This window comes from Scyliorhinus canicula, chromosome 1 (genome assembly GCF_902713615.1).
Source record: "Scyliorhinus canicula chromosome 1, sScyCan1.1, whole genome shotgun sequence".
NCBI classification, from domain to species: domain Eukaryota; kingdom Metazoa; phylum Chordata; class Chondrichthyes; order Carcharhiniformes; family Scyliorhinidae; genus Scyliorhinus; species Scyliorhinus canicula.
This window is the reverse complement of record NC_052146.1, coordinates 107510493-107798850: the sequence shown is the minus strand read 5'-3', so window position 1 is coordinate 107798850 and position 288358 is coordinate 107510493. Positions and strand designations below refer to the sequence as shown.

General features: G+C 45.5%; 1 protein-coding gene across 9 annotated transcripts; it reads right to left on the bottom strand.

The window, feature by feature from the left end:
* Positions 1-142609: 142609 nt before the first annotated feature.
* Positions 142610-287815, bottom strand: LOC119966025 (protein quaking-like). Of its 9 annotated transcripts, none has more exons than XM_038797210.1 (9): positions 287406-287815; positions 255788-255930; positions 215979-216095; positions 183931-184092; positions 156541-156628; positions 153288-153566; positions 147983-148057; positions 146158-146270; positions 142610-145382 (listed from the first exon to the last, which is right to left on the bottom strand). In XM_038797210.1, the coding sequence occupies exons 1-9, from the start codon at positions 287545-287547 to the stop codon at positions 145341-145343; spliced, it is 1161 nt and encodes a 386-aa protein (XP_038653138.1). In that variant the 5' UTR covers positions 287548-287815; the 3' UTR covers positions 142610-145340. The 9 variants fall into 9 exon arrangements, 7 of the variants coding, with proteins under 7 accessions (XP_038653138.1, XP_038653146.1, XP_038653106.1 ...); XM_038797218.1 differs by having other exon boundaries at positions 183931-184074; XM_038797178.1 differs by having other exon boundaries at positions 153288-153590; positions 287406-287814.
* Positions 287816-288358: the final 543 nt, after the last annotated feature.

Genomic DNA, 288358 nt, shown 5'->3' with positions numbered 1-288358 from the left:
TCAAACATACCAAATGACAATTTGAGTTGCTATGAAGTACTATGATACTGGAGGGGATTGTGTATAATAGACAGTGATCATGAACTGATTTTGGAACCTTTGGGTAACCCTTGATTGACTATTTTAACTGTATCTTCCTTTTCCTGAGAGAGGTTGGGTAAAGATAAGTCTGCTTATTGGATGAGCTTCTAAAGGTTGCTCATCACCTTGACTTCTGATTCCCTTACCAGATTCTGGTGTAAGATGCAATTTTATGCCCCCCCCCCCACTCCCCCCACTCCCCTCCACCGGTAAGTTTGAAGGCAGGAAGGCTTGTAAAATGCAGCGAGGGCTGCCTGCTGCCTACATGTCCACCATGCCCTGAGTCCCATTTTACAAAGGATGGTGGAGGCATCCGTTGGCCTCCCACTTAAGTGCTTTATCCCTACCCCATCTTTCACCCAACGCAAGGAGAGGCCAATGTGAGGAGGGTTGCCAGGCCACTTTAGCTACGCAAAGGGCTTTCGTTGCTAGATTCCTGGACCCGTTGGAGGCAATTCCCCAAGGACGTATTCACTGACTTACACTCCAAACCCCCAACCTCTCAAATCCAGCACCGCCACCCCACCCACCCCACCCCTCCCCCCACCTCACCTGTCATCCTGGCACCCCCCCTTACTTGGTGGGGTTCGGGTTCACGTCAGTGGGAGGTCAAAAGATCGGGATGGCAGTTAAAAATGGCATCCCGATCTCTCCCTGCACTGAGGTGTTTCAGCGAGTGGAGCTCCTCAGTGCAGGAAACAGGAATAAGTGCGGCCTCGGCTGCTCGTTCCCCGTTGTGGCCCCCTATCTACTCAAGTGGCCTGTCGATAATGTGGTGTTTCTTGGCACTCCGAGTGAAGGGAAACACCAGGCTAATCATGCATGCTTTAGGACTCACTTCACATCTAGGTAGATTGCACCTTGAGTATCATTTCAGGCAGGTTTGGCTTGGGGTTTCACCCCGGCTCTGTCGGTGAGTTCCCCACTGCTATCTAACCACACTTAGTCACTTTTTTGGGCCTTGTGGAGTTTCTCTCTAGGCTAGCCCACACTTAGAATTTTTTTCATCACGGGGGAGCTGAACCTGTTGGCCGGCTCCTCAGACATTGGCCCACCATTTTGAAAAGGTGCCCCGACCTCTAAGGGAGCTTGAGGGTGCCCCACACCTCTCCACCCATGGGCATTACCCCATACCACCAAGTGAGGACACACCACTATGAGTTGCAGAGGGCTCCCGCTTTACGGGCCTTCCCACACCCACGTTTTGGCCCCATTTCCAGGACCACTGCCCTTCACCTCCCCCAACCTTTAAGAGGCCCTTTCATCCCTCCTTTTATGGGCGCTGCACCCCTCAGGCCCTGACCCTTGCCAGTACCCAAGCACCTGGGCACCCTGGCACTGCCAGCCTTGGACCCGCACATCCTCCCACCAACAATGCCACGGCCTCAGCGGACATGGGCATTACTGCCCACCTCCCCCCTCAAATGTGGACACTCTGCTATGGAGTCATTGATGGGACCACCCCCTTTTCAGGCCATCCCACTGCCCACCCACTCTTTTTTGGGCCCCCCCTTTAGGACCCCCGGCTTCACCACCAAACTTTATGAGACCCCTTCATACCCCCCCCCCTTTTACCCCTCCACCCCACCTTCATTGGCATGGCCCCTCTCAGACCCTGACCCTTGGCAGTGCCAAAGTGTTACCGGGCATCCTGGTACTGCAAACCTGCACACATGCAGTGTCCCTGCAGCCCTAGCAGTGCCAGGGTGCCTGAGTGGCACCATGGGGGTGTCCGGATGCCGGGGGAGTGCTGGGTTACTGTTCTTCCCTGTTCCTGACCATTCAGGGGGCTTCATTAGCGTCCGAGACCCCAGAGGGGCCATCACGACTAGTCTCAACTTGTAAAAACTAGTGCTAATCTGCTTCCAGGGCCTTGCCAGGGAGGCCGGTGACTCCTGGGTGCCATGTGAGTGCGGTGTCGGGATATTTAAATGAGCCTAATGTTCATTTACATATTATTCTCTGGATCATGCCAAGCGAGAGCGTGAACCAGATCGTGCCAGGTGCTGCGAGTCAGGAGACTCGCGATTAGCTCAGTGTGAAGCCCAATTTGGGCCTGTCCCAGGATTCACCCATTGTGCTCGGTTCTGCGACAGGGACAAAACGATGAATGAATCGTGCCCGGGGTGGAAGTCACGCCTTGAAGCAATCAATGCCACTCTCAACGTTAAATTGCTGAGTGGCAGCTGACAGGATGGTGGTCATTCTCCCCCCTGCCCCCACACCCACAACCTTTGAGCTGGATGGGGACCATGGCACCCATAAAATTCAATCATTTAAAACCATTGTTCATCATTAAATATATCATTCCAAAGCATAAGCATTCGTCAGACATTGAACTGTCATTTGTAAGTTGGTATCCACATATTAAATAAACATATGTTCACTTTGTAAATGTAAATTAGTGATGTGATGATGTTCCTTCATTATTGGGTGAGCCTTAAGCCCCAAAAATAAAGATAAACAGAATAGATATAAAATCCATAGAAGTTCTTTCCTGGATCAACTCAGCAGCTGCTAAAGTCATTTGAAATAGAGCTTACTATAGCCCTCTGACAGCCTCTATATATCACAGTCTGCTGAATTCCTCTTCACACAGTCTCTGTTCGCTTGCCAACTCCCTTTACTTTTTTTTAATAGAGTGCTGTGCAGCTACTGAAAATATTTTTGTCAGAAAGTGTTTGCATCAAGAAAGATTCCTTGAGGATATTTCCCTAATCTGTGGTTAAGAATATACTTCAAACAAATCTGCACGGACTCATGTTTTATAATATTCTTTTCCTGTTTTTGTCCGTTGAGTCATGATTGTAAATTATACTGTTGTCACATACTCACTGTCTTGATTTGAGATCACTCTTATATTTTGAGTATATTTATGTGTCCTCCATTTTAATCTTTGATTACCATCTTGTACTATAAGTAGATTGCTGACAGATCTGCTGAGATTATCCAGTATTTTCTGTTTTTGTTTCAGATTCCAGCGTCCGCAGTAATTTGCTTTTGACTATAAGTAGATTGTTGAATTTGAGACCTGATTCACTTTGTTTTACTAGGATTTGCAATCATTCAGATCTGGCAATATTATAATTCAAACCGTGGCTTCCATGTACCTTCATATGTTCACTGTGGACATGAATTTAGCTGGTGTCTCTATGTTCAATAACTTCCACTACAGTTGTTACAATCCCCACAGGGAAAAACATCAAGCAAAATAACCAAATTTACCAAATGAACCCCCCCCCCCCCCCCCTCACCCCCACCCCTCCCTAAAGTGAAAAAACAATCATCAACAAGATTCTACTTTTTTGTAGCTTTTACTTTTAAAAATAAATTTAGAGTATTCAATTATTTTATTCGAATTAAGGGGCAATTTAGCACGGCCAGACCACCTATCTTGCTTATCTTTGGGTTGTGGGGGTGAGACCCACGCAGACACGGGGAGAATGTGTAAACTCCACACTGGCAGTGACCCGGGACTGGGATCGAACCCGGGTCCTCAGCGCCCTGAGGCAGCAGTGCTAATCACTGTGTCACCGTGCCGCCCTTGTAGCTTTTACTTTAACAAAAATCAGAACCAATACAAATATCACATGAATTAGAGGGTGAATTATGCTTCAAATGAAAAGGGAAATTTTACTTTAATTAGTTGATACAACAAATATATTTCTTACATAACCACAAACATCTCCTTTCAGCGTGTATGCATTACGTAACTACACAGTTCCAAAATATACTGTGCTCATTCATGTAGGGTAGACCAGGAGGCCTGTCCAACAACAGTTTTCTCCTTTGAGCTTCACAGGTATAATTATGATCAGCAAGGCACACTTCAATGAATCCTTTCTCTCTCAGGTCACAACAGACCTGATGATGTAACTTTCCCAAGTTCCTCTTCAACTGACCAATCAATAACACCCTGGTTTAGTTTGGCCACTTCTGGGGAAAACACACAGTTTTTTAATGTCTCCAAGCTACTCACGCAGTTTCCCAGGTTTTAGACACGTTTCCTCTTCCCCAAACAGAAACACTGACCACTTCCTAAGAATGATTTGCTTCTTCTCCTCACAAGAAGTCTCGATGCTCATCTTTCGGTCTCTGTTTGCTTTCTCTTTGTGTTAGCCTCTGGGCCGTCACCCTCCGGATCCTCTGCTTGTGGCTCTTCTTTGTGGTTGCAGCTCTCCTTTGTGTCTGGCCATGTGGCATACATATTTAAATTTCATTCCATTTGGTACTGCTTCTAGGTCAAGAGTCCTCAGGTCACACAGACCAGTATTTATCATTATACAATAAAGTTACAATTGATCCCTTTACAATTGAATCAAACTCTTAAAAGTCCTTTCCAAACATTCTTAAGCCTAATTACAGATTCCACAGACATTTAAAAATAGTACAAAGTTTTCCTACTGTATTGCTTCCAGATTAAAGGTCGTCACAGGATAAGTGTTAGATAAATGTTGTTGCAGTTGAAACCTTATTACAAACTTTGTTCAATTATTTTAAACAGCAAACAAATAAATATATATGTGCTGAATAGGCACTGAACAGGTTAAAAAGAAGAACTAATTCCAAGGTGTTTGCCAATCCCTTTCCAGAACTCAAAATATTTATAGCATGGGGTGGTCAGTTGCTCAGAACATTCACCTTAATGTATTTTGGTTAACTACATTCAGGATTTCTCCTCAATATGGCCTGCTGCTTGTGAGATGATTTGACTGAATATCATGGTGGTAATCTGAATATTACACCTCATTCAATACGGAGACTTAGATCTTCCAGCCAGATGCTTCCAATTGAGGCCAAGTAAAACCATGGTTGAAATAGGCACTATTTCTAGAGTCTTTCCAATGCTTTATATTTCCACAAATTATACAACCCAACCCTTTTTTTGTACACCAAACCTCTTGCTATGATTTTATCTCTATTCTTGTTTTATTCACTCGTTTTCATTTCCAACAAATTATGAGCCACGCTCCATACATTACATCAGTTATTCTCTCAATTGACCTCTTCATCAGTGTTAGCCACCCTCAGAGCGGTCTTTGATTTTTGGAAGTACTCAAGTGAGGTTAGTCATGTGAACCTGCTTCCCATCATCATGCCTTCAGTTGCTTTGCGGAAGAATTCCTGAGTTTTTTTGCTGTTATGGTCAGGGATTTAAAGTGGTGGATTGAACATTTTTACTTTAACACTGCCTTAAGGTTAATAATTGGCGTGGGTTAGCCCTGCAGCCTCACGGCGCCGAGGTCCCAGGTTCGATCCCGGCCCTGGGTCACTGTCCATGTGGAGTTTGCACATTTCCCCATGTTTGCGTTGGTTTTGCCCCCACAATCCAAAGATGTGCAGGCTAGGTGGATTGGCCATGCTAAATTGCCCCTTGATTGGAAAAAAATAATTGGGTACACTAAATTAAAAAAAGAAAAAAGGTTAATGATTGGCTACCGACTAATGGGAGAAGTACAACCATCAGAAGGATGCCATTTGGCCTGGCAAGTCCATGTCAACTCTCCGCAGTAGCAAATTAGCTGGTTCCACGACCTGTGCCCTTGCCCTTTGGACCGACAAATCTTTTTTTTCTGCAGTTTCTTATCTAATTCCCTTTTGAAAACCATGATTGAATCTAACTCCACCACACGGCCAGGCAGTGTATTCCAGATCCGCAGTACGTAAAATAGATTTTCCTTACATTGCCTTTGGTTCTGTTGCCAAGCAGCTTAAGTTGATTCTTGACCCTTCCGCCAATGGGAATTGTTTCTCTCGATTTGCTCCCTTTTAGACCCTTCATGATTTTGAACACCCCTATCAAATCTCCTCTCAACCTTCTCGTGAGAACAACCCTAGCTTCTCCGATCTATCCTGGAACCAGTCTTGTAAACCTTATAAATTACATGTTATCAGCAGTGTCAGATTGTCATGGGGCCCAGCTACGAGTTCACCCCACCTGGAATCACCTGAGTCTGGATGACAAATACCGTTATCAAGAACACAATAAAAACAATTACAAAACTCCATTTGATAGTGTTTACAAAGCCCAAGTACTCAATACTCGCTTTGGATGTGACATATTGATGTGAGTATTTACCACTGTCTGGGGGGTTTCAGAATTGCAGGTATTTAAAGCGATCGCTACCATTCTCAGGATGGGACGGGTGTGAAGTGGAAAACGGTTATCGAGTCTATCATGTGAGAATCTTCCAAGAGGGTCTATTCCACGTGTGCTCTCAAATCAATTCCAGACTTTTCAGCTGTTGCAGGATGCAAAATTTGCAAGATGTCACAGAGTTTTAAAATCATTATAGCACAGAAGGAGGCCATTCAATATGGGAAAGCTGGGTTTAGAGGGATATGGGCCAAATGCGGGCAATTGGGACTAGTTTAGTGGTAAAAACAAGTACAAATTGGGCCCTGTTTTCATGCTGTAAACTTTTATGACTCTATAACCCATCAAGTCAAGAAATCCAATCACTACTATTCCCCCAGTAGATCCCCAGGGGCTTGCAAGTTTATTCCCCTCGCATTCCCATCCAATTTCCTTTTGAAATTGTTGACTGTTTTCTCTTCCACCACCCTCACAGGCAGCGAATTCCAGGTTATTACCACTCGCTGGTTAAAGAGTTCTTCCGCACATCCCCTGCATCTCTTGTTATGTTCCCTAATCTTTGTGCCATCAGCTAAATGGGAACAGCTTTTCTTTATCTACCTGATCTAAACCTGCAAATACCTAAAACCTTCAACAATTTATGATGTGGAGATGCCGGCGTTGGACTGGGGTGAGCACACTAACAAGTCTTACAATACCGGTTTAAAGTCCAACAGGTTTGTTTCAAATCACTAGCTTTCGGACCACAGCTCCTTCCTCAGGTGAATGGAGAGGTAGGTTCCAGAAACATTTATATGGACAAAGTCAAAGATGCAAGACGATACTTTGAATGCGAGCATTTGCAGGTATATATGTCTTTACAGAGTCAGAGATAGGGGTAACCACAGGTTAAAGAGGTGTGAGCTGTCTCAAGCCAGGACAGTTGGTAGGATTTTGCATGCCCAGGCCAGATGGTGGGGGGGTGAATGTAATGTGACATGAATCCAAGGTCCCAGTTGAGGCCATACTCATGTGCGAAACTTGGCTATAAGTTTTCTGCTCTGTAATTCTTACTCTTCGGGTAAGTGTTCTCCAAGGCGGCCTTCAGGACGAGCAAAAGCGCAGAATCGCAGAGCAGAATCTTATAGCCATGTTCCGCACACACGAGTACGGCCTCAATCGGGAACTTGGATTCATGTTGCATTACATTCACCCCCCACCATCTGGCCTGGACTCGCAAAGTCCAACCAACTGTCCTGGCTTGAGACAATTCACACCTCTTTAACCTGGGGTTACCCCTTTCTCTGGATCTGTAAACACTTAGGGCGCGATTCTCCGTAAATCCGGCGTGCCGTGAAGGCTGGCGTGAAACTGGCCGTGTTTCACGCCAGCCTCGGAGCTCCGTCCCGGGACCTGATTCTCCCCCCCGGGCGGAGCTAGTATCGGGGCCCGGGGAATCACGGCGACGCGGAGTTAGCGAACGTCGCTAACTCCGCCCGCCAAGAGTCACGGCGGCTGACGCGCACGATAACGTCAGCTGCGCATGAGCGGGTTGGACGGCTCCAACCCGCGCATGCGCGGATGACGTCATCACGCAGACGCATCAAACCCTCGCATGCGCTGGCCGTCATGCCCCTCAGCCGCCCCGCGGACTGATCCTGCGGGGCGGCGGAAGAACAAATAGTGCGCGGGTATCGGACCCGCTGCCCGCGATCAGTGCCCACTGATCGCAGGCCCATGCCACCCTTGGCACGGCCGTGGTGCGGCCGTGCCAATCGGTGCCATGGTTGTCCGCGACGGGCACTTTGCGGCCGTTTTCACGAACGCTGAAAGCAGGTGTGATTGCGGCCGTAAAAACGGCCGTAAACTCCGCGGTATTCGGCCCATCGGCCTGCGGAGAATCGCTGTTCACCGTAAAAAACGGCGAGCAGCGATTCGTGTCGGGGGGTGGCCGGGGGGGGGGGGGGGGGGGGGGGGGGGGACAATAGCGGGAGGCCGTGAAAATTGTCTGGAAGGCCCTCCCACTATTCTCCGACCCGTTGTGGGAGCGGAGAATCGCGCCCTTAATTACCTGCAAATGCTCGCATTCAAAGTATCGTCTTGCATCTTTGACTTTGTCTATATAAATGTTTCTGGAATCTACCTCTCCATTCACCTGAGGAAGGAGCAGTGCTCCGAAAGCTAGTGATTTGAAACAAACCTGTTGGACTTTAACCTGGTGTTGTAAGACTTCATACTGTTCAACAATTTATTTCATGATATTTGTTTGTCAGTTTAAAGTATCCAAACCTTTTTTTCTCAATTAAGGGGCAATTTAGCGTGGCCAATCCACTTACCTTGCACATCATTGGGTTGTAGGGGTGAGACCCGTGCAGACACAGGGAGAATGTGCGAACTCCACACAGACAGTGACCTGGAACAGGGATCAAACATGGTCCTCGGCACCGTAAGGCAGCAGTGCTAGCCATTGCACCACTGTGCCGTCCCTTAGTTCATGATTTATCATGGATTACAGTTGGTCAATGAAGAAGTATTCTGATTTAGGTACTCTCTGTGTAATCCTCACAATTAATACACATAAAAAATTAATCTAAATAAAATTAAGGGTGAATGACAGTTAACTGCAAATTAATCTACAGCCTTCAAGAAGTCTTTTTGTCTCAATCGTTTGGATTTTTAGCAAAAATCTCTTGAGCATGTTTTTCTAAACTTTTGCATATTTACCACTGTTCTTACCAATGGCCATTAAGTCATTGACTGGTGAGAGTTGTGAGGGCAAAGGTTGTCTACACTGGTATATTGACTGTACCTGCAGATGCAGAATCTGTTCTGTCGGTTTATTCCAGTCGGAATTTGGCAGCAAACAGAATATGACAAATCACATTTAGGTTTGATCAGGAACATCCAAGCTGAATACACTCTTGTAGAGTTTACACTGCCTTGTCCTCATGTCAGTTAAGTTGTTGAGATTTATTACAGTAGCATTTTGATGCGGTGCAGCAGACAACACAATGGTTCCAGTTATATATCGGGCTCATATATACCGATTCATTCACCGCTGATCTTAAAAGCCAATATCCTGTGGGGAAATCTTTACTCCAGGCTAAGGTTACAGCAAGTCACCGCTCACCACTTAAACTATCCATTTGATTGGAAATATAATCTGAAAAATTTTATCAAATGCAAATCAGCAAATTCATTCTGTATAAATAATTCTCTTGGTTTTATCTGGACTCAGGGTTCTATAAGATCCTGAGGGGTATTGAAAGGGTGGATTTGGAGAGGATGTTCCCCCTTGTCAGAGAATCGAGAACGGGGTGCGGGGTCACTGTTTAAAAATAAGGGGCCGCTCATTGTAGACAGATAAGAAGAATTGTTTTCTCTTGGAAGGTAGAAAGTCTCTGGGACTCTCCTCCTCAACAGGCTGAGTCTTTAAATATATTTAAGGCTGAGTTAGATGGAGTCTTAGTTAACAAGGGGGTGAAAGGTTAGCAGGGTTAGGCAGGAATGTGGGGTTGAAGTTACAATCAGATTAGCCATGATTTTATTGAATAGTGGAGCAGACTCGAGGGGCCTACTTCTGTTCTCTTGTTGTACACTTGTATAGATCAGAGTCTATGCAATGCTGCAATGAATGAAGGGTTGACCACTATGCAGATTACGTTAAGGCGTGTGTATGTATGCACGTGCAGATGGGTTTGTGTGCATGTGCACGCAGATGTGCATGTGTGTGCATGCAGATACTTATGTAAGCAATCAGATATGTGGGTGTGCAGAAGAGTGTGTGTATGCTTGCAGATGTGCGCAAATTGCATGTAGATGTGTGTGCATGCAGATGTGTGTGTTTGCCTGCAGGTATATGTGCATCCAGATGTGTATGTGTGTATTGCAGATGTATGTGTATGTGTGCATGCAGAGATGTGTGTTTGCATGCAGATATGTGTGTACACGTAGAGGTGCGCATGCATGCAGATGTGCGTGCACATGCAGATGTGTGTGTGTACATGCATGCAGTTGTGTGTTCTCCCAAGCGTGTGTGCATGCAGATGTGCGCATGCAGGTGTGTGTGTTTGTGCACGCATGTGCATACATGTGTCTGTGGGTGTGTGCATGTTGATGTGTGCGTGTGTGCATGTGCACGCAGATGTGTTTGCATGCAGGTGTGTGTGTGTGCATGCAGATGTGTATGGGTAAGCAGGTGTGTGTGCGCGCATGTGTGTGACTGTGCATGCAGGTGGGTGCACGTGCGTGAATATATCATTTTGAATAAGGATGCCATTTTTGCAGCATTGCAGATTCTCCTCCAATCAAATTAGAAAATTTAGACTCCACATGGTGTAGTTTGCATATTCTTAATAGGGAATGAATCAAAGTTTACATCCATGATTATAGAATGTTGTTTAGTAGTTGGTAATAGTGTCTGGGTGCAGTTATGTTAGGACAGGTGGAAATATTCTAGCACGTCCAAAACTAGTGCTAATCAGATTTTGCAATTGAAAGAAAAATTCAAATCAACAGTTAGGAATCAAAGCCTTTCGACCCTGGCCCTGGGTCACTGTCCGTGTGGAGTTTGAACATTCTCCCCATGTCTGCGTGGGTCTCACCCCCACAACCCAAAGAGATTTGCAAGGTTCGTGAATTGGCCACGCTAAATTGCCACCAAATTTAAACAAAACAAAATCAAAATCTTTAATCGGTTCCTTAAAAGCATTCACAATTACAATTTAACTTTGACCTGGTTTAGAAGCCTGCATTAGCTTTAAATCGCTTTCAGATAGATCATAGAATTTACAGTGCACAAGGAGGCCACTTGGCCTATCGAGTCTGCACCGGCCCTTGGAAAGAGCACCCTACCCAAACCCACATGTCCCCCTATCCCCGTAACCCCACCTAACATTTTTTGGACACTAAGGGCCATTTATCATGGCCAATCCACCTAACCTGCGCATCTTTGGACTGTGGGAAGAAAGCGGACCACTCGGGGGAAACCCACGCAGACACGGGGAGAATGTGCAGACTCCACACAGACAGTGACCCAAGCCGGGAATCGAACCTGGGACCCTGGAGCTGTGAAACAACTGTGTTAACCACCGTGCTACCGTGCTGCCCAAATATATGCATAGTACGTATTAAACTGAGGAATAAAACAACAAAGTAAAAATTGGAAATCACAACTTGTAAACAATCAGCTCTCTGCTCAATGCCTCTATTAGATGTCGAATAAAAGTGGGTTGTGATCAGATCCTATGTTGTTAAGATGATGGTTTGTAAGATTTTTGCTAAACTTCAAAAATATTAGTTCTTGTTTTTTATTGCAATTTGTATGTCCTACTTCTTATTCAACCAGTGAGGTATACATTAATGAGGGAACAATAACCACTAGATTATACTTCAGGGATCAGGGCAGAGAGGACAGCATTTATGAGAAGATACTGTGTTATGTTGTGATATAATTTTTAAAATGCCTTAAACTTCATTCATAGAAAAAACCAAGTGGGAATAATACATCTAATTACTTTAAAATAAAAATGCCTACCAAGCCTTCAAATAAATTTGTTCCAATTTAAAATGTTAGGCACAGAGGGGTAGGAAATCACATTGTGTTGAATTTATTTATTTATTTTAAAAAAATAAAAATTTTGAGTACCCAATTCATTTTTTCCAATTAAGGGGCAATTTAGTGTGGCCAATCCACCTACCCTGCACATCTTTGGGTTGTGGGGGTGAAACCCACACAAACACGGGGAGAATGTGCAAACTCCACACAGACAGTGACCCAGAGCCGGGATTGAACCTGGGACCTTGGCGCCATGAGGCAGCAGTGCTAACCACTGCGCCACCGTGCTGCCCTTTGTTTTGAATTTATTACAATCAAGATCTGAATAGGTGTGAAAGCAGCAGCATTATCTTATCTATGAACCTGGGAATATATCTTATGAGCTCATTCAACTCAAATAAAAAGTCACAGATGCAGCCATTATGTCACTGTGAGCCATAATATTTACAAATATGATTTATTTTTAAAATATTCTTTCATGGGATGTGGGCATTGCTGACCAGGCCAGCATTTGCTGCCCATCCCTAATTACCCTTGAGAAGGTGGTGGTGAGCCGCCTTCTTGAACCACTGCAGTCCATGAGGTGTAGGTACAGCCACAATGGTGTTAGGGAGGGAGTTTCAGGATTTTGACCAAGAGACTGTGAATGAACGGCGATATAGTTCCAGGTCAGGATCGTGAGGTGAGGGGAATTTGGTGTCCCCATGCATCTGCTGCCTTTGTCCTTCTAGGTGGTAGAGGTCACAGGTTTGGAAGGTGCTGTTAAAGGAGCCTTGGTGTGTTGCTGCAGTGCATCTTCTAAAATGCACACACTACTTCCATTGTGCGTTAGGGTGGAGGGCGTGAACGTTTAAGATAGTGGATGGGGTACCGACCAAATGGACTGCTTTGTTCTGTATGGTATTAAGTTTCTTAAGTGCTGTTGGAGCACTCATGAGACAAGTGGAGAGTATTCCATCACACCCCTAGCTACACCTTGTAAACGGTGGGCACTGTTGGGTAGACACCAGTGTTGTAACCATACTGGAATAACTTGGTCAGGAGTACCACTAGTTGTAGAAAATGTCTTCAATACTGAAGCTGGGGGCAGCATGGTGGCACAGTGCATTGCACATTCTCCCTAACACCGTTGTGTTTGTGGGTTTCGCCCCCACAACCCAAAGATGTGCAGGCTAGGTGGATTGGCCATGCTAAATTGCCCCTTCATTGAAAAAAAATGAATTGGGTACTCTAAATTTATTTTTAAAAATACTGAAGCTGGTATGTTGTCATAAGCCACTGTGTTTCTTGGGCCTTATCGCGCCCGACTCAGTGACGCAGTGACGTGACAGTATAAATATTTCCCACTTTCTCTGTCTTTTAACTTTGACAAAGGGTCATCTGGACTCAAAACGTTAGCTCTTTTCTCTCCCTACAGATGCTGCCAGATCTGCTGAGATTTTCCAGCATTTTCTCTTTGGTTTCAATTCCAGCATTATTTGCTTTCATCCAGTGTTTAACTCACTGCCACTTCTCTTCCAGGAATGCCTCCCCTGAAGAAGTACTGCTCTTCTCTCCGACAGGATTTCCGTAAGTCCCTCCCTCACTATCCTACTTCACTGCTTTCCATTTCTCTCTTTGTTTTGGACAAGATATTTATCAAGACACACTCCAACAGCCATATTTCCTTCCTCAGTGACTATCTTCATTTCCGACTTACCCCACGGGGATTTGAACTTAAATTCCACCCTGCATGTAACCTCCAGGATTACAGGTACCTCCAGGATATACAACATTTTTCCAACCGCTGCTCTCGCCGCATCCTGAAAGCCACACTCAGTGCCAGGCGCCGCCACATGAAGACGCTTGACATCTCTCTCCAGCAGCACCATCTTACTCTCAAAGCTGTCCCTGTCCCCAGTTTCATTTCACCCTTCGCATTATTCGACGCCTTAACAAGAAACTTTTCCTGTTTCTTGCAGATGTTAAGGAACGCACGTTTCAACAACTTATCAACACCCCTGCCTATCTTAGGCCCTCCACCAGTCCCAATCCCTCGCACCCCATTTCTTTTAGCCCCACCCTTGCCGCGTGTTCACCATACTCTCTGACTTACCCCTCTCTGAGGCCGAGCGTGCTGTTCTCAGCAAAGGACTCAGCTTTGTACCGTTACGTCCCTACCTCAATGAATTCTGGGCTCGACATGATGCTGAACTCTTCCTCCGTCTCCATGTCCACTTCTTTGGACAAGAGTCCTCCCCCCAATTCCACAGATCCTTTCATGTGCCTCCAACATTCTACCTCCAATTGGACGCCCCCACCGGGACAATTACCTGCCCTTGAACTTTTCATTGAGAACGGTCGATGGGACATTGGCTGTCTTAATTTTTCTGCCCCCCTCACCCATTCCAAACTCTCTCCTTCCGAATTTTCTACTCTTCGCTCCGTCAGGTCCAACCCCGACTGTTACAACCTGCCTCTTTACTGCTGGCTGGGGACTAATGGCAATCCCATAATCCTTAGTGAGTATGAGCTTCCCTAATGAGGGGGAGGGGGGGGGGGGGGGAGGGGGGGGGGGCGGAGAAATCATTACATGCCACCTGCATAAATAGAGCTGGCCAGTCTGGAACCAGCAGTGAAAGAGGAGTGAGCAGTAAGAGTGCTGCCGCCTTTTCGATTCTATAAACTCGTGTTGAATTCTTTGTGGCCCTCACAAAACCGACTTTGTCATCAAACCTGCTGACAAAGAGAGTGCTGTTGTCGTCTGGCATACCGACCTCTACCTCGCAGAGGCTGAGCACCAACTCTCAGATATTTCCTCCTACGTCCCTCTGGACCATGACCAGAGCACTGAACATCAAGCTATTATCTCCAACACCGTTAGCAACCTCATTTCCTCTGGATGCCTTCCCCCTACGGCTTCCAACCTCATAATCTCCCAACCCTGGACAGCCCACTTTTACCCACTTCCCAAAATCCCCAAATGGATTGCCCCGGCAGGCCCACTCTGTCAGCATGCTCCTGCCCCACCGAACATATTTCCTCTTATCTTGACTCCATCCTCGCTCCTCTGGTCCATTCCCTCGCCACCTACATCGGGGATTCCTCTGATGCCGTGCATCATATTGACAGCTTCCCGTTCGCATGCCCTAACCGCATCCTATTCACCATGAATGTGCAATCTCTCTACACCTCCATCCCACACCAGGATGGCCTGAGAGCTCTTTGTTGCTTTCTCAAAAAGAGGCCCGGACAATTCACATCCACCACCACTCTCCTCCGTCTGGCTGAACTTGTTCTATTTCTCAACAACTTCTCCTTTAACTCAACCCATTTTCTCCAAATCAAAGGTGTAGCAATGGGTACCGGCATAGGTCCTAGCTACCCTTGCCTTTTTATGGGGTATGTGGAACATTTCTTGTTCCACCCTACCCGGGTCCCCTCCCACAACCCCTTTACCGGTACGTTGATGACTAAGAATGGGGCTGGTTCAGCACAGTGGGCTAAATAGCTGGCTTGCAAAGCAGAACAATGCCAACAGCACGGGTTCAATTCCCATACCGGCCTCCCCGAACAGGCGCAGGAATGTGGTGACTAGGGGCTTTTCACAGTAACTTAATTGAAGCCTACTTGTGACAATAAGCGATTATTATTATTATTATTTTGGTGCCACTTCATGCTCTCGTCCAGACCTGGAAAAATTCAACTTCGCTTCCAGTTTCCACCCCTCCATCACTTTCACCTGGTCCATTTCAGACACTTCCCTTCCCTTTCTTGACTTTGCTGTCTCTATTTCCAGCAATAGACTATCCACTAATATCCACTACAAGCCCACTGACTCCCACAGCTATCTGGACTACAGCTTATCACACCCTGCACCCTGTAAGGACTCCATCCCTTTCTCTCAACTCCTTCGCCTTTGCCGCATTTGTTCCGATGTTGCCACTTTCCAAAATGGTGCTTCGAAAATGTGTTCCTTCTTCCTCAACCGTGATTTCCCACCTACAGTTGTGGACAGGGCCCTCAACAGTGATTTCCCACCTACAGTTGTGGACAGGGCCCTCAACAGTGTCCATCTCCCACGCCACTACCCTCACCCCCACCCTCCCAGAACAAGGATAGAGTCCCCCTCGTTCGCACATTTCACCCCACCAGCCTCCGTATGCAAAGCATAATCCTCCGCCATTTTTGCCAACTCCAGCGTGATGCCACCACCAAACACATCTTCCCTTCACTCCTCTGTCAGAATTCCACAGAGACTGTTCCCTCCGAGATAATCTCGTCCACTCCTCCGCCATACCCAATGCCTCTCCCATCACCCATGGCACCTTCCCATGCAATCGCAGAAGGTATAACACCTGCCCCTTTGCCTCTTCCATGCTTAACATCCCAGGCCCAAAACACTCATTCCAGGTTAAGCAGTGTTTCACTTGCACCTCTTTCAATTTGGTCCATTGCATTTGCTGCTCCCAATGTAGTCTCCTCTATATCGGAGAGACCAAACGTAGACTGAGTGATCGCTTTGCTGAGCATCTTCGGTCTGTGCGCATTCAGGACCCTGACCTTCCTGTTGCTTGCCATTTTAACAAAAGACCCTGCTCCCATCTCCACATGTCTGTTCTTGGCCTGCTGCAATGTTCCAGTGAAGCTCAACGCAAACTGGAGGAACAACATCTCATCTTCCGGTTAGGCATGTTACAGCCTTCCGCTCTCAATATCCAATTCAACAACTTCAGATGATTAGCTCTACCCCAACCCGATCCCTTTGTTTTCATCCCATTTCATTTTAACTGTCTTTTACCATTTTTTTCTTTCTTGTCTTTCTTTCCCCCCTATATTTTCCCCCTATCTTATCCTCCCTTTCCTTACCTTTTCTTCCCTTTGCTTCCCCCTTCTCTCCTCTACATCTACCTCTGATGTTCATTTCTCTGTTTGGCCTTTCACATCTTTTGTTCTCTCTGGGCACGGCCATTAGAACCCTGTTGCCTTGATTTCTGCAGCTATAACTCATCTTTCATTCTCTCACTCCAATGTATAAATATTTCCCACTGTCTCTGTCTTTTAGCTTTGACAACGGATCATCTGGACTCGAAACGTTAGCTCTTTTCTCTCCCTACAGATGCTGCCAGACCTGCTGAGATTTTCCAGCATTTTCTCTTTGGTTTCAGATTCCAGCATCCGCAGTCATTTGCTTTCCAATCGGTGACTCGATGAGTCTGTTCCTTTAGCGTAATATGTGATTCTCGGAACATCTCTCAAGATCTAATGAGATCTCAAGAGATGTTGGCAAGATCCAGGTTTACATATGTGAGTGAGCCATTAGGCGCTTTTAAGTATGTTGCCGTCCTATTCACCCGAGACCCGGGAACGAATGCCCGCACCTGGGAGACCTCATCATAGTACCATTCAGCAATGGTCCACACAAACATGGACCAGGCGTAATGGCACCTGGTGGGGTCTCTCAGGTCATCGGAGGCTCCCGAGTCATTGGGCTCTGGACAGGGTAGTACTCTGATACTGCCGCTTCCACCCGGGCACCTTGGCACACTCAGGCTGGCAGGGGCACATTTAAGAAGCATCTGAACGAGCTCTTAAATCGTTATTATATTACTACGACTGGCAATAAGTTGTATTCTTTGTCTTTTATTCCAGAATGAACCAATGTAATGTTGACAAAGAATGCAACAATATACCAATCAAAAGATTGAAACAAACAAATTTATTATTACATTACTAATTAAATTAAATGAAGTTCGCACACTCTAGTTATAGATAATAAACAAATGATATTGAATCTGTACTACAGTACTCAATATTCTATCTAACTACTAACTACACTATGACTTGACCTTGTGCTAGATATCTCTAATCAACTTTCACTCTGCTCTCTCCATGTTCTCTTCAGCTTCTCCATCAGCTTCTCCCAGAATTCCTAGAGAGGCTGTCTTTAATACAGTGAATTAGTAATGCCCTCCAGTGCTTGATTGATACATAGATGCAATTATTAACCCTTCACTATCCTGACTATATACATATCATTACAGTCAAGGCATAGGAGGCAATGTGCCAAGTGCTGGTAAATGGAATTAGTACAGATTGGTATTTGATGGTCAGCATGGACAAGATGGGCCAAAGGGCCTGTTCCTGTGCTGACTCTTGCCTCTAAAATCTCTCTCTCTCTCTGACACTGGGAAATATCAGCTGCAAGCTCAAGAACAGTGCTTAACACAGCCGTGAAGATACAGCTTCTAATTCACTCGGTTTAGAGGCAGGAGGGAAATAATTGATTGACTATCCCCAGTTGCTAAGGGAGAGCTTGTAGTCCATCTCTAACCGTCTCAGACAGTTAACAGTGAAAAATTTGATGAAGCACATATTTTTGAACATTACATTAACCTTCATGCTGGTTACATTCTCTGTTGTTTTCTCTAGAGGACAGGGCTTATGTGATCTTGAATGGTTGTACATTTTAACTCCCCTTGTTGGACTAGTAAAAAGGTATCACACCATTCATTTTATCTACCCAGAAGCTGAAGGCTCTTCCTGATAAATGCTGCTGTGTGTGAAGCCTTTGTTGCTTGTTTTGTACTCTGTCTAGTAACAGTTAAAGATGGCAGCTGTCAGATCACATGTAACATGATTTCACAGGGGCTGTCATTTAGAGGAGTTTCAATCCAGGGATTTTACATCACAAATCTAATTCAAACTGAACCAGTTCAAAACCATAACAATTGTGAAATTAGGCCCAAAAGAAGCTGCCTGTTTTAAATTTTTATTAAGCATGTGATTGATTAAGTAGCATGGCCATTGTGTAAAATCAAGCTCCTCGAAAGTATCTGCTTGCTTCCAATTAAGACAATGTGACCTTCAAGTAAAGATTTTGTCACATGGGTGGCACGGTGACACAGTGGTTAGCACTGTTGCATCATGGCACCGAGAACCCAGATTCGATCCCAGCTCCAGGTCACTGTCCATGTGGAGTTTGCACATTCTCCCCGTGTCAGTGTGGGTCTCACCCCCGCAACCCAAAGATGTGCAGGATAGGTGAATTGGCCATGCTAAATTGCCCTTAATTGGAAAAAAAATAATTCAATACACTAAATTTATATATTTTTTAAAAATTTGTCACATGTAGCATAACATTTCATAGCATTTTCCACAGCTTTTTCTCTCAGTTGGCTCCCATGAAGATTTAACACAACAAAAAATTATCGATTGGGCAGCACGGTGGCACAGTGGGTTAGCCCTGCTGCCTCACGGCGCCGAGGTTCCAGGTTCAATCCTGGCTCTGGGTCACTGACCGTGTGGAGTTTGCACATTCTCCCCGTGTTTGCGTGGGTTTCACCCCCACAACCCAAAGGTGTGCAGGGTAGGTGGATTGGCCACGCTAAATTGCCCCTTTATTGGAAAAAATGAATTGGGTACTCTAAATTTATTTTTTTAAATAATCAATTGATTCAGACAAATCAGATCACAAACATAGGACCGTGATTATTAGAGGGGAAGGCAGCACACTGGAGATTTTAGCCTATGGTTGATGCACGATCAATTGCACAAAGACGAGAGTCGAATACAACTGAGGCTTTATTACACTAAGATGTGTGGCCTCCTACAGCAGCTGGCGAAATGGCTGCTGTACGGGGAGCACACATATTTATACTTCGCCTACTGGGTGGAGCCAGCAGGCCCCCGTATTGTAGCCATCTAAAATGGACACCAGTATACAAAATGGAGAACTGCAAAGACTGCAGGGAAAAACGGACATAGTCCAGGACAAACAGCTTGCAGAAGCTTTCAACAGTGAGACACTCGTAAAAACCGGTTTCCCCACAGCTGCAAAGTCCACGCAGCGATGTTAATGGGAAAACGATCTGCATACTAATGAGGTGATACCGGGACAGTCCCAGATACAATAGATACATTTAAGTATCGATTGATACTTTTCTATAGCTACCCAGCCAGGATGGTGCCAGAGAAACCAGAACAATGAGCCCTAGGAACCGCCCCAGCCATCGAGAAACGACCCCAGGATAGGGGGGGTTTGAATCATATCGATTGGGAAAGACCCAATCGATCCCCAGCAGGTGAGAGAGCCCGCCCCAAGGGGCACGGACCTCTGGGGACCTATAAAAAGGTCCCGCACATGGTTCTGCCTGTTGCATCCTGACTCCGGCCTAGGTCTGTTGCATCCTGACTCCGGCCTAGGTCTGTTGCATCCTGACTCCGGCCTCCAACTCCAGCCTCCAGATCCTGTCTTTCATCACCGGCTGTTGAGCAACAGCCATCTATCAGTAAGTGCCAAAACGTCGATCGCTACGTGACTCAGGCATTGCTTGTACTCTTGCCGACTATTAGCGAACAGAAGTTGCAGACCAGAAAGGAACAAAGGCCTTGTCCCCTGACCTTGCTTGTTCCTACTTAGATAAGTATTAGTCTTTTAGCGTGTGCATGAGTATTTATTATAATTGCTATAATAAACTCTAATTGTTTTGGACTTACTAATCGGTGTATGACTTTATTGACTTGAACTTGACCTTAGCACTTGTGACGGTGTCTCTTACGGCATCTGGCGACTCCAGAGCATAGAAATAAGAAACAGAGCCAAACGAGTGTTAAGCACACTGCCTCTATTGGAGGAGTGTTAAACACACTAACTTAGAACGACCAACAGTATCTGTAGTACAGGGCCTTACCATACATACCCTCATATATACAGCAGTGGTTACTACCACAATGGTCAATCTGCTTTAAATCTTAGAGCCACTGGCTGTAAAATTATTTAAAAGCATGTTGTTATCTAACATGATCTTATCTAAACTCCTCCCTTCAAGATGTCTTCCTTCACTGTCACCTCTCTGCTCATGATGTTTCCAGGTTCAGCTGTCAAGAATTTGACTATTGCTTTATATGAATATCACATCGAATAATATAGGTGGTCTCAATAGTTTGTCTCATGCCTGAAGCATAAGACCATAAGAGCATTAGCATCAAGAGGAAACAGCTCTTCCATCAGTCCACTTGGTCTAGTCACTACCTGATATACAAGAGTTGTCTGGTTGACCTCTCTCATTTGATTTTCCCTCTGCTCTGCCTCTCTCTTAGAAGCCAAACTGTATTAGGGAACTCGCTGTAGTGGAACTTTTGTGTCAGCTTCCAGCATGCCGGCACAACTCATTGGTGATTCAAAGCATAAATCCCAGGAGATGAGGCAAGTAAATTAAGAGCAAAATGTCTTTCGACAATAACATTTACACCGTGCTGAATTCTTCCTCAAATTCCTTTCCTTTATTCCCTCCCCTCTCCTCCAAAAGCACTGACACATGCTGGATATGCTTCCTCACTCCAGTTACAATTCATGCCTGAGGGAGAGTCGTACCTCCTAGTCACAGTGTTCAATCATCGGGTCGACAGTCACATCCAGAGCCGCCTCCTTTGTGCACACATTCTGCAACAACATCACCAACTTGCATTTAGGTAGTTACTTTAACACAGTAAAACATCCCAATACAGTTCTCAAGAGTATTATCAAACACAATTCGACCCTGAGACACTTAAAGGGGACATTAGCTCACATTTTGTCCAAGAGCTAGGCTTAAAGAGGCATAATGGAGGCAAAAGAAATGGTAAGATGGGGACGTTTAGAGAGGGAATTCCAGAGCTTAGGATCATCACAGCAGAAGGTACAATCGGCAATGATAGAAATATTAAGGGATAGATTGTCTGGTCGTGCCTACCGCAAGACCGGAAATTCCCACTCAAAATGAATGGGCTGTTAAACGTTCCGTCAAGGTATCTGTAATGCTTCCCATGGTGGATGGGATCAGAAACTATGGGCACGATTCTCCGCTGCCCACGATGGGTCGGAGAATAGGGGGAGGGCCTTCCCGACAATTTTCACGGCCTCCCGTTATTCTCCCCCCCCCCCCCCCCTCCGGCCGCCCCCCGACACGAATCGCTGCTCGCCGTTTTTTACGGCGAACAGCGACTCTCCGTAGGCCGATGGGCCGAATACCGCGGAGTTTCCGGCCGTTTTCACGGCCGCAATCACACCTGCTTTCAGCATTCGTGAAAACGGCCGCAAAGTGCCCGTCCCGGACAACCATGGCACCGATTGGCACGGGCCTGCGATCGGTGGGCACCGATCGCGGGCAGCGGGTCCGATACCCGCGCACTATTTGTTCTTCCGCCGCCCCGCAGGATCAGTCCGCGGGGCGGCTGAGGGGCATGACGGCCCGCGCATGCGCGGATTTGACGCGTCAGCGTGATGACATCATCCGCTCATTCGTGGGTTGGAGCCGTCCAACCCGCGCATGCGCGGCTGACGTCATCGTGCGCGTCAGCCGGCGTGACGCTTGGCGCGCGGACTTAGCGACGGTCGCTAAGCCTGCGATGCCGTGCTTCATGGGGCCCCGCTGCTAGCCCCGCCCGGGGGGAAGAATCGGGTCCCGGGAGGGGCCGCGGAGGTTGCCATGAAACTAGGCCAGTTTCACGGCAGCCTTTACGACTCGCCGCATTTGTGGAGAATCGTGCCTATACTCTTCAAATCAGGCATGAGCATCAGTTCAGAATTGGGGGAGTGTGGATGTCTCAGAGGCTCATAGGGCTGGAGGAGATATAGGGAGGGGGAAACAGATACATTCCAACACGGATGCTTCACAGGAAATTAGATGCTTGTACCCCAAGCTAATACATTTTTCACCCTGGCACAGGGACATTGAAGCTAATGGTATAACTCCAACTGTTGTATCCACTGGACTGGAATTCATACCAATGTCTTCACGGTCAGTATGGAAGGTTTATTTACCCAGTGACCTATGGGGCCATCATTAGGCTGCAATATTTGTCTTCCCTGAATGACTTCCTTTATACAGGTGAATACAATAGCACAAGAGAAAATGGGAAAACAGATTTTTCATTGGTGAACAGACAATAACATGTTGTGTCAAAAGAAGTCAAATCTCTTTTCTGTGTCAATGTGATAAAGGACTGTTATGCCTTCACATGTGAAACTTTTGTCAATTTTCTTTTCCTGAATTACCCCACACCCTCAACATTAACTAGAATCTAATGGTTTCTACATTTCCCATGGGATATGCATACCGTTTCCTCTGAGGAAACTTCATGCTGCATGTTTAAAAAAGATGTGTTTTTTTGGTTTTCTTGCCTGTGTCTTTTGTCTCTTTCTCTTAATCCAATCAGCACGGCCAATCTTCATCTGGCTTCCTGTACATGATTTAAATGCAATTTATGTTTCCTGTTTGTCTTTAAACTTCCTGTTTTTTTGCCCTCAGCCACTGTGTCCATTATCAGCTCTGGATTCTGTTTCTCGGCCTGATTGAGAGGCTGGCTGGCTGTTATGAGAGGAACAGCCCGTGACAACAGGGGGCCAGTGGGGAGCAGAGAAGAGGGCACGAGGCTGCATACTGTGATGGACATTGAGGAGGAATAGGTTTGAACCGTGCATAGTGGGGGACCGGAGCCGGGCGGGGGGTTTGGGGGGAGGGTTGGTCCAATCGCTATGGAGGTTAACAGATTAGCTGGGTTGGGGAAGTTGAGGGAACCATTTCTGGAAAAGCACTTACCTGTTCCATCCAGAGGTGCTTGTCTCCCTTCAGCTGCTGAGATTTCTGAAGCACAAGAAGCCCAGCAGGCCAACAGTAAAGCTGGAACAGAAAAATATCTGAGGCACACAGCCTCCTTATTTAGAGAATTAACCTGCCTCTTAGTTGTGAGTCTCTTTGCCTGTTCCCTCTTCCCACCTCTTTTTAAATGAGCAGATTCAAGCTAAATATGTTTGGGATTGGGATTTAGTTTTTACAGTTTTACTTCCCAGCCTATCCAGACCCACCTTTATTTGGGGTGAAAATGGCCTCCTTTCCTGCTGGAATTTATAGAGACTCTTGTTTTAATAGGCACTAACTGAATGAATAGACCATTTGCTGTTGTATGTTGTTTAAGTAGACTCTGTTTGCTACTTGCTAAATATACATCGGGGTAAATTAGACTGCTTGCTTTCAGTCCAGCTGTAAATCCTGCCTCCAACTCGTTGGCTAACATAATAATGTCAATAAAGGTTTTGTAAGGCAGCACGGTGGCACAGTGGTTAGCATTGCCATCTCACGCCTCTGAGGACCCAGGTTCGATCCCAGCTCTGGGTCGCTGTCGTGTGGATTTTGCACATTCTCCCCATGTTTGCGTGAGTTTCGCCCCCAAAACCCAAAGATGTGCAGGGTAGGTGGATTGGCCATGCTGAATTGTCCCTTAATTGGAAAAATTAATTGCTAACCATTGTGCCATCATGCTGCCCTGAGTAAAGAGTTTTAACCATCATGCCACAGGCGAGCATTCAATTCACTCTGAAATAATGCCACATCTCCACCTAGAAAACCAATTAGCTCTTGTGACCTGTGTTAAGATACTGGACCCCAACATTTGTTAGAATACCGAACAAGAACTCCAAACAATTTTTTTTTGCATAACTGCGAGGACAGGATACCCCAGGACTGATGACTCCGACTAACAAATATCCTCACCATGCATAAATATACAAGGCAAGGGATAAGAAATTGCTTCACAATTGGCGCTCCCAGGGGATCATAAAACAATTGCAAATCTCCTCTGGTGGGAGAATATAAAATCTCTTATACCCTTGATTAGATTGAGGCTGATCTCCACCCCATCCCCATCTACACTGATTCCTTAATGTCCAAGAATCTATTGATCTCTGTCTGGAATTTACTCAACAACAGAGAATCCATAGCCTCTGAGGTAAAGGTTTCCAAAAGAATCAACACCAATTGAGGGCTATCCCAGACCACTCCTATAATGGGGACCTTGACTATAGTGGGATGGTGGGGACCAATTGACCAATCTTGTCTCTCCCTAGTCTCGGAGTGCTGATTCTAAATGCAGTTCCTTGACTGAGATCAGATAACTAGAGCAGGCCAAGAATCAAACCTGGGCGTCTCCTGTTGGCATGGTTTACCCACTCAATCACAAAGTATCACCTTTGTAAGCCACCATGGGAGCTATTAACCAAATCTTTTACGATGGAAGAACATACAGGCAACAAGCTTCTGAGACTGTTCCCAAAATTAAGTCGCTGCCAAAGGTAATTTGGAAAAGTGGAGCAGAGCTAACGGTGAACAGATAAGCATAGATTTTTCCTTCAAGCAAGGACAGCGGCATTGCTTAACATTTGACCTCCGTTTACATTCCAAGCTAAATGAGGAAAATACAGGAAACCACAGATAACGATTAAAGAAGAAAACATTGCAATTTGGCCCAGATTTTCCCTCAGTCATTTCTAACACAAAACTCTAATTGTCTCTGCACCATGTCCCCACAATGATAGAATTATTAAAGCAGCTTTGAGTTGGAGGTCAGGATAGACTGCAGTACATTCCTGTAATGCTTTTCTACTCTGGCCATGTTTATTTAGTAAACAGAAACAGAGCACTGCTGTTTCGGGTGACGCGGTGGAATTTCAAAGGAGGATTACCATGCAGCAGCTGTACTACACTAATCAGAGGCCATTTGCGACTAATTTCTTGTTCAAAGTTGGTGTCTACCGGAAAATGCAGAGTAAATCTAAAGTTGTAACATCATTTAGAAAGAGGTCGACTTCCATGTGGTGTGTAGATACCGAGTGTGAAATAGGAGCACACCTTCATGGAAATCCCCCATACGCTCTCTCAGCTGATAAAGTTGGCGGGAGGCCTAATTAACTTCCCTGGTTAGATCCAGATTACATTGAATCAACAAGCAGCCAGTGCTGATTGGGCTCCTCTGGGTTTGGTACCTGGTTGTTCTATTTTAGGCATCGTTTAGTTTAATTGGACCCAGATGTTAAATCAGTGCATTAATGGTGCCCTTCAACAGGGACACTTGAGGTGCTGCCTCCTGTCAAGTGACGCCAGAGCAACTTCGTGCCATCTCTCTGTCAGTCCAATTAAAAGAGGGCCCACCATCGTCACCACCTCCCCCCTCATATTCCACACCCAGTCTACCCACTGTTTCAGAGAGCTATAAGATCCAGTGTTACAGAAACCCCTGCATGTCACACCTGAAATAATAACAAAATGGTGAATACCATATCTACAATGGTGGATTTTGAGTTAGTGGGACCCTATGCTCAGCTTTATTTTTGGGTCTAGCCTTTGGAACCACAACCCACGCCCCCCCCCCCCCCCCCCCCCCCCCCCGGCCCCACCACCACCACCAACACTAGAGCCATGACCCAGCCCCCATTCCGCTACCCCCCCCAACCCCCGGCTTTTAGAACCACCAACACACCCCTCCCCATTCCCCTCCACCGATACCGGCCTTCTGGAACCACCGACCACCCCCCCCCCCCATCCTTTCCCCTCCGTCAGCACCCCAGTCACAGAAGCGACCCCCCCATTCCCCTCCATTGACACCCCTGTTCCAGAACCACCAATCACCCCCAATACTCTCCACCAAACCCCCTCACCTCCTCATTTCGCTCACCTGCCTGACCCCTCCTTCCAGAACCACAACCCCCCCCCCCCCCCCTCTCCATTTCCATCTACCAATTCCCCCTTATGGAACCACCACCCCGCCCCCCCCCTCCCATTCCCCTCCACTGACCCCCCCCTTTCCAGAACCACCAACACCCCCCCCCCCCCACCTCCCCAACACTGACCCTCCCCCCATTTCTGGAGCCACCAACCGCCCCCCCCCCCCCCCCCCCCCCCCCCAACCCTGACCCATCCTCCTCCAGAATCACCAACTGCCACTCTCACCCCCTTCCAGAACTATCGGCAACCCCTCTCCCCCGGACCACCCCTCCACCCCGTGCAATCACAAGCAATAAAATAAGTTCAAGAACCAATTTCTGAGATATGGATGTGTCCGGGTTAAATGTCTCAATGCGACCAAAGTGCTTCACATTCTCTTAATGAGGCAGAAGTACAAAAGTTTAGTTAATGTTTGAAGTTACAGCTCGGTGATACATTGACAGGTCAGGATAAATGTAAATTCTGTGGATTAGGTTGACTGAAATCACCAACTTCTGGGGAAATGAGGATTTTAACAAATTACACAAAAATTTAAATATCCGTCCCATATCTTTACACTATTTAGCTGAGTGAATTGCAGGCCCATGGCTGGACTGACCATGAAAATCTTGCAAACTGAAATGTATAAAAAAGTTTAACAATGTGCGACCACTTCGCCTGTTGTTTTATTTGGAAGATGGTCACATCACATACCTATTCAGTCACTTATTCACAATCGCACACAGATACATTGCTAATCATCACTGGGAATACACAACACTTAAAAAACTTGTGACGTGGCACCGTGCACAAGATTAAAGTGCTTGTGCGGCTGACTGATACCACTGCTCTGTTTTTGCTATTTTTCCCCAAGTCCCAGCTACCAGTTGGTACAGTAATCAGGCGGTAAAATTAATACACATTCCTTTTGCCAGGACTTTAATCATTAATGTTAAACAAGCGTGTGTGCCTCGAGTGTAACACTAACTGGTGACTATGCCCAGTCATTGCTGCCTTCCTGAACAATTAGGTGGTGATACTGAGAAGCAGACAGATCCAGCAAGATCCGCTTCCACACATCCTACTGGTTTGGATTTGGCAGGTCTGGCCTTTTAAAAACCTTTATCCCCCATCTTCCTCCCATTGTTTGAGAAATTCAGGATCCACAAATAGGAACAGCATTGTGAACATAATGATCAAGGAAGCCAGCAATAGGAAGCAAAAGATTTATTTTACTTTGAACAATAATCTGCCCACGGCAGTAACTATCTGTAATCACAGTCCCCATTGGGACAACCATTAAGCCGGTCCCTGCTCGGGCCAGCTTTTATGCTCGGTCCTAACGCGCCCCAGCTGGGTGGCCTTTGCTCCCTACCTGGGAAACACGTATTCCACAAACCCCACAGGGAGATTGATTATTATTACAATCCCAGACCAGAACGCTTCAGTGGCTAGGATGCTGGACAGAAACCCCAATATTTTATTTACATTTTTATAAGGCTGTGAGGAAAGGATACTTTGCCCCAGGTGTGATTGCACAAAGAAAGTGGGATATGGCATCTTAAAACAAATGTTATGGGGCAGCATGGTGGCACAGTGGTTAGCACTGCTGCCTCACAGTGCCAGGGCCCAGTTCAATTCCAGCCTTGGGTCACTGTCTGTGTGGAGTCTGCACGTTCTCCCCGTGTCTGCGTGGGTTTCCTCCGGGTGCTCCGGTTTCCTCCCACAGTCCAAAGGTGTGCAGGTTAGGTGGATTGGTCATGCAAAATTGCCCCTACAATTTTTTTTTATTCCTAACACAGTATTGAAATCTTTAACATCACACCAGAAAATAGCTTACAATTACCCCATAAATAATAATACTTAATACAGTGAATACAATACCAAAATTTCTATCTTTATTCCCACTTAACCAACATGAAAACAACCAACCCAGCTCTCCTGTTTGAGGAGCTGCGAAAACGATAGATGCGTTTTCACCCCAGTGAATGTTTCTTCTTGTAAGGCACCCCAAACCCACTTCTGGGTCTTCTTTAGCAGTACATGAAGAGGCGCCAACAGGGTGGTCAAATTGCAGATTAATTTCCCATAATAATTCACCACTTTAAAAAATGACCAGAATCCAGTGGCATTTCTTGGAGTTGGGCCCCTTTTATGGCCTGAACTCTCTCCTCCACAGGGTGTAGGCCGTCCTGGTCCACCCTGTACCCCAAATATGTTACCACCTTCGCTCTGAACATGCAGTTCCACTTGGAAGATTGCTGACCTGACAAGACCTCAAATGGAAGGTGGGTGTTTTTAAATAATCCTCTATGTGCGTTTATAGTTGTGTATTTCCTGGATGCGGAGTCCAGTTCCACCTGTAAATAGGCATGGCTCATATCAGGCTTTGTAAAGGAACATCCTCCAGCCAGTTTCACGAATAAACCTTCCTGCGGGCAGCACAGTGGCGCAGTGGTTGGCATTGCTGCCTCACGGCACCGAGGTCCCAGGTTTGATCCCGGCTCTGGGTCACTGTCCGTGTGGAGTTTGCACATTCTCCCCGTGTCTGCGTGGGTTTCGCCCCCACAACTCAAAGATGTGCAGGGTAGGTAGATTGGCCATGCTAAATTGTCCCTTAATTGGAAAAAATAAAAAAACAAATCTTCCTCTCTGGGCATCGGGTAGTGATTCAGGCATAAAAATCTGTTCACCGTGAGCTTGTAATCCGGACAGACTGGTCTCGCTTCATTATCGGTACCACAGGTGCGGCTCACTCCGCAAACTGTACTGACCGTATGATTTTGGATGATAATGCTCAGCCACAAGGGCCACCAACTCATTGAACAACCTGGAGTCTGGTGCAGCTGGGTAGGTAAGACGCTATTATAATTCCAAAAGTCGGAGCCCCACAGACGGTCAGGCAGATCACCATTCATTCGATGGTCTTCCCCCAAGGTTCCATTGGCCTGAATAAAGTACCTCATACATTCTGCGTATCGGTTCCAATCTTCCAGACCCACGTCGAAGGTCTCTAGCTCAGCAAATAGTGGCATTTTCAAACTTTATATGCTCATGTTTCTGCACGGTTGTCATCCGGGTTGTTTGGGCATTTTAACAAGTGTGTCCGGACTCTCCTTTGTCCTTGTTGCCAGTCAAATGACCAATGAAGCCAGCGTTAGGAAGAAAAGATTTATTTTACTTTTACCAATAATCTGCTCATGGCAGTGACTGTCTACAATCACAGTCCCCGTTGGGACACGCCGGTCCCTGCTTGGGCCGGCTTTTGTGCTCGGTTCTAACAAGCCCCAGCTGGGTGGCCTCACCCCCCTACCTCGGAAACACGTACCGCATGAGCCCCATGGGGAAGTCAATAAGGGCACTGATTCAGTGAGGTGTAGATACATTTAGAAAGAACCACTACACTTTTTGTCATATGTGTCACTCCTGAGCAGATAAAACCACATTCTTACAAATGCAAACATATAATAGTCTCATTGAGAAGCCCCCCATATGCAGACACATACATTGATACTCACTGAGCAGCATATCAGCATACGCTAATCACTTGGGTGTAAGTTAATAAACAGCGGAGAGATGGGGGTGAACTTGGCCTTACTCTGTGCAATCGTCCTCCACAAGTAAGGCAAGGTAAAATAGCTACAGTCCTAGATGGCCAAAGGCTGCTTTCTCCTTTGATGGGGGAAGAGCTGACTGGTGGTGATTTAACCTGATGATTGCCACTCCTCAGGCGAGGGGCAAGGTTGAGAAGGTGGGGCCTTCATGAAAAATCCACAAGATCCCACTGTTAGATAACGGTTCCCAGAGCAGTTGGAGCCTCAGTGCAACTTTGGCTCAAATTTGCAGCTTCTCCCCCAGGAAAGAGCCATGCGGAGCTGACAGGCGGAGAGACAAGCCAACCGGAGGAAGGGTTAACCACAAGCATCTGCCAATCAAATGCTGTAGTGGGTAGGATGCGACTTCAATGAGAACTGTAGCAGCTAATAAAAGTCAGGAAATAACCAAGGAGTTTAAAGAGGCGACGGGAAAAGGAGAAGAGAGGTACAGGGGAGTGAAGAGTGCTCCTAGGTGGCAGGGTGAGCAGCTTCATCACTCACTCATCATTATTGGGGCTCGCTGTAGTTGGAGGCCTGTGTCTCAACACAGTGTCTTACATTGTAAATCCACCCCTGCATATCTATTAAACTAAAATATGCAGAAGAAATAAATAAAAACTGTAATAACCTGCACATGACAAACCGATTGAAGATGATTATTTCCCTGTGCTCATTGGATTGCAAGCTCTCCAAACCCTTGGGAGTGGGGTAGCTTACTAGCACTGGGATAAAAGGTCAGCCAGTGTGAGGCTAACTAGAAAGGAGAGAGGACCTGGTGAGCTATAGCTGGGCCTCATGTATATAATGTTCTGTTAATAAATGGCTCTGCAACTTGCCATGGACTCCCCGTGCCTTTATTAAACTGGCGACGAGGGTAAAACTGGAGCTGTCGATGTGCAGCCTGTCCACCTGTGCTACTTCCCCCAAAATTAATTTTTTGAGCTGAGGTATGGAGTTGGTTGAGTTACGTTGGTGTTTGGGCGTTTGGATTTTTTCTTTCTTTTTAATTTAGAGTGCCCAATTCATTTTTTTTAGAGTACCCAATTCATTTTTTTTACAATTAAGGGGCAATTTAGCATGGCCAATCCACCTACCCTGCACATCTTTCGGTTTGTGGGGGCGAGACCCACACAAATACGGGGAGAATGTGTAAACTCCACACAGACAGTGACCTGGGGCCAGGATCGAACCTGGGTCTTCGGTGCCGCAGGCGGCAATACTGACCACTGCGTCACCGTGCTGCCCCTGCTCGTTTGGATGTTTTTCTTTTTTTTCTGAATTTAGAGTACCAAATTCTATTATTTTCCAAATTAGGGACAATTTAAGGTGGCCAATCCACCTAACCTGCACATCTTTGGGTTGTGGGGGTGAAACCCACGCAGACACGGGGAGAATGCGCAATCTCCACATGGATAGTGACCTGGGGCCGGGATCGAACTCGAGTCCTCAGCGCCATGAAGCAGCAGTGCTGGCCTCTGTGCCACGTGCCGCCTCTCATTTGGATGTTTTTGACCCTGGTGTGGACGTCTGGAATTGGTGCGCAGTGTGTCTGCAATGCTTTTCGGAGCCAGCAATGACTTGGAAAATCAGTGGCAGGCTGCGGTTGTATTGCAGGCCTGTGTTGTGCATACATTTGGTGAGGGACAAGGCCTTACGTATCCAGCAATACTGGATGTGGTTTCATCTGTCCACTTTACTGAGTTGGTGGCGCAATGTTTTGGTCCGAACTCTATCTATTGCTGTTTTACGATGCTGGTAAATACAGTGGAGTGGTCTTCCGGGGAGTCCATTGCCAAGTTTTCTGCTGGACTTTTAGATCATCAACGGAGTTGGGAGTGCGGTGCGCTATTGATTGCAATATTCCACGATTGATGGTTCAGTGGAATACACGACATTAATATTCCATCTGAAGACCACAGGTTACGATGTGACTGCAGGTGTTTTCAGATGGAGCCTCTGAAGGGTTCTGTACTGTGGAAGCAGGCAATTAATGCAGCTGTGAGCCTTATGCTGTCGGTATTGACGAGAGTTCTTGTCTGACTGCTCACCCTATTGCGGACACCATTGACGTTGAATTATCTGGCGTGTCCCGCACGGGCATGTGGCCCTGTGACGGAGTGCGGTTGATCCTGCTGTTTTCTTGATTCCTGGAATGCAGTTTTATCTGGTTCTGAAATAAGTACAGGGAGAGTTTTGGGGCGACAGCTCCTTGGAGTTTTGGTGTGTGATGTAGATCTGGGGTGGAATTCCCCAGAGCCCGACGCCAAAATTGGGATCGGCAATCGGACCTAGAGAATGGCTTCCGATGCCGGGTTCGGGGCAGGCGCAGGTTTGGCGCCAGTTGCTGATGCTCCGTCCCCTTCAAATTGGCGTCATTGGGACGCTTGCCACGGGCAGTCACAAGGCCGTTCTCCCATCATCGGCCAGCCCAACCACAATGCTCCGTCCCCGATGTGCCGAGTTCCCAAGGGCGCGGGCCACGTGTGGTCTCAGTGGTCGAGAACCCGGCGTGCCGGCTGCGGACAGTGTCCAGCGCCACCATATTCATCCGGGATCTGTGCCGCTGGCTGGGGGGCTGCTGCTCGGGCTGGGGGAGTGGTGGGGAGGGAGTGGCCAGGGGTGGGCTGTGGGGTCGGGGTGGGCGGGTTAGGGTTCCAGCAGGGTCAGGCCATGTTTTTTGGCACGTCAGGTGCAGCTTGTCAGCCCTGCGCATGCACGGCCCAGGACCCGGCAATTCTGCGGCCTATTTCTGCACGTCCACAGGTGTTCCACTCGGCGCCAATGCTCGCCCCTCACCGGCACCAGAATTGCTGAGGGGTTCGCACTGATTTTCCCACCGCGAATCACCTGCAGATTCTCTGTTGGCGCCTCAGAAATGGAGAATTCCGCACGTGATTTTCCACGCTTACTGCTAACAGTGCCCCCTCTATGCCCCCACAGGAAAAGTTGGCCCATAACAGATGGGAGAGGGCCCAGATGAATGGCGAGGTGCCAGACATCAGCCCCCTACAAGGTCACAGGGGTGGCCAAGGACAGATCTAGAGGTCAGTGTACTGTGCAGAGTGATGGTTAACTGGATCCCACCCAGATGATGTGCATTGTTAATGCCATACAGAATGATCCATCCCTCCCACTGACCACATGTCCATTTCCCCACGGGATCCTCATCCTGTTGGCCCATCTGGGGTGCTTCCCGTCTCCCATGAGAACTCCTGGGAGGAGACCTCCGAGGATGCCATCGTCGATGTGTCATGGCTGTCATCCCCACCCTCCACCAGCGCAGAGACACACACCTCAGTGGGTGACAGTAGTGGTCAGGCTTCTGGGCACATTCTGGGAAGCACCACCAATTGCTGATGCACATCAGGTGGACGCAAGCACGCCCAGGCGAGACAACAGTTGGAGGTCTGCTGGATTCCAGGAACCAGCTGGGTTCCAGCCAGATGCTGAGCATCTGGATCAGGTTCACCCGGAGCTGATGCAGACGCGAAGGTGCGGCTGTGAGATTCAGAGGGGGATGTCAGCGACACTCCAGCGGGTCGATAACCGATTGGAGCGGTCCCACCACCTGCAGCTGATGGGTGTGTGTGGGTACTCTGCCAACAGGCAGGCGTCAGACTATGGCATTGCATGAGGAGCATCAGAACTCAGCTCTCAGCGGGTTATCATCATCCTCTTGCCCTCGACCCACTGACAGTGCTGACATAGTGCTAGCACCCTGAGGTGATATCACCACAGACCCTGGGAGGGTGGGAAATGCTGGGCTGGGGGGGAAAGGAGGGGTGGAAAATGGGAGGGAGGGGGAAGGCTGAGGGATGAGGGAGGGGGGCAGGAAGGTGGGGTGGTTGTGGAAAGACGGAATAGCGGACGAGGCCAGGTCCTATGTGAAGTGGGTGAGGATATTGTGCCTCCTTGGCCCACTGGGCTTGCCGGACCCTTGCCACTGCAGCCTATCATCCATCCTCTGTCTGATCCTGGGGGTCCTCCCTAGGCTCGTCCTCCAACTCCTCCTGGTTCGGCGCCTCCTCATCCCTGTCCTCCTTCTCAGGGGTGGCCACATGCTCCTACCTTCCTACTCTAGCATGTTTACGCCCCCTGCTGTGCCAGGTTGTGGAAGACACAGCAGACCACCACAAAGTGATCGACCCTCCGGGGGGTGTACTGTGGGCATAACCAGAGTACTAGAAGCATTGGAACTACATTTTAAGCAGCTCAATGCACCGCTCAATGACAGCCTGGGTAGCCGCATGGGCCTCATTAACCATATTATATAAGGTCTCCACTTTGGTCACCGGCCTCCGTACTGACTTCATTAACCAGGTCCTCAGCGGGTACATCTTATCCCCCAAAAACAAACTGGCTATCCTGGGGTGGTCCTCGAACAAGCCGGGGATGTTTGACTGTCCCAGGATGTAGCTGTCTTGCACAGTCCCTCGGAAGCGTGCACATATGTGCATGATCTTCATCTGGTGGTCACACACAAGCTGGATATTCAGGGAGTGGAACATCTTCCTGTTGATGTCGAGCATGCCCAGACGGCCCGGAGAGTGCAAGGGGACATGTGTGTCATCTATTAGCTCCTGGATCTGGGGCACCCCAGCTATGACAGAGAATCAAAAGAACATAAGAACTAGGGGCAGGAGGAGGCCATCTGGCCCCTCGAGCCTGCTCTGCCATTCAATGAGATCATGGCTGATCTTTTGTGGACTCAGCTCCACTTTCCGGCCTGAACACCGTAACCCTTATGCCCCCTAGTTCTGCTTTCACCCGCCAGTGGAAACAACCTGCCCGCATCTATCCTATCTACTCCCTTCATAATTTTATGTTTCTATAAGATCCCCCCCCACATCCCTCTGAATTCCAACGAGTACAGTCCCAGTCTACTCAACCTCTCCTCGTAATCCAACCCCTTCAGCTCTGGGATTAACCTAGTGATTCTCCTCTGCACACCCTCCAGTGCCAGTACGTCCTTTCTCAAGTAAGGAGACCAAAACGGAACCAATACTCCAGGTGTGGCCTCACTAACACCTTATACAATTTCAGCATAGCCTCCCTAGTCTTAAACTCCATCCCTCTAGCAATGAAGGACAAAACTCCATTTGTCTTCTTAATCACCTGTTGCACCTGTAAACCAACTTTTTGCGACTCATGTACCAGGAGACCCAGGTCCCTCTGCACAGCAGCATGTTTTAATATTTTATCATTTAAATAATAATCCCTTTTGCTGTTATTCCTACCAAAATGGATAACCTCACATTTGTCAACATTGTATTCCATCTGCCAGACCCTAGCCCATTCACGTAACCTATCCAAATCCCTCTGCAGACTTCCAGTATCCTCTGCACTTTTCGCTTTACCACTCATCTTAGTGTCATCTGCAAACTTGGACACATTGCCCTTGGTCCCCAACTCCAGTCCTACTGCCTGGGCATCTTGTTGGGCTTGGTCCATGTCAAAGTTTATATCATTCGCTACCTGGGCAAATAGGTCATCCATGACATCACAGATCACTTGTGGGCTGTAGTTTGTGAGATGCGTCCCCACTCGAGCCCTGGAATGGTCCTTACGCGTAGATGTTCGGGGATGCGGTGACCTTGATGGCTACCAGGAGCAGGTATCCTGTCGTCAAAGTACTGTACACACCCCTGTCAGCATCAACGGGACCGAGGTGGAGATAAAAGCAAATTACTGCGGATGCTGGAATCTGAAACGAAAGGGAAAATGCTGGAAAATCTCAGCAAGTCTGGCAGCATCTGTAGGGAGAGAAAAGAGCTAACGTTTCAAGTCCGATGACTCTTTGTCAAAGCTGGTGGAGATGGTTCGCAGTTTTAAATTCCTAGGGGTGCACATCTCCAAAATTCTGTCCTGGTCCACCCACGTCGACGCTACCACCAAGAAAGCACAACAGCGCCTGTACAAAACAAAGAGAACAAAGAAAATTACAGCACAGGAACAGGCCCTTCGGCCCTCCCAGCCTGCGTCGATCCAGATCCTTTATCTAAACCTGTCTCCTATTTTCCAAGGTCTACTTCCCTCTGTTCCCCGCCCATTCATATACCTGTCTAGATGCGTCTTAAATGATGCTATCGTACCCGCCTCTACCACCTCCGCTGGTAAAGCGTTGCAGGCACCCACCACCCTCTGCGTAAAAAACTTTCCACGCACATCTCCCTTAAACTTTCGCCCTCTCACCTTGAAATCGTGACCCCTTGTAACTGACACCCCCACTCTTGGGAAACTTCAGGAAACTAAGGAAATTCGGCATGTCCACATTAACCCTTACCAACTTTTACAGATGCACCACAGAAAGCATTCTATCGGGCTGCATCACAGCCTGGTATGGCAACTGCTCGGCCCAGGACCGCAAGAAACTTCAGAGAGTCGTGAACACCGCCCAGTCCACCATCCGAACCTGCCTCCCATCCATTGACTCCATCTACACCTCCCGCTGCCTGGGGAAAGCGGGCAGCATTATCAAAGATCCCTCCCACCTGGCTTACTCATTCTTCCAACTTCTTCCATCGGGCAGGAGGTACAGAAGTCTGAGAACACGCACGAACAGACTCAAAAACAGCTTCTTCCCCACTGTCACCAGACTCCTAAATGACCCTCTTATGGACTGACCTCATTAACACTACACCCTATATGCTTCATCCAATGCCAGTACTTATGTAGTTACATTGTATACCTTGTGTTGCCCTATTATGTATTTTCTTTCATTGCCTTTTCTTCCCATGTACTTAATGATCTGTTGAGCTGCTCGCAGAAAAATACTTTTCACTGTACCTCGGTACACGTGACAATAAACAAATCCAATCCAATCCAATCCTCCCCCTTTAGGTGGTGCCAAGTCCATGAGGACATAGCACAGGTGTCGCATTCAGTCCTGTTTTCGTCACTGAGGCTCGCCGGAACTCCTCAGTGCAGAAGGAGATCGGGGCTCCATTTAAAAATGGAGTACCAATCTCTCGACCCCACCAAACCCCCTCCCCAAAGCCCCATCTCACCTATTAGAGGGGGTCCTCAGGCCACAACACCCACCTGCATCCACACAGGGCACACCCAGCTCCAATCCCCATGCAGTAAAAGTGCCAGCTTGACACTGGCAGCCTGACAGTGCTCCTTCCAGCAGGCAGGACCACCTGGGCACCTTGGCAGTGCCAGTCTGGCACCCAGGTGACACTGCCAAAGTGTCAGGCTGGCAGTGTCAGTGTACCACAACCTGCCCAGAGGGCAAGCACCTGGGGGCCTTGATCCCCTGGGAGTTTATGGAGGCCAGCACTGTTAGTCACTTGTCTGAGCTCTCCAAGGGGAAGGGGCTAGATCCCAACATGTTGGTTAGATCGTAGTAGTGCCTTTTAGAGTGAGATGAGCTGTTTCACTCTAATATGCAGCTTTGCTGAAAAGTGATCTGCCCACAATGGGATAGGATTCACATCGCGACATCCCCAAGATCGCGTTACATCTCGTGAGGTGTGCCAAGTCGGGTAGATCCCAGAAGATGGATCTCCTGGCTACAACAGGCTCCACCGTGCTGCCTTTCGGGCGTAACGTGGCCGGTAGATTGTGGCGTATGTGTGCATAAGTCTTTGAAGGTGGCAGGACAGATTGAGAGAGTAGTTAATAAAACACGTCGACGCTACCACCAAGAAAGCATAACAGCATCTATACTTCCTCTGGAAACTAAGGAAATTCGGCATGCCCACATTAACTCTTTCCAACTTTTACAGATGCACCATAGGAAGCATCCTATCTGGCTGCATCACAGCCTGGCATGGCAACTGCTCGGCCCAAGACCACAAGAAACTTCAAGGAGTCGTGAACACAGCCCAGTCCATCACACAAACCTGCCTCCCATCCATTGACTCCATCTACACTCCCACTGCCTGGGGAAAGCGGGCAGCATAATCAAACACCCCTTCCATCTGGCTTACTCACTCTTCCAACTTCTTCCAACAATGTTAATTCCTGATTCTTTGTGGCCAGTCTGGACTCAATAAAATCTGAGATGGATGAGCAGGTATCAATTATTGTTTTATTTCCACCAGCTTGCAAGGCTGACTCACTCGTGGGACATTAGAACACACACAGCTGTCTTCTAAAGTTCCCAAAAGTTAGTGAGAGCTAAGACAAAGAAATCACAGCACATATTGATTGAATCACATCAAGATTCGCATACAAGCTTCCCATAGGCCAATGTATACACCTTCTGACCTGGCCATATATCCTGATTGGCTCACTTCGCATTTTCCCAATCCTGGCCTCGTTACCCAGCATCCTTTTCACTATTCTCTCCACGAGGCAAAGCTCCCCTCCCCCTTCCTAGCCATGCTGTGCTCATCCCTTTGTTCTCTGGCTGTGAACTCATTACCCTCAGGGTCCTACTGTCCATCATATTCGTTTGTTCACTTCCTCAGCAGAAGATACAAAAGTCGGAGAACATGCACGAACAGACTCAAAAACAGCTTCTTCCCCGTTGTTACCAGACTCCTAAACGACCCTCTTATGGACTGACCTCATTAACACGACATCCCTGTATTCTTCACCTGATTCCAGTGTTTATATAGTTACATTGTGTACCTTGTGTTGCCCTATTATGTATTTTCTTTCATTTCCTTTTCTTTTCATGTGCATAATGATCTGTTGAGCAGCTCACGGAAAAATACTTCTCACTGTACCTCGATACACATGACAATAAACAAAATCCAAATCCAAATATAGTATATAAGACGTTATTAATGTGATGATCATTGTGAGAGTGTTCCAGGATGGAAGGCGTAGTGATCACAAAGATACACAAAGCTCTTTTGAAGAACTAAACTAATTTTATTAACACTACTAAATTTGAGTAGTGGCGATGGGCTGAAGTCCCGCCAATGACAAGCCTCTCCCGCCGGCGGGAATCAAAACACCTACCTGACTGGCGGGATTGACGGCGCGGGTGGGTGTCGGGGTCCTGGGGGGGACGCGGGGCGATCTGACCCTGGGGGGTGCCCTCACGGTGGCCTGGCCCGCGATCGGGGCCTACCGATCGGCGGGCGGGCCTGTGCCGTGGGGGCATTCTTTTTCTTCCGCCTTCGCCATGGTCTTCACCATGGCGGAGGCGGAAGAGACCCCCTCCCCTGCGCAAGCGCCGGGATGACATCAGCAGTCGCTGACGCTCCGGCACATGCGCGGACTTACGCCGGCCAGCAAAGTCCTTTTAGCCCCGGCTGGCGTGGCGCCAAAGGCCATTCATGCCAGCCGCCGGAGACTTCCGCTCCTTTGGGGCGGCCCGACACTGGAGTGATTCACGCCACTCCAACACGCCGGGACCCCCCGCCCAGCCAGGTAGAGGAGAATCCCGGCCCTTATCTTTTTCAGCTCCAGTCTAATCTCCTCCCCTTAGCTTAAGAGCCAGTGCAATTTATAGTACTGTTCCTTAGCTCCCTCTAGTGGCTAGGCTTAACATAACATTAACTCTTCACATGCTATACATTTGTATAATGTCACAATTAATAGGGGCATGGATCGATTACAAAAGCAAGGAGATTATTTTGAACTTGTTTAAGTCACGAGTTCGGCCTCAGCTTGAGTATCACTTCCAGTTCTGGGTGTCACGCTACAGGAAGGACGTGAAGGCATTGGGAGAGACTGCAGAAAGGATTCAGAAAAATAATTCCAGTGATGAGGAACTTAAATTAGGACGATAGATTGGAGACATCGGGACTGTTTGCCCTGGAGAAAAGAAGACTAAGAGGAAATGTGATGGTAAAAGAAACAAAAACACGAGGAAAAACCATTTGCGCATTGAGTGGTTAAGGTGAATATTCAGCCTGAGGGTGAGGTGAAGGCAGGTTCAATAGAAGCACTCAAAAGGGAATTAGGTGGTTATCTGAAAAGGGAGACCGTGAAGGGAGAAGGTCGCAGAAAGGCATTCAATGAATTGCTCATTTGGAGAGCCGGCGCTGTAACAATTCTGTGCAGTTCAGCACAACACTCCAAAGTTCACCGTCTCAGCACGTTCTTGAATCACACTCTCAAATAAAGTGATTTTGTCCTTGTTCTCATCATGAGGTCTAGCATCTGTTCAATATCATGGCCTTCCTGTTGCATACCATTCACCTGCAAATACAGTGGGACTGAGACAGGGTGAGGTGCTGTCAGCAACACAATTTACCTTCATTGCAGTATTCAGAGACAAAGCACTCCAGAAACAAAATGTACGTCCTTTTATTTTTTTTAACACACTATTTTCATTTTTTATGCTGTTGTTCTCTCCTTGTCGTTCTTTGCATTATGTCTTTAAACACTATTAACTGTCATGTTCATGTATGCCTTTTGCTTGTACATTATTATTCCTGCCTGACATCTTGAGTTGGCAAATGTATCCATATGTTTTGAAAGACTTTGCAAGTTGTTGCCAACAAAGCCACTTTTTAGTGATTAAACACAGTGCTAACAATTTGGACGGAACTGACCTGAAAAATGGGCTTGTCTCAATTTCTCCATCCAATAATATTAACACTTTGGCATTCTACTAGTTAAATGCTTCATTAGCTGTTTAAACACCATTAAATGGTCATTGATAAACGTATGTCATGATTAGCTGCTAGCATTTGCTGCTGCCATTGAATTTGCACCTCTGAAGAATTGTACATTTTAAACTGATGTTCCTGCTTTTTTAAAAGCAAAATCATTGTCCTGAAATGTCAGTTCTGCTCTTCTCTCCACAGTTGCTGCCTAACGTGCTGAGCATTTTCTGTTCAGAACGTTTTGTCAGCTGATTGTTTTACCATCTCCAAACAAGCCTGTCTCCTAGCTCATAAAATGACTGCAAATACTCCATCCGGGAGTGGGGGGGGGGGTGGGGGGGGGGGGGGGGGGGGGGGGGGGGGGAGGAGGCTCTTGCTCAAGGATGAACCTTGATCAAAAGTGTCTACGTCCAGGATGAACAAGATTGCCTGTGTGATTCTCCATAGGCAGCTGGCCTGCTGACAGTCACTGTATGGTTGATGCCATGAGTAATGGCTCACACCATTCACTGGCCCAAACCCTGCGGAGAAAGTCAATATCTTCAGAAAGGGAAGGAATTGAAGTTGGAGACAAACAGGGAATTGCATAATGGCTACAGCAGCATGTTATGCAGTGGCAGACATATTCTCGAAAGCGTTTGATTAATTTCTAATCTTGGTTAAACGCTAGAAACACAAAGAGACCATTAACAGCAATTATGATCCGAGATCCGGTGCTATTGTCATATCTGGATACTGTTCTGTTTACAATCCTGGTGAAACATTAGTAAGGTACTTTCTAAAGTGACAATGTACATTAATTATTTATATGTAATAATTCATGCTCAATTAAGCCCGTCTTTCCACTTTAAATCCATTGTCATTCCCACCTTTTATTTTATTGTCTTTAAAAACATGTTCAGTACAGATAACCAATAATTCTTCCGTTCTGTAAGCTACCTCATTTGAAGCCAAGTTTTAAAACCAATTGGTTTAGTAAAGGAGAGGATGCTATCTTTTTTCTTCTGAATAAAATTTCCAAGGCACAATTTGGTTTTTCATTGAATTATCTCTTGCATAGGGTGGCACAGTGGTGCAGTGGTTAGCAGTGCTGCTTCATGTCACTGAGGACCCGGGTTTGATCCGGCCCCGGGTCATTGTCCGTGTGGACTTTGCATATTCTCCCCGCGATTGCGTGGGTCTCACCCCCACAACCGGAAAAATGTGCAGGGTAAGTGAATTGGCCATGCTAAATTGCCCCTTAATTGGAAAATAAGAATAGGGTACTCTACATTTATATTTAAGAAAAAAGAATTATCTCTTGCATGGAGTCCTGTTTTTATTCCATATTCCCCAATGCTTAAAGTTTCAACTTGGGACGAGCTGCTGGTGCATTGAACACGGAGCAGAGTGTGATCTTTTTCTCTCTCAATACAATCTGAGAGCTCTTCGGATCTTGGCGAGTGTTATATTGGTGGGATTTTCTGCATCTCCTGCCCCCCCCTCTGCCGGCGGAGGCAGCTTGCCATTAGTGTTGGCGGGACTTTCCAGACACGCTGATGTCCACGGTGTGTTGCATGGCCTGCCTACACCGCTGCAAAGGGATCTCACCACGGGGGGGGGGGGGGGGGGGGGGGGGGGGGGGGGGGGGGTCATTTTGTACTCTGCGGTGCTTCAGTACAGTTACTTTCGGTTCGGGTTAAGCATGCAGTCTGAAGGGTTTTACACAGTAACTAGGCCCTCATTGTACTTTGGTTGAAAGGCCTTGCACAGTGACCTGTCCCTGTTGTGTCTTGGCGGTGGCGACCCAAGCTTGAGTGTGTCCTTCAGCACTTATTCCTGGACCTTGGAATGTGCCAGTCAACAACACTCGGTTGAGGACAATTCTTTGCAGTGGAAGACCAGTTCTGGGCAGAACTCAATGTGCCCACAACGATAAACTAGATGGGCATGCTACAGGATGAATGAGGTGGCATCTCAGCAGCTGCCACGAGTAAGTCCATTGACTGCAAACAGCTTCACATCAAAGGACTACAAGTCCCCAAGTGCCCTGTTACAGCAATGCTGTTAAAGGTCAATATGTCATCCCCAAGGGAAGTGTTGGGAAAGCAGCAGATTATCATGCAGTTAGATCCCAAGTGTTAAGTATTTCGGCAGGAAATGTTATGTCTGGATCAAGATTTCCCTGAACTGCATGATAAAACTAGGTAATTTGCAAATCCTAGCACCCAGCCCATTTAATTAACCTTTCAGCAACTCTATCATTCCACACAACACTTTAAGAAACCATATATTATGCAAGTGCTTTGACTTGTAAACTGCAAACTCTGACTGGGATTTTTGTTAAGGATTGGCTGGACTTTATATCTGAGGGTTCGGAAAAATCTAACTGGGGGCTATTTTTGTGCAAATCAAGAATGTTGAGTTTGGGTCCAAAGCCTGAAACAATGGGAATGTTTGGCAATTAACTTGGGAAGTTGGAGTTCTCAGATCTGATATATTTGCATCTGGAATTGATTGTGAAATCTTAGAACAACTTAAACTGACTACAAATCTGCCCAATCGAAGGCAACAATGGATGCTCAACTCAGACTGAACATATCACTAGTCAGTTGGATTCTGAGAATCCTGACGTCCTTAAAGCTCTGCTTGCTGATTGGTTCCTTTGAAAGATACTTTTCCTTATTAATGATGATTATTTTAGAATTCAATTCCGTGCAAATTGCATTGTTCCTGGTCTCAATACTCACAGAATGATGTTGACTGTAGCTGTGATATGGTCCCATGAGGGGCTGGTTTAGTACAGGCTAAAAAGTCGGCTTTTAAAGCAGACCAAGGCAGGCCAGCAGCACGGTTCAATTCCCGTACCAGCCTCCCCGAACAGGCGCCGGAATGTGGCGACGAGGGGCTTTTCACGGTAACTTCATTTGAAGCCTACTTGTGACAATAAGCGATTTTCATTTCATTTCATTTCATTTTTATTGAATGCCGTCTTCATATCTTCTCATAGATAGTTGCTTTTAGAAGAATAGAGGAAGATTAGCTTCTATTCCAGTCCAATGTATTCTGAAATAGCTGGCAAAGTCCAATACCCGATCTGAGACTCTGCCACATTCGGGGAAGGTAATGCTTAAATGGTTGAGTGGATGGGTTCTTTGGAGGTTTGTGTGCTCCTTCTGATACACATTCCTTCCAACGTCTCTCGATGTGTTCAGTGCTGACCCGAATTAACCTTCTTCATTTGGTTCCGTCACCAGCCAGAGATGTCCATGAGTCAGTGGGGATGTTGCATCTCTTCAGGGATTCTGTGAGGATATCCCTAATGTTTTTCCGTTGTCCTTCTGGCAGTCTCTTGCCACGACTAAACTCCAAGTAATTTGGAGCGTCTGGTATCAGGCATATGAACAACGTACAACCCCTCCCCCACGCCCCAATCTGCTCCTCTGTGACCCCCCTCCTCTGTGGGTGCCCCCCCCCCTCCTCTGTGGGCATATGGCACCTTTGGCTCCAATGGCTCTGTGTTCCGCAGGGAGGCCACCTCCATGAAGGTGAAAGCCTCCCGTTGTAGCATACTGACACTCCACTGACAGTAAAATTACCGTACAATTGCCCTCAATGGGGGATTCTTTTTTTAACTATTTTATTGAGGCAGTTATACATTTACACATCAAACATAACCACAAAACAAAACAAGCCAACAGGACTGCAAATAACCAAATCAACTAAATAACTAACCCCCGCCATCCTGCCTCCCATTCCCCAGCTCCCCTACCTCCCAGTTTGATCCCCCCACCACCACTGCTGACATCTTTTAAAAAAATATTTATATTGGCATTTTCAAAATTATATACATTGCCGTTCGTTTTCATTTACTGTACAGTACACAAAGGCTTCTTCTTAGGTTTCTCTATTCACAGCCTGTCGCCGTCTGGCTCAGCATACAATCCTCCCCACTACCACTCTCCACTTCAGCTCCCCTCTCCCTAACCCCACCCCTCCCCCGACTCACCTCCCCTGATGCCCTCCTTTTTTTTATTATTTTAAAATATAGTTTTGTCCAAGTTATGGATACAGGTATATACCTTGCAAAGCCAAACACATAGGCTCCAGGAAATATACCTCCCCTCTCTGCTTTCCTTTTTACCAATCATCTGGGTCATTGCTCGTTTTCCCTTTCTGTTTTTCTTCACGTTCTCTTGCCGTGCTGTGGTTGCTGCCACTGTTGGCTTCCCCTGTGCACCCTCCCCGCCCCCACTGGACCTCCCTCGCTTTACTCTTTCTCTTGCCCTGGCAATTTCTCCCTGGCTACTGGCTATTTATTTATTTATGTGTTGGTCACAAACAGGTCTAGGAACAGTTGGTGAATGGCTCCCATGCTCTGAATAAGCCATTGTCCGACCCTCGGATGGAGAATTTGATTTTCTCCATTTGGAGAGATTCCGAGAGGTCGGACAGCCAGTCTGCAGCTCTGGGCGGTGCTGCTGACCTCCAGCCAAGGATTCTGCGGCGGAGCGTGGGCTTTCCTCTGTTTTTCCCGCGCGCGGGATGGAGGAGAGAGGAGGGGGGAGGGGAGAAGAGTGGGGCGTCGCCAGTAATGGCGGCCTTTCCCGCGCTGGAGCGGGGTCAGAGTGGAATGGCGGGGGGGGGGAGGCCCCTCCCCCCCCCTCGAACCGGGAGGAGTCGGAGTGTGGCAGGAGCAGCCGGGTCAGCGGAGATCAGCTGACTCTCGGGAGTACGATGTTGGGCACATCGCGGCTAGGAGGGGTCCTAGCCAGGGGGGGGGGGGGGGAGGGAGGGAGGGGTAGGGGGAGATACCGGGTTGCTGCTGGAAAGACCAGGGACGAGAAGGGAAGAGCTGGGGGGGGGGGGGGGGGGGGGGGCCATCGCTATGGGAAACGGGTCAGAAAGGGAGGGATGACCCGGGGCGAGCAAGGGACAGAACATGGCTAATCGACAGGGAGCAGGGACGGGTCGCCCAGCGATCCGATTGATTACGTGGAATGTAAGGGGGCTGAATGGGCCGGTTAAAAGATCAAGGGTCTTCTCGCACCTGAAGGGACTGAAGGCTGATGTAGCGATGTTGCAGGAGACTCACTTGAGGGTAGCAGATCAGGTCCGCCTGAGAAGGGGGTGGGTGGGACAGGTGTTCCACTCAGGCTTGGATGTCAAGAACCGGGGGGTGGCGATTCTGGTGGGAAAGAGGGTGTCGTTCGTGGCGGCAGAAGTGGTGGCAGACAAGGAGGGCAGGTATGTGATGGTGAGGGGTAGGTTGCAGGGAGAGAATGTGGTGCTGGTGAATGTGTATGCCCCGAATTGGGACGACGCGGGCTTTATGAGGCGCCTGCTGGGCCTCATCCCGGGACTGGAGGCAGGGGGCCTGATCATGGGAGGGGACTTTAATACGGTGTTGGACCCTGGGCTGGATAGATCGAGTTCCAGGACGAATAGGAGGCCGGCAGCGGCAGAGGTGTTAAGGGGGTTTATGGAGCAGATGGGAGGGGTAGACCCATGGAGATTTGGTAGGCCTAGGGCGAGGGAGTATTCTTTTTTCTCCCACGTCCACAGAGTGTACTCCAGGATAGACTTTTTCGTATTGAACAGGGGGCTGATACCGAGAGTGCAGGACACGGAGTACTCGGCCATTGCGATATCGGACCATGCACCACATTGGGTGGACGTGGAATTGGGGGAGGCGCGGGATCAGCGCCCGTTGTGGCGCCTAGATGTGGGGCTGTTGGCGGACGAAGAGGTGTGCAGAAGGGTTAGAACGGGCATTGAGAACTATCTGGGTACGAACGACACGGGTGAGGTGCAGGTGGGGACGGTCTGGGAGGCCCTGAAAGCAGTGATTAGAGGAGAGCTGATCTCCATAAGGGCACACAGAGAGAGGAAGGAGAGGCAGGAAAGGGAGAGGCTGGTGGGGGAGCTCCTAGAAGTAGATAGGAAATATGCGGCGGCACCAGAGGAGGGGCTATTGAGGGAGCGGCGCAGTTTACAGGCCAGGTTCGACCTACTGACCACTAGGAAGGCGGAGACGCAGTGGAGAAGGGCGCAGGGTGCGGCGTATGAGTACGGGGAAAAGGCGAGCAGGATGCTGGCACATCAGCTTCGTAAGCGAGATGCAGCCAGAGAGATTGGGGGAGTGAGAGAGAGGGGTGGGGACGTAGTGCAGAAGGGGCAAGAGGTGAATAGGGTCTTCAGGGACTTCTACAGGGAATTGTATGGGTCTGAACCGCCGAAGAGGAGAGGGGGAATGGAGAACTTTCTCGACAAATTGAGGTTCCCAAAGGTACAGGAGGAGCTGGTAGAAGGGTTGGGGGCGCCGATAGAGCTGCAGGAGCTAATTAAAGGGATAGGCCAGATGCAGGCGGGGAAGGCGCCGGGGCCGGATGGGTTCCCGGTGGAGTTTTACAGGAAATTTGTGGACCTGGTGGGCCCAGTGCTGGTGAGAGCCTTTAATGAGGCGCGCGAGGGGGGGGTTCTGCCCCCAACAATGTCGCAGGCCCTGATCTCCTTGATTTTGAAGCGGGACAAGGACCCGGTCCAGTGCGGGTCCTACAGGCCTATCTCCCTCTTAAATGTAGATGCCAAGCTGTTAGCAAAGGTCCTGGCAACCAGGATAGAGGATTGTGTGCCAGGGGTAATCCATGAAGACCAGACGGGGTTCGTGAAGGGACGCCAACTTAACACAAATGTCCGGAGGTTGTTAAACGTGATCATGATGCCGGCAGTGGAGGGGGAGGCGGAGATAGTGGTAGCGCTAGACGCGGAGAAGGCATTCGATAGGGTGGAGTGGGAATACTTGTGGGAGACGTTGGAAAGGTTTGGGTTTGGGGAGGGATTTATCAAGTGGGTAAAGCTGCTCTATTCGGCCCCGATGGCGAGTGTGGTAACAAACGGGAGGAGGTCAGAATATTTTGGGCTCCATCGAGGTACTAGGCAGGGATGTCCCCTATCCCCCTTACTCTTTGCATTAGCGATTGAACCATTAGCGATGGCACTGAGGGGTTCAGGGGGGTGGAGGGGACTGACAAGGGGAGGGGAGGAGCATCGGGTCTCGCTCTATGCGGATGACCTGTTGCTGTATGTGGCAGACCCGGAGGGGGGAATGCCGGAGGTTATGGAAATACTAGCGGAGTTCGGGGACTTTTCGGGATATAAATTAAATCTGGGGAAAAGTGAGGTCTTTGTAATACACTCGGGAGACCAGGGGGAGGGAATTGGGAGGCTCCCCTTCAAAAGAGCAGTAAAAAGTTTCAGGTACTTGGGGGTGCAGGTGGCAAAGAACTGGGGGACCCTCCACAAGCTGAACTTTTCTAGGCTGGTGGAACAGATGGAGGAGGAGTTTAAGAGGTGGGACATGGTGCCGCTGTCGCTGGCAGGGAGGGTGCAGTCAGTTAAAATGACGGTCCTCCCGAGGTTCTTGTTTTTGTTCCAGTGTCTGCCCATCTTCCTCCCTAGGGCCTTTTTCAAGAAGGTAACGAGTAGTATCATGGGGTACGTGTGGGCACATGGCACCCCTATAGTTAGAAGGGTCTTTTTGGAGCGGAGTAGGGATAGTGGAGGGCTGGCGTTACCCAATCTTTCAGGATATTACTGGGCGGCAAATGCATCGATGGTACGAAAGTGGATGATGGAAGGGGAGGGGGCAGCTTGGAAGCGTATGGAGAGGGCGTCCTGTGGCAACATAAGCTTAGGGGCACTGGTAACAGCACCATGGCCGATCCCTCCCACGAGGTATACCACGAGCCCGGTGGTGGCGGCCACCCTCAAGATCTGGGGGCAGTGGAGGCGACACAGGGGGGAAGTGGGAGGTCTGATAGGGGCACCACTAAGAGGGAACCACAGATTTGCACCGGGAAATACAGGAGGGGGATTTCTGAGCTGGCAGAGGGCGGGTATTAGACAACTGAGGGACTTGTTTATAGAGGGGAGGTTTGCGAGCCTGGGAGAGCTGGAGGAGAAATTCGGGCTCCCCCCGGGGAACACGTTCAGGTACCTCCAAGTGAAGGCATTTGCCAGACGACAGGTAGAGGGGTTTCCCGTGCTTCCCGACAGGGGGCGTGTGATAGGGTGCTATCAGGGGTCTGGGTCGGGGAGGGGAAGATCTCGGACATTTATAAGATTATGCAGGAGGTGGAGGAGGTACCAGTAGAGGAGTTGAAAGACAAGTGGGAGGTAGAGCTGGGGGAACAGATAGAGGATGGGACATGGGCAGACGCCCTAGAGAGGGTCAACTCGTCGTCGTCATGTGCGAGACTGAGTCTCATTCAATTTAAGGTACTGCATAGAGCCCACATGACGGGGACAAGGATGAGTCGGTTTTTCGGGGGTGAAGACAGGTGTGTCAGATGTTCGGGAAGCCCTGCGAATCATGCACACATGTTTTGGGCATGTCCGGCACTGGAGGAGTTCTGGAAGGGGGTGGCAGGGACGGTGTCGAGAGTGGTGGGGTCCAGGGTCAAGCCAGGATGGGGACTTGCGATCTTCGGGGTTGGGGTGGAGCCGGGGGTACAGGAGGCGAGGGAGGCTGGAATATTAGCCTTTGCGTCCTTGGTGGCTCGGAGGAGGATCTTGATTCAGTGGAGGGACGCAAGGCCGCCAAGTGTTAACACCTGGTTAAACGACATGGCAAACTTCATCCAATTGGAAAGAATCAAATTCGCCCTGAGAGGGTCGGTGCAGGGGTTTTTCAGGCGATGGCAACCCTTCCTGGACCTCTTAGATCAGAGATAGAAACTGAGGTCGTGACAGCAGCAACCCGGGAGGGGAGGGGAGGGCGGGAGGGAGGGGGGGGGGGGGAGGGTGTGGGGGAGGGGAGGGGGGGGAGGGGGCGCGCGGGTAGGGGGTGGGGGGGATTCTTGTTAAGTAGGGGGGTTTGACTTTGTGTTGATATAATTCAAATGTAGGGGGGGTTAAAATGTTTGTACTCTGAAAAATTTCTTCAATAAAAAGTATTTAAAAAAAAAAAAAGGATTCTGCGGCGGGCGATCAGGGTGGCAAAGGCAAGGGCATCCGCACTCCTCCCCATGAAGAGATCTGGCTGGCTGATACTCTGAAGACTGCCACTTTTGGACATGGCTCCATCCTCATCCCCACCACTTTGGACATTGCCTCGAAGAAGGCTGTCCGGTACCCAGCAAGTCTGGGGCAAGACCAGAACATGTGGGCGTGGTTGGCCGGGCATCCTTAGCACCGTTCACAACTATCCTCCACCTCCGGGAAGAACCGGCTCATTTGGGTTCTGGTCAAGTGGGCTCTATGCACCACTTTTAGCTGCGTTAGGTTGAGCCTTGCACATGTGGAGGTAGAGTTGACCCTGTGCAGTGCTTCGCTCCAGAATCCCCACCCTATTTCGAACGCCAAGTCTTCCTCCCATTTCCTCCTTGTAAAGTCCAGTTATGTGTTGGCCCTCTCTAGCAGTCGTTTGTACATGTCACTACAGTTCCCTCTGCGTAGGATGTCTGTGTCCGGTAGCTCTTCTAATAGAGTCCGTCGTGGTGGTCACGTGTATGTCTTTGTCTCCTTCTGTAGGAAGTTTTTAAGCTACAGATATCTGAGTTTGTTGCCGTTAGCTAGTTGGAATCTCTGTTAGTTCGCCGAATGTTGTGACCTTGTCAATGTATAGGTCCCTGACTGTCAATGTCCCCCCGTCCTGTCTCTAAGTTTTGAAGATGATGTCAGTGAGTGTTGGTGTGAATCTGTGGTTATTGCAGATGGCTTTGTCGGACATTTTGATCAGTCCGAATTGCTGTCGTAGTTGGTTCCACGTCTGGAGGGTGGCCATCACCACTGGGCTGCTGGAGTGTTTCTTGGGCGGGGATGGGAGTGCCGCCATAGCGAGGGCCCAGAGAGAGGTCCCCTTGCAGGAAGCATCCTCCGTGCACACCCACTCGGCTTCTGGCTCCTTTGTCCATCCCATCACTCTTTCACTGTCGCTGCCCAGTGGTATAATTGTAGGTTTGGGAGGGCTAGCCCTCCCCTGGATTTTGTCTTCTGTAGGACCTTTTTTGTGATCCTAGCATTCTTTCCCCCCGATACAAATGCCATGATTAACTTGTCCAGTGTGTTAAAAACAGCCTTGGGAATATAGATCGGGATGGATCTTAGTAGGAAGAGGTACCTGGGCAGTACGTTCATTTTGATCATCTGTACTCTCCCCGCGAGGGAGAGTGGGAGTGTGTTCCACTTCTGCAGGTCCTTTTTGACTTCCTCTGTCAGACTGGTCAGGTTCTATTTGTAGATCCCTTTCCAGTCATGAACGATTTGGATTCCCAGGTATCGGAATTTGTGTCTGCAACTGGACATTATCTAGACCCAGAGTATTCTGTGGTCCCAGGTTCAAATCTGTACACTGCTGATGGTGAAATTTGAATTCAATAAAAACCTGAAATTAAAAGGCTACTGATGACCATGAAATCATTGACGAATATCGTAAAATCCCATCTGGTTCACTAATGTTCTTTAGGGAAGGTAATCTGCCATCCTTACCTGGTCTGGCCTACATGTGACTCCAGACCGACAGCAATGTGGTTGTCTCTTAACTGGTCCCCTCAAGGGCAATTAGGGATGGGCAATAAATGTTGGCACAGCCAGTGATGCCCATGAAAGAAGAAAAAAAATCACTGTGGGTCTCATATTAGATAAATTGGGAGTTTACAGAGGAATTAACAAGACCACAAGCAGGAACAGCAACACTGTGTGATATTTGTAACCTTTCCCAGTCATGGGCACTGAGACTAATAGTTTTGCCCCAATACTGCTCCATTTGAGGTCACTCTGGGGATCAACCCTGAGACCATCTGATCTCTATACTCTGGTACAAGCCCAGGCATTAGATTTACTACAAGGCCACAGGGGGAACTGTGTGAATGTTTCTCAAACAAAAGGATCTTTTTTTAAACCATATGTCATCTTAGTTGATGAACGGGGTTCATAAAATCGCGTCATGAAATTTAATGAACTTTCGATGACTAGTGGTGTTGGGTTTATTCTGAATGGCCCAGTGCATCCAATGCTTCAACTGCATCCTGGATTTGGCAATCCTGTTACATACCACATCACCAGAGTTAATATCGGAGAGGCCACGTACAGGGTGAATCTCAAATAACAAATATTAGGAATCAAATATTAGCCATTTGGGAACGTACAGCATCTCAAAACACAAAGTAAAACTGTGCGTACAACTTTTCTGTCCATCCAGCTGCTGTAAAATTGACTCTATCGTATAAAAAGAAATGGTTTTATTCCGGCAGCGTCAATGTGACCTGAGTCTGTACTATAATGGGTCGTGTCATCTGACTCCGGGATGGACCTCAGATGTTGCTGTAAATAAAACCATAGTCATCCCTGTGAACCATACTGAATGTATCTCCAGGCAACTGGGACATGATGTCACTGCCATGGCATCTGTGATATGCATGAGCATAACGCACGAGTCTGAATTCCAAGCTCAGGCTTGAATGGTGGGTAGTGGAACAATGTTCAACTACAATCTGACTTTGTATGAAAGCTTTGCTTGAGAAGCTGGGCTGAGAGAGAGAGAGGGAGGATATCGTCTCGAGCTAATTAAATTTTCCCTGTCGGCCAAAACAAGACTGCTGGGCATTTTAGGAGGATATTTTTGAACTGGACACAGTGTTTAGGCAATTAGAATGAACCCTTGCTGTCCAGAATGTTGATCAACCCATTGAAAGCTTTTGGTTTTTCTCTGCTATGATGTTTTATTGACTAGTCAAGTAGTTACCAGATACAGTCCGAACAACAAAACCAGAATCTACCAGTGCTAAAAATATATTTGATCTGTATTCGCTCACAGTTCTCAGCTGTTCCATTTAAAATTCTGCAATTGGCTTTAGCAGCCCCAGGGGTTAGGGAGGAGAAATATTAGGCAAGATTTCTGTGCAGAGGGCACCTGAGGGCAACATGGGGCTTCCAGACTCCACAAATGAATAGACACAAACACACACACAAAGGTTTGGACGCTGAGAGGTTGAGAGGAAGACAAATTTCTTTAGGGTAGTGAATCTGTGGAATTCTTTACCACAGAGAGCTGTAGAGGCTGGGTCGCCAAGTATGTTCAAGGCCGAGATAGATATTTACTTATGATGTGGAGATGCCGGTGTTGGACTGGGGTGGGCACAGTAAGAAGTCTTACAACACCAGGTTAAAGTCCAACAGGTTTGTTTCAAATCACTAGCTTTCGGAGCACTGCTCCTTCCTCAGGTGAATGAAGAGGTATGTTCCGGAAACATATATATAGACAAAGTCAAAGATGAAAGACGATACTTTGAATGCCAGTCTTTGCAGGTAATTAAGTCTTTTCAGGTCCATTCGGAGCAACTGGAGAGAGGGATAGTCACAGGTTAAAGAGGTGTGAATTGTCTCAAGCCAGAATTTCACAAGGATTTCGCAAGCCCAGGCCAGATATTTACTGAGTAACGGTTACGGGGATAAGGTGGGAAAGTGGAGTTAGGGATCATCAGATCAGTTATGATCTCATTGTATGGTGGAGCAGATGGACTGAAAGATCTACTTCTGCTCCTACGTCTTATAGGTCGCAAGGTTTCTGTCTTCTGAATAGATGGAATGGAGTGGAGAAAAAGTGAAGGTTTTGGCAGAGAATTGTGACAGCTAGTTTGGAGTTTATGGGCAAGGAGCCAGCGTGAGCCCATTGACCTACATAGAGGCTGCTTTGCTAAATCAACGGCAATTCTGTTCGAGGAGTTGATTTTGATGTCATTTCTCCCTATCCTTTCTCATTTTCCGAGTTGCTTGTGTATTAGTTGTGTTTTCGTTCAAGTTCTAGGCAACTGCTGGTCGACAAGAAAACTCCTGAGTTTTCTTCTCCTAAACCCATTTCCCTCATCCTGGTGACAGAGCCAGAAGTTTACTTTATTGTATGTCTGCAATACCTCTTTCAGGATAAGGGAAGCTAGGATTTCCCAGCTGTCACTTATCAAAATCTGTTTTGCAGCAAATAAAAATCACTGCAGACTTCACTGTGTCTGACAGCTACACTCCACTTAAGAGCAAGTGTTTGAGAGTAACTTATCCCCGTCTGCCATCACAATTACTAATGCCTTCTGATAAGAGCTGTGCATGGGAAGACATTATTTTCTTTGGCTATTCTTTGTAACTGACTGTACTGTATCAATGACTCTACCTACTTGAGTAAATCGCCCTCCACGTATACAGGTTGGCCTGTTTCCCTGATATTTGGCAGGAAGAGGTTTGAGCTCCCTGCTCAGCTCACTCACATAGCTGGATGTTTATTGGTTCACTTATCACAGTTGCCAAGAACTCCTCAGCATCCTTCAGCCAGAGGGAGTTGGGGGACGATTCAGCCACATTTCTTGCTGTTAAGCTCGCCATATCTCTTCCGTGTGCTCTTGTGATGTACTTTTGTAGTTACCCCCTCCTTCGCATGCTTAACTGACATCCTCCTTCCCCATGGAGTCAGGCTTAAAAGTTCAGAACTTCATAAGATAAAGGAGCAGAATGAGGCCATTTGGCTCAATGAATCTGCTCCGCCATTCGATCATGGCTGATCTCATCCTGGCCTCAACTCCACCGTCCTGCCACTCCCCATAATCTCCATAGCGTTTCCCCCCAGTAAGGGCTGGAGAATTGCCAGGTCTATCACCGTGCGCATCCTGCAGCAGTCGTGCCATACTGGGCTGCGCGCGGACCCGGCCTGCCAGATGGCACACCCCTGTAACCCCCCTCGCCACCCTTGGACCACCCCGCACCAGTCCCCCCAGCCCCTGCTGAAGACCCCCCCCCGGCCAGCAGAATGCCCCACCCCCCAACTCTGGCGGCGCTGGACACAGTCCGCAGCCGCCATGCAAGGTTGATGAAAATGCAGAGCACACATGTCCTATGCCATCAAGAAGTCAGCCCACCGGGGGCGGAACATCGGAGGAGTCCTGAGGCCGTCCCAAAGGCGTGCGATGTGCTCACCGATTACGCCATTTTGGAGTGAGCGGAGCATCCAAAAACAGGGATACTCAATCATTCTATAGCATTGGAGCGGGGCTATTTGGACCAATCTTTCAAAGAGCTGGCACAGACATGATGGGCTGAATGGCCTCTGGGCGTGCTATATGCTTTTAGTCGCTATAATTGTTAGCACTGCTGCCTCACAGCATCAGGGACCCGGGTTCAATTCCAGCCTTGGGTGACGGTCTGTGCGGATTTTGCACTTTCTCTCCGGGGGCTCCGGTTTCCTCCCACAGTCCAAAGATGTGCAGGTTAGGTGGATTGACCATGCTAAATTGACCCCTAGTGTCCAAATGTTAGGTGGGATGATGAGGATAGGGGAGTGGACCTGAGAGGGGTGCACTTTCAGTGGGCCGGTCCAGGCTCGATGGGCCGAATGGCCTCATTCTGCACTGTAGTGATTCTATAATTCTATTCTATTCTAAATGTTTTCTAACATTATTGCATCCGTTACATTCACACCTCCACCATGAATCCGTTGTGAGGTGTTGTCAGTTGAGTAACACCACTGAGATAGGTGACATTGTCAGTCACTTTAATCGAGGGAGTTTGTTCAAACTTAAGAATGAACAGTTTGATTCGCAGCCGTACAGCGAGTAAGTCTGTGCCAAGCATGCCGATGTTGGTTAAGGAAAAATGGAATGTTTTCTCAGCAGTAAAAAGTCCTAATTAGCCAAGTTACTCTCACCCATTTCCCACCCCCTCCCCACCAACCCGATTAACAGCAACTTGCGCAGAGGCCAAGCTGAAGGTCATTAGCCTTCCTCAGCAGGGAAGCTGGAGGACAAACAATAATTTCAAAAGTGCGTGCTTAAGACAAGATTGGGCCTTAAAAAGTAAAAGGTTTTTGTTTCGGTCTGCTTTTTTGTCCTTAATTACATCTGAATGAATCAGGAAGAAGTCCGTTGTGAACTGTGCTGGAGGAGCTTGTTGGAGTGCCCCTTCGAAGCAAACGTCACGTACCTAAGCAACAGGGATGCCAACGTGGTGATGTGATTCCTGGTTTACTTCACATGGTTGCACGAAAATCTATCCTCGAGGTCGTGCCGTGCGAGAGAATGTCAAACTCCTGTCTCAGGTCCATGGAGAGTCAGCAACAGGCTAATGTCACCAACAGCTGCTGGGTACAAAGAGTAGACGGAGTCTGAGATCTGCATCTGATATCATTTGACATGGATGTGTGCAATGGTTGGACTGTGTACTCAGAATGGCAATCAACACACCATGATGACAGACACCGCAGGGCAAAAAGTGTTAGAGGCTAAACACACAAGTAATGGAAGGATCCCATCACCATTCTGCAGCAGGCTGACTGTGCATTTAGCAGTAGATTGAAGACTGCCTAACTATCAAGACCCCTTTGAGGAATCAGATATTTACACTGATATATGATTAATTTGGTTCTTTTCCTGTCAATTTATTTTTGTTGATTTTATTTTGCTCTTGAGCTGACAACATAGTCCCGAGGATTGCTTTGGAGAACTTATTAAACCAGACAGTGTGAGGGAGATGAATTAAAGGACACTGCTGAAGTGACATGATCACTGAGGCACCCGGGCTATCTCTGCTTATATTAAGCAGACTGCCAGACTCACACTGTGGTTTATGCAGAGGACACATGAGAGTACTTAGTGATTTACTGAAATATAAACCACTACATGACATTGGGTACATCATGGGCAAAGCTGAAGGACAAGCGAGTCAAATAAACCAAGACTCACGAGTAGTTGCTTTTGTTTCAAATGTTGTTTATAAGATACGTTGACTAATTTTGTCTAAATTATTGCTTCACACATTGAGAAAATGTACTGGTTTCCTCTTTGGGCGAACTTAACATCATGCAGAGCTACTGTCTTGGAGACTTGCTTATTTGCACTTTGTAAAGTATCAGGAAATGCAAATATTAATGTTGCCTTACATAATGAAGGCAGTCTTCAAACAATAAATCTTGTGGGGTGAGTAAAGAGCCACACGGTTGATTTAATTCCCAGTCTGCACACAGAAGTCGTCGCCGAGTGCCAATAGGGAAATACGGATCCCCCCCAGCCCCGAATCACAGCTAGAATTCTCCGGTTGTCGCGATTCACTTTCCCCGCCGGCAGTACACCCTCACTTGTGGGGTTTCCCGGCGGAGCGAGGTGGTTACAATGGGAAATCCCATCGACAAGCGGCGGGAAGATAGAATCCTATCACCAGCGAACAACGCGCAGCCGAGAAACACGAGGCTGGGATGCTGGAGAATCAAGTCCCACATTTCTGTTCAGTCGAGTGGATCTTGGTTTCCTGTATAATGTAAAATGGGTGAATTGACTACAATGGAAATAAAACTCAGGAAAGATTTATAACGGGCTGCCCGTTCACTATGGTCTGCGTTGCGCTCATGCACAAAGATCTATCCCACTGATCCTCACTGGAAAGTAGACAAAAGGGATGGCAGGTGAGCACACAATGCTTAACTATGTTGATCCCCAGACAGAGATACCGGATAACACTCACCACTAATGGTTAACTGATGAGGGATGTCTACTGGAAGTAGTGCTGTCAGTATTGGGTATATATGAGCATGTCACATGAGGCGTTGAGCAATTTCAAGAGTCAGAAAATGAGGCAGAGATGATTCATCATAAATAACTTTTGGTGAACCACTGATTTTCACTGTGTTTACGTTATAGGACCTAGGTCGATAAAATAAGAATAGTACAGTAATATTCTCTGACTGCTTGGCCTCACGTCTGTATAACAATTCTGTAATGCCATTTGAGATTAATAATTGGAATAACACAGAGATGGCAAACCTGCTTTATACCATCGGCTCCTCTCTCAGTAGTCACAGCAGGAGCTCTGTGCACCAGCATCCATGAGATAGCTTGACTTTGATGCCATTAAATTACAGTGCAACATAGCCCAAAACCACGAGTGCTTTAGCAAACGTTAAAAAAAATCCAGACATTTTCTAATATGAAAGGCCATTGGGTTTTTTTCATCCAAGGCTCAGCATATTTACTAGAACATAGGTAATATGTAGGATTGGAGCTGATTTTGTCATCACAGAATGAATGTCCATTGTCAACTGTGGTACTATTCCTTGTATTATTTTTTTTACACAAGTGGACGGCACAGTGGAGCAGTGGTTAGCACTGCAGTTTCACAGCTCCAGGGTCCCAGGTTCAATTCCGACTGTCTGTGTGGAGTTTGCACTTTCTCCTGTGACTGTGTGGGTTTCCTCCGGGTGCTCCGGTTTCCTCCCACAGTCCAAAGATGTGCAGGTTCGGTGGATTAGCCATGCTTAATTTCCCCTTCGTGTCCAAAAGGTTAGGTGGTGTTACTAGGTTACGGAGATGGGGTGGAGGCGAGGGCTTAAGTGGGGTGCTTTTTCCAAGGGTCGGTGCAGACTCGATGGGTCTAATGGCCTCCTTCTGTACTGCGAATTCTATGATTCTATGACAAGAACCAATATGACAGCTAACATTAAAAATGGCTGAACAAGTTTATAGTAATAATAATAGCTTATTGTCACAAGTAGGCTTCAATGAAGTTACTGTGAAAAACCCCTAGTCACCACATTCCAGCACCTGTTCGGGGAGGCCGGTACGGGATTTAACCTGCTACTGACCTTGTTCTGCATTACAAGCCAGCTGTTTGGCCCACTGTGCTAAACCAGCCCCCATCCAATAATTAACTAAGCTATACAGGGGAAAAAAGGTCCTAGGTCCAATCCCATGTCTGTACTGAGATATCTAATCTCAGCCAGAGCGGCAATAGGGGCCATACAATGAGCCTCAGCACCCTTGAGGTATCGGAAATCATTGGACACCAACTTCATCAAGAAATCAACACCCTCAGGAGAGAGGAAATGAAAAGTAAAAGTGATTAATATTTTTTGCAAGTTGGACAATTGGGATTTTTAATATTGGTTCCAATCTTACAGCAGTTAGAACATAGAACGATACAGCGCAGTACAGGCCCTTCGGCCCTCAATGTTGCACCGACATGGAAAAAACTAATGGCCATCTAACCTACACTATGCCCTTATCATCCATATGCTTATCCAATAAACTTTTAAATGCCCTCAATGTTGGCGAGTTCACTACTGTTGCAGGTAGGGCATTCCATGGCCTCACCACTCTTTGCGTAAAAAACCCACCTCTGACCTCTGTCCTATATCTATTACCCCTCAATTTAAGGCTATGTCCCCTCGTGCTAGCCACCTCCATCCGCGGGAGAAGGCTCTCGCTGTCCACCCTATCTAACCCTCTGATCATTTTGTATGCCTCTATTAGGTCACCTCTTAACCTTCTTCTCTCTAACGAAAACAACCTCAAGTCCATCAGCCTTTCCTCATAAGATTTTCCCTCCATACCAGGCAACATCCTGGTAAATCTCCTCTGCACCCGTTCCAAAGCTTCCACGTCCTTCCTATAATGAGGCGACCAGAACTGTACGCAATACTCCAAATGCGGCCGTACTAGAGTTTTGTACAACTGCAACATGACCTCATGGCTCCGGAACTCAATCCCTCTACCAATAAAGGCCATCACACCATAGGCCTTCTTCACAACCCTATCAACCTGGGTGGCAACTTTCAGGGATCTATGTACATGGACACCGAGATCCCTCTGCTCATCCACACTACCAAGAATTTTACCATTAGCCAAATATTCCGCATTCCTGTTATTCTTTCCAAAGTGAATCACCTCACACTTCTCCACATTAAACTCCATTTGCCACCTCTCAGCCCAGCTCTGCAGCTTATCTATGTCCCTCTGTAACCTGCAACATCCTTCCGCACTGTCTACAACTCCACCGACTTTAGTGTCGTCTGTAAATTTACTTACCCATCCTTCTGCGCCCTCCTCTAGGTCATTTATAAAAATGACAAACAGCAACGGCCCCAGAACAGATCCTTGTGGTACGCCACTCGTAACTGAACTCCATTCTGAACATTTCCCATCAACCACCACTCTCTGTCTTCTTTCAACTAGCCAATTTCTGATCCACATCTCTAAATCACCCTCAATCCCCAGCCTCCGTATTTTCTGCAATAGCCGAACGTGGGGAACCTTATCAAACGCAAGTGGAAGTGCAAAACTTAATCAATTGGAGGCCACAGCCTCAAGGCATTCAATCTAGCCAGCTGTAATCCTCTTACATTAATACATAGATTTCAAATCTGGTTTACAACTGATGCAAACTGTGTGGCATAACTAGCCTCAAACTGTAGGACAGTGAGTGCTTTAATCATGTGACATATGCATTGCTATGTTAATTACAACCACAGATCAATGTGGTTGTGCTAAAGTTGACCCACTAGAGGCTTGAAAGGTTTTGGTGATATATTAGTCCGTGTTTCTGTCATGTGACGTACAGCAAGATTTTGGTGGTCAGTACAGAACCAAACCACTACATATAGACCGCATAAATCCTGTTCATATACATTTGCTTACAATTTATTCGGGTCAGAGATTGTACCTGTGGTTTATTTAATGCACTCTTGTCTGAAGGAGAGAGTTATAGAGTCATAGAGACTTACAGCACAAGACGAGGCTGTCCTAACCCACAAATATCTTACAGGGTGTGAACAATTAACTTCCCCGTGAACGTTGCAAAATGGGAGTACCCCATTAACGGGGCAGCGGACCCCTAAACAATGTCTACTTGTATGACTGGCTGGTTAGGCACCGGCAAAGCAGACCCAGTTGGGATCGACCTATATAATAGTTATTGTAAATAAACTAAGTTTCTTTGAACTACTCTTTGAACTACTCGGTCTGGACTCCTTCGTGGCCTTAGAAAACTGGCGGCGAGGATCAAACTGGATAGCTATTAATGCTGTTACATCATCGGATAAGCCACCTCCCGATCCCTGTTGGACAAAGGTTGTCATTATTTCTTCATTATGCCTCTGTTTGGATGGTTAGATATCTTTGACGCTAGCTTGGAAAATTGGAATCAGTATGCAGAGCTTTTTCAAGGCAAAAAATATCATGGAGAATGATTGGCAGGCAGTAATTCAGAGTGATACGAAGCCTTGCCTATCTGGCAGTGCCTGACACACAAACCTTCAACCAACTAGTTGCACTCGTGGGGTTGCACTTTAGCCCAACTGCATCCAGTATCATACAGTGGTACCCTTTTAATACCGCAGAGAGGAACTCAGCTGAGCCCGTCACCAAGTATTTGTCCAGATTGCGCAAGATTGCCGAGTTTTGTAAACACGGCACTGCCTTGCAGGAAATGCTGCAAGACCATAAACCATAAGATATAGGAGCATAATTAGGCCACTCGGCCCATCAACCATCTGGTATGCAGCATTAGCAATGCAGCCGCCCAGAAGAAACTCTTCACCAAACCTTCCGGAATCTACAATAAGCCATACAAATTTTGCTGTCCCGGGAAAACGCAGAGCAAGGAATGCAGGAGATATGAGGTGTTATGTCCCCCTGAGGGGCCAAATCCTACATTGTATATGGCTCCCCTCCTACACCTTGGGGTATGAGCTCACCAGGTGATCTGGGGGGTGGAGAGGTGGAGCCTCCCCCGATTGGAGGAACACCACATGATAGAAACCCCGACCTGGAAGCAAGTCGGGAAGGGTGACCCTGCAAGGAGAGGAATAGAGTAATTATTGTATTGTAAATAGTAAATAAACCGAGTTGTATCCTGCCTTCCGGGGCTTGTGTGGAGTCCTTGCCTTCCGTCTTAACACTGGCGACGAGGATAAAGTGGAGTTGCCGCAGCCACAGGACTTTTCACCACCAGCAAGCTTCATCTGGGCTTGGAGAGGCCTCCGCCCCGAGCAGCACTGTTAAGCTAGAACCGCTTGACCCTGGCACTGCTGATTGGCCCCAATATGTTGAGCGGGTACAACTTTTTTCAAATGAACTCCATCAAACATGATGCACGACAGACTGCTGACCACTGTCGGTGGTCTAACCTATACATTCATCAAAAGCCTTGCCTACCCTGACAGGCCGGACACGCTGCAGTTCGCAACGCTGGTTGATTTGGTCAGCAGACACCTAAATCCACAGCTCCCAATCATGGTCCGGAGGTATTGTTTTCATACGGCTTCACAGGCCCCAACTGAATCAGATGGAGAGTGTTTGGTACGCCTGCAGGGGTACTCGCCACCCCCCAGCAAATTTGGGGCTGCCCTAGCCAAATCCCTGAGGGACCGTTACGTTTGTGGACCATGAGACTTGGAGATGCAGTGATTGGTGTTGATGGAATCTCCCAACCCTCCAAAGAGCTGTGGATATCGCGCTTTCCTGGGATAGTGTCGAGTGCGGATTCCAAGAGCTCCAGGACCTAGCGGTCATCAACATCAGCTGCCAGCAGCCTGTTACCGGGGGGTGGGGGGGGGTGTGGTGTGGGGGGGTGGGGGGGGGGGCGTCGTTCCCTAGCAACACACCAATCGTTCCCTAGCAACACACCAATCGTCCCCTAGCAACACACCAATCGTCCCCTAGCAACACACCAATCGTCCCCTAGCAACACACCAATCGTCCCCCCCCCCCCCCCCCCCCCCCCGAGAGAACGGACTCACTACCTGGATGACCCAGAAGCCGAGGCCCACCCACTGCCACCGCACTGTGTTACGGGCCCCAGGGTCGGGCCTATTTGGGTTACACTGCAGATCAATGGCCATCCCACCGAGATGGAACTCGACACAGAGGCGGCAGTTTCCATCGTCAGCCATCGGACATTCATCACATTCCAAACCGGAACTTCGGGTCACGGGAGGCAGGTTGGCCAACTTTATTGGGGAGACCTTAGTGATTGAGGGCAGTACTCACGTGACCATAGTGTGCAGGGATCAATCTCCCCTGTGTCATTGGTGGTTGTCTGCAGCAAAGCACCCAGCTTGCTGGGGCGCGATTGGCTATGCCGCCTATGATTGGACTGACAGTATTTCAGTTATACCCCCGTGCGCCAGAAGGGGTACTGCCAACAGCCTCAGCACCATACAGGGGACGATGGCAACGATCACCTAGGAAGAGAACAAGGGCGGCATGTGGCACAGTGGTTAGCACTGGGTCTGCGGCGCTGAGGGCCCGGGTTCGAATCCCAGCCCCGAGTCACTGTCCATGTGAAGTTTGCACATTCTCCCCATGTCTGCGTCGGTTTAACCCCCATAACCCAAAAGATGTGCAGGTTAGGTGGATTGGCCACGCTAAATTGCCCCTTAATTGTAAAAACAACTAATTGGGTAACTCTAAATTTATTTTAAAAAAGAAAAAAAAAACTTGGAAGAGAACAATCCTATTCCTCTGGGGCAAGCTCCATTGCTGCAGGGTCCTTCCCGATCAGCTCCTGCTCGTACAGCCTCAGTGCATCCCCCAGGGCTGTGGCAGCCAGGCTGATGCCAGCATTCCCGGTTGGATTCCGAAATCCATTGTCTGCAGGGGGTGAAAGGCAGACATGTGTGCATGGTGCATACCCCCTTGCCCAACCAGGTCCAACAGGCAAAACGGTTGCCCTGGCCTGCACTGCAGCCCCTGCCCCCGTATGTCCCCATCACCCCTCCCTCTGCCCCCATCCCCACCCCTGGCCATTTCCCGAGGCATTCTGCTCTCCGCACCCCTAGCCCAGTCATGCCCAGCACCTGTTTATGCTGGCAAAGGTACAGGTTACATGCCGGCAGTGCCCTCCATGGCCCCCATCGCGCCTTCCTGTAGGGACTATTGTAGGCACCCCTTTTTGGTGGGCAGCATGATGTCCCACCGGCAGAAGGGGTCTGGTTGTGGGGAGGTTTGGTGTGGCGGAGTGCGGAGGGTGGTGGTGTGGGGGAACCCATATGTCCTGTCGGCTGGTATAACCGGTATCACTCTGCATAACCACGGGCCACAGTGAGCAGTAATTGGGGTAAACTGCAAGATGGCTGGCTACGGCAGTGGCAGTCTTTGCCCAGTCCCAGTTGGGGGTTCTGAAACCCAGTTCCCCGGGGAGGTAAACCCAATAACACGGCCCATCCCTGGTCTCCCCCGGCTATTTCTCCCCGGCCCTGGCAGACGCCACCCCCCTTCCAGAAGCCCACGGTCACACCTCTCGGAACATGTGCTACATCCTCTTCCTCCCTCAGCAGCCATGTGCCTGGTTCCTGATATTTAAAACCACCGGTGAAACCCATCACCAATAATTCCTCCTGGCGTAGGCGGAGCATTCCGGTTGTCCCAGAGAATACCGGGTCAGGCCTGTTAATGATATTCCAATGGCGGTTGCTGTATGTGCAGAATAGAATGGATTGACGCCACTGCCGAGGTAGCGGAGCACAGAATTCCATCGGGTGCCCAGTGCCAGCCACAATTTGTGCCTCACAAGCGATTCTCCACAAATCACACTTCATGATTCCGACGTCGCTGGATGGAGAATCCCATCTCTTATGCTAGTCAGCATCGACAGCTACCAGGTTACCAGGTGAGTTAAGGGCATTTTTGTCAAAGCTGCCAGAATTTAATGCGCAAGACAGTGTACTGTTATGGGGTCCATGCGCCATCATTCCAGAAAAAGGCCAGGAGTTGATATGGAAGGACCTCCACAAGAGACATCCAGGGGTGTCCAAAATGAAGATGTTGGTGCACAGTTACATCTGTTGGCTGGGCCAGGATGCGGACATTGAGAAGATGGCCCAGCAATGCTCCGTCTCTCAAGAGCACCAAAAGCTCCCACTGGCTGTGCCCCTTCACCCTTGGAAATTGCCTCGGTGGCCATGACCATGATTCCATGCTGACTTTACTGCTCCATTTCAGGGTATAATGTTCCTCCTATTTTTTTTCATAGAATTTACAGTGCAGAAGGAGGCCATTCAGCCCATCGAGTCTGCACCGGCTCCTGGAAAGAGCACCCTACCCAAGGTTAACACCTCCACCCTATCCCCATAACCCAGTAACCCCACCCAACACTAAGGGCAATTTTGGACACTAAGGGCAATTTATCATGGCCAATCCACCTAACCTGCCCATCTTTGGACTGTGAGAGGAAACCGGAGCACCCAGAGGAAACCCACGCACAAACGGGTAGGATGTGCAGACTCCATACAGACAGTGACCCAAGCCGGAATCGAACCTGGGACCCTGGAGCTGTGAAGCGATTGTGCTAACCACAATGCTACCGTGCTGCCCCTGTTAATTGATGCCTATTCAAAAAAGCTGTAGGTCCACAAGATAGCAGCGACCACCTCCTGGGCAACCATCGAGAAGTTGCGATTGTCGTTTTGCATGGCATCCCTGAGGTGCTCGTTACAGACAACGGGACCCCTTTCGCAAGTGAGGAGTTCTTGGGGTTTTTGAAGACAACTGGAATATGGCACATTCATACTGCTTCACACCACACTGCTTCTAATGGTTTTGGGGATGGCCGGTACAGACAACCAAAAAAGGCCTCACGATGCAGTCTTCAGGTTCGATGGACACAGGGCTGGCTTGTTTCTTATTTTGCTACAGGACAACCCCACATGCAGTTACCAGGGTGGCCCTGGCTGAAATACTGATGGGATGTAGGCTTCGAACCCGCCCGAGTATGATTTTCCCCAACATAGGTACGCCACAACCAGGAGCTGTAAGGGCGTTGCTCCATTCAACGTGGCCACCTTGTGCCAGGTGATTTGGTGTATATTCAGAATTTTGCAGAGGCCACCCAGTGGGTCTCTGGGACTATCCTTCACCAGACAGGGCCGGATTCTTCTCAAGTACAAGTCCAAGGTCGGATCATGTGAAACCACCTTGATCATATTCGGTCCAGGTGATCAAATCGTCAAACATTTCCTCGTGAGTGTAAGGTTCTCATCCAGCCAACTCTGATGCCCACTGCAGCCTACAACGGCAAGGGGGCCAGGATGCCAAGTTGTCGGAGGTTGTGGACACAGATACGGAAATAGCACCGGAAATCTCCGATGGGGAGTACAGCAGCCACCAACAGCAAAGCCTCCGTGATGTTCCACTCGCCTCCCAGGTTCACGCCCCCGATCAGCACCTTGTCCAACCAGACGTAAAGAGAGTCCAGCGCTCTTTCCCCAAAGATGTCAGAGGATTCTTCGGATTTTGGGGGGGCGGAGAGATGCAATAACACACAAGTATCACACAGGTGGGAATAATAAACTTTCCCACAAACCTTCAGAATACGAACTCCCCTGTTAAGGGGGCAGAGGACAAAAGTCTGAGAACACGCACAAACAGATTCAAAAATGGCTTCTTCCCCGCTGTTATCAGACTCCTAAACAACCTTCTTATGGACTGATCGGATTAACACTACACCCCTGTATGCTTCACCCAATGCCAGTGTCTATGTATTTACATGGTGTTCCTTGTGTTGCCCTATTATGTATTTTCTTTTATTTTCATGTACTTAATAACCTGTTTGAGCTGCTCACAGAAAAATACTTTTCACTGTACCTCGGTACACGTGACAATAAACAAATCAAATCCAATCATTTTAAATCCATGTCCTCTCGTTCTCAAGCCTTCTGCCATTGGGAACAGTTTTGCTCTCTCTCTCCCTCTTTACCCTGTCTTGATCCCTCATGATGTTAAACACCGCTATCAATTAGCAATATTCTGTCTACGGTTGGTGGGAGCGCGGCAGTCCCAGCTTCTCCAGTGTAACTAAATAACTGAAGTCCTACATCTCTGGAACCATTCTAGTAAATCTTTTCTGCATCCTCTCTATTCACATCCTCGCTAGGGAAAGAGAAACAAACCCAAAGAGAAACAGGCAATGTTAGTCATACTGTAGTAATAAAAAAACATCTTTTATTGATATCTTCATCCAAATTCCTACTGTCTCCTAGTGCATTTGGGTTGAGTTAAGACCATAAGACCATAAGACATAGGAGTGGAAGTAAGGCCATTCGGCCCATCGAGTCCACTCCGCCATTCAATCATGGCTGATGGGCATTTTAACTCCACCTACCAGCATTCTCCCCGTAGCCCTTAATTCCTCGCGACATCAAGAATTTATCTATCTCTGCCTTGAAGCCATTTAGCGTCCCGGCCTCCACTGCACTCCGCGGCAATGAATTCCACAGGCCCACCACTCTCTGGCTGAAGAAATGTCTCCGCATTTCTGTTCTGAATTTACCCCCTCTAATTCTAAGGCTGTGCCCACGGGTCCTCGTCTCCTCGCCTAACGGAAACAGTTTCTTTGCGTCCACCCTTTCTAAGCCATGTATTATCTTGTAAGTTTCTATTAGATCTCCCCTTAACCTTCTAAACTCCAATGAATACAATCCCAGGATCCTCAGCCGTTCATCATATGTTAGACCTGCCATTCCAGGGATCATCCGTGTGAATCTCCGCTGGACACGCTCCAGTGCCAGTATGTCCTTCCTGAGATGTGGGGCCCAAAACTGAACACAGTACTCCAAATGGGGCCTAACCAGAGCCTTATAAAGGCTCAGTAGCACATCGCTGCTTTTATATTCCAACCCTCTTGAGATAAATGACAACATTGCATTCGCTTTCTTAATCACAGATTCAACCTGCATGTTTACCTTTAGGGAATCCTCGACTAGCACTCCCAGATCCCTTTGTACTTTGGCATTATGAATTTTCTCACCGTTTAGAAAGTAGTCTATGCTTGGATTCTTTTTTCCAAAGTGCAAGACCTCACATTTTCTCACGTTCAACCTTCCTCCTCCTTAGACTGCACGATTTTTAATGGAGCACTGAATTGAATGAAACTTTCCTTTATTTTTCTCCCCTCCTTTGTTGTATGATTAGGATTCTTAACCTACCCTCACGCAGCATACCATTCCCTGACATTGGACAGGCAAGTGATCTGTTCCCAATCCTCTGGATGTAAGCCAACTGCTGGAAGGTGCATCCAAGCGCTCCAAGGAAACTTCCTCTCATTCATTAAATTTACTTTCCACTCTTTTGACTGCAGGCCCTTCAGTCCCACTTCCCTGGTTTGTTATCAATGATTTTTGTCTATGCTGTTTAATATTTGATATTCCTTGAGGACTACAGCCACCAACTGCCTTCCTTCTAGAATACAACAAATTAAGAAAAGTCAAGGTGGAGAAAAGACGATTTTTGAAACACAGATCCTGGGACAGGGGCAAGGCCACTGGCATTTATTGTCCATCCCAATTTGCCTTTGTGAACGTTATGGTGTGCCTTACTTTTGAAGTGTCGCAGTTCCTGTGGCAAAGATAATTTCCATAATTATGGTAAAGTACTAGAATGTTTCCCCATCGAATCTTATCCTTCTGCTATCCAGTGTCTCTCATACATTATCCAGCAAATTGCGACTGTTTTGTTCTCTGTTCTTTACAAGGTCTTTTTCCTTTGTCTCCTGTATGAGTTTTTTTACAGAACACCAAGTCTATAATCAAACGTAATCACAGAGGTTTATGGCACAGAAGCAGACAATTGAGATTGTGCCAACCTGCTATGGGAACAATGCAAAACTACTCCCACTGCCCTGTTCTTCCTCCTTAGCTTTGTAACCTCTCTGCTTCAGATGTGTCTCTACTTTGTTTATGGAAAATGTCATTTGTGGCTTCTGTCTCAATTATTTGTGGCAAACCTTTGCATGTTCAACAAGCAGTCACATAAAGAAAATTCTCCTACTCCTTCTTCTCATCCAGCTGTGCTGCTTTACATTTTTCATTCATTCTGGGAATGTGGCTGTCGCTGGCTAGGCCAGCATTTATTGCCCATTTTAATTGCCCTGGAGAAGGTGGTGGTGACCTACCTTCTTGAACTGCTGCAATCCACGTGGTGTTGGTACACCCAGAGTATTGTTAGGGAGGGGGTTCCAGGATTTGGACTCAGTGACAGTGAAGGAAGAGCAATATAGTTCCACGTTAGGATGGTGTGTGGCTTGGAGGGGAGCTTGCAGGTGGTGGTGTTCCTGTATACATGCTGCCCTTGCCCTTTTAGGTGATAGAGGTCATGGGTGTGTAAGGTGCTGTCTGAGGAGGCTTGGTGAGTGGCTGCAGTGCATCTTGTAGATGGTGCACACTGCTGACACTGCATCGGTGGTTGAGGGAGTAAATGCTTATGGATGAGGTGCCGATCAAGCGGTCTGCTTTGTCCTGGATGCAGTTGAGCTTTTTGAGTGTTGGAGCTGCACGCATCCTGGCAAGTGGAGAGTATTCCATTATACGCCTGTCTTGTGCTTGTAGATGGTGGACAGGCTTTGGGGAGTCAAGAGATGAGTTACTTGAATCATCTGAGAAATCCAACAATTCTATTTTCTACATGTTATTTAGACAGTTTCAGATGCACGACTTTCAAGAATTGGACTGCTCAGGCTCAGGACCTGCAGGTTGGAGCCCTAATCTAGGGCCATACACAGACACCACTTCTTCAGGCAGTTCCACAATCGCAATGTATAAGGTTCAAAATCTGAAAGTTACGTCACTTTTAATTATCACACTGCCATAAACAGCACCGACTATTATAAAGGGCAATGCAGACTGTGGTTTTCAAAAGACAAGTGATCTCACTAACTACCACTTGCAATGGCCTGCTAAGTGTTAGCCTTGTTGCTGGATCATAGTGTTGTTATTTATGTCACAACAGACAGAGACGATTTACCCTGCTTTGGCTTCCAGAACCGCACTGAGCCTATTTTGCCTTTGAAGATGAAATTTAAAATAATTTATATATTTAAACTATGGGTTAAAATAATTACTGAGCACAATATTTAAAAACAAAAATCCCTACGTTAAAATTACTTAGGCGACTCTTAAAAGTACAAACCTCCTCGATCTTTCATGGTCTTCTATCCAACCCTCAGCTCAAAAACAGCACATTTATAAAATGCACGGCCCCAAATTTTGGCTCGTACCTGAATTTCCTGCAATTGTGTTTATCGAAAGGCTTTTAATTATAACCAGAAAAAAGAGGAAACTCTTTCGCTGTGTGTTCGGTATGCTACTGCAGTTGGTAAAAATCATTATTATTTATTTACGGCACAATGTACATCTTAGGAACTCTGAATGAAGTTGGATATCTCCATTGTCCAGCTCTCAGTTACTTGGTCATTGCCAATACATCATAGTTACATCAGCAACAGGTGCTTCTACTGTTAACCCATTATTCTGTATCTCCACCACCCTCCCCCACACAGAGTCTACCCCGACGATATACATCCTCCCACATCTGCCTGCAAAATGTCAGACTTCACAGGGTTAGTCTCTGAGGTGCCTTGGCCAATTTCCCTGATCTTCAACTGAACTCTTCAGTTCAGGGACAATCTGCATTTTCTCTTCATTTGATTTGAGTCTCCTTCTGCCGGATGGTTGCAGAGCTATGTCTTCTTACTTATCCTTCACCTCTGTCCGGATCGGAATAGTAAATCTAAGTTTCTATTGGCTTCCTTTCCAATGATATGAAGGCATTATTGATTCTCCTTATATTTCCCTGGTTCGTCTCCGTCCAATATGATCTCAGTTGTGATTCTCTTTTTATTATTCTACCTTCTTTCTGTTGGTCTCCTATCCATTCTCTCTCTGAGCCTGAGCTGTAGCACTGAAAGGCTTGTGCTCTGTGACTGAATTTGCCAACAGGGCACCCGCGTCCACGCGTTTCCCAACAGGGTGGGATGGTCCACAATGGGCCAGCTGTGGGAACGGAGAATCCAGCAGCCGGTGAGGGAGCGCCGTGCAGGAAAACAGGGCTGGTGGGACAGAGAATCCCACCCATGGCTATTCAACGTGACTCGCATTGAATAAGGGGCCTGGCGGTGAATGCTGCACACAGCCCCGTTTTGTAGTGAGAGATCAGGAAGCCATTTTTAAATGGCATCCCGAACTCTAAGGTCCCGAAACAATTCCTGTTCTCCCCCCAGCCCAAATGCACTGTGTGGTGGCGATCGGGACGGGAGTGCCCTACGCGGGGGTGTTGGAGGGCCGCGGGGGTGAAGTGACCCCTTACAATCCCCAATGCACCGTGGGAGGATCCTCAGATCTCTCGCTACACTGAGGAATTCTGCCGAACTGATTTGTTTAGCTGGGTCAAGTCATGCACAAAACAGGGCCACGTGCAGACTCGGCCATGCGTTCCCCGCTGACAACCCATCTAACCTGGTGCATTTTATAGTGTAGTCTTTCTCGGCGCAGCGAGTGGGACTTTGGTCCCATTTAGTTAAATCCCACCCTCCAAGTGTCATTTGTGGCAGGTTTTGCTGGGAGTTTCCCACCGGCTCTGCCGGTGAGTTCCTCACCGCTATCTAACCACACTTAGTCACTTTTTCGGACCCCGGGGAGTTTCTCACCAGCTTAGCCCACACCAGCACCGGGGAGCTGAACTCAGAGCTCAGGGCAACATTTTGAAAGGATGCCTGATCTCTATGTGAGCTTGTGGGTCCCCCACACCTCCCACTAATGGGCAATGTCACCCCCCCACACACATGGGCATTACTCCAGCCCCCCAAGCCCCCCCACTACAGACCCCCCACACCCATTTACAGCCCCCCTTCCAGGTTCCCCACCCTTCGCCCATCCCCAACCTCCCAGAGGACTCTTCTTATCTGCCCTGCACACCCTCCCACACCCTTCACACCCCCCCTCATTTCACCTGCTTTTATGGACATGGCCCCCCTTGGGCCCTGACCCTTGGCAGTGCCACCCTGGCACATGGGCACCCTTGCACTGCTACCCTGGTACACTGGCAGTGCTCCTGCCAACTTGGCAGTGCCACCTGAGCACCTTGGAGTGCCAGGGTGACAGTGTCAAGGTACCTGCCTGGCAGTGCCACGGTGCCCACATTCCAGCAGGAGGGACAGGGGGTCTCCCCGAACTATCCCTGGCCACCCAGGGGCCTCCGATGCCCTGGACCAGCACTGAACAGAGCCTGGTTGTGGCCTCCCTAAGAGGCCGGTAGATCCGGAGAGGCCAGTGGATACCTGGTAAGTAGGCCTTAAGTGGATTTAAGGTCTATTTATGCAAGGGCGACTTGGTCCCACCCATATGTGGGCGCGTTCCTAATCCCGACACTTCGCGGGACTTGGGTTGATCCCGCGAAGCATCGTAGCTGTTGGGAAGCCCGCGGGAGACTTTACCCGGGATCCACCGGCCACGCCATGCTCCCATTGGGGTGCGACGTGGCCAGCAAATCGTGTCCAAGCTCTTCCATGTATGTCATCCATACGACAGTTTAAACCTTCCATGAAGGGTCTGAGACACTGTTTTCTGGAATATTTCTGGAACAGATGCAAATGAGGTTATAAAAGTGGTCAGCAGTCCAGAAACAAATGCCAAAATTCATTGTTAGCATCTAATTTGATGAATAAGCTATTTTTAGCTATTCTGGCAAGACTCGCATCTACTGATACCATTGGGTGAAACTCATATTTCACTGATTTGTTTAGCTGGGTCAAGTCCGCACCATGTTGAATTCAGCCATTTGACTTCGCGACCATGACTATTCCAAAACAACATTTGTCAAGATGGTTACTGGTGAGATAACCTCCTGCAGTAGAATGTGTTTTGTTTTACCCTTGACTTTGTCCAAGACTGGGTGAGGGACCTTCCTTGGTGTGAAAAGGTTTAGCATCAGCTCTTAGGATAATATGGTATTCAGTTTTCCCAAGCCTGTAAATAATCTTGGAAATTCATTCTTGAATGTGCTACTGTACTCCTCATCACCACGTTCATCAACATTATGGATCAGCTTCAGATGTAAGCATGCGTTCCTGCTTAATAATGATGATACTTGGTTCTGTGCAACGTAGAGAGAATCAATTGTTTCTCTCTCTTTGTATTTTAATTTTGCCTGGTCCAATGTCTTTCAGGGTAGTACCATCTGGAACCGGATGGTGATGACCACTCTTACTTCACCAGATAAGACTGAAACACCTGCCACTGTATCTAATTTTAAAATCTGTGGGATGTCCATCCACTTCAAGTTTAATACACCAGTATTTCTTTTCTGTTTCACATATCTTGTATGTGGTGTGGCCTTAATATTTTTTATTTCTTTTTGCAGGCTGTTTTAGATTGGCTACCAATTTTAAAGTATTCTAACTTCCCACAGTTGTTGCACTCTGCTCCCCCTGCTAGGCATTCTTCCGAGTTGTGCAGGTTTTTTCTCCTACATCGAGAGCACTTCAAGATGGCGGTTGGGCCGCTTTCCTCTGTTTTTGCAGGTTTCTAGTTCTCTCTTCTGGCCCATTTATTGAATGGTCTCATTCATTCATTTTCAAGGGACTTAACTTAAATTTCCCTCCAATACTCTTGTACTTTCTGAGCTGTTTGTTTTGTGGTTTGTACTGCCTTAAAGGTGGATCTCCTCTTGTGTGCAAGAGATCTCATAGAGCTCCATCGAGGACCCCACCTAGTAGGTGATCACGAACATTTTGTCTCTCAGTATTCTGCAGTCTTGACTGTTTGCCAGCCCATATAAATCTTTGATGAATAAATCTATGCTTTCTTTGGTCATTTTGTAAATTTTACATGTTCTATGATTAGATTTTTGCGAACACTGAAATACAAACTAAATACTTTGGCGGCCCCCTTCGTAAGAGCTTAAAGTCTCATAGGCTCCCTGTTTTACTAGTAGATCTTCGGCAATAGCTCCAACTGCATAAAGTACTGACCTGATCTTTTTCTTCCGCTATGTGCAAAGCAACAGTTCTCCCAGCACTGAGCTGTTGCAAGCATTCAGCACTTCAGAAAGGTTCTGAAAGTGGCAGTGTAGATTCCATGCTTGCACCAAGTTCTGGACTTGTTCCTGCTTTGCTGGTTTTGCTGGTTGATTCTGGTCTGTGCTCACTGCTGGGTCTGTGTCTCAGCTTGCATTTGCTACCATGTGATGCTCTGCCTTTTTCAGCTAGTCTTCAATCCAATCCTTCCTTCTTTCAAGAATCTATAGGCTTGTCAAGTCTGTAATCTTTCCTTGGAGTTTTTTTCTGGCTCTTTCACTTGCTGTCAGCTGCCACCATGTTTCATATGTTTGGGGTCTGGATGAAGTTCTTTGCAGTTTATCTATTTTCCCCAAGTAAGTTACTTGAGGCTAGTTTGTAAAAAACATTATTATTTATTTACAACTATGTGTACACCTGAGGAACTCTGCATGAGTTTGGCCCTGTGCTCCATCCTGATCTCTGTTACTTAGTCGTGTATCATTACAACAGCATCAGATGCTTCTGATGTTAACTCAACAGAAAGGGTCAATTTTCAAGGGTTTTATGGCTTTAGAAAAAAAAATCATCGTTGAGACCTGCAATGTATTATTTGAATGCTCCTTTGAATACATTTTGATTGTACCAGAACATGTCAGATTGAAAATTAAAAAGCTTCCATTATTATAGATTCTTAAACATGCTGTTCGTATTCATGAATTTTGCTGAGTGGAAATTTTAATTTCGATTCTTGAAGTAGGAATATATGTTGTGGGCTCATCACTCTCCTTAAGTCTGATCTGATTTACATTCGTTTTTAATTCCACGAATGGGATTTGCAGGAAATTTGAACATAAGTTTGTATTGGCAGAATGGACACAAGACTGACTAATTTCAGGAGCAACTTCCGAGTTACACCCTTGCAGGAAATTCCAGATATAACGGCAGCAGCATCGCAGTAGCACAAAACCACACAGTGTAAATACCGGCTGAGGTAAAGGTGCCTTTTGTTAAACACTGCAAACAATCCTGTGGGCTGTGGATATTAATGTAACTGCATGGCTGGTAGCCCGACCATCCTCCGAGTGCAGAGTGAAATAAATGTTTCACCACACACGCTGCTATTTGTCACCTAATGCGCGCACACGCACACACACACAAAAAGTTGTTTAGACAATGGAAGGAATGACTACACTGTCTGGAATGTGTCTGCAGCCGGCTCCAGATGTCACCATGGCAACTGGCTGCCCAGATTGGTTGCAAACTTATGACCCATTTATATTAGAATTATATTCCTGACCTACCAGAACGGCAGTTTGTGCAATTCATAAACTACCTTAATATTAATAAATAAAGAGGTAGTGATCATTGACTGAATGTACTTTTAAAGTGAGCAGAAATTCCGCTTCTCTTTGAACCAGTGAAGAGACAAGCTTTGCATTGCTCAACAGTGAAATCAATCAAGGTATCTTGTTACAGCATGCCAGAAACAACAAGTTGGTACCTATGTTCGGGTTGTACGAGTAAAGTCCTCACTTCAGCACACAGTGACAAGTTAAAACAATTTAGATTAGGGGCTGGATTTTCCGCTCCCTCGGCCGAGCGTTTCAGCACCGCCTATGGAGGCTGGTGGGATGAACTGTGAGAACGAGGGGGACTCTATCCTTGTTCTGGGAGAACAAAGAACAAAGAAAATTACAGCCCAGGAACAGGCCCTTCGGCCCTCCCAGCCTGCGCCGATCCAGATGCTTTATCTAAACCTGTCGCCTATTTTCCAAGAATCTACTTCCCTCTGTTCCCCGCCCATTCATATATCTGTCTAGATGCATCTTAAATGATGCTATCGTGCCCGCCTCTACCACCTCTGCTGGCAAAGCGTTCCAGGCACCCACCACCCTCTGCGTAAAAAGCTTTCCACGCACATCTCCCTTAAACTTTCCCCCTCTCACTTTGAAATCGTGACCCCTTGTAATTGACATCCCCACTCTTGGAAAAAGCTTGTCGCTATCCACCCTATCCATACCTCTCATAATTGTGTAGACCTCAATCAGGTCCCCCCTCAACCTCCGTCTTTCCAACAAAAACAATCCTAATCTACTCAACCTTTCTTCATAGCTAGCACCCTCCATACCAGGCAACATCCTGGTGAACCTCCTCTGCACCCTCTCTAAAGCATCCACATCCTTCTGGTAATGTGGCAACCAGAACTGCACGCAGTATTCCAAATGTGGCCTAATCAAAGTCCTATGCAACTGTAAAATGGCCTGTTGACTCTTGTACTCAATACCCCGTCCGATGAAGGCAAGCATGCTGTATGCCTTCTCGACCACTCTATCGACCTGTGTTGCCACCTTCAGGGTTCAATGGACCTGAACTCCCAGATCTCTCTGTACATCAATTTTCCCCAGGACTCTTCCATTGACCGTATAGTCTGCTCTTGAGTTAGATCTTCCAAAATGCATCACCTCGCATTTGCCTGGATTGAACTCCGTCTGCCATTTCTCTGCCCAACTCTCCAATCTATCTATATTTTGCTGTATTCTCTGACCGTCTCCCTCGCTATCTGCAACTCCACCAATCTTAGTATCATCTGCAAACTTGCTAATCAGACCACCTATACCTTCGTCCAGATCATTTATGTATATCACAAACAATAGTGATCCGAGCACGGATCCCTGTGGAACACCACTAGTCACCTTTCTCCATTTTGAAACACTCCCTTCCACCACTACCCTCTGTCTCCTGTTACCCAGCCAGTTCTTTATCCATCTAGCTTGTACACCCTGAACCCCATGCGACTTCACTTTTTCCATCAACTTTATCAAACGCCTTACTGGAGTCCATGTATATGACATCTACAGCCCTTCCCTCATCAATTAACTTTGTCACTTCCTCAAAGAATTCTATTAGGTTTGTAAGACATGACCTTTCCTGCACAAAACCATGCTGCCTATCACTGATAAGTCTATTTTCTTCCAAATGTGAATAGATCCTATCCCTCAATATCTTCTCCAACAGTTTGCCTACCACTGACGTCAAGCTCACAGGTCTATAATTCCCCGGATTATCCCTACTACCCTTCTTAAACAAAGGGACAACATTAGCAATTCTCCAGTCCTCCGGGACCTCACCTGTGCTCAAGGATGCTGCAAAGATATCTGTTAAGGCCCCAGCTATTTCCTCTCTCACTTCCCTCAGTAACCTGGGATAGATCCCATCTGGACTTGGGGACTTGTTCACCTTAATGCCTTTTAGAATACCCAAAACTTCCCCCTTCCTTATGCCGACTTGACCTAGAGTATTTAAACATCCATCCCTAACCTCAATACCCGTCATGTCCCTCTCCTTGGTGAATACCGATGCAAAGTACTCATTAAGAATCTCCCCCATTTCCTCTTAACTCCACGCATAAATTCCCTCATTTGTCTTTGAGTGGACAAATCTCAAACGCGCAATAAAGAGGGCTAAAAGGGGTCATGAAATATCTTTAGCAAACAGGGTTAAGGAAAATCCCAAAGCCTTTTATTCATATATAACGAGCAAGAGGGTAACTAGAGAAAGGGTTGGCCCACTCAAGGACAAAGGAGGAAAGTTATGCGTGGAGTAACAGAAAATGGGTGAGATTCTTAATGAGTACTTTTCATCGGTATTCACCGAGGAGAGGGAAATGATGGATGTTGAGGTTAGGGATAGATGTTTGATTACTCTAGGTCAAGTCGGCATAAGGAGGGAGGATGTGTTGGGTATTCTAAAAGGCATTAAGGTGGACAGGTCCCCCAGGTCCGGATGGGATCTATCCCAGGTTACTGAGGGAAGTGAGAGATGAAATAGCTGGGGCCTTAACAGATATATTTGCAGGATCCTTGAACACGGGTGAGGTACCAGAGGACTGGAGAATTGCTAAAGTTGCCCCCTTGTTTAAGAAGGGTAGCAGGGATAATCCAGGTAATTATAGACCGGTGAGCCTGACGTCAGTGGTAGGGAAGCTGCTGTAGAAGATACTGAGGGATAGGATTTATTCCCATTTGGAAGAAAATGGGCTTATCAGTGATAGGCAACATGGTTTTGTGCAGGGAAGGTCATGTCTTACCAACTTAATAGAATTCTTTGAGGAAGTGACAAAGTTGATTGATGAGGGAAGGGCTGTAGATGTCATATAGATGGACTTCAGTAAGGCACAAGGTTCCCCATGGTAGGCTGATGGAGAAAGTGAAGTCTCATGGGGTCCAGGGTGTACTAGCTAGATGGATAAAGAACTGGCTGGGCAACAGGAGACAGCGTAGTAGTGGAAGGGAGTTTCTCAAAATGGAGACTTGTGACCAGTGGTGTTCCACAGGGATTCGTGCTGGGACCACTGTTGTTTGTGATATACATAAATGATCTGGAGGAAGGTATGGGTGATCTGATTAGCAAGTTTGCAGATGACACTAAGATTGGTGGAGTAGCAGATAGTGAAGGGGACTGTCAGAGAATACAGCAGAATATAGATAGATTGGAGAGTTGGCCGGAGAAATGGTAGATGGAGTTCAATCCGGGCAAATGCGAGGTGATGCATTTTGGAAGATCCAATTCAAGAGCGAACTATAAGGTAAATGAAAAAGCCCTGGGGAAAATTGATGTACAGAGAGATCTGGGTGTTCAGGTCCATTGTACCCTGAAGGTGGCTAGGCAGGTCGATAGAGTGGTCAAGAAGGCATACGGCATGCTTTCCTTCATCGGAAGGGGTATTGAGTACAAGAGTTGGCAGGTCATGTTACAGTTGTATAGGACTTTGGTTCGGCCACATTTGGCATACTAGCTTTTTCCCAGAATGGGGGACTCAATTACTAGGGGTCACGAGTTCAAGGTGAGAGGGGAAAAGTTTAAGGGAGATATGTGTGGAAAGTTCTTTACGCAGAGGGTGGTGGGTGCCTGGAACGCATTGCCGGCAGAGGTGGCAGAGGCGGGCACGATAGCGTCATTTAAGATGTATCTAGACAGATACATGAATGGGCAGGGAGCAGAGGGATACAGATCCTTAGAAAATAGGCGACCGTTTTAGATAGAGGATCTGGATCGGCGCAGGCTTGGAGGGCTGAAGGGCCTGTTCCTGTGCTGTAATTTTTCTTTGTCTTGTTCTTTGTCTGCATGGGTTTCCTCTAGGTGCTCCGGTTTCCTCAACAGTCCAAAGATGTGCAGGTTAGGTGGATTGGCCATGCTAAATTGCCCTTAGTGTCCAAAAAGTTTAGGTGGGGTTACTGGGTAACGGGGATAGGTTCGAAGTGTGGGCTTAAGTGGGGTGCTCTTTCCAAGGGCTGGTGCAGAAGTGATGGGCCGAATGGCCTCCTTCTGCACTGTAAATTCTATGATTCTATGATACATGTTCTCTACTCTCAGTGCCCCTCTGTCCTCCCTCCATGTCCCAAATGTGACATCTGTCCGCACCTGTGCAAACCTATGTTCTTGTAGATGGGGGCCTGTATGAACATCTCGCCAAGCCTGAAATGGCATTTGAACTGGTTCCATGTCCTTAGTGTGGCCACTACAACCAGGCTCTTAGAATGTGTGTGTGTGTGGAAGGGGGGACCGGGAATGGAGCAGTGGCACGCTCAGAGTGATAGCCCAGTGCACGAGGCCTCCTCCATTTGGATCCAGTTCGTCTCCTGTTCCCTCAGCCACCCCCTCATGCTCTCCACATTTTCTGCCCAGTTGTAGAATAGGAGATTTGGTAGGGCCAGGCCTCCCACATGTTGTCCTCGCTGTAATATGGTCTTGCAGGGACTCTTTACCCCATCAGGCAAAAGCCATGATTAACTTGTCATCCTGGTGAAGAAGGGTTTCGGGATGAAGACCAGGAGTGATCTGAATACGACGAGGAAACTGAGCGGAACGTTCATTTTGATTGTCTGTATCCTTCTTGCTCACGAAAGAGGGAGCGAGTCCCATCTCTGCAGGTCCCTCTTCACCTCCTCCACCAGGCTGGAGGGGTTCCATTTGTGGAGCCTTATTTAGTTATGGGCCACTTGGATCCCCAGGTACCCGAAAGTGGTTTGTGTCACTTTAAACGGTATTTCCGCCAGCTCCACTCCTCCCTCTCGAGAATTTACCAGGAAGATTTCACTCTTTCCCAGGTTGAGTTGTAACCTGAGAAGGTGCTGAACTCCCTGAGGTGTCCAGTTTTCTTTTCCATGCTGGCTAGGGGGTTTGACACGTAAAGGAGAAGGTCATCTGCAAAGAGCGAAACTCTATGCTCTCTGATGACCAGCAGCTCGATTGCCAGTGTGAACAGGAGCGGGGTTAACGGGCATCGCAGCCTCGTTCCCCTATGCAGCCGGACGTATTCAGAGCTGGTGGCATTCGTGCGTACACTCGCCGTAGGAGCACTATACAGGAGCTTCAGTCACGTGGTGAACCCTGCTCCAAACGTGCCTTGTACCTCCATTCTACTCTATATAAGGCTCCAGGAATCCAGGATCAGCATCCAGGGGGACAATCACCTCCTGTGACTTCTCCCCAGATGGTGTTATTATTACATTCAACAGGCGTATGATGTTCGCTGTTATTGTTTTCAAAAAAATAAATTTAGAGTAGCCAATTCATTTTTTCCAATTATGGGGCAATTTAGCATGGCCAATCCACCTACCCTGCACATCTTTTTGGGTTGTGGGGGCGAAACCCACGCAAACACGGGGAGAATGTGAAAACTCCACACGGACAGTGACCCAGAGCCGGGATCGAACCTGGGACCTCGGCGCCATGAGACAGCAGGGCTAACCCACTGCTTCACCGTGCTGCCCTCCTCTTCGCTGTTAGTTGTCTGTCTTTGACAAACCCGGTCTTATCTTCTGTGATCACTTCTGGCAGGCAGCTCTCCAGACGCTTTGCCACCTCTTTCGCTAGGACCTTTGCCTCAGTGTTTAACGAGAGACGGGTCTGTATGATCCACAGTCTGTCGGTCTTTGTCCTTTTTGGGGATCAGTGAGGTCGAGGCCTGGGCCAGGTTGGGCTTTGTAAAAGTCTACGGGGAACCATCCGGTCCTGGTGCTTTCCCTGACTGCGTGCATTTAATGCATTTCATGATTTTGCCCAGCTCTAGCGGTGCTCCCAGCCCTTGTTTCCTGTCCTCCCTCATCACCGGTATATTCAGTCTGTTGAGGAACTGTTCCATTACTGTGTCCCCCTCCAGGGGTTCGGAGGTGTATAACCCTCGGTAGAAGTTTGCCACGGCCTCGTTAATCTTGGTTGAGTCTGCTACCATCCTACCATTTATGTCCCTAACTGACGCTATCACTTTCACAGCTGCCTGTTTTCTCAACTGGTGAGCCAGCATGCGGCTGGCCTTGTCTCTGTGCTCATAGAAGGTCCCCCCTGCCTTGTGGAGCAGGTGACTGCCTTCATTGTGGAGAGCAGATCAAATTCCATCTGCAGCTTTTTCCACTCTGCCAGCATTTCCATGGTTGGGGCCTTGGCGTACCACCGACCCACCTTCAATATGGTGCCAATCAGCCACTGCTTGGCTGCCCTTTCTTTCCTTTTCCTAAGGGCCCTATAAGCTGTGTCTTTGCCCCTAATCACCGCCATCAGTGTCTCCCAGAATGTGGATCTCCCCATTCTGGTTGCAGGTTACGTAACATCAATGGCCTGGGATAGCTTTGTGTAGAATTCCTTATCGGCAAGGAATGCTGCATCCAGCCTCCATGGAGGGTGTTGGACCCTTCCACAAACTCACATCCATGAATTGTGGTGCGTGGTCAGAGATTACAATCACGGAGTATTCTGCCTTTGTTATCCCTGGAAGGAGCCTTTTCCCTACAACAAAGAAGTCTATACATGAGAAGGCATTGTGCACGTGGGAGAAAAAGGAGAATTATTTTTCTCTCGGATGGTTGAACCATCCACCCTGCAGTTCCCTACAACCCGCTCCATAAAGGTGGAGAATCGCGCTTGTGCGGTCTACGCGGCACGAGTAGGGGGCTATTGACAGAGGCCCCTGCAGCGATTCTCCAATTGTAACTGGCTGAGTTCCCGATGGCGTGGGTCTTTCATGACCCCACCCTTCGAGAACTTGGTGTGGCAGCTATGGACTCAGTCCAGGGCTGCCCTGGTGGGGGTGCAGGGGGATCCTTCACCGGGAGGGGTTGTTTTGGGGGGGGGGGGGCAACAGATGGCCAGGCTATCAATCGGGGGCCACCGATCCATGGGCGCGTGCAGTCTCGGGGGGGGGGGGCTATCTTTTTGATGCCAGTCCACGTTGTGAGTCCGCCACGTCGCGCGGGGACGGCCAACGCAGGCTGCCACCGTGCCCATGCACAGACCCCCGACCGGAAGTGCTGGGCCCCGTACCAGCAGCCGGAGCTGTGAGGACTACTCCGGGGCCCTGCTATCCCCCTTCAAGTAGGAGAATCACTCTGGACCTTCTTCAGGAAAGTCCAGAGTGAATTGCCCGTGTTTTGACGCTGGAGTGGGCACATCGCCTCATTAGTGGAGAATCCCGCCCCTGGAAATAGCATGAGATTTATACTGCTGTGGGGAAAGAGGTGGGAGAAGTGTGGAGGAGTGGGGCTGGATAGAGGGCCAGAGATAGGTGGTGATTGGCAAAGGTGTCAGGGACAAAACACAAAGGGAATGTAAATGGTGATAATAACTAAGAAGGGTGCTGATAGTGGCACATTACATCAGAATGTGTTAATGAGGGTGATGTGTTAGGCAGGTTGGTTCAATGTGGACTGCACTCGATGCAGGGAAGCTAGAAACAGATATCTAACACTGGAGAAGATCCAACACTGTTTTATTCAACGATGGAACTGCTATACATATTCAGCTGTGGGTCGACACTATACTGATCTGACTGGTGACCTTGTAGTAGCCTGACCAGACTTACTAGCTACCACATGGTGTTTGCACTGGCTAGCTCGTGGACTCAGACTGTCTCAGTGGCTGGGTCCCGAAAGAGCGGGAAACCTAGTGCCCTCTGGCTTTATAGTGGTAGTGTCCTGTTTGGTGATTGGCTGTACTGTATTGTATGCCTACCCCCCCCCCCCCCTCCCACAACAGTATAAATCTCATCCTATTTCTCTCTAGCTTTGACAAAGTGGGCAGGATTTCCATTCCCCGATGCCAGTATCATAATCGGCGATTGGGCGGACAATCTCTTTTTACAATGGAATTGTGGGTCAGCGCCTGTTTTCAGATGCTCTGTCCCTTCAAAAACAGCGTAATCGAGGAGCCGCGCGCTGTTGGGACGGCCTCAGGAAGTCACCTGAGGCCCTTCCCCGATGCTCCATCCCCAATGGGCCGAATTCCCGACCACGCGGGGGACATGTGGTCTCAGCAGTTGGGAATCCGCCATGGTGGCTGCGGACTGTGTCCAGTGCCACCACAGTCAGGCAGGAGCCATGTTGCTGGTCAGGGGACTGCGGCGTGGTCCAGGGAGACTCGTTGGAGGTGGCCGGGGGGGGGGGGGGGGGGGGTGGGCACCATCTGGCAGGTCAGGTCTGTGAACGGTCAGCGCCATGTTGTCCGCATGACCGCTGCAGGTCGTCGTGCGCCATGTTCGGCCACGGACCCGGCAATTCTCCGTTTTTGTCGTGGAGGCTGGGCGTTTTACTTGGCACGGCTGCTAGCCCCTCACCGGTCGGAAGATTCGGTGCTGGGGCGCGGCTAATTTTTTGCCGTGAAACACCACAGATCCTCTGGACATAGCCTGGAAATCGGAGAATCCAGCCCACTGTATCCAGGCTCGAAATGTTAGCTCCCACAGATGCTGTCAGGACATGCTGAGATTGTCCAGCATTTTCTGTTTTTGTTAACAATTACAATCTTTTGGTTATATGGAATATTTATCATAGAAAAACAACCCAAAGCATTTCACATGGGCGTAAATAGACGAAGATTGCATGACATCATGCTAAAGGAGATATTAGGATAGATGACTAAAAGCTTGGTCGAGGTGATAGGTTTTGAAAGAAGATCTAAAAGGCGAAGAGAGAGAAAGGGAGAGGTTTAGGGAAGGAATTCCAGAGCTTAGGACCCAGATGACTGAAGGCACGGCAGTTGATGTTTGGGAGTGGGAGAGGCACAAACAAATTCCTTTGGAAGCTGTAATGCTGTCTCATTTACTTTACAACAATGCTGGGGAAATCAGGGTTACTAATAGCAGCCCTGTCACATGTGAGGCACAAGTTGAAACTGGCAGGGCTCAGTTCACTGAGGATTAGAGCAGTTGTTGGAAAGAACATACCACCGGCCCATCTGTTTGGATCCAAACTTAAATGCCCGAGATGAAAGGGCATTGTTCTAACCCACCGCGGCACGCAGTCCATTTCACAGGGCTCGCAAGTGGAGACATGACGTTCTCTGTATTTCATTCCAAGTATCCAACACAGACAGATTATTTGAGAGAATTATGAATTTGATGGAAAATTTGCTTCCCAGAAAGCTTTGAAAAGATTTCTCCGCACAATGTAATCAAACTCAATGTATTAATATTAAACAGTTAAATTAACTGGGAATAATTTTGTGAGCTTATCTATCAAGCTTTACTTCTGTGCTTATAATTGCACTGTCTAGATATAGCATTTTGGTGAATATGAATTAAATCATATTTACTTTACTTGATTAAGCCTATTGTTTTATTCAGCTGAAAACCCTTACCTTGATACTTCAGTTTCTGCCTGCAGTTATTAAACATCTGACAGCTTCTTCACAGCAAAGCTAATTAAATAAATTAGATCCAATCAACCACAAATATAAACTCTAATAAGCTTTCCAGTATAAAGCATGGGGGATGGGGAGATTGACTTTGATGCTTAAAGTCAAATATTGCAGCACCAGCCAGCACATATGTAAGAAGTTACAAGGTAGGGAGCTGTGTCTGTCTGCTTATATTCTCCATATGGTATAACTTCCTGAATGGGCATCTTTATATAATTCCTTTGAATCAGTCAAAACCTCTCAAAGGTACTTTACACAATTACTTTTTTGGAGTGCAATGACTCTTAAATAAGCAAATTTGACAACCATTCTGCCCCAGCAAAGATCATATGAGCCATGAAATAAATGACTAGCTAATCTACTTATTTTTACACTGGTTGAGGAATTTTGGCCAGTCCACCAGAAAATTTCCCTGTTCATCTTTAAATAAGTATATATGGCAATATTGAAGTGAATTTGAACAGACAGCAGCAACCTCATTTAACATTTCATCCAAAAGCCAACACCTCCAACAATGCAGGACTGCCTGGAGGGTTAGGCTGGAATGTTGGCTAATTTAATGCACCCAGGAGTACCACAATCCTCTCGGCGTCACTTACGTTGAACACAAATGCGATCACGAGCCAAAAGGTTTTCGAACTAAGGGCTTCCACCCTTGAGTTTAAACTGTCTTTTTCTTTCCTATTGATGACTGTGATGTATATCCAGCCTTTACTGTTCGTTATTTTGTGCTAGCAAAGCACCTCAAATCCAGTACTGGATGCCAAGACAGATCACTTCAACAACACTGATCTCCATAAATGGACAAGGATTACCTTAAGAAAAAAACATCATCACTTGATACGTGGAAATAAAGATGCACAGTTGAATGCAAATGGTGACATGGTGGTGTCATCGCTTCTTTCTGACCTTACCACCGTGTGTTTAAAAACCTGCCCACAAGGACTGGGCTGTATTAGCTTACGCAGCATCACTCGTGTACCTATGGCAATAGGAGACCCATTGATGGTTAATCTGGCAATGCTAAAAGAGTTTCCAGAGGAAGCAGTAGCTTTGAAATCCTATAAAAGGACTCGATTTGATGCAGAAGCAATCTCCAATTGTATAGCATGAAGCTATAATTTCCATAGCATTAACGGCCTTCTTTTCTAAAGAAATAATACTTGCTTTTAGACTTATCTAGAATTACACAAAATTTGCTGGACAGAAATAGCTCCCAACAGCTCCATGCCAGTGATTATGCTCCACACAAGCTTCCTCCCTTGCCTTTTCATCCAACCCCTTCAGTCTACCCTTCTATTTTTCACCCTCCTGTACTTAACTAGCTCCTCTTTAAATGCCTCAGGCTATTTGTCACAACCACTCATGGTGGTGGTGAGTTCTACAGTCTAAGCACTCTATCGATAAAGAAGATTCTCCTGAATTCCCCAATGGATTTATTAGTGACTATTTTGTATTTATGAACCTACAATGAGTGGAAACCAATGGAAACATTCTCTCTGCATCTATCCCATTGAATACTCCCCCAATTCTAAAGACATCCACCAAGTCTCTTCTCCGCCTTCTCTTTTCTTGAGAAAAGAATCACAACCTGTTCAGTCTTTCCCACTAGTTAGAAACTTTACATTCCGGTAATATCAATCTAACCCACAATGTCTTTATATCATTTTGTAACGGAACTATGCTCCCAATCCCTCACTCGTTATGACTTCTCAATTTGATATGCTTGTTAGCAAAGTTGAAGCCCCTGGAATAATGGGGAAAGAGACAAATTTGGCTAAGAGACAGAAAACCGAGTTATGATGAATGGTTTTTTCAGACAGGGGGTCAGATACAATAATGTTCCCTTGGAGTCAGTACCAGAATCACCTGTTTTTAAAATGGGTTCATGACTTGGACTTGGAGATGCAGGAAACACTATTTCAAAACTTACAGATAACACTAAACTTGGAAGTTTAATAAACAAGTGAGGAAGATTTCCGTACAGCGCTGGGGGAGTTTTGGAAGGGGGTAGCAAGGACGGTGTCGAGGGTGGTAGGATCCAGGGTCAAGCCAGGCTGGGGACTCACTGTTTTTGGGGTTGCAGTGGAGCCAGGAGTGCAGGAGGCGAAAGAGGCCGGCATTCTGGCCTTTGCGTCCCTAGTAGCCCGGCGGAGGATCTTGCTTCAATGGAAGGATGCAAGGCCCCCAAGCGTGGAGGCCTGGATCAATGATATGGTGGGGTTCATCAAATTGGAGAAGGTGAAATTTGCCCTGAGAGGATCAGTACAGGAGTTCTTTAGGCGGTGGCAGCCTTTCCTGGACTTCCTGGCAGAACGGTAGGAAAATAGGCTGGCAGCAGCAGCAACCCGGGAGGGAGGGGAGGGAGAGGAGGAGAGGGGGGGAATCTGGTTCGGGGGAAGGGAGAAATGTGTATATGTGTTTATTGAATATGCCGGGTGTTTATCTATTTCTTCTTGTTGTAGTTACTTGGGGGGGGGGGGGGGGGGGTGTTTGGTTTTGGGGGTTAGTGTGTTTTTCTTTTTGTTGTTGTTAATATTGTTTTCTTGTTGTTATTTTCTGTTTTTGATATGTTTTTGAAAATCTCAAGAAAAATTATTGTTTTTAAAAAGAGGAAGATTTCCGTAGATTTCAAATGGAGATAGACAGGCTGCTAGAATGGGCAGACATATTGCAGATGTCATTAGACAACTTGTAATGATGCATTTTGGTAGGAAGAATGAGGGGAGACATCACAAACTAAATACTTACATTTTTTAAGTGGATGCAAGAAGGAAAAGACCTGGGGGTGTTTGCTGTCATATAAGGATCAGGCATAGAACAAAGAACATACAGTGCAGATGGAGGCCATTTGCCCATCGAGTCTGCACCGACCCACTTATGCCCTCACTTCCACCCTACCCCTGTAACCCAATAACCCCTCCTAACCTTTTTGGCCACTAAGGGGCAATTTAGCATGACAAATCCATCTACCCTGCACATCTTTGGACTGTGGGAGGAAACCGGAGCACCCGGAGGAAACCCAGGCAGAAACGGGGAGAACTTGCAGACTCCGTACAGACAGTGACCCAGCAGGGAATCGAACCTGGGACGATTCAGGGTTAATGTGAGACTGAGTACAGTACTGCTGCTACAGTAATGCGAGAGAGACATGGGGGTCAGTGTTGTGTTGGCCAGAGCTGTGTGTAGAAGCAAGCATGAAGACAGCTCCTAGCTTGGAATTTTACTGGACTTGCGTTTATAGTTTATATCGTTTCTTGCCCTCTTAGCTAAGATCAAGTGTCAGATCAGGCCCAAGGTGAGGTGTAATGTCTTTTCTTGGATCTTGTACGTCTCTCTTGCGGAGACCATGAATTGGCTTCAATTTGAACTTGAATTGTTTTTTGGAGCAAGCAATGAGATGGATTAAGGGTTTGCCCTGTCCACTCTGCGCATTGGCTTTGTTACTTTAAGGATTGGATTCATTGTTGTAAAAATGTAGATAGTTTCTAGTCGTTAATAACTGTTTACTGCTGAATTACCAAATGCTATTAATACCTTACTGAGACCGACCAAACTGTTCCTAACACCTTACTATGGGTGGCACAGAGCACAGTGGTTATCACTGTTGCTTCACAGCGCCAGGTACCCGGGCTCGATTCCCTCTTGGGTCACTGTCTGTGCGGAGTCTGCAGGTTCTCCCTGTGTTTGTGTGGGTTTGCTCCAGGTGCTCCGGTTTCCTCCCACAAGTCCCAAAAGACTTCTCCCTCTGTGTACCCAAATAGGCACTGGAGTGTGGCAACTAGGGGATTTTCACAGTAACTTTGTTGCTTTATTAATGTAAGCCAACTTGTGACAATAATAAAAATTATTATATTATTAATAATAAAGATTATTACAACATGTGCACACACATACTTGAAGGTGGCAGGATAGGTTAATAAAGCAGTGCATAAAACATATGGATTTCTGGGCTTCATAAATTGAGGCAGAGTATAAAAGCCGGGAGGTCATTGATAAACCTTTTTTTAAAAACTCATTTGGACCCAGCTGGAGTACTAGATCCATTCTGGGCACCAAACGTGAAGGTTTCGGAAGTGATTTTCTACAATGGCTCCAAGGATGAGAGATTGCAGCTATGTGAATAGATTGGATAAGCTGTTGTTCCCTTTAGAGCAGAAAAGGCAAAGAGGATATTTAATAGGCTGGTTTTACATCCTGAAGGGTTTAGATGGAGTAAAGAAGGAGAATCCATTGAGTCTCTGAGGGCTTGATAACCGGAGGGCAAGGTGATCCCCAAAGAGAACATGAGGAAAATGTCTACGAGTGGTTAGGGTTCGGCATGTACAGATTCAACGGTAGCTGTAAGAAAGGGAATTGGATTTATACTTGAAGGAGAAAATCATTCTCTACGCATGCACGCACACACCAACTGGGGAGGGCAGACTCACGCTCAATCTCAATAAACCTGCCAGACCTCCCAATGTCGAGATCTAGCTGGCTCTCCTTCCACACACTGCTTCACACATCGGTTATCTTCACCAACGAACTGATTACTTCTTTTCATTGCCAGCTTGAATAATGCCATACTATATGAGCAGAAAATTAGATTGTCCGTTTTAAAACATAAAGTGGTTATTAATACTTTTCATGGCAGCAGCCAAAAAGCCACTTTTATCTGAATAATCCTTGTTCAAACACAGAATCATGAATATTTCATTGCTGAATCAAACAAGCTCATGATTGAGTAAAATCATTCACAAATTATTGGGCTCAGAACACCCATCAAACTTCAATTTACTGTCAGTTATTACAAAAGATGTCTTGCATTCAGGAAGGCTCTGCTACAGAAAAGAAGTTTCAGGGACATAGCAGGGAATTTTATTAAATGTCATGGGGCGTGTCACCTCAATTGAAACAACACGCAGAAACGTATATTGACTAGAATGTCAAGCTATGATCCATGGTTTACAGAAGGCAGGCAGTTATGATTAAGATGGTCCACAATCCCCAAAAGAGCAAGTTCTTTGTTGCTTTCAGGCTATTAGATGAAGAAGTGGAGGAGAAATCCAATGAATGGGGCATTTCAGACAACTCTTGATCACCCAGCCATGTTGGCAGAGGACAGGGCACAGACTACCACTAGAACCTCGCTGGGAATAGTGAGGGCACAGACTACCACTGGAACCTCGCTGGGAATAGTGATCAAGTGAGAGAAAATGGAGATAGCAAAACCCTGCAGCACAAATGGAGGTAATTTGGCCCATTGAGCTGCTGCCGGCTCTGTAGAAAAAGAGCTCACCGATTAGTTCAAACTCGCCAATTGGTCCCACTCCTTTTCTTTCCCGGTCTGTCACCATGTAAATTTCTCCTTTTTAAATACTTACCCAATCTTCTTTTTTTCTAATCTAGAGTTCCCAATTCATTTTTCCCAATTAAGGGGCCATTTAGCGTGGCCAATCCACCTATCTTGCACATATTTGGGTAGTGGGGGGCGAAACTCACGCAAACACGGGGGAAATGTGCAAACTCCACACGGAAAGTGACCCAGGGCCGGGATCGAACCTGGGACCTCTTCGCCATGAGGCAGCAGTACTAACCACTGCGCCACCGATCCAATCTTCTTTCGAAAGTTACTATTGAATTTTCTGCCATCGTCTTTTCAGACAGTGCATTCCAGCTCCCTATCAAATTGAGAAAAATACCTTGCGATATCCAGAAGGCATCTTAATATTTATGGCATTCCAGATGTGTAAACTTTATTTTTAGGCTAATCACTGCTGTACATCCTCGGAACAGATACTGGGATTTAGTTGAGCTTTCAGGCAGAAACCACATCTGTTTGGGCAGGGAGGCTACCTGAGAGTAAAAACCTGGTAGTGATAGTGGAGTGATATTCATAAGTCTGGAAATATTCAGGGTGTCAGAACCTTGGGGTACTTTACAAACTGGTTATATAGCTGGATGGAGCAAGGGAGATGCAGGGGACACAAGTTTTATTCAGCATTGTACTATTTGCACCTGTTCAGTCCATATGAATATAATTCTCTTCATTAATACGGAATTAATTGGACGAACAGATTAGGCGATGCTCCGGGTGTGCATATCTCAGAATTCATTATGTGAAGAGTTGAAATCACGATTCAGTGCACAGAAGCTTGCTGTTGTTTGTACCACCGGAGTTTGTTCCTTTTGCATACACGGAAGCGTCAGCCTCTTAGCTCCGAACTGTGCAAGTATAATTCATTGGAGATCACATCTGTTGTTGAACAGCAATGTATAGCCCAGGTGATCGAGTGAGCTGATCTCAGCTGGGGCAGCAGTTTAGGCATCATAGCTCATCAGAGAAGTAAAACACAAACTAATTAATGTTAACTGCGACTGTGTCACTCCAGCTGGAACGTGAATGTGAGGATTTTGAAGGCTAATGGGATTAATTTTAGCTGCGAGGTCCTCCACAGTCAAATGGCCTGTCCAGCTGTCATGCCTTCGGGAATAACAGGACACTAAACTGTGGGGGGTGGGGGGTGGGGGGTGGGGGGTGGGGGGTGGGGGGGAACACAATCTATCCACTTCAAGGTGTTTGTGTTGGAAGGAATTCTTTAGGTTAAGAGATATCATTGAAGAATCCTGCTTCAGACACCAGAAAGTAGGCTTTGTGATCTTGTATATTAATAACAAGTCTTTATTAACTATATGTAGCGGGTATGGTGCTGACTCCATCCTCAGTGTGTACACACCATTGTCTATCTCTAGACTGACTTATGCCTCTGGTTCATGTGGAGAAGTAGTAGGGGAAACTAGAACATCAGACTAAAGAGACAATCCTTTAAAACAGATGAGAAGGAATTTCTTCAGCCAGAGGGTGGTGAACCTGTGGAACTCATTGCAACAGAAGGCGGTGGAGGCCAAGTCACCGTCTTCAAAACAGAGGTAGATAGGTTCTTGAATAGGTTCTTAATTAATAAGGGGATCAGGGGCTATGGGGAGAAGGCAGGAGAATGGCGAAGAGAAACATATTTGCAATGATCCAGTGACGGAGCAGACTCAATAGGCTAATTCTGCTCCTATATCTTATGGCATTATGGTGGTATGTGCCTGCTTACACTACTATCCTCCTTTAACCCTGTATGTACCAGACCCTACTACCACAGACATAGGGCAGGAGGGCAAGTCGTTGAGTTAGGTGAACAAACAGATTGAGAAAATTGTGATTACGCAAATACATCCTGCTCAATTTCGCAAACCTTTTTTTAAAGTTACAGTTCACCTGGGCTGCTCTGGTACCTAGCTGAGACACTCCTCCCAAAATCCCAACTTCATTATAGAATCATAGAACAATTCCCCCGCATACAACAAACATTTGTGACACTCTTTGGTCTCTGTTTTCCTTTCAAGTCTTCTTGTGCTGTCCTCATTTTAAATCGTCCCACCATTGACTGTCATCTTCAGCTGACTGGGTACCAAGGTTTGGTATTATCACTCTGAGCGCTCTGTCCATCGCCTCCCTTTTTGACCAAACATATGGCCATCTGTCACAATACTGCGATTAGTATGATAATGCTCCCGTCAAGTGTCATGATTCGTTTTGCCATGTCAAAGACGCTATATAAATGCAAGCTATTGTTGATGATGTTCATTCCTGATCGAAGCTTTCTTCACCAAGTTCAGTATTTCTCTTTAGTCTTACCTTTTCAGGGTAGAGAACCTCCGGCTGACCCGTCACTTTGCAAACACAAGGCAGATTCTACATCCCATTAAGTTAAATAGCAAAAAAAGATGAGCAATAATTCACTGTCGCATCTAAACAAAAATCTTACTGTACACAGCCTCTCTTGACAATATTCAGATGGCAACATTATACATCAATTCTCCAACATCATTATAACACATTTAATAGAATAGGGAGCAAAAGGTCTCACCAGCTATGAATTGATTTTACTAAGGCTCAGAAGCAGCTATCCATTATAGAGCATGGCTTCAGGTTTCGTCTTTATATAGTCTATCTGAATACTACTGACATAATATTACAATCTACTGCAGCAGAAATTACTTCTTTACTAGTTATCTAGACACTGCAAAAACATTAATAATAATGGTTAGCTACTGTTCGGACTCCTCTCCACTTCATACCAAAAAAGGTTTTCTCATTCTTCCCACCCACTAAATTTCTCCGCCAGCTCGGAAGCTCGTTACACCTCATTAGGATTTCGTGCCATATCCACATGGCTATTTATTCCGCACAATGAGAAATAATTAGATTAATTGCTTAGCTAACCAGCATTGCTTTTGAGGAGCGCTACCAAACAAAATTTGACACTGAGCCAAGGGGTGGGTTTTATGGACAGTCTCAAAGGAGAGGTACAGTTGGCCGAGTGGTTTAACAGTCATGGATCGTATCACAGCTGAGTTTGATCCTCACATGCTTGACTTGCGTGCGTTCGCACTACACGCACAAACGTGACCAGCAATGTTTTCTGCCTCCCTTCATGGGTGTTCGAAGGCCATTATAGCCCCAGAAATGTTATAGGAAAAAGGAGCAGAAGCAAGCCTTTCAGACCAGCAAGTCTGCTCTGCCAGTCAACAGGATCATGGCTGATCTGATGTGGCCACCCTCCCGGGGTCACTGAAATGTGATGGGCCTGTGTTGGCACTGTCAGCAGGTCAATTTACATGTACACCCATCACCTGCACGTGGTGTGCATCGGGGGCTCCTGATCTAGGACCACTTGACCGGGTGCGACAGAGGATGGGGGAGCAGAGACCAACTGGGGGTACAGGTGCAAGCCGACCCGCTGTGCAGAATAACATGTCAGAGGCTTCTCATGTATCAGGTGTAGAACATTTTAATTGTGTCCCTAGCTAACAATGGTGCCACCCCCCCCCCCCCACCCACTCCCCCTTGGCCACTTAGTGACCCTCAATGTATTTTTAATAAATTTAGAATACCCAATTATTTTTTTATAATTAAGGGGCAATTTAGTGTGCCCAATCCACCTACCCTGCACATCTTTGGGTTGTGGGTTGAGACCCACGCAGACACAGGGAGAATGTGTAAACTCCACACGGACAGTGACCCGGGGCCGGGATTGACCTGGGTCCTCAGTGCAGTGATGCAACAGTACTGACCATTGTGCCACCGTACCGCCCCAACCTAATTCTTCTTCAGCTTCCGTGCTTTGCCACGATATGCCCGCAGGATGCCCATCGGAGTTGGAGATTGCCAGCTGCTTTTCATGCTCTGTGGTTTTGCCCCTGATGGGCATTCTCTGGAGGGCCTGGGGCCGGAGGGCCCAGGGCACCTTACCAGTGACACTGGCATCGCCATGCCATCCTGTTCTGCCCACTGACCTCGGGATGTGCCAAAGTTAGGAGGTGGGGGACTCGGGTGAGCTGGAGACCGTCCCTGGTGGGAGACTCTGGATCGACCTACTGTGCCCCCTCCTTCCAAATGGTGCCGTGTGACCCTGGGGGACTCAATAGGATGGAGTGGCAGCTGGACTGAGCTTCAGAGGCCCCTGCATCATCCTGGCAGATCCACATTGTCTGCAGCATGCTGTCAACACCCTCAGCAATGCTCCTCAGTGACTGGGCCATGCTTTGGGTATTCTACATTTTTTAAATCTCAGCAATGCACACCTGGACTTGGGACCCATGCTGGAGCCGCTGGGACATGATGTAGTGGCTTTCAGCCATAGCCGTTACTGACTGAGCCATGCCTTGGACACCAGCATTCATGGAGCAGACATTGTGCTCCAGGTTTCCACTGTGGTCACCACCCTAGCAGTTTTGGCCTCAGTGTCATGCATTGTAGGCATCATCTCCTGTGTCTGTAGCCTTTGGCTTCAATCAGCAGTGCACTCGCTGACAGCACCTCATGAATCTCACAGCTGCATCCTAGCATCTGAATCAGCTCTGGGATAACCTTGTCCAGAGGCTCAGCATCTGACTGGAACCCAGCTGAGCCCTGTGACCCAGCAGACCTCTGACTGCCGACCCCCTCGCCAGTTCCTGCCTCCACGCTATATGCATCAGCAACAGTGTGGTGCTTCTCAGATTGTGCACCAGAAACCTGTCTACTAATGCTGCCGACCGAGGTGTGTGTCTCTGCATTGGTGGAAAGTGGGGATGACAGCTGTGACAACGCATCGATGGTGGCATCCTCGAAACTCTCCTCCGAGGTGTTCTCTTGAAAGGCGGGCGAGGTGGGAGGCACCCCTGGATGGCCTGGCCCCATCAGGTGGAGATCCTGCGATGGAAAGGCCACGTGATCTGTGAGAGAAAAAGATCATTTTGTCTGTCATGAACAACTTACTGGAGGACCCGGGTTCGATCCTGGCCCCAGGTCACTGTCCGTGTGGAGTTTGCACATTCTCCCCGTGCCTGTGTGGGTTTCGCCCCCACAACCCAAACATGTGCAGGGTAGGTGGATTGACCACACTAAATTGCCCCTTAATTGGTTATTAATTCCTAAACTTTGTTAATTTAAAGGCATTTGAGGACTTCCAGTGGTGGCATGTGCAATCGCACAGAGTACTTTGAGTTTGGTCCTTTTCGCCCAGTTTCTGGGGGTGATTTGGGGGGAAACGGTATTAGTTCAAAGGGATATGTTCGACAGGGTGGCATGGTTGCAAAGTAGTTAGCAATACTGCCTCGCGGCCCCCGGGTTCAATCCTGGCCTTGGGTGACTGTGTGGAGTTTGCACATTATTCCCGTGTCTGCGTGGGTTTCCTCCAGATGCTCTGGTTTCCTCCCACAGTTTTAAGATGTGTGGGTTAGGTGGTTTGACCATGCTAAATTGCCCCTAGGTGGTGTTACGGCGATGTGGTGGAGGATTGGGCTGAGGTAGGATACTCTTTCAGAAGGCTGGAGCAAACCCGATGGGCTGAATGGCTTCTTTGTGCACTACAGATTCTTTGATTCTATGATGAGGTCCCCACATAAAAGGAATGCCCCAGAAGTACAAAACCAGGCAGCAGACTAGTAAAGAATCATCGTCAGCCTCAAGCCTCTCGAGTCTTGGCTGCTGAGAAAATGGCAGAGGCTCCTATTGCGACTGTGGCCACTCCACTGATAGCCGAGAGTCTCATAGGCATCTTGGTGGTGGAAATTAAGACGTTACGGCAGACTGTTTCTGAGGACCTCGACAATGACCATTTGTGCGGCCTTGGCAAAAACAGACCAGGCGGAAAAGGCGCAAAGCGCAGAGATTCAGGGTGTTGCGATGGCCCTTTCCAGGCAGAGTGACCAGATTGCCACCCTGGAAGTGGAGATGGAAAGGGTGGCTTGGGTAATACGATGCTGAGGACCGGCCCCAATTCGGCCGAGTGGCTGTCCATTTGTGGCCAGTCCTGCTGGCGTGGGTTATGCATGGTCCCACACAGCGGGACCTGACAGGTAAGTCAGCGGTCCTCGGAGGGGGGCACGCTGGCCTCCACGCTGGCCTGGCCTGCGATCAGGGCCCACCAATCGGGTGGGCCTGTGCCTTGGAGGCACTCCTTCCTTTCATGCCGGCCCCTGTAGGGCTCCGCCATGGCCAGCGCGGAGAAGAGAACCCCATGCGCATGCACCAAAATACAGCAGCTGATCTGCGCATGTGCGAGATCACGCCGGCCATTCGGCGCTTGCGCAAACTCGTGCAGTCTCTTTGGAGCCGGCTGGAGCGGCGCCAACCCCTCTGGCGTCCACCTAGCCCCCGGAAGTGGGGAGAATTCCGCACCGTTCTCCCGCCGGCGTGGGGACTTAGTCCTCAGAAGGGAGAATCCCACTGCATATGTTTGTGGTTCACAATAGATGCTGATTTTTCAGCAGCAAATGTATACGGTTGTATGTAACTTACTTTAGGCAAGATGACAGATGAGGGGTGGGCTTATTACATCCTAATTGTCATAGATTTCAGAAAATTTTTACTTTGTAAAATGGGATATTTTACTTCAATGAAACCTTCTGGTGATCTGAATATAGAAGCACTGGTTTGATAAATGGGCCATTTCTGGCATGTGTGATTTGAGCAAGAGGTCTAATGTCAATGCTGCACCAGATCATTTCTGCTGGTTGACCCTGATCTGAAGTGATATTGTTGTGTAAAACTGCCCATATGTGTTTTTATAAATATTCATTTACAGGATGTGGGCATCGCTGGTTAAGCCAGCATTTATAGCCCTTTCCTAGTTGCCCTTCAGAAGGTGGTGAGTTGCCTTCCTGAAGCGCTGCAGTCCATGAGTAGTGGGGGCATGGAATGCACTGCCTGTGGAAGTAGTTGAGTCGGAAATATTAGGGGCCTTCAAGCGGCTATTGGATAGGTACATGGATTACGGTAGAATGATGGGGTGTAGATGAATTTGTTCTTAATCCAGGATAAAAGTTCGGCACAACATCGTGGGCCGAAGGGACTGTTCTGTGCTGTATTTTCCTAAGGTGGACAATCTGGAGAATCGCCCCAAAAGGCAGAACTTGAGAATCGTAGAGCTGCCAGAGGGCTGGAAGGTACAAATCCAATGGAATAGATGGGGCAGTTGTTTGGGAAGATGGTGGGGGATGGTGGAATGACATCTTCTCCTGTGCTGGATCAGGCTGACAGGCCGCTCAGGCAGAAGCCCCACTCTGGTGAACCATAGCGGGTGACCATCTTGTGGTTTCATGGTTGCCAGAAGAAGGACCGAACCATGTGATGAAGAAAGGACCATGGGACTATAAATGGAGGGCTACATACCAGGATGTGGGAGTGGAACTGGCTAAGAAGCATGCGGCATTCAACAAGGCCAAGACTGTGGTGTACAGGACCAATGTTCGATTCGATGTGATGAGCCTGCACGCCTCCGCATGACTTACGACTCGAATGACTACTACTTTGATGCACCGGAGGAGGCCTGTGCGTTTGTGAAGAAACATGGGCTGGGGCTGGACTAACAATAAATTATATTTATTGTGATATCTCTGTTTGTGGGGGCAGCATGGTGGCGCAGTGAGTAGCACTGCAGTCTCACGGCGCTGAGGACCCAGGATCGACCCTGGCTCTGGGTCGCTGGCTGTGTGGAGTTTGCACATTCTCCCTGTGTTTGCATGGGTTTCGCCCCGTCAACCCAAAACGATGTGCAGGTTAGGTGGATTGGCCACGCTAAATTGCCACTTAATTGGAAAAATGAATAGGGTACTCTAAATTTATAAATTAAATTTTAAAAATCTCTGTTTGTGGGAGGTAATTTAATTTTGGGATTTGTTGGGAGGGTTTCTGGCTATTTTGGAGTTTGCACATTTATGGGATGGGTATTGTTTGCCTATTAAAGGTGGATGTGGATGGGGGCTGGTTGGTGTTGTGGTTATTTGTTCTGTTTTTACTCTTAGCAAGGGCCATCCTACTAGATGTAGAGTTAGCTAACAGGAGCAGTCCTGCTAGCTGTAGAGTTAGCTAACAGGAGCAGTCCTACTAGCTGTAGAGTCAGCTAACGGGAGCAGTCCTGCTAGCTGTAGAGTTAGCTAACGGGAGCAGTCCTGCTAGCTGTAGAGTTAGCTAACGGGAGCAGTCCTACTAGCTGTAGAGTTAGCTAACGGGAGCAGTCCTACTAGCTGTAGAGTTAGCTAACGGGAGCAGTCCTACTAGCTGTAGAGTTAGCTAACGGGAGCAGTCCTACTAGCTGTAGAGTTAGCTAACGGGAGCAGTCCTACTAGCTGTAGAGTTAGCTAACGGGAGCAGTCCTACTAGCTGTAGAGTTAGCTAACGGGAGCAGTCCTGCTAGCTGTAGAGTTAGCTAACAGGAGCAGTCCTGCTAGCTGTAGAGTTAGCTAACAGGAGCAGTCCTGCTAGCTGTAGAGTTAGCTAACAGGAGCAGTCCTGCTAGCTGTAGAGTTAGCTAACAGGAGCAGTCCTGCTAGCTGTAGAGTTAGCTAACGGGAGCATAGTGAGTGTGTGTTGTGGGGGGGGGGGGGGGGGGGGGGGGGTAACTGCAGCTCATTACACGAGGGGAGTTTTGATGATGAACTTAACGATTTTTGTTTTCAATTTGTTTGGGGGTGGGGGTGAGGGTGGGGCCTTTGTTTGTCTTGTTGATGTTGTTTACTGGTTTATTTGGGTGTGGTACTTGTGAGAAGATAGCTGACGAGGAGAAGGGTTAGTTCTCTGGTGGTGTTTACAACTTTGTAGTCTGATGGTGGGTTTGGCAGCCATCTTGGGTGGGCCCGGTGTCGGCACTCTCTGGGTAGTTGTTGGGTTATGCCACATGGTGGGAATGGCTGATTCTTGATCAGGAGGGGGAGGTAAGGCTGTTGAACGGCCCGTAAAAAAAAAATGTTTGAATGCTGATGTGATGTTTTTGCAGGAAACTCACAGGACCAGACAAAGATATGAAAGGGGTAGATGAGGCAGGTATTCCATTCGGGCTTTGATAGTAGGCAAGGGGGTTTGCAGTTTTGATTAATAGAAGGGGATCATTTTCGGCAGTTAAAATAGTGGTGGATCTAAAGGAAAGGTATGTTATTGTTAGTGGGTCATTGGCAGGTACTCTGGTCTTTGAATTAAGATGATATAGCTTTTGTCAACAGGTTGCTGGCTTCTATTCCCAAGCTGGACGCGCACCAGTTAATTCTGAGGGAACTTTAATTGTGTACTGAACGCTTGGCTGGATAGATCAAGATCACAGGTCTTTGACTCCATTGAAAGTGGCAAAGGCACATAAGGAGAAGAGTGAAAAGGTGCAGAGGCAGTGAACTCCATCCTTGAGCTGGACCGCCAATACTCGCTTGCCCCAATGCTGGTGTTATTGGTGAGTAGGAAGATGTTGCAGATGGAATTTGAGTTGCTCTCGATTGCCAAGGTGGAGCACCAGCTGCAACATTCGAAAAGGGAAGAACCCGCTAGAGTGTGGGTCATACAGGCCCACATCACCGAATATAGATGTGAAAGTGTTGGCTATGTTAATGGCAGGGAGGATGGAAGGATGTGTTCCGGGGCTAGTTTCAGAGGACCAAACAGGCTTTGTGAAGGATATGCCACTTTCCAGTAATATCAGGTCGTTATTAAATGTGATCATGACCCTGTTGAGGGGACTGGAACCAGAGGTAGTGGTATCTATGGATGCAGAGAAGGATTTCAATTGGGTGGAGTGGTGGTTCCTGTTCAAGGTTCTGGGAAGGTTTGGATTTTGGCTGAGGTTTATGGCATGGGTGCGCCTGTTGTATGTGGCCCAGCTGGCGAGTGTTTGGACAAACAAGATGAGTTCACGGTGCTTTAGGTTGCATAGGGGAACGAGGCAGGAGTGTCCGCTGTCACCGCTGTTGTTCACTCTAGCGATAAAACCTTTGTTGATGGCCCTTAGGGTATCAGCAGCGTAGCAGGGGATTCTGAGAGGGAGTAGAGAACACCGTTTGTCACTGTATGCAGACAATCTGTTGTTGTTCGTGTCAGACCTGTTGGAGAGTATGAGAAGAATTTCTGACTTACTAGAGAGGTGCGGGCCTTCTTGGGCTATAAGTTGAATGTGGGAAAAAGCAAGGTGTTTCTGGTGAACGAGGCGGGTCAGGGAACTAATTTAGGGGTGTTGCCATTTACGGTAGCCAGGGATTGGTTTAGGTATCTGGGGGTCCAGGTGACGGGATTGCACAAATGGAACTTAACAAAGTTGGTGGAGGTGGTAAGGGAGGACTTTAGGAGATGGGATACGTTATACCTGACACTGGTGGGGAGAGTCCAAGTGGTGAAAATAAACATCCTGCCAAGGTTCCCCTTCATATTCCAGACCCTCATTCCGAGGCCTTTATCCGGAAGCTGTGTGCAGCAATCTCAGAGTCTATATGGGCAGGGAAGGTACCAAGAGTGAAGAGGGCCCTGTTAAAGAGGCAGAAAGGGGGTTTGCATTACCGAATCTGCTGTACTGTTACTGAGCGGCAGAAATGGAGAAAGTGAGGCGCTGGTGTGAAGGAGAGGTGTTGGAATGGGTTAGGACAGAGGAAGAGTCCTGTAGTGGGTTGAGCCTGAGGGCCATGATGACAGCGGCATTACCGTTGGCACTGTACAATCCACGATTGGGGTATGGAACCAGCTGAGGAGACACTTTAGGATGAGGGGTTGTCGGTGTCAACATCGTTGTGTGAGAACCATGGGTTCAAGCCGGAGGAGACAGATGGTGGCCGGGATTCTCCGAGCCCGCGCCGGGTCGGAGAATCGCCGGAAGAACGGGAAATACCCACCAGGCCGCTCCAACACCGGGCTGCCAATTCCCCAGCGACCGAAGAATCAGCAGCAATTGCAACCGTGCGGTCACCGCGGTGCCGGACGGGGGCCGCTGAAATAGGCCCCCATGGCGATTCTCCGTGGGCGACTGGCTGAACTCCTGCCGGCGTGATTTACATCTGGTAACACCAGGCGAGAGCTTGGACTAGCGGCTGCGGTGGCAGTCCTGGTGGGGGGCGGGGGCGGAATCTGACTCTGGGGATGGGGCCTCAGTGATGGCCATGCCCACGATCGGGGGCCACCGATTGGTGGGCCATCGCGATCTGGGGGGGACCTACCTTACTCCGTGCGGGCCTGCTGTGTGGCTGCGCCATGTCGGCGGCGTTCGCGCCGAGGTGGGCCGCCACGCGCATGCGCGGACCCGCTTGCGGCCGCCGTGCGGTCTGAACAGCAGGGCCCCACCGGCAGCCAGAGCTGCGGGACGCACGCTGGGGCCCTGCTGGCCCCCTGGAAAATGGAGAATCACGCCGGGCGTTCGAGGAAAAATTCCAGAGTGAGTCTCGCCCGTTTTCCCGCGAGCGTGGGGACTTAGTCCCCAAAAGGGAGAATCCATGCCGGTATGTATCGGAGGTGGAGAGTGATGGGGCTGGTGAGGATCTATATCTGGAGGAGTGGTTTGCAAGTCTGGAAGAGCTGTGGGAGAGGGTACAGTTCCCGAAGGGAATTGAGTTCAGGTATATGCAAATGAGGAACTTCGCACGGAAGGTATGGAGAGGTTTTTCCAAGCTGCCAAAATATAGCCTATTGGAACGGTTGCTCCTTCCGGGTGTAGAAGGGGAGGGTAGGATCAGGGACATATACAGGTGTCTGGGGGAGCAGGGGGGAGTGCAAGTGGTGAGGATTAAGGAGAAATGGGAGGAGGAGTTGAGGACAAGGGGATAGGGTGGGGAGTGTGGAGTGAGGCACTGGCAGGGTGAATTCAACATCCTTGTGTACAAGGTTGTGTTTGATACAGTTTAAGGTGGTACACAGGAGGGCGGCACGTGACACAGTGGTTAGCATTGCTGCCAATGGCTCTGGGGGCCCGGGTTCAAATCCCGGCCCTGAGTCACTCTCCATGTGGAGTTTACACATTTTCCCCGTATCTGTGTGGGTTTCAGCCCCACAACCCAAAGATGTGCAGGCTACGTGAATTGGCCACGGTACATAGCCCCTTAATTGGAAAATAAATAGTTGGGTACTCTAAATTTATTTTTAAAAACTAATATGATTTTTTAAAAAGGTGGTACACAGGGTACACATGACTCCGGCAAAGATGAGTGGGTTCTTCCAGGGGTGGGAGCAGTAAGAAGTCTTACAACAGCTTAGTTTATAGCACAACAGCTTAGTTTATAGCACAGTGGGCTAAACAACTGGCTTGTAATGCAGGACAAGGTCAGCAGCATGGGTTCAATTCCTGTACCGGCCTCCCCGAACAGGCGCCGGAATGTGGTGACTAGGGGCTTTTCACAGTAACTTCATTGAAGCCTACTTGTGACAATAAGCTATTATTAAAGGGCAGCTCGGTAGCATAGTGGTTATCACAGTTGCTTCACAGCTCCAGGGTCCCAGGTTCGATTCCCCACTGGGTCACTGTCTGTGCGGAGTCTGCATGTTCTCCTTGTGTCTGCGTGGGTCTCCTCCAGGTGCTCCGCTTTCCTCCCACAGTCCAAAGATGTGCGGGTTAGGTGTATTGGCCATGCTAAATTTCCCCTTAGTGTCCAATACATGTTAAGTGGGGGTTACTGGATTACGGGGATAGGGGAGGTACGTGGGCTTCAGTCGAGTGCTCTTTGTAAGAGCCAGTGCAGACTCGATGGGCCGAATGGCCTCGTTCTGCACTGTAAATTCTATGAACACCAGGTTAAAGTCCAACAGGTTTGTTTGGAATCACTAGCTTCTGGAGCGCAGCTCCTTCAGCAGGTGAGTGAAGAAGTGGGTTCCACTAACACATATATAGACAAAGCCAATGATGCAAGATGATATTTTGAATGGGAGTCTTTGTAGGTACTTAAGTCTTTACAGGTCCAGACAGTGTGAGTGGAGAGAGGGATAATCATAGGTTAAAGAGGTGTGAATTGTCTGAAGCCAGGACAGTTGGTAGGACTTCGAAAGCTCAGGCCAGATGGTGGTCGGGGGGGGGGGGGGGGGGGGGGGGTGAATGTAATGAGACATGAATCCAAGGTCCCAGTTGAGACCGTACTCATGCGTGCGGAGCTTGGCTATCAGTTTCTGCTCAGCGATTCTGCATTGTCGCGTGTTCTGAAGGCAGCCTTGGAGAACATTTACCCGAGTCCAGCGCCGGCATCTTCATATCATGGCTTCCAAGGGGTGGCAGGCGAGTGTGAGAAGTGTGGACGCGGACCAGCGAGCCACATACCTATGTTCTGGGGGTGTGAGTAGTTGGAGGGATACTGGAAGGGGGTGATCTAGCAAAGATCGTGGGAGCAGAGGCCGGGCCTCTGGTGCCGAGGTTTGGGGTATCAGTAAAACCAGAGCTGATGAAGGGGAGGAAGGCTGATGTGGTGGCCTTCGCCTCGCCAGCTGTCCGGTGAACGATTTTGCTGGAGTGCCGGTCAACTGCACAACCTGGGATGACGGCCTGGCTAGGGAACCTGTAAGACTTCCTCTGGTTGGAGAAGATTAAGTTGAGGGGATCAGTGACAATGTGGGATAGAAAGGGGAGGGAGGGAGCATGGGGTGTCCTTGTATGCAATGATCTGCTGCTGCACATAACAGATCCACTCTCCAATGTAGAGGAGATAATGAAGCTACTTCGGAGTTTTGGCTCCTTCTCTGGGTGTAAGTTGAACCTGAACGAAAGCAAATACTTTCCAATGAGGGAGGGGTTGCCTTTTCACTTGGCCACGTCGAGCTTTCATTATCTGGGAATCCGGGTGGTCCATAACTGGGCCTCGCTCCATCGATTGAATTTTGCAAGTCTGGTGAATGGGGTTTTGTCTGACATGAAGAAGTGGGGTAACCTCCCTCTGTCCTTGGTGGGCAGGGTTCAGACGGTAAAAATGAATACACACCCGAGGTTTTAATTTTGTTTGTGTCTCCCCATTTTTGTTCCCAAATCTTTCTTTGTGAAGGTGAATAAAATTATATCTTCCTGTAGCTGGTCGGACAAGGCCCCACGGATTAATACGACGTTTCTGCAGAGGGAGAGGCAGTCGGGGGAGCCTAGTGCTACCTAATTTGTACTTTTAATATTGGGCTGCGGACATTGAAAAACTACAAGTATGGCTTAAGGATCCTGATTCCATAATGGGGTGGATGGAGGCAAGCTTGTGTAGAGGTACCAGTTTGAGAGCCTTGGCTACTGCTCCGTTTCTGTTTTCCACTGCACACTGAGACGCTGTCTCAGTGTGTTGGCCACTCTGAGGATTTGGAGGCAGTTCAGGTAACATTTTAAGTGGGGCTCCATGCCAATGTTAGCCCCAATCTGCAGAGTCTTTGTGCCGGCGGATTTGGACTCATCGTTCGGGTCATGGGGAAAGGAGGGATTGGAGAGGTTTGGGGACATGTTATAGTGGGACGTTCACCGGTGTTGACGAGTTGTTGGATAAGTTCCAACTCTTAAAGTATAACATATTTAGGTTTATTCAGGTTCGAGACTTTTTGCGCAAGGAGATTCATTTTTTTCTCCTGGCACCCTTTTCCTCTCTTTTGGATAGGATCCTTTCAATGTCTTCAGTTGGGGGTGGGAAGATATCGGATATTTATGGTTGGATCTCGTCGGTGGAGCACCACTGGATGATGTAAAAAGGAAAAGGGAGAGGGAGCTGGGCCTGGAGTTCAGTGAGGGTGTTTGGAGTGAGGCTCTTCGCAGGGTCAACTCGTTCCCCTCATGTGCTAGGCTCAGCTTGATTCAGTTCAATGTGGTGCACAGGACACATCTGAACACGGCACAATGAGACAGTTTTTCCCAGGGGAGGAGGACAGGTGTGAACGATGTTCTTGGAGATCGGCAAATCATACACACATGTTAGGACATGTCCTAAACTTGTTACCTTCTGGGTCTCCTTGTTTAACACCATGTCAGGGATTCTTTGGATTTAACTCAAGCCTTGCCTGCTGGTGGCTATTTTTGGGGTCTCAAACTCGTCGGAGCTGCAGACGGGGGTGAAGGCAGGTGCTCTTGCCTTCGCCTTGTTAATATCCCAAAGACAAGTTCTGCTTTGGTGGAGTTTTCCGGTTCAACCTAGTTCTCCGTCCTGGTTGAGTGACCTTCTAGTCACCGTTGGGGATTAAGGGGGTGAGGTTTTGGTTTAATCCTGTTTTCATTTGGGGGATCAGGTTGCCACGATGGGTAGGTTTGGAGTTGTATTGGTTATGTGTTGTGGGTTTATTGTGTTATAATGAAAGTATTTCTTAATATAAAAGTATTTAAAAATGTATTTAAAGCCTTTGTAGGAACCTTTAGATTTCTCCTCCAAAAATTCTATCAGCAATCTTCCCTTAATTAGCAAAGCAATACAGGGTGATTAGTTTGTGATGGTGGAATCTTGTCAAACAACAGATAAGGAAATTTTTAAAATAAATTTAGAGTACCCAGTTCTTTTTTTCCAATTAAGGGGCAATTTGGCGTGGCCATTCCACCTACTCTGCACATCTTTGGGTTGTAGGGGTGAGACCCACAAACATGGGGAGAATGCAAACATGGGGAGAATGTTCAAACTCCACACGGACAGGGAACGGGGGCCGGGATCGAAGCCAGGTCCAAGGTGCTGTGAGACAGCAGTGCTAACCACTGCGCCACCGTGCCGCCCAGCATACAAGGCAAATAATGGCAATCAACAGTGGCAATTAAACCTGGGACTTTGTACATTTTAGTTACGGTTATGGTACAACTGGCGTGTTTGGATATCACTCCCAATATTTTGTTTTGGTCTTTGCCCAAATCGAGCATGCAGGCCAATCTCTAGAAAACGTTATTTGTGCGAAAGTCGGCACTTAAATTTTTGTCTGAAAAAATGGGTCTCAAAAATGCCATTTTCACACTGGTATATAGGTAGTAAGAAATTCAACAAGGAAAGAAAGATAATTTATTTCACGTGAAAAATGGTTGGGATGGGAACCTCGTTACCACAAGACGTCATTGGGGCAAATAGCTTTGATGTTTTCAGAGGGAAATTAGATGAGAATAGGATCAAGTGAAATAATAGAATGTTATGTCAAAAGGCAGATGGAATGGCAGGGGACTGATGAGGAGTATAAATACTAACCCAGAATAGTTGTGTCAAATGTCCTGCTGCTGTGCTACATATTCTACGGTAATCTTTTGAAGTCAAAAAGCACTTATTGCCAGACCTGTCCCACACCGGTCTATAAAAAGAGGTCACAAATTTTAGAAGCACAAACTAATTAATGGAGAGTTTGGTGGGGGTTGGGGTGGGAAGAAAATCTTTGTGGGGAATTCTAAGCAACCTCTAAAAAGTAATCTATTTAAAGGGAGGGAATCATTGCAAATGTTTTTATCTAGCCTCCTTTATCTCTATTGTGTGGGAAGCATCAGTGGATTAATGTGACAGGTCACCTAGTATTGATTGATGCAATAAAGGAGGCAAATAACTAAGGAACTGAGAAGCCTGAAGAAATGCAGGAAAAGGGAAGAGGTGGAAAACGTGAGACGAATCAGTTATGAAATGAAAACAGGTCTGAGATAAGGATGTACCAAAAATCTGAAGTTACTGAAATCAATTATATAGAGAAAAAAAACGAAAGCCTTTTCCAGAAATTTGTTATATTGAGTTTTATTGCAACCTTGTAGAAAACCAATGGCAGAGGATGGGGATTAAAGTAGAGGAGCACAGGTAATTTGGGGTGTTGTTTCGGGACAGAGCAGGGGCAAAACAACTTAACCTGCAATTGATCTCCCCAAAGACTACCACCTCTTAAGCAGATACACTAGATTAGAGGAAGTACATACAACGGATAAAAGGAAAATTCTTCAGTTATTTCGGTGGACCAGTCAGGGCAGCATGGTGGCCTAGTGGTTAGCATTGCTGCCTTACGACACCGAGGTCCCAGGTTTGATCCCGGCTCTGGGTCACTGTCTGTGTGGCGTTTGCACATTCTCCCCGTGTTTGCATGGGTTTCGCCACCACAGTCCAAAGATGTGCAGGCTAGGTGGATTGGCCACACTAAAATTGCCCCTTAATAGGAAAAAATGAATTGGGTACTCTAATTGTTTTTTTTAATCTATGAGGATCAGTCATCTTGTAATGGTTGAAGGTCTTGAAGGTCCATCACCAGTTGCATGGGTGTGTGGCACATTAAACAAATTAAAATTCATGCACGTAAACAGAAATGAACTGAAAGGCAACACTGCAATGTATTGTTGATAGCATCACAAGGGTACTGTCTAATAAACTGAAATAATGTGTAATTAGGGAGATTGTATGCACTCCTCTTTTGATTATATATTCATGATTCACAAGAAAGCAGAAACTCCCAAGACTGAAATAATTATTGTAATGATGCACACGTCTTGGCATTATCCAGGAGCAGGTCTCAAAATGTGAGCAAAGTGCAATTAAAAATGAATGTTTAACTTTAAAATAGTAAATACAAAATAACTCATTCCTGTGAAACACAATTTTATCTGACCAAGTGAAGACAACTACTTACAATGTGGGATGAGAAACCTTTACAATTTACATTTCATACACAGACCATCTCTAATATTTTCTTTCCCTCCCCACTTTCACATACTTACCATGAAGACTGTTACACCTCGAAACTTTCTTCAATCGGATATAAGGGGCATAATTTGACCACTGCGTGGCACCCAATGCAGATCTGGGCACGCCGGTTAATTCGCGGAAAATGCCAAAATCGAGATTTGAACCGGGTGCGAATCAGTTTGCTATCTAACTGGCCCGCTTTTGATGGCAAGTTCCAGATCACGTCCAATTTTTTTTTTTATTAATTTAGAGTACCTAATTTTTTTTTCCAATTAAGGGGCAATTTAGTGTGGCCTATCCACCTATCCTGCACATCTTTGCGTTGTGGGGGTGAAAACCACACAACATGGGGAGAACGTGCAAACTCCACGCGGACAGTGACCCAGGGCCAGGATTCGAACCCGGGTCCTCAGCGCCGTAGGCAGCAATGCTTTTTAAAAATAAATTTAGAGTACCCAATTCATTTTTTTCCAATTAAGAGGCAATTTAGCGTGGCCAATCCACCTACCCTGCACATTTTTGGGTTGTGGGGGCGAAACCCATGCAAATACGGGGAGAATGTGCAAACTCCACACAGACAGTGATCCAGAGCTGGGATCGAACTTGGGACCTCAGCGTCTTGAGGCAGCAATGTTAACCACTGTGCCACCGTGCTGCCCACACGTCCAAATTTGGCAAGCATATCATTAAGCCTCAGTTGCCTTGATTATTTTTTTAATGTTTTCATATGATGAGGGTGTTGCTGGCTGTGCAAGCATTTATTGCCCATCCCTGAGAGAAATTAAGAGTCAACCACATTTCTGTGGATCTGGAGTCACATGTAGGCCAGACCAGAAAGGACAATAGATTTCCTTTCCCAGAGGACATTAATGAACCAGATGGGTTTTTACGATAATCAATAATCGTTTCATGGTTACCTTGAGACTTTTAATTCCTGATTTTTTAATGAATTCAAATTTCACCATCTACCATGGTGGGATTTGAACCCGGGTTCCCAGATCATGACTCTGGGTCTCTGGATTACAAGTCCAGTGACAATACCAATATGCCATTGCCTCCCATCTCATTAGCAATATTAAAGTCAAATGCAACAGGTTTCCAGAATTAACTGGCTCCCCTGCAAGGAATCAGATCGGTGTCATTTAGTGCTTCTTTTTAAAAACTTTAAAAAAAAATTTAGAGTACCCAATTCATTTTTTTCAATTAAGGGGCAATTTAGCTTGGCCAATCCACTTAACCTACACATCACTGGGTTGTAGGGGCGAAACCTACAATTTCTTTTTAAAAACGTGAAGCTGGCACAATGGTTGCTGAGGGGAATGGAGGAGGTGTTACGCCACCCTGGGATTGTTCCCGGTCAATTCCAGCCCCGCTCGTCCCGGAGTCACAACACAAGTACATTAACCAATAATTCTTCGAAAAATACCCAAAGTCTTTGGCCCTTAGCTGCCCAATAATTACAGTCACCAGGTTTTAAAGTTTAAGCGGGATTACTGTTTATTTATAACAAGAACAATCATGAAATATGCAGCAAATACAACTGGATAAGAACAAGCTGATACCTACTATTCCCTTTAACTGACCCATTCTCTATCCACACAGACAAACAGAGGGAGGAAAGGGGTGAAGATAATAAAGATGAAGGTCGAAAGATGGGAGTCTTTGCTTCAAATTATGGTTCTGTAATAAGTTTTCTTACAGCATGCTAGCTGATTAAAGTCTCTGGTTTACAGGTGGTAATGGTCTTTTTTTTAAATTTAGAGTATCCAATTAATTTTTTCCAATTTAAGGGGCAATTTAGGGTGGCCAATCCACCTACCTGCACATCTTTTGGGTTGTGGGAGTGAAGCCCACACAAACACAGGGAGAATGTGCAAACCCCACCCAGAGCCGGGTGCCATGAGGCAACCGTGCTAATCACTTGCGCCGCCGTGCTGCCCTGGTGGTCAGTGAGAGGGAAGGATCATTTTGTCTGACATGAACATCTCTCTTGAGACAGGTCATCTGGGTGAAGGGGCAGTGGATCCTCACCTCTGTGGCGCAGGTCATCCTCTCTGACGGTGACTGCTCTCTCCTCGGTCAACCCCCCCCCCCCCCCCCCAATTTTCAGGGCCTATTCCTCATAGGGGGTGAGGACCGAATCTCTGGCTCTTAACTCCACTTGGCTCAGGGCAGCACGGTGGCGCAGTGGGTTAGCCCTGCTGCCTCACGGCACCGAGGTCCCAGGTTCGATCCCGGCTCTGGGTCACTGTCCGTGTGGAGTTTGCACATTCTCCCTGTGTTTGCGTGGGTTTCACCCCCACAACTCAAAAGATGTGCAGGCTAGGTGGATTGGCCATGCTAAATTGCCCCTTAATTGGAAAAAACTAAATTGGATACTCTAAAAAAAATTTTTAAATCTCCACTTGGCTCTTTCCTACTTATTATGGTCTATCTTCCCCTGCCAGGAGAGGGCAGCCTAGGTGGGTTGGGGAACTACAGGTGGCACGTGTGGGCACCACACCTGGACATAGATTACATAGAATTTACAGTGCAGAAGGAGGCCATTCGGCCCATCGAGTCTGCACCAGCTCTTGGAAAGAGCACCCCACTCCCTATCCAAGGTCAACACCTCCACCCTATCCCCACAACTCAGTAACCCCACCCAACACTAAGGGCAATTTTGGACACTAAGGGCAATTTATCATGGCCAATCCACCTAACCTGCACATCTTTGGATTGTGGGAGGAAACCGGAGCACCCGGAGGAAGCCCACGCACACACGGGGAGGATGTGCAGACTCCACACAGACAGTGATCCAAGCCGGAATCGAACCTGGGACCCTGGAGCTGTGAAGCAATTGTGCTACCCACAATGCTACCGTGCTGCCCATGAAGGGATTGTGCTGGTGGGTGCCAGAGGGTGCTGAGGAAGAAGCACGAAGATTGAATGTGGGGAAGCTGTGAGGTGTCAGCCAGTGATTTGTGTGTGAGGGACGGAGAGGTTGGGAATTTCAGATGCGGCAAGTGGAACTGATGCCAAGAGAGAGGTGATAATTTACCCTTGCAGCTCGTTGGATGTCATTGATCTTCTTCCAACATTGCATGGCGGTCCCCCTGGTCATGCTGCCCACACTGACTGCCCCTGCCTCCCAGGCAGTATTGGTGACCCTGCTGATGTTCCTCCAACCTCCTCGGCGGAACAGGGGGCTGGATTCTCCGCCCCGCCATGCCACATTTCAGGTACACCACGCCGGCGGGATGCTCCGTTACGTCGGCCAGTCAATGGGGTTTCCCATTGTGGGGCAGCCGCACACCGGCGGGAAACCCCCGGGCTACCGGCGAAGTGGAGCATCCCGACGGCGGAGACAGCACAGGATGACCCATCTCGTATTGACAGCATCGAGAAGCCTGGCCAGGTCGGCATCCCCAAAGTGAGGGTCTGTGAGCTGCCATTTCTGGTACTAAGTGCTGTTAAATACAGGTGGTGACCTCACCAACATGGCTATCGGGAAATGCCCCGCTAAACGCACCCAAAGTCACACTTTGAAATGTTTTTGTTAAATTGTATCCAAGGTCACTGACTTGAAGCATTGAGTATTTTGACCATTTTCTACTTTAAGGAGATCTACTGAGCAAAAACTGAACTGGTTGGCATGTGTGTCAGCATACACTGTTCTTCTGTGGCTCGGGAGGGCAGTGGTAGTAAGGGGTACAAAGGTCAAAATTGAGGCAAAGAACAGGAAATTGTATTTCCCTGGCCTGAATGTGCAATATCAATAGCTGTGGAAAAATATTTTGTTCTGCATTCTGACATCTCTCACTTGAGCACAAAACTCCCAAGAATATCTCATACAATGATCCAGTCTCTTGTCCTCATAAGTTAGTGCATGTTTATAGGTACCTATGTTTCATGAGATGAGAAAAGAACAAAAGATGTAGATGAGCCTCCCATAGACATTCATTACAAGTCTACTGTCACATAGGCCCTGGGTACATCTGATGCCCAAGAGAAAGTACAGGCCAGTCACAAACATGACGATGGCAACACAGTTATATTCATGCGCACGGTAGCTTGGTGGCGCAGTGGGTTAGCCCCGTTGCCTCACGGCGCCGGGATCCCAGGTTCGATCCCGGCTCTGGGTCACTGTCCGTGTGGAGTTTGCACATTCTCCCCGTATTTGCGTGGGTTTCACCTCCACAACCCAAAGATGTGCAGGGTAGGTGGATTGGCCACGCTAAATTGGCCCTTAATTGGAAAAAATTAATTGGGTACTCTAAATTTATTTTTAAAATATTCACATGCACTAATTTTAGTGGGATAACACTTTATATATCCTTCCCAATACGGGAAAATGCATACTTTTACTTAAACATCACTCAGCAACCAAACGAAGGAAGAAAAAAAATACTATTTTACCAATAAACACACAAAAAGGTGAATGTGCCATGAAGATATCAGTATTAAGACTACAGCCCAAGGATGGTGTCCACGGCTCATTTTTTAAAAATTTACTGATCAGGAATGGAATTAATCACATCTGGATTTCCAGTTGGCCACATGTGGCTAATATATTAGACAACACTGGCATAGGGCCATGCAAACCACGGCCTGAGCCAAGTCAGCTCAGATAGCTGTGGGGGCAGCACAACAGACCTCAGCTGTTTCCTGAGCTAGGCAAAGATAAATTAGCCAAGCTTCCCATCCCTGATCACTAGATGTGGCTGTGGCTGCAAAAATGTGCCGTTTCTTGTCATCTAGACTCCTAGATGAGCAATGGACTCATGGGGGAGGTTCTGAAGTGTTCGAACAGTAGCCCAGTAAAACTAAGGAGAAATGAGGAAGAAAGAACATAAAATTTATGTTATTTTCCTTTTTAAAATATATCAGCTAAAAGCCTGATTTATTGCATCCTTTGATAATGCAATCCTTTCGACAGTGGACTTTTGCATCAAAGGTATATAACCAAGAGTCAAATGCAACATCTATATTTTATAAATCCCACTCTGTCTGTACTTTCTGCCAACTATTTTCTATGCTGCGTTCTTAGGACTACACCGACAATGCAAGCTGCCTATGTGTAAACTTATGTCCCCTTCCACAAATTTTAAGACACTGGACCATCAGTGGCAACAGGATGTTCCATAATCAACGTGCACCTCATAATTTATGTGCAGGACAGTTTCCTTATTCTTTCATGGGATCTGGCTGTCGTTGGCTGGGCCAGCATTTGTTGCCCTTCCCTAATTACCTTTGAACTCAGTGGCTTGCGAGGCCATTTCAGAGGGCTGTTAAGGCTCAGCCACATTGCTGTGGGTCTGGAGTCAGATGTAGGCCAGGCCAGGGAGGAATGGCAGATTCCCTTCGATAAAGTGAACCAGTGAACCAGTTGGGGTTTCATAATAATCTATGACAGTTGCCATGGACACCATTACTGAGTCACGCTTTATATTCCCGCATCATTAATTGAATTCAAATTCTACCAGCTGCAGAGCTGGGAATTGAACCTGTGACCCCAGAGCATTAGCCTGGGTTAGCTCAGTTTGCTAGAAGGCTAGCATGTAGTTCAAAGTAGGGCCAGCAGCAGGGGTTTGATTCCCATTTGGAGCAGCCTCCTCTGCCAATCCCTGAGAGTGGAAGGCAATAGAAAACAACTCTTGATTAAATCTGTGGGCAGAGCACACAAGACGTGGCTAGCAGTTTATAACTTAAATATACAGAACAGAATTTTAAAATGGGGTCTGGTTATCATTCATGCATGCTGACTATCCCAGATTTTCTAAAACTAGTTGCTCGAAGCTTACAATTGGTCTCTATTCAGAGTCATAGCAAATTGATAAATATGCGGCATGGTCGCACAGTGGTAAGCACTGTTGCTTCACAGCACCAGGGTCCCAGGTTGGATTTCCGGCTTGGGTCACTATCTGTATGGAGTCTCCGCATTCTCTCCATGTCTCCGTGGGTTTCCTCTGGGTGCTCCGGTTTCCTCCCACAAGTCCCGAAAGACTTGCTGTTAGGTAATTTGGACATTCTGAATTCTTCCTCTGTGTACCCGAACAGGCGCCAGAGTGTGGCGACTAGGGGATTTTCACAGTAACTTTGTTGCAGTGTGAATGTTAGCCTACCTGTGACAATAATAAAGATTATTATTATTATTGTATAGGAACTGTGCACGCCCCTGTACAAAGCCACTGAAAGACACAGGTTCAATGTTAATCCATTCAGTGGGCATTGTGGAGCTTTGCAGTTGCGCAATACTTTTTTTTTTTAAATTTAGATTACCCAATTATTTTTTCCAATTAAGGGGCAATTTAGCGTGGCCAATTCACCTAACCTGCACATCTTTGGGTTGTGGGGGCGAAACCCACGCAGACACGGGGAGAATGTGCAAACTCCACACGGACAGTGACCCAGGGCCGGGATTCGAACCCGGGTCCTCAGCGCCGTAGGCAGCAATGCTAACCACTGTGCCACCGTGCTGCCCTCAGTTGCGCAATACTTTAACGAAGCACTTCTAAAATGGAAACATAGAAACACAGAACAAATAGGAGCAGGAGGAGGCCATTTGGATCTTCAAACTCGCACCACCATTCATTATGATCAAGGCTGATCATCCAACTCAATAGCCTAATCCCGCTTACCCCCATATCCTTTGATCCCTTTCGCCCCAAGAGCTATATCTAACTCCTCCTTGAAAACACAGGCCGGACTCTCCGTTTCTGTGTCTAAGTGCTGATAGCAACGGAGGAACCATGAACTTTCACATCAGAAAAATTGGCGCCAAAATAGCACACCGATTCTGCTACCGGTCAGGGGCAGCACCAGCGCCGTGCGGAACACCCTGGAAACCCATGCAAAAACGGTGCAGGAATCGCCAGGTCCGTGATGGACACTGACAAACTGCGGCCACACTTAAGCATAACAACCCCCACACACACACACTGATCGGGTCGGGAAGGTGGGGCAGATTGTGCGGGAGTGCCCATACAGCTGATGGGTCAGCTGGGGCCAGAGGACACCCAGGGAGGTGCCTCGGGGGGTCACCTGTACTACCCAGGGCACTAGGTTTACAGCGGGCTGTCAGCGGTAGGCACTGCCGCATGGCTGCCTTGCCGGCTGCGGTAATGGTGTTGTATAACCGTCCATGCTGACCCCACAGCCAACCTCCTGGCCACCCGCTACTACTCCCCCCAGCCTTGCCAGAAGGCCCCCAGCCAGCAGCCCGGCTGTTGGTGAAATGTGGTGAAGTGTATGCCCTCTCTCTCTCTCTCAGCAGCCACCACACCATGTTTACGGTTTGTGAGAGCACACGCGGACCGCGCCGGAGGCAGAGCATCGCGGGTGGGCCCACTAACAATATGGTGCTTCAACTACGCTCGGTGTGCGTCGCATTGTTGCCAGTTTCAGAGAGGCAGGGCATCAAGATTTGGCGTCAAACCAACGGCTGCTGTGATTTTGGCATCGGGAGCTATTCTCCGCCCAATCGCATGCTCGATTTCGCCATCAGCCAATGGAGATTCCCGCTTTGGCCTCAACTGCTTTCAGTGGTAGAGAATTCCAGAGGCTCGCAGCCATTCTCTGGTGAAGAAATTTCTCCTCCTCTCATTCTAAATGGTCTACCTCGTATCCTCAGATGGTGATCCCTGGTTCTGGACTCTTCCGCCACTGGGAACCTAAAGTTGCATAATTTAAGGGTGCACCATTCTAACATGTATCAATCTATTAAAATTCATACATCCACATAACACTGCATCCCATGGTTACTGGGAGACAACTCTGGTTTGACTTGGCATCACATTCAAGTGACAGGATGCTGCATTTCAACATAATTGTGACCTACATTATCACATTGCATCCATACAAATGAAAGTAGGCTGGCCAATCATCTCCTTTTAAGCTAGTCCCTTAACTGCTCTTTTATACAAAATTTGCTCTGAGAAAATTAAATTCATAATGATATGTTTTCAGCAAAAGGATGAAATGCTGGGAGACGTAACTTCATCTGGAAAAGCTTTTTCTCTCTCTCCTCTTGAATGATCTAATCTAGATTTGAAGAATTGGCAGCAAGGCAGCCTGACCTGCCAACTTCACATATCAGAAATTTAGAAAGTGCACTGCCAGTAATTTAGACAGAAACTTTTCAGGTGACACATTTGAAATGTGCTGGCAGCAGGTGTGTGGCTCATTAACGTATGCACCAAAAGTATATCACAGATGAGAGACCATTCAGCCCATCTGGATTGGATTGGATTGGTGTAATGAACTCCAATTGGCTTTATTGGTTGGCCAATTGGAGTATGAGCTCCCTCAATGATAGCTCATTGAGGGGGCCCGTATAATCACCTGTGTAGGCTTTGTGAGCCAGTCTTAAGTTGACTGGACTGCTAGCAGCACTGTTTGTAGCTGCTCCTGTAATATCGTTATTGTAAATAAATATTGGTGTGGTGACGGAACTCCTGCCTCCCGTGGATTACTACAATTGGATTTGTTTATTGTCACATGTACTGAGGTACAGTGAAAAGTATTTTTCAGCGAGCAGCTCAACAGATCATTAGGTACATGGGAAGAAAAGGGAATAAAACAAAATACATAATAGGGCAACACAAGGTATACAATGTAACTACATAAGCATTGCCATCGGATGAAGCATACAGGGTGTAGTGTTAATGAGGTCAGTCCATAAGAGGGTCATTTAGGAGTCTGGTGACAGTGGGGAAGAAGCTGTTTTTGAGTCTGTTCGTGCGTGTTCTCAGACTTCTGTATCTCCTGCCCAATGGAAGAAGTTGGAAGAGTGAGTAAGCCGGGTGGGAGGAGTCTTTGATTATGCTGCCCACTTTCCCCAGGCAGCGGGAGGTGTAGATGGAGTCAATGGATGGGAGGCAGTGACAATGGGGCTAGACTAACCTCTTATCCGTGCTCTATACCAAGATTATTTTTTATTCATTTTCAAATTCCTGTCCAATTTCCTTGTGTAACTTCTTCCCAGCAAAAGTGAGCCTGTCCAGGCTTCCTACAGTGGAGTTCCGTAGCAGCATGCAATATGCAGCCATGTCTAAACAATGTTTCATAAAAATCCATCATCATTTGGATTGTATGTTCTGTGTCCTTATATAGAACATCCATTTTTTTTAAATTTAAAAGTATCCAATTCATTTTTTGCAATTGAGGGACAATATAGCGTGGTCAATCCACCTATCCTGTACATCTTTGGGTTGTGGGGGCGAAACTCCACGCAAGCACGGGGAGAATGTGCAAACTCCACATGGACAGTGACCCAGAGCCGGGATCGAACCTGGGACCTCGGTGCCGTCAGGCAGCTGTGCTAACCACTGTGCCACCATGCTGACCTATTCCCATCTTTTAAAAGATTTTTGCAACTGCACTCCCAGACTTTTTGGTTCATCTACTTAAGAATTTTACCATTTAGTATATTTCCCATATGTACTACATTACATCTCATTGTATTGAGCTGCAGTTGCTATCTGGCTTCCCATTCAGCTAACCTACCTTACATTGTTCTGCAATCAATCTACCACCCCCTCTAATTTGATTCTCAACAAACCATGGCATTATCCATTGTTGTGCATTAATACTCAACTCATCAAATGGAAAAGTGTAATTTCCTGGAACCCTCCACCCAAACCTCTAACCCATTAATATCTTCGTGTTCCTATCCTTTTCTTTATCACAGGGACAGCAGCATAGTGATTGAGTGAAGGAAATAGTAATGTGCACTCCCAAACTAATGCTCCAGAGACATGAGTTCAAATTCTACTATGGCCACAGGGGGAATCTAAATTCAATTAATTAAGAAATCTGGAATGAAAAGCTAGTCTCAGTAATGAGGACCAAGAGACGACTGGATTGTAATAAAAATATATCTGGTTCATTAATATCCTTTGGGGAAGGAAATTTGTAGCCCTGACCTGGTTTGACCTCTGTGGGACTCCAGACCTATTGCCAGCGCCGGCCCTAGGGTTGCTGGCGCCCCGGGCAAGCTGAACTTCGGCGCTCTTGGGGGGGGGGGGGGGGGGGGGGGCGGGGCCGGGGCCGAGGAGGGGGGCGGGGCCGAGGAGGGGCGGACCTGAGGGGGGGGCGGGGGGGCGGACCCGAGGGGGGGGCGGGGGGGGCGGACCCGAGGGGGGGGCGGACCCGCGGTGGGGGCGGACCCGAGGGGGGGGCGGACCCAAGGGTGGGCGGACCCGCAGTGGGGGCGGACCCGAGGGGGGGGGCGGACCCGCGGTGGGGGCGGACCCGAGGGGGGGCGGACCCGAGGGCGGGGCGGGGGGGGCGGACCTGAGGGCGGGGGGGCAGACCCGAGGGGGGGGGCGGACCGAGGGGGGGGGCGGGGGGAGCGGACCGAGCGAGGGGGCGGACCGGGGGGGCAGCCCTGGGGAGGGCGGCCACCGCGCATGCGCTGGTTGGCACCGGCCCAACTGCGCATGCGCGGGACCCGAGTCTGTGGCGCCCCCTCGCACATGGCGCCCCGGGCGACTGCCCGAGTTGCCGGTGCCTTGAGCCGGCCCTGCCTATTGCTCTGTGGTTGACTCCCAACTGCCTTCGGACATAACCAAACAAGCCACTCAAGTGCATTAAACCATTCCAGAAATGTTGCTGCTCCAAAAGGCAGCTCACCACCACCTTCTCAAGGACAGTTAAGGATTGGCAATAAATGTTGGCTTTGACAGCAACACACGCATCCCAAGAATGAAGAAGAAAAAAGTCTGTGCTTGCTTCTTTGCAGCAAGACCTGAACAACATTCAGGCTTGGATTGATCAGTGGCAAGTAATGTTCGTGTCACACAAGTGCCAACATGTACTTCTTGATTAAGTGAGAACCTGACCACCTTGCCTTGATGTTCAGCCATGATGTGGAGATGCCGGCGTTGGACTGGGGTGAGCACAGTAAGAAGTCTTACAACACCAGGTTAAAGTCCAACAGGTTTGTTTCAAACACGAGCTTTCGGAGCACGGCTCCTTCTTGAAGAAGGAGCCGTGCTCCGAAAGCTCGTGTTTGAAACAAACCTGTTGGACTTTAACCTGGTGTTGTAAGACTTCTTGATGTTCAGCAGCATCATCATCACTGAATCGCCCACTATCAACATCCTGTGGGTGACCATTAATTAGAAACTTAACTGGACCATTCATAAATTATGTGATTACAGGAGCAGGTCAAAGGCTACGAATTCTGCGGTGAGTAACCCACCTCCTGACTCCCCAAAGCCTAGACTACAAGGTACGTCAGGAGTGTGATGGGATACACACCACTTGCCTGGATAAGTGCAGCTCCAACAACACTTAAGAAGCTCAACGCCATCTATGATGAAGCAGCTCTCTTAATTGGCAACTCATCCACAGACATCAAACATTCATTACCTCCACCATTGACACACAGTTGAGCTGCAGCAACTGGCCAAAGCTTATTTGACAGCATCTTTTGAGCGTGTGGCCTTTATCACTTAGTCTGAGCAGATCCTGTGTATACGGAGCACTTGTCCATAGGGGATGGTTTCTTTAATGTGTTTAGGGTGGAAGCTGGAGAAGTGGAGCATCGTGAGCTTATCAGTGGGCTTGCGGTAAAGCAAAGTGCTGAGGTGACCGTCCTTGATGGAGATGAGTGTGTCCAAGAAGGCAACCGATTTTGAAGAGTAGTCCATGGTGAGTCTGATGGTGGGATGGAACGTATTGATGTCATCGTGTAGTCGTTTCAATGATTCTTCGCCGTGGGTCCAAAGGAAAAAAATGTCATCGATGTATCTTGTGTAGAACGTCAGTTGAAGGTCCTATGCAGTGAGGAGATCTTGTTCAAAACTGTGCATGAAGATGTTGTGCGAATTTGGTCCCCATGGCTGTTCTGTGTGTCTGGATGAAGAACTTGTTGTCGAAGGTGAAGATGTTGTGATGCAGAATGAAGCGGATGAGTTGCAGAATTGCAGTCTGGAGACTGGCAGTTGTCGGTGTTGAGGACTGAGGCACTTGCAGCGATACCGTCGTCATGGGTAATGCTGGTGTAGAGTGCCGAGACGTCCATTGTGACGAGGAATGTTCCTGTTTCAACTGGTCCATGGGTGCTGAGTTTCTGTAGGAAGTCTGTTGTATCGCGACAGAAGCTGGTTTATTAGCACCTTCTCAAGGACAGTTAGGGATGGGCAATAAATGTCAGTCTTGCCAGCAAACATTCCACGTTTCCACAAATGAATACTGAAAATAATCCCAGCCATTTCAATGTGTTTTACATTTCCTTTAGAAAAATATGCCTTAACTTTTGCAACAAATTGCTATGTGGTCTTTATCAAACAGCCTCTGTTCTACAGCTACACTTTCTTCATTTAGCGATTTGAGCGCAGGCAGTGGTGCAATGGTATTCTCACTGGACTAGTAATCCAGAGATCTTGGGCAAGACCTGGGTTTGCATTCCACCATGGCAACTGATGAAATTTGAGTTCAATTAAAACCTGGAATTATAAACGTAATGATGACCATTGATGTAAAAATACCCCATCTCATTCTGTAACTCTCTTTGGGGCTCCTTTGCCATCCTTAAAAGGTTATCCCTACAGGTGACTCCACAGCAATGAAAAAATGAAATGAATGAAAATCGCTTATTGTCACAAGTAGGCTTCAAATGAAGTTACTGTGAAAAGCCCCTAGTCGCCACATTCCGGCGCCTGTTACGGGAATTGAACCATGCTACTGGCCTGCCTTAGTCTGCTTTCAAAGCCAGCGATTTAGCCCTGTGCTAAACAGCCCCTTACAATGAGGTTTACTTTTAAATGCCGCCTAAAATGGAAGGCAGTTAGGGATGGGCAATAAATGGTGGCCCAGATACTGGAGCCCACATTTAAGGAATGAATTTTTATAAATTAATGATGATCCTGAGTTTATGTGAATATAGTGAGTCTTTTTTTCATTCACAGTCGCAAAACTTCAGAACCTCTAAGTTTCCCTCCTACCCTTAAATTTCAGTTTCAGCAAAGTGGAGACAGCCCCAAGCGGCATGGTAGCACAATGATTAGCACTACTGCCTCACAGTGCCAGGGACCCAGGTTCATTTCCTGCCTTGTGTCACTGTCTGTGTGGAGTTTGCACTTTCTTCTCCGGGTGCTCCGGTTTCCTCCCACAGTCCAAAGATGTGCAGGTTAGGTGGATTGGCCATGCTAAATTGCCCCTTCGTGTCCAGGGATGTGCAGGTTAGATGGGGTTACGAGAGTGTGGGGATAGGGCAGGAGAGTGGGTCTCGGCAGGGAGTTCTTTCTGAGGGTCAGTGCGGACTCAATGGGCCAAATGGCCTCCATCGCCACTGTATGGATTCTATGATTATTGAACCTTTTTAATCTAAGTTCTATGCACTCAAACGTCTGCAGCTAAACTATGATCAGCTGAAAATTTTCATTTTAGTTTGAACGATTTTATGAAAAGCTTATTAATGATCTCAGGTTTCACTTATGTCAAAGGCTATGCATTTTTTCCAAAAGCATACCAGAGATCTTTAATATAGTATAAGAGTATTGAAATCCCAAATTATACTAAAGTTAATCTAAGTATGTGACAGCTTTGTCAGAACTGGGTTTCCATTAACAGCTTCCAGTGGAGGGGCTGTTTAGTGCAAAGCCTAGGTGCTCCCTGTCAGGACTTGTGAGATTTCAACTGAATTACGGAGGATTGGCAGACAGAGATCTTTACTTTGTTTATACTTGCTGGCAATGATAGCCAAGTGAAAAACATCTGGTGTTCTACTTTGCATTACATTGCACCATTTCGTACTGCCTGACTGGAGAAAAGCAGCTGGAGTGATTTACCAGTCCGTGGCTGCCATCTCAACCAGAGCAGGTGGTCACAGAACGTCCAAGCGAAGAAAAGTACAGGGGAAGGGGGAAAATTTAGTTTAATTACCCATAAATTGATTATACCACTGTATGGTCACAGAAGCAGCGATAATGCTTTCTCACCCGTGAAAAGCTTCTAAGCCTCTTCAGGCTGGACATTCTCGGTTTAATAAATGGCTACCCTGGAGTGGTTCAGGTAACAACCTGGAGTGCCACTGGAGTCTAATTTTAGAGAAAGCAATAGCCAAATGGATGCTGAAAATCTGAGAAAAAAAATGCTGGAAATAGCCAGCAGTCTGGTAGCATCTGTGAAGTAAGGAATATTACCATTGTTTTGTTTCAATTTCAAATCTTAGAGACCATTTAAAATTATTTATGAAAACAGAAAATACTGCACAGCAGGTCTGACAGCATCTGTGGAGAGAAAAGGGAGCTAATGTTTCGGGTCTGGATGATTCTGCGTGAAAGCTAGAGAGAACTGGAAATGGGGTCAGATTTATACTGTTGTGTGTGTGTGTGGGGGGGGGGGGGGGGGGTCGTGCAGCGGTGGGGCTGGATAGCGATAGGTGGAAATTGAAAACGATGTGAAGGACAGAAAGACAAATGGAATGGAAATAGGCGTGATTAAGGCTAAGGGTGGTGATAGTGGCACACAAAGAGATTAGAATGTGTGAATGGCAGAACAAAGTTGAGCAATGTGTCAAAGGGCCCAAGTGGTGTGGGGGAAGAGACAGACCATGGTGAGGGAAAACCAGATCAATGGAAGAAATGAAAATTAAAATAAATTGATAGCAATAAAAATGTAGTGAAGGTGGTAGCAGAGTGGTTAGCACTGTGCCTCACAGCTCCAGGGACACGGGTTAAATTCTGGCCTCGGATAACTGTCTGTATGGAGTTTGTACCTTCTCCCCATGTCTGCATGGATTTCCTCCAGGTGCTCCGGTTTCCTCCCACAGTCCAAAGATGTGCAGGTTAGGTGGTTTGGTCATGCTAAATTGTCCCTTAGTCTCCAAAAGGTTATTGGGTTACAGGGATAGGATGGAGGCGTAGGGTGCTCTTTCCAAGGGCCGGTGTAGACTTGATGGGCCGAATGGCCTCCTTCTGCATTGTAATTTTATAATGTCCAATCCCTCTATACCTCCATTCCTCACCAGGATGGACTGAAGGCTCTCTGCTGCTTCCTCGAACAGAGGCCCAAACAATCCCCATCCTCCAATAATCCTCCTCCGCCTGGCTGAACTTGTCCTCTCACTCAACAATTTCTCCTTTATCATGTCTCATTTCCTCCAAACCAAAGGTGCGGCTATGAGTACCTGCATGGGTCCCAATTTTGCCTGTCTCTCTATGGAGTATGAGGAACATTCCTCTTTCCATCCTTCGCCGGCCCCAACCCACAACTCTTTTATCGGTATATCGACGACTATTTCGGTGCCACTTCATGTTCCAGCCTGAACCTGGAAAATATTCTTAATTTCAGGGCGGCACAGTGGCGCAGTGGTTAGCACTGTTGTTTCACGGCACCGAGGACTCGGGTTCGATCCCGGCCACGGGTCACTGTCCGTGTGAAATTTGCACATTCTCCCCGTGTCTGTGTAGGTTTCACCCCCCAGAACCCAAAAAGATGTGCAGGGTAGGTGGATTGGCTGTGCTAAATTGCCCCTTAAGTGGAAAAAAAGAATTGGATACTCTAAATTTATTACAAAATAATTTTGGCTTCCAGCCAAAATTTGGCATCCAAGTGTCGGAGAGGGACCTTCAAATGGTCCCTCTCCGACACTTTCCTTCCCTTCTTTGACCATTCGATTTCAATTTCTGGGGGCAGACTGTCCACTAATATTCATTACAAACCCACTGACTCCCACAGCTACCTCGACTACAGCTCTTCACACCCTGCATCCTGTACGGACACCATCTCATTCTCCCAGTTCCTTCGCCTCCATCGCATCTGTTCTGATGATGCCACTTTCCACAACGTTACTGCTGACATGTCCTCATTCTTCCTTAATTGTGGTGTCTCACCCACTGTGGCCGGCAGGGCTCTCAACTGTGTATGACCCATCTCCCGCACCTCTGCACGCACCCTTCTCCTCCCTCCCAGAACCAGGATAGGGCCCCCATGTCCTCACTTTTCACCCCACCAGCCTCCGTATTCAAATAATCATCCTCCGCCAGTTCTGCCAACTCCAGCATGATTCCACCACCAAACACATTTTCCCCTCATTCCCCTGTCAGCATTCACAGAGACTGTTCCCTCCGGGATACCCTAGTCCACTCCTCCACCGCCCCAACACTCACCCTTTTCCCGCAGGACTTTCCCATCTCCTCCCTGATCACCATTTCAGACCCTAAACACTCTTTTCAAGTGAGTCAGGGCTTCATGTGAACCTCCTTCAATCTGGTCTATTGCATTTGATGCTCCCAGTGTGGTCTACTTTAATTTGTAAGAAGCCTTACAACACCAGGTTAAAGTCCAACAGGTCTGTTTCAAACACGAGCTTTCGGAGCACTGCTCCTTCCTCATTCACCTGAGGAAGGAACAGTGCTCCGAAAGCCCGTGTTTGAAACAAACCTGTTGGACTTTAACCTGGTGTTGTAAGACTTCTTACTGTGCTCACCCCAGTCCAAAGCCGGCATCTCCACATCATACTTTAAATTGGAGAGACTAAACACTGTAGACTGGGTCACCACTTTGCAGAACACCTTCAGTCCAACCACAAGCAGGACCCAGATCTTCCTGTGGCTTGCCATTTTAACGCACCATCCTGCTGTCATGTCCACATATCTGTCCTTGGCCGGCTGCAATGTTCCAGTGAAGCCCAGCGCAAACTCGAGGAACAGCACCCCATCTTCCAATTAGGCACGCTACAGCCTGCTGGACTTAACAGTGAGCTCAACAACCTCAGACTGGGAACTCTCTCCTCCACCTTCACCCCATTTTTATTTCTACCAATCTATTTTTAATTTCATTTCTTCTATTGATCAGTTTCCCCTCACCATTGTGTCCCCCCCCCCCCCCCCCCCCCCCCCCCCCACTCCACTTGGGCCATCTGTTCCTTTAACACACTGCTCACCTTTGTTCTGTCAGTCACACATTTTAATCTCTTTATGTGCCACTATCATCACCCTTCTTAAACTTAATCATGCCATTTACATTCCTTTTGTCATCTGTCCTCGGCACATATCGCTGGCCCCTACCCAGCCCCACCGCTGCACGACCCCCCCCCCCTCCCCCCACACACACAACAGTATAAATCTGACCCCATTTCCAGTTCCCTCTAGCTTTGACGCAGAATCATCCAGACACAAAACATTAGCTCCCTTTTCTCTCCACAGATGCTGTCAGACCTGCTGAGATTTTCCTATATTTTCTGTTTTTGTTTCATATTCCAGCATCCGCAGTCATTTGCTTTTCAAATAATTTACAACTTCTTTAAAAAAAATAAATTTAGAGTACCCAATTCATTTTTTTCCAATTAAGGCAGGCATTGTCAAACCCGGGGGTGGGACGCACGGGTGGGTCGCGGGTGGGTGTCGGAGCCGTCCATCGCGGCGCTCCCGATTGCGCAAACCTGCACGCAACAGCCGCAGCAGCCGGCTGTTAATACCACCGGCTGCAAGCGGCCTTCAAAATGGCCATGAACATGTCAAATAAATGCGCCCGCACTGCGTGCCACATCATCGACGCGCATGCGCGCCGATGATCGGGCACGCATGCGCAGCGCGGCCGTTTTTCTTGAAACGGTCGCAGACTTTTGTTTTACAAGTTAGAGGGGTTTTTATTAATTTTATTCAATTATTTTATTCATTTAGTTTTTATTTTTTTCATTTATTTTATTCATTTTATTTTTATTTACAAGTTCGGGGGGGGTTTATTTGATAAAATTTTACAGGAAAAAAGTGCAGAACTTTGGACGGTTGGAGACTCCATACTTTCCGACACCGGAAGGCCTCACCTTCATCCAACAGGTTCCATTGGAGGAGCGTGTAGGAGGGCCAAAGGGACCCAAAACCATTTCCTCCAATTTTGTCAGCAGCAAACAAGATAAGAGAAAATGGTGGGTCACGCATATCGGCCAGCGTGGGTCGCGAAGGTCGGCCGGCATGGGTCCCGAAGGTTGACCGGTTCGTAAAAATGGGACTCCGGAAAAAATGTTTGAAGAACACTGTATTAAGGAGCAATTTAGCGTGGCCAATCCACCTACCCTGCACATTTTAGGATTGTGGGGGTGAAACACACGCAAACAAGGGCAGAATGTGCAAACTCCACACGGACAGAAAACCAGAGCTGGGATCAAAGCTGGGACTTCAGAGACGTTTGGCAGCTGTGTTAACCACTGTGCTACTGTGCTGCCTCCAAATAATTTACAACTTTAACTCCTTAGAACGGACTTTTGCTGGGGCGGCACGGTGGTGTAGTGGTTAGCACTGCTGTGTCACGGCACCAAGGACCTGGGTTCGATCCCGGCCCTGAGTTACTGTCCGTGTGCAGTTTGCACATTCTCCCCGTGTCTGCGTGTGTCTCACCCTCACAACCCAAAGATGTACAGGATAGGTGGATTGGCCATGTTGAATTGCCCCTTAATTGGAAAATAATAATGGGGTGCTCTAAATTTATATTTAGAAAACTAACTTTTGCGACCCTAATACTTTGCTGCCCAGCTAATTACTGATAGTGATGCAAAATTGAGAGAATCTTTGTATTGCAAATCCAACTCTATGAGCAACTGTGATATTTCTTTAAAAAAATATATTTATGGGCAATTTGGGCATTGCAGGCTGCGCCTTAAACTGAGTGGCATTTCAGAAGGCATTTAAGAGTCAACCATGCTGGGTGGCTTGTGGCGCAGTGGTTAGCACTGGGACTGCGGCACTGAGGATCCGGGTTTGTATCCTGGCCCTGGATCACTGCACGTGTGGAGTTTGCACATTCTCCACATGTCTGCATGGGTTTCACGCCCACAACCCAAAGATGTGGAGTGACCACACTAAATTGCCCCTTAATTGGAAAAAAAATAATTGGGTACTCTAAATTTATTTTTAAAAATAGTCAACCACGGGCAGCACGGTGGTGCAGTGGTTAGCACTGCTGCCACACAGCGGCGAGGGCCCGGGTATAATCCGGGCCCCAGGTCACTGTCTGTGTGGAGTTTGCACATTCTCCCTCCATCTGCGTCGGTCTCACCCCCAGAAGCCAAAAGATGTGCCAGGTATGTGATTGGCCTCGCTAAATTGTCCCTTAATTGGAAAATTATAATTGGGTACTCTAAATTTTTAAAAAAAGAGTCAACCACATTACTGTAGGTCTGAAATCACATGTAGGCTGGACCAACTAAGGATGGCAGATTTCCCTCCCTAAAGGACACTATAATAATAATCTTTATTGTCACAAGTAGGCTTACATTAACACTGCAATGAAGTTATTGTGAAAAGCCCCTAATCGCCACATTCGGGTACACAGAGGGAGAATTCAGAATGTCCAAATTACCTAACAGCACGTCTTTCGGGACTGGTGGGAGGAAACCGGAGCACCCGGAGGAAACCCACGCAGACACGGAGAGAACATGCAGACTCTGCACAGACAGTGACCCAAGCCGAGAATCGAATCTGGGACCCTGGAGCTGTGAAGCAACTGTGCTACCCACTGTGCTACCGTGCCGCACATAAGGCAGGTAAGGTTTCCTTCGAGCCGGAATTGAACCAGTGACCTAAGGACACCAGCTTTAATCATCTACGGTCCTCTGCTCTACCAGCTGAGTTATCGAAGGATAGGCCTTTGAACCGGGTGGGCTCTTACAACAATCATGGTCATCTTTAGACGTTTAATTCCAGATTTTTATTGAATTCAAATTTCACCATCTGCCATGGCGGGATTCGAACCCAGAGCATTACCTTGGTCTCTGGATTACTAGACCAGCCACAATAACCTATTTTGAGGTTAAATAAATAACCAAGTAAACTAAATCAAATAAACTGAGGGATGAATTAAAGGGACAGCTCTTAAATCTTAAACAAAAACAAATCACAAATGAAACTTAAAATATCAAAACATAATTTAGAGGGTCAATAATGCAACCCAGTCCCTGTGGTGCCTACATTGAATCTGTTGTCACATGTAGGCCAGATGAGGTACGGACCAGGGGCAAAATTCTCCAACCCCCCGCCACTCAGGAATTGGCGGGGGCAGGTATCGCGCCGCGCCGATCGGCGTGCCCTCCGCGCCGATCGGCAAGCCCCCTGCAGCGATTCTCCGGCCTGCGATGGGCCGAAGTCCCGCCGCTGAGAGGCCAAGCCCGCCGCCGTGGTTTCAACCAACTCTGGTGGCGGCGGGATTGGCGGCGCGAGCAGGCCCCCGGGGTCCTGGGGAGGGGGGGGGGGCACGGGGCGATCGGACCCTGGGGGGTGCTCCCACGGTGGCCAGGCCCGCGATCGGGGCCCACCAATCGGCGGGCGAGCCAATGCCGTGGGGGCACTCTTTTTTCTTCCGCCGCCGCCACGGCCTCCACCATGGTGGAGGGGGAAGAGAACCCCCCTACCGCGCATGCGCCGGTGGTGACATCAGCGGCAGCTGACGCACCGGCACATGCGCGAACCGGCGAAGGCCTTTCGGCCAGCCCCGGCGGCGGGTTTTGGCACCAGTCGGCGTGGCGCCAACCACTCCGGCGCGGGCCTAGCCCCCAAAGGTGCGGAGAATTCTGCACCTTTGGGGAGGATCGACGGCGGAGTGGTTGGAGCCACGCTACGCCGGGACCCCTCCCGCTCCGCCGGGTAGGGGAGTATCCCGGCCCAGATTTCCTTCCCTGAAGTGAACCAATTAGGTTTTTGAGACAATCGTCAGTGGTTTCATGGTCAGCATTCGACTTTTAATTATAAATTTTTATTCCTGCCTGCTGTGGTGTGATTCAAACTCGGGTTCCCAGAACATTGCCCTGGGTCTCTGAATTACTGGGCCAGTCATGATACTATTCCCGACAGAAGTGCAACAATTACCCATGCATGCTCAAAATCTGAACGCTATTAGTCGACGGATTCCCACTGAAATTTCTTTAACTTGACAGAGATTTTGTCTCCAAGGTAGGAGCGTACACTGGCCCAATGGCTTTAATCTTGCAAAAGAACTGACCACTTCTTTGAAATGTAGTTGAATCAGTATGGCAGCCAAGGCTCATATCTCAAAATATCCAGCAAGCCCTTCCAGAAAGTGCAGATATGAAAATAAATCAAATGAGACCAGAAATAGATTTTTCTAAGATCATAAGACATAGGAGCAGGATTAGGCCACTCGGCCCATTGAGTCTGCCCTGCTATTCCGTCATGGCTGATATTTTTCTCATCCCCATTCTCCTACCTTCTCCCCATAACCCCTGATCCCATTATTAATCAAGAACCTATATATCTTTGTCTTAAAGACACTCCACAGATTCACCACCCTCTGACTGAAGAAATTCCTCCTCATCGCTGTTTTAAAGGATCATTCCTTTAGTCTGAGATTGTGTCAAATTGCTGACCCTGTTGGTGTGTGCATGTGAGGGAAGGGAAAGAAGAACAGTGATTAGGGAAGGGGAGGCTATTTCTTCCAGAGTTCTCTGCTTGATGGCAAGTCAAACCCACAGCACCATGACCTATAGCTGGCAGGGTGGCAGGTCCCGAATCCACCCCTGCCGGATCGAAGGTTGAATCCTGTGATGTTGGCACCAATTTGATTCGCACCAATTTGATCCATATTATCTATCCACCTAACTGAGCCAACCAAACCCCAGGAGTACAGGTTGTGTGGTAACGTGCACTTTTACATGTGCGTTGTGCTCTGAAACTATGGATAGTGATGGTAAAGACTCTAATTTTTTTCCATCACATGGCTGGCCAGGAATTTCTCCCACTCTTACCTTCTGCCATGGCTGTGTGTTGCAAGGATTAAAAAATTGGTGCTCAACCTATTTGGCCATGTTATGAAAGCACCTTCCTTGGTCATCAAGTATCGGGGTTATAAGATGTCAGCACCTCTAAATATCTCCCAAAAGATTTACAATGTTATTGTTGAAACAAAATTTTTGGTTGAGTCTACGGAAGCCCTAGGAAATTTATTCTGACTAGGAGCAGGCACATGGGGGAAGCTGGGCTTAATCACAAAAACGTAGGACCAAAAGTGGGCCATTCAGCATCTTGAGCCTGCTCTGCCATTCAATGGCTGATTTGTGGCCTAACTCCATATACCTGCCTTTGGCCCAAATCCCTTAATTCCTTTGCATAACAAAAATCTATCTACCTTGAATTTAAAATGAACAATTGATCTAGGCAGTGGTGTAATGGTATTGTTGCTGGACTAGTAATCCAGAGACCCAGAGTCATGCTCTGGAGACCCAGGTTTGAATCCTTCTATAGCAGATGGTAAAATTTGAATTTAAAGAAAATCTGGAATTAAAAAGTTTAAAGATGACCATGAAACCTTTGTTGATTGCCGTAAAAAAAATCTGGATCGCTCGTGCCCTTTAGGGGAAGGAAATCTGTCGTCCTTACCTGGTCTGGCCGACATGTGACTCCAGACCCACAGCAATGTGGTTGACACTTAACTGCCCTCAGGGATGGGCAATAAATGCCAGCGGCACCCACACCCCGTGAACAATTTTTTTTTAAAATCGCCATTTGTGGAAGTAAATTCCAAACTTCTACCACCCTTTTGCGTGTGTGTGTTTAGAAGTTCTTCCTAACATCTCTCCTGAATGGTCTGGCCCTAAGTTTTAGACTATGCCCCCTAGTTCGAGAATCTCCAACCAGTCTATCTTTATCTACAAAACAACAAGCAAGAGAGGCAGGAAACAGAAAGTATATAGAAGGTAAAAGGTAAATGTAAGCAAACAAGATGTGGGAGGAGTTATATAGAAAGGCATGAAATCATTAAATGATCATACACCAATAACACTTCATCTGATCAGCCACGTTTCAGAACTCTTACAGTGAGAAGTTGTGTATTCATTTTGTTTCCACCCATCATACGCTGGATGGAAGGCAAGTGTCAGTAAATGGACTCAAATTTGTGTGTGGATACTGAAAATGCTGGAACAACCAGCATTGTAGGGCAGCATGGTAGCATTGTGGTTCGCACAATTGCTTCACAGCTCCAGGGTCCCAGGTTCGATTCCCGGCTTGTGTCACTGTCTGTGTGGTGTCTGCACATTCTCCCCGTCTGTGCGTGGGTTTCCTCCGGGTGCTCCGGTTTCCTCCCACAGTCTAAAGATGTGCAGGTTAGATGGATTGGCCATGCTAAATTGCCCTTAGTGTCCAAAATTACCCTTAGTATTGGGTGCAGTTACTGGGTTATGGGGATAGGGTGGAGGTGTGGACCTTGGGTAGGGTGCTCTTTCCAAGAGCTGGTGCAGACTCAATGGGCCGAATGGCCTCCTTCTGCACTGTAAATTCTATGATTCTATGATAAACAATGCGACACTCCAGGACCATCATACAGTCCCCGCCCTTACAGTATCCCCACACCTTATCAGTTTTCATACAAATTTGAAAAACTAAATGCCAGTTGGTAAGCCTGCAGGCACTAACTCAAATTGGTCATCTTCGCATTAAAAGAAAAATCTCAAATCCCCTGGAATTACCAATGTTTCTCCTGCAGACTGGTGCACATTTCAGACAAGGGTCAGAGCAAAATTGCAAATCAGTAAAATGATCGTTGCGCCCTGGCCTCTGGATAGCTAAGAACAAGGCCGAAGAACCTTAAATAAATTTCCGGGAAAAAATTGCCTTGTGATTTAAGCAGAAAAAGTAACTGCCGTAGTTAATTAGTGCCCATAAAAAAATAATTAGTTTTTGGCATATGCTTCTCAATTTGCATGGCATTGAGGAAACGGAAACATGTGTGTCTTTGTCACTAAATAGTAAAGGTAATTTCCCCCCCCTTCTCCCTCCACCCCCTGTTTATATATTTACTGAAGTGTTAAAAGCTGAGAGGTGAATAGAATTGAGGAATGTTTAGAAAGACGAGAAACACCACCAAAGCCTTATAACACGAGATGCAACAACTGTTGGTACATTTGTGCATCAAGGTTAGTTAGACCACCATAATAACACTTCAGTGACTTGCTTGGGGCAATCCGAGTGAGAGACTAACAGCCAGCATGGTCAAGGACGTGGCTGTATATTGTCAGCTTGTGTCAGGCCTACAAGCTGTGGTATTGGAAACTTCTCAGGAATTTGTTGAAAGAATGAATGCCAATTTGCGTTCACTGGGCTGCACTGTAATCTTGAAATATTGAAAAGTAGCTGGGTCTTGCTTTGTAGAAGAGTTAATGGTGAAATGTTGTGAAAGGTATGTTGTAGGTTCTACTCGCTGACTAAACATCATCACTGTGATCCTTAATACCCAAGTTTCTTATGCCTGTTATCCTGGATATCTAAGGATTGGTTGATGCAACTTTGATTTGAGTTCATTGTGGTTCTAGTGTACATCAAAACCCGAGCATGAGATTGCAATTGTGGTTCAGTATTGTACTGTGGTCTGATTGATGCACAAGGTTTGGGTAACTATTTTTATAACTGAACTATGTAATGGAGGACAATGAAAAGACAAGGCCATCTTTTAAACCCTCAAGCGATTGTAATATTCTCCTCAGCACACGGGTTGGGAGGGTATCCTAATTGTTTGAAATACTAATATTCACAGTACAATATTGTATTATTTATATACGCATTGGAGGCAGTACATGGCAGGTTTACTATATTGGTCCATGATATGAGGGCATTGTCCTATGAAGACAGGCTGAATTGGGTTTAGAATCTTTAGGGTGCAGAGTGAGAGGTGATCTCATTGAAACGGCAATTTCTGCTCGCTACCACATTGCCGAGAATTGCCCCCTAAGTGTGGGTTAAACCGGTACAAAACTCCCCAGGGCCCCAAAAAGTGACTTAAATGTCATTGAGTAGCGGGGGGGCGGGGGGAAATTCCCTGAAAAACCTGCCACAAATGAACTTAGTGGGCGGGATTTTCCAGCCCTGCCTGCCCAGCGACCGGGGAAACCCGCCCATGGTCAATGGACTTCTTCATTGTCGGCCTCCCGCCCGTGGTGTTCTTACTGCGGGTGGGGTGGAAGAATCCAGCCCAGAAATCTTTTGGGAGTATCGCGCCCATTGTCTTTTGCAATACTTATGCTGTTTATATGCAATAGCAAAACGTGCATAAACAGAAGAGCTGACAAGTGGAAAGTCTTACAGCACCACTACTATCAGGAGTGTGTTATTGCAGTGCGCCAAGTTCACAGACAATTTCCATCAAATATGAACATACATTTATAATGGAAAGAGTGACAGAGTCGACTCGGTCCAAAATTTATAAATTAATGGTTAATCCAGCACAATCTATCAGACACTCAAAAATACTGACAGGTAAGCAGACCATAATTCACCCGTGACAGGTTTGGGTGCACAGCAATCCAATCTATAGCTACATCATATCCACCAAAAAAAACATTCCCAAAACAGTCCAAGCTCCCAAACGGTTCTGAAGCTAATGAACATTGGGGTTCTGGGTTTGGTACCGCCCACAAGATGGGGTGAGATTCACAAGTAATAGAGAGGAAAATGCACTGTACCATAAGTCACACTATATCTCAGGTGGCATTTACCATTTTAGGCTCAATTAAAACTGTTTTACTGACTACCATTTTCAGTAAGCAGCGTAATTAAGCTGTGTGACAACCATCACTGAGTGAGAGGTCTGTATAGATTCAGAGTAGATTTTTAAAAATAAATTTAGAGTACCCAATTCCTTTTTTCTAATTAAGGGGCAATTTAGCATGTTCAATCCACCTACCTTGCATATCTTTGGGTTGTGGGGGCGAAACCCACGCAAACACGGGGAGAGTGTGCAAACTCCACACGGACAGTGACCCAGAGCCGGGATTGAACCTGGAACCTCGGCGCTGTGAGACTGCAGTGTTACCACTGCGCCACCGTGCTGCCCCGATTCAGAGTAGATTCAAATGTGTGTGCAGAGAAGGGGCACATGAAATAAAAGAAACCAATTAAGACACCCCACGTACCGAAAATAATAAAAATAAAAGACAAAATATAGTTTGTTTATTTCATACAATCGCATTTGAAAATGAAAATGAAATGAAAATCGCTTATTGTCACAAGTAGGTTTCAATGAAGTTACTGTGAAAAGCCCCTAGTCGCCACATTCCGGCACCTGCCTGGGGAGGCTGGTACAGGAATGCAAACCGTGCTGCTAGCCTGCTTGGTCTGCTGTAAAAGCCAGCGATTTAGCCAAGTGAGCTAAACCAGCCGTTGAGGTATAATGTGATTATCCTCCTTTTGTTTCTTACCACACAGTGAAACACAAACAGGCAAAGAAAGTATTATGTGAAGAAGGAAAACTGTGGCATCAACAGTTTGGCTGGATATTTATTTTATGTCTGTATGCTGTTACTGATGCAGCAAGGGGAGCACGGTGGCACAGTGGTTAGCACTGCTGCTCACGACATCCGGCAGTGGCCACAGAGTGGGCAGTCGCACATTTGGTAGCTCCCGCTCAACGTGGTATTTTTCAATCCTTTCTCTGACTGAGGGGTGAAGTTTTGGATGGAAAGAAGTGAAGGAGTACTTGCAGACGGTGGAACTCCTTTGTTGCGGCTGGTGGGTGGTTCGAGAAGAAAAGAGTTGTTGGAGAGTCTAAGTGGTGCCCCACAGGATAAGATGATGGGAGGGCAAAAGGGCCAGTTCTGCCCGCCCAGTGGTCAACGGAGAAGTTGGTGGAATTTCTGAATGCTTTCAGCCAGCAGAGAAGCGAGGCCCTGGAGAGCCTGGCCAAGGTGTGGAGCCAGTTAAAGCAGGTATCGAGAGAGTGGAGCGGAGGCTGGAGTACCAGCGCCAGGCGATTCAGAAAGTGGAGGCGGCAGTGGGGGAGCACAAGGAGCAGCTTACCTACTTGGTGGCTGAGGTGGGGGTGGATGTCAGAGACCCAGGAGAGGCTGAAGGAAAAGATGGAGGAGCTGGAGAATTGCTCCAGAAGGCAAAACCTGTGGATCGTGGGGATGTGGAAAGGCATCGAAGGAGCAAAGGCTGACACGCATGTGGCCAAAATGTTGGAGAAGCTGATGGGGGGGGGGGGGGGGGGGTGTTGACTTTGATCGACCTCTGAAGATTGACCAAGCGCACAGGGCTCTGATGAGGAGGCCACAGGCAGGTGAGCCGCCGAGGTCGATGGTGGTGCAGTTGCACCGCCTTCTGGATAACGAGATTCTTTGATGGGCGAGGCAGACGAGGAAGTGCAGAGCTGGTGAAGAGGAGAGCCAGGTTTAACCGGATCAAGGCTGCCCTCTTGAAGGGAGTGAAGTTCGGGGTGCTGTACCCGACCCGCCTCTGGGTGACTATCCCGAAGCATGAATATTATTCTGGCATGCCAGAAGAGGCGATGGAGTTTCTGAGAGACAATGGACTGACAGGAAAATTAAGACATTGAGCTTGAGGAGGTTTCTTTGTTCTTGGGAAACTTTTCCTCTTGAAATGTTCTATTGATTCTGGTAAACGTTTATGTCCAAAATTGGAATCCTTTAGATTTCATGAGGCAGGTGCTGGGGCAGATTAAGATTCCTGACCCCCCAAGCTTGGCCCGGTCGTGCCAGAGGTTGGGGATGGTGTCGGCAGTGGCGAGGGAGCTTAAGTGGTTTATGGAGCGTATTGGGGGTGAGGGAGGAGGGGGAATGGTGAAGGAGAGGTTTGGGAGGCTGAGGATGAAGGAATCTTTGTATTTTTCCTATGTGCACTGGGTGTACTCCCGGATTGACTTTTTTGTGGTGGATAAGGCGTTGCTGGTCGACTCGGAGTATTTGGCTATTGTGGTCTGACCACGTGCTGCACTGAGTGGATTTGCGAGTGGATGGGGGGAGGGTAGGGGGCAGCATCCACAGTGGAAGCTGGATGTGGGACTGTTGCCAGATGAGGAGGTGTGCGAGTGGGTAAGGGCCACCATCCGGGGCTAGATGAGGTGTGCGAGCGGGTAAGGGCCGCCATCCGGGGGTATGCGGAACTCAATGACACGGGGCAGGCAGGGCAGCCACAATGTGGGAGGCACTGAAAGTGGTGGTTCGGGGGAGTTGATTTTAATTCTGGGGCATAGGCAGAGCGGGCAGAGATGGCAAGGCTGGTGGAAGAGATTCTTGAGAGTGAACAGGAAGTGTTTGGATGCCCTGGAGGCGGGGCTGCTGAAGGAGAGGCCAAGGCTTCAGATGGAGTTGAGTTAGTGTCCACGGGGAAGATGGTGGAGCAGCTGCAGACGGCCAGTATGTGAATACATTGAGAAGGTGAGTAGGATGCTGGCCCACGAGCTGAGGATGCAGCGAGGGAGATTGGCAGTGTAAAGGAGACAGGAAGGATGGTGTTGGACCTGGTGGGGATGAATGGGGTATTTGAGGCTTTTTACAGGAGGTTGTATGAGGTTTCGAGGCTGGCGGCAGGCAGAGATTGAGCGATTTGGTGACCTGTTTGTAGGGGACAGTTTTTGCGAAATTAGAGGAACTGGAGGAAGAGTACGAACTGCCCAGAGGGAACTTCAGGTACCTACAGGTGCGGGGCTTTGTGAACAGAGATGTGCCGTCCTTTCCCACGTTACCGCCCATGGGATTGCTGTCAAAGAGGGAGGGGAAGATGTCTGAGGTCTACAAGTGGCTGATAGCACAGGAGGCCACCCCGGTGGGGGATATAAAGCGGAGATGGGCTGAGGGTGAATGTATCCTCGTCGTGTAGGAGGCTAAGCCTCATTCAGTTTAAAGTACTTCATAGGACACATGACTGTAGCATGGATGAGTAGGTTCTTTGAGGGGATAGATGTGGGCGGTGCGCAGTGAGGCCCGTGAATCATGTGCATATGTTTTGGGCATGTGGGTTCTGGCAGGGGTTTGCGTATGTAATGTCCAAGGCGTTGGGGGTTAAGGTGGCCCCTGGGTCCAGAGGTGGTGATATTTGGGGTGTCGGAAGGTCCGGGAGCCCAAGAGCGAGAGAGGCCGACGTTTTGGCCTTTGCCTCCCTGATAGCTCGGAGATGGATCTTTCTTGGATGGAGGGACTCGAGAGCTGTTGAAAGCAGGAGGGTGTGACCTGGCAGAATTCCAGAGGCTGGAGCAGATCCAGTTCATTCTGAGGGATTCACTCAGAGGTGGAAGGAGTCAGCAAAGGGGGTGTGTGTGTGTGTGTGTGTGTGTGTGTGGGGAATAAGGGTTAAAATGGGGGAGGCAGGACAGGAGGGGGCGACACTCGGGAGCGGGTGTACAATTTTGCTTCGGTTTGTTTTATGGAAATGCCTCAATAAAATATTTTTAAAAAAAGAACTGCTGCTCAGTTCCAGAACCCGAATTCAATTCCAGCCCATGGTGACTGCGCATGCGGAGTTTGTACTTTCTCTTCATGTCTGCGTGTGTTTCTTCCCAGTCCAAAGAGGTGCAGGTTAGGTGGATTGGCCATGCTAAATTACCTTAGTGTCTACAGATGTGTAGGTTAGTTGGGGTTACAGGGATAGGGACTAGGTAGAGCGCTTTTTCAGAGGGTCGGTGCAGACTCGATGGGCCGAAAGGCCTCCTTCTACACTGTAGGAATTCTATGGTTCTAATGGCTTCCCATGTTTTCCTACATTAATGCTATAATTTTGCAGAAACATTTGAGATATTTTAAAAAATCAAAACATGAGGAGCAACTGAACATTTCCAGGCAAACCGGATTATGCATGAGAATTCAAAATACTTTCTGAATCAAAGACAGAGTGCACTATTTTGAAGAAGGTTGTCAGGACTGTCATAGATTGTTTTTTTTTTTACAGTGCAGGAGGCCATTCGGCCCATCGAGTCCGCACCGGCTCTTGGAAAGAGCACCCTATCCCCTTAACACCACCCAACACCAGGGCAATTTTGGACACCAAGGGCAATTTAGCATGGCCAATCCACCTAACTTGCACATCTTTGGACTGTGGGAGGAAACCAGAGCACCTGGAGGAAACCCACGCACACACGGGGAGAACGTGCAGACTACGCAGAGACAGTGACCCAAGCCGGAATCGAACCTGGGACCCTGGAGCTGTGAAGCAATGTGCTAACCACTGTGCTACCGTGCTGCCCTTCAGTCCGTGCTCTCGTTTGGGAAAGCAAATGCTAATTAAAACCATGAAGCTCATTTTTACTACTTTCAACTTCTAAAAAACAGGCATATTCAGAAAGTACTGATTTCCTTGGTTGTACCAAGTACTCAAATGATAAATGCTCTTTTTTTTAAAATGAAGAAAATGAAAAGATAGTTTCTGCATTTTGATTGTTGCAACTTGAAGATAAGTACACTTGGCTTTTTGGTTATTTTAATCCTGTAATAGCAAGTGTTTTGAAATCTTTGGGTTATTCACAAACTTACCAATCACGCACTGATGAATGGCAACAAATAATTTATTTTATTAAAGACTCACGATACTGTATGCAAGTTACAGAAGAGCTTTATGTGCATAATCTTACTCGAATCAACACGATTACTTGGGCAGCATTGGAGCATTTCTTCACAGCTCCAGGGTCCCAGGTTCGATTCCCAGCCAGTGTGTGTGTGTGTGTGTGTGTGTGGAGTGTGCACGTTCGCCTTGTGTTTGCGTAGGTTTCCTCCCACAAGTCCCGAAACACATGCTGTTAGGTAATTTGGACATTCTGAATTCTGTGTACCCAAACAAATGCCTACTAAGGGCTTTTCACAGCAACTTCATTGCAGTGTTTTATGTAAGCCTACTTGCGACAATAAAGATGATTACCGTGTAACATGCCATATTACATCACTTCTCAAATGATGCACCGTTTACATATTCCATGAAAGCAATGTCGCAACACACTGCATCTATATTCTTGTTAATTTTTAAGGCACGACTTAGGGGAGTGAATCAAGGGGAACGAATTTGTTTTAAAACTGGATTCAATGGTGGCAAAAACCAAGCCAGCATTCAATTTTACAAGAATCCTGGGCAGGTAATTAAAAAAAACCTGCTGTATGCACAGGCCTTCAACTGGGTTACATAATCACTGCGAGTTCCTAGTAGAAAAGCAAGTTGCTCAAAACAAGTAGTACTTGTCTTGTGGAACTTTTGACTTTTAAAATTCTTTCATGGGATTACCAGTATGCCTTCTAGGTGATAGAGGACACTAGTTTGGAAAGTGTTGTTGAAGGGGGCTTTGAGAGTTGCTGCAGTGCATCTTCTAGAAGGTACATGCTGCCACTGTGCATCAGTGATGATGGGAGAAGTAAATGCTGTGGTGGATGGGATGCCAATCCAGCAAGTTGCTTTGTCCAGGATGATGTTGTACTTCTTTTGTGTTATCAAAGCTGCATTCACCCTGGAAAATGGAGTATTCCATCACACTCTTGACTTGTGCCTTCTAGTTGCTGACAAGATTTGACGAGCCAAGGCATTAGCTATGCATTGCAGAATACAGAACTGGCCTGCATCAATTAGGGGGAGATGGCGTATTTGGCATTCAGAGATTAAATGCAGAACGAAAAATGAAGTTATCGAAAGATTTCTAATCCAAGTATCCCATTTTTATAACCTTAAAAATGGTAAATCTGAAAAAGCCACCATCATTTATAATTCATCACTTCTAAAGATGTAATATTGTGCCAACTTAACTCCTGTATCATGGGGAAGTGCCTTTCTTATTTTCTTTTTGTTCTCAAATGTTTTTATATATCAGGGCATGATCACTTTTTTGCAGTGGTACCACCCATCAAGGTTTAAAAATAATTCACTGGATAGGTGTCAGACATTCTTAGTCAAGAATGGATGCAAGAACAGTTCTATTAATTACTCAGTTTATCAGTGGTAGGTAAGGCTTTGGAAACAATAATCAGGGGGAAAAAAAGAGCAAGTTGCGGTAAATGGTAGCTTGTCAAACTGGAGAATGGTAGACAGTGTTCCCCAATGCAGTGCTGGGATCACTTTTTTAAAAATGCTTTGGATCGTGTAATACAAGGTTAATTTCCGGATTCCGAACTTGGGAGTGGCGAACAGCGAGGCCAATACAAATCCACTGACAGTTAGCAGAATGATCAGACAAGTGGCAAATTAAATTTAATAAAGTGGAAGGTGATGCATTTGGCAGAAGGAATAGGGAGGAGTAATATTGACTTAGTGGCACAGTTGTAAAGAATGTTCTGGGACATTGATCCAAGGAGATGGTAAGACATTGAGAGTGTGGTCTAAAAAACATATGGGATCTTGGGTTTCATAATAGCAGGGAAGTCATGCTGAACCTGTAGAAAGCTTTGGCTGGGCTACAACTATGGTACTGCATCCAGTTTTGGTCACATGTTTGGGAGGCAGAGCAGGCATGCCAGAAGGATTCCAGGGATGAGGCATTTTAGCAACAAATTGGAAAAGGCTATTCTCCTCAGAGCAGAGATTGTCCAAGATTATGACAGACAGATTTGGATAAGGCAGAATGGAAAACCTGCTCCTCTTAGCTGACGGTTGGGGACATAAGCTTATGGGTTTGGACAAGAGATCAGAAAATAGGGGAGGGGGAAGAAGAGGAGAGAAAGAGAAACACTGTACAGGGTAGTGGAGTTAGAGACAAAGCAATGATTTCACACCAAATTGGCGGGCACCAGAAGGAAATAAACTTGCAGGGCTACAGGGAGTGATGGAATGGGACTGACTACTAGACTGTTTCACAACGAATCGGCATACACACCTCGTTCCTGGGCTGCAAGTGCAAAAAATCTAAACATCAGAAATACCGCTGAAGAGAGACAAGCTGCTGCAGCTTGAATTTACCAAATACAAGAAAGTCAAACTAGGAAAACAATTTATACTACAGGAGAAAGGGGTGCAGATTGACTGGCAAATTGACCAATTGGCCACGGTGTTGCCATGTAGAAAACCAGGAGCAATAGGCTCCCAAACAATTCATAAAAGGCACCAGGTTGGAACATTCCTTTTTATAAAAATAAATTTAGAGTAACCAATTCATTTTTTCCAATTAAAGTGCCAATTTAGCGTGGCCAATCCACCTAGCCTGCACATCTTTGGGTTGTGGGGACGAAACCCACGCAAACACGGGGAGAATGTGCAAACTCCACATAGTGACCCAGAGCCTGGGCCCTCGGTGCCATTAGGCAGCAGGGCTAATCCACTGCGCCACCGTGCTGCCCCGGTTGGAACATTCCTTTTGTTTGCAGAGTGTAGGTTCCTACATTTGAGTGTCACTTTTTTTGAATTGCTCAGGGAGCTAATAGGTCCCCATTGCTTTCTTGATGGCAGCACCTCAGCCAGAACTGACTGACCAACCAATCAGCACCTTTTCCTCCTGGGATATAAATTGTGACTGTTCAAAATTGGGAATTCTTTCATTTGTCATATGAGTGCAGGACAAAAAGCTTCAGCAACATGTCTCTTTTCAGTAATATTCAAGCACTGTACTACCAAGCGACTGATTTTCACAGTAACTTCATTGCAATGTTAATGTCAGCCTATTTGTAACAATAAATATCAGAAATATTGCATTAAGAATGCAAGTACACCATGCACAATTCATTCTGAAAACATGGCAAACTTTATATTTGCATAAATCACAATTAACACAACTACACTGATTCAAATGGAGATCTTATCTAAGTGAGGATACATATTCCATATAAAAAGCCTAGACTTATGCCATAGTTCACTCAACTCAGCATCAGAACTCCACACAGTTGAGTCTTATGGTAATCATGTTGATCCAGATTTACTCAAACAATATACAGGTACAGCACCAAGATGGTCAGCTTCAGGTCAAGCGGTACACTGGCTGCATAAATTCACAAAGCAATGGATTCCAGAGTTTTCTCCCCAAGCTGGAGAATCTAAAGCATGGGACACAGCCTCAGAATAATGTTTCAGATTGAGATGGAGGAGAGATTTTCACTTCGAGTTGTGAATCGTTGAAATTCTCTACCCCAGGAGGGGTGTACATGCTCCATAAGAATATATTCAAGGCGTAGATACAGATTTTTGATCTCTCAAGGAATCGAGGGATTTGGTAAAAGTCAGGAAAGAGTTTAAGCAGATAATCAGCCATGATTGTGCGGAATGGTGGAGCAGGCTCAAGAGGTCACATGTTCTACTCCTGCTTCCCATCTACAGAAAACTATATTAATGTTTAATTTGACAGCATTTCATTTGACATTTCTAATTTGGACATCATGCTGTTAATTTATCTACATAATAAATTACAATTTTCCATCGGGCTAGGTTTGGACATATCAACACTCAGTGGCTTGCGAAGACCGATAATCCTCTGCTCTGTAACTTACAACATTGGTTCGATACCTGGACCAGAATTAGAGTCTCGGGCTTCAAACACGAATAGCGTTCCACATTAGCACGTGCACAGGACTTGGTGGCTGAGATACAAGAAACCGTAGCCACATAAACTTTCACTTAAAACATGCTAGCATAAGCCAAATAAGTTTTGTAAACTGGTAAAAACATTCCTTGTGTTGAAATATAAAAAGGACAGCTCTGGTTGGCATTTAGTTCACTGTAATACCATGCAGCTGCTTGGAGATCTTTTGATTTTTTGGGGATTTCCATTTACTTGTGGTTCATTCAAATTACAAACTTTTGACAAATTATTGCTTTGGAATCAGAAATTCCCTGCATAATATTGCAATTTGTATTGCAATGTGAAATGATGATTCATGAATTATCCAAAAATATACAGATGGTTGCCATGATTCAACCATCTGGCTGTGCAAAATTATTCAGAAGTTCGATGCATTTAAAAAAAAAAATATTCACTTTACTCCTTGTGCATTTCTGCACTTGTCCGATCTATTTTCTGTGCACTCGGCATATTATATCATGCCATTCTGGTTTTAGTCATTAGTTTTCATCCGCTGAAGAGGTTGAAACCCTGCCAGCATCGAACTGCAAATTGTAGACTCCATCAGAAGCTAGTCTTTAGCATGCCTAATTTAAAACTGCAATATTGAATATAATTGAACTGAATATTCATATCCTAAGAACCTGAAGAGAGTGTGTGTGCGGTGTGTGGGGGTGGTTGGGGGGGGGGGGGGGGGGGGGGGGAAGGAAAGAGAGAAGACAACAGCAAATCTAAGCAATAAACAGAAATGAACACCGATATGCATGGAGGAGAGTGTGGAGGGCTAATTCTCAAACCTGAATAGGGCGAATGAATGGAAAGTTTTCTACATACGTTTATTCAGTACCTGGAGGTCCAATTGATTAGAAAGCAAGTGCTAATTAAATCCTTCACAGAAAAGTTCCACCCACCTGTGCTTTAGTATTCTTCCAATACAAATTCATGTTTCAAAATTTGCATAGTGCTCCAAGGTTTTAAACATCATTTAATCCACTAATGCCATAAAAACACAGCTGGATTATAAAATGCCATCTTGTCCAGTAATGCAGGACACTAAAGCTACCAATATGATTGAATGTCATTATATTGCAGATAATCATCAAGAAACTCATTTGCATTTAGAAAATATACATTTTAAGCTTCATACTGATGTAGGCAGACATTCCAGTTTTAACAGTCATTTTATTGCACGCATAAAAGAGAGCTCCTTTTGGTAAAAGTTACATACAATTGAATTTCAAATTTAACTATAAATACTACTTATATACAGTTTTCAAACAATATTATTTATGCATACTCTTAAAGTGAATTTGCAGGCATGGACTGACTGCATTGTGATTCCCTAAATGTTAATGCACTGTATTAGATCTTCAGTGTTTATTCTTTTCTTCTCAATTTACATAATATAAAACACTGAAGCAGGTCATTTTACAGCATATTACACTTCAGACTCAGTAGTCCACAGACTAACTTACGACTGAACCATCCCCAACTTTTCTTTTGCACCCCTCCCAACCACCCACCCACCTCAAAGATACCTTTGATTTCTTATCCCCCCCCCCCCCCCCCCCCCCCCCCCAATCATTGCTTGTGTGCCTCTATAAACAAATACCTTCTGCATTGGTTAAAAAGGAGGAAGAAAGCACAGAGGCCAGGTCCAACATTAGTACAGAGAAGGTGCTTTAGCTGGTAGGCAATAGACAAGACTGGACAGATCTCAAAGAAATGTTACTTTGTTCCCGATCCTGAAGGGACAATGTACACATCACCCTCCAGACTCTACTTAAATCCGAAAGCCGCTGTTTGTTTTATTGTGCAATGCAAGTAAGTCACAAGACGATGTAGCACAAAACTTGGAGCAATTTTCAGCATGTTATTGTATGCGTGTGTGCGTGTATATACTCGAGAGCAATTCATACTCTTCAAAAGGTTAGTCCAGTGAACCAGACTGTTCATCAAGTGTTAAAAACAAACTATTGAGCAGTTAGTAGATTTGTACTGTAACGTTTATTAAAATAAATGCCAGGGTTAATAGAAACAGCAAACACCATGAAATAAAATGCAAGCATGTAAAAACATTTTTAACAAGAAACTTATTAAATGGATAATGAGTTAACAAGTCAGAAAAGGCAACACTCCCAATGATAGATTATGATTGCGATTAATCTGTAATGGTTTCTGGCTATCAAAACCACAGGGGCCTCAAATTGGGAACAAAAATTGTAAATGGTATATAACATACATACAAAATGAAGATAGAAAAATACATTATAAACTTGTAACAATGGTGGTAATTACAATACTATACATGTGTGTAAGCAATATGTTAAATATTGTACACAGCATATGTAATTGCTTTGCATTCAACCAACCATCACGTAACAGCAGTGTCTTTGAGCTACACTCAATGTAATTGAGGGAATACATAATACTGTCAAGAAAACTTTCAATGTTTTGGTTGCAAAAAATAACACTGACAAAATAGAGTTTACATTAGTTGTATAAACTCAATGCAAGTTGACAAAAATAATTAAAACATTGAAGGGCAGCAAGTAATAAACACATTGGAGATTGTTTCAAATTTGTTCTTTTGCACTTTGTTCTGAAGTCAAACACTGCAGCATTGTAGTTTAGTGATAATAGTTGGTTTGTTGGCTTTTTAATTAATTAGGTAAAACTATGCCAAGGAGGCCTTCATTTTGTAAGTGACCAATAGAAAACATTCTTTTAAACTGTTTACTCAAAAAAGGCTACAACTTTATGAAAAAATGGCACAATGAGAAAATTGAAGGTATAAACAACTTAGGAAGACACAGATGGCACAAAATACAAGCTAGTCGAGAAACTATTTCACACTTGTTGCATAGGATCAATCAACTGGATTCTTTAGACAGGCCTAATCTCATTAACTTTGAGTAGCTTCACACACTGTCCACATACTGTTCTATCATCTTTTTGAATACTTTTTTTTGCCAACAAAGACTGCTTCCCTTCTCTCCAATGATGGACTGGCATGCATCAGACTCAAGTCAAACAATGTATGTTAGACACTTACAAATTGACCAGGCAGATATAAGGCACTATTTTGCTTTCTTTATGCTCCTCTCTTCTCACCCACAACCCTGCAAAATGCTAGATGCACTGTTTTGGTCTTCAGTTTTGTTTACAACCATCCAGTATCACTTCCATTACTTTATTTTTAAATTTTTTTTGTATTTTGTTACTGCAAGTAAGTATAAAAAGCTAAATTGTCAAAAATATATATTTCTTCACCAGCACCCTGTAAAAGTATCTAGTTTTCCTCTGTGGTTTAAATGCACTGTACTTATCTACACTTTAATAACATGTATATAGCAAATAGAATAGGCAAGCATGGCTTTCACATCCTTCTTAAAGAAGTGTCTATTTACGGAGAAAATTAGAAACAGTTTTTTTTGCATCCAGAAAGGTGACACATTATGAATGCACCTCAGTGTCAAGGTATAAGTGAACAGTAAGAATGTTATTGGATGTACTTAAAATCAAGCTGAGCTCAAAATACAAAACTAATACATTGGATAAATGTAGGAAGCTCAAACTAAGCAAACAAAGACGGTAAATAAGTTTGGGGGAAAACTTGCCAGGCAGCTTTCATCTAACGTGCAAAACAATAAATGCTGACACTAGATGCGTTAACAACAAAAAAAAGTATTCTGCGCCCCAGCAGCTATATTTTAAAGATTTCTGACACTGGATTGTCTGTGTGGGCTGGTAGTACTGGCAGTAGATGTCATGATTTAGATTGAGAGTCAAATTTAAATCTAGAACAGATTTGAACATCAACACTCTTGGGGTAAAGGGGGAAAGGTTTAACAGAAGCATTACTGGTCATTAAACAGAACATCAAAGTGGAGTACTTCACAGTAGATTATTTTACCAATCTGGCAAAAGATGGAGGCTGTAAGGCTACAAAATAAAAATTTAAAACAGGAGAAACTATCTCCTTAACATTGTTGACTGATCTAACTGGTTGAAATCATTAATTTTGATAATTTATCTTATTTGCATTATGCTTCTCTCAACAGTTTCAACAACCTAGAAACTTTGTTTAGTAGCTTGCAATACTAAATGGCATCTTTATTCTGGTGTGATTCAAAAAAGTCAGAAGTGGCCTTAAAAAAGTTTGGCAAAAGAAAAGGTACTGTACACGAGATATTTCAAATCTTTGTCCTTAATTGTGGAGGTCAATATTACTTTGTACGGTCAGTGTTGAACTCTTCCCCAATATACTTGACCCAAGGTCCATCCATAATGAATCAAATGCGTTCAAAGACTTTGTAACTACAACATCAATTACATCAGATCTGCATCACATTTGTCCGTGGCAACTGCCTGTATAGCGCTCAATCCCTTGCCAGTGCCGTTAAAGACCTTTCTTACCATTCTTTAGGGAGAATCTTTTAAGAGATGATCACTGAGAAACAGTGGTGAGGGATGAACTGGACTTATTGCTTTAGTATTATTCAGTGCAGGTTCTGGTACCACACATTCACCCAACCAGAAAAGTCGTGGCTGGAGCTTTGTTTTTATAAACGTTGTTAGGTAACGAGACGAACAGACAGTGCCTCAGCTTGCTGCATTGAAGACAAGCAAGCGTAGGCGATAACCAGTTAACTGATCAGCAGGCAGGCATGGTCAGGTCATCATTGGGTGAAGAGTTCAGAGGTCAAAGGTCATGGGTTAGTTGCCTGTGGCAGCTGGGTAGTTAGGAACATAAGAAAACAAAAAGATAGAAAAAAGATATTAGTGTCAGCTAGTGAAGACCGATGACTGAAAACTAACCATATAACTAATAAAACCTATTTTTATTGACAAAGAACTGAAACAATCAACCATGAGTAAAATTATGATTTGAGCATGAAAACATGGTCAAACTTCTAACAAAGTAACAGAATATATTAAGACTAATTAATGGTTAGTAGCAGTCATAAAGTTCAAGGCTGGAAGAATTTTTGTACAAAATATTTGTCCAAGATCAAAAGAATTTAGAGCACTGGTCCATTACTTACAGCTCTAGTGCCCTAAAATACAAAGCAAGTAATTAAATACATAAAGAAAGGAAATTTTAAACTGATAAAATACACATGAAAATAGGCCATATTGTGCTTTTAGATACACCATGCCACATTCACTTCAGACCTTGGCACTATGGTTCTTTCGCCTGCCATCCACAATTGACTGCTGCCACATCCTTGCCCAGGGCACAAAGTTCTTTTTTCCCCAATATCAGAATTAGCTGGGAAGACCCCAAGTGGAATATCAAGAAAATCAAAAACCAATGCCTCTTTTTGGAGAGGCACAAGTTTAGGGTTCTAAATAGCTGAAAACTGTGCTTTAGTTTTTGTATTCATTCCACAGACAATAGAATCCTGTTAAAATTTAGTCTTTCTCAAGCATGTGACAGCTTTAGTGGGGCAGAAAACATTTCAGATCAAATATCTAATGAATTCAAGTGTTCATTTTTGGTTAACAACTAGAAGCCTGTAACTTTACATACTGGGTACTGTTGAGATGGTGATCCTTTGGTCTCGTACAATTTGAATTGTGGTCCTGCCAGATTTTTGTAGGGTCCAGGACCCAGGACCATTGGATTCATCCAGCCCTGAAAGTCTATAAAAAAAATTGTGGGAAGAAGAGACAGCAGAAGAATTCAAAATACTTTTCCAAAGATTGTCAAGTTGACTGCTATTAAACATTAGTATTTAACAACAGCAAAAAATGCAAGGGCAAAAGTTATTCTGACCAGAGATGAAAATTTACATTTACTTGTTTTGGAAACTATTTTGCCCCCAAAGATTCACTTCAAATTATACAATATTGTGTAAAAATACAATGTTTAGCAGCTACTTCATAGAATATTGGCAGGAACCAACTACAAGTCTGAAAATGAATACTTGCAGGAAAAAATCTACACAAAAATTGCTGCATCAGTTCCAAATAAGCGTTTGCAGTTTCACTTGACATTACAAAAGTGCTTGGACATACGAATGGCACTGAACTTATTGAGTACAATTAAATCAGAACTTAGCATTGCACATCTTGTATTATTCTTTTAAGAAACCACATTTTGAAACCAGTGGGAAGGCAGAGAAGAGACTACAATTTTGCAGGTACAGTGTTGCACTAGACATACACACTCACACTTGCACCACACACACAGGAACCAAAATATACATTTAATAGTTTAAACACCTCTCCCGCACACACACAAACATTAAGAGTATGCTATCTCGTTGGTCCTACTTGGAGAAGGTTGCCTTTCGATTTTATATGGAACATAAAAAGCACCATTAAATATTTTTTAAAAACACCACAGGAAAGTAAAATCTCAGACAAAAAAGGTTAATTCCAATAACAGTAGTTACTAGGGTAAAAATTGCAACACAGGAAAGCTAGACAACCAATATTTTATTAAGACTAAATCAGGAGCAAAACATATTTTGCAAATAACAAAAAAAAAGAAATACAGACTCAGTGCTAATTTGAACAGTTTCAACAGAGGAGGCGTAGCCCTTGAATATATGCAGCACACCTACAGTAAACCCTCAGGTACCAAAGTTAACTGTAAACATATTTCCAACTCGTGTAATAGAGGGATGATTTTTGTCCAGACAGTTGCTTATATATGATTCCAGCTCCAAGAGCTACTACTCTACACTCTAACCTAAATTGTAACACTGAAGAGGCCATTACAGTCATAAAGACTTTCTCCAATAAAATATTTCAAATGTAAATTGTTTACAAGCCCTTACTGTCCTAAACTCAAATGCAACTAACCAATTTTGAACCAGCCATTATAAAATGCTTCTAATTCCGCGATTTATATTGCCTTGCAAATGTTAAGAAAAATCTAGATTGCTTGAAGCATTTATTAGACAAGAGATTAATAACGAAATGTGGCCATTTTAGTAGTTTCATAACTTCAGCTCCCCAATTTTAAACCCCCCCCCCAAATCTCAGCAACTAATCCTGCTTTCCGAAAGTATAGATACTTTTAATATGATTCAACTTATTTTTTGTGAAGTCACAGATGGAGGATGGATTTACATAAAATGGCCATCATATTTAGTGCAAGCAAAACAGATTTGCTTTTTATTTCGACTTATTATTTACTGCTTACATTGCATCATTCAGGAATGTAACGAATTTTATTTTTAAGTTTGTAGTGTTCTTTATTGTTGACTGGAATAAATCAGTTTTGGTGTCACAGTTGGTCATTTCACACTCCCCAATTCATTAAACCAAGTACTTCCTGCCCTTGAAAGTCACGGTTTTAATATTGATCAAGGTAAATGCCATTTTGGCTACAAAACTAAACTAACCTCTGTCTGCGGTCACAACCCTTTGGTAAGGATGGACACGCGAATCATGCCTCCGAACTTTAGTTGCCATCGCACCTAGTTAAATTGCAACAAGTCCAAAAAGAGTTAGAATATTTTTCTTTAAAAAAAAGGAACTCAAAAATTGGTGAAGTAGTACACATTTCAATAATAACAGCACAATGACTTGAAAAAATTATGCAAAAGTAAATTTAGGTAGTCTTGCCAGACAACAATGCTTTACTAACTGCTTATCTCTTAATACTGTGCGCTGGGCTACAAAAGGGTCTCATTTCAATGGATACTGCAAATAGGAGCTACATATCAGGCAAGTTTTTACAGTCTCATGTACATTTAATTAATTTGGACAAAAGCAGTACAACTTAAGCGTTTAGGGTAGAAGTTGCTAGTTGTCAATATGCAAACACCTCAAAAGATGTTCTGCATTATTTGTTGCACTGTCTTTTTATCCAACCAAATTACTCAAATGCAGCCTCATTTTTATTAGCTGTTTGGAATATTCTAGTATGTAAAAACTGACTGAAAAATCTGTGCATTTTACTCACTTTTAGTTGCAATTGTTTATGGACTGTTTTATAATGCCATCTAGTAATTTCCAAACTATCCACACCAAAGCTCTCCTTTCCTTCAATTGATTAAAAAATTTAAATCCTTAAACTGGACACAAATCGATAGGATTACTATAAACTAAGATTAAAATGAACCCTGTAGTCAAATGAAATTACAGGATTTGTTTCAATAGCATCTAGGATAAGTCTTTATCAAAGCTTAGAGGGCAAAGGAAGAATAGTTATATTCAGAAAATGGCTTTGCTTCTTTATAACGTTGTAATATATAAACTCACTAAAATGCACTATTCGGTACGAATGATCACATGTAACAGATAAATATAGCCGTTATTTAACAGGGGACGATTCTGCATAACTTAAAGCATAATTCTTCTAAACAGAGGTTTATTACCAATTTCAACATGTAGAGTAAGCTGAATATCCTCTGCAAAACCTACAGATTACAGTGGGCCTTGTTACAAGTTTTGTGATGTTAGGTAAACAGCACCACACAAATACGTTATCTCCTTAATTATACTCATGTGCTATGTTGTTAATTAAGTTAGCACCAGTAAATGTTCAAGAAAAACTGTGGGCATCAGTTTACACATGTAACTTAGTGCAGAAGAGAGATCTGGAACCATAGTAAAAACCCATCAGCATCCATTGATAAGCAGTTAGTAAAAATAAAGAGTACAAAAATAAATGAGCCTTGCACCAAGCAGAGATTGAAACACTGCAGATTTTGATCATGAGTGCCAGTTTGGCAAGTGTCAGTGTGTTACAAGGGTTGATCAGTGGTTAGTGTGCATGTGTGCTATAAAGATCAGATTCCAATACCTCTTGCTCTATCAGATAATGAAAGAAACATTCTTGACTAACTCAAACAACACTTGCTGTTTTATGTTATGTTACCAACAGGAAAGGAGGTCAGAATCAGCATTTCCAGATTTTGCATCGGAGTTCTCTTCATTAATTAAAGCATTTTTTAAGTTTCATCCAATCTGGAACCAATTCACAGGCACAAAGACAAGAGGTTCCATTGCAATGATTAACCCTTAAAGCCTTAGCCACAGCATTTGTTTACAAATGATAATTTCTCTTCAGTTAGGAGGTTATGGGTTAATTTACCACAGCTTACAGATTAATGCTTCTTCAGAGATCAAAGCATCAACTCACTATTTCGAGGGGGGGGGGGGGGGGGTCAAAGTTTGGTAAACCGAAAAAAGTCTTGGATTGAAATATTAGTCTTCACCTGACCTTCAAAATCACTGAAGCTGCATCTTTTTAAAAGGTAAGGCCTTATTCACATGATAGGCCAAGCAAATAACAACTTAGATGCAGTTCAGAATTATCTCTAAAATTGACTAACTGTATCTTAAAATCAAACTTAAAATCCTTAACTATGCCCATTTCTGAATTATCCATAATTTTACATAGTGGATCAAGATCCATTGGAAAATTAGACAGAAATTAAAGACATTGCAATATAAAAGAATATAAACTTTCACTATTTCAATTTGGGTTGGATTTAACCCCAGGCAATAGACAAGAACAAATGAAGTGTCCTAATTCATTGCATCACCCAGTTCCCGGCATATTTCTTGCAATTTTCCATTCGGAGGCAGATTAAAAAAGATTCCAAGTTATTTATCACTCTTGAAATCTAATATCCTTTGTGGCAAAGCTGATAACAAACCCCTTTAATTCTGGTACTTTTTGATTTATCACCGTACATATCATCTCCTTGCTGCTCCAAGTAGTTTGATAGGATATGTGATATGGCATTCTTCCAATCAGGTCTTCAGTGTATCCACCTTTCAACATCGTTACAAGGGAACACTTGTCTCAAAGAAAAAGTGCTTAGGTACTTTAAACCACTGACCGTGTCCTTAAGTCTTAGGAAATATTGTATGATGTTGTAAAGCCTGCCAAATACTGAACACCCTGTACCCAAAATAAGCATGGCTATACTGCTTGTGTTTCAATGTGCTTGGTCAGACTCTTCACTTCTTCCGAGGAAGTTATTTTTCCTGAGGATTCAGACACATGTCCCATGCATTCTTAGCCTTTTGTTGGAAAAGCCATACCTAAGAACAAACAATCAGCAAGATAAGACAGTTAAACATTTTAACTTGGAAGAATCCAAAATTGACATTGCACAACACATTCATTGGTTTGTCGTAAAAATTACACAAGGGAACGGTTATGAACTTTCCATTACGATGAAGCCTTTTGCCTCCTTGCAAACCCCCGTTACTTACGCTCAGTCTGGTGTACTCTTGTTGTCTTATTGAACTCGGAGAACTGGACATTTTCTTTTATTGTTCATTCATGGGAGGTGGGTGCGCATGTTACTGCCCATCCCAGATTGCCTGTGAGAAGGTAGGACTAAGCTGCCTTCTTGACTCACTGCAGTCCATGCACCAAGATTTGACCCAGTGACAGTGAAGGAATGATGATATAGTTGCAAGTCAGGATGGTGTGACTGAGTGGCAGGGCAAGCTTGAGAAATTGAGCAACCTACACCTGCTCCTATGAAGTGAGAAGGGGCTAAATAATTAAATATTTTGACAATTCTCTCCAACCTTTAAAATATCTCAAAATGTAAACATTTTTATTTTTATTTTTTTTATTTTTTAAAAGAGTACCCAATTAAGAGGCAATTTAGCGTGGCCAGTTCACCTACCCTGAACATCTTTTTGGGTTGTGGGGGTGAGACACACCCAGACACGGGGAGAAAGGTCAGAATTTTAAAATTACGTTCTCACTTTACTAAGCAACAGGATGAAGTCCCATTTTAGCGTCAGAATATCTAGAAAATGTGCAACGTTAGATTGGCTTTAATAACAGCAGCTGAAATAGCAAACACTACTTTCTCATCCCAAGGTCTTCAAATACCCCAAATCACTTCCATGAGAAAATAAAATGTTTTTATAATGAGCTGGCAGCATGGGTATGACTGCAATTTATGTCACCATAATCTGACGGTTGAATAATCTGGAAAGAAGAATTTAAATCCCACCACTGCAGCTGGGGAATTTAACTGCAATTAAATAAAATCTGAAAACATGAAACTATAGAATTTCCATTAGTGAACCCGATAAGTTTTAATGTATTTTAAGGAAGGAAATCTGCTGCTCTTAGCCAGTCTGGCCAATGTGGGAATTCAAACCAACAAAAATGTGGTTCAATTTTGGCTGCCCTCTGAAATGGCAAGAAAGCGTCACAGTTTTATAGAAATTGGCAATAAATGCTGGCCTTTCCACGGATGCCCATTATCCCATGAACAAACAAAAATGAAATTTCACAAATTGCATAATTCTCTTCTGTTCCAATTTTTCCAGAAGGAATATAGCTTGCAATCATTTCCCCAGTTTCATAGTCAAGGTGGTCATTTTAACAACTACATGCTGGAAATCATTAAAACCATACCTCTATTTTCTTTTTAAATTTCCAGTCACTGTTCTAGCACAAAATAACTATTTCTACAGGGCAATTTGTCCAAGCATGGTAAAATAAGTAGCATTTTATAATCAGTATTTTATAATATATATGTTAATCATGTATAAAAGCTTTTATCAGAAAGTGCACTGTTCAATAAAGCATATCAGTAATTGGTTTCCTCTTCTAGTGTCTCACCCACTGCTACGAATGCCTCTTGTATCTACTACACTGCCTTGCAGTTCACAGGAAATGCTCTCCACTATATTGCTTTGAAATTTGTTATTCATTTCTATTCATAATCTATCTTATCTATTCCACTCAACACTGAATGTATCGAGTGGACTCAAAGTGATTGGTAATCAATTAAAAGGTCAGTTAATTTTAATTTATAAGTAGAACAATGTGCTGGGGGGGGAGGGGGGGGGGGGGGGGGGAAAGAGAGAAGAAAGAGACTATTCAGTCTGCTGGTAGGATCTTCAGCTTCCCTGGTGAATTCCAGATCCACAATGTCAACGCCAAAAAAAGATTTACACATCTACATGGATGGCCGGTGACTAAAGCACAATCCCAACCCAACATACTTGGGAGCGAATTTAGACAGGACTCCGTTCTTTAGGCAACATCTGAAGAAAACAGCAGCAAGTGTCAAAACCAGAAACAACCTCCTAACCAACTTACTGGACAGACATGGGGTACTACTGCCACAACACTCAGTTGCAGAGTAAGATAGGACAAGTGCTGAGATCCAGAGTATTGTACATCTGTCTGTAATCTCTCACAGATCTTGTTGGCACTCAATTGAATGCAACAAAGTGCATCAGAACTGGAACCCTCTGCTCAGCACTCCGCCCCTGGCTTCCTGTCCTCACAAACATACTCCCCCAAACATCCACCGACGGACAAAAACACACAAGCTGGTTGAAACCATCTGTGCTGCACGTCACCTACCAAACAATGGCGATCTGTTCAACTGCCCCATTGCCCACCACCCATCTTGCAGCCCCAAGATGCAACCATCGCAAGAAAGATCTACCAGCTGTCATCCTTTAGATCAAGGGATGGAAATTGGCAGAAGTCACAACAAATTCCTTGTGACAAACTCCATCTGTACAATGGCAGGCTTTGAGCTACCCCACAGCAAGTGTACACACCTTAACGTAATAGGTACGGCAATCCTTTAAAGTGGACAAAGCTGTAAAATTTTATAAATCAAGTATTTTTGTTTTAGGACCCAAGAAAAATTCTGAAAAACAATGTTAACACTTAAAATCTTACTTTATGACTTTGCTTACCTAGAACCCCAGATGGCTCCATTGGATATTCCAGTAGCGATGCAGCTGGTGCCAGAGCGTATGGGTAATCGTACGGTGTTGTATAGATTATACCAGCTTCTGGCGAAGATGATACTAAGGCAGTTGGATGAGGGGTTCCATTAGGCATAACTGCAGTTGTCTGAATTGGCCTAATTATATTCATTATGGCAGGACCAGCTGGCGTAGAGGCACGCAAGGCAGCTGGTGGAAGCATGGGTGCAGCTGGTCCAGTTATCAGTCGTGGACCCTGCGACGTTGCTGCAAGAGAAAAGGCAAGGGTAGCTGCAGTAAGCAACGGGATTGAGGAGGGGGGGGGGGGGGGGGGGGGGGGGGGGGAAAGGATGGTGAGCAGGAAACAGGAGGGAAAGAATTAAAGAAAAAGTATGATAGGGAAGGAAAACAGGAAATTAGTCCATGCAATGATCACATGTATCCACACAAGCAGCCCCATTGCAAGCTGATCTCCCATTACCAATATTCATCAAGCAAAATTTAAAGAAAATAGACTGCCAACTAAAGTGATATAGACAGCAAATATCATAAGTAAACATAAATCTGTAGTTGAAATAAGCCATATGATAAGCAACATTTAACACCAGTCATCTGAGATCAAGTGTGTATCTAACCCCCTCTTTTTGTTCCTAAAATAGCACATGCTCAAACAACGTCTATAATATTCTGGAAGTGAAAAATATGAAGACAATGTGTAAATTTCCTTCAGAGTTATCAAAAACAAATGTGTATCACTACTCAATATATTTCAAACTTAATTCTTAAAATAGATTTTTGGTTGAATCAATCCCATTATTTTGAGTTTTATGCAATACCCACAGATCTCAGATAAAACTGTAAAATGAATAAACATAGCTACATGCCCCAATTATTCTCTGGTACAGACAGTGAAACTTTTAAATGGCATAGTATTGAATTCTTGTATTCAGCTGCATTCAAACGAGTGCAAAATTTATAAAAGATTTGACCAAAAAAACGCAGTTATGTTGGGTACATGCAAGGTGATGCCACTTGTTCATAGCCAAGTTTCTCAAGAGAAATTCAGTCTATAAGAGCAATGCTGAAATATCAGAAAATGCTTTAAATACTCAGCAGATTAGGCAGCACGAGTGGAGAGAGTAACAAGAGTTACGGTTGAAAAGGTTTTATCTTTGATTCTCTCTCCAGACACATTGCCTGACCCAATGAATATTTTCAACCTTTGCTGTTTTTAATTTCAGATTTCCTGGATCTAGTAGTATTTGGCTTTAGTATAAGAACTAAGCAAACAGATTGTGTACTACGTGAATTTGTATGACAAATACTGCTGCTACATATCATCAGTTCAGGTGGCCATCGGCGACTGAGTGTGCACATTCTCCCATGTCCACTTGGGTTTCCTCCGGGTGCTCCGGTTTCCTCCCAGTCAAAGATGTGCAATAAGATGGACTGGCCATGCTAAATTGCTCCATATTGTTCAACAGTTAGGTGAGGTTACGGGGATAGGGTGGGGAGTGAGCCTAGGTAGAGTTCTCTTTCGGAGGCACGGTGCAGACTCAAGGGGCCGGATGGATTCCTTTTGCACTGTAGGGATTTTATGATTCTAGGTGGAACCAAATATTATAATTAACCAATTTCTGTCACTTTTAACTACAAACTAGAATTAGTTCTGGAACCATCCCTCAAAGTGTGGGGACCGTCACATCGGCTACATTTTTTAAATATTCCAGAAGTGTCGGCCAGATACTTGAATGGTCAAAAAAATTATCAATTGGCACCACCTCATCCATGTATTCAGTATGCAAAGCTACATACTTATGCACAATCATGCAAGTGAATATTTTGAAAGAAAAACCCATGAAGTTGTAAAACTGATCATTTCAGACAAGTAGTGGGTAAAATATGAAATAAGACAATACTCCACTCAAAAGAAAATTCTTATCTATTCCTTCAAGGTTCAAAGATTAAACTGAAAACAAAACTGATTAAAACAAATATTTAGGGTGCCAACAAAACTGATCTCTCAATTAAGTTTAGCATACATTTGATAGATGTTGCTCAAGGAAATCCTCAATGGTTCAAATTATCTAGTTCCCAAGGACTGGAGTTTCAGAATTTGATCAATTTTAAACAAACCATTTGTTGCCATCCTATAATTATTGAATACATTTATATACTAAACTTACATATCAGTAATCTTAATCAAAATAGTTTTTAAGATGCAAAGTTCAGTTTTAATCTTCTTCATTAGAAAACAGTCAGCAATAGCTTAAAGAACAGCTTCAAGTTTTAAAATGGGTGATATACAACTACAGCAGCTTTCAGCCACACCCACTCATTCTTCTGAAAGCATGAGTTTATGTCTAGACAGGCGGAACACAATAGCCCATGTAGACAGTTTCTCCATCACAAGTAGTTGAAAATAAATTATAAGTTCAAGACACCTTGCAGTGGTTCACAAACACAATTGTCTGAAATTGGAAGATATTCAATTTCCTAGCACTACTTGCAGCATGTCAACATTTACTGCTCGACAAGGCGACGTAGCCAACATGAGAGCCGTTGACACCATACAGGCACGTTAAAGGCTTTTCAAGGCATAGGTAGTTATATCATCAGGATAACTTGAGCCCAGCTGAGAACTTCAGGGATTGACTACTTATTTAGTTACTTTTACACAAGAGGAATCAGTCTAGATTTGCATCCAGTCAATGGCTCCAACCCACCCACTGGATCAAGGAGAAATCAGAAAGCACACTTGTTCACTGGCCTACACTAGCTCCTGGTTAAGCAAAACAATTCTAAAATTTATCACGGTTTTCAAATTCCTCCATCACCTCAGCACGCCCCATCTTTGCACCTTCTCTAGCCCTACAATCTTCCAAATCTCTGCATTCCACCAATTCTGGCTCCTTGACCATCTGATTTTAATCACCACTTTCAGATGTGTGGGCCCCAAGCTCTGGGTTTCCCTTCCCAAATCTCTTCACCGCTTTCTCTCTCCTTCAAGATGATCCTTTAAAATCTTTGGCCAAGCTTTTGGGCACGTACTTCAATATCCCTTATGTGGCTCGGTGCCCCTCTTGTAGAGCATTTTACTATGTTACGGCACTATATGAATGCAAGTTCTTGGATGTTGACAAATGAAGGCATTGTAACCCACTGCATAACCCAGTATCCCAAGCTATTAAGTGCATCATATTAAATAAAAACAATTGCAAATAAAATGCAGTTCCCTTACGTGCTTTGATATTGGCATCTCTGTAGGTACCATTAAGAATAGCTAATTCCATCAGTTGCATCTTCTTCAAATTGTCTTCGCCCTCTGCCTGCAATAAGAGCCACCATTGTTAATTATACTAGTGAAGTTATTCTTAGCGCTGTTTCTAATAGAGGACATACATGAGCATCAACTCCATGGTTGTTGTGTTATTGAATGACAAGAAACAGCATCAGAAACCTTGTCTTATTCTAAATTAGGATCTAGGTAGCTCAAATGTATTCGGGGAAGGTTACATAGAGTTGACCAACAAAATGAATTCCACAATATTGTCAGTGGGGTGGGGAGTCACATTTTCAACAATAGTTCCTACTACCAGATAGGAGATGATTGGAAGGGAGAAAGAGAAAAGTTATGCAAAAAGTGGAAAACACAACTGATCTAACTGGGAAGGTAAAATTAAATTGCATCAGACCTAATTTGCAGAAACTAATATAAAACACTACTGGTTATTTTATAAAGAGCATTGGGAGGGTGGGAAGGTAAGCAAGGTGGTAATGTCGATATGGATCAGGCCCTGGACAGCAAAACCTATATTTACATACACACTCATTTATTATAGGTTACCCATTACCTGTAGGGGTAGAAAAGGTTCATTGCAAACATTTAGAAATATTCACAGAAACTTCAGATTTTTGAAAATTCTCCTTTTTTGCCACCATCTCTCTTGCCAATTGTTTTTCTTCAATGGCAACTTAGTACAACTGCTCCATCGCTCTGAGGAAAGTGATTTTTAAAGAGTGCCATGAATGGTCTTTGAAAATGTTCCTATAGTTAGCAGAAACAGAAACAAATCACTAAAACCATATTGCACTGGAGGAGGGAGGAGATGCTACCTCCTCAGAGAACCCAGGTTAGCAGTTTGGTTGAAACTTCCAGAGGGAAAACAGGTGAAGTGAAACAGGAAGTAAATGCAACTTCCAAGTTCAGGAGGACTCAAAACGTTATTACACCACAGTAAAGTGCAGCTGTTAAAAATACAAAACGCTGATGGCGAGGGTAGAGAAATTGTATTTCATTGGCCCACTGCATTATGAAAGTAGTTAGGTTTGTACATTTTAAGCCAATCAAGGAGTGCTGCAGTTTACAGTGTTGACTGAATTATAACTTGCAGACAGTAACTTGAAAAAGGCAAATCCCAACATTCAAAAGTTGGAGCTTGCCACCTGTCCAACAAGAAAATAAGGAACTAGGCGCACCAGTTGGCCATTTGGCCCCTCGAGCCTGCTCTGCCATGATCATGGCTGATCTGATTGCGACCTCAATTCCACTTACCTGTCTACTTCTCATAACCATGGACTCCCTTGTCCATCAAAATCAAACTCAGCCTTAAATAAATTCCCACGGGCAACAATTCTTCCTATTCTCCAATGCACTGGTGAGTTCCATCATCTTAAAATAAAATCTGGTTTGCCTACTTGTCACAGACGATCTCACATATGCAGCATGCGCCTCACCCAGGCAATGGTGACAGTCAGAGATGAATTACTGCTGCTTTTGCCTGGAGACAAGGCTAGCTAATCTTCGCAAGAAAGCCCACGGTTCAGATACTGTGCATAGACAGGTGGTACTGCTTTACGCTACTTGATAAATTTGCAGGTTATAAAGTTAAATAGACTCCAGGGAAATAGATACCATTCAGCCTCTATACTGTATTTTGCTAACTTGTGGCAGCTGTGCTGTAAACTGGGAGTGATGGATACATTTTCTACAAAGCAAGCACTCTCCTCTACTCAAACTCTTCCCTCCACAAAATGTTTGGCAAACATACTAGAACTAACTCAATAGCCAGTACATCCCATTCAAAAATATTGATAAGATGTTATAAGATTTTGGTGTTTTCATAAACATTTTGCTCTTGATTATGCAATCCTTTCATAGGGTGCATCCTTGGTTCCAAGGATTATGGGCGCGATTCACCCCCACGAGTGCTGTTCCGTCTGGTCCCCATTTGTGGGGACCAGTGCTGAACGGCACTCGCCCAAGGTCTCAGAGTTTAAGGGGATGAACCCCAAAGTCTCAGGGAATCTGTACATTAGAGTGAGACCTACTGCTTGGCAAAAAGCGATCCCACCCACAATGGGCGAGATTTACATCGCAACATGCCGCGAGGTCGCATTAGATCTCGCGAGGTGTTGTGAGCCGGGTAGGTCCTGGGTTTGATTCGATTTATTGTCACATGTATTAGTATACAGTGAAATGTATTGTTTCTTGCATGCTGTACAAACAATGCATACCATACATAAGGAAGGAGAGACTGCAGAATATTATGTTACAGTTATAGCATGGTGAAGAGAAAGCTCAACTTAATACGAGGTAAGTTCATTCAAAAGTCTGATGGCAGTAGGGAAGAAGCTGTTCTTGAGTCGGTTGGTACGTGACCTCAAACTTTGGTATCTTTTTCCTGACGGAAGGAGGTGGAAGAAAGTATGTCCGGGGTGCCTGGGGTCCTTAATTATGCTGGCTGCCTTTCTGAGGCAGCGGGAATTATAGATAGACACAATGGATGGGAGGCTGGTTTGCGTGATGGACTGGGCTACATGGACGACCTTTTGTAGTTTCCTGCGGTCTTGGGTAGAGCAGGCTCCATACCAAGCTGTGATACAACCAGAAAGAATGCTTTCTATGGTGCATCTGTAGAAGTTGGTGAAGGTCGTAGCTGACATGCCAAATTTCCTCAGTCTTCTGAGAAAGTCGAGTCGTTGGTGGGCATTCTTAACTATAGTGTCAGCATGGGGGGACCAAGACAGGCTGTTGGTGATCTGTACACCTAAAAACTTGAAGCTCTCGACCCTTTCTACTTCGTTCCCACTGATGTAGACAGGGGCATGTTCTCCACTAAGCTTCCTGAAGTCGATGACAATCTCCTTCGTTTTGTCATTGAGGGAGAGATTATTGTCGTCGCACCAGTTCACCAGATTCTCTCTCATTCCTGTACTCTGTCCCGTCATTGTTTGAAATCCGACCCACTACGGTGGTGTCATCAGCAAATTTGAAAATCGAGTTGGAGGGGAATTTGGCCACAGTCACAGGTGCATAAGGCGTATAGTAGGGGGCTGAGGACACAGCCTTGTGGGGCACCGGTGTTGAGAATGATCGTGGAGGAGGTGTTGCCTATCTTCACTGATTGTGGTCTGTGGGTTAGAAAGTTCAGGATCCGTCGCAGAGGGAGGAGCCGAGGCCAAGGCCACGGAGTTTGGAGATGAGTTTCGTAGAAATGATGGTGTTGAAGGCTGAGCTGTAGTTGATAAACAGGAGTCTGACATAGGTGTCTTTGTTATCTAGGTGTTCCAGGATAGATGCAGGGCCATGGAGATGGTGTCTGCTGTGGACCTGTTGCAGCGGTAGGCAAACTGTAGTGGATCAAGGCAATCTGGGAGGCTGGGGTTGATTCGTGCCATGACTAACCTTTCGAAGCACTTCATGGTGATGGATGTCTGAGCCACTGGATGATAGTCATTTAGGCCCGCTGCTTGGCTTTGTTTTGGGATAGGGATGATGGTCGTCTTCTTGAAGCAGATAGGGACCTCGGATTGTCGTAAAGAGAGGTTGAAGATGCCTGCGAATACTCCCACCAGCTGATCTGCGCAAGACCCGAGTGCTCGCCCGGGTACCCCATCTGGGCCAGTGGCTTTCTGTGGGTTGACCTTCGAGAAGGCTGCTCTGACGTCTGCAGTGGTGATCTCAGGTACAAGTTCATCCGTGGCTTCTGGGGTGGTGGGCTCGCTCTTGCTGACCTCTTGCTCAAAGCGGGCATAGAATGCGTTGAGCTCATCAGGGAGGGGTGTGTTGGAGCCGAAGATTTTACATGCCTTCATCTTGTAGCCTAGATAGCCTGTTATGTCTTTTTTTATAAATGTTTTTTTTATTGAGTTTTCATATTTTATATATGACAAATTACAAGTTATTAGAGAGAGAGAAAAAAAAAAGGAAAACACAAAAATTTAACATGAATATTTACAGGTAAGCATCTTCATAACAATAATTGTGGCCGCCCCCTTTAGCCAGCATACATATTTTACATTCCCCAATATGGCCGAGGCACATGTTTATAGGCATTTATTTATAGTTTGGTTTTGGGCCTTGGCTTGCCATCAAACCCCCATACCGAGCCCGTAGCCCCCCCCCCCCCCCCCCCCCCCCCCCCCCCACCCGGCTACCTTCCCCCGATTCCCGTCCATTTTCCCCTGGTTCTTGGCCACCCGACTATTCTTCCTCATGTACGTTGGCCACAAACAGGTCCCGGAACAGTTGCATGAATGGCTCCCACGTTCTGTGGAAGCCGTCGTCCGACCCTCGGATGGCGAATTTGATTTTCTCCATTTGGAGAGATTCCGAGAGGTCGGACAGCCAGTATGCAGCTCTGGGTGGTGCTGCTGACCGCCAGCCAAACAGGATTCTACGGCGGGCAATCAGGGAGGCAAAGGCAAGGGCGTCCGCCCTCCTCCCCAGGAATAGATCTGGCTGGTCTGAAACCCCGAAGACCGCCACTATCGGGCATGGCTCCACCCTCACCCCCACCACTTTGGACATAGCCTCGAAGAAGGCTGTCCAGTACTCCACAAGTCTGGGGCAAGACCAGAACATGTGGGCGTGGTTGGCCGGGCCTCTCTGGCACCGCTCACATTTGTCCTCCACCTCCGGGAAGAACCTACTCATACGGTTTCTCGTTAAGTGGGCTCTATGTACCACTTTTAGTTGCGTCAGGCTGAGCCTTGCGCACGTGGAGGTGGAGTTGACCCTATGCAGTGCTTCGCTCCAGAGTCCCCACCCTATCTCCATCCCCAGGTCGTCCTCCCATTATAGCCTGTTATGTCTTGCCATAGACGGCAGGGATCCATGTGGCTAGCCTGGGACTCGAGCTTGGTCCGGTTGGTTGGGAGCAGTCTCCCGTTTTGGCCACGCTGTGCCGTGGCGAGCTGAATTTCCAGGGCAGCCATTGGATCGCACCCAATTCATTTTTTCCAATTGGGGGGCAATTTAGCGTGGCCAATCCACCTATCCTGCACATCTTTGGGTTCTTTGGGGGGGGGGGGGGGGGGGGTGGGGGTGAAACCCATGAAAACAGAGGGAGAATGTGCACACTCCAGGCAGACAGTGACCCAGAGCTGGGATCGAACCTGGGACCTCAGCACTGTGATGCAGCAGTGCTAACCACTGCGCCACCGTGCTGCCCTTGGATCACACCACCCTATATAAACATACATGTGCACATATATGCAAGTCCTAAACTTACAATATATAGCAGAGTTGCAGAAACGACACTTCCTGGTGTATATTCAACAATTAACACGATCCATTTCTCATTTACAGCGCAGAGACAACAGATGGGTAAAATACAGCAGCTGTTCCAACCAAACATCTGGTGTGTACTTCCATAAAAACACATGAAGCCTACTTTAAATACTCCAAGTTGTTGTTGAGCATTCATAGGATGTGTGGCAGTGAAGTCAGCCATATAATCCAAATGGTACAAGACAGCTTTATTTGCTGCTTCAACCAATGAGCAAAATTAAAAGTTCTCAAGAGCCCATGAGAAAAATAGTGATCAGAGAGTACCTATGACACCGTGAGCACACAATTATAACATTGTATAAGACATTGTATTAGTAACGTAGAACATGTTTCCAAATGGACCAGCTGTTAAATGTTACACAACACTGGGTTAGAGAGATTAGAAGGTTCAAGTATGCTCAACTAATGTCAGGTAAGGCTACTATAGGGACGCTGTAATTCAGAAAGTCAGAAATGGCATGGTACATGTGGGAGGCCATTCCATCTCTATCACACGTCTTTGCTCGACCTTTCCAATTAATCCCATTTCATTGTTCTTTCTCCTTCGGCCTGTAAATAATTCCTTTGTTTCCTTCAAGTATTTTTCTGATTCCTTTTTGAATGTCACTATTGAATTGATTTCCACCATCTTTCAGGCAGCGCAACCCGGACAACAACTGATTCTGTTAAAACAAATGTCTCGTTTGCCTCTAGTTCTTTTGCCAATCAGCTCAATGTGTCCTCTGTATCAACCCTACTGCCACAGGATAAATTCTCATTTACTATACTAAAATAGGTCACAATTTGGAGCACCTGTTACAAATATTCTCTTTGCTTTTTTTGTTCTAAATGAAAACACTCTGGGTTCTCCATACAACTGAAGTCCCTCATCCCTGGCAGCGGTCTCGAAAGCATGGGACCCAAGTTTCAAATCTTCCACTGCATGTAAAAGTGAGTAGTCACGCCATAAAGACTACCAAAATCTGATTACTAGCTAATCAAGTCTTTACAAGATGTAATGCAACAACATGCCATGGCTCCTTTGACATCAGCTATTAACCCACAACCAACATTACAGTGAAGAACGAAGGTGCATGGGAACACCATGATCTGCAAATTCTCATCAAGTCACACACCATACTGACTTGGAACCATGTTGCCATTCCTTCATTGCCACTCGGTCAAAATCCTTGGAACACGCTGCTTAATACTGTAGGATATACCACATGATCTGATGTGGTTCAAAAGGCAGCTGACCAGCACCAAGGGTAACAAATGATGCCTTGCCAGCGATGGTCACATCCCATGAACAAATAAAGGAAAAATTAATTTCCTGAACATCGAGATTTCCAAACATCTAAGTTGAAGATCTCCTCTCGGCACTATCGCAGTTCACTCTCCAAAAAATAGGACACAGAAATAAGGGCAGCATGGTGGCGCAGTGGTTAGCACTGCTGCCACATGGCACCGAGGACCCGGGTTCAATCCCGGCCTCCTGTATGTGGGGAGTTTGCACGGTCTCCCCGTGTCTGCGTGGGTCTCACCCTCACAACCCAAAGATCTGCAGGGTACATGGATCTTTGATTTTTAAAAACTTACCATATAGCAGATGTTGCGGTCTACTCCAGTCTGAGGGAGTTCCCCGATGGATCGTTGTGCTGGGAAAGTAGGGCTCAGAAAGCTCCAGTAGAAATGTGCAGCAACATTGAGTCAGGGAATTTCTGAGCGCAGCAGCAATCAGGCAATGAGTGCTGCTGCTCCCAAGATCCGGGTTATTTTTGACAACATCTCTGATCAGTTTGAGGTCAAAGGGAACTTAATGAATGTTGATCCTAAATTGATAGGCACAGTCTATGGGAAGGCTGTTGTTCTATATTTTATTTTGTTTGAACACCTGCAATCTTTCTCTGAACTGTGCATTACAGTACAATTGCTTTGTAACTGGGGAGTAAAGAACCACATTGCATTATTTATTTTTAGTTCTCCCAGGTACAAGTCTCAAAACCCCTCATCAAATCAGAATAGCCGCAAGTAATTTAGTCAGCACTCAAATTAACTCCAGCATTCTTCTGCAATATCTAGGTCAAACTATAGATTAATTTTGCTACAACAATTAAGTTTCAAAGTAATTTGAACCAGTCTATTGGTATTTTCAATACTGTGCATCTTGAAAATTTGTTTTTATTGCAAAAATGTTCCTCTGAATCCAATTATGCAGCCTAGTTCAACATTCCAGGTCTCAAGGTGATCAATCCTTTAATAAAAGGATGAACTAGAACATAGAACAGTACAGCACAGAACAGGCCCTTCGGCCCTCGATGTTGTGCCGAGCAATGATCACCCTAATTAAACCCACGTAACCCATATACCCGTAACCCAACAATCCCCCCATTAACCTTACACTACGGGCAATTTATCATGGCCAATCCACCTAACCCGCACATCTTTGGCCTGTGGGAGGAAACCGGAGCACCCGGGGGAAACCCACGCACACACGGGGAGGACGTGCAGACTCCGCACAGACAGTGACCCAGCTGGGAATCGAACCTGGGACCCTGGAGCTGTGAAGCATTGATGCTAACCACCATGCTACCGTGAGGCCCCAAACTAGTCAGCAGCTTAGGATTTTCCAGGCCAAATACCATTTTACATCTTTGGCAAACAGTTTTTCTTCCCCCTTTCCCAAAACTGTCAATTTGTGCTAGGGTACAACAGGCAGAGTATGGAGCAGGATTCAGCCTGTATGGTTCAATTGAAAATTCTCAGCATAATACTGATTGGAAAATCGATATGAACTGTTCCACATTAACAAAATGCTGTCAAACAACTATTTTCTAGGTACTTTTAAAATCAAACAGCTCCACATTCAAAGAAGCAATTCATTTAAGCCATGTCTAATACTCTCTCTGGAATTAATAAAACATTACTTAAAAGATGCAATTGTTACCAATTTAGAAATTCTATGCATAAATCTAATAATGAAAAAGTTCTATGTGCGGTCCTTAAATCATACAGAAAATTTGTCAACATGAACTTAAGTAACTATATAAAATATTATAAAGGGATCACCTTTGAAAACTGCTTTGCAAGATATTTAAATGTACTTAAATTTAACCAGAGGTGGGCGGCACTGTGGTTAGCACTGCTGCCTCACGCTGAGGTCCCGGGTTCGCTCCCGGCCCGGATCACTGTCAATGTGGAGTTTGCACATTAGAACATAGAACAGTACAGCACAGAACAGGCCCTTCGGCCCTCGATGTTGTGCCGAGCAATGATCACCCTACTCAAACCCACGTATCCACCCTATACCCGTAACCCAACAACCCCCCCTTAACCTTACTTTTTAGGACACTGCGGGCAATTTAGCATGGCCAATCCACCTAACCCGCACATCTTTGGACTGTGGGAGGAAACCGGAGCACCCGGAGGAAACCCACGCAAACATGGGGAGGACGTGCAGACTCCGCACAGACAGTGACCCAGCCGGGAACCGAACCTGGGACCCTGGAGCTGTGAAGCATTGATGCTAACCACCATGCTACCCTTATTCTCCCCCTGCAACCCAAAAGAGCGCAAGGTAGGTGTATTGGCCACGCTAAATTGCCCCTTAATTCGGGGGGGGGGGGGGGGGGAATTGACCAGAAGTGACCGGTATAAATTGAGAAAGCATTATAAATTGAGAATGCAGGTGAATCAGCACATTAAACACAGATTCGAAACAAAGCTGACTAGAATCAAATAGGCTAGAGCATGCCTTTATTCGGACTAATATGAAAGGAGAACGCAACGCTCAGCCCAAACATTAAAACCAAAGCAAACTGGAGCTCATTTTAATAAAAGAATTTTAATCTGAACGGTAGAAATAATTACACATTGCAGATCTGAAACAACTTTCTAATATGGTTAGTGCCTTTAATGTATTAAAACATCCCAAGGCACTCACATGAGCATTATAAAACATAATATGGCACTGTGACACACAAGAAGATATAGGTCAGACCAAAAGCTTGGTCAAAGAGGTAGATTTTAAGGAGGGTCTTAAAGGAGGAAAGTGAGGGGCAGAGGTGTAGGAAAAGTATTCTCGAACTTGGGGCCCAAGCAATTGAAGTGACGGCCACCAATAGTGGTGCAATTAAAATCTAAGATGCACAGGTAGCCAGAATTAGAGCGCCAATAGTGGGTTGGGGGCTGGAGAAGATCAGAGAGGGAGAGGCAAGGCCATGATGTGATTTGAAATACAGGGGTGGGAAGTATGAAAATCAAGATGTTGTTTGGCCAGGAGTAAACGTAGGTCAGTCAGCACAGGTATGACAAGGAACAGGACTTGCAAGACACATAACACAACAGTTTTGGATGGCCTCACAGAGGATTGAATGTAGGAGACTAGCCGGGGTGCATTTGATAAGCTGATCTAGAGGCAAAGAGATGAATGAGAGTTTTAACAGGTGAATTGAGACAGGGCAAAGTTACAAATAGGTGGGCTAAATGTTGGAATAAAAATAAGATTGGAAACACATTGCAAGATAAAATGGAACACCAAGGTTGCACACAGGTTGGCTTAGTCTCAGACAGTTGCCAGAGTGAGGGATGGAGTTGGTAGGTAGAGAACAAAGTTTGGAACAGGGACTGAAAACTGCTTCAATCTTCCCAACATCAAACCGGAAGATGTTTCTGCTCATCCAGTACGGGATGTCACATTAGTAGTCTGATAATTTCAGCAACAGCGAAGAATTGAGTGTGATGGTGGTGAGGTAGAGCTGGGAATCATCAGTGTATGCGTGTAAACTAACACTGCCTTTGGGACAATGCTGCCTAGGGGCAGCATATAGATGAGAAATGCCAATGCAGATGACTAGTGCAGAATATGATACACAAAAACTAGAAATGTGGCATAAGCACTGCATTCTAGATGCAGATTAACCTGGGTACAATTTTTCCACCTGTACATTGAGTAAGTCTATTACTTTGAATTGAGTCCCTGACAAACTCAATACGCAATGTTTACCAGCTAGATTCACAGTCCCTTTATAAATTGGGGGAATGTCCTCATTGTGCATGGGAGAGAATGAAAACTTCCTATTTTTGCACTGAGATCGAATCAACAAGAAAGCAATAAAATCACTAATTAAATTTGGCTTGCAATTACATATGATTTTATTATATGGAGTTTGTACATTCTCCCCGTGTCTGCGTGGGTTTCGCCCCCACAACCCAAAAATGTGCAGAGTAGGTGGATTGGCCACGCTAAATTGCCCCTTAATTGGAAAAAATAATTGGGCAATCTAAATTTTTTTTAAAAATGATTTTATTTTATTGTCCCATTTAGCCCAACACACGCATGGCTAATAAGGATGGAGAATAAATCTTTTATGGTTTAAAAATAAGTAGAGATCAATCTCCTTCCTAGTTTCTTCAAAGTGCATTTCTTTATTACTTCTTTTGGAAGAGGTGGGTCATCAAGGACGTGTCACCATGATCAAAATCATTAGATTTCAAAGAAGGTCATTGGCTGTCATTTATAGAACTTTACAAAATTGCAACAAAAATACATCAATAGATTTAACATTTGAACCTTTTAGATTATGCTCACTAATGTTTAAACATTGTACAAAATGCTTTGTGATAATGGTACAACTTGCTTTATCAGATTTTAAAGCAATTATGGACTTGTAGTTGTGTGTACAATCGAGACCAAAGATAGAGACGGTTGCAAACCTTTTGGAAGCCAAAATTCAGCAGCTATTACCCAGTAGTGAAAAACTTAGGAGATTACTCAAAGTCTGATCCTTGGTTGGAATTCAAGCCAAGTTTCCGCCAATTTCAAAATCAACTTATTTAAAAGATTAGCGTGTTTCAATGGCATCATCAATTTCTTCTTTAAAAAATAAGATTTAGAATACCCAATTATTATTATTTTATTTTCAAATTAAGGGGCAATTTAGCGTGGCCAATCCAACTAACCTGCACATCTTTGGGTTGTGAGGCTGAAACCCACGCAGACACGGGGAGAACGTGCAAACTCCACACGGACTGTGACCCAGGGACAGGATTCGAACCCGGGTCCTCAGCCCTGTAGTCCCAATGCTAACCATTGCGCCATATGCCGCCCTATCATTAATTTATTCACTGTCTTTAGAGGGACTGGTTTAGCACAGTGGGCTGAACAGCTGGCTTGTAGTGCAGAACAAGGCAGCAGCATGGGTTCCATTCCCGTACCGGCCTCCCCGAACAGGCGCCGGAATGTGGCGACAAGGGGCTTTTCACAGTAACTTCATTGAAGCCTACTTGTGACAATAAGCGATTATTAGATGAATTTAGGGCTTGGACTAGTACGTGGGAATATGATGTTATTGGTATTAGAGACTGGGTTGAGGGATGTGCAAGACTGGCAACTAAATATCCCAGGGTATAGATGCTTCAGGAGGGATAGAGAGGGAGGTAAAAGGGGTGGTGGAGTTGCATTACTGGTCAGAGATGATATCACAGCTGTGATTAAGGAGGGCACGATGGAGGATTTGAGCACTGAGGCAATATGGATAGAGCTAAGAAATAGGAAGGGTGCAGTAACATTGTTCGGACTTTACTATAGACCTCCCAAAAGCGAGCGTGAAGTAGAGGTACAAATATGTAGACAGATTATAGAACAATGTAGGAGCAATAGGGTGGTTGTGATGGGAGATTTTAACTTCCCCAACATTGAATGGGACTCGTGTAGTCTTGGAGGCGTAGATGGAGCAGAATTTGTAAGGAGCATCCAGGAGAGCTTTTTAGAGCAGTATGTAAATAGTCCAACTCGGGAAGGGCCATACTGGACCTGGTATTGGGGAATGATCCCGGCCAGGTGGTTGACGTTTCAGTCAGCGATTACTTTGGGAATAGCGATCACAATTCCATAAGTCTTAGAATACTCATGGACAAAGACGAGAGTGGTCCTAAAGGAAGAGTGCTAAATTGGGGAACGGCCAACTATAACTAAATTCGGCAGGAGCTCGGGAATGTGGATTGGGAGCAGCTGTTTAAGGGTAAATCCACATTTGAAATGTGGGAGTCTTTTAAGGAAAGGTTTATTACAGACATGTTCCTGTGAAAATGAGAGATAGAAATGGCAAGATTAGGGAACCATGGATGACGGGTGGAATTGTGAGACTAGCTAAGATGAAAAAGGAAGCATACATAAGATCGAGGCGACTCAAAACTGATGAAGCTTTGGTGGAATATCGGGAAAGTAGGACAAATCTCAAACGCGTAATAAAGAGGGCTAAAAGGAGTCATGAAATATCTTTGGCTAACAGGGTTAAGGAAAATCCCAAAGCCTTTTATTCGTATATAAGGAGCAAGAGGGTAACTAGAGAAAGGATTGGCCCACTCAAAGACAAAAAAGAGGGAATTTATGCGTAGAGTCAGAGGAAATGAGCGAGCTTCTTAATGAGTACTTTGCACCGGTATTCACCAAGGAGAGGGACATGATGGATGTTGAGGCTAGGGATGGAAGTTTAAATACTCTAGGTCATGTCGGCATAAGGAAGGGGGAGGTTTTGGGTATTCTAAAAGGCATTAAGGTGGACAAGTCCCCAGGACCGGATGGGATCTATCCCAGGTTACTGAGGGAAACAAGGGACGAAATAGCTGGGGCCTTAACAGATATCTTTGCAGTATCCTTGAGCACGGGTGAGGTCCCGGAGGACTGGAGAATTGCTAATGTTGTCCCTTTGTTTAAGAAGGGTAGCAGGGATAATCCAGGGAATTATAGACCCGTGAGCTTGACATCAGTGGTAGGCAAACTGTTGGAGAAGATACTGAGGGATAGGATCTATTCACATTTGGAAGAAAAGTGATCATCAGTGATAGCATGGTTTTGTGCAGGGAAGATCATGTCTTACAAACCTAACAGAATTCTTTGAGGAAGTGACAAAGTTAATTGATGAGGGAAGGGCTGTAGATGTCATATACATGGACTTCAGTAAAGCATTTGATAAAGTTTCCCATGGCAGGTTGATGGAAAAAGTGAAGTCGTATGGGGTTCAGAGTGTACTAGCTCGATGGATAAAGAACTGGCTGGCTAACAGGAGACAGAGAGTAATGGTGGAAGGGAGTGTCTCAAAATGGAGAAAGGTGACTAGCGGTGTTCCACAGGGATCTGTGCTCGGACCACTGTTGTTTGTGATATACATAAATGATCTGGACGATGGTATAAGTGGTCTGATGAGCAAGTTTGCAGATGATACTAAGATTGGTGGAGTTGCAGATAGCGAGGGAGACGGTCAGAGAATACAGCAAAATATAGATAGATTGGAGAGTTGGGCAGAGAAATGGCAGATGGAGTTCAATCTAGGCAAATGCGAGGTGATGCATTTTGGAAGATCTAACTCAAGAGCAGACTATATGGTCAATGGAAGAGTCCGGGGGAAAATTGATGTACAGAGAGATCTGGGAGTTCAGGTCCATTGTACCCTGAAGGTGGCAACGCAGGTCGATAGAGTGGTCGAGAAGGCATACAGCATGCTTGCTTTCATCGGACGGGGTATTGAGTACAAGAGTCGGCAGGTCTTGTTACAGTTGTGTAGGACTTTTGTTAGGCCACATTTGGAATACTGCGTGCAGTTCTGGTCGCCATATTACCAGAAGGATGTGGATGCTTTAGAGAGGGCGCAGAGGAGGTTCACCAGGATGTTGCCTGGTATGGAGGGTGCTAGCTATGAAGAAAGGTTGAGTAGATTAGGATTGTTTTCATTGGAAAGACGGAGGTTATGGGGACGGTCTAAAAATTATGAGAGGTATGGACAGGGTTGATAGCAACAAGCTTTTTCCAAGAGTGGGGGTGTCAATTACAAGGGGTCACGATTTGAAGGTGAGGGGGGAAAAGTTTAAGGGAGATGTGCGTGGAAAGTTTTTTACACAGAGGGTGGTGGGTGCCTGGAATGCTTTGCCAGCAGAGGTGGTAGAGGCGGGTACGATAGCATCATTTAAGATGCATCTGGACAGATATATGAACGGGTGGGGAACAGAGAGAAGTAGACCTTTGAAAATAGGCAACAGGTTTAGATAAAGAATCTGGATTGGCGCAGGCTGAGGGCCGAAGGGCCTGTTCCTGTGCTGTAATTGTTCTTTGTTCTTGTTCTACCCAATTGCATTCAAAACACGTTCACCACATGGAGTGCAGCGTTTCAAGAAACAGCTCTCTTCCACCTTAAGGGGCAATTAGGGATGCACATAAATGCTGCCCAGATTCCCCAAACAAAAAAAAAAATGAATTCATAAAGGCTTCATGTTTGATTCTTGGGCTATACTGTGCAGCACCAGGGGCAAACTGGTTTGGTAAAAGGTTGAGTGGAGACGGTGACAGGCTTTCCAATTCTACGCTCCTAACGCCTGTTGGAAGTATACATGGTTGCCAGCATATGCAGAAATTAATCCCATCCATGGCATCCAGCTTGCTTGTGAACATGCATAGTATGACCAGAGGAGAGGTATTAATTGGTGTCCAAAACTCAAGGAAGTGACACTTTAAGAAGACAGCAGAGCAAAACAAAATGTCAAAAAATGTCCTTTGTAATTTAAGGAAATAGAGAAGAACATCAAGGATTTGAGTAGCACATCAAAACATGTTTAAAACATTGCTCACAGGATGTTGGCATTTCTGTTACAGTCAGCATTTGTTGGCCATCCTTAAATGCCATGGGGAAGGTGATGAGTCACTTTCTTGAACTGCTGCAGCCCACGGGGTATGGACAGTGCTGTTAGGAAAGCAGTTCCAGGAGTGTTATCTAGCGATTATCAATATACAGCAATATATTTCCAAGTCAGGATGGTGTGTGACCTGGGAGTGAAACTTGCTGGTGGGGGTGTTTTTATTAGATCGCGGTCCCAAGTTTTGAATGCGCCACTGAAAAATGTGGCTTAAGGCGAAGAAAAAAACCAAAGTTAATTCCGACTTTTTCATTTGTCAGTGAGCATTTCAAGCAATCTCTGCAAAGGATTCAACACAAAGTATCTCAAATATTGCAATTGTGCAGCAAGACATTTTCAATCCCATGAAAGTTCCCATAATTTAAGCAGGACTATGGTAAATTCCCATTTAACGTTGTTTCATTTTAACGTCGGTATAGTAATGGGACCTGTAATCTCGCTGAATGTCACAAGACTGATTTTAATATTGTTTCCGTGTGACCCAATTAACACCATTTTGGAGCAGCAACCTTACCTGCCCACCCAACCTCGAGTTGCGGCTCTCATCTCTGCCTCCCTTCCATTCCCCGAACTACCCTCTTGGCCCTTGCCTTACCTGAACCTGCAATCCCATCTGAAGATCCACATCCGATTCAAAGCTGGAGCTCATATTGTAGAAGCATTTTTAAAAATAACATGGGATTGTAGCATCCTATCTCAGCATTTCGGCATCATCAGAACTCAACATCGGAACTCTGGGTTTGGATCGGATCTGGATCTTCAAATGGAACCGCAGTTCCAGGAAAGGGAACTGGAATGAGGGAGAGTCACAGGATTGGAGATTCAACCAAAGGGTGGATAGGAGAGGAGACCTGCAGCAATTAGGAGGATCAGAGAATGGAAGGTTTAGGGAACACGATGCATGGCAATGAGATGGTACAGCAAGTAGATGGTTAAATTTTACTTCAATATTTAAAACTTAAGTTTTTTCATTTATCAATGTAAGAATTTAGCAATGTAAAGTATTTCAACTTTGGGTACAATATTTTATTCTTTTTTCTGATAGGGAAGTTGCTACTGCAGTTTTGATTCCTATGAGAACCAATGTTTCACTTCAAGTGGTGATTTTCAGAAACGGAACCACATGTACTATATTAATATAATGCAAATAGATTTAGTATGATCGGTAGTTTAAGGCTGTAGGTCCATATGTAATAGGGATTGGTTTGAAGTAATTGGAACTATTAGGTTGTACTATTGAAATCAGTAGGCAGCAACTGATTGTGTAGGTTAAGCAGGTTCCGTGCACCTGTAGCAGTTTTAATAATTATAAATTACACAGGTATCTGTACACCAATACAATCCTCAATTGGAAGACTTAACTTTTCAACTGTTAGCTTGACTAGTCATTTTCCAAAGTTATTCTGCAGATTTCCAGAACAAAGTCAATGCATAAAGCTTAAAAGTTACTTTTATTAAAAGGTAAAAAAATACCTTAAATGCAGCAGTGTGGTAATACAGCTATGGCAAAGAGGCATGAACTTTGTAGTCAATTAAACAAATGCAAACTTCCAAAACCTTTGTGAAAAATCATATTGCAACTGAAGTTAAACCAGGAATGTAAAAAAGTAAAATCTTTCTACCAATGTTCAAAGCACTAGATGAAGCCAAACAGCCACCCGCTCAAATATTTATATATACCACACATTTGCATCTAGCAGAACTTGGAAGTTCTTATCACAAGCCACCATCGCTGGAAATGAGGCTGTCGTAACATCATTAATTTTTTTTGTTTAGCCTGGGTACCTGGTGAACATTGCTATTCGCTTTGCTCACGCGGAGCAGTGAGTCATTTCAACTCTTAGCTTTTGGAATGAAAGGCACAACACATATTTTAAGCATACAAAGTCAAATTAAACTGAAAAAGGGGTTATATTTTTAGATATTGTCAGGGACTTCGTAAATATGGAGGAGTTTGAAATTCTTTAACCCAAAATCACAATATCACAACTTCCGCATTACACAGTTGCAAGTGTCAGTCCTCTCACAGAACTTTATTTAAAAATTATTGTAGTCAACATAATGGACTAAACCTGCAGAAGTTCAAAATGTCAAATGTGTGCCAAGTGGAGAACTGGCAAGACAGTAATGTGCACTTGGCTAGTATGCCAATGTTTTAATTAAATCAGACTTATTTTTACTCGTCTCGTTTGGATGTTAATTGGTTGCCACATTTACAACATCCGTGACATTTCCAAAGTGATTCATTTGCTGGATAATACTGCCCCAAGGTAGTGAAAGGACTTATAGAAATAGTACTCTTTCTTTTCATACAGGAAATAAAGGAAGGAGAAAGGAGGAGTCAAAAGTTATCACTCGGGTTTAAAGTCACCCTTGCGGACTGATAATTCTAGAATTCCGGCAGATCAGCAAATAATTGCACATCAATATTTTGACTCATCGGTTCCAACAAAAAACAGGACTCAAATATCAGATAATTATTAGAATCTTTCCAGCTTATGTCTTTTTTAAAAATGGGCGGCACAGTGGTTAGCATTGCTGCCCCTCAGTGCCAGGTACAATTCCTGCCTTGGGTGACTTGTGTGGAGATTGCACGTTCTTCCACTGTCTGCGTGGGCTTCTTCCAGGTGCGTCCCACAGTCCAAATATGTGCAGTTTGGGGGATTGGCCATGCTAAATTATCCCTTGGTGTCCAGGGATGTGTAGGTTAGGTCAAGGGGTTATAGCGATATCCCAACACCCAAGAAGTGAGCTTGGGTGTTGTGTTCTTTCAGAGGGTCAGTGCAGATTCAATTGGCCGAATGACCTCTTTCTGCACTGTAGAGATTCTATGATAATTTGCATCAATGCTTTTCAAATGAATACTGCTGTATAAAAATTATAACAAGCCTCTTTCCTTAAAATCTTCATTAGAAAAAAGTTACTTTTTGTTTCATTGGGTTTTAAATAATTGATGTTCCCAAATTAGGGGTTCATCGCCACAATGTTAATAATCTACTTTCCACAATATTACCAGAAACTTTCCCTAGGTTCACTCTTATTTCAATCTGATGGACAGAATTACTACCTTACTAGGAGTAGCGACTTTGTAATATCCACATCCTAACTATATGCATTACGCAAAATTGCTTAAAGCCAAACTTCCTAAATTATGTCAATTGTATCAGAGTGAAGCTAGTTAAATTTTTGTTATGGAACATGGAAAAACATTGTTGATAGCATGACTGGTCGTTTTTTTACAATAAGTTTGTTACAAGAATGAAATATAGCAACCCACTGTACAATAAATTTATATAGCACCGCTCAACTTAAAGCATTGACAAGAAAATAAGAACTTGGGCTCTGTTCAACAGAAGGGATGTCTAATGACATGTTGAGCTTGTGTACTATCATACTGCGCCAGCTGGGTAGAATACAAGGCTATGCCAATTCCAATATTTGGAGACTTCAAGAATCAAATGGGACATTGTTCAATTGGCAAGAGGTGGTTCTACATCAAGAAAAAAAATCAGATGAAGCAAATCTGCTCCCATCTCATGAATTCTGAAAAAGCTGCTTTGAATCAAAGCATAAATCAAAGATCAAGAGTATCACCAGGCAGTTAAAAGGGCATCAGGCCAGAAATAAGTGAAACAGCAGGTGGTCTCCAACGTGCTTCAAATGAAACTTAAAAGCAAAATGCTCGATCGACATCCTGCCTCATGCATTAGCAATCTAAGCTTAGGTTTATTTTTAATAGAAGTAAATGAAATGGTCAAAGAATTGCTGAAAGAGGTAATAAAACAGACAAGGTGAGCAAAAATAAATTAGGTCAATCAACATGTTGTGAAGCAAAGAGATAATATTAAGTATATAACTTCATTAGAATTACATTCATTCGGGGGCAGCACGGTGGCGCAGTGATTAGCATTGCTGCCTGCGGCGCTGAGGACCCGGGTTCGAATCCCGGCCCTGGGTCACTGTCCGTATGGAGTTTGCACATTCTCCCTGTGTCTGCGTGGGTTTCACCCCCACAACCTAAAGATGTGCAGGATAGCTACATTGGCCACTCTAAATTGCCCCTTAATTGGAAAAAATAATTGGGTACTCTAAATTTATTTTAAAAAAAGAATTACATTAATTCTTTTGGCATTGAAAATTCAGCAGTTCTGATCTGCATTTTGGTACGTACAAAATATAACTTTTTTTTTTAAAAGGAAAAGTAATTTTTTTGAAAAGGTGGTCTGTGTACTGTATTAGGCAACAGGCACTATTACACAAAAGCAAAATACTGGTTTAGTATAGCAAAATAGGTGCCAGAAATTTGAAATCACAGAATATGCTGAAATTAACCAGCTGGTCAGGTAGTATGTGTGGGGAGAGTAACAGTAATGTTTCAGGTTCGTGACCATTGATCAACTGGGAAAAAGAATTCCAACAGGGTTTAAGCAAGTACAGATGCCAGGAAAAGGAAGAGGAGAAAAGTCTGTGATAGAATGGAAGGCAAAGCCACGGTGGTGAAAGATAGAAAAGAGTAATCAAGGCAATAGGTAAAGATGGTCAATAGCTGTGTAAATTGGAATAGCAAAATCATTACCAATTTTCAGCATGGAAAATTATGAAGGGTAGATCTGTTAATGGGGTGAAAGGCAGTGTCAAGTCCAGAGGCACTTCTTTGCTAAATTAAGGTAAACAGAATATATTTTTGTATATTATCTTTTACTGAGCACTACCAGTGCTTTTGCTCATACATCAGCAAACGTGTGAACTATTGTCACGATGGGAAGCACAGCTGCCTCACAGCACCCGGGTTCAATTCCAGCCTTGGGTCACTGTCTGTGTGGGTGCTCCGGTTTCCCCCCCCACAGCCCAAAGATGTGCAGGTTAGGTGTATTGGCTATGCTCAATTGCTCCTTAGTGTCCAGGGATGTATAGGTTAGGTTACGAGATTATCACGATAGGGTGGGAAAGTGCGTTTGGGAAGAGTGCTTTTTCAGAGGGTCGATGCAGACTCAATGGGCCGAATAGCCTCCTTCTGCACTGTTGGGATGCTATGAATAACACACCATATTTCGTCTCTGCTACAACAATTAGACAGGATTATTTATTTGCAATAGATCCAACTATGTTTGTTCAGTTATGTCTGGTTTTAAGATGAGTTTTAACTTGCATTCTGCACTTCATATACATTTAATTTTTGAAAAACGAATGCATCACAACGAAAGCCAATTACATGCAGAATGATTGCAGCAGCCAGCAATCAAAAGGCAGCCACCACTTAATGATCATCCTTTTGCTGAGCTGCTTCACAATGTCCCCCAATTTATTCAGCACTCTAACTGCTCTAGTTTACCCACCTAACTTGACACTGAGGGTTTAGAAAGATTTATCAAATTTGACTATTAGTAACTAGGCAATAAGGGGGAAAAACCTTCTTTTAAGGACATTCATATTATAAAATTTTAGACTTATTCAGTGGCTGCCTGGACATTGGTCAGTATCCAAGGTTAACGCTTTGCTCCTTCAGTCACAAGATATGGGTATCTCTTTTTAAAAAATAAATTTAGAGTACCCAATTCATTTTTTCCGATTAAGGGACAATTTAGCGTGGCCAATCCACCTACCCTGCGCATCTTTTGTGGGGGTGAAACTCATGCAAACACAGGGAGAATGTGCAAACTCCACACGGACAGCAGGCCTGAGCCGAGATCGAACATGGGACCTCGGTGCCATAAGGCAGCAGTGCTAACCACCGCCACCGTGCTGCCCAAAGGCATGGGTATCTCTTCTCAAATTCTTATCCTTTACATCAGTATCTAGATTTTAGGAATTGCTCAATAAAATCAGCTCAAACTATGCACCCATGCAAATCTGCCATCAAGTACTTTCAATACACAAATTTGCTGTGAAGCTATGATATATGGCCAATCAAAGGAGCCAAAAAGTCTTCTTCTGTGTAAAAACCACTGAAGTAAACCACAAAATGGCAGATTTCTAGCAGGAGCCCTTCATTCAGTTGTACTTTGGTCCTGTAAAAACCTTTGATTGGTTAGAATCTACAAGTTTGTCTCCAAACCTTCATTTATAGCCTGCAGTCACCAGATTCTGAGAAAATTCACTGGGACACCAGATTCATCATATGAACAGATCTGAAAGGGAGAGTAATATTTACCAAAGCAGGTCGCTCTCACACTAAATGAGAACATACTAAATGAATATATGGACACCAACTTTGCCATAAATTTACATAGCCATAATTTGGACTTGACGCAGTCACGAGCCAAACCAAAACCCAACTCGTCAAATTTCAGTTGATTAAAACACGCAGAGTTAAATCACAAGAATATTCTGACTTGTCACCTGTCCAACATACAAACAGATTTTCAGGATATTTACTGTCTAGAATTGACATTTCTGATCACTAGCTCGTTTACAGAATAGGATAGGCAAGGAGACAAAATTTTGCTAGTCAAAGGAGGGCTCATTGTGAAATTTGTCATTTGCTCCTGGTGACGGCTTTGAATTCAAACTTTACACTTAGTTTGCTTAGTAACAATTTTATGCTTTTGATTTATAAAGTTGAGGTCACTGCAAAAATTCTCAAACTATTTGCTGAACTCTTTAGAAGACAATCCGAAAATAAAATCTGAAGTAACAGAGCTATGTAAAGTTCACTCCAGAAGAACAGATTTCCACTAATCAGTTTCATGTTTGCAATCATTCCAACAAAATGAGCTACAGCTAATGTTGCAATAATGAAAGCATATATGGAATGACTAGTTTCAGAATTTAAGTTACTTTAGCCATCCGCAGAATTTGAGAGGCTGAAAATACCAAATTATCTATCGTAGGAATGGTCTCCCTCGCTAAAAAGTTCAATCGCATTGGATGATCGATGCAAAGGTTGAATGAACTGTTATTTCAATCCAAGATGCTGGCCATTTACATGCTAGTTTAATACAACATCCAGCAAATTAAACTCCAATACATGCCAGTCACTAACTATTTGCATTAACCACTGAAATATGTTTTGCTGTTTAGAGGGCATGAGGACTCCATAAAATATTGATTTCAACTGAACTTACACTCCATCATTCTCAACAGCCTTCAACCTTGAAAGTCCTTTTCACAAAGTTAACCAACAAGCAAATAACTACCGGACATCACGAAAAAATATATAAAATTGCTCAAAAAAATCTCGACAAAAATGAGTGAACATGCTGCAGGACCCACGAATGCCATTAAATCTTAATGTTCAGCTCAACAGAAACAGGCCATTGTAGGATTCCAATATAATACAAGCCAAAACAAAAGCTTATGAATGGAATAGCTTAATTATATTGAAAAATTCAATAGACCATTTCATGCTGGTGAATATAGATAGGTATTTTGCTCACTGAAATGTTACATGAATGTTAATGCAAGCCGACATAACTTGAGGGAAAAAGTCAGGTGGCACATTAGCTCTGTTCTTTTCAGACAAAGTAACTCCCATTAGAAATCTGGGTTTCCTGAATCATTGTATCCACAATGAAAAGTCAATTTGTATTAACCAATGTCAATAACTTTCAATAACAATAACAAATATTAAACAAAATTTTGGCTAACCATTGCCATTTCAAAAAGGTACACAGTGTAGCGATTTTGAGGGTAAATGACATTTTGAGCTATGACACTTTTCTATGAAAAAGGTCAATAGATAAAGAAACCATAATGGGGAACAAATCGGTGCTGAATCTTCCTTTTTTGAATATATTGAAAAGGACAGCAAGGCTCAAATCCCAGTTATAATTAAACTACAGTGATTAAAAAATTTTTTTTAAAATTTAGATTACCCAATTATTTTTTTCCAATTAAGGGGCAAATTTATCGAGGCCAATCCACCTACTCTGCACATCTTTAGGTTGTGGGGGCGAAACCCACGCAGACACGGGGAGAATGTGCAAACTCCACATGGACAGTGACCCAGAGCCGGGATTGAACCTGGGACCTCAGCGCCGTGAGGCAGCTGTGCTAACCACTAGGCCACCGTGCTGCCCCCCTACAGTGAATTTAGGGTTAAAGAGAAAGGTTAATGCGACAGAGAGATTAGGTAGTTGAAATTTTGCAAATCTTTGCAGTGACTTCCTCGGCACAAAAGATGGATGTGTTCCATCAGTGGTCTCTTCAACCCGACTCCAAGGCTGGTGTCAGATTAAGCAGTGACGGCCCTTTCTAATGACTTGATATTCAAGTCTCCGAAAGATGTTACACAGTTGGGGAAATCAAATTTGAAACCTAACTGAATGCTACAAATTCTGAGGTCGATGGGGAATGTGGAACTTAACAGATCAACCATGACGGATTGAATGATGGAGCAGGCTGGAGGGGAGAATGGCCTACTTCTGTCCCTAATAATTTTTTACCTCCATTATACACTATTCACAATTTTCCACATGATTTACAGAAACCAATACCATATTACACAGTATTATTTATGCATGTATTTCATCTTTCTTTAAATATATTTTTCAATTAAGGGGCAATTTAGCGTGGCCAATCCACCTAGCCTGCACATCTTTGGGTTGTGGGGATGAGACCCATGCAGGCAAGGGGAGAACGTGCAAACGGCACATGGACAGTGACCAGGGGCCAGGATCAAACCCGGGTCCTCGGTGCCATGAGGCAGCAATGCCACCCACTGCATCACTGTGCTGCCCATATTTCATCTTCACTATTTATTTACATTATTCTTGAATCTAGTGTACAAGGCAGTGCACCACCAAAATTCAGCAGCCCTCTTAATATGTCGATTTTCATCATACAAGGAGGGTCACCTCTGTTATTGTGGATAATGAAGGGTCCTTTTTCCTTGAAGTCAGCCTCACTGATAAGCAACTGAAATACTTGCATTTAAATGTGGTCAATCAGATCCAGAAAACTGAAGAGAGCATCGCAATGATTCTTTTTGTTTTTGCGTGCACGGCCATACTCTTGGCAAATGTACTGGCTCAAATCTAGGACAGTCCTTGGAAGAGTTAACTATTTACACTTCATGTAGAAATGGTACAGCAGTTATCATGGGGGATTTTAATCTACATGTCGATTGGTTTAACCAGGTCGATCAAGGCAACCTTGAGGAGGAGTTTATAGAATGTATCTGCGATAGTTTCCTAGAACAGTATGTAATGGAACCGACGAGGGAACAAGCGGTCCTAGATCATGTCCTGTGTAATGAGACAGGATTGATTCATGATCTCACAGTTAGGGATCCTCTCGGAAGGAGCGATCACAATATGGTGGAATTTAAAATACAGATGGAGGGCGAGAAGGTAAAATCAAATACTAGTGTTTTGTGTTTAAACAAAGGAGATTACAATGGGATGAGAGAAGAACTAGCTAAGGTAGACTGGGAGCAAAGACTTTATGGTGGAACAGTTGAGGAACAGTGGAGAACCTTCCAAACGATTTTTCACAGTGCTCAGCAAAGGTTTATACCCACAAAAAGGACGGTAGAAAGAGGGAAAATCGACCGTGGATATCTGAGGAAACAATGGAGAGTATCAAATTGAAGGAAAGAGCATACAAAGTGGCAAAGATTGGTGGGAGACTAGAGGACTGGTAAATATTTAAGGGGCAACAGAAAGCTACTACAAAAGCTATAAAGAAGAGTAAGATAAGAGTATGAGAGCAAACTTGCTCAGAATATAAAAGCAGATAGCAAAAGTTTTTACAAATATATAAAGCAAAAAAGAGTAGCTAAGGTAAATATTGGTTCTTTAGAGGATGAGAAGGGAGTTTTAATAATGGGAGATGAGGGAATGGCTGAGGAACTGCACAGGTTTTTTGGGTCGGTCTTCACAGTGGAAGACACAAATAACATGCCAGTGCCTGATAGAAATGAGGTTATGAAGGTGATGACCTTGAGAGGATTGTTATCACTAAGGAGGGAGTGATGGGCAAGCTAATGGGGCTAAAGGTAGACAAGTTGCCTGGCCCTGGTGGAATGCATCCCAGAGTGCTAAAAGAGATGGCTAGGGAAATTGCAGATGCACTAGTGATGATTTACCAAAATTCACTAGACTCTGGGGTGGTCCCGGTGGATTGGAAATTAGCAAACGTGACACCACTGTTTAAAAAAGGAGGTAGGCAGAGAGCAGGAAATTATAGGCCAGTGAGCTTAACTTCAATAGTAGGGAAGATGCTGGAATCTATCATCAAGGAAGAAATAGCGAGGCATCTGGATAGAAATTGTCCCATTGGGCAGACGCAGCATGGGTTCACAAAGGGCAGGTCGTGCCTAATTAATTTAGTGGAATTTTGTGAGGACATTACCAGTGCAGTGGATAACGGGGAGCCAATGGATGTGGTATATCTGGATTTCCAGAAAACTTTTGACAAGGTGCCACACAAAAGGCTGCTGCATAAGATAAAGATGCATGGCATTAAGGGTAAAGTAGTAGCATGGCTAGAGGATTGGTTAATTAATAGAAAGCAAAGAGTGTGGATTAATGGGTGCTTCTCTGGTTGGCGATCAGTAGATATTGGTGTCCCTCAGGGATCCGTGTTGGGCCCATAATTGTTCACAATCTACATAGATGATTTGGAGTTGGGGACCAAGGGCAATGTGTCCAAGTTTGCAGATGACACTAAGAGGAGTGGTAAAGAGAAAAGTACAGAGGATACTGGAAGTCTGCAGACGGATTTGGATATGTTAAGTGAATGGGTTAGGGTCTGGCAAATGGAATACAATGTTGACAAATGTGAGGTTATCCATTTTGGTAGGAATAACAGCAAACGGGATTATTATTTAAACAATAAAATATTAAAGCATGCTGCTGTGCAGAGAGACCTGGGTGTGCTAGTGCATGAGTCACAGAAAGTTGGTTTACAGGTGATTAAGAAGGCAAATGGAATTTTGTCCTTCATTGCTAGAGGGATGGAGTTTAAGACTAGGGAGGTTATGCTGCAATTGTATAAGGTGTTAGTGAGGCCACACCTGGAGTATTGTGTTCAGTTTTGGTCTCCTTACTTGAGAAAGGACGTACTGGCACTGGAGGGTGTGCAGAGGAGATTCACGAGGTTAATCCCAGAGCTGAAGGGGTTGGACTACGAGGAGATGTCGAGTAGACTGGGACTGTACTTGTTGGAATTTAGAAGGATGAGGGGGGATCTTATCAAAACATTAAAAATTATGAAGGGAATAGATAGGATAGATGCGGGCAGGTTGTTTCCACTGGCGGGTGAAAGCAGAACTAGGGGGCATAGCCTCAAAATAAAGGGAAGTAGATTTAGGACTGAGTTTAGGAGGAACTTCTTCACCCAAAGGGTTGTGAATCTATGGAATTCCTTGCCCAGTGAAGCAGTTGAGGCTCCTTCATTAAATGTTTTTAAGGTAAAGATAGATAGTTTTTTGAAGAATAAAGGGATTAAGGGTTATGGTGTTCGGGCCGGAAAGTGGAGCTGAGTCCACAAAAGATCAGCCATGATCTCATTGAATGGCGGAGCAGGCTAGAGGGGCCAGATGGCCTACTCCTAGTTCTTATGTTAAATGATGTAACTAATTATTTTGCCCCATTTCCACAACATTTCACAATTGGGGAAATTATGTTTTGCCAGGATCACTGTGCAAAGGGGCTCTTTGCAGAATAGAAAATAAGTAATGCTGGACAAGAACACGAGCCCCGAGGTGGGGTTTAAAGGGAGATCAGTCTACTGGCTCCAAAAGTCAATGCAACATAAGTGGCCAAGAATTAAATATGACATTGCTTAATACTGCAAGATTCCTTTGTCAGGTTGGATGAGAAATTCACATTGAACAGAAAAGCAATGAGAAGATATAGTATACCAAGAAAACATCAAGTTAAAAACACAACTGATTTAACATCTTGTTGATCAGATTGTCAACTGATTAGAGGAAGACAGATTGTTGAAGCATTGGCACAAGAAATGTCAATATAAGCAACATGGAAGTCATTGCTTGGATCTGGTGCCAGGGCACGAGGTAAATGGACATAGTCTGCACAGGGACCTAGGCATGGAATACTAGAATCTAAATCAGTCATTTCCTCATTTTTATCTTTTGTGCTTCCAGATTTATGAGACAATTGAGCTTCTATTTGTGAAAGCAATCCAAATCTTTAGAAATAATTATTGGCACCCCTTTAGAAGCAGTTTCACATGATCATTCAACTTTTAACAATGCAAAAGTGTAGCGAGTACACCATAGCACAAGCAGTCATTTTGGAAAATCTTACTAATGGTAATGCTGAAGATTCACATCATCCACTATGAAGTATTTTCTTCAAATAAAATTACTTCAAAATATATGTGGGAAGGAAAGTGGATTTCATTCATCACAATGTCAACAAAATATTTACAGAATGTGTTTAATATTGGCAGCATCAGCTTAAAATATCTAAAGTAACTTACAGCAGGCACCAGTAGTTTCTTGACCTCTTCTACAGCTCTTCTCAATTTCAATTCGGCTCTGTCTTGCGTGTCTTCAACAGTTATTAATACATGGAGCTCTTCATTCAGATGTTCCCAGTTCGGTTTGCCTCGGTTCTGTTCTTCCTGTGAAGACAGGAAAACCTACATAGAATTACATAGAATCTACACCAGAAACAGGCCATTTGGCCCAGTTGGTCTATGCCGGTGTTAGTGCTCTGCAGAGGCTCTTACCATAAATAGCCTCTTCATGCTCTGCCCCCATTCCCTTCTATCAAGTACATGCATCAAGCAGAAAGGAAACAAGAGCAGGGAGGTTGCAAAAAATAAAATCTATGATTTTGGTCCCTGCCTATTTTTCTTTTCCCCATTCATTTTTTCCAATAAAGGGGCAATTTAGCGTGGCCAATCCACCTACCCTGCACACCTTTGGGTTGTGGGGGCGAAACCCACGCAAACACAGGGAGAATGTGCAAACTCCACACAGACAGTGACCCAGAGCCGGGTTCGAACCTGGGACCTCGGCGCCGTGAGGCAGCAATGCTAACAACTGCGCCACCGTGCTGCCCTGGTCCTTGCTTATTAAGCAGTGTTAGGCATGCAATTACATAATTAGATTTAAAATTTTATTGGGAACTAAATTGACGGCACTACATGTAAAGCTACTAGGCAAAAATCTACGTCCAGAAGTAGGATAGACATGAACAAGACCCCCCACCAGCGTCTGTGTGGGTTTCCTCCTGGTGCTCCGGCTTCCTCCCACAAGTCCTGAAAGACGTGCTTAAGTGAATTGAACATTCAGAATTCTCCCTCAGTGTACCCGGATGTGGCGACTAGGGGAATTTCACAGTAACTACATTGCAGTGTTAATGTTAGCCTACTTGTGACACTAACAAAGATTACAACTGGCTTTGTAATGGTTCCTACCTGATCAATCAGAATAAACACCTTCACAGCTGGGGACGCAGTGGCATAGTGGTATTGTTGCTGGACTAGTAATCCAGAGACCCAGGGTAATGCTCTGGGAGCCCTGGGTTCAAATACCACCATGGCAGATGGTGAAACTTGAATTCAATAAAAACATATTAAAAGTCTATAATGATGGCCATAAAACCATGGTCGATAGTCATAAAGACCCATTTGGTTCACTAATTCCCATTAGGGAAGGAAGTCTGTCATCCTTACTTTGTCTAGCCTAATGTGACTCCAGATCCAAAGCAATGTGGTTGACTCTTAAAATGTTCTCAAGGAGGGTGCAGTAGTTAGCACGAGGACCCGGTTCGATCCTGGCCCACTATCCGTGTGAATTTTGTAAATTTTCCCAACGTTGGTGTTGGTCTCACTCCCACAATCCAAAATGATGTGCAGGGTAGGTGAATTGGCCACACTAAATTGCCCCTTTATTTTCAAAAAAAATTGGGTACCCTTAAAAAAAAATTTTAAATTCCCTCAGAGCCAGCCAGCGATGCCCACATCCCATGAATGATTAATAAAAAAAAGAAAGCGGGTGCAATTGCAGAGTTATCCCAGGTGTCTGGGATCTCCGAAGTTTGATCACCAAGTCAAATGACTGACCGAAATCTTGCAATTTCTTTATGCAATTGTCAGCACACTGAAATCCTGGTAATAAAATATGCAACCTTTTTAAAAAATAGTAAATGACGTAAACACGTTCATTCTTAAAATATCATGCAGCAGATCATTTTACAGGAACTGGGCACTGATGCTGGTGCAATTACAAAGTTTGTCACTTTATTTCTTCCAACGTTCTCACTGGAATACATCTGAGAAGTTTGAAAATATCAACTTCAAAAGATCATCCTTCAGGGAAAAAGACCGATCTTGGTTTAAAAAGCTACTCTTTCACACATTTTAAGTAACAATGGTTGCTGGATTCCACTCCGCATCATGAAGGCCTTGCACCTCAAATGCATAATTTTTGCAAATACCTTAATAGAAATATTTTTTAAAAACAAAAAAACAAATGATAGGCTAGGCTACTCCTAGATGTTAATTTGCTGCTGTAACTTGAAATATGCACTTGAATTGTCTTAACCAATAACGTTACGGGCCAAGTAGCTGGAAAGTGGAATGTGGCTGGTGGTTACTTCCATGCAACAAACCTATACTATTCTATGACTATATATTTATTTGGAAACATACAAAAGGATTAAATTGAGCGTGTGGCATTTGTATTATTTCCTTTCCCTCCCCACCTCTGAATTGATAGAGAAGGAGTCAAAGGGGAAGGCTGTACTTCAAATCAGTCAGTCACCAGCACTGAATCAGATGTGGAGGAAAGTAAGGGTGGAAATTGCAAAGATTATGGTCATAATCTTCCAATTCTCCTTTGGCATGGAGAAATGCAAAATGTTATGCTCTTTTTCAAAATCCAAAGGTAAATCTAGCAACTACAGGGCAACCAGTTTAACCTCAATGGTGGGAACATTTTTGGAATTTGTAATCGGATACAAAATTAGCAAATCACTTGGACAAGCTTGATTAAGGAAAGTCAGCACACAGCAAATCATATTTAACAAACTTGATTCTTTTGATGAGATAACAGAGAATTGATGATGGTAATGCAGCTGGGTGTGCATGGACTGCCAAAAGGTGTTTGATAGTGCTACATCATAGGCTTGCCAGCAAAAGCCGATGGAATAAAATGGGCAGCGGAAACAGTGTGATGGTAAATGGTTGTTCTTGACAATTGAGGAAGTTTTATAGTGGAGCTCTTTCGGGATTTGTATTAGACCCACTGCTTTTCTTGATTTATATTAATGACCAAGGCACAATTTAAGATTTGCATATGTCAAAACTTGTTAAGTATTGTAAACAGATAGTGGTGATGAGACTTTACGATGACAGACCAGGAATGGGTGGACACGTGACAGCTGAAATTTGATGCACAGAATAATACATTTTGGTCTAAAAACAAGGAGACATTTTGGTCTAAAAACAAGGAGACAATATAAACGTCTTTCTAAACGTCTGTGCACTGGAGCACAGGGACTTGGGGCTATCTATGGATAAATGATTGAAAGTGAAATTGAGAAAGCAGTTAATAAAGCATATAGAATCCTGGGATTTATAGAGTGCAAAAGTAAGGAAGTTATGGTGAGCCTTCATTAAACATTAGTTCAGCTTCAACAGAAGAAATGCGGCAAATTCTGGCCACCACATTTTAGGAATTATGTAAAGTCATGAGAGGGGTAATAGAAATAGTTTTCTGGGATGAGGGTCTTCAGTTACTTGTATAAACTTCATAAGCCGTGGCTGTTCTCTTAAAGACTAGGCTGTTGAGGAGGTGAAGACTTGCTACAAGCATTCAAATTCAAAATCATGAGGAGCCGGATAGAATAGATGGAGAAAAATGGCTGAAAGATCAAGAACCCGCATAACATTTAAAACGTGCTTGGATATGCACTTAGCCATGCCGTAATCTACTATGGACGAAGAGTCAGAAAGTGCAATTAGGCTGGATGGCTCCTTGTTAACAGGCATAGAGATGATGGGCAGCAGTGCTTAGTACTGCTGCTTCACAGCACCAGGGACCCAAGTTCAATTCCGGCCTTGAGTGACGGTGTGGAATTTGCACATTCTCCCTACGTCTACGAGGGTTTCCCCAGGTGCTCCGCTTTCCTCGCACAGTCCAAAGATGTGCAGCATAGGTGGATGGGCAGTGTTAAATTGCTCCTTGGTGTCCAGGATGGTTTGGCCATGGGTTTAGGTAGGGTGGGTGCAGACTGATGGGCCAAATAGACTCCTTCTGCACTCCACGGATTCTACAGGCTCCTTACATGCTGCAAGTTAATTTTGAATGCACTGCCACGGTGGAGGCTTTTCATGGCTTTTAAAAGCGAATTGGATAATTAAGAGGAGAAAACATTTGTAGTGATATGGGGGGAAAAAGGCAGAGAGAAAGGGACTCACCAAGTTGCTCTTGCAGAGAGCTGGCAGACATGGGCTGAATAGCCACCTTATGTGGTCTGTCCATTCTATGATTCAGTAGAGCTGAAAAGGTGCGGCATGACACTAGAAATTAACTATTAGGGGTGTAAGTGACATAGATGAATTATAAAACAAATATTGGGACTTCTTTCCCTTTTCCAAGGCAAGTAAGGCGGAAGATAATGATATTTCTTTTTAATTTTTCGAATTAGGAGGCAACTTAAGTGTGGCCAATCCATCTACCCTGCATGTCTTTCGGTTGTGGGGGCAAGACCCAAGCAGACACAGGAAGTATGTGCAAACTCCACACAGGTAGTGACCCGGGGCTGGGATCGAACCTGTGTCCTCAGTACCACGAGGCAGCAGTGTTAACCAATGCGCCACCATGCCGTCCTTTGATAATGGTATTTTTAACACTAATCTTTCAATGTATACATTTTGATCAAGACCTAAACGGACTTCTAAAAAAGAAAAGCAGGTTTGATGATCAGTTGTACTCCAATTTGGACCTGCCTTCTGTAATACCTGCTTGTACAAAAATCACTTCACATCAACGCTACAGTCAATGTGAATGCACTGTTGGGTGACGACAGTGTAGGTGGATATAACAGTTGAACTGAAACATTAACCACCCACGACATTTAACTCCCTTAAACTCATTAACTGAACACATAGCCTCAGACAAAAACATTTAAAATTGATCATTTCTCATGACTGGCTTAGAGTTTCACTAACATCAAGAATCATTAAGTCGTGCTTTAAAACAATGACCAATTTCCACTGATAATCCAGAATTCTTTGGCTTATGATTCAGTAAACAAATTTGATAAACTACTGAAATTTCCCTTTAAGAACATTCTTAAATTGGTAATAAACAACAGGGTTGTTGTGATGGGAGACTTCAAGTTGCCCAATATTGACTGGGACTTAGTGCTAGGGGCCTGGAAGGGGCAGAGTTGTAAGGAGCATCCAGGAGGTGTTCTTAAACAATATGTAGACAGTCCAACTACGGAAGGGGCTGTACTGGACCTGGTATTGGGGAATGAGCCCAGCGAGGTGGTAGAAGTTTCAGATGGGGAACATTTCGGGAACCGTGATCATAATTCAGTACGTTTTAAAGTGCTTGGTGGACAAGAGTGGCCCTAGGTGAATGTGCTAATTGTGGGGAAGGCTAATTATAACAATATTAGGCGGGAACTGAAGAACCTAGATTGGGGGCGGATGTTGAAGGTAAATCAACATCTGACATATGGGAGGCTTTCAAATGTCAATTGAAAGGAATTCAGGACCTGCATGTTCCTGTGCGGTAAGAAGGAGAATACGGCAAATTTCAGGAACCTTGGATAACGAGAGATATTGTAGGCCTCGTCAAAACAAAAAAAGGAGGCATTTGTCAGGGCTAGAAGGCTGGGAACAGACAACGCCTGTGTGGAATATAAGGAAAGTAGGAAGGAACTTAAGCAAGGAGTCAGGAGGGCTAGAAGAGGTTACGAAAAGTCATTGGCAAATAAGGTTAAGGAAAATCCCACGGCTTTTTACATGTACATAAAAGCAAGAGGGTAAGCCAGGGAAAGGGTTGGCCCACTGAAGGATAGGCAAGGGAATCTATGTGTGGAGCCAGAGGAAATGGGCGAGGTACTAAATGAATACTTTGCATCAGTATTCACCAAAGAGAAGGAATTGGTGGATGTTGAGTCTGGAGAAGGGTGTGTAGATATCCTGGGTCACATTGAGATCCAAAAAAGACGCGGTGTTGGGCGTCTTGAAAAATATTAAGGTAGATAAGTCCCCAGGGCCGGATGGATCTACCCCAGAATACTGAAGGAGGCAAGAGAGGAAATTGCTGAGGCCTTGACAAAAATATTTGGATCCTCACTTTCTTCAGGTGATGTCCAGGAGGACTGGAGAATAGCCAATGTTGTTCCTTTGTTTAAGAAGAGTAGCAAGGATGATCCAGGGAACTACATGCTGGTGAGCCTTACGTCAGTGGTAGCGAAATTACTGGAGCGAATTCTTCGAGACAGGATCTACTCTCATTTGGAAGCAAATGGTGAGAGCAGCATGGTTTTGTGAAGGGAAGGTTGTGTCCTCACTAACTTGATAAGAGTTTTTTGAAGAGGTCACAAAGATGATTGATGCAGGTAGGGCAGTGGATGTTTGTCAATATGGACTTCAGTAAGGCCTTTGACAAGGTCCCTCATGGTTGACTGGAACAAAAGGTGAAGTCACACGGGATCAGGGGTGAGCTGGCAAGTTGGATACAGAACTGGCTAGGTCATAGAAGGCAGAGAGGAGCAATGGAAGGGTGCTTTTCTAATTGGAGGGCTGTGACTAGTGGTGTTCCGCAGGGATCAGTGCTGGGACCTTTGCTGTTCGTAGTATATATAAATGATTTGAGGATAATATAAACTGGTCTGATTAGTAAGTTTGCAGACGACACAAAGGTAGGTGGAATTGCGGATAGTGATGCGGACTGTCAGAGGATACAGTAGGATTTAGATCATTTGGAGACTTGGGCGGAGAGATGGCAGATTGAGTTTCATCCGGACAAATGTGAGGTAATGCATTTTGGAAGGTCTAATGCAGGTAGGGAATATACAGTGAATGGTAGAACCCTCAAGAGTATTGAAAATCAGAGAGATCTAGGTATACAGGTCCACAGGTCACTGAAAGGGGCAACACAGGTGGAGAAGGCAGTCAAGAAGGCATACGGCATGCTTGCCTCCATTGGCCGGGGCATGAGTATAACAATTGGCAATCATGTTGCAGCTGTATAGAACCGTAGTTAGACCACACTTGAAGTATAGTGTTCAATTCTGGTCGCCACACTACCAGAAGGATGTGGAGGCTTTAGAGAGGGTGCAGAAGAGATTTACCAGGATTGCGGGTATGGAGGGCATTAGCTATGAGGAGCGGTTGAATAAACTCGGTTTGTTCTCACTGGAACGATGGAGGTTGAGGGCGACCTGATAGAGGTCTACAAAATTGAGGGGCATAGACAGAGTAGATAGTCAGAGGCGTTTCCCCAGGGTAGAGGGGTCAATTACTAGGGGGCATAGGTTTAAGGTGCGACGGGCAAGGTTTAGAGATGTACGAGGCAAGATTTATGTTTAACACAGAGGGGTAGTGGGTGCCTGGAACTCGCTGCCGGAGGAGGTGGTGGAAGCAGGGGTGATAGTGACATTTAAGGGCATCTTGACAAATACATGAATAGATGGGAATAGAGGGATACGGACCCAGGAAGTGCAGAAGATTTTAGTTAGACTGGCAGTATGGTCGGCACGGGCTTGGAGGGCCGAAGGCCTGTTCTTGTGCTGTACTTTTCTTTGTTCTTAAGGGGGACTCCACATGATTCTTAGCTAAAGTTGAGCAAACTTAGAGCTTTAAAGGTTCACAAAATTCTTGTGCTCATCTATTGTCACATTTAGATTAGTGTCAAATATTATTTATATTTGAGAACTAAAGTGGTTTGAGCGTGGCTTGAACATTTCGCATTTGGAGCCGCAAAGGGCATGAGAAACTAAGCAAAGGGTTAGAACTGAGCAAGGAATTTTTATATCAGTGAACAGAAGAGGAAATGGCACAAGTGGGAATCTATACCAGATACAGACACTGAAGCCATGGTGGAACATTTGACCTTCAGCACTGAACACTTCAGCTAGTCTTAAAATTTCAAAATGACTCCTGCACAAGAAATATTAACTATTAAGGACGCAAGTGGTGCAGATGAGCAGTAAAACACAAACATCTAGGACTTCTTTTCCTCCTTTCCTAAGAGAATGGCATTTTAAAGCACGATAGACAAGAGTTACAGGGAGGTAACCACACCCAAGGTACAGGACAAGAGTAGCTGGGTTACAGTCAGGGGAAAAGAAAACAACAGGCAAACAGTGCAGGGAACCCTCGTGGCCATTCCCCTTCAAAACAAGTATACCGTTTGGATGCTGTTTGGGGGGGGGTGGGGGGGGGAGAGGGATGACCTACCAGGGGAAGGCCCTAGGGGGCCAGGTCTCTGGCACGGAGTCTGGCTCTGGGGCTCAGAAGGGAAGGGGGAGAATAGCAAAGTAATAGTGATAGAAGACTATAGGTTAGGGGAATAGATAGGAGATGCTGTGGTCGCGAGTGAGACTCCCGAAAGGTATTGCCTCCCGGGTACCAGGGATGTCTTGGACCGTGTCTTTAGGATCCTTAATGGGGAAGGTGAGCAGCCAGACGTCGTGGTGCACATTGGTACCAACGACGTAGGTAGGAAAAGGGGTGTGGATGTAATAAACGAGTTTAGGGAGTTAGGCTGGAAGTTAAAAGCCGGACAGACAGTTGTCATCTCACGTTGCCGGTGCCACATGATAGCAAGGCTAGGAATAGGGAGAGAGTGCAGTTGAACACGTGGCTGCAGGAATGGTGTAGGAGGGAGGGCTTCAGGTATTTGGATAATTGGAGCGCATTCTGGGGAAGTGGGACCTGTATAAGCAGGACGGGTTGCATCTGACCAGAGAAGCACCAATATCCTGGGAGGGAGGTTTGCTAGTACTCTCCGGGAGGGTTTAAACCTAATTTGGCAGGGGAATGGGAACCGGATTTGTAGTCCAGCAACTAAGGTAGCCGATGTTCAGGATGTCAAAGCGTGTAGTGAGCAGTGGGGAAGGTATACTGACAAAGGAGAGTACTTGCATGCACGGAGATGGGTTGAAGTGCATATACTTCAATGCAAGAAGCATCAGGAATAAGGTGGGTGAACTTAAGGCATGGATCGGTACTTGGGACTTCGATGTGGTGGCCATCACGGAAACTTGGATAGAAGAGGGGCAGAAATGGTTGTTGAGGTCCCTGGTTATAGATGTTTCAATAAGATTAGGGAGGGTTGTAAAAGAGGGTGGGGGGGGTTGCATTGTTAATTAGAGATAGTATAAACAGCTGCAGAAAGGCAGTTCGAGGAGGATCTGCCGACTGAGGTAATATGGTTGAAGTCAGAAATAGGAATGGAGCAGTCACCTTGTAGGGGAGTTTTCTATAGGCCCCCAGTAGCATAAGAGATGTGGAGGAACAGATTGGGAAACAGATTTTGGAAAGTCGTGGGGACTTCAACTTCCCAAATATTGAGTGGAAACTCTTTAGATCAAATAGTTTGGATGTGTGGTGTTTGTTGCAGTGTGTCCAGGAAGCTTTTCTAACACAGTATGTATATTGTCTGACCGAAGGGGAGGCCATATTGGATTTGGTACTTGGTATGAACAGGGCAAGTGATAGATTTGTTAGTGGGGGAACATTTTGGAGATAGTGACCACAATTCTGCGACTTTCACTTTAGTAATGGAGAGGGATAGGTGCGTGCAACAGGGCAAGGTTTACAATTGGGGAAAGGGTAAATACGATGCTGTCAGACAAGAACTGAAGTGCATAAGTTGGGAACATAGGCTGGCAGGGAAGGACACAATTGAAATGTGGAACTTGTTCAAGGAACAGATACTACGTGTCCTTGATATGCATGGTCGAGTGAGGGAACCATGGTTGACAAGAGAGGGTGAATGTCTTGTTAAGAGGAAGAAGGATACTTATGTAAGGCTGAAGAAACAAGGTTCAGGCAGGGCACTGGAGGGATACAAGACAGCCAGGTGGGAACTGAAGAAAGGGATTAGGAGAGCTAAGAGAGGGCATAAAAAATCTTTGGCGGGTAGGATCAAGGAAAACCCCAAGGTCTTTTACACATGAGAGAAATACGAGCATGACTAGAGCGAGGGTAGGTCCGATAAAGGACAGTAGCTGGAGATTGTGTACTGAGTCAGAAGAGATAGGAGAGGTCTTGAACGAGTACTTTTCTTCAGTATTTACGAATGAGAGGGGCCATATTGTTGGAGAGGACAGTGTGAAACAGACTGGTAAGCTCGAAGAGATACTTGTTAGGAAGGAAGATGTGATGGGCATTTTGAAAAACTTGAGGATAGACAAATCCCCGGGCCTGACGGGATATATCCAAGGATTTTATGGGAAGCAAGAGATGAAATTGCAGAGCCGTTGGCAATGATCTTTTTTTCCTCACTGTCAACAGGGGTGGTACCAGGGATTGGAGAGTGTAGAATGTTGTGCCCCTGTTCAAAAAAAGGGAATAGGGATAACCCTGGGAATTAGCAGGCCAGGTTAGTCTATCTTCAGTGATAAGGAAAAGAATGGAAAGGGTACGGAGGGATAGGATTTCTGAGCATCTGGAAAGACACTGCTTTGATTAGGGATAGTCAGCACGGATTTGTGAGGGGTAGGGTCTTACCTCACAAATCTGATTGAATTATTTGAGGTGGTGTCCAAGCACGTGTATGGAGGTAAAGCAGTGGATGTAGTGTACATGTGATTTTAGCAAGGCATTTGATAAGGGGTTCCCCATGGTAGCTTATGCGAAAGTGAGGGAGGCATGGGATAGTGGGGAAATTGGTCAGAGAATAACAAACTGGCTAACCGATAGAAGTCAGAGAATGGTGGTGGATGGCAAATATTCAGCCGGGAGCCCAGTTACCAGTGGCGGACCGCAGGGATCAGTTCTGGGGGGTCCTCTGCTGTTTGTGATTTTCATTATGACTTGGATGAGGAGTTGAAGGGTGGGTCAGTAAATTTGCAGACGATATGAGATTGGTGGTGTTGTGGATAGTGAGGAGGGCTGTTGTGGGCTGCAAAGAGACATAGATAGGATGCAGAGCTGGGCTGAGAAGTGGCAGATGGAGTTTAACCCTGAAAAGTGAGGTTGTCCATTTTGGAAGGACAAATATGAATGCGAATACAGGGTTAACGGTAGGGTTCTTGGCAACGTAGAGGAGCAGAGAGATCTTGGGGTCTGTGTTCATAGATCTTTGAAAATTGCCACTCAAGTGGATAGAGCTGTGAAGAAGGCCTATGGTGTGCTAGCGTTCATAGCAGAGGGATTGAATTTAAGAGCCGTGAGGTGATGATGCATCTGCCAAAACCTTGGTAAGGCCACATTTGGAGTACTGTCTGCAGTTCTGTTGCCTCATTTAGGAAGGACGTGGAAGCTTTGGAAAAGGTGCAAAGGAGATATTACTACCAGGATGTTGCCTGGAATGGAGAGTAGGTCTTGCAAGGAAAGGTAGAGGGTGCTCGGCCTTTTCCCATTAGAACGGAGAAGGATGAGGGACGACTTGATCGAGGTTTATAAGATGACATGGGGAATAAGATAGACAGTCAGAGACTTTTTCCCCGGATGGAACAAACCATTACAAGGGGACTAAGATTTAAGGTGAATGGTGGAAGATATTGGGGGGAGGCAGATGACAGAGGTAGGTTCTTTACCCAGAGAGTAGTGGGGGCATGGAATGCACTGCCTGTGGAAGTAGTTCAGTCGGAAATATTAGGGACCTTCAAGCGGCTATTGGATAGGTACATGGATTACAGTAGAATGATGGGGTGCAGATTAATTTGTTCTTAATCTAGGACAAAAAGTCAGCACAACATCGTGGACTTCCGGTGGCAGCAATGCGGAGCTAAGCCGCACGTTCAGCAGCTCCCGCTTTTATAGGACTTGTGGGCTCTTTTAAGGGCTCCAAACGGCGCTGATTCGACAATTCCCGGTGTGTAAAGGGGTTTGGAGCAATACCCCCCGGGATTTATGGTGCGGACCCGGAGTGGGGCGAGGAAAAAAGCGGCCGCAGCTCCCCATGAAAAGTGGGGGAAGGTGGACAAAATGGCGGCCGGTGGAGCCCCCGAGGACTGGAGGCAGTGAGCAGAGGAGCAGTAGGTGGCCCTTCTGCGCTACTTTACGGAGCTGAAAGTGGAGTTGCTGGACTCTCTGAAGGTTACGACAAGTAAGCTGCTGGAGACCCAGACAACCCAGGGTTCAGCGATCCTGGAGTTGTAGCAGCAGGCCTCTGAGCGCGAGGATGAGGTCTCGGCCCTCGTGGGGAAGGTGGAGATGCACGAGGCGCTCCACAAAAAGTGGCAGGATCGCTTTGAGGAGATGGAGTTTCGGACAAGGAGGAAGAACTTGCGGATCCTGGGCCTCGCGGAGGGGCTGGAGGGGTCGGACCTGCCGGCTTATGTGGCCGTGATGCTGAACTTGCTGGTGGGGCAGGATCTTTCTATCTCCCCCTGGAGCTGGAGGGGGCCCACAGAGTGCTGGCCAGGAGGCCTAAGGCGAATGAACCCCCGCGGGCGGTGCTGTTGCTGTTCCATCGGTTCAGTGACCGGGAGTGTGTTCTCCGATGGGCCATGGTGGTGAGGAGCAGCAAGTGGGAGAATTCGGTAGTGCGTATCTACCAGGACTGGAGTGCGGAGGTGGCCAAGCGGAGAGCCGGATTTAACCGGACGAAGGCGGTGCTCCACAGCAGGCAAGTGAAATTCGGCATGCTGCCGCCTGCGCGCTTGTGGGTCACCTACAAGGACCGGCATTACTATTTTGAGTCCCCGGAGGAAGCGTGGGCCTTTGTGCAGGCTGAAAAGTTGGACTCTAACTAGGGATTGGGGACTGTGGGGTGTTTTTCGTAGCACTGCTTATGCTGTTGCTGGCTATTCGGTTTGGTTTTTTTCCCCGCTTTCGGATGATGTTGGTTATGGTTTTGCGTTTTAAGTGGGGTGTTGGGGTCTGTGGTTGTTTTGTTTTTGTTTGTACGGGGTTGGTGGATGGGTTGGGACTGCTATTTGGGAGCTGCGTTGAGGGGGTGGGGTGGGGCAGTGGGAAAGCGCGGGCTTTCCTCTGGTTTCCCGCGCTGTGGGACGAGGGGGGTGGAGCTGGAGTGGAGGCAAGGGGGGTGGATATCAGTTCCGTTTTCCCGCGCTGGAGCGGTGCCAAGGAGTTGCTGCGGGGGGGGGGGGGGGGGGTGATCCCATATCGGGAGGGGTCGGAGTTGGGGTCGGAGTTAGGGCGGGAGCTGCCGGGGTCAGCAGAAGTCAGCGGGAGGGGGGTACCGGGTTGCTGCTGGAATGGCCAGGGAGGAGCTGGTGCGGGTCGAGGGGGGTCGGTTCTATCGCCATGGGAAACAGGCCGAGTGGGGGGTGCTGGCCAGGGGCGAGCAGTCGATGGGCTATGGCTAGTCGACGGGGGATGGGGGGGGCGGAGTGCCCCCTGATCACGTGGTACGTGCGGGGGTTGAATGGGCCGGTGAAGCGGGCCCGGGTGTTTTCGCATCTGAAGGGGCTGAAGGCGGATGTGGCCAGGCTTCAGGAGACTCACCTGAAGGTGGCGGACCAGGTTCGTCTGAGGAAGGGGTGGGTGGGGCACGTTTCCATTCAGGGCTCGACGCGAAGGACCGGGGGGGGAGATCCTGGTGGGGAAGAGGGTGGCAGTTGAGGAGTCTGAGGTGGTGGCTGATAGTGGCGGCAGATATGTGATGGTGAGCGGTAAGCTGCAGGGGGAAGAGGGTGGTGTTGGTAAATGTGTATGCCACAAATTGGGATGATGCTGGTTTCATGAGGCGTATGTTGGGCTGCATTCCTGACCTGGAGGCGGGGGGCCTGATCATGGGGGGGGGGGGGGGGGGGGGGGGGGGGGGGGGGGGGGGGGGGGGGGGGGGGGGGGGGGGGGGGGGGGGGGGGGGGGGGGGAAACTTCAATACGGTCTGGATCCCCCACTGGATCGTTCTAGTTCTAGGACAGGCAGGAGGCCGGCGGCAGCCAAGGTGTTGAGGGTGTTTATGGACCAGGGTGGGAGGGGTGGATCCTGGAGGTTTGGGAGGCCGAGGGCTCGGGAGTACTCTTTTTTCTCCCACGTGCACAGGGTTTATTCCCGCATTGATTTTTTGTCCCGAGTAGTGGGCTGGTCCCGAGGGTGGAGGATGCCGAATATTCGGCTATAGCAATTTCGGACCATGGCTCCGCATTGGGTGGATCTGGAGATGGGGAGGTGCGGGGCCAGCGCCCGCTTTGGCGTCTGGACGTGGGGCTGTTGGCTGATGAGGGGGTGTGCAGGAGGGGTCCAGGGATGATTGAGAGGTACCTCGAGGCCAATGATACTGGGGAGGTCTGGGTGGGGATGGTGTGGAGGCTCTGAAGGCAGTGATTAGGGGGGAGCTGATCTCCATCCGAGCCCATAGGGAGAGGGGGGAAGAGGAGCGAGAGGCAGAGACTGGTGGGGGAGCTGCTGAGTGTAGATAGGAGGTATGCGGAGGCCCCGGAGGAGGGATTGCTGGGGGAGCGGCGTAGCCTGCAGGCCAAGTTTGATTTATTGACCACCAGAAAGGCGGAGACACAGAAAGGAGGAAGGCGCAGGGAGCGGTCTATGAATATAGAGAGAAGGCGAGCAGGATGCTGGCGCATCAGCTTCGCAAGCGGGACACAGCTAGGGAGATTGGTGGAGTGAAGGATAGGGGTGGGAATGTGGTGCGGCAGGGGGCAGAGGTCAATGGGGTCTTTAGGGACTTCTACAGGGAAGTGTACCGGTCGGAGCCGCCGGTGGTGGTGGGGGGAATGGAGAGCTTTTTGAACAGGCTGCGATTTCCAAGGGTGCAGGAGGAGCAGGTGGAGAGACTGGGGGCGCCGATCGAGTTGGAGGAGCTGGTCAGAGGGATTGGCCACATGCAGTCGGGGAAGGCGCCGGGACCAGATGGGTTCCCGGTTGAATTTTATAAAAAATATGCGGACCTGTTGGGCCCCCTATTGGTTCGGACCTTTTAACGAGGCATGGGAGGGGGGAGTTTTGCCCCCGACGATGTCACGGGTGCGGATTTCCCTGATCCTGAAGCGAGGACCCCTTGCAGTGTGGATCATATAGGCCAATTTCACTGCTGAATGTGGACGCCAAGTTGCTGGCGAAGATCTTGGCCACTAGAATAGAGGACTGTGCGCCGGGGGTGATACATGAAGATCAGACAGCTTTTGTGAAGGGGAGGCAGCTAAACACTAACGTGCGAAGGCTGCTAAATGTGATAATGATGCCGGCGGCAGAAGGAGAGGCGGAGATTGTGGTGGCATTGGATGCGGAGAAGGCCTTTAATAGGGTTGAGTGGGGGTACTTGTGGGAGGTGTTGAGAGAGGTTCGGGTTTGGGGAGGGGTAGGTGTTAGAGAGGTTCTGGTTTGGGGAGGGGTTTATTAAATGGGTGAGGTTGCTGTACGAGGCCCCGATGGCGAGTGTAGCGACAAATGGGAGGAGGTCCGAGTACTTCAGGCTCTACCGTGGGACGAGGCAGGGGTGCCCCCTGTCCCCCTTGCTTTTTGCATTGGCAATTGAGCCTCTGGCCATGGAGCTCAGGGAGTCGGGGAGGTGGAGGGGTCTGGTGCGGGGTGGGGAGGAGCACAGAGTGTCGCTTTATGCAGATGACTTGCTGCTGTATGTAGCAGACCCGTTGGGGGGAATGCCGGAGGTGATGGAGATTCTTGCTGAGTTTGGGAGTTTCTCGGGCTATAAGTTGAACCTGGGCAAGAGTGAGCTGTTTGTTCTACACCCGGGAGATCAGGAGGAGGGGATTGGTAGGCTCCCGCTAAAAAGGGCAGTGAGGAGTTTTAGGTACCTGGGGGTTCAGGTGGCTAGGAGTTGGGGGACTTTGCATAAGCTTAATTTTACTAGGTTGGTGGAGCAGATGGAGGTGGTGTTTAAAAGTGTGGACATGCTGCACGCTGTCGGTGCGGGTAGAGTACAGTCCGTTAAAATGACGGTGCTCCTGAGGTTTTTATTTTTGTTTCAGTGCCTCCCCGTTTTCATTCCGAGGGCCTTTTTTAGGAGGGTGAATAGCAGCATCATGGGATTTGTTTGGGCGCTCGGTAGCTCCGAGGGTGAGGAGGGTCGTTTTGGAGCGGGCAGGGATAGAGGGGGGTGGCCCGCTGCCCAACCTCTCTGGGTACTACTGGGCGGCTAACGTCTCGATGGTACGTAAGTGGGTAATGGATGGGGAGGGGGCAGCATGGAAACGGATGGAGGATGGGCGTCCTGTGGAGGCACGAGCCTGAAGGCACAGATAACGGCGCCGTTGCCGCCCCTTCAACGAGGTTACACTACGAGCCCATGGTGGCGGCTACCCTCAAAATTTGGGGGCAGTGGAGGCGACACAGGGGTGGGAAGTGGGGGGGGCTCGGTGGAGGCCCCGCTGCGGGGGAACCACCGGTGTGTCCAGGGAACATTGAGGCGGGTTCCTCGGGTGGCACAGGGCGGGCATAAGGAAGTTGGGAGACCTGTTTCATTGACGGGTGGTTTGCGAGCCTGGTGAGCTGGAGGAGAAGTTTGAGCTCCCCCCGGGGAATATGTTCAGGTACCTTCAGGTCAAGGCCGTTTGCTAGGCGGCAGGTGGAGGGGTTCCCTTTGCTGCGCCCGCGGTGGGTAAGGGATAGGGTGCTTTCGGGGGTGTGGGTCAGGGGATGGGAAGGTGTCTGACATCTACCAGGTGATGCAGGAGGTGGAGGAGGCGTCGGTAGAGGAGCTGAAGGCTAAGTGGGAAGTGGACGTGGGGGAGCAGATTGAGGAGGGGATATGGGCGACCGCCCTGGAGAGGGTCATGTGCGAGGCTTAGCCTCATCCAGTTCAAGGTACTGGCACAGGGCTCATATGTCCAGGACGAGGATGAGCAGTTTTTTGGAGAGGAGGACAGGTGCATTAGTGTTCGGGGAGTCCAGCGAACCATGCCCATATGTTCTGGGCATGCCGGGCACTGGAGGAGTTCTGGAAGGGGGGTGGCGAGGACGGTGTCGAGGGTGGTAGGGTCCAGGGTCAAGCCAGGCTGGGGACTCGCGATATTTGGGGTTGGGGTGGAGCCGGGAGTGCAGGAGGCGAAAGAGGCCGGTGTTTTGGCCTTTGCGTCCCTCGTAGCCCGGCGGAGGATCTTGTTGCAATGGAACGATGCGAGACTCCCAAGCGTGGAGACCTGGATCAATGACATGGCGGGATTCATTAAGCTGGAGAAGGTCAAATTCGCCCCGAGGGGGTCGGTACAAGGGTTCTTTAGGCAGTGGCAGCCTTTCCTCGACTTCTGGCTCAAAGATAGGGAACTAGGTCAGCGGCAGCAGCAACCCGGGGGGGGAAAAAAGTGGGGGGGTGGGGTTTTCAGGGGGCATTGTTTATGTAATTTAATTTGTTAATTTATTTTGTGTTTATTGGGTTTGGAGGGGGTGGGGGGGTTCGTTATATACGTTGTTATGGGTGCCGGGGGGTGTTTATTATGTTATTATTGTTCTGTTATACATTTTTCAAAAATCTCAATAAAATTATTTTTTTTAAAAGCACCACATCGTGGGCCGAAGGGCCTGTTCTGTGCTGTATTTTTCTAGGTTCTATGTTCTTAACCTGCAAAGTATAATTCTGATTCCTGTTTTTCATATATTTCGTTGGGTAGGCAAGTTAAAATCTCTGAACTCATTGAAATCCAAAACTTTGATGCAGTGAAACATTCTATTTTAAAACTTCAAAGAAATCACAACTGAGGAATTGTCAGTATAAACAAATTCTAGCTTTTTAATTTGAATGTTTGTAACACAATGAAGCAGTCAATATGATTAAAATATTCCTACAAGTTTCTGGCAGACAAGGTCTGATCATGTTTGTAATCCTCCAATCAATAATTAATTCAATTCTTTAAGATTCTTGAGGTGTACCTCAATGTTAAGTGTAACAGTCCTCAAGAAAATAATTTTCCTTGAAATGAGATGAAGAAACAGACAGGAATGCCAGAATAAGAATGCAATAGTTGTGGGGTGCCTGCAGTTTCTAACACACCACGAGTTTTATATTCCTGTAGTACCTTTTGCCAAAGTTATAACTACTTGCAGCAAAGCAATTCCATAACAGTAGTTTGGAGCAAAACATTAAAGAAATATCTAATCAATGATATTCAACAGTCCACTGGACTTGTCGATACTTAATACATCCTACCTGTTTTACATTTATTTATTTGATTAACAACGTTGAATTCCCCGACAATCTTTTGCCCCTCCAGTCCAGCTTTACCAAAAAGGTAAAGGAATCAAAGCTGAGAAAACTTCCAGTTCTCAAATTGAACCATCAAAAAAGTGTTAAAGTTCCAGAACAAAATGACATTTTGTTAATTCTTGCTTCCAAGCCCTTCAGTGTAAACTTATCTCCTCTTTTCTGCTCCAGATCTTTTGCCATTGAATTTCAACCTCTGGTCACTGATCCAGTTGCCAGAGATAAGGATTTTGCTCTATTTATTCTATCAAAACTTCTCATTTTGAAAATCTCTAAACCACATATCAGCTTACCCTGCCACTTGTAAAGGGTCTGTGTGTATATGGACACCAATGTCTTTCTGATCACCTACACAATGTCACACAGAAGCGCAGACTCAGCTGTCAAAATAAACTCCGCCACTACAAAATGGGTAGTGTCGTGTCCAAAAGGGTTGGTGGGGTAGCTGGGTTGGGTGGCGGTGTGGGCTTAAATGGGGTGCTCTTTCTCAGGGCCAGTGCAGACTCAATGGACGAATGGCCCTGCAAATTCTATGATCTATGATCCTATGAGGAGGAATACGATTATAAGTCAGTTATACGATGGCAATTTACAAATCTTTAAAATGCCAGAGAAGAAAATAAAATTTAACACCAGTGTAAAAAAAATAGCATATTTTGAAGTACACTAGAGCAGAAGAAAAGCTCACGTGAACCTGTTGCCATTTGTGTTGCATTCACTCTTGCTTTTTTATTTGCTTTTCCCTTTCATTGTTCCACCTTCCCAACTCTGTAGCACATGATGTCACATATCACCAGTAATTTTTACACTGCTAAGTAGAGGGGAGTTCAGGCTGCTGAATCCAGAAAGCAGTTTATTGAAAAAAGGCAGATTTACAGATTTCAACTTGGCACCAGCTGAAGTTGTTAATGGCAAAAGCATGCCCTCTGCACCAGTATCCAAAAGTTGAAAATGCCCCAAAAGGGTAGGGAACTGATACAACTGCAGCCTTAGAACTCTTATTCTGTTAGCCTGCAAAATCACCCTGACATCCAAACCTACATTATACGCTCTCACCTCCAAAAGAATAACTGGAGTTTGAGATACTGGAGTTGAATCCCCATTATCAATGTATCACTAAGTCACATGCCATCAATATCAGGTTTCCTTAAATCAACCTTAAAATTACATATTCCAGTGAACGGAAATGGTTTCACAAATGAGTAAGCATTCCACCTTCTTGGGTCTAACCCAACATAAAAAAGTGCCCTCAGCCCAATAGCTAGTTCAGCAGCAGAGGTAATTGTTCCTGCAGGTGGACAAACTGAACTGAGGGGGTGTGGCAAGAGTAAGAAAGGGAGGGCAACATGTGGCGCAGTGGTTAGCACTGGGACTGCGGCGCTGAGGACCCGGGTTCGAATCCCGGCCCTGGGTCACTGTCCGTGTGGAGTTTGCACATTCTCCCCATGTCTGCGTGGGTTTCACCCCACAACCCAAAGATGTGCAGGTTAGGTGGATTGGCCACGCTAATTGCCACTTAATTGGAAAAAAATAATTGGCTACTCTAAATTTAAAAAAAAAGAGTAAGAAAGGGAGCTACGCTTGGGCCAAACACTGAACCATTTTCCATATCAGAGCTTGACGTGGCAGTCAGGAAGGTAGATAGATATTAGATACCGCTAAAGTCAGAGCCAGAGGGGAAAGTTCCAGCTTTTGCCAAAATGAAATGAGATGGTCTGGCACCTGCGTTTGACTATTTATTGTTGGAGAGGTAACAGCACCTGTTGGGCCAATGGGCAAGGCAATAAAATGATCATCAAGCCACTGGAAAAAGTTAATGAGGTGGATATAAATGACAACAGCAAAGGATGGAACCCTACAGTACATCAAATGTGTCTGCCTAGGTATGAAGGGCAAGGCATTGGAGGTAATGCACTAGCATGATTACAACCATCTAGGGTTAAAAGGAGTACCCATCAACGAGCTCTACTTTAAAATGTATTCCTGTGAAAAACATTAACCACCCAATTACTTCATTGTTGGCCTAGTCAACAAACCAATTGCATTCTTTCTTCAGACTCCAGCACAACGGAGACAATTCACATGAGCTATAAACACATTATCCATTATAACTTCAAATTTCTTTGAAATTGGACATCTAGAGCATTAAAAGCTGGCAAAATAGATACCTGCCCGACCCCACTGGAAGGTGTACCCAACCTCTCCGCCCCACGAGTCCAGACCAACCCATGTACAACCCCCTCCAGTGACCCTGACACCGCCACCATCATCTATGACCTCCCCCCCCGAACGCAATCACTTACCTTATGCAAAGCCAGCCGCCGACCCAGGAAGCAGGGAAAACGCGCCGGCCTGAAGGTGATACTTAAATTACACGGCTTCATGATTCCTCTCCCCAACGTACTCCTGGCGAAGGTCCAAGCGATTGAGAACAAGCTAGACGACCTCGACACTAGACTTACCTCCCAGAGTGAAGTGAGAAAGTGCTGTGTGCTCTGCTTCACCGAGACATGGCTCATTCCGGCCACACCAGACTGCGCCATCCAACCTCAAGGTTTTTCAATCTACTGGATGGACCGCACGATGGCCTCAGGCAAGTTGAAGGGCGTATGTGTTTGCCTCCTCATCAACACCTCCTGGTGCTCGGATGTGGTGTCCCTAGTGTACCACTGCTCCCCAGACCTAGAATACCTAACCGTGAAGTGTCGCCCTTTCTACCTCCCACGTGAATTCACCTCTGTACTATCACAGCAGTCTACATCCCATCCCAGATGGAAGTGAAGAAAGCACTTGATGAACTACATTCCACCATCAGCAACCAAGAAAGAAATCACCCCGAAGCTCTGACAATCGTGGCCAGAGTTCAACCAGGCCAATCTCAGGAAGTTCCTACCCAAACTCCATCAACATATCTGCTGCCCCATCAGAGGTGCAAATACCCTGGACCACTGCTACCTGAGCATCAACGGTGCCTACCGCTCCATTCCCCAACCACACTTTGCCAAATCTGACCACAAGTCGGTCTTCCTACTTCTGGCTTACATACTGCAACTCAAGCGTGCTGAACCAGTCAAGAAAACCTTGCAGTGCTGGTCCGAGGAATCAGAGGGCATCCTCCGCGACTGCTTGGGAGTCTGTGGACTGCTCCATATTCAAGGCCGCGGAAGCTAACCTGGACGAGTACGCAACAGTCGTCACAGACTTCATCAGTAAGTGTGTCAAGGACTGTGTACCAAAAAATACAATACGGGTGTTCCCCAATCAGAAACCCTGGCTCAACCAAAGGGTTCACTCCCTGAAGTCCCGGGCGGAGGCGTTCAAGTCTGACGACCCTGACCTATATACCAAATTCAGGTACGACGTACGGAAAGCCATCAGGGATGCAAAAAGACAATACCGCATCAAACTAGAACCCCAGGCCAACGACACTAACCCACGACGATTATGGCAGGGCCTACACAAGATCACAGGCTACAAAGCAAGGCCAGGCGGTTATCTGGGGCTGGAGCATCCCTACCCGATGATCTGAACAAGTTCTGTGCCCGCTTTGAGCAGTCAGCCAGTGCATCAGTGTCACCCGCCCCAACAGCCCAGGACACACCCATACCCACTATTACAGCCTCAGAGGCAAGGGCTGCCTTCTTGAAAGTGAATCTGCAGAAAACGACGGGCAAGCACTCAGCCTGCGCAGACCAGCTGGCGAGTGTATTCGCAGATATCTTCAACACCTCATTCCTCCGCTCTGAGGTCACCACCTCCTTCAAGAACCTCTCCATTCACCTGAGGAAGGAGCAGTGCTCCGAAAGCTCGTGTTTGAAACAAACCTGTTGGACTTTAACCTGGTGTTGTAAGACTTCTTACTGTGCTCACCCCAGTCCAACACATCTCCACATCATAATATCAGTACCGAAGAAGGTAGCCTGCCTCAATGACTACCAACCGGTGGCCCTGACGTCTGTTATCATGAAATGCTTCGAGCGGCTCGTCATGAGGCAGATCAACACCAGCCTCCCAGACAGTCTCGATCCACTGCAGTTTGCCTATCACCGCAACTGGTCCACAGCAGATGCCATCTCCCTGGCTCGACAATCAACACTCAAACACCTCGACAACAAGGACACCTACGCAAGACTGCTGTTCGTGGACTACAGCACCACTTTCAACACTATTATCCCGACAAGACTAATAACTAAACTCTGCAATCTTGGACTTGACCTCTCCCTGTGTTTCCTCACCAACAGACCGCAATCCGTAAGGATAAGCAACAGCACTTCCTCCACAATAGCCCTAACACCGGGGCCTCGCAAGGATGTGTGCTCAGTTCTCTACTGTATTCCCTATACACACGACTGTGTGGCAAGATTTAACTCCAACTCAATCTATAAGTTGCGGATGACATGACTGTAGTGGCCGTATCTCAAACAACGACGAATCAGACTACAGAACGGAGATAAATCACTTGGTTACATGGTGGACTGAAAACTACCTCTCTCTAAATGTCAAACAGATCATAGACTTCAGGAAGCATAGCACAACTCACAGACCCGTCTGCATCAATGGCTCCGAAGTGGAGATGGTCGATAGCAGGTTCCTGGGGGTGACCATCACCAACAGACTGTCCTGGTCCACTCACGTTAATGCAACTGTCCGAAAAGCCCAACAACGTCTCTACTTCCTACGGAAACTAAAGAAATTCGGCATGTCTGCATCAACTCTCACAAACGTCTACAGATATGCCACAGAGAGCATCCTATCCAGCTGCATCACAGCTTGGTATTGCAACTGCTCGATCCAAAATCGTAAGACAACCAACACATCACACAAGCTTGCCACCCTCACATTTATTCTGTCTACACCTCCCGCATTATCAGAGACCCCTTCCACCCAGACATTGCCTTCCTTCAGGCAGAAGGTACAGAAGTCTGAAGACCCGCACATCCAGACATTGGAACAGCTTCTTCCCCACAGCTACAAGACTCCTCAATGACTCCCCCTTGGACTGATATGTTCCCTGTAAGAATACCATTCACATCACCCTATGCTGCTCTTGCCCATGTATTTGCTTTGTTTGGCCCCTTGTTCCACACTGTAACCAATCACTATGTCATTACCATTTGTCTATGTACTCTGTTGATTATTCTTTTTGTCTACAATGTACCTACTGTGCACATTCCCTTGGCCGCAGAAAAATACTTTTCACTGTACATGTGACAATAAAATAAAATTAAAAAATCAAAACAAAATATACACCACATATATTCAAGTTACTGGAAAATGTCAATGAGAAGGTAGTATTTCCGAATTAGTAGTCCCGAAAGATGTGCACGTTAAGTGAATTGGACATTCTGAATTCTCCCTCAATGTACCGAACAGATGCCAGAATGTGGCGACTGGGGCTTTTCACAGTAACTTCATTGTAGTGTTAATGTAAGCCTACTTGTGACAATAAAGATTATTTCCCTCCATCCGAACTTGGTTTTGATTGATGAGTATTTTACTTGCTTTAAACACGGATTGTATTTCCTTCCGAATAAAGCTTTTGTAATAGCAGTAGCAAAGCTTATTGAGAGTAGGGTTAATTAAAATAAATAAAATTAAAACGAATATCTGAAACATACCTAATTCCACCATCTTTAGGATGCACTGCAGTAACGCACCAAGGTTCCTTAGACAGCATCCAAACCCACAACCACAACCCTCTAGAAGGACAAGAGCAGCAGATACCTGGGAAACCCCACCACCCAAGTCACTCACCACCCTGACTTGGAAATAAATCGCCATTCCTTCACTGTCGCTGAGGCAACGTCCTGGAACTCCCTCCCTGACAGCAAAGTGGGTGTACCTACACTTCAAGGACTGCAGAGGTTCAAGAAGGCAACTCACCATCACCTTCTGAAGTGCAACTTAGGATGGGCAATAAATGTTGGCCTAGTCAGTGACGCCCACATCTCATAAATGATTTTCTTTTAAATTAAGAGAAAGATTGAACAAAAAGCAAGGATATTATGCTTCAATTATTCAGGGCATTGTTAAGTACATCTTGAATACGGTGTGCAGTTTTGGTTTCCTTATTTAATGAAGGAGGTAAATGCATTGGAGAAGGTTCAACGGTTTACTAGATTGATACTGGGAATGACTGGATTTGTCCTATGAGGAAGGGTTGGACAAATTGGACTGGTTTCCACTGGCTTTTAGAAGAGTGAGAGGTTACTTGATTGAAAGATCCTGACCAGTTTTGACAATGTGGATGCGGAAAGGATGTTTCCTCTTGTGCGTGCATTCACAAGTAAAGGGCACCTTTTTAGGACAAAGATGGAGATTTTTTTTGTCCGAGTTGAGACACTTTGGTACACTGTCTCAGAAGCTGGTGGAATTGGAGATATTTCAATATGTTAACGACAGAGGTAGATTGGAATTTGAAACACAAATAGATCATAGATACATAGAAGATAGGAGCAGGAAGAGGCATTTTGGCCCTACGAGACAGTTCCGCTATTTATCACAATCATGGCTGATCATCCAATTTAATAGTCTAATCCTGCTTTCTCCCCATAGTATTTGATCCCATTCTCTCCAAGTGCTGTATCTAGCCGCCTCTTGAATATATTCACTACTTCCTGTGGTAATGAATTCCACAGGCTCACATTCTGTGGGTTAAGAAATGTCTACTTATCTCAGTCCGAAATGGTTTACCCCGAATCCTCAGACTGTGACCCCTGGTCCTGCACACACCCACCATTGGGAACATCTTCCCTGCATCTACACTGTCTGGTCCTGTTAGAATTTTATACGTCTCCAAGGTCCCCCTCATTCTTCTAACTCCAGCAAGAACAATCCCAACCTAGTCAATCTCTGCTCATATGATAGTCCCGCCATCCCTGGAATCAGTCTGGTAAACCTTCGCTGCACTCCCTTGAGAGCAAGAACATCATTCCTCAGAAAAGGAGACCACAACTGCACACAATATTCAAGGTGTGGCCTCACCAAGGCCCTGTATAATTGCATCAACGCATTCCTGCTTCTGCACTCAAAACCTCTCGCAATGAAGGCGAACATATGATTAGCCTTCTTTACCGCCTGCTGCACCTGAATGCTTACCTTCAGCGACTGCTGTACAAGGACATCCAGATCCCGCTGCACACTCCCCTCCCCCAATTTACAACCATTTAGCCATACTTTTAATGAATGGCGGAGCAGGCTCGAATGACCAAATGGTCGACTTGTGCTTCTATTTTCCATGTTCGTATGTACTTAGACAATACGCATGCAAGCTGAAAATGTTTGAAATGTATATATATGTATGCTGTGCAGAAAAAAACAAGCTTTACAAAATGAGTCTTGGGAGAGAATAATATTGTACACATGTGTACTCACTGTGTGCCACTCATCCAAGTTTAATGAGCCTGCAGGTTAAAATTACTAAGCATTGAAATTTTACACTTCATCTGTCACCTTCAAAACTAATTAATGGCAGGAAGATTTGATTTGCAGAGCACTTTCTCAGATTAGAGCAAACTCAGCAAAACTGAAGTGCAAATGTCTGGGTAAAAAGTTCCAATTCATTTTCTGGCACATGTAATCAGCTTCTACAACACAAATAATTTAACTTCTTTCAAATCAATCTAGCAATGTTCACCAGTTGCTCAAAATCCTCAATCTCTCAACAGCTTTCTATTGGCTGGAAGTGATTTATTAAAGGAAGATGCGAGGTGACCGAACGTGTCATTTATTAGCAAATGCTGTCAAAACAGGCTTGCTTGTTGTCAAAAACAAAAGAAATTAGTTTTACTTTCATAGAATCACTACAGTGCTGAAAGATGCCATTCAGCCCATCGAGTCTGCACCAACTCTCTGAATAAGCACCCTCCCCCCGGACTGAGAGAGGAAACCCACACCAACACAGCGAAAACGTACACATGCTGCGGTCACCCAAGGTCAGAATCGAACCTGGGTCCCTGGCGCTGCAAGGCAGCAGTGGTAACCCTTGTGCTGTGTCAGCCCCTTTAAAATTATAGAATCATAGAATCCCTACATTACAGAAGAGGCCATTCAAGTCTGCAACAACCCTCTGAAAGAGCACCGCAATCAGGCTCCTGCCCTATCCCTGCAACCCCACTTGACCTGCACATTCCTGGACACTTGGGCAATTTAGCATGGCCAATCCTTCTAACCGTTGGGACTGTGGGAGGAAAGCAGAGCACCCGGAGCAAACCCACAGACACAGGAGAATGTACAAACTCCACACAGTCCTCCAAGGCCAGAATCGAACCAGGTCCCTGGCGCTGTGAGGCAGCAGTGTGCCACCACGGTCTCTCCCACCAAGCAAAAATAAAGAAAAATCACAACTCAAGGTGAGACTTTAACCACTCCACCCAGTGAAAACAGGCAACTGAGAATTTAAAGCCACTATTTATTTAGACTTTACTTTTGCCAACCATGAACACCGGCAAATCAAGGATCTTTTTAGAATCTCAATTCACTCACGTGAATGGAAGTTGTGTTCAATAATATCTCCCACATTGCTTTGAAGGTTAATGGAAGCACTGTGGAGCGATATTTGCCAGAACTAAAAATTTACTTTTATACCATAAATACTTAATAAAACATTTACATGTGTGAACAAGGAACTTGCCTGTTCCTTTATGAAATAACCTAGGATCAGAAATAACTTGGCAGTAAACCAGCCAACCCCAGCTCTCATTTTACCTAATTTTACCATGTGCACTACTTAATTTTGACTGTTTAGTTTCAGCATCAACAATGCAGTACATTCTTGGAGGTTTCGTGGCAAAGCTTAGAGAAAAAATATTGGGCCCCTCAGGTCCAGTTAGGATTTAAAGTTGACACTGAATTAGCCCATTAAGGGAATGAAAACAGCTTGGTGCATGTCGATATCAAGCGGTTTTTGATCAACAGCTTCTTCATTTCTGCTTTAATCAGTTGTCCCCAGCTGCAATTCATGCTAAATTCTTCACTTCAATCTCTGGGGTCATACACCAGTTTCAGCACATCAATAATAGACAAACCCACCAACAGGAAATGGAAGATGCACCTGGCACAGAGCTTGAACAGCACTGTGTTGGAATAATAAATTCAGAAGGCCAGCCATTGATCTTCTGTTTATTGATGCATTTAATTGGTTTTTGCCATGCAGTATTTACTTCACATAGGGAAGGGAGCCAATCAAAAATTGTATTAGATGCTACGCACGATGGGTAATGTAATTTTGCAACTACAGGGAATAGATCACATGTATTACAGATGCATTTAGGGATGAAGAGTGAGAGATTTTGAAACAGTTCAGCAACAGGAACACAGAAGCTGGCTATGTTAAATTTCATTGTGTTTTATTTTTTTCATAAATTTAAAGTACCCAATTGAGGGGCAATTTAGCATGGCTAATCCACCTACCCTATGCATCTTTGGGTTATGAGGGTGAGACCCACGCAGACATGGAGAGAATGTACAAACTCCACATGGACGATGACTTAGGTCCATTGTGCCACCCTGCTGTGCCTTGTTTTAAAAACATTGAAAGAGGGCGACATGGTCGTGCAGTGGTTAGCACTACTGTCGCAAGGCAAAGAAAATTCAGATAGGCTGTTCAATAAGCAGCATGTATTTTCCCCCAGTCTGAATGATTGCCACCTTAAGCATCTGAAGACAGAGCCCTGAAATTTAAAAAACTGCAAATGTAGGAGGTTCTGTGCAAATTGATAACACTCACACTTTCCAAATATTGACTGGAAATACTATAGTTCGAGTACTATAGATGGGTCAGTTTTTGTGCAGTGTGTGCAGAAGGGTTTTCTGACACAGTATGTAGACAGGCCAGCAAGGGGCGAGGCCACATTGGATTTGGTACTGGGTAATGAACCCGGCCAGGTGTTAGATTTAGATGTAGGTGAGCACTTTGGTGATAGTGATCACAATTCAGTTATGTTTACTTTAGCAATGGGCAGGGATAGGTGTATACCGCAAGGCAAGAATTATAGCTGGGGGGAAAAGGCAATTATGATGCTATTCGGCAAGATTTAGGATGTATAGGATGGGGAAGGAAACTGCAGGGGATGGGTACAATCGAAATGTGGAGCTTTTTCAAGGAACAGCTACTGCGTGTCCTTGATAAGTATGTACCTGTCAGGCAGGGAGGAAGTTGTCGAGCAAGGGAACCGTGGTTTACTAAGGAAGTTGAAGCACTTGTCAAGAGGAAGAAGGCGGCTTATGTTAGGATGAGACATTTAGAACAGTACAGCACAGAACAGGCCCTTCAGCCCTCGATGTTGTGCCGAGCAATGATCACCCTACTCAAACTCACGTATCTACCCCATACCCGTAACCCAACAACTCCCCCTTAACCTTACTTTTTAAGGACACGACGGGCAATTTAGCATGGCCAATCCACCTAACCCCGCACATCTTTGGACTGTGGGAGGAAACCGGAGCACCCGGAGGAAACCCACGCACACACGGGGAGGACGTGCAGACTCCGCACAGACAGTGACCCAGCCGGGAACCGAACCTGGGACCCTGGAGCTGTGAAGCATTGATGCTAACCACTATGCTACCATGCTGCCCTAAGCCCTGCATGAAGCCCTACATGAAGGCTCAGTTAGGGCACTTGAGAGTTACAAGTTAGCCAGGAAGGACCTAAAGGGAGAGTTAAGAAGAGCGAGGAGAGGACATGAAAAGTCGTTGGCGGATAGGTTCAAGGAAAACCCTAAGGCTTTCTATAGGTATATCAGGAACAAAAGAATGACTAGAGTAAGATTAGGGCCAATTAAGGATAGTAGTGGAAAGTTGTGTGTGGAATCAGAGGAGATAGGGGAAGCGTTAAATGGATATTTTTCGTCAGTGTTTACACTGGAGAAAGACAATGTTGTCGAGGAGAACACTCAGGTTCAGTCGACCAGGCTAGATGGAATTGAGGTTCAAAAGGATGAGGTGTTAGCAATTTTGGAAAATGTCAAAATAGATAAGTCCCCTGGGCCAGATGGGATTTATCCTAGGATTCTCTGGGAAGCCAGGGAGGAGATTGCAGAGCCTTTGTCCTTGATCTTTATGTCGTCTTTGTCGACAGGAATAGTGCCAGAAGACTGGAGGATAGCAAATGTTGTCCCCTTGTTCAAGAAGGGGAGTAGAGACAACCCTGGTAATTATAGACCTGTGAGCCTTACTTCGGTTGTGGGTAAAATGTTGGAAAAGGTTATAAGAGATAGGGTTTATAATCATCTTGAAAAGAACAAGTTGATTAGTGATAGTCAACACGGTTTTGTGAAGGGTAGGTCATGCCTCACAAACCTTATTGAGTTTTTTGAGAAGGCGACCAAACAGGTGGATCAGGGTAAAGCTGTTGATGTGGTGTATATGGATTTCAGTAAGGCGTTTGATAAGGTTCCCCACGGTGGGCTATTGCAGAAAATAAGGAAGTATGGGATTGAAGGTGATTTAGCGGTTTGGATCAGTAATTGGCTAGCTGAAAGAAGACAGGGTGGTGGTGATGGCAAATGTTCATCCTGGAGTTCAGTTTCTAGTGGTGTACCGCAAGGATCTGCTTTGGGGCCACTGCTGTTTGTCATTTTATAAATGACCTGGAAGAGGGTGTAGAAGGATGGGTTAGTAAATTTGCAGATGACACGAAGGTCGGTGGAGTTGTGGATAGTGCTGAATGATGTTATAGGATACAGAGGGACATAGATAAGCTGCAGAGCTGGGCTGAGAGGTGGCAGATGGAGTTTAATGCGGAAAAGTGTGAGGTGGTTCACTTTGGAAGGAGTAACAGGAATGCAGAGTACTGGGCTAATGGCAAGATTCTTGGTAGTGTAGATGAACAGAGAGATCTCGGCATCCAGGTACATAAATCCCTGAAAGTTGCCACCCAGGTTAATAGGGCTGTTAAGAAGGCATATGGTGTGCTAGCCTTTATAAGCAGGGGGATTGAGTTTCGGAACCACAAGGTCATGCTGCAGCTGTACATAACTCTGGTGCGGCCGCACCTGGAGTACTGCGTGCAGTTCTGGTCACCACATTATAGGAAGGATGTGGAAGCTTTAGAAAGGGTTCAGAGGGGATTTACTAGGATATTGCCTGGTATGGAGGGAAGGTCTTACGAGGAAAGGCTCAGGGAATTGAGGTTGTTTTCGTTAGAGAGGAGAAGGCTGAGAGGTGACTTAATAGAGACATATAAGATAGTCAGAGGGTTAGATAGGGTGGACAGTGAGAGTCTTTTTCCTCGGATGGTGATGACCAACACGAGGGGACATAGCTTTAAATTGAGGGGTGATAGATATAGGACAGATATCAGAGGCAGTTTCTTTACTCAGAGAGTAGTAGGGGTGTGGAACACCCTGCCTGCAACAGTAGTAGACTCGCCAACTTTAAGGGCATTTAAGTGGTCACTGGATAGACATATGGATGAAAATGGAATAGTGTAGGTCAGATAGGCTTCACAGGTCGGCGCAACATCGAGGGCCGAAGGGCCCGTACTGCGCTGTAGTGTTCTATGTTCTATGTTCTACATTAATTTCCATATTACAACAGCGACTGCATTTCAAAAGTACTAATTTGCTATAAAGTGCCTTGGAACATCAAAGCTGTGAGAGACTCTAAATATATTTTAGGGATGGACAACAAATGCTAGCTAAGCCAGGAAGCACTGCTGCCTCACGGTGCCGACGTCCCAGGTTCAATTCCGGCTCTAGGTCACGGTCCGTGGGAGTTTGCACATTCTCCCCATGTTGCATGGGTTTCGCCCCCACAACCCAAAGATGTGCAGGGTAGTTTGATTGGCCATGCTAAATTTCCCCTTCATTGGACAAAATGAATTGGGTACTCTTAAATTTATTTATTTTTTAAAAAGCTGAATCAGGAAGGCCCACATCCTGTGTAAAAATTAATTTAACATTTGGAGTATTTCTCAACAGCTCAGACTTACAGCATAGGCATTTTTTTTTGCTTTTTCTTCTTAAATATTGGAAGTTCAGGTGGACACTGGTAACCATTTTCAGCACAACTACCTGAAAGTTGTCCACAGATTCCCAATTGTGCTGCAGGTTCCATGTGGCTTGTTGTCCATTTATTTTCTTCACCAGCATGGCTGCCTCCCCACAGCCCATAATATTGTTTTGGTGTACTAAGCACAAGAATGCGAGGCTCAGCCTTCTGAAATATGTATTGCAATTGAGACCTCCAGATTGAGGGGTGTGTCTGTGGGTGGAGATCATGGTCATGCCCATTCTCAAATGAAGCAACAACTTGCTGAAACTTTGGGATACTAGTTTTGTTCACACTTCACTATAAAAGCTTCAGGAAATATTGACTACTGTCCTCGTCACCTAATTCTGAAAAAGTGGGCTGTACGGTAGCAGTGGTTAACACTGTTCTTCACAGCGCCACGGTCCCAGGTTCGATTCCCAGCTTGGGTCACTGCCTGTGCGGAGTCTGCACGTTCTCAGTGTCTGTGTGAGTTCCCTCCGGGTCCTCCAGTTTCCTCCCACAAGTCCCAACAGGCGAGCTGTTGGGTAATTTGGACATTCTGCATTCTCCCTCCATGTACCTGAACAGGGACCGGAGTGTGGCAACTTGAGGCCTTTCACAGTAACGTCATTGCAGTCTTAATGTAAGCCTATTTGTGATAATAAAGATTATTTATTTTAAAATGCTTGTGTTGCATTGGTCCAAATCAAGGCAAAAAAAAAACTGTCTAATACAATATCATTTGGACAAGTGAAAGTCATATGGATACTTCAGGAACCAAAAGACTGATCGAAGAAAAACAGTCTGTTTTCTTGGATATTGTTGCAATAAAGAAGAGCATTTAACTAAAGCTATCCATCAGGAATATCAAGTGTGGAGAAGTAACTCATTCCGCCCGCATTGATGGCACAAATATTCATAATGTGTAACATTTACAAAAAAGCGGATGGGAAAATGTGAGGATAACCCCACCCACACTAAACTGCAGGTTTCTCTGTTGGAGGGATTTGCAAGCTAGGATGCATCAATGTTCTCTTTCTCCACCAAAAGGCTTTAAATGCAATAGGAGAAATCTCAGTTCCCTTGAGGGTATAATTTCTCTAGAGTAGATGGAAATCCTGTGTTATAATCTTGTCAGAGTTTGTCACATTTATCCTCCCCATCTTTGGCAATTTTAGCAGCATGAAAACCGTCTCCCAAAACCATGCTATTGTTATTAATTTAGTAAACCAGGCCTAGCCATGCTGTTTAGTCGTCTTACCTTCTTTTTGTCCCGCATTGAACTTTTTCCTCGGACCATGATCTTGCAACCAGTTTCTGCTTCCAGTTGTTTTGCTGTGAGCCCTCTTGGGCCAAGGATTCTGCCAACAAAGTTAAACTGTGGAAGAAAATAAAAAGCCACCGTCAGAACAAGAATATAATTAAGTTTGTTAATTCCATTGGATGGCATATTTATATTACTGAATTAACCCATCAAAATTGGGACAAATATATATTTTTAATCTAGACTGCCAGCTTGATGTAAACAAGGTTCTGCAAGACAGTTTCCTCCAATCCCCTCCCCAGTTTTAATGCACACTTGCAGAAATGAAACCACTAAATAGGTTACACAAAACGCTGAAGTATTTTTACCATGACAATTATCTATAATTTAGTAGATTTGATTCATGAGAAAATTTTCACGGAAAACTAAATCTCCTTGAAAATAAATTTCCACATATTGCAATTACCTGTAACTGGTGGGAAAGGAAGACAGTAGGGAAAAAACAGACTAAGCAATAGGAGAAAGCAAGTGCAAAAATATGCACACAAATGCTCAATATACAAAAAAAATGTAATTTCAAGCCAATTAGTTGTCTCACCTGCTATTTAAGATGGTAAATGCACATGCTATAATTGTTAATCCAATGATTTGAGATAAGAGTGCATTTTAATGTGTATTCCTTTTTCTTCCAAAATTCAAATTGAATTTTGGAAGTAATCGGAGGAAACCATTAGAGAGAGAGGGATAAGAGGGGAGGGTAATAGGTTCAGGAAAGAGAAGACATGAATTGTTAAGACCAAGACAAGTTGCAGCAAAACAAGGGCTCAGAGGAAGGATGGAGACTTGTTGTAGGAGGGGGAAAGAAGCTACAGCTTACATTTTTTCTACATGCCCAGTCCAAAATACAGACATCAATTGATGACCCCTGTCTGAAAGGAAAAGCCAGGCAGGGAGCAAAGCATCACAGAGAAAAACAATCGGACGTGAAAACAGACAAACAGCAACATAAAGACAGATGTGAATCCAAATGTTTTAACTGCAAAAGTTTGTGTTAAAATGTCTAAATGACCAATTGACTGGATATGTTGGAGCTTGAACTCAGACCAACAAGAAATCTGCAAATAGGGACATGTATAGTTCTAAAAATCATAGACAGCAGAATTTTAATTTTTTTTAGTTTTCTTCCTTTAGAATCTTGTACTACCATTTCAGGTTCAAGTTGCCCATTACAGTTTGAATATTTACTTAATCACATGTGTGTTGCGCTCACAGCAAGAACACTGCTTCATATGCAGACCAAGACACATGAATGAAAACCGATGCTCCTATATGCTTTATTCATGGATCCTGGATGACCGATTATCCATTCCTATTTACAGCAAACACTGGATCACATGGGATGGCAATGTAACCTGACTTTTGGAAAGGGAGAATATTGTAAACACAGGCTGCAACACAATTTAAATTGAATATTTATTTCGGAGATGCATAATACACGGCAATTGAGGAATTCAAAGAATGCACAATAAGTAGAACTGGTCCAGTGGAAAGGTTAAACTAATCTTGTAAAGCACCTGCAAATAATGGGACGCTTTTCCCCATTGCTGATTCAACCATTGGTGATACATGCCCACCAGCTGCACTCGCACAGTCTTGCTCCAGACGGCTGCAGATGTTAATGACCTGTATCAAAATCCTTGCCTCCCGAGGCACTGGTGCCCAAAGATGTAGAGAGCGGTCCTTTACTTTTAAGATAGTGTGTCGGGATCTCCCCGCCTTCCAGCTGAATCTTTGCGGATCGAGTATTTTCTAGCTCATACACGACATAGGATGTACAGCAATGAAACACCATTCAGCCCGACATGTCCATGCTCCACTTGAATCTCCTCCCTTTCCTCACCTAATTCTGCCAACATAACCCACTTTGTTTTGCCTCAAATGCATGTAGTTTCCCCTTAAATGCATATATACTATTTGTTTCAATCACTCCATTTGGTAGCAAGTTCCACATTCTCATCACTCTTATTGTAATCTCCAGGTCTGCAACCTCAAGTCGGATCTGATTTAATACAATGGATGGACTTGGAGCTTTGGCAAAGTTGGCAAGGGCTTTCCCAGAGACAATGATATTAGCATCTCACCTCCAAGTTCCCAGACCAACCAGGAGGTGCGAGGAATGAAATGCTTACCCTTTCAAAAGATTTCTAATTAATTGGGCCACAGCATGGACTACAAGGACTCACTGGCATTTGATTTTTGAGGTTGTTGCGACCAGAAGAATTGAGATCGTACCAATAGATCCCAAGATCTGCAAGGTGAGCTCTCCCAAACACACGAGGATGGCAACCTTTTCAAGTGTGCAGACACTGATTTATGTGGCTGAGAAAGTGAGCAACAGAAGTGCCATCAAGAAGATCCAGATCAGGAGGGCATGACAGGCACATGGCATAACATTTGTGCCAAGGCCCAAAATTGATTTATTCAGCATTTCCTTTACAGCACTCTTCAAGTCAACACACTTTAAAGCTTCAGTCATTCCTCTCCTTGCAACCCATATGCCCCTGTGACCCTCTTACCCATGTCTCATTCACCCTCCAAAAATAAACAGTGTCTTTCTCTCCTTCCCATACAAACCGTTGTGCATACTCACATCTCCCTGCTTTCTCTCCTTGCAGGAGATGACAGCACACAAATTGGCGAACGGCAAAGAGGGGAGGGGAGAGGAGGCTGTGGCCTTCCAACGACTCTGGCGGCTATTGGCAATACAAGCCCAATAGCTGTGCTCAAAAGGTCTTACTCTAGGTGGCTGCAGATGTTAATCACCTGACAAAGCCCATGTCTCCTGAGGCACTCGTGCTCAGACATGTAGAGCGCGGTCCTCTGATTTTAAGATCTTGGGTCAGGGATCTCCCCTCCGTCCAGCTGAATCCTTGCCGGTTCTCTCTGCCCTCTGCAGCAGCATGCAGCTGACAAAGCAGCAGGTGCTGTTGCTGTTCCTGCTGGAGCGGTTGGTAGAGGTGGTCTTGCCCCGAGCAGAGGTAAAAGGTGGAGCTCCAAGAGCTGCTCCCAGACATTGTTGAACACTGGGACCAGGTAAGTGCCTTTCATGAATTGATCATGGCAAGGCATACATACCTCACACACACTGTTGGAGAAAAAGGAATGCAGGTCTTTGGCTCAATCCTCTCACTAGATACAAGGGGGTTATTGAACTCTGAACCCAACCCACAGAAAGCTGAAGAGGGTAGGAATGTCAGAATTCTGACCCAATGGCAAGTTCAACCATTTTACTACCCTGCATGCTCCAAAACTCATCTCCACTTGGCTGGGAAAATTCTGCCCAACGTTGGAGATACTGTACTATGTAAATAAGCAAGCATCATTACCCAGGCATTTCATACCCATTTGTTACAGGTCGTAACATGATTAATACGCCACTTCCTGCACTTATTTTCCAGATCAACCAACCTAACCTGATCATGTGGTCAGCTAGCCTGCTGACTGTCACTCGGCAACTGGATCAGGTACATCTAAAACCAGAATTGTCGGGTGAGGGGAGAATGGGCGGAGAAACAGACTGAGGACACTGGACCCAGCTTTGCAAAGGTGACAAAGAACCAAGCCCAAAAACAGAGGGAAAAGACATGTACATCCTGGTCCAGCTATGCTGCTCTTGACATGAATACACTTCAAATTTGAGAAGTCACTGTATAATTTTTTGTAAAATTTTAATGTACCGAATTCAGTTTTTTTCCAATTAAGGGGCAAATATAGCGTGTTCAATCCACCAACCTTGCACATCTTTGGGTTGTGGGGGCGAAACCCACGCAAACACGTGGAGAATGTGCAAACTCCACACAGCCAGTGACCCAGAGCCGGGATCCAACCTGGGACCTCGGCGCCATGAGGCAGCAGGGCTAACCCACTGCGCCACCGTGCTGCCTGGTCACTGTATAAATATGAACAATTTTGCAATGTACCCTTCAGGATGTTCAGCATCACTAACAAAAACCAAAAACAAATCATTGGGAACCAGTGCCCAATTACATGTTACAGACTGAACTAGTAAAACAAACATTTCAAATTAACCTTTGAAAATAAACAAGATGAGAAATTAACATGAATGGAGATGAAATACAGAAAGGACCTAACTTGTCACACCGAACTAGTATCTGAAACACCCAACAGATGTCGGAATTCAGACTAAAGTTTTAGTTTTAATGGTGAAAAGCTTTTTCAGAAAAATATTTTAGTTCATTCTTAAGTACAATTTAATGGCACGCTCTCAGCACAAGCACGAATGTGGCGACTAATGCATTTGTTTATCCGCTATTTATAAATTCAGTGACCCACTTTAAATGGATGTACTCAAAACACCTTTCGCAAATAATGTTCCATGCAAAATAGAAGCTGCACCTGTTCGCAGTAAATATACACATGAAACTAAAGCACAAGATGTCACTGAGCATTTGCTATGTATTAAAATTCAACAATTCCCAAGATCAGATCAATTTAAATGTCTTTTTCCACTTCTGTGCAGATGAGAATGTAACGGTCTCAGTGAAGCAATGCCGGATACAGCCAGAGTGACAATGACAAGATTTCTGTGCCATGGAAATACTGTCAGCCTCTCAAGTTGAATCATGCTCGTGAAAAGCCTTTGACAATTGCAATTTAGCCACTTGCCAAAGCCTTCAGATTCCAACTGCACAAAATTCATATTTATGCTACCATGACATTTCCTCCTCTTCTGACATTCACTTATTCCAGAATGTTCTGAATGATCACATTTCCTAGACATTTTACATACACTAATTTATCAGAATACAACTTTCCAAGATCAAATAGATGTTCAGAAGAAACACCATCTATTTGCTCACATGTATAGGAAATGCATTTGTCCTCATTTTCCTTGGTTTTCTATTTATTGCAGGTCTGACATCTTAAAAAGTTAAGTGATAGCCTTCTGTCTCATTAAAGTCGATGGTTTGTGCCATGGTGGATAACTACACTGCGTTAAGCATCACCCAGTGTGAATCAAGAGCCCCATTCTGCCATGGCAGTTTCTGCCACATTTGTTGGAGCCTGGCATGATGGATTCCATCCACTTGTTGAGCAGAGACCCAAAGCTCCAAGTATCCATTGAAGCAGATGGGCCGTGGCAGGTTCTACCCATCACACAAATGAGCAACATCACATGAATTTGTGCCAACATGGTGCCAGGTACATATGGAACATGTCCCTACGATTGGCTGACTGAACATAATTTCAGAGGGCCTTTAAGAATGCTCTTTAAGTATCTGCAGTCACGTGTAGGCCTAACGAGTTAGACAGCAGATTCCCTTCCCTAAATGACATTAGTGAACCAGACCAGAGGATAGCAGATTCTCTTTACGAACGGACATTTGTGGCCCAGATGAGTTTTTACAACAATCTGCAATGGTTTCATGGTCAACTTTAGACTTTTAATTCCAGGTTTTTATTGAGTTCAAATTTCACCATTTGCAGAGGTGGGATTCAAACCCTCGATCTCGGAATTACTAGTCCGTTGACAATATCCAACAATAGCTACGCTAAGAACCAATTTAAGAGAATCAGTTGAGCTTGTAATATGCCTTGTTTACACTTACAAGAAGCAACACATTCATATGCAGGGATCATTCTTTGCAAAAAAAAGGAATATGCTCATACGTCTTTTTGAATTATCAAAAGCACTTCTCCACCACAAATAGAGTGAACCATACGGCAGGTTGAGTCAGCTCTGCTATATCATGATGGGTGACCTTGGACTGCAACACCAATTTCCCACTCCATCCCCATATCTCTCGCTTCCCCGAAACACTAAAAATCCATCTATCACAGCCTTAAAAGTATTCAACAATTGAGCATCTACAACCCTCCGGGGTAGAGAATTTCAAAGATTCACAACTATTTGGAGTGAAGTAATTTCTTCTCATCTCAGTCCTAAATAACCAACTCCTTATCTGGAGACTGTTCCCAGGGGGTTTTAGATTCCTTAACCAGCAGGAACAATTTCTCAGCATCTACCCTATCAAACACCTTCAGAATCTTATAAGCATCAGAGATATCACAAGAGAGATATCAGAGACAAAAAACTTCAGTAAGTGTCTCACTTTTCAACAATCATGGCTGATTTTATACCTCAACTCCACTTTTCTGCCCGCTCTCCATATTCCTAGATTCACTGAGGCAGAAAAATTGGCCTATACGCCACCTTGGATATACTCAATGGATAATTCACAATCCTCTGGGATAGAAAACAGCAAAGATTCACAAGCCTCAGTGAAGAGATTTCTCAGTCCCAAACGACAGGACAGGGAAATAACTGATGTCTACCTGTCAAGCCTCCTCAGAATCTTGTATGCTTCAATACATCATCTTCCAATTCTTTTAAACGCAAGAAACATGGACCCAATTTACTCAGTCTCATCGGACAGCTGCATCATCCCAGGAACCAATCAAGTGAACCTTCACAGTTCTACCTCCAAATGCAAGTACATCCTTCCTGAAAAAACAGATCAAAACTCCACACATCCTCCCAAGTGCAGACACACTAAGGTCCTACACAATTGCAATGATACTTTATTCTTGTACTCCTTTGCATAAAGGGCAGCATGCTATTTGCCTTCAAAATTGATTGGTGTAGTGTCCCTGGTAGGAGTACAAAGTCTTTTTGAACTGCACAATTTAGAAGTTTCACGCCTTTTAAAAAGTATTCTGCTTTTCTAACTAGCGTAGTATATACCTTCGCACTTCCACATATTGCACTTGGCCACTCGACCTGCTTTTTGTAGCCTGTGGCCTCCTCACAGTTTACGTTCCCATTTAGCTTTACATCATTAACAAATTTAACACATTATATTCTGTTCCTTTCATCCAAGTCATTAACAGACAGTAAATAGTTCTGGCCCTAGCAGTGATTCTTTTGACACTCACTATTTGCAGCCTGCTACATAGAAAGATGACCCATTTATCTCTACTCTTTCAAAGATGTTAACCAAGACTCATATGGCCAATTCCATGAGCCCCATATACCTATAGTAAGTTTTTTGTGCTGCCTTATCAAATGCTTCTTGGAAATCAAGGTATACTACATCTAATGGCTCCCATTTATCTACGCCACCAGCTCCACCCTGAAAAAAACTAAATACCATTCCCCCTTCCTTTCGTAAAACCATAAAGATTAAGTCCATTTAGCTCAGGGGTGGGCAAACTTTTCCGTGCAAGGGCCACATTCAGAAATTCACAATTTTAAAGGGCCGCATAGTATATTAAGTAAAATAATTACTTCACCCGGTTATGATTCTGGGCGCCTCATGTAGAACATAGAACATAGAACAGTACAGCACAGGACGGGCCCTTCGGCCCTCGATGTTGTGCCGAGCAATGATCACCCTACTCAAGTCAACGTATCCACCCTATACAAGTAACCCAACAGCCCCCCCCCCCCCCCCCCCCCCCCTCCCCCCCACATTAACTTTATTTTAAAAAAAAATTTTTTTTTTTGTTGTAATGTCTTGGTGGGCCGCATAAAGACCTTTGGCGGGCCATAGTTTGCCCACCCCTGATTTAGCTGGATCTAGATTGGATTTTAGATTCTATCGCTTACAAACTCCATGACAAAGTCAGGGAAAAACAGTCCAGACATTAATCATGAAGAAACCTACCCGGGCAATACATCAGATCGTTAACTCCGGGCAAGTCTGCAGATCTAAACAAAAACCTCACTATGTGCACATCAATACTAACATGCAATCTTTTGTACACTGAGCAGCTAAACTGCATGTAGAAACCAATTTTAAACATCAGAATTCTGGGCCAATCTTTAACAATTCAACAGAGTTCATTTAACATTTTGCCAGATGTAATTTGGTGGCAACATGTAGGTGGAGGTCGCACATATGGTGGCTACTACCAGAGCTTTCGTTTTTTGGCTTTTTTCACCGAAATTTGGGGGAAATTTTATATGATTGATCTCCATGAAAGTTGCAGCAGCTAAAGGGTGTCAAAAAACCCAGAAGAAAAATGCAGATTGAAAAGGTGTGAGCGATAGTCCCCTTGAGAGCTCGGTTTCGGTGTGGTGCTCCATGGGAGGAAAGATGGCAGGAGAAGACTCACCGGGTGGGGCTGCGCCCATACGGTGGACACGCTGCTCGAGGTGGAGTTTTGAGTGGCAGTCCTCCAAGCATTTCAATTGGCATCAGGAGATGATGGCCTTGCTCAAGAAGTTGGTGGATGGGCTCCAGGATCGACGTCGAGAGTGGTGGGGGAGCATGGAGAGGTGTTGAAGAGGGTGGAGGAGGCACTGTCACAGCACAGCACCCAGTTCACTCAATTGGAAGAGCTGTGGATGGGGAGAGGAAGGTGCAGTAAAATAATAAACGGATGAGTGCAAAATTTGACGACCTGGAGAACAGGTCACGGCGGCAGAATCTGCGGCTTGTAGGACTACCCGAGGAGCTCGAGAGCCGGTGGCCAGGAGAGTAGTTGTGGAGATGTTCGCAAAGACCCCTCCCTCTGTGAGTTGAATAGGGCTCATCAGTCACTCCAGCAGAAGCCGGAGGCAAATGAACCATCGGAGGCTGTGATAGTTTGCTTTCAGAGCTACCAGGTGAAGGTGAAAGCTTTGAGTTGGCCGAAGCAGAATAGAGAGACAAGGTGGAAAGACAGCGACATCACACAGTGAAGCCGACAAGACGGCGGCCAGCCTTTGGTAGGGCGAAGGCAATGGTGTACAACAGCAGGCGTGCGGTTTGGGGTGGTCTACCAGAAAAGTTAAGAGTTACACACAACTCCAGGGACGATTAGTTCCAGATAGTGGAGGAGGCGAAGATGTTTGTGAGGGACGGGGGCTGAGCGGAGTTTGGATTTTGTTTTTCTTCATGTTGGGAGGTGATGGTTTGGGGATATTGGGTTAATACGTTGGGATTTGTTTGCCTTTCTTTGAAAGTCTATTTTGTTGGGTTGTATGGAAGGCCTGGCCTTCATGTTGGTTTTTCGGTATTGAGCATGTGGGGGATGGAGTTCTGGCAGGGGCCACCTTACTAGCAAATGCAAGTTGGCTAGTGAACAGAAGTAAGTTTTGTTTTGTTTTGGGGGGGGAAGGGGGCTGGAAAGGGGAGGATAGCCAGGCATCGTAACCTGTGTGGACAGGTCTCGATGAGCCTGGGAGGTATGAATGGTGGGGCATGGTTGGGGGTAGGGTTGGGTCCCACTCACTAGGCAGTCCAGGAGCAGAGATCATGACTGAAAGGAGGGGGGGGGGGGGGGGGGGGGGGCCTTGGTCTGAAAGGTAGATGGAAACGTACGGACATTGGGTGGACCGGTGAAGTCGTTTGTCATTTAAGAGCTTAAGAGCCAGGACCAGATGAGGGCTGGGTGAATCCAGTGTTCCACTCGGGTTTTGATAGCAAGGCCTGGGGAGTAGCTTTACTGACAGATAAGAGAGTGAGGTTTCAGAGGAGAGTGGTGCCCTCTTTTGCGGGGCGGGGGGGGGGGGGGGGTGTATGTATGTTATAGTAACAGGTGCTTGAGAGACGGAGAGAGACGGAGACAGAGACACGGAGAGGGGCGAGACGGAGAGAGAGAGGGGCGAGACGGAGAGACGGACAGAGAGGGGCGAGACGGAGAGACGGACAGAGAGGGGCGAGACGGAGAGACGGACAGAGAGGGGCGAGACGGAGAGACGGACAGAGAGGGGCGAGACGGAGAGACGGACAGAGAGGGGCGAGACGGAGAGACGGACAGAGAGGGGCGAGACGGAGAGACGGACAGAGAGGGGCGAGACGGAGAGACGGACAGAGAGGGGCGAGACGGAGAGACGGACAGAGAGGGGCGAGACGGAGAGACGGACAGAGAGGGGCGAGACGGAGAGACGGACAGAGAGGGGCGAGACGGAGAGACGGACAGAGAGGGGCGAGACGGAGAGACGGACAGAGAGGGGCGAGACGGAGAGACGGACAGAGAGGGGCGAGACGGAGAGACGGACAGAGAGGGGCGAGACGGAGAGACGGACAGAGAGGGGCGAGACGGAGAGACGGACAGAGAGGGGCGAGACGGAGAGACGGACAGAGAGGGGCGAGACGGAGAGACGGACAGAGAGGGGCGAGACGGAGAGACGGACAGAGAGGGGCGAGACGGACAGACGGACAGAGAGGGGCGAGACGGAGAGACGGACAGAGAGGGGCGAGACGGAGAGACGGACAGAGAGGGGCGAGACGGAGAGACGGACAGAGAGGGGCGAGACGGAGAGACGGACAGAGAGGGGCGAGACGGAGAGACGGACAGAGAGGGGCGAGACGGAGAGACGGACAGAGAGGGGCGAGACGGAGAGACGGACAGAGAGGGGCGAGACGGAGAGACGGACAGAGAGGGGCGAGACGGAGAGACGGACAGAGAGGGGCGAGACGGAGAGACGGACAGAGAGGGGCGAGACGGAGAGACGGACAGAGAGGGGCGAGACGGAGAGGACAGAGAGGGGCGAGACGGAGAGACGGACAGAGAGGGGCGAGACGGAGAGACGGACAGAGAGGGGCGAGACGGAGAGACGGACAGAGAGGGGCGAGACGGAGAGACGGACAGAGAGGGGCGAGACGGAGAGACGGACAGAGAGGGGCGAGACGGAGAGACGGACAGAGAGGGGCGAGACGGAGAGACGGACAGAGAGGGGCGAGACGGAGAGACGGACAGAGAGGGGCGAGACGGAGAGACGGACAGAGAGGGGCGAGACGGAGAGACGGACAGAGAGGGGCGAGACGGAGAGACGGACAGAGAGGGGCGAGACGGAGAGACGGACAGAGAGGGGCGAGACGGAGAGACGGACAGAGAGGGGCGAGACGGAGAGACGGACAGAGAGGGGCGAGACGGAGAGACGGACAGAGAGGGGCGAGACGGAGAGACGGACAGAGAGGGGCGAGACGGAGAGACGGACAGAGAGGGGCGAGACGGAGAGACGGACAGAGAGGGGCGAGACGGAGAGACGGACAGAGAGGGGCGAGACGGAGAGACGGACAGAGAGGGGCGAGACGGAGAGACGGACAGAGAGGGGCGAGACGGAGAGACGGACAGAGAGGGGCGAGACGGACAGACGGACAGAGAGGGGCGAGACGGACAGACGGACAGAGAGGGGCGAGACGGACAGACGGACAGAGAGGGGCGAGACGGACAGACGGACAGAGAGGGGCGAGACGGACAGACGGACAGAGAGGGGCGAGACGGACAGACGGACAGAGAGGGGCGAGACGGAGAGACGGACAGAGAGGGGCGAGACGGACAGACGGACAGAGAGGGGCGAGACGGACAGACGGACAGAGAGGGGCGAGACGGACAGACGGACAGAGAGGGGCGAGACGGACAGACGGACAGAGAGGGGCGAGACGGACAGACGGACAGAGAGGGGCGAGACGGACAGACGGACAGAGAGGGGCGAGACGGACAGACGGACAGAGAGGGGCGAGACGGACAGACGGACAGAGAGGGGCGAGACGGACAGACAGAGAGGGGCGAGACGGACAGACAGAGAGGGGCGAGACGGACAGACAGAGAGGGGCGAGACAGACAGAGAGGGGCGAGACAGACAGAGAGGGGCGAGACAGACAGAGAGGGGCGAGACAGACAGAGAGGGGCGAGACAGACAGAGAGGGGCGAGACAGACAGAGAGGGGCGAGACAGACAGAGAGGGGCGAGACAGACAGAGAGGGGCGAGACAGACAGAGAGGGGCGAGACAGACAGAGAGGGGCGAGACAGACAGAGAGGGGCGAGACAGACAGAGAGGGGCGAGACAGACAGAGAGGGGCGAGACAGACAGAGAGGGGCGAGACAGACAGAGAGGGGCGAGACAGACAGAGAGGGGCGAGACAGACAGAGAGGGGCGAGACAGAGAGAGGGGCGAGACAGACAGAGAGGGGCGAGACAGACAGAGAGGGGCGAGACAGACAGAGAGGGGCGAGACAGACAGAGAGGGGCGAGACAGACAGAGAGGGGCGAGACAGACAGAGAGGGGCGAGACAGACAGAGAGGGGCGAGACAGACAGAGAGGGGCGAGACAGACAGAGAGGGGCGAGACAGACAGAGAGGGGCGAGACAGACAGAGAGGGGCGAGACAGACAGAGGGGCGAGACAGAGACAGAGGGGGAGAGAGACAGAGAGGGGGAGAGAGAGAGAGACAGAGAGAGAGAGATTGGTGGCGTTGGTTAGAGCATATGCCCTGAATTAGGATGACGTAGGGTTAAAAGATGATGATGGTGGCTGTCATACCACATTTGTTAATCAGTTAATTTTGGGTCAGGACAGTGCTGAATCCAAAGGTGGTTAGGTCGCTGACCCCCTTGGGGGGATGCAAAGGTGTTGGCTGCATTTATGAAGGGGATGGAAGTAACGGATCCGTGGCAGTTTCGGCATCCACAAGATAGCATCCTCCACGATGATCCTCAACACCGGTGCCCCACAAGGCTGCGTCCTCAGCCCCCTACTATACGCCTTACACTCCTGTGACTGTGTGGCCAAATTCCGCTCCAACTCGATTTTCAAATTTGCTGATGACACCACCGTAGTGGGTCAGATTTCAAACAATGACGGGACAGAGTACAGGAATGAGAGAGAATCTGGTGAACTGGTGCGACGACAATAATCTCTTCCTCAATGACAAAACGAAGGAGATTGTCATCGACTTCAGGAAGCGTAGTGGAGAACATGCCCCTGGCTACATCAATGGGAACGAAGTAGAAAGGGTCGAGAGCTTCAAGTTTTTAGGTGTACAGATCACCAACAGCCCCTTTTGGTCGCCCCCATGCCGACACTATAGTTAAGAAAGCCCACCAACGACTCTACTTTCTCTGAAGACTGAGGAAATTTGGCGTGTCAGATACGACCCTCACCAACTTCTACAGATGCACCAGAGAAAGCATTCTTTCTATAGAACATACAGTGCAGAAGGACGCCATTCGGCCCATCGAGTCTGCACCGACCCACTTAAGCCCTTACTTCCACCCTATCCCCGTAACCCAATAACCCCACCTAACCTTTTTGGTCACTAAGGGCAAGCATGGCCAATCCATCTAACCTGCACATCTTTGGACTGTGGGAGGAAACCGGAGCACCCGGAGGAAACCCACGCAGACACGGGGAGAGCGTGCAGACTCCGCACAGACAGTGACCCAGCCGGGAATCGTACCGGGGACCCTGCCGCTGTGAAGCCACAGTGCTATCCACTTGTGCTACCGTGCTGCCCAAGGTTGTATCACAGCTTGGTATGGAGCCTGCTCTGCCCAAGACCGCAGGAAACTACTAAAGGTCGTGAATGTAGCCCAGTCCATTACGCAAACCAGCCTCCTATCCACTGACTCGATCTATAATTCCCGCTGCCTCAGAAAGGCAGCCAGCTTAATTAAGGACCCCACCCACCCCAGACATACTTTCTTCCACCTCCTTCCGTCAGGAAAAAGATACCAAAGTTTGAGGTCACGTACCAACCGACTCACGAACAGCTTCTTCCCTACTGCCATCAGACTTTTGAATGAACCTACCTCATATTAAGTTGATCTTTTCTCTGCACCTTGCTATAAACTGTAACATTATATTCTGCCGTCTCTCCTTCCTTCTCTATATATGGTATGCATTGTTTGTACAGCATGCAAGAAGCAATACGTTTCACTGTATACTAATACATGTGACAATAATAAATCAAATCACAGATAGGGAGCGTACCCTTCTTTTCGCTGGTGCATAGTGTGTTCTCAAGGGTTGACTTCTTTATTTTGGGGAAGTCGTTGTTTGCGAGGTGTGGAAAGTGGAATACTCGACGATTGTTATTTCGGACCATGGTCCGCATTAGGTGGACGTGGTCCTGGTGATTGATGGCGATGTAGAGTTGAATAAGAACGGGGAGGTCTCGCCAGCAGAGGTTTGGGAGATGCTAAAGGTGGTGGTAAGGGACATGATAATCTTTACGGCTCAGGTAGACAGGGAGGCAAGAGAGAAAGCGGCAGCAGCTGGTAGAAAAATCTTGGGAGATAGATGGGAAGTATGCGGAGGAACCCACTCTGGAACTTCTGGTGAGGAGAAAGGAATTTCAGGCACGGTTTGACCTTCTGTCCACAGGGAAGGCAATTCGGCAGTCTAAGGTGGGTGAAGGGGGTAGTGTATGAATATAGGAGAAAGCCAGTCGCTTGCTGGCGGGCCAGCACCACAGGCAGGAGGCTGCACGAGAGATTGTTCGGGTCTAGGATGGGGCAGGGGAGCTGGTGGTGGCGCTGGAGCAGGTGAACAAGGCATTTGAGAAGTTTTATAAAATGTTATAAAGGTCAGAGCCCCCAGGGGACGAGTCGGATGAGGGATTTAAAAATAAATAAATAAATTTAGAGTCCCCAATTCATTTTTTCCCAATTAAGGGGTCTTCCAGCACGAATTGAGGTTTGAGCAGTGATAGGGAAGTTGCAACAGGCAAGGCATCAGGAAAGGATGGGTTCAGGGCAGCACCGTGGCACAGTGGTTAGCATTGCTGCCTACAGCGCTGAGGACCTGGGTTCGAATCCCGGCCCTGGGTCACTGTCTGTGAGGAGTTTGCACATTCTCCCCGTGTCTGCGTGGGTTTCGCCACCACAACCCAAAGATGTGCAGGTTAGGTGGATTGGCCAGGTTAAATTGCCTCTAAATTTAAAAAAAAAAGGAAAGGATGGGTTCCTGGTGGAGTTTTGGAAAACATTTTTGGGTAGGTTGGCGCTGCTGTTGGTGGAGACGTTTGAAGATGCTGAGCATAAGGGGGCGCTACCAGAGACAATAGGACAGGCATCCATTTTGTTGTTAATTTTAAAAAAGAATAAGGACCAGGTGGCGTGTGCATCGGAGAGGCCAATGTGTCTGCTAAATGTGGATGCTAAGATTCTTGCCACGGTGTTGGGGTTTGGAGTGTGCTTCCTGCAGGTAATTGGAGAAGATCAGACGGGGTTTGTAAAGGGTAGGCAGTTGTCCACGAATGTGCGGCGGTTGTTAAATGTGGTGCTCTCTCCAGCAGAAGAGAAGGAGTCGGAGATAGTGCTGGTTTTGGACCCAGTGAAGGCATGTGACGGTGTAAAGTGGAGCCATTTGTTTGCCGTATTGGAGAGGTTTGGCGTGGGGCCTAAGTTTGCAACGTTGGTCAAATTGTTATATAGGGAACCAAAGGAGTGTGCACACACAAATGAGGTAAATTCACAGAGTACTTTTGGTTACATAGCGAAACGAGGAAGGGATGCCCAATGCCTTCCCTCCTGTTTGCGCTGGCAGTGGAGCCCTTGGCCATTGCCTTGAAGTGTTCGGATAAATGTAACGAGATAGTGAGGGGGCTGTGGAGCTTAGGGTGTCTTTGTATGTCGATGATTTGCGATTGTGTATCTCACACCTGGGTTCTGCGATGGGGGATATAATGGGGCTGCTTAGGAGATTCTGTTTTTTTTAAAGTTAATTCTGGAAAAGAGCGAATGTTTTTTTGTGACTTCTCTGGGGACGGGAGCTGGGTTGTGTGTGGGGGGGCCTTCCCCCTACCAGACGATAAATCAACGTTTTGCCACGGTTTTTATATTTGATCAGTGCCTACCGGTCTTTTTGGTGAAAACGTTATTTATGGGGGTGGAATGGTTGATTTTGTTGTATGCCTGGGTAGGTACGGTAGCAAGGATTCGGAAGATGGCGCTTCAGAGGGCAGCAGTCGGGTTGGCCTGGCCCTACCAAACCTGATGTACTATTATTGGGCAGCGAACGCTGAGAAGGTGCGGGGTTGGAATAGGGAGCCAAAGGCTTTGTGGGTGAAGATGGAGGCAGGTTCTCCTAAGTGGTCAAGGTTGCGGGTGCTGGCATTGGCGCTGCTCCCATTTGCCCCAGGGAAATATTCAGTGTGTCTGGTGGTGGCCATGTTGAAGATATGGAGGCAATTTTGGCAGCACTTTAGTTTAAGGCAGGGGTCAAAGTCGATTGTGTGTGTGTGTGTGTGTGTGTGTGTGTGTGTGTGTGTGTGTGTGGGGGGGGGGGGCGGAGAGGCGAGAGAATGACTTAGTTCTAGAAAGGCGGTTTGTGAGCTTGTGGAGGAGCTGATGGGGAGATTTGGGGAGAGGGGAGAGGTCTTTCAGGTATGCTGGTGCAGGATTTCGCATTTGCTTCGAGTTACAGGGAAGTTCACGGATTGGGTGGTGGGGGGGGGGGTTTGTTTTTTGTTGTTTTGCCGCCTTGTTATGTTATATATACGTATATTTATAATATTAGAAATCGACTAAAAATATTTTCAAAAAAGTATTTTGCAAGATTCCTTTTCTGGAGTTTAAATTTGGCTTAAAGGGCAGCACGGTAGCATGGTGGTTAGCATAAATGCTTCACAGCTCCAGGGTCCCAAGTTCGATTCCCGGCTGTGTCACTGTCTGTGCGGAGTCTGCACGTCCTCCCCGTGTGTGCGTGGGTTTCCTCCGGGTGCTCCGGTTTCCTCCCACAGTCCAAAGATGTGCGGGTTAGGTGGATTGGCCATGCTAAATTGCTCGTAGTGTCCTAAAAAACAAGTAAGGTTAAGGGGGGGGTTGTTGGGTTACGGGTATAGGTGGATACGTGGGTTTGAGTAGGGGTGATCATTGCTCGGCACAACATCGAGGGCCGAAGGGCCTGTTCTGTGCTGTACTGTTCTATGTTCTAATTTGCCCTTTCCATCAATATAATACAAAAGCGGGCAGCACGGTGGCGCAGTGGTTGGCATTGCTGCCTCATGGCACCGAGGTCCCAGGTTCGATCCCGGCTCTGGGTCACTGTCCGTGTGGAGTTTGCACATTCTCCCCGTGTTTGCATGGGTTTCACCCCCACAACCTAAAGATGTGTAAGGTAGGTGGATTGGCCACGCTAAATTGCCCCTTAATTGGAAAAAATGAATTGGGGACTCTAAAAAAAATTTTTTTGTTAAATTTAAATTAAAAAATATAATACGAAAGCTGTAATGATGTTCTCAGTCAGCAAAACAAAAACAAAAAAAATTCTCAGACCAGCAAAGAAAAATACTTGTTTTTCACTCTGCCTGTCTTTCTACTCAGCCTGAATTGCTGCCACGGCCTTTAGCAAGACCAATATGTATACTACGTTGGAGTTTCTAATAGCACGTGTCAGTGATGTCATTACATTGTACATTAACACCAAAGACATCTGCATACTGGAGGTCCTGATAGAATGGTACAGTCAACACTTTATACATTTAATAGCCAAAATGTTATAGGCAGCTTCCATTTTGCAATCAGGCAGTACAACTGGGAGGTTCATTCGAGGAAAGAACTCCCGTTAAGGCACTCTCCTCAGAGCCAGTCTGGAAGGCAGTGACAAACATTCTTCATTTCCTTTACACATGGACACTCAGTAAATAGTTTCCATTAAATATAAAAATGTCCTCTCATTGTAGGGAGTCACTGAAAATTTTTCTCCCCCTAAAAATAGTAAACTACAACAAAACTACCTAGTGAGCAATATACTTAGCAAACAGCATTCATTTAGCTAACCCGTTGCATGTGATAGACAAAAAGAAATGGCATTATGAAATGTGTGAAAAATGACTGACCAGTGACATAATTTAGCCAGACAAAACAAGACTACTGCTCATAAAACAATCAGAATGCCATCCTTGCAGCTGATTTTGGGAGGGGGGAGCTTTAATTGTATTGGTGTTTAAACAGGGAACTGATATCTATTGAACCAATCCTAACTTCGCTGCTGAGGAAAATTAACAAATCTCAATGTCAAACATTGTTTTCTCTCCATAATCAGAGGAAAAAGATGCTTAATTGCAAAAAAAGCAATCACTGATCACAATTCTTTAGCTTCAAATACATCCGTGGAATGGCAGCAGTATCCGAAATGCTTTGAGATACTTCCAAGTATCTATTGTGCAACATTGCTGGCTGCAAGGAATCGGAAGATAACAATACTCAACTTCATTTAGAACAACCTGATGCCAATTTTCCACATTTCTTGCCAGGATTATTAGCTAGAAAGTAGTTTTATGTCAGGCTTGCAGCAGCCAACTATTTCAGTTAGTTAATGACTCCTTGATTGACTTTGTAAAAAATATTCAAACAAGTTATTTACCATTTCCCGTGTGATACTTTGTTCAAGGGTGCATGTTTAACTACTGTTTTCAAAACTTTTTCCCCCACAGGACCCACTTTCGCCAATCTGTCGACCTTTACGATCCACGTCATATTTGCTTACCTTTTAATGCGGATGGGGAGCCTGCTTGGTCCTCATGATCTAACCTGAATCAGTTTCAAAGGAGCAGAGGGCAATGGGCATATCAGGTGCGGGCTTCAGCCAGTTCCTTTATGTCGTCTTTATGCCGAAAATGGAAAATCCAACCTCGCACTCCAGAAAGCGGACAGCCTCATGGGCTTTTGGCGGGTTTTTAATATGGTATCACAGGTCAGGTACAGCAGCGTAGTCTTTTAATTGGAGTCAGCTGTTAAGTTAATAACTGACTCTGGGGTCTCAACCTTAAAAAGGAATGTTTCACTAATTACTTCTTTCAAAATCTCTCATGTGCCAGCGCTTCCCCACATACAACACGTGTGGGCTTTGTATCTTTTTTTGCATTGGCACAATTAAAACAATATCTGAGGAAACCATTTTTATACTGCTTTGTTCCAGAATTAAGTTTCTTATTTATAGGCTGCTAACCAGAGACCCAGGTGCTCTGTGCACAGTGAACACTAGTACTGATGTATCCTGCCCTGCACTCTCCTGTGCAGCTCTCTCCAGCAGATTCTGTTGTGAGATCCAGTCTAGTGGGTAAATTGTATATTTGAGTCTCTGACGGTCCATTATTTTTAATAAAATTATCTTTTAATAAAATGATCCATCTTCACAATCCTCTTGCCTTGCTTGCTAGCAGCTAGAAAATGGAAGCAGCTCTGCCCTGTGATTTGGTGTCATAAGTACATACATGGAGGGTGCTTGACATCAAGTGTACATGCTTCTTCCCCAATCGGGACTACTTTGGGAGGCGCAACTGATTGCTCACTGACCCTCCAGGTACCTGCCGCAGGTCGCAACCCGTACTTTGAAAAACCTTGCTTAACCGAATACACAGATCCTGCAAGCACAGAATCGCATTGATAATTTTGTAGCAACAAGTAATCCAACACAATAGAAAAACAGAATAAAAAACAGAAATGGTGGAAATACTGGTCAGGCCACATATATTTGTCCAAATCCTGATACATCTCTCTAACCTTTTCCAGTTACAGACCTGAAAAGTAAGTTTCTCTCTTCACAGATGCTGCTCAACCTACTGAGTATTTCCAGCATTGTGTATGAAAAGCCGATAGCTAAACTTATGCATTGACATTAAGCTCTCCTCTCTCCCCTCACCTCACCTACACAAAAAAACTGCAGACAAAACAGTCCAACTTTTTCTTATTCTTCCTTCCTCTCCCTCAGCATCATCCGCTATTGTGATAAACAAGATGCTCAGTAGGATTAATGCTATTGATACCAAGGCCCAGAGAAATTGTATACTTTTACAACACCCTCATATTACTGGAGATTCGGGCAGCATGGTGGCACAGAGGTCAGCACTGCTGCCTACGATGCGGAGGACCCGGGTATGATCCCGGCCTCGGGATCACTGTCCATGTGGAGTTTGCACATTCTCCCCGTGCCTGCGTGGGTTTCACCTCCACAACCCAAAGATGTGCAGGTTAGGTAGATTAGTCATGCTAAATTGCCCCATGGAAAATAATTAATTCGATACTCCAAATAAATGAATGTCACGGGAGGTTTTCTTTTTTTTTAAAATAATTTTAGAGTACCCAATTAATTTTTTTCCAATTAAGGGCCAATTTAACATGGCCAATTCACCTACCCTGCACATCTTTGGGTTGTGGGGACGAAACCCACGCAAACACAGGGAGACTGTGCAAACTCCAGACGGACAGTGACCCAGAGCCAGGACCGAACCTGGAACCTCGGCACGTGAGGCAGCAGGGTTAACCCACTGCGCCACCGTGCTACCCCACTGGACATTTTCTAATAGTGAAGTGCATTTCTCTCCAACCCCACCACACACTTTTGAAATGGAAAACAAATTTGCCACAAATTCAGCAATGGCATCATCAGTGCCAAAATAGGAATTCAACACATTGGAAACAAACACAACGTTCATGGGAGAAACGTATTACATCAACACAGAGTTAACGCAAGTAGGCACTAGAATACCCAAGGAGATGAACCATAAACCCCTACAGTGTAGAAAGAGGCCATTCGGCCAAGTCTGAAACAACCCTCTCTGACAGGGCACCCGCAAGGCCCACTTCCCCTATTCCCATAACCCACCCTAACCTTCATATCTTTAGACTGTGGGAGGAAACCGGAACACTCTGCGGAAGCCCATGCAGACATGGGGAGAACACACAAGGCCAAAATTGAACCCAGGGCCATGGCACTGTGAGGCAGCAATGCTAACCATTGCCAGTGGGCCACCCCAAATACATTTCAGTCAATCAATTATAAGGAAAGAAATGACAGGCTTTCTAGGTAGGATTTGAACAATATACTTTGCAGACTCAGTACTTGAAAATTCCTTTAAGCACACAAAAAAAACAGGTAAGAGTTTCGGGTTACAAAACCTAAAAGAATATATCATATGCAACACTACCTTAGCTCCCATATTGATTGAAAAGATAATTTCAATTCAGTTCTGATAAAACTTCCAAAACAAGCAGAAAGGCTTATGAACAGACTAGGAGTAGAATGGGAACAAATATTCCCCAATTTGGCTCAACTTTTTAATTTCTCCTCTATTCTAAATTGCAAGACCACTCAAATTTTTTTTGCCCACAAGTTTTCACAGCATTTAAAATAAGTTCCAAGCACAAGCTGAGCTTTCAGTAGCTGAATTCCTGTTTTAACAAAAAAGCCCCAGGCCAAGGCATATCATAACAATCTGAGGAGTTAAAATGCAAACCACAAAAAGCTTTTGTCGATCAAATATCTCCTGAGCACTGCTCAGACAGAAGCAAAATACTGCAGATGCTAAAAATCGGAAACCAGTTACTGCGGCATTGAAAGGAGGTCAGGCTTACTGATATTACTGCTTTAATGACAAAGATTTTCATACAGGGATGCAGATGGACAGAAAACCTATATTGGAGTTTTGGCACAGCTACCTACGTAGCAGTGAAGTCTGCATTAATTTCTATCAGGTTAGAAACATCAAGAATGACTTCCGGTTGCGGCTATGACTAGCTAAGCCGCACATTTGGAAGCTCCTGCAACAAAGGTGTTTTTGGGCCAATTGGAGGGCCCCAACGGCGCTGAAAAAACGAATCCCGGTGGGGGAAGGTCCCCTGAGGAGAACTAGACCGATTTTATGGTCGGTACCCGGAGTGGAGCGGCAAGAAAAACGGCAGCAGCTCCCCAAAAAAAGCGGGGGAAGAAAATCAAAATGGCGGCCGGCGGTGCATCGGAGGAGTGGAAGAAATGGGCGGAGGAGCAGCAGGCCGCTCTCCTCCGTTTTTTCACGGAGATGAAAGTGGAGCTCTTAGAGTCCATGAACGCGACGGCCACCAGGTTGGTGGGAGCCCAGGCGATCCAAGAGGCGTCGATTAAAGATCTGCAGCAGGAGATGACCGCGAGGGAGGAGGAGGCCACAGTCATCGGGGCAAAGGTGGAGGTGCACGAGGCACTCCACATGAAGTGGCAGAGCCGCTTCGAGGAGCTGGACACTCGGATGAGGAGGAAAAATTTGAGGATCCTGGGCCTGGAAGAAGGCCTGGAGGGGTCGGATCTCCCGGGATATGTGGCGAAGATGTTGAGCTCCCTGATGGGGGAAGGGGCCGGTCCGGCGCCCCTGGAATTGGAAGAGGCATACCGGGTCATGGCCAGGAGGCCTAGGGCAAACGAGCCCCCGAGGGCGGTGCTGGTGCGGTTCCAGCGGCTAAGTGATCGAGAGAAAGTCCTGAGGTGGGCAAAAAGGGAGAAAAGCAGCAAGTGGCAGAACTCGACGGTAAGGGTGTACCAGGACTGGAGTGCGGAGGTGGCAAAGCGGCGGGCCCGGTACAACCAGACAAAGGCGGTGCTACACGCGAAAAAGATCAAATTTGGAATGCTGCAACCGGCGCGCTTGTGGGTCACCTACAAGGACCAACATCATTATTTCGAGTCCCCAGAGGAGGCCTGGACCTTTGTACAAGAGGAAAAGTTGGACACGAACTAAAACCTGGGAGCACCGGCGGTCGTAGCCGCCGGGGGACTCTTGATTGAGCAAGTGGCCCTTTTCTTTTTCAGGCCAGGTCGGAACTGGGTAACAGTTTCGTGGATTGTTTGGGGTGTTTTTTCTCGAACGGTTGACTTTTCTGAATATTTTGAAGGTTTCGAGTTGTTGGGTGTTTCTGTATATTTGTACTGTTGAAATCTCTATTGTGGGTCGTTGGCTTCTTATGGGGTGTTTCTCCCCGTTTCCAATTTCCCTTAGTTATTTACCCCTCTTACCCTTTTTCTTTGGGTGCTTGGGGGGGTTTTTTGTTCTTTTTTTTCTTTTCGGGTTATGGTTATCTGCGGTTATTTATACTGTTTGATGGAGGGTGATGGTTGGGCACACTGTTAGTTGATAGCTAGTTAATTATTTTGTTATTTAAGTATGTAGTTAAGTATTTATGTATTTAGTTGCCATTGGGTATTTATATCATTAAGTTGGGGAGACGGGACGGGGGGGGGGAGCGGGTTGATTATGCGGGTCTTTCTCGGGGGTTTTAAGGGGATCTTTCACGGGCGCAGATGGGGTGAACCGGGAGGAGTCGGAATGTGGCAGGAGCAGCCGGGTCAGCGGAGACCAGCTGACTCTCGGGAGTACGATGTGGGGTACATCGCGGCTAGGAGGGGTCCTAGCCGGGGGGGGGGGGGGGGGGGGCTGGGGGGGGACACCGGGTTGCTGCTGGAAAGACCAGGGACGAGAAGGGGAGAGCCGGGGGGGTGGGGGGGGGGGGGGGGCATCGCTATGGGAAGCGGGTCAGAAAAGAAGGGATGACCCGGGGCGAGCAAGGGACAAGACATGGCTAATCGACAGGGAGTAGGGACGGGTCGCTCTGCGACCCGATTGATCACGTGGAACGTAAGGGGGCTGAATGGGCCGGTCAAAAGATCAAGGGTCTTCTCACACCTGAAGGGACTGAAGGCTGATGTAGCAATGCTGCAGGAGACTCATTTGAGGGTAGCAGATCAGGTCCGCCTGAGAAGGGGGTGGGTGGGACAGGTGTTCCACTCAGGCTTGGATATCAAGAACCGGGGGGTGGCGATTTTGGTGGGAAAGAGGGTGTCGTTTGTGGCGGCAGAGGTGGTGGCAGACAAGGAGGGCAGGTACGTGATGGTGAGGGGTAGGCTGCAGGGAGAGAATGTGGTACTGGTAAATGTGTATGCCCCGAACTGGGACGACGCGGGTTTTATGAGGCGCCTGCTGGGCCTCATCCCGGGACTGGAGGCAGGGGGCCTGATCATGGGAGGGGACTTTAATACGGTGTTAGACCCTGGGCTGGATAGATCGAGTTCCAGGACGAATAGGAGGCCGGCAGCGGCAGAGGTGTTAAGGGGGTTCATGGAGCAGATGGGAGGGGTAGACCCATGGAGATTTGGTAGGCCTAGGGCGAGGGAGTATTCTTTTTTCTCCCACGTCCACAGAGTGTACTCTAGGATCGATTTTTTCGTATTGAACAGGGGGCTGATACCGAGAGTGCAGGACACGGAGTACTCGGCCATTGCGATATCGGACCATGCACCACATTGGGTGGACGTGGACATGGGGGAGGCGCGGGACCAACGCCCGTTGTGGCGCCTGGATGTAGGGCTGTTGGCGGACGAAGAGGTGTGCAGAAGGGTGAGAACGGGCATTGAGAACTATCTGGGTACGAATGACACAGGTGAGGTGCAGGTGGGGACGGTCTGGGAGGCCTTGAAAGCAGTGATTAGAGGAGAGCTGATCTCCATAAGGGCACACAGAGAGAGGAAGGAGAGGCAGGAAAGGGAGAGGCTGGTGGGGGAGCTCCTAGAAGTAGATAGGAAATATGCGGCGGCACCAGAGGAGGGGCTATTAAGGGAGCGGCGTAGCTTGCAGGCCAGGTTCGACCTACTTGACCACTAGGAAGGCGGAAATGCAGTGGAGAAGGGCGCAGGGTGCGGCGTATGAGTACGGGGAAAAGGCGAGCAGGATGCTGGCACACCAGCTTCGTAAGCGAGATGCAGCCAGAGAGATTGGGGGAGTGAGAGAGAGGGGTGGGGACGTAGTGCAGAAGGGGCAAGAGGTGAATAGGGTCTTTAGGGACTTCTATAGGGAATTATATAGGTCTGAACCGCCGAAGAGGAGAGGGGGAATGAAGAACTTTCTCGACAAATTGGGGTTCCCAAAGGTACAGGAGGAGCTGGTGGAAGGGTTGGGGGCGCCGATAGAGCTGCAGGAGCTAATTAAAGGGATAGGCCAGATGCAGGCGGGGAAGGCGCCGGGGCCGGATGGGTTCCCGGTGGAGTTTTACAGGAAATTTGTGGACTTGGTGGGTCCAGTGCTGGTGCGAGCCTTTAATCAGGCGCGCGAGGGGGGGGTTCTGCCCCCAACAATGTCGCAGGCCCTGATCTCCTTGATTTTGAAGCGGGACAAGGACCCGGTCCAGTGCGGGTCCTACAGGCCCATCTCCCTCCTGAATGTTGACGCCAAGCTGTTAGCAAAGGTCCTGGCAACCAGGATAGAGGACTGTGTGCCAGGGGTAGTCCATGAAGACCAGACGGGGTTCGTGAAGGGACGCCAACTTAACACAAATGTCCGGAGATTGTTAAATGTGATTATGATGCCAGCAGTGGAAGGGGAGGCGGAGATAGTGGTAGCGCTGGACGCGGAGAAGGCATTTGACAGGGTGGAGTGGGAATACTTGTGGGAGACGTTGGAAAGGTTTGGGTTTGGGGAGGGATTTAGCAAGTGGGTAAAACTGCTCTATTCAGCTCCGATGGCAAGTGTGGTAACAAACGGGAGGAGGTCAGAATATTTTGGGCTCCATCGAGGTACTAGGCAGGGATGTCCCCTATCTCCCTTACTCTTTGCATTAGCGATTGAGCCGTTGGCGATGGCACTGAGGGGTTCAGGGGGGTGGAGAGGACTGACAAGGGGAGGGGAGGAACATCGGGTCTCGCTCTATGCGGATGATTTGTTGTTGTATGTGGCAGACCCGGAGGGGGGAATGCCGGAGGTAATGGGGATACTAGCGGAGTTCGGGGACTTTTCGGGATATAAATTAAATCTGGGGAAAAGTGAGGTCTTTGTAATACACCCGGGAGACCAAGGGGAGGGAATTGGGAGGCTCCCCTTCAAAAGAGCAGTTAAAAGTTTTAGGTATTTGGGGGTGCAGGTGGCAAAGAACTGGGGGACCCTCCACAAGTTGAACTTTTCCAGACTGGTGGAACAGATGGAGGAGGAGTTTAAGAGGTGGGACATGGTGCCGCTGTCGCTGGCAGGGAGGGTGCAGTCAGTTAAAATGACGGTCCTCCCGAGGTTCTTGTTTTTGTTCCAGTGTCTGCCCATCTTCCTCCCCAGGGCCTTTTTCAAGAAGGTAACGAGTAGTATCATGGGGTATGTGTGGGCACATGGCACCCCGAGAGTTAGAAGGGTCTTTTTGGAGCGGAGTAGGGATAGTGGAGGGCTGGCGTTACCCAACCTTTCAGGATATTACTGGGCGGCAAATACATCGATGGTACGAAAGTGGATGATGGAAGGGGAGGGGGCAGCCTGGAAGCGCATGGAGAGGGCGTCCTGCAGCAACACAAGCTTAGGGGCACTGGTAACGGCACCATGGCCGCTCCCTCCCACGAGGTATACCACGAGCCCGGTGGTGGCGGCCACCCTCAAGATCTGGGGGCAGTGGAGGCGACACAGGGGGGAAGTGGGAGGTCTGATAGGGGCACCACTAAGAGGGAACCACAGATTTGCGCCGGGAAACACAGGAGGGGGATTCCAGAGCTGGCAGAGGGCGGGTATTAGACAACTGAGGGACTTGTTTATAGAGGGGAGGTTTGCGAGCCTGGGAGAGCTGGGGGAGAAATTTGGGCTCCCCCCGGGGAACACGTTCAGGTACCTCCAAGTGAAGGCATTTGCCAGACGACAGGTAGCAGGGTTCCCCGCGCTCCCCGACAGGGGGGTGAGTGATAGGGTGCTATCAGGGGTCTGGGTCGGGGAGGGGAAGATCTCGGACATCTATAAGATTATGCAGGAGGTGGAGGAGGTACCAGTAGAGGAGCTGAAAGATAAGTGGGAGTTAGAGCTGGGGGAACAGAGAGAGGACGGGACATGGGCAGACGCCCTGGAGAGGGTCAACTCGTCGTCGTCATGTGCGAGACTAAGTCTCATTCAATTTAAGGTACTGCATAGAGCCCACATGACGGGGACAAGGATGAGTCGGTTTTTCGGGGGTGAAGACAGGTGTATTAGATGTTCGGGAAGCCCTGCGAATCATGCACATATGTTTTGGGCATGTCCGGCACTGGAGGAGTTCTGGAAGGGGGTGGCAGGGACGGTGTCGAGAGTGGTGGGGTCCAGGGTCAAGCCAGGATGGGGACTTGCGATCTTCGGGGTTGGGGTGGAACCGGGGGTACAGGAGGCGAGGGAGGCTGGAATATTAGCCTTTGCGTCCTTGGTGGCTCGGAGGAGGATCCTGATTCAGTGGAGGGACGAAAGGCCTCCGAGTGTTAACACCTGGTTAAACGACATGGCAAACTTCATCCAATTGGAAAGGATCAAATTCGCCCTGAGGGGGTCGGTGCAGGGGTTTTTCAGGCGATGGCAACCCTTCCTAGACCTCTTGGATCAGAGATAGAAACTGAGGCCGTGACAGCAGCAACCCGGGAGGGGAGGGGAGGGGACAAAGACGAAGGAAGTACGGTAGCGGTGGTGGCACGGGCAAGGCCTGCCCGAGGACGCTGCTAGAAATGATAAGTTGGTCTGACTGTCGGTTCGCCGGCGGGGGGGGGGGGGGCTTTTTTCTTTTTCTTGTTAAGTAGGGGGGTTTGACTTTGTTTTGTTATAATTTAAATGTAGGGGGGGTTAAAATGTTTGTATTTTGAAAAATTTCTTCAATAAAAATTATTTTAAAAAAAAAAGAAACATCAAGAATGCTTTCACAGGACAATAGTGCAGAAGAGCCCTTTGGCCCATCGAGTCTGCACCAAAGACAGCTGGCCTACCCTATAATCCCCATTTACTAGCACTTGGCCCACAGCTTTAAATGTTATGACGCGTCAAGTGTTCATCAGGCACTTTTTAAGGGATTTAAAGCAATCTGTCTCTACCATCCTCCCAGGCAGTACAATCCAGACCGTCATCATCCTCTGGGTGAAGAAAAGTTGTTCCTTTGTTTACGTAAATGACAAACAATGGGGGCCCTGCACAGATCCCTGTGGTACATCAATGGACACTGACTTCCAGTCAGTAAAGCAGCAGTCTGTCATTGCCCTCTATCTTCTACAGCCAAGACAATTTTGAATACAGTTACCCTGTATCCCATGTGCATTTGCCTTCTTTACAAGTCTCCCATGTGGGACCTTGTCAAAGGCTTTACTGAAATACACGTAAACTACATCAATCGCATTACTCTACTACATACCTGGTCACATGCTCCAAAAATTAAATCAAATTTGTTAGACATGACCGAGGAATGACCTCCCTCCGAAATTATTTATTCCCCACTACATTTAGGGTGAGAAGACTGGCCCCATATCTACCTCAGGTGAACCCGGTGCTGTTGGCACTAAACTGAGGTGCATGCTAGTGGTCTGGCCAACTGATCCCCTTCAGAGATTAGATGCACAACATCCAATAGAGATATACATCAGAACCAGTATTAGGATTAGATACAAATCAAAATATTCATGGGGGGGGAATTCAGGGATTTTTTTAAATTACAACACATTACCACCATCATCCCTCTCAACATGCTGAACTCATCGCAGTTCACTTTCCTGAATTACTGAATTACTGGTTTCAGGTCAGTCAACCAGCTACGTCTTCCTTGACCTGACTTCCAATATTCTGAACTACTATTTGGGTCTCATTAATATTTTTTTCCCCACAGCAAGTTTAAATTCACTCATCACTTCAGAGCCAAATTCTTTCAATACATAGCTCAAAATGTATAGCAACACGTGCAACTTTTTTTATGCAGCTAAAACGGCTCTGGTCGTTATGAACTTTGAGTAAAGCAGGTTAGCAAGACAAAAAATTGCCACATTAATTATTTGGGGGAAATCAATTAAGTGTGGCTTTGTCTTTAAAGTCAAAAGTTATTAAAATCATAATCTGACTTCAGATAAGTCTTCTGGCAACCAAATCTATCTTATCCTTTTTTATCCCACTGCTCATATTCCTCCAAATCCTTTATCTGCATCTCATCTTTAACTTTCTTATTCTTTTACTCTTGTTAGCAATATTCATGCCATTGCACCTTTACAATGGAAAATAGACACCCTAAGGAGCCCAAGGGTAGACTTGAGACAGAATCCAAAACTAAGATCTGCAAGGCAGCAATTGCTCTGACAAAATTTGAATGCCCAATGTCCTCAGGAAAATAAAATTCAGAGCAAGCTAAATTAGCATTGATTCGCCTGAAGGCAAGCGCTTGACATGACACTCTGCCCCATCAGGAAGAAATAGGCAAATCCCAGTGTTTTTTTGGCCTAATCACAAATTAATCATGACAGAAAGGGTACAACCTTACTCTTCACCATTCCATGATCTTAAAAATTAGTGCCAAGCTCCAGAATATCCTCGCCATCATATTATTAAAAAAGCGTGGGAAAGAAAAGAACCCAAAAGTATCTTTAAATTGTAGAAATTGAGACAGTACTAGAATTTGAACACTTAAATCATACCACGCAGTTGTTTATTGTTTAATTTTAATGAGAAAAGTGAACCAATACATTTCTAATGCAAGTTGCAAACAGATGGTTTACAACAGTTGCAGTTGGCTTGGGTACTGAGTCAAACAGTGCTCCAAATGCTCCTTCTACCAAAAATAAAGTGGGTTAATTTCAATTTAAAGTTCATAGGAGGGCGGCATGGTGGCACAATGGTTAGCACTGCTGCCTTATGGCGCCAAGGTCCCTGGTTCGATCCCAGCCCTGGGTCTCTGTCCGTGTGGAGTTTGCACATTCTCCTCGTGTCTGCATGGGTCACACCCCCACAAGCCAAAAGAGATGCCCAGGGTAGGTGGATCGGCCATGCTATAATTGCCCCTTAAAAATTGAACAAAAATAATTGGATACTAAATTTACGGGGGAAAAAGTTCATGGGTTCAATTAAAAACTTAATTTCTGTAGGATTCATTTCATCCAGTATCTGATAACATTGATTCAGAAATATTTTAACACCAGGTTAATTGCAAATGTACCATAATTATATTACTTGTGCAGAATGTTGAACCCCAGTGATGGGAATGTACAATTTCAGCTAATCCATACAGTGATCAGAAATACTAGTGCATAAAATAAACATTTGCAAGAAATAAATCACCTTGGACACCAAAATTTGGAAACCCACCGTTTTCCCCAGAGATAACAATACAGCTCAAAATAATTTGGGAATGCCTGCAGTGATTACATCCCTTGCAGCTTTACTTCCTCCTCCCAAGTTTTAATATTTTTAGAGCACACCAAATATAATTAGCATGTAGTACATGCTTTTTTTCAAAAAGGCTACACAAAATGCTTCCCAGATGTCCCAAAATTGACAGAATACCCAATAGCAAGGCAAGCCTGTTTTACTTGACAATTGACCAAACTAAAGCTACGTCATGGTCATTTTGCAACATGCAAAGTGTTTTTGATCTAAGGCAGAGTGCTAAAATATTACATTTAGACACATCTTCAATTTTAAAAATGATCCGTTGATCGTAATTTCATGCAAGATTATTGATGCCAGATTTAAAAGGAAACCTTTGCTTTAAAAATGGAATCATTTTCTCAGTGCCCTTCAGATCTGTCCTCTTAGCCTTCACAATAATTGCTGTCAAAGCATATTCTCATCAATAAATCATTCTGTATTAGCTAAATGCAATTTCATAACTTAAGATCGATTTGCCCCATTTTTATTGAGCATAATCAATATTTTGAAAGAAACAAAACATGAATTCTACAAATGTACATCTGCTCTATACAAAAAGTAGCAATCCAAAACCTCTTCCATCCACTTTTGATGCAAAAAGGATTTATATAGTTGGTTCTTCCATTCGTCATTAAAGATTTGTCAGGATCCATTCCATTACTTACAAGTGTACAAAAAGGCTGATCAGATTATAATGTACTCAGGCAGCACAGTGGCGCAGTGGTTAGCATTGCCGCCTCACGGCGCCGGGATCCCAGGTTTGATTCCGGCTCTGGGTCACTGTCCACGTTGAGTTTGCACATTCTCCCCGTGTTTGCTTGCTTTTCGCCCCCACAACCCAAAGATGTGCAGGGTAGGTGGATTGGTAATGCTAAAATTGCCCCTTAATTGGAAAAAATGAATTGGGTACTCTTAAATTTTTTTTTTTTTTTTTTTTAACGGTTATAATGTAATTAGCATTTCAAAAGCAAAGCACAAATGTTTAAATAAAACATTAATTTCTCTGGAATTATTTACCAAGTCTTTTGGAAAGTCTTTTGCCGTTTAATCAGCAATCTTACTGGTCACTACAAAAGCAGCAGTTTTGTTCTCGATCAGAACTACGAGAAAGCGCAGTAAGGCTGCTCCAGAGATTTAGCCTAAATTTTCCATTCAGGGAGGTTGGGGAATGCCAACCATCAGAACTTACAGCAGAAAATGAATCCTTTTTCTAACCAGTTTTACGTGAGGTTGTAATCTTAATACTATCAAGAAGGCGTTAACAAAAGATTTTTAAATCAAGCTCCAGCAGTTAAAATACAAAGAGCTGTGAGGTAGGCGGGGAACTATAGAATGCTAGGAAAAAAGTTCTGTTCAACTGTGTGGACTGAATTGCAAATTCAACCAACCAAAATACATTCAGCAGTGAAACACAATCTTTGAAAATTTGGATCAGCCAAGTTTGATTCATGGGGAACATTTGTATTACTTTAACCTGAAATAGCAGTTGGAAATTCAAATATTTCAATTCAAGTTTGGAGCTTTTGCTTCCGAGTCATTTCAAAGAGGCCAAGCTGAATAAGTCAGGAGTAATCAAGTGGCACCTTGCCCAACAGCAAGTTTTTAGCAAGCTACTCAACCATCTGGGTCATCACAGTTGAAACAAATTTTGTCCTCCAACATATAAAGACACAAATTAGCAATGAGAGGTCAGTGTGATCAGGGGCACTAATCCGAGCTGGTTACAACCCCTATCAAATGGTTATATTATTAACTGCAATTCTGTCTTGCAGTCCCCAGCTGATAACAGTTAACTCAGCTCATCAAGAGTGAGCCTTTGATTCATGGTCTGTACTGTTCGTATAATAAAAACAATGTACATTCACCTCAAACCATTGGGGAGACAGTTTCACCACGTGCCCTCAGACTATTTTTGCAGTTTTCCAAATAGTTATCAAATTCATCCACAAATTTCTCTGAAAAATGCTCATCTGCTCTGAAACTATCACTTCCCAACCCTCAAAAATTTTTCCCTCTAATTTACCCTGCCAACGTCAACTTGGAACAATCCCTCTTGCTCAAGCAACCTGCATAATATGTGAATTTTGTTTAAGAACATAAGAACAAGGAGCAGGAGTAGGCCATCTGGCCCCTCAAGCCTGCTCCACCATTCAATTAGATCACTGCTGATCTTTGTGGGCTCAGCTCCACTTTCCGGCCTTAACACCATAACCCTTAATCCCTTTATTCGTCAAAAAACTATCTATCTTTACCTTAAAAACATGTAATGAAGGAGCCTCAACTGCTTCACTGGGCAAGGAATTCCATAGATTCACAACCCTTTGGGTGAAGAAGTTCCTCCTAAACTCAGTCCTAAATCTACTTCCCCTTATTTTCAGGCTATGTCCCCTAGTTCTGCTGTCACCCGCCAGTGGAAACAACCTGCCCGCATCTATCCTATCTATCCCCTTCATAATTTTAAATGTTTCTATAAGATCCCCCCTCATCCTTCTAAATTCCAACGAGTACAGTCCCAGTCTACTCAACCTCTCCTCATAATCCAACCCTTTCAACTCTGGGATTAACCTAGTGAATCTCCTCTGCACACCCTCCAGCGCCAGTACGTCCTTTCTCAAGTAAGGAGACCAAAACTGAACACAATACTCCAGGTGTGGCCGCACTAACACCTTATACAATTGCAACATAACCTCCCTAGTCTTAAACTCCATCCCTCTAGCAATGAAGGACAAAATTCCATTTGCCTTCTTAATCACCTGTTGCACTTGTAAACCAACCTTCTGTGACTCATGCACTAGCACACCCAAGTCTCTCTGAACAGCGGCATGCTTTAATATTTTATCGTTTAAATAATAATCCCGTTTGCTGTTATTCCTACCAAAACGGATAACCTCACATTTGTCAACATTGTATTCCATCTGCCAGACCCGAGCCCATTCACTTAACCTATCCAAATCCCTCTGCAGACTTCCAGTATCCTCTGCACTTTTCGCTTTACCACTCATCTTAGTGTCATCTGCAAACTTGGACACATTGCCCTTGGTCCCCAACTCCAAATCATCTATGTAAATTGTGAACAATTGTGGGCCCAACACGGATCCCTGAGGGACACCACTAGCTACTGATTGCCAACCAGAGAAACACCCATTTATCCCAACTCTTTGCTTTCTATTAATTAACCAATCTTCTATCCATGCTACTAGTTTACCCTTAATGCCATGCATCTTTATCTTATGCAGCAACCTTTTGTGTGGCACCTTGTCAAAGGCTTTCTGGAAATCCAGATATACCACATCCATCGGCTCCCCGTTATCTACTGCACTGGTAATGTCCTCAAAAAATTCCACGAAATTAGTTAGGCATGACCTGCTTTTTACGAACCCATGCTGCGTCTGCCCAATGGGACAATTTCTACCAGATGCCTCGCAATTTCTTCCTTGATGATAGATTCCAGCATCTTCCCTATTACCGAAGTTAAGCTCACTGGCCTATAATTTCCTGCTTTCTGCCTACCTCCTTTTTTAAACAGTGGCGTCACGTTTGCTAATTTCCAATCCACCGGGACCACCCCAGAGTCTAGTGAATTTCGGTAAATTATCACTAGTGCATCTGCAATTTCCCTAGCCATCTCTTTTAGCACTCTGGGATGCATTCCATCAGGGCCAGGAGACTTGTCTACCTTTAGCCCCATTAGCTTGCCCATCACTCCCTCCTTAGTGATAACAATCCTCTCAAGGTCCTCACCTGTCATAGCCTCATTTCTATCAGTCGCTGGCATGTTATTTGTGTCTTCCACTGTGAAGACCGACCCAAAAAACCTGTTCAGTTCCTCAGCCATTTCCTCATTTCCCATTATTAAAACTCCCTTCTTATCCTCTAAAGGACCAATATTTACCTTAGCCACTCTTTTTTGTCTTATATATTTGTAAAAACTTTTGCTATCTGCTTTTATATTCTGAGCAAGTTTACTCTCATACTCTATCTTACTCTTCTTTATAGCTTTTTTAGTAGCTTTCTGTTGCCCCCTAAAGATTTCCTAGTCCTCTAATCTCCCAGCAATCTTTGCCACTTTATATGCTTTTTCCTTCAATTTGATACTCTCCCTTATTTCCTTAGATATCCACAGTCGATTTTCCCTCTTTCTTCCGTCCTTCCTTTTTGTTGGTATAAACCTTTGCTGAGCACTGTGAAAAATCGCTTGGAAGGTTCTCCACTGTTCCTCAACTGTTCCACCATAAAGTCTTTGCTCCCAGTCTACCTTAGCTAGTTCTTCTCTCATCCCCTTGTAATCTCCTTTGTTTAAACACAAAACACTAGTATTTGATTTTAATTTCTCACCCTCCACCTGTATTTTAAATTCCACCATATTGTGATCGTTCCTTCCGAGAGGATCCCTAACTATGAGATCATGAATCAATCCTGCCTCATTACACAGGACAAGATCTAGGACCGCTTGTTCCCTCGTAGGTTCCATTACATACTGTTCTAGGAAACTATCGCGGATACATTCTATAAACTCCTCCTCAAGGTTGCCTTGACCGACCTAGTTAAACCAATCGACATGTAGATTAAAATCCCCCATGATAACTGCTGTACCATTTCTACATGCATCAATTATTTCTTTGTTTATTGCCTGCCCCACCATATCGTTACTATTTGGTGGCCGATAGACTACTCCTATCAGTGACTTTTTCGCCTTACTATTCCTGATTTCCACCCAAATGGATTCAACCTTATCCTCCATAGCACCGATGTCATCCCTTACTATTGCCCGGATGTCATCCTTAAATAACAGAGCAACACCACCTCCCTTACCATCCACTCTGTCCTTCCGAATAGTTTGATACCCTCGGATATTTAACTCCCAGTCGTGACCATCCTTTAACCATGTTTCAGTAATGGCCACTAAATCATAGTCATTTATGATGATTTGTGCCATCAACTCATTTACTTTATTCCGAATACTACAAGCATTCAGGTAAAGTACACTTATGTTGGTTTTTTTACCTCTGTTTTGAATCTTAACATCTCCAGTTTTATTCCTTTTGTTATTACTGGGCCTATTCACTGTGCTCCCCTCAGTCACTGTACCTTGTACTGTCGCCCTTTTAGATTTCTGACTATGTCTTCTCTGCCTTGCACTTTTCCCCATGCTTCCTTTTGTTTCTGTCCCTGTTTTACTACCTTCCAACTTCCTGCATCGGTTCCCATCCCCCTGCCACATTAGTTTAAACCCTCCCCAACAGCTCTAGAAAACACCCCCCCTAGGACATCGGTTCCAGTCCTGCCCAAGTGCAGACCGTCCGGTTTGTACTGGTCCCACCTCCCCCAGAACCGGTCCCAATGCCCCAGGAATTTGAATCCCTCCCTCTTGCACCATCTCTCGAGCCACGCATTCATCCTATCTATCCTGACATTCCTACTCTGACTAGCTCGTGGCACTGGTAGCAATCCTGAGATTACTACCTTTGAGGTCCTACTTTTTAGTTTAACTCCTAACTCCCTGAATTCCGCTTGTAGGACCTCATCCCGTTTTTTACCTATATCGCTGGTGCCTATCTGCACCACGACAGCTGGCTGTTCACCCTCCCCCCCCCCCCCAGAATGTCCTGCAGACGCTCCGAGACATCCTTGACCCTTGCACCAGGGAGGCAACATACCATCCTGGAGTCTCGATTGCGTCCACAGAACCGCCTCTCTATTCCCCTTACGATCGAGTCCCTTATCACTATAGCCCTGCCATTTTTCTTCCTGCCCTGCTGTGCAGCAGAGCCAGCCACGGTGCCATGAACCTGGCTGCTGCTGCCTTCCCCTGGTGAGCCATCTCCCTCAACAGTATCCAAAGCGGTATATCTGTTTTGCAGGGAGATGACTGCAGGGGACACCTGCACTGCCTTCCTACTCTTGCTCTTTCTTTTGGTCACCCATTTTCTATCTCCCTCAGTAACCTTCAACTGCGGTGTGACCAACTCGCTAAACGTGCTATACACGACCTCCTCAGCATCGCGGATGCTCCAAAGTGAGTCCATCCGCAGCTCCAGAGCCGTCAAGCGGTCTAACAAGAGCTGCAACTGAACACACTTCTTGCACGTGAAGGAGCCAGGGACAGTGGACGTGTCCCTGAGCTCCCACATCGCACACGAGGAGCATGACACGGGTCTGGGATCTCCTGCCATGTCTTAAACCCGTGGTAAACTTAAACAACTAGAATTTCAAAATAAAAATAAATAAATTAGACAATTAAAAGAAAAAGAGAGACTACTTACCAGTCACTTACCGGGGTTAAAAAGCACCTCCTCACACTCTGCACCGAATTACCTCACTGCACCAAATTACCAAGTTTCAATCCCCCACTCTGGATGAGTCTCACTCCGGATGTGTCTCCTGGAAAAGTGCTAGCTTACTATGTGCGCTGTCTGTCTGTCTTTTATACAGACCTCAGCTAACCGATGACTCAAAAAATACCTTAACTTCAAAGAGAAGAATACAATGTGCCCCTCGGTTTGGCTCAGGTAGCAGCTTCAATCTCAATTTAACAGTTCTGGGGTCAAGCTCTACACAGCAAGACTTCAGCAAATTATGCAAGCCAATACTTCAGTTCAGTATCAAATACACTGCGTCGTCAAATATGCCATATTTCAACTGAAGACTTAACCAGAGGCCTTGTTAGCTCAGGTTGGCATAAACGATCCTATGCATTATTTGGAGAAGGGAGTTCTCTGGGTACCCTGGTCAATTACCTTCAACAACAAAATAATACAGTAACATTTAATTTTCTATGTGCGAGACTGCTTGAACAAATTGTCCGCAGTGCTTGCCTGCAATATGTTGATTATACTTTCAAAAATAAAATTAGAGTACCCAATTATTTTTATTCCAATTAAGGAGCAACTTAGTGGGGCCAGACAAACTACCCTGCACATGTTTGGGTTGTGGGGGGTGAGACCCATGCAGCCACGGGGATAATGGGATGTTGATTATACTTTAATAAAAATGCACCATATATGAGTGGAGCGTGGTGCCAAAATACCTTTGTATGTAAAAGGCATGTTGCTTTGGCACTAAACGCCTCTCCAAGTGCACCAAAGATCTGCTTTGTATCATCAGCAACCTTCCACAACTGGTGGTCCTCCTACAACTGTTACATTTACATTTTAACATCTTCAGTGCATAACTAACTAATCTTGAATTAGAGATTCCAGAAGTGAATGAAGCTAATCATATACCCATCTGGAATGTCCTCACCAATGGCCAAATATACAGCCGTTTTCTAGAAAAAAGACAGAGGTGAGAGGGTGTCACTCAATGTTAAATGCAGACAATAATCTAAAGACAAGATGCTATACTTTTTGCATTTCATTGGAACAATATAGGAGGCCAAGGATAGAGAAGCCAAAGTGTGAGAATTAAAATGACAGGAAACTAGAAGCTCAAAATCATGCATGCTGACTGAATGGAGAAGTCACCATAGTATCAGATGACCACAGGCTGCTTTCCGTTTCTTAAAAAAAATTTAGTGAACCCAATAATTTATTTCCAATTAAGGGGCAATTTTAGCGTAGCCAATCCACCTACCCTGCACATCGTTGGGTTGTGGGGGCGAAACCCACGCAAACACGGGGAGAATGTGTAAACTCCACACTAGCAGTGACCTGGGGCTGGAATCGAACCCGGGTCCTCAGCACCATGAGCAATGCTAACCTCTATGCCACCATGCCGCCCTATGGATCTCCAAGTTAATTTTAAATTATTTCATTTTTGCTGCAGTTCATTGAGAAACCATGACTTCAGAGTTTCCACGGGGTCGTCTTCCCTCTCGCAATGTTCATATGGGAGTTTCCCTTCTCACCATTCAAAATATCACACACTTCCACTGATCACTATTGACAGAACTGAACTGGAGAGTATAGGGTGTGAGGAAATTTGAGTGCTGAATCACTGCTTGTTGATTGCCTCTATGCCCTTCAGCAGTGTAATTAAATGTGGTCTCTTCACATTTGGATTTTTTTTAAGCACAGGTTTTTCACAATTCAACCAGTAGTTACCATTTCCTAAGTTCTGCTTTTGGATGGCTCCAATTTAGTCCACCATCTTGTGGACATTGGTGCTCATCTCAATGTAGAGACTCACATCTATTTGATTGCTAACCTACCTCAACAAGAACTTTGGCATCCTTTTGTTTCTCTCCGCTTCAATAACCCACTTCTCTATAAAACCCATGCCTTTCATTTGTGGACAGAAATAGACCACATGGGTGTTTGGTAATATAGTGGTTGTGCTACTGGACTAGTAATCGAGAAGCATGGACTAATGCTCGAGGGACATGAATTCAAATCCAACCACACCAGCTGGGGAATTTAATTCAATTAATTTAATTAAACTGGAATAAAAATTTACATCAGGAATGGAGAAATCTGTTGTAATTACTCTGTCTGGTCCATGTGACTCCAAACCGATAGTGATGTGGTTGAAGCTTAGCTGCTCTCTGAAATGGCACTGCAAGTTACTCGCTTTCATTCAAGAAGGCAGTTCACCACCACCTTCTTCAGGGCGAATTCAGGACAATAAATTTTAGCTTTTTCAGTGACACCCACATCTCATTAATGAATTAATTAAAAACGCAGCAGTCAGATGTATGGACTCTGATTTTCTGAGATTCCACAAGCTATTTTCCCCTCTGACGCTATATACATCCTTTCAGCAGTTGCATCCCTCTCAAGTTAACTTATCTAGCCATCTTTTATTTAATTGCTGCTTTATTCAATCACCAGAGTCTCATGGTTCTTTTCCTTCTCCCATTATATAAAAATCTATATCATAATCCTTATTACTGTCACAAGTAGGCTTACATTAACACAGCAATGAGGTTACTGTGAAAATCCCCTAGTCGCCACACTCCGGCACCCGTTCAGGTACACTGACGGAGAATTCAGGATGTCCAATTCACCTAACAAACGTCTTTCAGGACTTGTGGGAGGAAATCACAGCAACCAGAGGAGACTCTCACCGACACGGGGAGAACGTGCAGTGACCCAAGCGGGAATCGAACCCGGGTCCCTGGCACTGTGAAGCAACAGTGCTAATCACTGTGCTACCCAGATATTGAGTAACAATGTCCACCATAGCATTTTAACTTGTATTTAAAATTTTACAACTACCATAATTGCAAGAAAAACAGGATGTCAGTATCTTACGTGGGATATACATGCAGAGATTGGAGGTTTGGAGAAATCCTGCACACCAATGGGCAGCCTGGTGGCACAGTGGTTAGCATTGTCGCATCACTGCTGCAGGGATCCGGATTTGATTCTGTCCTTGGGTGACTGTCTTGTGTGGAGTTTGCACATTCTCCCCGAGTCTGCACAGGTTTCCTCCGATGCTCCGGTTTTTTCCCCCAGTCGAAAGATGTGCCGACTAGGTGAGTTAGCCACGCTAAATTGCCCCTTAAGTGTCCAATGGTTAGGTGGGGTTACAGGGACAGTGTGGCAAATTGGGCCGAGGTAGGATGCTCCATCGGAGCAGGGGCCTGTGCAGACCCGATGGGGCTGAATAACCTTCTGCACTGTAGGGATTCTACGGTTCTATGTCCCCACACCCAAGGAATAAAGTTTTTTTTAAATGTACAAATCACTTTCATCATTGGATGCAGGTGAACGTTCATTTAAAGAGGGTCGTAAAATCTGGCGCCAGCTACATTTTCATTTGACTGTTTACAATGTGCAAACTGGAGCTGAAATTTGTAAAACCAATATATCGCCAATTAAAATAACACAGCATATTTTTATAGCATGAATGTCAGAAATTTACTTTCATAAAATTGTGTATGCAATTTTTTTAAATGCTACTTCTTGGATGGCGTGTGGTGTAGTGGTTAGCACAGGGACTGCAGCATTATTGAATCCCGGCCCTGGGTCACTATCCCGTGCGGATTTTGCACATTCTCCCCATGTCTGTGTGGGTTTCACCCCAACAACCCAAAGATGTGCAGGTTAGATGGATTTGCCACGCTAAAATAGCCCCATCATGGGGAAAAAATAATTGGGCACTCTTTTATTAAAAATATAAAATAAAAATGCTTTCTTGTGCTTCAGTTTATTCCCTGTTCATGAAGGCAGGTTGTTCACTTGAAAATCTGTTATAGTCTTTGAAATGTGAAGTTTCACAGATACTTACATCGGGATATTCTTTCACAGGCACAAATAGTTTTTCTTGTAACTGCATAATAGGTCCTATGGGGTCTGGTAGGTCCATTGGCAGCTTGTCTACAAGGCCATTCATTGTATCAGTATACATGTCCTTTCGTACTCTGCTTATTTCTGCAAAAAAAAAGAGATTTCAACACTCAAAAGGAAAAGTTCAGAAACAATTTGCAAGTGGCAACAAATCTTAGGCCTTGACAAAGTTGATTTCGTTTCCAGTGAAGACTGCACAAAAATATTATATGGTGGAATCATACCCTAGTTTTTGCTCCCAACAGCTTCTTGGTTAACAATCAGAGCACCAAATCTTCAAGGAGATTGGGGGGGGGGCAGTGATTTGTACACATTCTTACAATTCAATAGCAAGAGAAAAACTTGCAATGGATGAAGACAGTCAGAGCAAATGCACAGAACACTTGGCTCTTGAAAAAAAACTGCCAACATCAGGTGCAATAGATTTTCCACTGGGGTTAAAACACAAACCCATGCTGGTGAAAAAAATCAGTTGAAGAATCACATTAGCAAAGGCTACAACAATCCACTAGTGAAAAGTTGCCAAATCTGTAACCAGGATTAATCTGTGATGACACATGCTTAGAAGAGTTATGTTAAATTGAGGCATTGGAGTTCAGTGAAATGTAATTAAAATAATGCAACATTAAGGAAATGGCTTTGCAAATGTTACTTGCCCACGCTGGCCACGGGCAGCACGGTGGTGCAGTGGTTACCTCTTGGCACCAAGGATCCTGGTTCGATCCTGGCCTCGGGTCAGACTGTGTGCAGTTTGCACATCTCCCTGTGTCTGCGTGGGTCTCACCCACAACTCAAAGACGTGCCTGGTAGGTGGATTTGCCCTGCTAAATCACCCCAAATTGCGAGGGGGAAAAATTCCCCCTCTGGCCTACAGTCGGGCAAGTAACTTATTCTGGAACAAGCTGCCTCTGGACAGGATATTACCTCAATAGCAGCTTTAAAAAGTGAAGTTAGCCATAACAAAACTGACTGGGTTATTTAAAAACAGGTTTTGCATTTAGTAAAAGGAATACAATAAAGCAGTTGTCTGAGAGTGTGATCCTTGAAACATATCTGTATAATTAAGTCACCCTTTTTGCAAAACAAGAGCTGGCAATAACATTCTGTTGCAGTTCTTTGGTAGTCCATGAAAACCAAATTGTAAAGACAGGAAACTTTCCCAGTTAAGTATTTTATCCTTCAAAAATTTTTTTTTAAAAGGGCTAGTCTAAATACTGATCTCAAAGATTTACTTTGTTTTAATTTTATTCGAGGTGGTGAGCCAATGCACAGAACACAAATCAGAATATTAAAAAAAAAACAGTATGAAGATTAACCACATTACTTCTACAATTGTGGAGGTTTACAAGACCTTCATGACAAAGTAACATTCATCCTTCCCCCACCTCACAAAGCCAACTATATTATATATGGAATGCTAATATGGCTGTACCAAAAATACCTGGAGAAACCAGAGAAAAACACAGCATGCACCACAGCTGGTTCGGCGCAGGCTATAAAAACACAAACCTCAGTAACTCAACTCGAGTAACACCGTTCCCTCTCCCACCACCGTCTGTGGTCAGAAATGCCAAGTAAAGAACTGGCTTTGTAAGTGAGGAGCCTCTCAAATGTTATAGTTTGTCTGGAAGAAGATATTTCCTAACCAGGGGTATTCTAATTCTATCTTAGCCAGAAACTGCAGGTCCACAACACTACTAGAACAGGAAAATAGTGTGCACCACTAAAGTACAGGAGATGTCACCCCAACATACATGGTGGGAAAATGCAACTAGAGCTATATGAGAGGATACTTCATTCAAAATAAAAACATGGACTTTTCCCTTCTTTGAAGTAATGCATCTTCTCACAGCAAATACCAAAGATTGCTTATAATGGGTGGAAATGAACCATTGGAAGCTTAGATCCTGCTCTGAGCCTAGCTGAAATGTGTTGCAGTCTAAACTCAAGAAGTTCTAAAGAATTTTGGGATTCTCCACATTTGCAGCACCCTTTTGAGGAAATTCTGCTTAATTGAGGGTGCAAAAGTCATATCAAAAACCACAACAGATTTGGCAGAATTGCTTGTGCAAGCCTTCAACATCTTGTTTCAAAAATACCTCCAACTAATTAAGTGTACATACTGAAGTAATAAGAATCGTTCCATGAAGATGGAGGGGTGCACTAATTTGTTTTCCGATCACGGTACATATAAACAAAATCCATGTTTTTTTTTCCAATTAAGGGACAATTTAGCATGACCAATTTCCCAACCTGCACATCTTTGGGTTGTGGGGGTGAGACGCAGGAAGACAGGGAAAATGTGCAAACTCCACACGGACAGTGACCTGGGGCCAGGATTGAACCTGGGTTCTCAGCGCCGTGAGGCAGCAGTGCTAACCACTGCTCCAGCCTGCCCACACAAAATCCATGTTAGTTTAAGGCAAATGGCTGCACCGCAGTCTTATTTTCAGATAGTACATCATTCATGGAAGAACGCAATTGATCAACATGTCTACAACTAACATTAACAGCTTCCACCACATCCATTTCTGTAAGCTTATCTACTGCTTCAATTTGACAACTCCCAAAATAAACCAGCATGTACAGCATCAAAAGATAATGTCAAGCCTTATCAAATAGGCAAAACTCTAATCTACAGAATGTGAAATCTACTCTACATGACATCCCAATCTTCCTATGGGAAAATAAGAGTGGCACGTGCTCATCTTACTAATCGCGCTGGAGGAATGTGAACAATAGCATACAAAGTTACATTTAAATCAAATTTTAAACCTACAGTACTACATTATGCATCAAAGCAACTCAAAAGAATTGTTAAATAAAGACTCAAATGCGCAAGAAAAGAACCCAAAAAATGGCAAAGAATAAACAAACTGCCAGAACCCTTTAAAAAAAGCATCACCGCTGTTCGCCATATGAACCCACCCATGTTAATATACTGTTGCACATATCAGACTAATGGAATGTCTTTATCCCTAGAATACATTAATTCTCCCAACCCTTAATGGTATTTCAAAGGACATCTACCACATTTGTCATTGCCATGGCTTGAACATGAAGTATATTTTACTCTGAGGAATCCAAAAGAAACAAGAAACTTAGTGTACTGTGAGAGGTGTTGAGAACTTTCTGTGTGGGCCTCCGTTACGTTTAATTGCAACAGCTTTTGCCTTTTCAATTTTGTGGGGATGGAGTTTTGGGAAAGGCTTTCTAGCCCCACCCATTGTGTCAGTGACATATAAAACCCAAAGTTGAAAGACCAAGATCTGTTGGCATCAGCAAATAGAGGCATATCCAGATTAATCGCGATCATGAATTTAAGTTATGTGGAAATGCCGGCGCTAGACTGGACTGGGGTGGGCACAGTAAGCAGTCGCACAACACCAGGTTAAAGTCCAATAGGTTTATTTGAAATCACAAGCTTTCAGATGAAGTGATGGAGGAGCAGCACTCCGAAAGCCTGTGATTTAAAATAAACCTGAAACTTTAACCTAGAGTTGTGAGACTTCTTTCTATGAATTTAAATGTTTACATGCAGGTTCTAAATACATTCTACATACATACTTACATGCCCATAACTAATTTTGGGGACACTGACCAACAAGGTCCAAGATCAGCTAGATCAGCTGTTTCTTTGGTACAAGAAAAAGAGCAAGCTTGCATTTACACTGCACATCATGCACCTTAAATTAATTGTATTCAGAAGGTATGCAGATGGCTGGTCTTATGGAAATCATGCATAATGCCAGTAACTGAAAAGGTCAGGAGGAAAAATTGGTCAATTTCTGTACAATAGTAAAACCATTCCCTCTTCATCAGCTTTTTCAGGTTTCTCTGCTTCAAGCAATAATTTAATGAGAAACTGAACTGCCACAAGAATCTCATTAAGTAAACACAAATATAAAGCTATTTTAATCAAAGGATTGCATCCCCTAGGACATCTAAAGTACTACAGAATAGAGACCAAACCTGCCCAAATAAATTAATCTGGGAGTCCAGAGGTACAAGCAGCACAAGCAAAGGAGAAGACATTAAAAAGGTCACACTGCAGTCAGAATTGGATAAAGTAGCAACCAAACAAAACCAAATCATTGCAAAAGCTAGCAGAGGACAAAATTAGTATAATGCACCACTGACACTTTAGCAATTACATGTGCGCAAAGATTGCCTGTGAACTATACCAAAAGTCACACAACTATGCTTTGCTCTAGTAACCCTGGAGTATAAAATAAAAAATGTGATGCAACAGGAACCACATCACATGTTCTGCAAAGAAACAAGACTACGTAAAAGGATTATTAGATCCTACCACACACATGAGCAGTGTGTGCAGTAGGAAAAGAAAGGCAACAAAATATAATCTTTATTAGTGTAACAAGTCGACTTACATTAACACTGCAATGAAGTCTGCCATCACCAAACTTCTGATTTGGTTAGATGCCTTTGCACAGGCTTGGGGATGCCTGTGTCACCAGTTCCTGATGGATGGATTACACATCTAGACATAATCCCAATATCAATTTTCAGTTCCAGCTATGTAAAAGCAGTTTCAACAACCCAAAGTGATCTGACAATTGAGCACTTCAATTTCTGCAAACCTAAAATAAGACTAGAAATTGTTGGATACATGCATAGCCAGAATATAAAGGAAGACTTTGTGATGAAGGAGCTTGAAAATGGTTCTTTCCTATCGAGTTAGAAAAAAATATTGCATGCACTTAACTAGGGATTAGAAAAGGCTCGTTTTAATTCAGAAATTCATTTTATTCTTTCACAGGATGAGAGCATCACTGGCAAGGCCAGCATTTACTGCTTCTTGGAACTGTTACACTCTACTTGTGCACTCCATTTGTGCAGGAGGCACTAAAGCATCTTCATTATTCAGAAACAATAGATTCAAATTCTTCGCTTCGGAAACCTCCATACAATTTGCCATGCAAATGCAGATTTAACACCTGCCCGTTTACTTCCACACGGTCCAAGGCCCTAAACAGCCTTAGCAGGTAAAGCAGTGATTTGTATGTACTTCTTTCAATCTAGCTTACTGAATTGACTGCTTGCAATATGATATCTACACTAGGAGACCCAAAACATTGGTTACTCTTTGCAGAACACCTCCAGAACACCTCCACAGCTTCCTGTGGCCTGCCATTTTAATCCATCATCATCTCACACTGACATCTGTCCTTGGATTGCTGCACTGTTCCAGTGAAACGCAACACAAGATGAGACGCTGTTTCTCAAGCTTTCAATTTGGCAGCCTTCCATACTGTACATTCACCAATTGCAGACCAAAAACTGTTCTCAGCCACCCTCTTCCCATTTTGTTTCTTTTTCTTTGCATGTTTTGGTTTTCCCCTTATCAGATAGCAGCACCAAGATCTCCAAGCACATCTGGTTTCTTTTCCTGCTCCTTCACCATTCCCTTCGACCCTGCAATTCATTCTCTCATAACTTCCATCCTATTACAGAGCTTCCGTTGCCTCTGTCCCACCCACTCCTTGCTCAAATCCTAATACTGTACATCTCTAACTTTTCATCGACCCGAAATGTTAACTCCGTTTCTCTCTCCATAGATGCTGCCTGACCTGCCAAGCATTCCAGCACTTTTTGTTTTTATACAGATTGTACCCTGGCTATTGACAGCCTTCCTCACCCATTTGTCATGCTGTAATCTCATCATTAGGATACGAGCACAGCTTAGACCCAAACAACCTACTACAAATTTGTATTCGATGACTAGACTAAGACTAGGTCTAAGGATTGCAGTGTAAGGACTGCTACATTTAATGCAAGTAAAGTTAAGCATTGTTGAGGTTAGTGATCAGCTGTTACATGGCAAACGTGCCTTTATTAAGCACGGATTGTGTTTTTTTTTAATTTATGGATTTCAAGAATGCATATCATGGGACGGCACAGTGGCGCAGTGGTTAGCACTGCTGCCTCATGGTGCTGAGGATCCACGGTCGATCCCGGCCCCGGGTCACTGCCCATGTGGAGTTTGCACATTCTCCCCATGTCTAAGTGGGTCTCACCCCCACAACCAAAGATGCGCAGGGTAAGTGGATTGGCCTGCTAAATTGCACCTCAATTGGAATTTTTTTATTAAAGAATGCATACCGTAAGAGAAAATCATATGAAATATGGATATGCAATATTGCATTAGCTGCAGAGCCATGCTCAGTATTTCTAATGCTCCAGGTAGCAACATAGCACACAAACTATACAGCTGATACAGTATGATGGGTGTACCAAAACCAACACTCCAGCTGATGTTCCGATTGTCTTTTAACAGAAGAAATCCAAATTAAATTGGTTAATACAGGATTTAAAAACAATATCAGAGTCACATCCTTTCTGCAAGCACAGAAGCAAATTTCACAATACCCAATTACTACTGGAACAATTGTGTTGTCAAATAACTACATAAAATTATCTGCTCATAAAAGTTAAAAATTAGAGTAACATCAGATCAACTACAGTTTCAGCTTTGCTACACTTTCAATATCTCGTCAATGAGCCACAGCTGGTTCTACAACAAAGTTATCCTTAAAAAAGACACATTTTAGACACTGCATTTATCGATTCTACTCCTTACACCGTTCATAGACGTTTACAGCACACAAGGAGGCCATTCGGCTCATTATTGACCAAAGATCTGACTACACTAATCCCATTTTCCAGCGCTTGGCCCATAGCCCTGGAGGTTATGGCAGCCTACTTCCTGGTATTTCAGAAACAATTTTTGAGCTAATATTTACTGTTCTTGCATATAGAGTATTTTTTTTCCTGCAACCATCAGTAGGTTGCAAGCTTTAAACTGAAAGGTCTGAAGGTGGATAAATCACCTGGACCGGATGAACTACATATACACCAGGGCTCTAAAAGAGATAGCTCAGGAGATTGTGGAGGCATTGCTGATGATCATTCAGGAATCACTGGAAGCAGGAAGGGTCCCAGAGGACTAGAAAATGACTAATGTAACACCACTGTTTAAGAAGGGAGGGAGGCAGAAGACAGGAAATTATAGGCCGGTTAGCCTGACTTCGGTCATTGGTATGATTTTAGAGTCCATTATTAAAGATGAGATCGCGGGGTACTTGGAAGTGCATGATAAAATAGGTCTGAGTCAGCACGGCTTCATCAAGGAGAGGACGTGTCTGACAAATCTGTTAGAGTTCTTTGAGGAAGTAACAAGGAAACTAGACAACGGAGAACCAGTGAATGTGATTTATTTAGATTTCCAGAAGACCTTTGAAAGGTGCCACATAGGAAACTGTTAAATAAGTTAAGAGCCCATGGTTTACAGGTAAGATCCTGGCATGGATAGAGGATTGGCTGACTGGCAGAAGGCAGAGAGTGGGGATAAAAGGGTCTTTTTCAGGATGGCAGATGGTGACTCGTGGTGTACCTCAGAGGTCAGTGCTGGGACCACAACTTTTCACAATATACATTAATGATCTGGAGGAAGAAACTTGATGCACTGTTGTTAAGTTTGCAGATGTTACAAAGATCTGTAGAGGGGCAGGTAGTATTGAGGAAGCAGACGGGCTTCAGAAGGACTTGAACAGGCTAGACAGGCTAGGAGAGTGGACAAAAAAGTGGTAGATGGAATACAATGTGGAAAAGTGTGAGGTTATGCACTTTGGAAGGAGAAATAGAGGCATAGACTATTTTCTAAATGAGAAGATGCTTAGGAAATCAGAAGTACAAAAGGACTTGGGAGTCCTTGTTCACGATTCTCTGAAGGTTAACGTGCAGGTTCAGTCGGCAGTTAGGAAGGCAAATGCAATGTCAGCATTCATGTTGAGAGGGCCAGAATACTAACCAGGGGTGTACTTCTGAGGCTACAAGGCTCTGGTCAGATCCCATTTGGAGTACTGGTAGCAATTACGGGCCCCATATCTAAGGAAGGACGTGCTGGCCTTGGAAAGGATTCTGAGGAGGTTCAGAAGAATGAAGAGCTTGTCGTATGAGGAATGATTGAGGACTCTGGGTCGGTACTCGTTGGGAGTTTAGAAGGATATGGGGGGGATCTTATTGAAACTTTCAGGATACTGTAAGGCCTGGATAGAGTGGACGTGGAGAGGATGTTTCCACTTGTAGGAAAAACTAGAAGCAGAGGACACAATCTCAGACTAAAGGGACGATCCTTTAAAAACAGAGATGAGGAGGAATTTCTTCAGCCAGAGGGTGGTGAATCTGTGGAACTCTTTGCCACAGAAGGCCAATCACTAAGTATCTTTAAAACATAGGTAGATAGGTTTTTGATCAATAAGAGGATCAGGAGTTATGGGGAGAAGGCAGGAGAATGGGGATGAGAAAGATATCAGCCATGATTGAATGGCAGAGCAGACTCGATGGGTCAAGTGAACTAATTCTGCTCCTATTTCTTATGGTCTGAATAACCAACAGATAGCAAATGCTACGAAAGTTATTTCATCACATAATGCGAGATTTGGAGGACAAAGTCAACAGCCAATGCCAAGTACAACCATGAATACAGAAACAAAATATCCCAGTAGTTACTGCTCAACTTAAGTAAAATTAAAATGGTATATTATTGAGATTAGATTAAATGTAAAATTTGCCTAGAGCAATTTGGTATAGCTAAATCAGTTATTGACTTCAAAATGCATAATAATTAGACAATAAAGCAAGATACCAGATTATGGATATTAATAGAAATAAGAGTAGCTCATGAAGAGCAGTCTCTTCCTCAAGTTAACCTCACCTATCCACTGTCTTTTCCCGAAAGATCCCAAACATATCCATCTATCTAAATGACTTAAAGCCTTCGCATTTGTATGAACACCATACATTTATATGCATCCATCTGCCCAGTTCCTTTATTTCCCCAGCAGTGATATCAGATTTGAATACAGGAGTCATTGTATTTTTTGTTGTCTCTTTTGATATGCGCACTGTATTCGTTAATTGAAATTGGCTTTTCTGGGCACAGTGAGGCAGTGGTTAACAGTGCTGCCTATGGCGCTGTGCATATGGGTTCGATGCCAGCCCTGGGTCACTGGCCATGTGGAGTTTGTAAATTCTCCCCGTGTCTGTGTGGGTTTCACCCCCGCAACCCAAAGATGTGCCGGTTAGGTGGATTGGCCACACCAAATTGCCCATTAATTGGAAAAAAAATATGACAACTGAGAAAATACTCAAGAAAATAAAACCATGGTGAGGCCTGATAAGAGATCACGGTAATGATAGATCAAGGAAATTAAAATGTTTTTATGGGCGCGATGTTGGCACAGGGATTAACACGACTTCGTCACGGCGCCAAGGATCCGGTTCGACCCCAGTCCTGGGTCAGTGTTTGCACATTCTCACCTCCACAACCAAAAGATGTGCAGGGTAGGTGGACTGGCCACGCTAACTTTCCCATTAATTGGAAAAAAAGAATCGGGTACTCAAAAAAAAAAGAGCGTTTCTATGGGGTAGACAGAGAAAATATTTCACTTGGGAGTACAATGTGTGATCTGCAGGCATCTGTGTCAGGTGTTGCTTGAAATGAAAATAAAAATCGCTTATTGTCACAAGTAGGCTTCAATGAAGTTACTGTGAAAAAGCCCCTAGTCGCCACATTCCAGCACCTGTCTGGGGAGGCTGATACGGGAATCGAACCATGCTGCTGGCCTGCTTTAAAAGCCAGAAATTTAGCCCAGTGAGCAAAGTCAGCCCCTCTTGAAGTATGAATGGAGGTTTGTGCATTCTCTGAATCCTCAACTTCATATTTGCATATTTCCAAAGGGATGCCTCAGTGAGTTCAGTGCCTTCCTGAATAAACCTTTTCCATTTTGGTTAGCCACAAGCCAAGATCTCCCATATGCCAGTGGGGATGTTTGGCCTCTTCAGGAATACTCTGGAGGACATGCCTAAAGCATTTATGCTCCTGGGAGTCTCCTACTTTGACTGAATTCAAGCAGAGCAGTTGCTTCAGGAATCTGGTATCAGGCATGCAAATACCATGTCCTGCCCAGTGGAGCTGGTTTTGACTGGTTCTTGCCTCCAATGCATGCCGACTTGGGAGGGACCACATTATTTGCCACTGGATTTAGAGAATCTTGCGAACACACCACAGATGGTACTTCTTAGTGCTTTGCAGTACCCGTTGCCCAAATCTGGAAGAATATAGGAGCTTCCCAGTAAACCATAGTTTTCAAACCAAAGACTCCAAAAAAAAAATGATAAGCATGCAAAATACAGAGGGTGGCATGTGGCACAGTGGTTAGCACTGGGACTGCGGCTCTGAGGACCCGGGTTCAAATTATGGCCCTGGGTCATTGTTCATGTGGAGTTTGCACATTCTCCCCGTGTCAGCATGGGTTTCACCCCCACAACCCAAAGATGTGCAGGTTAGGTGGATTGGCCAGACTAAATTGCCCCTTAATTAGAAAAAAATAATAATAGGGTACTCTAAATTTATTTTTAAAATGACAAGCATGCAAAATATAGTACACGGCTTAGTTGAATACAGCTATACTGTTTGCCTCATGGGGAAGTTGGATAACTGCACAAGGTTGAAAGGAACAGATGGATATGCTGACAAGGTTAGAAGAGGTCAGGGAACAGTTCACCTGAAGCGCAAATGTTGGCATAATTCAGCAGAGCCACAATGGTTGCTGCACTGTAGATTCAATGTAACACTATCCTTTCACTATCCAAATAGATGCTTTTCCAACCTCACACACAAAATGAAGAGGAGCAACATCCTCAGTCTTGTCCACTCGAGATAGATGTACCGGAGTCTTAAATACAAAAGCAGACCTCTTCACCCCGTTTTCTCACACCTTGGGAAGAGGTCATCCTCTCCTTGAAACAAATATTTGGAGCTAAATAACATTAATCTTTCTGTATCTTTTAACTTTTTGAAGCAATATGATTCTGTTCATTTAAGGAGATTTGCTTACCCAAGTGAACACTTTCTACATAACTGGGGGGGGGGGGCTTCCTCTAATCCATGGCCTGCCAGCTGCAGTGTTGATGCCACAAGAGAGGAAAAAAGGGGTCAATTTCAACAGCTTTTTTAATTGATTGAACAGGCCCATGTGTTGGCAGTATCCAAATGACAGCAAATGGAATTAGCCGGAGTTCCTATTCAAGGGCCTACAATTCATTCCTTTGATTGCAAAAGGATAACAATAATTTTAAAATTTCACCAAATGCCATTACCAAATTTCACTTTTTATGATCCTCACCCAAGCTTCTTTCTTGTCTAAAGGTCTGCTTTTATAAACCAGAGGTTGAGTTTCTGTAATGTCATGACAAGCTAAGTTTGAACTTTCTTCCCCACAGGATGATGGGGACCCATTACAAGCAGGGACAAAGTTTAAAAAAAGAAATGGCAGAAGTTAAAACAAATGCTTTTTGCCTGTCTTCATGGAAGGAGATACAAAACAACCCTTCTGATATACTAGAGCACAGTAAGTAGTCTTTTGGAGCACTGCTCCTTTCACCTGAGGAAGGAGCAGTGCTCCGAAAGCTAGTGATTCGAAACAAACCTGTTGGACTTTAACCTGGAAAGACTTCTTACTGTGCTCACCCCAGTCCAACGCCGGCCACATCACAATATATTAGAGATCAATGGAACTAGCAAGATTGAGGACCTGAAAGAAAATAACATTTGTAAAAAATAGCACTGAAGAAATTAATGAGACTGAAAATTCGATCAGATGATCCACAATCCAGAGTGCTGGAAGAGGTGGCTTCCAAAATACTACAGACTCTGTCACGGTTCCCGCAGATTGGAAGGTAGTAAGTGTAACCCCCCCTATTTAATAAAGAAGGGAGAAAGAAAGAACTATACAGGCCGTTAGACTTACATCTGTGGCAGAGTATGGAAAATGGGAAGTTATCCACCAAGACAAAAAAAGGACGGGATAACTGGACACTTGTAAATAATGGTAGGACTGGACAAGAGTCAACATGGATTTATGAAAGGGAAATCATGTTTAATAAACCTATTGGGAGTCTCAAACAAAATTAGGGCACATGGCATTTGGCTAATATACTGGCATGGATTGAAAATTGGTTAAAGGACAGAAAAGAGAGTAGGAATAAATGGTTCACTCTCAGGTTGGCAGACTGGGTTACTACAAGGATCAGTGCTTGGGCCCCAGCTATTTGTCACCTGGGCAGCATAGTGGTTTGCACTGTTGCTTCACAGCGCCATTGTTGCGGTTCGATTCCCGGCTTGGGTCACTGACTGTGCGGAGGTTGCACGTTCTCCCTGTGTTTGCATGGGTTTCCTCCCACAAGTTCAGAAAGTCGCGCTGTTAGGTGAATTGGACATTCTGAATTCTCCCTCCGTGTACCCGAACAGGCGCTGGAATGTGGCGACTGGGGGATTTTCACAGTTACTTCATTGCAGCGTTAATGTAAGCCTACTTGTGACAATAAAGATTATTTATATCTCTGATTTGGGTGAGGAGATCAAATAACATTTCCAACTTTGCTGATATTGAGAAAACCTGCTTGGTATGTGACTTGTTAGGAGAATGCAAAGATGCTTCAAGGGGATTTAGAAAGGCAAAGTGAGTTGGCAAGATGGCAGATGGAAAATGTGGAAAAATGTAAAGTTATCTAGTTCAGTAGCAAAAACAGAAATCCAGACTATTCCTTAAATGAAGGGAGATTGAAAAGTGTTGATGTTGAAAAGTCACTTTTAAAAAAAAAAGTGCAGATCAAGCAATTAGCATGGGAAATGGTATGTTGGCATTTCGTGCCGTAGCACAGTGGTTAGCACTGTCGCTTCACAACACCAGGGCCCCCAGGTTCGATTCCAGCTTGTGTCACTGTTTGCATGTTCTCTGCGCCTGTTTCCTCTGGGTGCTCCGGTTTCCTCCCACAAGTCCCAAAAGACGTGCTTGTTAGGTGAATTGGACATTCTGAATTCTCCCTGTGAACCCGAACAGGCACTGTAGTGTGGCGACTAGGGGATTTTCACAGTAATGTCATTGCAGTGTAAATGCAAGTATACTTGTGACAATAATAAAGATTATGTTATTGCAAGAGGATTTCAGTACAAGAGTAAAGTCTTGCTCCAATTGTGTAAAGCCTCGGTGAGACCATACCCGGAGTATAGCGTGTAATTTTGGAAAAGAAAATATGCACTTGCTATAGAGCGATTGCAACAATGATTCCTGAGGTGGCAGGATTGTCCTGTAAAGGAGAGGAGACTGGGTCTGTATTCTCTGGAATTTAGAATGAGGTGGCTTCACTGGGGCAAAATTCTTAAAGGGCTCAATAGGGTAGATGCAGGTGGTTCTTTTCCTCGACTGGGGATAGAGGTCCAGAATCACAGATAGCATCTCAGAATAAGAGGTTGCCATTTAGAACTGCAAATTTTTAGAATTCTATACCCCCAGAGGCCTGTGGCGGTTCAGATGTTCAAGACAGAGATTGATAGAGTTCTACATAATAAAGGCATCAAGGTATATCGGAGATAATGGTGGTACCTAATTGAATGACGAAGGGTCGAATGAATCACTCCTACTTCTATGTTCCAATAATCTGTTAAATGCCAGAAACAAAACTTTGACTCGAAACACTTTGCTTATACGGTGGCCATATTTCCCCACTCAGCAACTCCAGAAAGCTGAAGCTAACTGAAGTACTCAATAGCTATTCAGCACGAACTCAGGAAAGACAGAATGTGGAACTTCCTTCGACATACCTACATCGATTGGACTAAAATTGAACACATTTATTTTGAACGTTAAAAGTTTTTAAGTTCTCCTTTTGCAATGGTTGCATTAAGCTCAGTCAATATCCCATGTCAACTTTGTTTAAACCCTTGCTCACAGCAAAGTTACAATCTTAAGTCAAAAAGTTGTCGGCATTAATAAGCCACAGCACAGATTTATTTTCCAAGAATGGAAGGGAAATGTGACACAGTCGGTGCACCAAAGACATTGCAGCCTGTCATATGCCATAATATTTCTGTGACAACCGCAGGATCTCTCAGTGAAGTACAGTGTATGAACGGGGAGGTTAAATTCTGCTGCATAATCGCTAGGCGAGGAGAATTCTTTCGAGGGTTAAACTGCAAAAACACATCTGTCATTGACACCTCCAGAAACTCAATATGAACAACAGTGGTAGATTCTAAACCATTGCTTCCTGGCCGTCACAAAGTCTTGACAATGCAGGGCATTTCTTCAACAGATTGCCAACTCAGAAGCAACTTTAAAAGGGAGGTCCTAGATCTTCGGCTGTGCAGTTCTCTTGCCAGTTTTTGCTACCACCAGCTCTGGCAACACAAACTGTTGTCATCTAATAAAAGCAAATTACTGCAGATGCTGAAATCTGAAACAAAAGAAAAAAATGCTGGAAAATCTCAGCAAGTCTGGAAGCATCTGTAGGGCGAGAAAAGAGCTATCGTTTCGAGTCCAATGTTGTCATCTAAAGTGGACCTACAAAGAGGATGCACACTGAAATCAAGCAATCAATTCTGCATAGAAATAATCAAAATGCAGCAAAAACTCATATCACAGTGACCTGTGACATCACAATGGTACAGGTACTAGAATCTAACAAGAGAAAACAAATGTTCTTAACAGTTTAATACAAGAGTTAGGTTGCTGTATTTGATCTTACAGAAAGCATAATATAGATTTTTGATGCGAAAAGTGCAACCAAAACAAAAAAAGTCATAAATTCACTACTTCCACAGACATTTCAAGCATAAAGCTTGGAGTAAGAAATAGCCATTTGGTTCATCTAAATCACCAATCCCCAGCATCATCCATTGATAAGACGTGAGCACACATGCACATCTACTAACCACGTCCCTCTTTGAAGCAAGTTGAAGAAATGTTTATCGCTTTCCAATGATGTAAACGATTGTAGTCCAAGTCAAAAAAGAGAATTATTTCCCAACTTCTAGATAGCATTTCAAGTCAGTCATGCACAAGCTTCTGCAAGACAAACTTTCTAAACATCAGTAGACTTCAACAAAGGTGATGTATGTTTTTACAATTTAAAAAAATCTCAGCTTACTTTCTTGCTGGCAAGAAGCTTTGATTTGCACATCTGTACAACTTTTATCTGTAACTATGTAATTTTTTGAATACAGAGCAGTCTCCTTTACAACATTTCTACAACAACCCATTATGATGCTCCCTGAAGCCATTTTTAGTTTACGTCTGTTTAAATGTATTATTGCAGACACAAAAGCTGCCCTAATTTCTGAAATACAGAATTTGAATAAAAATATGATCAGCGGCAAGGTAGCACAATGGTTAGCACTGTTGATTCACAGTGCCTGGGACCCTGGTTCGATTCCTAGATTAGGTCACTGTCTATGCAGAGTCTACACGTTCTCCCAGAGTCTGCATGGGTTTCCTCTGGGTGCTCTGGTCTCCTCTAGGTGCTCCGGTTTCCTCGCACAAGTCCCGAAAGACGTGCTTGTTAGGTGAATTGGACATTCTGAATTCTCCCTCTGTGTATCCGAACAGGTGCCAGAGAGTGTGGTGACTGGTGCATTTTCACAGTAACTTCATTGCAGTGTTAATGTAAGTATACGTAATGATCTGGAAGAAGGAACTGAAGGCATTGTTGCTAGGTTTGCAGATACAAAGATCTGTAGAAGGACAGGTAGTACTGAGGAAGCAGGTGGGCTGCATAAGGACTTGGGCAGGCTAGAAGAGTGGGCAAAAAAAGTGGCAGATGGAATACAATGTGGAAAAGTATGAGGTCATGCACTGAAAGGAGAAATAGAAGCATAGGCTATTTTCTAAATGGGGAGATGCTTAGGAAATCAGAAACACAAAGGGACTTGGGAGTCCTTGTTCACGATTCTCTTAAGGTTAACAGGTGCAGGTTCAGTCGGCAGTTAGGAAGGCAAATGCAATGTTAGCATTCGTGTCGAGACGGCTAGAATACAAGATCAGGAATGTATTTCTGAGGCTTTATAAGGCTCTGGTCAAACCCCATTTAGAGTATTGTGTGCAGTTTTTGGCCCTGTATCTAAGGAAGGACGTGCTGGCCTTGGAAAGTGTCCAGAGGAGCTTCACAAGAATGATCCCTGCAATCAAGAGCTTGTCGCATAAGGGAAAATTGAGGACTCTGGGTCGGTACTCGTTGGAGTTCAGAAGGATGAGGGGGGGATCTTATTGAAGCTTTCAGGATACTGTGAAGCCTGGATAGAGTTGATGTGGAGAGGATGTTTCCACTTGTAGGAAAAACTAGAACCAGAGTTCACAATCTCTGACTAAAAGGGACGATGCTTTAAATCCTAAATGAGGAGGAATTTCTTCAGCCAATGGGTGGTGAATCTGTAGAACTTGTTGCTGCAGAAGGCTGTGGAGGCCAAATCACTGAGTGTCTTTAAGACAGAGATAGATAGATTCTTGATTAATGAGGGGATTAGAGGTAATGGGGAGAAGGCAGGAGAAAGGGAATGGAATGAGAAAAATATAAGCCATGATTGAATGGCGGAGCAGACTCGATGGGCTGAGTGACCTAATTCTGCTCCTATGTCTTATAGTCTTACTTGGGTCACTAATAAAGATTATTAACGGGGAAAAGCCTATTCAGAAGTGAAGTTTGCCAACTACCACAAATACGTATGTAAATGTTGATCTTATTTACTATAAGTCAACCCCATGATTTGGGCCATAGAAAGTGTAATTATTCATATACCTCATGTTAAAAGTCAACATTTTGCTCGTCAGGGAACAATGCCCAAAGTTTTCAGAACCAAAACACAATCCTGGAAATGCTAATGATTTAGGTTCATTGCAATTGCATAAACACTAATGAAACTAGAACCAGCAAACAATTAAATATTTTGTAGATCATTCATATGATTTCTTTGGTGCTGTTGGCTTTTACTTTATTCCAACTGTCTTTTCTAGATTTCACTTAGCCCAACTGAAGATGCACATCAACCACATGAAAATAATGGCCATGTAAAAGTTAACTAATTTCATCTGGCCTAAAAGATTGGTGTTAAAATTCAACTTTTACACAAGTATGTGTGGCAAAAAACATGATTGTGTTTTTTTTTTATTCCATACAAAAGCAAAGTCTGTGACTGCTGAAAATGTGATCCAAACAGAACATGCTGGAAATAGTCAGGTCGGGCATCATCTGTCGAGCAAGAAACACTATTGATAAAAAAGTCACCAGCCCCAAAATGCTACCCATTTCTCTCCAGACAGAATTTGCCTGACCTGCACAGTATTTCCAATTATTTTCTGTTTTTAAACAATCCCACATGCAACTTAACTATAGTCCACACAATTCGAATCATACAAGGATGTCAAAGGCACGGTAGAAAACCTTACTAGTCAACATAATCTATAACCAGTTTCCTTCCATTAGTCAAGATTCAACGGCTTGAATGATATTTCTCACTGAAAATGTGTTTCAATTATAGTAGCTAATTCAACCAGAAATGGCCAACGTTACGAACAAATATATTTTATGACACAGGTTAAAGATTAAACTGAAGCCAGAGGCTTTTTGTTGAAGTTGGAATCTTTCTTCGCAAGGGCCGCAACACTAAATAACAAAATTTCCATGCGTTTAACCACACAAAATTGAGACCAAGTTAAGGAAGGCAAAAGGCATGGCATGTTGGCTTTTACTGCAAGAGGATTGGAGTACAAGAATAAGTATTTTACAGTTGGACGAGGTTTTAGTTAGACGGCACCTGGAGTATATGGTGTGCAGTTTTGGTCTCCAGATTTAAGGAAGGATATACTTGCACTGGGGGTCGTACAGCAAAGGTTGGACCCTGGGATTAGGGGGTTGTCCTATGACAAGGGGCTGAGTAAATTGGGCTCATTTCCTCTCGTTAAGAGCAATGAGGGGTGATCTCATTGCAACCTACAAAATTCTTAAGGGGCTCGATAGGGCAGATGTTAAGAATTGCTTCCATTGGTCAGAGAATCTAAAACTAGGGGGCATGATCTCCGAATAAGGGCCCATCATTTAGAGCGGAGATGAGGAGAAAACATTTCACTCAAAGGGTTGTGAATATTTGTAATTCCTTTCCCAAGGAGGTTAGGAATGCTCGGTCGTGAAATCCATTCAAGGCTGGGACAGGCATTATTCGTCTCAGGAAATCAAGGGATATGGGGCGTGGGGGAGAGAGAGAGAGTCAAGGTGAAGCCCACGTTAGCCATGATAATACTGAATGACAGAGCAGGCTCAATGGCCAGATCTACTCCTGCTCCATTTTTATGTCACATAATACAACCCAAATTTCCAGTTACCAGTGGTGAAACCATAATAAATCCATAAATGCAAATGAAAAGCTCTTACTTTACATCACTGAGACGGAAACCTTGACAAAAACCTGACAAAATATGGCTATAACCACATTCATAATAAATCTGAACTAATATCTATACCTCCAGATATCTACATTTTATAATGAGTTACATAGAAACCCAATTTGCTTAAGAATGGAGCTATTCTTTCACATCACAATGACTTCAAAGCTGGCTGACTAATTGCTATTTGTAATTCTTCAGTCAACATTACCAGGAGGGAGGGGAATACAGATAATGCCATTATTCTACTTCAAGGATCAATGGGGATCACAATCACAACTGCCATCTGTCAATGTTCACCCATTGCTGGCTTAGACAAAGGGTCATCCAGACTCAAAACGTTAGCTCCCTTCTCACTCCACAGATGCTGTCAGACTTGTTAAGATTGTCCAGTTTTTGTTTCAGATTTCAGCATTCAGAGTTATTTGCTTTGATCTTTCAGGAATGGTCTAGTGGTATATTGGTAGGCCACTGATCTTCTCAAACAATAAGCTTATTTCAACCATGCTATTTTGGGTAGCTTCCAAGTGGAGGCTCAGTACTTCCCTCAATTCATGAAGTGGAGAAAACAAACCGTATAGAGTAGACTAATATACTGTCTTGTTCAGTAATGCGTTCCCACCTTTCGTTGGGAAGCAAAAGGAGAAAACAGCAGTAAATCCTAGTCAGCAACATCCCAGGACATGCACGGAGTAGCAGATCTGCCAAGGAACAAGGTGGAGGTGCAAGTCATAAATAGTCATGGACGGCATTCACACTCTTTTGTTAATGATTCAGAAAAATTGGTTCAACAATAGACTATTGAAAAGGGCGACCTTGAACTAAATCTAGTTTCCACATTCACTTGATATATTTCCCAAAGTCACTCCAGATAATACTTTGTGTGCAATGCTCTGATCTATATTGCAGACCCAATGATTTTCTCAGTTGTCCTGCTGTTTGTTTGACAATAAAAATTATGATTGCACATGTAGTTTTAAATTCACAGGAGTATATTTAAGCAATACAATAAGGAACATGTTCAGAAAACCGGCTCCTCTGAACTGTACGAATAATCAGGCACTTATTAGGGCGCAGGGAAATGTTTGAATGCTGAAGCTTATTGCTATTTATTGCTTATTTGACAAAAAACTTGAGCAGAATTTGAGCTCAAAATTAATCATCTATTTTTGTAGCTGGTTTTGGAATGATAAGCAGTAGAAAACTGCAGAACTACAATTATCAATTTCATTCTTGCAGTCATATTGCTGCTCAACATCTATCAGTTAAAAGTCCGTATCTGTGTGCTACACGCTCCTACATTAACGGTCACAAAAGAGCTCTCTGCATTTACCGTTCAATAAGCAAATTCACCGCATTGTCTGGTACCGATTCACACAATCCACAAGACACTGGCACCCACTGCCAGTTTCTGTTCATCTGTCAGAGGGCAAGGTATCATTTTAGTGTCTCCCAGGCAACCATTTTTGAGGCAGTGTGAATTGGGGATAAAAAGACAATACTCAAACACCATCTATCACCTGTATTGAAAAAATGGAGCTGTGTACACACCAGGAATTAACTTCTCCATCTACATGGCTCCTTTTATTTGCCGCTCACCTGAAAAATGACAGATTCGTAGGTGCTTTGGTTAAATAAAATGCAATCCTGGTCTGTTTTTCAACTACAATATGATATAATTTGTGACGGTATAGCGCTCAGTGAAGAAAACATTCAACAGTTTTCAGAAAAGACAAAGAAAAGTCAAAAAGCCAATTGGGAAGGGGAAGCACTGACAGGGAAAAGGGGTCAACGGTGGCCTTTAAAGCCTTTTGAAATGAGAAGACTCCAGATGAGGGCATAACAGCTGAAATACAGGCTGGGTTTACCACACTGGGCTAAATAGCTGGCTTTTAAAGCAGACCAGCGCACGCCAGCAGCATGGTTCAATTCCCGTACCAGCCTCTCCGAACAGGCACCGGAATGTGGCGACTAGGTGCTTTTCACAGTAACTTCATTTGAAGCCTACTTATGACAATAAGCGATTTTCATTTCATTTCAAATTAATTGGGAACTGGAAGAAGAAGCAGAGAGTGGACATAGCAACACTTATTTAAAAAACGCCTGAGGTAGTAATAACATTATTTATTATTGCCACATATAGACATTAACACAGCAACGAAGTTACAGTGAAAATCCCCTAGTCACCACACTACAGTGCCTGTTCAGGTTCACAGAGGGAGAATTCAGAATGTCTTTTGGGACTTGTGGGAGGAAACCGGAGCACCTGGAGTAAACCCAGCAGACACGGAAGAACGTGCACACTCCACACAGACAGTGATCCAAGCTGGGAATCAAACCTGGGACCCTGGCGCTGTGAAGCAACAGTGCTAGCCACTATGATACTGTGCCAAAACACCAGTGAGATGTGAAAGAGGTTGATTGTAGTGGGATTAGAACAGAGGGCTCTTAATTCAGTCATTTTGTGTGTTATTTAAATTATTCGATTGACGTAGAATTACAGATTATGCAGCACAGAAACAAAGAAACCGCTTAATTAGTGCATTGACTTAAGCAATGTAAAGCAACAAAGTGGTAATGTCACTAGCCACCCAGCAGCCCAAGCTAAGGCACTGGAGACACAGGTTCAAATCTTACCATGGCACATGTAGAATTGTAATTCAAGTCATAAATCCGGAATTAAAAGTTTGCCTTGGTAATGGTGACCATGAAGCCATTCTCGATGGTCACGAATGTCCTTGAGGGACATATCACTCAAAAACACACAGCAAGCTAGCAACTCAGTTGTATCAAACCATTACAAGTTCTAAAAGGAACAAAACAAAACAGGCCACCTGGCTTCGACCAAGGCACCAGAAATGGTAACAGCACCCCCGACCTGTCAACACTGCAAATTCCTCATTGAAAGGAGCTTATGCCAAAATTGGGAAAGCTGCCCCACAACCTAGTCAAGTAACAGCCTGACATTGTCTGCTAAGATACGATTCTTTTGAGTATGATTCCATATGGCATTTTCCCAGGATCAGCATCTCTAGGTGCGACCTGTGCCATCGTCAAGACAGACCCATCAGAGGAGGCTAGCACAGTGATACATAGACAAGAGTTGCCCTGTCAGTTCTTAAAATCAATTCTGCACCCAATGTAGTCCCAAGGTTAAATATGGGCAAGGAAATTGCCTGAAATGGTTGAGGAACTTCAATATTTATCACGATAAGAGGACCAGTAGCATCACTACTTTTAAAAAAAATTTAGAGTACCCAATTCATTTCTTTCCAATTAAGGGGCAATTTAGTATGGCCAATCCACCTACCCTGCATATCTTCTGTGCGGTGGGGGCGAAGCCCACGCAAACACGGGGAAAAATGTGCAAACTCCACACGGGCGGTCACCCAGAGACGGGATCAAACCTGCGACGTCTGCGCTGAGGTTGCAGTGCTAACTCACTGAACCCACCTTGCTGCCCCAGAAGCATCACTACTGACTGAGCTGGCCAAGTCCTAAAGGGCGTAGCTGCTAGACTGGGTTGGTGGTACGTAAGCAAAAGAAACCTACTTGACCTCGTCATTACCAATCTAAATGTCGCACATATATCTGTTTATGACAGTATTTGTTGCAGTGATCACCATCTGGAGTTGTACTTGGCACAAAGGAAGACTGTTGTGGTTGCCAGAGTTAAATATTCTCAGTTCCAGGATATCACTGCTGAGTTCCTCAAGAAAGTGTCTGAGGCCCAACCGTCGTCATAATGTCAGAAGTGGGGATGCTCGCTGATGATTGCATGATGTTCAGCACCCAAAGCAGTCCATGTCCAAATGCAGCAAGACCTGGCCAACATTCACACTTGGACTGATAAGTGATAAGCATCTATTGTGCCACACAAGTGACAAGCAATAGCCATCTCCAACAACAGAGAATCCAATCCATCTCCTCTTGACATTCAATGGCATTGCCATCACTGAAACTACTGTGGCTACAAGAGCAAGTCAAAGGCTGCAGTCTGTGGGGAGTAACACACCTTCTGGCTCCCCAAAACCTATCCGCCATCTACAAGGCACAAGTCATAGAATTCCTACAGTGCTGGAGGCCATTCTGCCTCTGATCTGCACCGATCCAGGCAGCACCGTAGCACAGTGGCAAGCATTGCTGCCACACGGTGCTGAGGTCCCAGGTTCGATCCCGGCTCTCTGTCCGTGTGGAGTTTGCACATTCTCCCCATGTTTGCGTGGGTTTCATCCCCACAACCCAATGATGTGCAGGCTAGGTGGATTGGCCACGCTAATTTGCCCCTTAATTGGAAAAATAAATTGGGTACTCTAAAAAAAATAAAAAAATTTAGAGTGACCCAGGACAAGGATCGAACCTGGGTCCTCAGCACCATGAGACTGCAGTGCTAACAACTGTGCCACTCCTCCCCAAATAATGCCTTCTTACACTCCCTCCACCACCGCACAGTGTCAGCAGTGTATCACCTACACGATGCACTGCAACAACTCACCAAGATTCCTTCAACAGCACCTTCCAAACTTTGAACCACTTCTACCCTGAAGGGCAGCGGATGCATGAGAACACAACCACCTACAAATCCCCTCCAAGCCCCATACAATTCTGTCTTGGAACTCTGTTGCCATTCATTCATCGGCGCTGATTCAAAATCGGGGAACTCTCCAATAGCACAGTGGGTGTACCTACGCCACATGGCCCGCAGTGGTTCAAGGAAGAGGTTCAGCAACACCTTCTCAAGGGCAATTAAGGATGGGCAATAAATGCGAACTTAGCCAGTCCTGTGACAGTATAAAAAACAAAAACGCATGTAAGTGGGAACTTAGTCAATATTTTTTAAGACGGAAGACTGATCAGGTTCGCAGAGGGACACGGCTCAGGGCCAAGATGACACAGGCTTTTCAGCTGAAGACAGGTGGCAGCCAAAGGAATCTGTTTAAAGGTTGTAGCAGTAAGTTCATACCAGTTTTATCAACATATGACACGAGATTTACAGGCCACCCAGAACTCAATGTCAAATAACAGCAACAGCTATGAAATCAAGTGGGTGTGAAAACATACCAGCCTACACGAGGCTGCTGTCTCAAAGCCTTGGAAGTCACCACGACATAACATGTAAAACAAACAACAAGAATGGAGAAGGGGTGCACCAGAATATGGGCAGAGGAAGAGAAACTACTGGCAATGTGTTGCCTTCATAGGCACTTGAAGTGGACTGCAGATAAAGGAATAAAGAGCAGAAAGGTGGCAGAAGTTTGTTTTTTGCATTCGTTCATGGGATGTGGGCATCGCTGCTTCTGCCAGCATTTATTGCCCATCCCTAATTGCCCTTGAGGGGGCAGTTAAGAATCAACCATGTTGCAGCGGGTCTGGAGTCACATGTAGGCCAGACCAGGTAAGGACAGCAAATTGCCTTCTCTAAAAGGAAATTAGTGAACCAGATGGGTTTTTTTTAATGACGATCGGCAACGGTTTTATGGTCATCACTCGACTTTTAATTCCAGATTTTTTATTTACTTCTAATTTCACCATCTGCAGTGGCGGGATTTGAACCTGGGTCCCAGAGCATTACTCTTGGTCTCTGGTTTACTAATCCAGTGGCAATACCACAATGCCTGCACCACCTCCTCACAATAGGTCAACAATGTTTCTAATTTTCCAAGTGCAATTAAATGCAGACTTATGCAAGTCGGCATAAAAGGCTAGCTGCACAATGAGGATTAATATTATGATTAACTGATGTCAGGTAATGCAACAATGTTGAAAATCCATTATCAAAATAAGAAGCTACCTACTGCAAAGCAACAGATTTAAACACTGGTTGCAAAAGAATGGTGTCGATATCAGCAGATATTCAGAGCTTCCATCTGGACTATGCTAATTTACCAATTATTTGGCAGGAGATTTAAGAAGCAACCTTTATGATAATGTTAATTCTAATAGTCCATTTAATATGATTGCTTGGAATGTCAAAACAGAACTTTTAAAAAAGCCATTTACTCTCTCAGCTCACCCTTCACCATTTTGAAATTGCAGTCATTTCCCCCCCATTTCCTAGTTACTCCTGAATACAGGACAATGGAAGGCATTCTTAAAGTAAATCATTTGGTACCAAATGCACTGCTGCTTTAAAATGTGTGTTCGGGTGAGGGAGAAGAGAGACGGTGGCGGTGAAAATCAATGAAACCATTGTTGCAACCAAAATAATGGAAGGAAAAAGGTGAAGGACCGCAACATGTCAGCAAAACAAAGTATTTTAGATTGCATGACTGAGTTAGAATTAAATCAAGCAAACAGAGTAGCATGACTGAAGTAAAAATAAGTCTTCAAATTTTTGAAAACTTCTTTCACAGGATGCGGGCGTCACTGGCGGTAAATCTTTGTTGCCAATCACTAATTTCCCTTAACTCTTGTGCCTTGTAGATGATTGATAGGCTTTGGAAAGTAAGGTGCTGAGATACACACCATGGAGTTTCCACTCTGACCTGATCTTGTAGCTACTGTATTTATATGGCTAGTCCAGCTCAGTTTCTATCAATAACAATACACCCAGAATATTTTTTCCCCAAATTTTTTCAATTACGGGAAAATCAGCTTGGCCAATCTACCTACCTTACACATCTTTGGGTTGCGAGGGTGAGACCCACACAGACAGTGAACCGGGGCTGCGACCAAACATACATCCTCGGCACCATGATGCAGCAGTGCTAACAACTGTGCCACCCCAAGATTCTCTCTTGTTGGAGATGCTCAATGTCTGGCATTTGTGTGGTGTCAATGTTACTTGCCTCTTAGCAGCCCAAGCCTGAATATTCTCTAGGTCTTGGTGCACATTGACATGGACTGTTTCAGGATGAGTCACCGTGAATGGTGAACAATGCCACTTTTAACATGATAGAGGGAAGGTGAAGCTGCTGAACACAGATGGACCTACAGCACTAGTCATTGCCCTGAGGAACTCCTGCAGAAACATCCTGGGACAGAGCTGATTGACATCCAATAATCACAACTATCTTCCTTTACGCTATCTGGGACTCTCACCCAGATTCCCATTCACTTCAATTTTGCTAGGGATTCTTGATGCCACACTGTCATGATGCCAGAGTCAGTCACTCTCACTTCACTAAGTTTGGACCAAAGCTGTACGGCCAGGAGCAGAGTGGCCCTGGCAGAAACCAAACAGGGGATCAGTGAGGTTATTGCTGTGTACAAACTGCACAATAGCACTGCCCATTACTTACCTAATGGATGAGACTAGGGCAGCACGATGGCGCACCGGTTCGCACTGCTGTCTCACGGCGCCAAGGTCCCAGGTTCGATCCCAGCTCTGGATCACTGTCCGTGTGGAGTTTGCATATTCTCCCCCATGTTTGCATGGGTTTCGCCCCCCACAACCCAAAGATATGCAGGGTAGATGGATTGGCCACACTGAATTGTCCCTCAATTGGAAAAAGGAATTGGTTTATTTTTTTAAAACAATTGAGAGTAGACTAGGCGGGCAGTAATTGGCCAGGTGGGATTTTTCTTCCTTTTGTGAACAAGACATACCTGGGCAAATTTCCACATTGCCAGGTAGATGCCAGTGTTGTAGCTGTTCTGGAACAGCTTAGTTAAGGATGGCTAGCGCTGGAATGCAAGACTTCAGTATTATTGCAGGAACGTTGTCAGGAACCATAACTTGCAGCATCCAGTGCCGTCAACTGTTCTTCTAAAATTTAGAATGGTTTCATTGGGTTTTAAAAGTCACCGCTAGTTGCCTGTTAAATAAAATTCTGTGTTACTGCATCAGCACAATTGTAATCCCAAACATCTTGAGGAAAGATCATTCAGTAAATTTTTACATTAATCATTTTTTTCTCTTGGCAGAAAACAGGAGTCACTCAACATAAATATTCTAGCTACTACTGGTAGGGAATAAAAATGTCAAACGTAAAAGAAATACAGCATTGTGATGGTAGTAACGTTGGGTTAGTAATCCAGGCCCATGTACTCAAGCTCCAACCATGGGAAGTTGTGAAGTTGAATGAAGACACTGCTGGATTGTCATGCCACCCTACTCCTTTTCTGATTGAACACCCCTCTCCAAATGTGCAAAAGCAATGGCTCAAAATCACACCATGAGAAATGACTTCAAATTGATTCTAAAGCGTTTTTGCAGTTAACAAAGTTCGGACTTCACATAAAGTGCTATATTTTTACAAAGCAATAATCACATTGACTTTAAGAGAGAATTACTGGCAGCACTTTTACTTAAAACTTCATCCAAATTCAACAAACACGTACTTCTTGAAAAATGTGTAAGCCAAGAATCAGAGCTTGAAGTTACACCACTTTTTCACTTTCACATTAATTAGAATGTCAATGAGAAATGAAGCAAGCAAGTGATAATCAGAACTTTTGCAGCTGAACAATTAGTAACATGTGATGTACCAAAAAAAAATTCACCACCCCATCAAAAAAAAAGTCACGTACTTGCAGGTTTATCTAAACCAGATGGTCAATGAACAATTCCACTGTCTGAAAAGCATGCTGAAATTTATCACTGCAGTAGAGCATTCCAGCTATTACTGTGTTCAATGCCAAGCTATCTTCCCTTGAAGATTTCATATCTCTTAATTTCATTGTGATCTTTGCCCCATTACCAACACTGATAAGAATAGAATAATTGGCCAGAATACACAGGCAGCTGGTCAGCTTATGCAGGATTCTGACATCCATTATCTCAAGGGCAATTAGATATGGGCAACAAATGATGGCATGGTGAATATTACCAGCAACATTCACATCCCATGAAAGAATAAAAACACTACCGAAAATCTTCAGTAATTTAGAAAGCATCATATTATGTGATGAACTCTTAATGTGAACCCAATTCTCAGAAGCCAGATTTTGGAATGCTTGCATGCAGTCACAGTCATGGGAAAAAATAGCCTGTGCTGCCCAAGTTACATCAAAAAAGCTATAGTTAATATTCTACTGTAACGTGCAACAGCTGAACCACTTTCAGCTGTCACGTCAAAAACCATGAATTACTTATATGCTGTCCAACACCATGAAAATTCAAATGACTGCATAAGATTCCAGACACAGGCAGTCAGGTGAGCATATGAACAGGCAGAGACAATACTAGGGAAGCTACAGCTGAAGGGAGCTGGTCACTCAGTCTGAATCCCAGGCTACTCCATGAATGAAGTAATAGTGACTTCCAGATAGATTAAATTGAAAACCTGGAATTAAGAAACAGCTGTACGCTACATTTGGGGGGGGGGGGGGAGAAACAATGGCAAAGCTATTCTGGGTTGACAAGATGGGTTGAATCACCTTCCTCAGCTATAGTGCCATGTTTAACACAGCAAAATGTCGAATGCGTGATGCATTATCCAGCTTTTGAAACAAAGCAGAACTGTGGATCTATCAGGTCATGGGCTTGTCCTTCAACCAACAAAAAATTACAAGTTTCAGGCCAAACACTGCCACTGCACCTCACCTGTGACAACCAGAAAGGCTAGCAGACAGAGAGCAGATCAAGTGTTAGTCAAAACAAAAAAAAACTACCCATGTCGTGAATAATCTCATCTCTCTGGCATTTTGAAGCCTTCTGGTTTGACAAGACTTTAGCAAGTCCTATTTTCTGGAAACAAATATAAGTCAATCAGTATCTAGCTGTGGGAGGAAGCAACGGCAGTATTTGCTGGTTTTCTATACGAAGGTTTTAGTTTGGACCCTCCACACTTGTACAAAATAATGAGGAAATACTACCTATTTAAAAAATTTGTGAAAAGGCACAAATTTCAATGGGTCATAATTAGAAGCTAGAAGTCACTAAAGATTAATAAAAATCAGGATCATGTTACCTCAATCCTTAAATTGAACCTGTTCAGTAATTCTGCAGGTTGCAAGGTGCTAAAGCTGCTCCTGTTACAATGGGAAGGCATGAGAGTTGGAGGAGAGAAGGAGAAGTCTTACAACACCAGGCTAGTCCAACAGGTTTGTTTTGAATCACTGGCTTTCGGAGTGTAACTTCTTCCTCAGGTGAATGAAGAGGTGGGTTCCAGAAACAGAGAGATAGGTTTTGTCTTTTTTGCCTGATTTGGCAATTTTTGGACTTTTCATTGTCTGCCCAATAGTATAATAGCACTAGTGGACTCCCATTTCCAGCTTTTCAAGACCGGTAAACAAACACAATGTACAGTAGACCCAAGGGCAGCATGTTTCGACCCAGTTTCGATCCCAGCCCTGGGTCACTGTCCCTGTGAAGTTTGCAAATTGTCCCAGTGTCTGCGTGGGTCTCAACCCCACGACCCAAACAGATGTGCAGGGTAGGTGAATTGGTCAAGTTAAATTGCCCCTTAATTGGGAAAAAATAATTGGGCACTCTAAATTTGTTTTGAAATGTATAGTAGACGCATTTAACGTGCTCATGACTTAAATAATAGCACTGAATACAATAGGCGAGTGGGGGGAAAGAATGATAGATAAATGAAAGGAAGAACCACCTTTACTTATGATCAATGCAGCCTGCTGGTAAGCATGATGACAAAGTATGCTATAGGTAATATATATGGTCTATGAGAGAAATTTGAACAAAAGATTGAGAATGCATCAGAAATTGCAACATGATCAGACAAGTTTTCACTCAAAATATTTATTCACCGAAGTTCATACTCAAAAGAAGTTTTTGCAATACAACGGCTTTATTTTGAGAAAAACGATGTCCAGATAACTGCAGAGCTATTAGCATGTCAATAAAGGCATTATGTTATTAAAACAATTCCAGGGTTATGTTGGAAGGGATAACTGCAACTTAAGAGAGCCACATGGGTTGCATGGAGCAGTGTTTACAACAAATCTTGGCTCTGCTGACATCAATTTGTTTAAAGATTTCCAAAAGTTCCAACGTTCAAGAAATCCAAATTAACAAAATTCAACTAAAATCTAGAAACTAAATAAGCTAGTTAAGAAAAAAATTCAAGAGCTGCGGTATAGGGGGTGGACAGGAGGTGCGGTTGCTTGGAAAACAGATTTTTCCTGCACTTAAATGAAACAGGCCTCAGATTCATAAGGAAAGCAGTAAAATGAGAGGGTATAGCAAAACAAAATGCAGACGAGTAATTATGTAATGGGAAGGAGAGCAGAAATAAGACGAGCTCCATTTAATAGGCAAATGCAAAGCAAATGTGCGCTGTATGGACAAATTAATCAGACCAAATTAACTCAGGGCAGTTTAATACAGAGAAAAGATCAAGATGCATATCTAGAACATGTAGAAATCTACAAAAGTTCAGTTTCAAGCTTTACAGTACCCTGGTCAGACTACATACATTTTGCATTGTGACAACCAGAATTGAAAATAAAAGACAGACATTGGAATGGCTAGAAGGCCAACAACATTTACACCCGGAAAGAAACAAAGAGACAAATCTGTCAATAACAAGGAAGTCGAGGTAAAAACACTTGGTTCAAACCAGAATTGGATATTCTCTACTGAGTAGTACCACACTCTGCATGCTTCATCCAATGTCTATGTATTTACATTGTGTATTTATTGGATGTCCTATGTTTTTTATGTACAAAACCCCTGGACTGTACACAGAACAATACTTTTCACTGTACCTCGGTACACGTGACAATAAATCCAAATATGAAGATGGAATCAGGGTACCGGTACTAGAGGCAGAAACATTAAATGCACAAATATGCCTTTTCTAAGCTACGACTTCTTTTGAACAGCTGGAAAGATAAAGGGGCAAATCCAAAAGTCGCCAAAATAGCAGCTATTGTACAAATGCATGTTTCCACAACGGACTGATGTTAAGTCAGTGTAATACCAGTCCTGACTAGGCTCAGTTGCACGTAAAATAGGAACAAGATGGGAGGGGGAATTTATTGGTTTATTTTTATTAAAAAAAGAGAAGTGATAGACAAAGGTCAGCAAAACCATCAAAACCTGACTAACAGGAAGCTTTGCTGAATTAATAGACTGAATTTGGCTACTGTAATCCTCTCAAGTTACTAAGCAGTTAATTCAAAGCACGTGTTAAGAAATACATACAAAAGCAACAATTCAGTAGTTACAGCAAACAAAACGATCACCATTTAACACCCAGTTGCACTTTTGATACACCAGGCAATATTGGAGGTTGCAATATGTAAGTTTCAACCTATTCGAAATAGATCAGTTGATGCAATTGGTCGAAGAGTAAGTAGTCTCCCGCTGATTAATTTAATTCATTTTTTCACTGCAAAGACAGTGATTTGGGAAATCCATTCAGCATCTCCCTGGAAGCATCCGTCAAAGGCTAATCTGAATCTTGTTTTACATGGTTTAGCGCAGCCTAGTGTTGGAACTGAAGTTACACGTAGAGACATCACACTTTTCGGATGTGTCTTGGGGGGGGGGGGGGAGAGAGAAGAGACGACAAACTAACGCGTGACTTTTTTTCGTTTGCGAGAATTAATGCAACAAACTAAAACAAAACTCAATAGTTTCCAACAGCATGAAAAAAAAGAGAACCAAAGTTTGGCTAAAACGAACACAAAGAATGGATTTGCTTCCCCCACGCCGAGGAGGAAAAAGACCCGACTTCCTCTGGAAAAATTCCAGGGAACTGCGCACTTACTTCTTGGGGGGGGGGGGGGGGGGGGTGTTTAAAAAAAAGTTTCAAACGAACTCCGTAGAGCAGCAGTTCATGCAAACCAAACCAACAAAAAAAACTCTCCAACCTGTGGGTGGGTGAAGATTATTGGCTTTCCAGCTCCGCTAACTCGGAGAGAAAAACTGATATTTTTTTTTAAAGAAAAAAAAACTCCGTATACCGCAACTTTTAAAGTTTCAAACATCTACCCAAAGATGCAGTCATAACATCTCAAACGGGAGAAGGAAATTGTTAAAACTAGCAGCAAACTTACAAAATATATATACGCATACACACAACTGCAGGGAAATCCTAGCAATATTATATCGGATTGTTTTAGTTACATCAAATTTAGACGTTTTAAGTTGGGCGGGGGGTGACGGACAGGAGTTCAGGTTGAGAAAGGAGTGGGGGAGAGACAGTGCGGGCGGCGCCGATAAGAAGCGGTCGGGCTAAAATAAAATCACACACAAAAAGAACTTTAATTCTGGCGAACTTTTTTTCACAAAACGATGGGGAAGGGGATGAAGGTTAAATATTGGGGTGTCCGATGGAAGGAGCGGGGGGGGGGGGGGGGGGAGTCAATGGCCCTTCTCTCTGAAGAATATCTTCACAAACACACACATACCTTCATCCAGCAGCCGCTCCAAATGCGTGAATATCCCACAAAAGTTGGGCAGACTCGACATTAATTTCTTGTCGTTCATCAGCTGCATTAAATAGTCGGGAGTCGGTCTCGGCTTCTCCTTCGTTTCCATTTCCCCCACCATAGTTCTTACTGTCTTTGTTTCAGGACTAATTATATATTTTTTTATATATATCTCTATATGTGTGCACTTCGATGTAATATTTATCTGCGGGTTTTTACCAAAAGACTTGGGAGTTTTTGTCTTGTTCTCCTGTAGTTGAAGGCGCCCACACCGATCTTTCCAACACTTCAGCTCCAGTGCGTGTTGTAAAAAAGATTTTTTTTTTCCCCCCCTCAGCGCGACGGCGACACATTCGCCGCCCTTAACTAGCCGGATCCATCTAGCCTGCTTGCCGAGCTGCCTGACGTGTCCTTGATTGACGGGCCGCCTCCTCCAATCGGCCGCCGTCCCGCGCCGGCGCCAGCGGCAGGTCCTGCCCCCCGAACTTCCAATCACCGCCCGCCGAGGGGGCGGGACCCAGGTCTCTGGACAAGTTTGGTTGAGGTGGCAAGGCGGCTGCTCCGCCCACCCCGCCCCCCCACTTCCCCGCCCCTCCACCGCTGCGCATGCGCACGTCCTTGCTTGCTTGCTGCCTGCTGTCTGACAAGAGCAAAAGACAAATTATTCCCTTTAGATTGTTTTGTTTTCATTCTGCTGCCCCCTCTCTCTCCTATCATAATCTGAAGCTGTTCACATGCATGTATAACTGGCAAACATTTGTTTTTTGCATGTATCTTTCCTGCAGAAACATTTGAGGGATGTGCACTTATGTTTACAGCTGTTGAACACGATAGCATTTATCATTGCAACCAGTCAGAAATTAAGTGACTGTGTTGGATTTTTTGACAAAATTGATTGGTGCTTTGTGCAGTGCATGCTCTAACATGTCACT

What these genes read in the sequence shown, in the direction of transcription:
- LOC119966025 (XM_038797178.1), bottom strand. Translation starts at nt 287,547, where the DNA reads ATGGTGGGGGAAATGGAAACGAAGGAGAAGCCGAGACCGACTCCCGAC. An exon ending in AGAAACTACTGGTGCCTGCT is followed by an intron (nt 156,629 to 183,930) that starts GTAAGTTACTTT and finishes CTCTTATTGCAG; the next exon opens with GCAGAGGGCGAAGACAATTT. An exon ending in GGAGCCATCTGGGGTTCTAG is followed by an intron (nt 148,058 to 153,287) that starts GTAAGCAAAGTC and finishes CAATTTAACTAG; the next exon opens with GTGCGATGGCAACTAAAGTT.